Below are 288,358 nucleotides of genomic sequence, written 5' to 3' on the forward strand. Positions count from 1 at the left end.
TAGGAATACATACATGTATGACTACAAAAAATATTTAAATTGTTCGTACCAATTAAAATCTGACTATTTTCAAGGTATTTATAAATAAGTTTCCTTGAAAAACAATCCTTTAGCATACATTACATCGAATTCATCAATTATTTTCAAGAACTAAGTCTTGTCAGCAGGAATGATTTGTGCTGAGGTCCAAACACTGTTTCACTTTCGGTTTGTCTGAGTACATGCATAGGAGAGTTGATTAAAATCAACTCCCAAAAAATACTATTAATAAAATACATGTGATTGATCTTTAATGTATACAGAAAACATTTACAGGTAATAGTAAAACAAAAAACTATTACAATAAACATATTAACAATATTGGTATACAAAATGTAAAATACTTCACATTAATTAAATTTTTGATAGATAGTTATAAAACTTTAAGTTTAAGTAACAACACAAGTTTGATAACACTTTTGACTTGTTTTGGCACCCTAATGCACGCAGAGCAGCAAATTTGTATATTTTTGAAAAGCCCTATAAATATTAACCAATATAGTACATTACTACATGTAGTATGTAAAGAAAACTAAAACCTAAAACAAGTAATTTAAAGAAGAAATAATTTTAAATTATCTTAAGCAAAACATTTAACAACAAAATCATAACCTATACATGTATATAATACCGGTATACAGCACATGTTCACAAATACATGTAACTTTACGATATATAAAATTATGTGTACTTGGTATATTATATCTTTATAATTTTTGTAATGCATGAAGATGCCAGGCATTTTTGTTTATTGCACTCTTTTCTATATGGCACACAAAGTGGTTTTATATTATGCACTTTGATTAAATTTATGTTTTAATTCAGAGTTCGTTTATTCAAACAAATCATCCTCATTCCCTCTCCTTAAAACTTAAAGCTCCCACTATTATTACAGAAAATTTTAAGCACTAAACTGTACCAGTTTGGAGTTTGTTTAAGTTTTTTGAACTGATAATAGACAGACTCATTACTGAGTGAAAAAAAGACTACTAAGCATAACCCCCTTTCCCCCAAAACCACTCGAGGAAAACCAGCCAAAAAAAAAAATTGTGGGTTATGGCACTTGGAAGTTTTGACAAGTCTTATGTTTTGATAAAAAAGCTTCTTACTAGAAAATATTTCTGAAATCATCAATGGAATACTCACAGTATGCATTTAACATACCGGTAATACATGTACCTCTGACTGATACCATGATATGTATTTGATCTAATCTGTTAATTGTCTTACTTTTGATTCAAAATATGTTTTTATAAATCTAAACATATGTATATCAAGGAAATTAAACCATTAAACAAAATTAAAAAATTTTAAATAAAAAAAAACCAACTGACATGTTGTATTGGTAAAAAAAACCAACACCAACACACAAGTACAAAACACACAAACATATATTAAACATATAATTAAGCAAAAAAATAGCAATTTAAAAAATTCTGAACTCACGTTAAAACGGTTAATGAAGCATCATATACAATAATAAAAAAAGATACATGTTATTTCTTTTCTGCTTTGGTCTGGAAGACTGCATGAAAACAGATTTCATTAATAAAAAATACAATTTTCACAAATTAAGTGGGTTAAATTTTGATTCTTTCAATTTCTAATCATTTAAGAAACACTAAAACGCAAGTAAATTTGTACAAAGATATATACACATTTCAGTTCATGTGCAATGTATGTCTAACGGGTACATGTGCACAGGAGGAATTGAAAACATCTAAAAACAATACACTAATAAAACGATAGACACACTAATAAAAATGCTAGTAAAGCAATAACAAAAATACTGTTTCATATGAAAAACAAATAATCCTTAAAACAGATGGATTTTATGTACATGCATATCGTCCTCAATAGAATCCTTAATTCGGTTTATTATTCTGTAGGACTTTTGGTTCAGGAGCAACTAGTAAGTAAAAAAAATCTCCTTTGAGCCATTTAGCAGTATTTATAGGGAATCAATGTAGAAACAAATTCTGTCAATCATTTCAGTTGGTTGGTATTATAAACATTTTTAAAAAACAACAACAAAAGGTATAAAATAAACTTCGCTGTATTTCACCCTTTCAGCTACATGTAGGTCACAAAATTAATTGGCTACATCTGCAAATTCATTAATCAGTTTCAATATTAACATTAAATTTTACAAGGATTTGTTTAAAATTCTGCAAAGGACCGTACATAACTTAATTCACTATGGCACAATGTAGAAGGTATATTGGTGAATTTGCTATATCCGGGTATCTACCAAACAAGGTTGTACTGTACTGTGCATGTTTATATGAAGAATATATTATTCATGATTTTGATTCAATACTTTAATAAGACAATGTGAATTGAAAAAATGGATTCTAATTCCCCTTAATTCAAGGGTTTCAAATTCACTTGCCAAAAAAAAAGCACCCTTTGTAATTAATGCATGTACCAGTAAAATACTGAAACTGTAAACAAAAGTGTAAACATATACATGTATCTTCATATATTTTAACACATCCTACAAAATAACAATCAAAACAACAAAATAACAATAGATATTGGCAAGTACAAATAACAGAATAAAAGCACCAAAAACAAGTGGGGTAAAACTGGAATGCAAAGTGCAAAAAACCCTGTCAAATAAGTTAATATAGTCATCTTCTCACAATAATGATTTACCCCAATATAATTTGAAAATCTATTACATGTATAAATACATCATGTTAAGATAAAAAAAAAATCTGCTCGAAAGTTTAACAGACAAACCTCTTTTCTTAAATGCATTCATATGATCTCTAACAACAGTTCATCCTGAACGGCAGCTTCACAAATTACTCAACCACCAGACATTATCTGGCACCATGGAAGAGATAGAGAGCAAGTAGCAATAGCCCCAGGGAGGTGAAGAAGAATGAATTCAGGTGTAAGCCGAACACCAGGACGGAGAGAATGGTGGTGACGCTCAGAGAGGAGGAGACCACAAACAGCCGCGTAATGTTGCTGGCGTGCTTCAAGATGACCGACATGGCTATTCCAACATAAACCTACAAACATCAATAAAAAAAATTTTCATCTCAATTTTAAATGTCGATTGAATGTTCATTATTAATACAACATAAACTTAAAACATCTCTTTTCATCTTGGTTTTAGTTTTTAATCAAAAAAATTTTCATCGAATAAGATAAACTTTAAACATCAATGATCATTATCCTTCTATTTATTTTTTTTGAGTGCTGATCCAAATCCAATAAGTTTTTCATTGATTAAATATTCATGGTTCTCTGTTATAAACTATTCATGTACATGTATACATATACATGTGTATGTAGTATGTACATATATTAAGGATTTAGCCATAATTATGTAATGAATACCTATCTAAAATCAGATAGAATGAATATACATGCAGTGTAAGGATGTCCATTAGTATGCTTACCTGAGTAACAACAATCATCCAGGTTGTCAAGGAGTATCCTCTGAACAGTTGAAACCTTGTAACATTCTCTGTAATATACCAAAAATATAGATCTAGTCTAAGACCTTTTTTAACAATGAACTTGCAAACTTCTGCAAACATGATGGCTTTCATACTTAAAATTGAAAGAGCTGTTATGGATTGAAATTACCTTCAATCACCGGTATTTCATTTGAATACCAGTAGGTAGGAAAATAATGGCTTCATATAGATTTTGTTTTATGAGGATTTACAACTTAATTTGAAGTTTGTACTAATATCTTTTTTTAAATGCAACCCAGTTTGGTTAAATTCATTGTTAACTGCCATGAGTAAATATTAAATCTTTCTCCTCTTCATGAAGAGGAGAAAGATTTATGATTGATCACGAAAAAACAGGAAGCATATTAACAACAATGGCTAGCAAAAGGAGTTTAATAAAGTTAAACCTAGTCGTTCCAAAGTTAACAGGACCAAGTAAAACTTCAAGATATTCAATGACTTATGATACAGTCTCATACAGAAGCTACAATGTATTGGTACATTAAACATTACATATAGGGAGAAACTGGTTAGATTTTCGACAAACTAAACAATGGGTTAAATTTTTAGCTAATGAAATTTTCAAGATAACCAATTAAGAAGTTTTATTTTAATCACAGGAAAAATTCTAGAACCAGCACATGTACCTTCATCTCTGACTTCTTCAAAAATCCAGAATATAATGTTGATGAAGATCAGCCAAGTGTACAACATGAGGTTTTGAAAATGAAGGGACATCTGAAACAAATTTTATAGATTTGTCAAAACAGATGAAATTGATATGCTTTAATTGTGAAATCATTGATCCAATTAATATATAAACTTTTGCAGCATCCAGTTTCAAAAATTGCCAAACACAAGCATATACTCCAAATTTTTGCAAATTAACCCTCTGAAGAAAGTGTTAATGTTTTGGAATATAAAAAGAACAAATAGATTCATTAATGAATCAAGTAATTGCAATATATTTCATATTTTCCTTATTACACACATTTGTTTATCTTAAAAAATCAGGAAAAATGTCAAGGGCTGTAAAAAAAAGGATTCACAAATATAATTTAAACTGCCCTAGGTTTAACTATTGGAAAGGACAATAACTCAATTTTCTACTTGGATATTGAGTTATTCCCCCTCTCAACGCAGTTTATATCAAAATATGAAAGACAAAACATTTGAAATAATACCTATTACATAATAGTTAGGTTTTTTATTGCCAAAAAAAACCATGTTCATGTAACCAGTAGTACACATGTACTGCAAACATTAAACAATGAATTGACATGGTCAATATACATGTACATTAAAATAAGTCACCTCTTGCTGTTTTTTAAGGATATACTCTGCATACACAGACGCCATCCCCGACACTGTACACTGTGCCGCAATCATCAGTAGGCCTGTCATTGTCACGTAAAGCTCAGAGAATTCCTTGCCCTTAGATACATAGCTTCCGTAACTACAAAATATACACATCAACGATGCATCAATTCTACAGTTGCTTTAAAAGTATACGTTGAGGTTGATTTTATTGCAGAGTAACCATGCACAGATGCATAAGTGTCAGAATATCGATGAAAACTTACTTTCATTGTAAATTAATAGTGTCTAAAGTATAATTATAAATGGAAACCACCTATTACCTATCAATGGTTCCAGCCATTGTTAAAATTCCTATTGCTATCCACTGGCGGACTGTCAGAGGCCTATATAATGATATATACCAGAGAAAATATTGATATTAAAATAATGTCCATATCTATATCAAAACATCAACTTATATCCATCATCGGAATCAAATCATTTTCCAATTAACTTTGTACATGTGTATTTGAATCACCTACCTTTTTAAAAAGCTCCAATAAAGGACAGCTGTTATGCCTATCTTTAAATTGCTTAAAACCTGGGTAAAATAAACCATATGATCAAACATAGCATCATCTTATTACTGGTGTGATATGGAATTAATATAAATTGCATGCAATATGAATTTAAAAAAAAAACCCAGGAAATTGTTGCTAATTTTCTAAACTGAAAAATCAAAGAAACAGTAATACAATCATTGCAGATTTTCCCTTTTACAATATAAAAATCAAACATTGCAATTTGAGAAAACAATTATTTTTCAGTATTTAATTGACATAAAATAGGACAGATAATTTGAGCTAAAAATTTATATACCAATGAAAGCATTTCATTGAAAAGCAACATAAAAATAGATTTCATACAGTAATACACATGATATAGTCCTAAATAGATATTTTATACATGTGAAGCATTAAAAGTAAAAGAATAATCAATATTGGCAGAAAAAAATTATTGCAATTGGTAGGTAAAAAACCAAAAAACACCTTAAGTTTGTTAATACAATGTAGTTTGTAAAATAATCATATTTTGGATGTTCTTACAGATACACAAAGGGTTGCAAAAAGGGTTTAAAAATCAAAGTCCCAATATGCTAAAATGTCTAAGAGTGCCAGCTATAGTACTGTATAAGCTACCGACAGAGACAGAAAATATCTGAAAATTTCTGTTCTTGCATATATATTTTTACATTTACATAATATATACATGTACTGTAGACCAATTCTTATTCATGTGCAAGAGATTTTCGGAATATTTGCAAGAGTCTAGATGTCACAAATATTTTTCACTGCAAACCCAATATCAAATGTCTCTTCTTACTTTCTTCTAATTTTTCAGAAAATTTATATCTTGAATCTCCGCAAACCACATTATGTCTGGTAAATCGCAAAATGAAGTTGTTACAAATGAAAATTGGTTCACAGTGTCTTTCCTTATATGAAACTACCAATAATGCTCATTTCTGCATGAACTTTTCAGTGACAGAATTTTAGTAGCAACATAATTAAGATGTTTAAAATGGTACATATTTCATATATGGCTGTAAAAAATGATAGATGGAAAGTTTTTATACAACGATACTAAAGGGAGGGAGTGCATTATTAAAGGACACAGAGAAAAGTGTTAATACAAATCAGGCACCGGTATATGTCAATACGACTTCAAACAATTACCTAAGAACTAATCATGGTCATCTAATGAAGAGAACACAGAGCTGCTGAAATAATCATGTACGATTTAAGATCAGTATTGTATATCTCATTTTTTGACTATTCAGTTTATATGGAACACACAGTTAACAGCTTTGCCTCAATTAACTGACATCTCATACGTATGCATTTCTGAATGTGTGATAATAATTAACAAAACTGTCATGCTGAATATATTATTTTTACTAGTACACTTTCCACTGTCTTTGTGACAACATTACGAATCAATTTTGTAATGTATGGTCCAATACATTTCATCAATGACTATTTTAATATTAAATCATACAATTGCTGAAATTTATATAAATATAATCAATAAGGAATCATTCTTTGATGATCAAATCTATGATAAACCCGTCAGGCTTTATTTGATTTGATCACCCCGACCATATTTGATCACATAATACTCAAAGAATGATTGGGTATTCCCTAAACTTTTGTCAAATTTATTTGGACTTCAATCAGAGTTATAATCAGTGGCATAGCTTTGTAAACACAAAATATTTTATAAATCTTTTAATCTACATATCTGAAACACGAATAGATATTAAAAACACCATTTACTGAGACAAAACTTATCTACAATGGATCTTTTATACAGTAAAACTTGTTTAGTACGAACAAGGATATAGCGAATTTTCGGACACAGTGAAGTTTCTTGGAATCCCCAGTAAAATTCTTAAAGAATCTTTGCAAAACTGTACAGTTATAATGAATTTGGATATAACGAATTTACAGATATAGCGAACTGATTTTGAGTCCCGTAAAGGTGAATAATAATGAAATTTAACACCTTTACAAATAATTTCTTTACAGTTTAAAAAAGGTTACACTACCTATTAATAAAATAGTTTAAATGAATTTATTTTCATTTAATTTTTGGGAGTTGATTTTAATCAACTCTCCTATGCAGTTATTCTGGCAAACCGAAAGTGAAACAGTGTTTGGACCTAAGCACAAATCATCACCGCTGACAAGACTTAGTTCTTGAAAATAATAGAAAAATTCGATGTAATGTATGCTGAAGCAATGTTTTTCAAGAAAACTTATCTATTAAAACTTTGAAAATAGTGAGATTTTATTTAATACGAACAATTTAGATATTTTTGTAGTCTCATGTATTCCTTCGCCAAAGTTTAATATAGTCTCTTTCAAACAAACGCTCGGCTGTCTCCGTAAATCTCCATGAAGCAGAGAGGCTCTCTTGGTTTTTGGAGATTAACGGAGACAGTCGAGCGTCTGGTTAAACGAGACTAGAGTTTGATATCAATAGTGCTTGGATCCATACAATTTTTAGAATTGTTTTGATTACTAATACATAGTTTGAAATCTATCTTTAAATATTACACAACATGATTCATATGGGGTTTCTCAAAATTCTTGTTTGAAAAGTCTAAAAATTCATATTATAAAAAAGTGCGCAATTCGAATACAGACTAGAAACTATATATAATTGCCATGCAAAATAAGTTGATTTTAAAATGATAATCGATAAAATCAACTCCCGTCAATACTTCAGTACTTTGATTTCTATTTACAATCAAATCATTAAAGTTATCAAAGTAATGAATTTTTATTTTAAGCCTCAATTAAAAGAAAATATGTGTATTGTGAATTCGCTATAGATATTATTACGAATTCGTTATACAGATTTAACGAATCATGTATATAACAAAGTAATTCCATTGGTCGTTTGGACTTCGCTTTAACAGAGTTTTACTGTAGTGCATTTGCTGCTGCAGCATTTGACACAATGCAACGATGCCTGAGAAACAATATTCATTAATATTTTTGGACCTTACATTTAAATGCCGTAAGTGTTACCACTAATTGTCTTACCAAAATATGTATATATAAGCATCTACTATTCCTTCTCCACTATACATTACTATATACATGTACATATTGCTGATTTTTTCGAAACCTTTCAATAATCTCATAGTACATGGCTACATGTATCCCCAAAACAGGTAAATGTAAACTATTCTAAACTAATTCATTAATAATTAATATCTGGTCCAGTAATTAAAAATGTAATATGTTAAAACTATTGCTCTGTGCCTCACTAGCTACAGTGAATATTAATACCAATAAGTGTTAATACAACATAAAGAGATATTAGATTTCTACTTTTCTATGGAAAGATACCAAGTGTGTGTGTTCAGTTTACTTTCATTAATGTCTTGTCAAACTTACCATTATGATATCAACTTTGTTAATTATTGGTTACTTATCCTGAAGCTATCTGCAAATCATTACATTTATTAAAAAATACTACGGTAATTAAAAATAGGCAAACAAACTGTGCTATTGACCTACCGATGGCCTGTGTAATATACCAATCTGTATACAAGCCAGCTGTAAATCTAATGAAACAAAATATAACTTTATAACTTCCATTTCAATAAAAGGCTTATCAAAACATTCAAATTCTATGGAAAAAAATATATTGATAACATTTAGAGGTTAAACCGCTATATGTCACCTTTTTAATACTTTATTCTAATAAACATATACACATATATGCATGGAATGAATCGCACTGAATCTTTATCGACCTTAAACATGTATGTGATATTATCAATGCTGTTAACTTAAAGCAATATGAGCTGCAGTTTTCATGCTGATATTTATTTTTACGAAAATGTTAATTTCTACTAAAATGACAAAAAATATCATGGCTTTTAAATTTCTGTTAACCATATTTTTGTGGGAGAAGCCGTTAAGAAGCCTTAATCGGAACAATTATTGTTGTCCTGTAGAGAAATTGATTTGCTATATATTCCTTGGAAGAGAAATCTTTCTTTTGACAAAAATTAATGATTGTTCAATATTATTTATCATAAAAGTTCAAGTTACATGCAGACCTATAATGTGAACAGGTTTTTGCACCAAAATAAAATTCTACAAAATACAGCTCATATTGCTTTAAAATTCACTAATCTAGCAGTTTCAACTGAAATACCAGTACATACAACTTTGATGACAATCAAATTAAAGGGTACGTGTCTTGAACCATGCTCATGCCATGATTGAATCAAAGTACTTAATCTTAAGGAGGCTGGATGGTCAACAAATTACTTATCTGATCTACAGTACCGATCAGACCCAACCTAACACCATAGTAATTAAACCCCAACTAAACTCGGGATTTACTTTTGGGGTTTACTCTGCATTTACTTTTTGAAAATTTGAGTCCACTCAGGGTTAATTTGGGTTGATACTCTTGCATTGGGCTGTGTTTACTTGGAAATTGCTTTTGAGGTCAACTGTATGCACTGAAGTGTGAAGTAGACCCGTCTTTTATCTTACCATCCTACTGTCTGTAATTCCTGCCCCTTGTATATTCTGAATACACAGTTAGTGTCTGCTTTCATGGGTATACTTCTGACCAGGTTTATTCTCTGTGTCCACTCTGGGTTTACTTTTGGTTTACTCTGGGTCCACTCTAGTAAACTCGGAGTAAACCCAGAGTAAACCCAGAAAGTAAACCCATGGTTTAGTTGGGGTTTACTTTCTGTTAAGTTGGGTCTGATCGGTACTGTACCATATCATTTTACATATAATATTTTAGGCCATAAAATATTTAAAAACTCCAAATATTTCAGCTTAAGAATTTGTATGTAAATCTGATTAAAATCAGATCTTTGATCTGCTCCTTTTTTATACCGCTTCAGGTCATCTCCTGGTGAACTTTGATTTATGAATATTCATGAGTTATTTATGCCAATCATGAGTAAATGTTAGAAAAGGTATTTTTGGATTACGAACAAAAATGGAGCATTGGCACATGTTCTCGAATCTTTCTGTATCAGCGAGCTCAAGACATGCAAAAGTTGATATTAGACATCCTCAAGGAATCCCAAGATTGTATTGGTATAACTTCTAGAACATGGAACTGAGGTATAAAACTGACAATTTGATTGGTCTAAACAAAGTTCAAAGGTGACCTCAAGCTGGGTTTCTTCAGATCCTCGTGAAGTGACAACAGAAAAAAAGGAGTGGACTGAGGATCTAATTTTAATCAGATTGATTTGATATTTTCCTAAATCTTTAAACAGAGCTCTTTTCATTGAGGAGGTCAATAATCTGTGACAGTCAGACCGATTCAAACACAGGCGCCAGATAACTCAGATGATAGAGCACCTGACTATAGATCAAGTCATAATTGCAATTTTGGCCACAATGGATATGATTGAATTAAACAAGATGAGATCAAATTAGAACAAATGAACCGTTGTACCGCTGCACCGTGGCTTGAACCTTTTTACCAAGTAGGTCTTCGCGGAATTACTAAGCCAGGCAGTTCGTTGAATAACAGAGCGTAATTCTAACACTACAACACTAAATAAATTTGTCTATATAAAAGGCAGATTTATGGTACAAATGAAAAGAATTAGGATAATTCAGAGTTATCGAACATTGCTAAGGATCGGAGGTCGTTAATGTCATATCTTCTAGACTAAAGATCAAATACCGAGATGCAAAATTTTCTCAGTTCAAAAGATATATATTTAGAGAGAAGTATAAATTGCCTCTTATCGAAATAGAAGCAGTTAAAGGAGTGACCACCCAATACCCATAGGATGCCATTATAAGATTAAGAGTTCATCATCCACATACCCGGTAATAAAAGACAATCTACTAGATGTAAAAGCTTTCAGCTACCTTTACAGTAATTGATCAATCCAATCTACCTAATGAATACAAATAACCCTAGTTTTATTTTTTATAAAACACATCAGTATTACTAGCCAGACTGGTAGTTAATGGTAAAGAATGTCATATAGAGCCATTTCAACAGGAGTTTGGACTTCAGGTAGTGGTGTCAAATATCAATGTGATGTAGGCCTGTCTTTTTCAAAGTAAGCCTTTAAGTCATGGCTCTTTAAAATCCACAATATTTGACCTACTCTAGTGTTGTTCTGTGCATATTCTGCTTGAGACAAGCATCGATTTCAACTTATGATGCAAGAAGAAGATAGCTAGGATTAGATACCTCCTACCAAAAGTCCAAGGTCCTGTTAAACTGGCTCTAAGATGTTTTCCTCGGCTCCATTTCAAAGTTACATGCATGTCCACACGTTGCTCCCACTTTAAGAAGGAAGTTCATCTTTTCAACACTTTTCATTGACTGTGCTAAAAATATTTAGTACCTGCTATAGAGAAAAGTAAAAACCTACTGCTGGTACTTACAAATCTATGTGCTCACCTTGAGCTGAGTAATACACCCCAGCCTATAGTCCCTAAGACCCCCATCTTGTGCTGCTGATAGGATCACAACAGCAAGAGTCTGAAGAACAATATAATCATATATATATATATTATTACAAGTACAGTGTATTAATGAGATTGAACTTTATGCATGCAAGAGTTGCATGATCCCTATACAAACTTTATTACAGGCAACAGATACATTGACTTAATATTACTACAGTCAGACTTTATGGGATCATAAAGATAAAAGATATCCATGGATTTGATATACCAGTATTAATGGTTGACAGAGTGGTTGGAACTCCTATTTATTTGTAATATGTAACAGATGTTACCATAATAAAACCATGCATTAAAAATAAAAAGAGGGACAGTAAATAAATTTGGTGAAGGAAATGCACATTTTTCATCTTTACTATATATATATTTTCCATTATTTAAGAATATTGATTGGCTGATTTGGCTTGGTTCTGGAAAACTTTCATTGCTGTATGTAAAAAACTATTGTGTAGTTACAGTTTCAATTCACTTGCTTCATACTAAACTGTATTTCCAGCTTGATTTGTACAGCACCATCTGACTGCAGTCCAGCATACTGTTCTTTCAATTACAGATTACTGTAAAAGTGGTTACCGTATACAGGGTTATTTTCACCCCATGTTATTTTTGTTCTTCTGCACTTGCAAACAGTTTCGCCCAGTCTTAAATTTGCCCAGTTGCAGTTGTGTTTACAGAGATATTATTTGTAACATTGGATTTGCCCAGTCTTAAAGTTGCAGTTGTTTTTACAGAGATATTATTTGTAACATAGGATTTGCCCAGTCTTAAAGTTGCAGTTGTGTTTACAGAGATATTATTTGTAACATAGGATTTGCCCAGTCTTAAATTGCGCTGGCAGTAAAGTACACATTTTTTGGAGTCAAACAATATGTATGAGTATTAAATACAGGGATGTGTCATTTTATACCACACATTTTTTTACAATATGCACAGGGATATTTATGCGGTTTTAAGCTTACCATGTAACTAGTGTAAATTTCTCCCACCCGAAAATTATCACTTTTACACTTATACTAACTCATCAAACAAAAATGATCATCAAAAGCATAATTTACAATCTAATCAAAACACCATACTCTCTGGGTAACAATAAAATTATCTCCCTGTACTATGGGTGGCACTATAGCTCCCAGTATGAAAGTTTGAAGTCAAAGGTCAAGGTAAAAGCAAAGTCTGAAATGCTTTTTATCCTTTTAAGCTGGGCTGTTTTAGTATGTCACCATCTCTATGATGTGTTGCAATATTATCTTTGGTAAGGAATTGATTAATATAGTAAAAAACTGCAATTTACAGTGCACCAAAAAATTGTTAGTTTTTGTACTTATTAACCTAGTGTACTCACAAATTCTGTGGAAAAAATTAGTACTTTACTTAATGAAATTCTTAAATTCTTCATGCAATTAACTACTGATATCCTCTCTTTACTCGCCTCTGACTTTTTTCCAAAACATGCTAACCAACCTCGAAAAATATATTAAATTCACACCGAGATCAAGATGTTGCCATTATAACATGTAAAATGATTTGAGTAGGCAGGCGGATCCTACTGTCTGTGTTTCAAACCAAAAAAATCTGCGTTCGGTCCAACGTAGCTGCAATAATGTAGCCCTCTCTGATTTTTTATATCTGATGTTTACTGGAGAGGGCTACAATTCCATAGGATCTCCGTAATGGTGCAAAATTAATTTTTTAATGCGAATGACTTCGGTCTGAAAAGATCGATTTTATATTTGACTTCCTTTAGATAAAATGATTTTTTAATTCAGGTTGAACAAACTTACCGTATATAAATCAAAACCAGATAAAACACATCAGCGTGTTTACCAGTCGTCTTTTTCAGCAGCCATGACAGTTCTCGCGTGATTTTATGGGATTTACGCTTGGAGTTTTGATGGGCTTGATAACGTGAATGTCAGTGTAAATAATCGATCTTACCTCGTTCTATCACTAGAACATCATTTAAGGAAATGGTATATAATGGAAAATTCATTTTTACCGCGTTAATTATGTTTAAAACAGGGGAATTCCTATATTCAGTTCAAGATCCGCTCCTAAATTCTCATTGGCTTTCCCAAAATAAAACCGGTCAAGGTCAGTAAACATGGCGGACAAATTCAACTTGCGTTGTTGACATACACGAAAAATAACCGATATATGGACTATACCTGATACTTTTGGATTAATTTATGCCATAGACATCTTCAATATTTGGGTTCAGTTAAGAAATGCAGATGTTATTTTCATTTATATACGATTTGAGACGAAATCGTTGCGGGAGTGAATCACTCCTGCACTTACACCTATTACGGAGATCCTATGGAGTTGTAGCCCTCCCCCCCCCCCCCCACCCCCCAAAAAAAAAAATCGGTAGAAGGCTACATTATTGCAGCTAGGTCCAACGGTCCCAACGTTTACCTATTGTAATCCGAGATTCCGCTTACTTTAACCCCTGCTTTTATATTGTGACGTGCACGTCACAATATAAAAGCAGGGGTTAGAGTCAGAGGAATCTCGGATTAACCTATTGTAGCTCAAACGATAAAATTGGTGATCACTTTAGAAAATTAAACACTATAGTATAAACATGTATAACGTTAAAGAACTTACAAATTTGCACAACAGTTTAAACCAAAGCACTCAATAGTTCCAAAAAGAGGTATAAAACAGGTCATCAAGCGAAGGATAAATATATATATAAAGATTTATTTTATACTAACCTCTGAAAAGATTTTTGGCTCAATGTAAAATATTGTTTTGAAAATGTATGTCAACGGCCACTAGTCTCAAACGCTAAGATGAATACGAAGAAAAAAAATAATGTAAAGTATGTTACGGATTAAACTTTATTTTTCCGCGTTAATTATGTTTAAAACAGGGGAATTCCTATATTCAGTTCAAGATCCGCTCCTAAATTCTCATTGGCTTTCCCAAAATAAAACCGGTCAAGGTCAGTAAACATGGCGGACAAATTCAACTTGCGTTGTTGACATACACGAAAAATAACCGATATATGGACTATACCTGATACTTTTGGATTAATTTATGCCATAGACATCTTCAATATTTGGGTTCAGTTAAGAAATGCAGATGTTATTTTCATTTATATACGATTTGAGACGAAATCGTTGCGGGAGTGAATCACTCCTGCACTTGCACCTATTACGGAGATCCTATGGAGTTGTAGCCCTCCCCCCCCCCCACCCCCCAAAAAAAAAAATCGGTAGAAGGCTACATTATTGCAGCTAGGTCCAACGGTCCCAACGTTTACCTATTGTAATCCGAGATTCCGCTTACTTTAACCCCTGCTTTTATATTGTGACGTGCACGTCACAATATAAAAGCAGGGGTTAGAGTCAGAGGAATCTCGGATTAACCTATTGTAGCTCAAACGATAAAATTGGTGATCACTTTAGAAAATTAAACACTATAGTATAAACATGTATAACGTTAAAGAACTTACAAATTTGCACAACAGTTTAAACCAAAGCACTCAATAGTTCCAAAAAGAGGTATAAAACAGGTCATCAAGCGAAGGATAAATATATATATAAAGATTTATTTTATACTACTAACCTCTGAAAAGATTTTTGGCTCAATGTAAAATATTGTTTTGAAAATGTATGTCAACGGCCACTAGTCTCAAACGCTAAGATGAATACGAAGAAAAAAAATAATGTAAAGTATGTTACGGATTAAACTTTATTTTTCCGAATATTTCATTTAAGATTATTTTCTAAAATAACATAAGGATTTAAATCATTAGAACCAATAATAATTAAATATATAAAATCAATATCTGAAAGATAACACTCTTTAAGTATTTTTCTAATTATTTTCTTTCCGGAATTCTGTTTTCTCCCGACTAAGTTCACCCTTAACTTCCTTTTCCGTTTTTATATCAAAGATGGTGAGAAACTCATGCCTTTTAGATACAAATCGGCGTCATCTCGGTCTTTGTAATACACTAATACGAATGAATGAAAATAAAAACAGTTCCTTGATATTTCTCTTATACCCTGAGCATGTTATTTTATATAAAAATATTACAGAAATGTGTGTAATGATCGAAGAAAACTCTGTGTTGACATTCAGTTACAAACTATAGTGTTATGTTTTTAACAGTTTTTGTGTATATTAGATGAAGTATATTGTAAATTCAATCGATGTCATTTTAGGCTCGTGTGAGAACGAAGACCGTCAAAAAAGCAGCTCGTGTAATTATTGAAAAATATTACACTAAGCTCACTTTGGATTTCCATACCAACAAACGAGTATGTGAGGAAATTGCAATCCTGCCCAGTAAGAAACTGAGGAACAAGGTTGCAGGGTAAGTTTTATACAGCAGGTTAATGGCACCAATGGCATATGTCACAGTATAGATATAACATATTGTTATAATGTCATTGTCCTATGGACCCAGTTTACCTTCTGTAATATAAGAGGAGGTTGTTCACAACTAGGGTAGAACATGAGACCCTTCAGTTAAACTGAAGGGTCCTGAGTTTGAGCCTAGTTGTAATCTTTCCTTCTGTTATATTTCATTGGCACCCAGCAAAATAACCCACTTGAAGTGATTGTCTTGTGTAAGTCTTGGGGATAAAAAAAGGGAAAGAGAACTCATTAGATCAGTCAATAGTAGTGATGGGAATTGATGAGATTTTAATAATCGATAATCGGTTTCCTGCAACTAACTAATTATCTATTATAATCGGAGATTTTTATATTTTATAGTGTAATGCTAAGTAAATGTAAATAAACAAGTAACAATGAACAGACTCATCACTGGGCTTTCGTAATTTAATTTACTTAGTATTTCTAGCTATAAAAAATTTATATTCAAAAGATTTTCATTAGGAGGCAGTCCAACATTATTTTTCTTGAAACCAAAATGCGTCAAATTTTGAGAATATGCTATATTTCCCGAGTAAGAATATGGAGCTCGTCTGACATGTCAGCCATTTTCAGACTGCGCGCCTGTTCAGGGTTTAGATAGTTTACTTCAAGAGTATTATATTTATGATATGCGCTCTTTGAAAGGGAAAAAAACCTCAACCGATTAATCATAATGAAACCTTTTATGATCGAGCGCTTAGAATGCTATAACAATCGATCGATTTTCGATTATTATCGATGATTGGAACATCACTAGTCAATAGAGTGTTGGTTTAATTCTTATTTTATATTAAACTGAATGATCCTGAGTTCAAGCCTAGTTGTGGTCATTCCTCCTTTTCTGTTACACTTGCATGGGTGATTGGCATGGTAAGTCTGAGGCCATGTTATATTTTGAATAAAAATAACTTCACAAAAAACTAAACTGGCGACTGCTTCTAATGGTTTGCAAGAGCCATGTTGTTTACGGAATATATGATAGCACTAAATGACGAAACATAACAAATGACATAAATTTACCAAAAAAATATAATTGGGTTTAAATTAATTATCATATTTTATTATAAAAATTTAAACATAGTTCGTGACTGTAAAATAAATTGGAAATAATAGCTTTGAGTTAATACTTAATAGCAGTCGGAGACTTTATCTTAAGTCTCTCATATAACATTATTTCGTAAATTAGCCTTACCCTTACAATGCATGTAAACTTTGATCTGGTCATTTGAAGGTGTTTGCAAACATTAAATCCTGCTTGTAAACACTTTAAAGTCTTGAAGTAGTATTTTATATTACTGGACATTCTGACTGATTAAAAAAGAAAAATTACCGGACATTTGAAAGATTTACCGGTTTTGTCGATGGGACCTGCTGATTTAAAAAACTCTGAACATGCCAATGTACTTACCTTGTGTTTAACATATCATTTAATATTGACACATTACAGTACAATGAATGATTTTTCATTGATATATGTGTTGCATCTGAAGGGTACAAGCCTTTTCCTCCCTCAAACATATACACACCCCACACTACAACTGCTTTTACTACATCAATAAATGATAGGAGTCTACAATGTATTGGAAGGTAATAATTGAAATGTTTGTTGATGACAGGTTCGTCACTCACTTGATGAAGCGTATCCAGAGAGGGCCAGTGAGAGGTATCTCCATCAAACTGCAGGAGGAGGAACGTGAGCGCAGAGACAACTACGTCCCAGAGGTAACGTGTTGCATATCAATGTAAAAGATTATATTTTTGTATAACATGCTTTGGTATTCATGATACATGGAGAGTAGCAAAGTAAAACTTATCTTTAACAAGTTTAAAAATCACAAAGTTTTCAAAATTTTCCTACTCGATAACAAGGACATTTTTCAGTAGTTTTCATATTATACATGTACATGTATATTTGGTTTCTTGGTATTGCCAAATGTCATACAATACATGTGCACATATATTATTTTCCCTAGACCACATAGTGACATTTGTTTGCTTAAGAGTACCATAAATAAATTTTCAAAACGAAAAAATTGACAAAATATCAAAAAAACATATACTGCTTAAATTTCACAAGAATATATATGTGGCATTATAATTTATTAATTTCCAATATTGAACCCATGGATATCTCAAAGTTTTTGACGATCCTGTGAAGTCTTTGTTAATTAATATGGGAAGTCAACTGAAATATAATTTGATTTGTATTAAATTCCGTTTATTAAATATTATTTAACATTGAATTGAGTTTTCTATATATATTCTTGTTTCTTCAATTTGACATGTACATGTACAAGTAATCAAGCACATAAAACAATGTTATTCAAAGCAATGATTTCTCTTATTTCTTTAGATCTCCTATATTGATCAACATGACATTATTGAAGTTGATCCAGACACTAAAGAAATGTTGAAAGCCTTGGTGAGTATAGTTTCACATGCTGGCAAATCATCAGAAATCATAATAATTTGCCAATTAATCCAAAACTTTATATTTCTTCTTTATTCATGCTACAGATATCTGCATTTTTGTCATGCAATAGTGTGGTTTATTAAATATTTTGTCTTCTAGACACAAGCATATAATACAATGTACTGCCAAAATTTTATTTTCAATGATAATCAGATTTACACGCATATAGCTTGGTATATAACTTAAAATCATTAACTGAGATGTATTATTACTGGTATCAGATGTTCAGGGAATTGGTAATATGAGGTAAAAATAAAACAGCCAAGGAGGACCTTTCATTAGCAAAGAAGCATTCATGACCATAAGTTGTTGTGTAAATGTATATCTGTTTCATAAACTCTAAAGGGTTGATTAATTTGGTTTGAATTTTTCAGGACTTCGGAAACCTTCAAGGTCTGCAGGTCACACAACCCATCACAGCTGTTCAGGGTTATAGACAGCCACGAATGTAAAAAAGAAATAAACAATAAGCCCTATACACTTTCTTGTCCTTTGTATTACCCATACTAATTCAAAGTCAAGGTGTTTTTTGGTGGTCGTCAATTAGTCCTACCACTGTATTAAGATTAACATTAAGATTGTTTACTTCAAGCTCATTAGCAGTTAAAGGGGCATGATTTTGGTCAAAAATTATTTTTCTGATCTTAATGTTTACAATGCTTCACTAAGGCATTTTTAATAGCCATTTAAAATTTGAGTGCCATTCGTTGAGTTATAAGTGAGTTACAGAGCTTGCATTTCTTTGCTATGTAAAGAAAGCTTCAGTTTACATTTTGAATGTTGAAGTGAAAATTCCAGTTTAAGACTCATTTAAGAAATGAATGTGTTAAACTTAAGGAATTGTTTATTTATTCTTAAAGTGAATAAGAAGATAGAAAAATCAGCTTGAAAAAGATTTTCTACTGGTATATTGAACTTATGTAAACAAAAAGTGGCACGAGTCTTGTTTACATGACAAGGAGTTGTGAGCCCAGTATCTTGCTTAAAACTCTACAACTGGCTCTCAAATTTCACTTGATCACTAGAAGTGCATTCCTAAAGCATTATGAATAATAAAAACAAAAAAAGAATTTCACCAAAATCGTGACCAAGCCACTTTAAGAAACTTATGGTATATGTAAACAATGGAGAGACATCTTGCTTTTGAGAAGACTGACAAAATAAGACTCCACAGAAACTGATCTCAAGAGACTGCAATTGTTAGCTCACATTTTAAAGAAGTACCGGTAGACAGCTTCGCTGTCTGGAGAGTCTTACTGTATATAGGGAAATATTTGCCAAATTCCAATTATCTCTTTTTAAACACAACTTTGTCTGTGAATTCAAGATGGGGCAAAACTGTTTGCAAGTGAAGAAGGGGTGGAAATAACACGGGGCAAAAATAACCCTGTATACAGTAACAATATTTGCAAGATGGATGCTGAAATTGATCCTTTTTTTTCATTCAAGTTTTTGGAGAAGATCTTAGAAACTGTACCCTAGCTGAATCAAAATTGCATGGATGTTACATTTTGAGATGCTAGCTGTGAAGCTTTAGGTCGACAGTTCTGAAACTAACCAAAGACCAGTCATGCTGTTGATGATGTACATAAAGTAAGAGTGCATGGTTTGCATTTCAAACTTGCTATGACAAATCTCGGATAAATACATGTATTGATATTTATGATAAAGAAGCTCAACTGTACATGAAATTGTTACAATGCATCGGGAATACTGGGCTGCGGTTTCAATTTTTCAATTGCCCTGACTGCTAGATTAGATATCTAGGTAGTACATGTAGTAGTGTATTGAACCTAGCATATCATTCAAGATTATAGAGGCTATGTAGAGCTAGGTAACTGCACAGGCACCTAAGGTTATACATTTTTCTCACAATAAAAAATATCCCCTCTATTTAATGAAGGTATATTATGAGAAAAATATATTATATCATGTGCCCGTGAGTAACTTCTATGATCTTGAATGCAGCCTGGGAAGATAAAGGGGCATAGTAATGACTTCAGCTAAAATTTTCAATTTTACTTCAATGCTAACAATGCTTCATGAAGTAATATCTAATGGACACCAAAATTTTAATGTCAGTTATAAAAGCAAGATGCAGAGCTCCCAATTCTTCGAAACTAAGAAGTGCAACATTGTTTGCATTTTACAACTTTATTGCATAGAAGTACCGGTACAATCTGTAAGAAATATTTTACAAAACAATTCAGAGCAAGAGTGGATATTGATACACTTCCCATGACTAGTTGATAAGTTGTATACTGAATGCATTGTTTTTATGTATGTTAGGATAACATGTAATAAAAAAAATTAAATTAACAAAAATAGATTGTAAAATATACATGTATTTACATTATAATTATCACGTCCTTTTTTTTTTCAAATTTCAATGTGAAAGGAAAACAAATATTATGATTCTAATGATTTTTTTTTTAGATTAAATGGAAATTGCATAACAGCAATGAAATAATAAGAACTGGTACTTCATATTTATAAAAAAAAATCTCACATTAACAAGTTTTCATCATACACATTTTTTCATATTAATTAATAGGTTTTAATTTTTTTACTGGGAAAAGAAAGGGGTCTTGGTTGGTTTTTTTTTGCAAACTCTTTTTCAATAAATCTAAACCAGATATTGTTGTCCTAATAAATATTATGGATTTAAAATGTTTTAATAATTGACCAAGGAGAAAGAGGAAGTAAAATAAGGATTTAAATACAGTATATAGTTCATTTTAAAGTGGATTGAGGAAATAGTTCAGTATGAATGTAGATAACAGGAAATAGCGTTAGGATTTGCTGCTCATTTTCTCTTTCCGATCAAATCGAAACTTTAATCACTAATTCAAATTGCTAGATGTCACTCTTGATTATTAAGTATCTTTTTAAAATGGCATCAATGGAATGTGGTTTAAATAGATAGTCTCATATTCGTAACATGTTAGAAATCGGAAAACCATAAAATGTGTTTAAAAATTCCTTTCATTTCAAACAATATTCATTTTGCACTTGGCTTGGTTATTTTTTATTTCGGAAGTTTAAGAACAATTGTTATTTAAAGCCTAAAGTGATTAAAACAATACATAGACTGAGATTCACCTAAAAGAACATTCACTTTTGACAAACTTACAAACCTAAAAATAAGTTTGACTCACAATTGCATACATTGAAACTTAGTAACAGAAATAAATATATTAATATTTCAGAGGAAAAAACGCATATAAATTCCACAAAGAGTAAACAAAGAGGTATAGCACCTTTTTTAATAGGAACTTGAACAGGAGGTATATTTTTTTTTATCAATCTGATTGAAATCAGATCCCCTCAATCCGTTCCTTTATATTTCATGAAATTGATATATCTGTCCAAATACCATACAATTTTTAAAACCTTCCTTATTTGGGGGAATTGAACCAGTGACCTCAAATCAAAAACACATCTACGCTACCACTTGGCCATGCATAAATTGTCTTCATAGTACGATATACATATTTAAGAAAGCTATACCTCTCTGAGAAAAAATATTTTCACAATTAAAGATAAAACTGCAAACACATACTATTATATAAAGCAGTTTTGTTTTCATTTCACTGAATACATGATGTTCATCTTGTGAAAACAAGAATTTTATACACCTTTTTACATTGAATAAAAGGTAAATGCCTCTGTGTTATAAATAGCACACTCAGTGCATAGTGCTGTCAAAGTTCTGAAATGGTCAACCTAAGGTAAATGTTGCGCAATTATAAATGGACCGAGAAAACCAGCGGATCAAAATGAAATCCACCATATTGACATGGTTGAGTGAGTCTAATCGGAGTCCTCCTCATCTCCATAATCATTTGAATAACTGTTCCTTGGCGCAACTGTAACAAAAAGGTTCACATTTTATTTAAATACCAAAAGTAAGGAAGGTCTGAAAAAGCAATTATCTACAACATCAATTTGCCAGGGCTTTTTTAGTACATTAATACCAGTACAAGATGGCAAATAAACTTTTCATTTTCTAAATGGTATATGGATTTTCATCAAACATTTATGATGCGGACAGTTAAACTGAACTGCATGCAAAATGAATTTTTCAGTCAAACATTAGCCAATGGGATGAACTGTGTTACCTGCTTGTTTGATCAGGGCTGCACACTCTGGATCCTTCGTTAGCTCCAGTGGCAACCTGCCTTCATTATTCTTAATATCCACTCGAGCACCTTGAAACAAAAAACATAAACACTTAAAATATGGTGGGGAAGGCATAAGGAGGCGTAATAGTTCCTGTCACAAGCACCAGTGCCCATACAGTACATCTATATTTGATTTAAAAAGATGGATTAAATACAAGCAATAGCAGTTAGCTGGTGGGACAAAAAAATTGGTAAGAGTATCAACTGAAAATATTTTTTAAAGAAGTAAAAGTTTAACATAAAAACTGACACATTGGGAATAAATACCTTTCTGAATTAACAGTTTGACTGCCTCTGCATGGTTCTTCCAGGCTGCTGAATGTAATGGGGTGTCTCCTAATTTATTCTGTCAACAAAAGCAAAAACAGTCAATTGATTGGAACTCCTATGAGAGTAATCTTGTTCTATAAGAAATATTCACAATGTTTACATCCTAGATGTAGAAAATACATTTACTAACATTTGAACAAGAGGTGTACTTAACATTTTAAATCTGATACTCCATGTTTCTATATTACTGTTCCTGGCATGGTCATTAAATGAAGTGGAAAAGACAGATGTGTTCAGTTATAGAGGAGAGTGAACATCTGGCTGTATTACATAGCGCATTATCTAATACTTCATATAACTTAATAGATACTATGATGACACTTAAATTGTACCAGAAATCCTTCATTAAATAAAAACACCAATTAATTTTTACAAATTACATGCACATGCATAATGTGCTGCATGGATTTGAGATCAGGACACATACCTGAATGTTGACCTGACAGTTTGAGCATACCTGAACGTTGACCTGACAGTTTGTACATACCTGAACGTTGAACTGACAGTTTGAACATACCTGAATGTTGACCTGACAGTTTGAACATACCTGAACATTGACCTGACAGTGTGAACATACCTGAACGTTGACCTGACAGTTTGAACATACCTGAACATTGACCTGACAGTGTGAACATACCTGAACGTTGAACTGACAGTTTGAGCATACCTGAATGTTGACCTGACAGTTTGAACACACCTGAACATTGACCTGACAGTGTGAACATACCTGAACGTTGACCTGACAGTTTGAACATACCTGAACATTGACCTGACAGTGTGAACATACCTGAACGTTGAACTGACAGTTTGAGCATACCTGAATGTTGACCTGACAGTTTGAACACACCTGAACATTGACCTGACAGTGTGAACATACCTGAACATTGAACTGACAGTTTGAGCATATCTGAATGTTGACCTGACAGTTTGAACATACCTGAACGTTGACCTGACAGTTTGAACATACCTGAATGTTGACCTGACAGTTTGAACATACCTGAACGTTGACCTGACAGTGTGAACATACCTGAACGTTGACCTGACAGTTTGAACATACCTGAACGTTGACCTGACAGTTTGAACATACCTGAACGTTGACCTGACAGTTTGAGCCGAGTAATAACTGGATACAGTCTAAGTGTCCCCCATGTGCTGCCCAGTGTAGAGGAGTGGATCCAGCTTTATCTAAGCCATTGACAGACACCTGCATTCAATGGGGGAAAAACCCAATTTAATGGAGACAATGTCTCAATTTCTCTGATTTTTTTCTTGAATATTGGTTATTGAACTATCATAACCAAAACTCCGATCTCTTCTGGCTACCAGATCTTTGGCTTGTTTGATAGTAACAACCTTTAAAAGTTCTCTCTCTCTCTCTCTCTCTCTCTCTCTCTCTCTCTCTCTCTCTCTCTCTCTCTCTCTCTCTCTCTCTCTCTCAATACAGTTTAAACAATTATAAATGAAGACCTCAAAATCTCAATCATATGGAAAAATCTTTTTCCTATCACTCATATTGTAAAAAATTTTCATAATATATTGATAATAATAAAATTAAAGCTTCTCTGTTAAATAGAAATAAAATTCATGTCCTTAAGGCTTAATTGTTCTACCAGTATTGTGTTCAAATAGTAATAGGAAAAAAAACCATGAAATCATTTCACTATTTCGCTGACTTGAAGAATAATTAAACCACTTACATTGTTTGATATGCATTCCCTCATAAATGTGATGTTTCCACGTTTTGAAGCTTCGTGAAGTGGGTAGTCAATAGCCTCTGTATTTTGGTCAACTACAAGTTTTCACAAAAATTATCGGCAAAATAGAAACATTTGCATTATATTGATCATATAACCACAACTTGAAGGACATATGAATCTTCTACATGTGTACTAAATAATTGAGGAAATAACAACTCCACTTAGTGTTGGAGAATTGTACATTCATTTACATTGTATTCTGCTTTTAGAAACACTTAAAATTTCTTCAGTATATATCTCTAATTGTTCCTAGGTTGCTTGGTACAAATGAAAATTTAAACATTGCATAATTATTGTATACTGTGGAATCATTAGATTTCGTGGGGGCTCAATTTTCGTGGAATTCGTGGATACCTAACATCCTCCATGAATTAATAAATGAGGGTAATAAAGTCATATTTCCTTTGTATGTTTTAGAGAATACACGAAATTACGTCCCCACGAACCTGTAAAATTTAAGCAATCCACGAAAATTGGCCCCCATTAATTTTAATGATTCCACAGTAATTATGCCATATCAGTGATATTCAAAATACAGATAAAAAGTGGATCTCTATGTTATTGTAACCACTATATGGTATCAACTGGTTATATAGGTTAGGCTGCATGGTTTTACTTAATTTCTACCTATTTCTCAAAATGAATTTAAACAATACAGAATGAAGTACATGTAAACCATTATCAATCAACTTATTAGCTGAAAGGGAATAAAAGTCAAATCCACCCCCAACCCCTTGTTTAAAATTTGCTTGTAAGTGCAACAAGCTGATGCATCACTAGCTGTAACTACATATTAATCCTGCTAGTGATATAGCAATTAATTCCACATTTAAACCTCTTAGATAAACAGTAATACATTTTCACATCTGCTGGAAAAGTTTCTCAACACAAGCTATTCACCATCATCAGAATTTTGTGGTTTTCATTCTTGTGGACTTTGATGATGCTATACGAATATTTTACACCTGAATATTCATAAGAATTTGTAGTTCTTCTGCTCACCGTAATTACTGGGGATAAGTCCCGTGTTGTTTCCACACTTTGCTTTCCACCAATCAGTGTTACTCATATCAAGAATGTAAAGTGTGTCACCCTCATCGAAGGACAGCTCATCGCCCTAAAATGACATATTAATTACCATGATTACCATGCATGTAATCAAATGACATAAGAAGACCACATTGACTCAACTGGACATTGCTAATCTGAGGTCATTTCTCTTTTCAATATTGACTCCATCGCTTTAGTCAATAAAATTGTAATATGAATTTATAATATTTATTTATAATCTTACGATTTTTTTTTTAAATTACACAATTACTATACACACCTGTTGAGCCTCATAGCGATACAGAGCTCTTACTACTCTGACGTGTCCTGCATAAAACAAAAAACAAAAAAAATTACAAATTACATATCATAAGTGCATGAATGACTATGTAAATAGGAGCATAATGTGGCAAAATCATGCAAAATTTTTATGAAAAAATCCTCTACTGGGCTCTATATTGAATAGTGGACATGCAGACATGCAGGCATGTAACCTTCAATAGAGACTCGTCATTCATGAAGAGATATTTATTTTAATTTCCTTTAGATATCGTGAAATGTAATGCGATTTGTCAATTAGGGCAATCAAATGTATTGTTTTCAATGAGGTATGACAAGATGCCCAACCGCTCCCAACACAGAAGTTAGCATTGATTAACACTGTTGACAACCTGTCAAAGTTCAACGACTGAAGAGTTTATCTGAATTTACCTGGCTTTGGAACAGGTGGAGGAGGTCTGCAAGGCCGGACTGTAGACGTCATATCGTAGGCACGACGGAAAAGAAAAATCTATTTGAGTTATGATAGGGAAGACTCTGAAGAGGAAGTAATTCCAAATTTTTATTATTTACATGCAAATCGGAATGCCGAGCCCGATATAAAAAATTCTCATTTGATAGATTTCCGTTTCTTTTCCTTACCCGCTAATATTAGCCAATCTAATAAAATGAAAGCTACACAATAAAAAAGTAATAACACTGACATTGAGCGTGAAGACAGGTCCATGAATCAAAGGAATTTGGAGACGTATTCTAGATATATATATTCTACAAGAACCGTTCACGGCACAGGCACCTGACGTTATATATTATTTTTTATTAGGCTGAGAAAAATATATAACGTCAGGTGCCCGTGGAACCGTTTTGACCTTTGACTAGTCCATACTAATTAATGAACTTAATTGACCCTTCAGTCAAATCGACCCAACTCCTGACTTTTGACATTTTATATATATTCAACTTAATCCGGTACTCGGTCTGTCATAAAAATGATAAAAGTGGCGTGAGATTAATTATATTCGCGGTGCATTAACTTTCGCGGGTAGAAATTGTTCAACTGACAAATCTCAATTTATCCTTATCGAATTGTGAAACTTGATGTTTAATCAATCAATATTCATGAAAACGGATATACAAATCAATTAATGTCCCTACGAATTTACATGATTCCGAAGTAAATGGCTGCGTGGACATATGATATAATCTTATATCTGTAAATATACGGAGTCTCGGTTATATGGCAACCAATGCATAAGTTAAAGTAATGGAATGAATTATCAACAGATCAATCGATAGATCGATTTATTTATTGCGCCATTGATTGAACAGCTTTTAAATGTTATGATGCCCACGTATTGTTGTCTCTGATGACAGAATTTATCATCGTCTAAAACCAGGTTAAACTACCTTAATTCAGACCATATATTGACTGGCGACAGCCCGACAAAACAAAGTCCCTAACAATGGGGGTCTGTCAAATGAGACAAAGGCACGTGACATTTGGAAGAATTTTGATATTTTGTCTAAGAGTTGAGTCCCCGACCATCTACACACGGTTAAGGAGTAAATCGAGATCAGTTTGGCCGAGAAATTCTTATGGGACCAAGAACTGAAGAATTAAGTGTTCTCTGAAAAATCTTAACAAATGTAATATATACGATTAAGATATAACGAATGATGTCTTATGTCTATATCGTCGAACTATTTTAATTAGACCAAACGAAATAGGAGTTACCTCTCCTATACTTTCACCAATAGTAAATTTTGCTCACGTGTGATTTTTTTTCTTCAAAGAATGCTGTCATTATAGGTTTTTTTATTTGAAAGATCAATTTCATTTCAATAGATAAATAATTTTAAAAATATTTTGTTTGATCCCATTCCGTTTCAAGCTACATGTATATAATTTCGTTCAATTTAACATTTCTATTTCACACAAAGATCTCTCTAATACGTGCTTAAACAGTTAACGATACCGTAAACTTTTTTATAAGTTGAAATGATTGGCGATGGGGGTGGGGGTTGATTCTAGCATGCCTTATATATTAAGCTAGTGCATATAGAAATTCATCTAAAACTGTTCTGTTCCTTAAAATTAATATAGGATCTCTCTGATTTGCGATAGTGTATGATTTTTTTTCCAGCGAGTTAATTTGGTGTTTTAGACTATCCTCGAGCTACATGTATTTAAAATTTGTACAGAAAGTTTTGGATCATTAGAATCCAGGCACGTAGCATCGGGGGGGGGGGGGGGGGGGGGGGGCAGGGGGGCAGGGGGGCTGGCCCAGCCACCCCTTTTTTTGCGAAGCAAAGATTTTTCTTAAAAATGAATTCACATGGATTTGCCCCTCCCCCCCCCCCTACCCGCACACACACTTTTATGGGACCATGTAAAAAATTGAATTGAAAATAAGTGAAAAAAAATAATAAAAAATCTGTGAAAGCGGAGTTAAGGGTATACTACCCCCCCCCCCCCCCCCCCGGATTAGGATTTAAAGAAATTTGGAAAGTATAACGTTTTTTCTTTCTTTTTTTTCTTGTCAAGATACGTGCCGAATCTACGTTAAAGTCAATATTGCAATTTCTTTAAAATATAATGACATTGAACATTTTTAACGTTGAAACAGAATGTTACAACTATACTGTGACTTTAATGTTTCTTGCAAAAAAGTAAAGATTGATTAAAATGAACAAAGAAAAATATAACATAAGTGATTTATTCAATCAATACATAAATGGCAAGTTTGACGTACATGTACGTGTAAACGCATCAAGAGACACGCCTTAATTAATAAAGGCAAGACCTAGCTATAAACACTAAAACGTGATTGTTCCAAAAAGTTTAGATTTCATGGCTGCTTATAGAAATTCGACCACGCATTCGTAGAATGTCTCACGTGACTACGACTTGCTCCTCTGCAAGTGGCGGGAGACTGTCTTTTGAGATAAGTTTCTTGGTAGACTGTTCTGTTGGTTTTGATTCCTTGCTGATGCTCGGCAATGGGTGATAAATGGAAGCGATTGATTTTCTTGATTTCGATCTGTAGAAACTCGGTCGTTTTTCTCCTAGACCGCTTGTTGTGTGTCGTCTGCGACGCACGGTGACGCTGGTGACGTAATCCATGTCATCCACGTTTATCACGGCCAAAACAGAAGGACCGAGATGGCGAATCTCGCATCCCTGGTCGTCGTATTCGACCTCATCTGGTACATCAGACATAGAAATCTTAGAATTTTGTCTTTTTGATTTCAGAAACTGCTCAACGGCATGCGAATATCGAAAACATTCCGTCACTTCTTTGCGATTTTTCTTGATCAATTCTTGTCTCTGTTTTTCAATAAGCGCAGCTCGCTTCTGGGCTTCCATCTGCAGTTTCTGCAGTGCAATCATTCTTGCGTGAGGGTTGTTGCGGGCTGTTTCTGGTTCCTGCACATGAATGTCTTCCATGCTTCCTTTGCTATATTTTTTGCCGACTTTGGATTTTTTGCGTACTGATCGTCTTGGAGTGCTGCCATGATCACCAGAAACGGTTGATGATGATTCCTCCTTATTTGTATTTTCCGATTCTACTGGAAGATCAGGAAACGGAGTAATTCGAACAGAGCTTTTACGCAGAAAAACTCTGTCCTGTAACTCGGGTAGAGAAAAGTTTGATTTTTCAGCAAATTCATTTGGATCTTCGGACATCTTCTGAAGCTCAACGATATTTGGCGGAGAGATCGTAGCCAATCTCCGTTCTCTTTTCTTCCCATCTTCCTCCTGTTTATCATTGTCTACAGTGTCTTTCTCGAGTGAAACCCGAGATTTTCTTTTCCCTTTTACCGGCGAAAGTCTTCGACCAATGTATTTCGAAAAAGAGTTATAAGACGCGGCACTGGAATTGGACGATGAAAACGAAAATGTGCTTACATCAGAAACGGACCTCGAATCTCTCGAAGAGGTAGAAGTCTTTCTCATTGCAGGCACCGAGAGTCGGCTTGCGTTGATTTCTCGCATTCTCTGCGTGAGAGCCAATAAGGACTGTTCAAGTTCACGTCGGTTTCCACTCATGATTCTGAAATTCTGTTTCTCACTCGTTTTCAGAGCAGTAATAAGAACACCAAAATGTTTCTTCACGCTCGTATTTTTTGCGAGAGTCAGGTTTTTGGTTTCACTGTGAAGTCCAAGATGTCCAATATTGTTTGTGTTGTGTGTCCATATCGTATTACGATGAAGTTTGAGAGCCATTGTTAATAAGAATGGTTTGCCGTCCACTTCGACTGTTTGTTGTAAACTGTTCTTGTGTTGACGTTGTCACTGTTGATAAAAAGGATAAAAAGTTGAAAAATTAACGGCATAATAATTCTGATAAGATCGTAAACAATGGCCGTGGATGGAAGCCGCCTAAGAGGAGACGGATCTGCCTTAATACTTTAAACATTGAAAGTAAGATAAATGAAGGGTAAGACACAGCGAGATACCAACATATTGAACGAAAAACAGAGAGCGGATTAAACGTAGACTAGATTCCGTCAGGTTTTCCAAACAATGTTGAGATTGTTGAATGGTACCGCTGATCTTTCACGCACTTCGTGCAAACAACGTCTCGTGTGACTTAGAACGTGAATTTGCTATATGCCAAGTTTCATTGATTTCAATTTAAAAAAAGTGACCGAGTAACACAAATAATGAAAAAATAGGTGATGGAATATGTTTACTTACCAGAATTGGTCGCTATAATGAACTGGATTTTCTTTCTGAAATTAAGAAATATACGAATATAATATAAAGCTTATTTAGCGAATGTGCAGAAAAGTCTACTCAAAGGTTAATATTCTCTAATGATAAGTTTGCAAATGACGAGCAACAATTTCCCCTTTATATAGGCACTGAGATGGTTACGGCAGGAGGCATAATTTCAGATTGGTTATTAAGGTCCATAACTATTATTCCCTATGAGAAAATTTCCATCAAGGTTAAATGCTGTAAAGCTTTTATAAATGCACTTTTCATGAAAAATAATCTGAATCAAATTAAGCGAATCTACGTTCAATTTACTCAATTTTATGGCACTTCAAAGAAATTTCGGGTTTAAAAACGAACATATTATTAACGGTAGTCAATTAAATCTTGATCGAACTTTGCACTGAACATGCGATTTTGTACCTTTTATCCCTCTATAAAATTCCCGAACCCTAGGTATTCTTGATATTGTTAGAAATGATTTTTAAATCAAAACTCCATACACATGTATGAATGAAACGGTCAGCACGAGACTCGCAGACGGAATGATTCTGGTTTTTAAGTTATTTAAATTAAATATAGTCTGTTGATTTAAATTTAGAATCGGAAGTGTTTTGTGGTGTTGGTTTGTTTCACGGTTACGGGACGGTCCTTAAAATGATTTAAATACAAGGTCAAGTTCCCAAGTCTTTGATATCGCCGTTCTGAACCCACATGTATACATGATTCCGAAATCAATTTTACAATCTGAAGAGGCATTTCATTCCTGACGTCAATTATTGAACCCTTAAAGAAACATTTAGATGACTCGATGCCGTTTTTAAGTTCGGACTGCTTTACCATGATAGTCTTAATTACAATAAGGAACCCCTTCATGAACAAATGTAACAAAGATTTCGTGATTGTTCAAACACAGGTTATTTGACCTGTCAACCCAATCTCAAGTATCTATTTATCGATAAGTGTTTTTGTTTAATGAACTTTTGGGTTCTAATATCGTTAGTATATACATATCGCTTCTCTCGCAGTATGACGTCATTGAGGTTCTGGTTTTTTTTCTTGCACTGAACACTGAATAAACTTTGTTTTAATGAACCGAGAAAACGAACTAACGAACAATAGGGTTTGTTTTCTTATACTAAGTATTTAGATGTTAACTTTTTCCGACAAAGCATGAAAATAACACATCTGACTTTAAACATTGGATTGATTAAATTTTGAAATGGCAATACTGTTTTGTCGGGGTTTTTGTACTTTTAGAACAGCTCTTCAAAATAACAAAGAGGGGTTGATAAAACAAAATTAGCTATTACTTAATGTTACAGTTCTTTACAGAAACATAAATGATTACAAAAAACACTCGTCCATATATCATCAAGAAACTTATCATTATGTCGATGTAGCAGAATGTACGTTTGGCATTGTCCAAAGTTTATCTATCTCATAAGTCAAACTTCAACATGGGGAGATTGATAATACAACTCTCTCTCTCTCTCTCTCTCTCTCTCTCTCTCTCTCTCTCTCTCATAAGTCAAACTTCAACATGGGGAGATTGATAATACAACACTCTCTCTCTCTCTCTCTCTCTCTCTCTCTCTCTCTCTCTCTCTCTCTCTCTCTCTCTCTCTCTCTCTCTCTCTCTCTCTCTCTCTCTCATAAGTCAAACTTCAACATGGGGAGATTGATAATACAACTCTCTCTCTCTCTCTCTCATAAGTCAAAAAACTTCAACATGGGGAGATTGTTAATACAACTCTCTCTCTCTCTCTCTCTCTCTCTCTCTCTCTCTCTCTCTCTCTCTCTTAAAAGAATATGCAAAGTCATTAACAATACGGAGGAAGGGTGTTTAATTTGGGACAAATTCCTTAATTACACGAATAGTGGCATCAGTGTAAGAGATACTCGCAAAATTTTTTTTAATTATTTTGTAATGAAGAGTTAGACATTTTACCGAAATAAATAGTCATTCGAATAATAGAGAGATTTACCTCAGCGTGTTTTATGACGTATGGAAATGAAATTTGATATGCAATATCCAAGTAATTTATGGATAGTTATGAAAAATTAAATGACAGCTCAAAAGACTTAAAATTAATTTCTTTTTCACGTTGAAAAAGGTTGAGATAAGCATAGAGAAGTAATTTTGGAAACCAGTTTGAAATATAACTATATGTATGTCTCGTTGCGAGTATTTGAGTAACTCCTTAGCTAGTGGCTACTGTATCATTAGCGTTCAAGGTTGCTGCTTTCCTTTGGGGACAATCTTGATAATAAGCTATACACGTCAAGAGTGAGCAATCCAACACACTATCGCGCGCACTCCCATAAACGTAGGAACCCATAATGTTGAGTCATGAAAAACCAATGCAATTAACTCATTGTGTGAAGAAATTCCTATCAAATACCCCTTTTCTATCCGACAATGCTAGGCCTTTTCTTTATGGAATAGCAGTGATCGCTGCATGAAGAGATGGGTGGGGTCATTTTATTATAGTGAAGACGGGTGGACATGCCACTTGATTAAAGTTTTGTTGTCGATGCCCTTTTTTTCAAAGTTGTTATAACTTTTATTTATTTTCTCCAATTATGCTATTAAGGCACATGTACGCACAGTAGTATCATTTCGGGGTTGGGGGTTGGGGGGGGGGGGGGGCAAAGCTCGACAGACAGTAAAGGAAGGGAATAATGACTTACTTCGCCTAAGCTTAATTACAGGATGGGGTGTTGCATTGGGAGGAACAGAAGGTGTTTATTCAGCTATATCAACTTGCTATTACCTTCATAAAAGTTGTGATTTAAAAAGGGGGACACTTGACAAGAAATTTCTATATGAAATCATTATTTTAAAAGGGTACTGCTAGAAAACGTGACAACCCTTCTCTGCGATCTACTGGATACATCTATATGTTACAAAATCTATACTTAGTTTTACAAAAAAAAATTAAACGAATTTTACGAGATCCTATTTTTTCTCATTTCTTTTTGCATTATTTTCGTACTCGTCAATGTCAAACATGGCAGTAAACTTCCATACAACTAATAAAAAGCCAATAAAGCGTTTCCAAGATGCACCACGCTGATTCAAAATGGCATTTAAAATGGGATATGATAGAGAAATCGATGATATAACGTCCCCGATTTCTATTAATTTACATTATTTTTGAATTTATACGTTAAACCTTCTTGGGCCCATTTTCTTCTTGGCATTCGAAGAAGCTTTAAAGAGTATAGATTATACGAAACCAACTGATAAAATTGCAGTGTTATCCGTTTCCAATTAAAACTGCAAGAAAAAGGAGTAATTAAATCATGAGAGCATAACGAGGCTATTATTACAAATTTAACATTATCAAGATTCGTATTTTTAACTGGTATTTTGTTGTATTGAAATCAAGTAACGGCTTGAGAAATCATCCCTATTAAAAATATATCTAAACTTATCTAAGTTGAAAAGAGAGTACAATATACAAGTACATATAGTACTGAGAATGTTATCTAATAACATAATATTTTCAAATGAGAGAGAGAGAGAGAGAGAGAGAGAGAGAGAGATCGAGATCTAAATATCGATTCTTTACGTAACCCTTGATTTTAAATACACTTATCTATAAATTTCATAGCTGGTCATGACTTAAAATATACAAGAGCACGTGTACTTTACTTATCCGGGATTAAAAATACACATGGTCTCACTTTCCATTCCTTAAAAAGGTTAAAAATCATGACTGTGCGATTGAAGTTATTTTAAAAATCCATTTATTTTCTCTAAGACTTCTTAATTCCAAGACGAGATTGTATCAACCTATATTAAAAAAGATCGACGCAATACTAGTGATTCCCGTGGATACAATATTATTTAAAACTTTAAACATGTATCCATCTGATGATTTCGTATAAGCAGAATTTTTTACCCTTCGTGTTAAGATATATTTACATTCAACAACTTAAAAGAATGATCATATGATGAGTGGAAAAGAAAACAAATGTCATGTCTACTTGTGCACGATTTTGGACTATTGGCATGAAAATTTTCTACATTCTATCACTTCGAAATGTTTGTATTCCAAAACAAAACTAAAGACTACTTATATGATAAGGGCCGGTGTGTTTAAGTCGAATTTAGTAAAAAAAAAAAAAAAAAAAAAAGGTGCACTCTTTTATGACTAAAGTAGGATGACCCTGGGAGAATTTCGGTCTACTTTATAAATAAAAACTTTTTCATCTTAATATTAATCTGTAATTATAGAAGCACGCGTCCAATGGGTATTCATTAATCTAAAATAAAAAAAGATAAGAAAAAAAGAGAGAAAAAGATGAGAAATGACTTTAATTTGAATCAGTGCGATAGCAGTTAAGATCTGAAAATGAGATAATTTGTAGGAATAACATATATTTTTTGACAAAATGATGCTTCTATGAATAACTAAATTTGCATGATCCTATGATAATTTTACCCAGCTGTATTTTCCAAGAATATAAATTAAAAAAAAAACATTTATGGAAAACGAAATAATTTCTTCAACTTTTTTTTTTTTTTATCAATTTAGGTCCCTTCTTTAAAAGGCGATAGCGGATGTGTGGGTGGTTGAATTGTTCCCTCACCCTTTGTCCGTATGTCTGTCCCCCAACATTAGGATTGAGAAGGTGAACATATGGGTCATTAAATTACAAATTATATAAAATAAAATTTATATCGAAGCCGGCGTTTTCTTTAATCAATATCTCATTCAAGCTAAAAGAAGATGAAATCAAAGACAAAAATTATCAACGGATTTGCAACCGAGATAATATCTTTTATAACCATTTTTGTTTAACCCTATGACAAATTGTTTATTTCAAAATATGCACGAGAACTTAATGATTCATAGAACGAGCGTCTTTTTTCATGATTATAAAAAGAAAATCAATGCTGTATATTTGTATTTGTTAAGTATTTGACTTTCGAAAATAATAAGAAAAGATTATTTCATTTGAAAAGGAAGATAGAAAAAAAGAAATTGTAATTCAGAATTAAAGACTAATTACAAACCGTATTATCTCCCCTTTTTATCGGTCACGCTGTACTAAAGCTGCAAAAATTTAAAAATTTTGTATTCCACGAATCGGTCGTGATTTTGATAAAACTTTAAAATGCAAATTTTAGTCTAACGCTCGGCGATTTAATGTTTTAATCATTAAAATCATCTTATATGATAGGGGGAAGTAAATTGTTAGTAAGAATTCTTTTTAATTTATTACGTAAAGTAATTCATACAATACATATGGGCCTCATACATTAAAAAGTACGTAAAATTATATTTAAAAAAAACTAATACATTTTACCTTTAGTTTTAGCCATACACTCAGTATGTTTTAATTCATTTTTAACACTTTGCACGCCAAATTCGAATAAGAAAAAATAGCTACTTGTTTTATTCATAAACGAACATCAAAACGATTAAAATTTTCCAACTAAAAGAATCTCCACAAATATGTCAGAATTTCATTCATAATAACTTTAATAAGTGAACTTACGAAATCGCCATTGTCTTTCGTTGTTCCTGATATCCTCTCTCGCCTACGCTTTACATAACAGCCTGGGAATATTTTCAAGAGCTATCAACAACCTAGTGCAGATTTATCTCATTATATCGTCAGCTATTCAACTTCCGAATGGCATTGTCATAATTGTCTCCAATTATCAGATTAAAAGTAACTTTGTTATGCAAAAGACTAAAAAAGATTGTTTAAAAAAAAAGAAGAATTTAAATTGTGTTTTAGAATATAACGACAAGACTAGTCCATAAATTAGGTACAGGGGCAAGACTCGGCAAACAATGGCCTCCATATATTATCACTGAAAAAATTGTATTGTTATCACCTGAGGTGTCTCTATGCCCCCCATTTAAAGCTGCTTCGGGTTCTTCCTAAGTAAATTGTTCGATAGATTCAATAAATGCAGAAACGGGTGATTTCTATCTGTTATTTGTTTGTGTTGGGTAGATAAAGTTTAAAGATCCTTTAAAATGGTAACCCTTCAACACATGAAAGATTTTTCGACGATTCCTCATTCGAAGACAGGACCCTGGGACTACTTTGTCAAAGGGGATATTTATAGGCGTTAAACAAAGAAGAGGGTGTGTGCGTATGGAGATGTTGTTTGACATTTACCAAATGAATTTTTTATTCCCACTTTTTGGGGAGCATAAACAGCCCATATCACCAAGAAACAATCCAGTGTTTGTGTCGAAGGAATTTATGCGAAACAAATATTTATTTCGTTTACAAGTATTGCCACAAAACTACAAAATGCTGGGGTCACCTACAACTCCTGGTCTGTAAGACCTGCTTTTAGCTATATACTTGTAGTCTGTCATCAAGACTTGCCACAAATAACTCCAAAAAATTGGTTGGCGTTCCTAGGGTTTTAAGACCGTGTAGGAGAGAGAGAGAGAGAGAGAGAGAGAGAGAGAGAGAGAGAGAGAGAGAGAAAGAGAGAGAGAGAGAGAGAAAGAGAGAGAGTTCCTTCATAATTTGTCCTCTAATATGTTTATATACTATTACTTGACAATTACAAACGTTGGATTTACCAAAATTTGGTCATGTTTTTCAATCAAGCATTTTTCGGATAAACGTATTACCATTAAATCATCTAGAGTATACGTATACCACGTTAATTTTTTTTTTATAGCTAACACACTACAGACACTGTTTTGAATTTAGTTTATCAATGAGTAGACTCTGAGTAAAACCATGAGAACAAAGTGTCCAGTCGAATGAAGTCTGACACGCACTTGTCTTTGATTGATACCAAGGACGCGGTGCCACCCCAAACCACAAATCTTGATCTATTAGCCCTTTTAAGATGGGCAGGTCAAAGTTTGAGTAAATAAACATATATGGCCCTGCTCTCATCTATCGGTGTTTAATTTTTGCTAATTACGCTGTTGATTGATGATCTTTCTCAGATGATCACACCAAGGTCTAGTTAACATGGGCTCTGTTTAGTGATACATCGCCCCCCTTTTTCACAAGGTAAAAAAATTCTGCGCAAGAAAAATGATGATTACAAAGCATATACATGTAGTACGAAAGCCTAGTTATAAGATCGATTTTAAAAAAGTAAAAAAAGTATTTTTCATAACTCGTTATTTCGAGTAAGTATCTTATCATAACGAGTTACAATTATGCGGTATCTTATTACATTTCGAGTTAGTATCTCGTTATAAAGAATTCATTTTCTCGTAATTTAACGGGATAATTATCTCATGATAACGAGATACAATATACTAACTTAATCCATCTGGTAGACTATTTGACTTGAAAGATAATTTGAATCCTTTTACTACGTTTCTTAATCAAATTTATAATATGGAGTAAGAATTACGTGTACATACAGAGCACCTTCTTGTCTTAGTGACGGGTGAAAGGAGAGGGAGAGTGGTTTAATAATCAGACTGCTTTCAGACATAATGTAGCGTATATTGATTCTGCAAGTATATATATTCATCTGCATTTTAAATAACTTTCAGTTTCTTTTGGTGTATAAGGTCATCTACTGCAATTTTATCTACCAGACAAAAGGGTTTCTGTGTATGATTTGTAAGCTTTGATAGACAGTTTTAATATTTTCGAGTAAAAAACTTTGTCTGATATTGGTACGCTCGGTTACTCAATTACAGGTTCATCGACCATCTTTTAAATTCCACCAAGTGACTGACTGAATTATTACTAAACTAAGGCCAAAATGTGTAATGTTCAAAACAGTTTTTTTTAATCCATCGACAATTGCGGTTCAAGGATTACTCGTAGTTCAAGGTGGACAACACAAGGAATTAACAAGAATCTTGAGCTGAATAAAATCCCCGCCGAAATGATATTCATAAGTGTGAGATGTCGAAAACACATAACTTTAATCCAGACCAAGTTCAAGGATCAAGGATTAAGATGAGAAAAACACAGGATAATCTCGTGTTTTGTTGATAATAGACAAAGTCATTAAAAGGTTGTACCCGAGCACAGATTTAAGCTAAGCAGATACAGTGGACTGAACTGGATCAAACCAGAACCAAGGTTCATAAACACTTTTACCATGAACTATTCCCCTGTACATTCTACATCCGTATTGATTTTTTGTATAATCAAACTAAAATTATTTTTTATTTTTTTCAAATAATTCAAATCTTTAAAAAAGAGATGACGATTATGCGGCATCCGTTGCAGTTATTCAAAGTTTAAACTTTCTATGAAAATTAGTTCGTTTCAAAAATTATTTGATACTTTTAACTTTCTATGAAAATTAGTTCGTTTCAAAAATTATTTGATACTTTTATAGCCAAATCAAAAATTAATTAAATCAAGCAGTTTTAATATAAGAATATGATCTTACATATTTAGAACATTTAATAATTCAATGAATACAGAACCATGCACAAAAATATAATGTTTTCACTTGGTTTAAATCTAACAAATGGATTCAAACCCTCAAGATTTTTTTGACTTGGCGCCGCACAACATACATATACGTATTCAAAAGGCATAGGGCTATGTCGTGAAAATGGAAAGCAATGCCTAGGTTAGTTTTGCCATGTGTACCTTACTAAGATAAAAGTTTTAACTCATTAAAAGACGTTATATTCGGGCATATAAATGGCAGGTCAAATACACAAAAATCGTCTGAGTATAGTTTGATTGTATTCTATTTTTTATCTGATTTGACTTTATTTTGTCTTGAACAAGTGTATAAATTAAAATATACCTGACTTCGGTATCAAATGCTGTTTGTTTACTTTTTTCTTCACACTGAATAATTTGCATTTAAATTATCATTTTACAAGAAAAACAAACCGAGAAATATTTATCAGTTCAAGCAGGGTTCGTCTTTAATCCAGTTCTACATACATGTAAACACTGTACCAGACCGTTGTTATCAAGGCTATAGTTAGCTATTTTGTTGTTGATAGTGACCACAAATTCTGTGAACAATATTTTAATCAAAATGAATTCCGTCATCAAAATAGAATCGCTCAGCTAGGTTCAAATTCAAGTGCAAATTCACATCTTGTTAGTTCATTATCATCCCTTATATACCAGTCTTGGTTGAACCTGGAATTAAATCTAACATGTTTACTTAAAAATCCATATTTTTTTTTATTTTTTCCTAAATAATGATAGTACAGTTCATTCTTTAATTTTTCCCTTTATCTTATGTACACAAAATTCCAAAAATATATCTCTCTGCAAGTCAATCATATTATATCCTATAGAAATATCTCGTACAAAGAGATTTCCACTACTTGACTTTGTATTGGGGAGGGTTTATATAGGCTTTGTCTGGTGCCTAATCCTTTTGAATTATCAATAAAATGAATCAAGGATATTTCGGTTACTACTACGTCCCTTTAATATTCATCTAAATATTACTACCATTTTCTTAGTAGTAATTTAATATACTTTGAGATTTTATTAAAATAGTGATGAAAGTGCATCCTATTTTTTACTTCTAAATGCAGTTAGTATCAAATGTTAGTAAACAAACAAGAGGCCCATGGGCCACATCGCTCACCTGAGGAACAATAGGTATGATAAAATCAGCTTAATGGAGTCATAATACAAACTATCTGGACAATGTACAATAATACATGTAGATCCCGTATAAATAAAATCCATTTCCCCCTGGATATTCTTATGTTTATAATCATTAGTCCCTTTTCTAACAGGACGATTTTATAGTCATATCATATGTTGAGTATTGCAGTTCTCAAAAAGATCCTTAACAATTGTTTATATATGGGATATAAACGTACATAAACTCTGAACCTTCTTGTGAGGCCAAAGAATTGTCCTGGGGCCAAAGTCTTAACAATTATAAAGAATCATCTGGCTGATTAGTTTCTGAGAAGAAGATTTTTAAAGATTTACCATATATATTCCTTTGTTAAACTTTGAACCCCCATTGTGGCCCCACCCTACCCCTGGGGATCATGATTTTCACAACTTTGAATTTACACTACCTGAGGACGCTTCCACACAAGTTTAAGCTTTCCTAGCTGATTAGTTTCTGAGAAGAAGATTTTTAAAGATTTACCATATATATTCCTATGTAAAACTTTGACCTTCCATTGTGGCCCCACCCTACCCCCGGGGGTCATGATTTTCACAACTATGAATCTACACTACCTGATGATGCTTCCACACAAGTGTCAGCTTTACTGGCTGATTAGTTTCTGAGAAAAAGATTTTTAAAGATTTACTCTATATATTCCTATGTAAAACTTCGATCCCCCATTGTGGCCCCACCCTACCCCCGGGGGTCATGATTTTCACAACTTTGAATCTACACTACCTGAGGATGCTTCCACACAAGTGTCAGCTTTCCTGGCTGATTAGTTTCTGAGAAGAAGATTTTTAAAGATTTACTCTATATATTCCTATGTAATAAAACTTCGACACCTCATTGTGGCCCCACCCTACCCCTGGGGATCATGAATTTCACAACTATGAATTTACACTACCTGAGGATGCTTCCACACAAGTTTCAGCTTTCCTGGCTGATTAGTTTCTGAAAGGAAGATTTTTAAAGATTTACTTTATATATTCCCATGTTAAACTTCGACACCCCATTGTGGCCCAACCCTACCCCGGGGGTCATGATTTTCACAACTGTGAATTTACACTACCTGAGGATGCTTCCACACAAGTTTCAGCTTTCCTGGTCTTATGGTTCATGAGAAGAAGATTTTTAAAGATTTACTCTATATATTCCTATGTTAAATTTGACCCCCAATTGTGGCCCCACCCTACCCCCGGGGGCATGATTTTCACAAATTAGAATTTACACTACCTGAGGATGCTTCCATACAAGTTTCAGCTTTCCTGGTCTTATGGTTCAGGAGAAGAAGATTTTTAAAGATTTACTCTATATATTCCTATGTAAAACTTTGACCCCCCATTGTGGCCCCACCCTACCCTCGAGGGTCATGATTTTCACAAATTAGAATTTACACTACCTGAGGATGCTTCCACACAAGTTTCAGCTTTCCTGGTCTTATGGTTCATGAGAAGAAGATTTTTAAAGATTTACCCTATATATTCCTATGTTAAATTTCGACCCCCCATTGTGGCCCCACCCTACCCTCGGGGGTCATGATTTTCACAAATTAGAATTTACACTACCTGAGGATGCTTCCACACAAGTTTCAGCTTTCCTGGTCTTATGGTTCATGAGAAGAAGATTTTCAAAGATTTACTCTGTATATTCCTATGTAAAACTTCGACCCCCCCATTGTGGCCCCACCCTACCCCCGGGGGTCATGATTTTCACAAATTAGAATCTACACTACCAGATGATGTTTCCACACAAGTTTCACCTTTCCTGGTCTTATGGTTCATGAGAAGAAGATTTTTGAAAATTTCTCGAAAATTTTCATAAATTCCTAATTATCTCCCTTTGCAAAAGGGCGTGATCCTTAATTTTCACAAATTTAAATCCCCTTAGGCTAAGGATGCTTTGTGCCAAGTTTGGTTGAAATTGGCCCAGTGGTTCTTGAGAAGATGTTGAAAATGTGAAAAGTTTACAGACAGACGGACAGATGGACGGACAGACAGACAGACGACAGACAAAATGTGATCAGAATAGCTCACTTGAGCTTTCAGCTCGGTGAGCTAAAAATACTTCTTTTTAATGAGTATTTACCTATTATTTTATTGTATTTTCAATAAAATTAAAACATCACAGAATTAAATTGTAGTGTACAAGTTTAACAAGGATTTGTAGTAATAAAACACAGACTATTTACAGACACAAACTTTCTCACAATCTGTAGATCACATAAAATTTCTCTATAATAGAACAGCGGAGGTAGTCAGACACTATAAGATTATTGTAATCAGGCTGATGTTAAAAAGGAGGGGGGAGGAGGGGGGGGGGGCATCAATGTTTGTACTAGGTCAGTATACAATGATAATCTTCAAACGTACTAAAATCATTACACTTATGACATCCTGGTACAGTAAAAATCACCTGCACAGATCATTGATTTTTTATAAAATTGAACATCATAAAAAGGTACATGAAAAATTTATGTCAAGCTCTTCTTTATTTGAAGATAGAAAAGAACTATGGAAATGGTCACAACCATATATCCTTCTTCAAATTAGCTCCTTTTTATGTGTTTTTCCTCCTCAGTCAATTCATAATGACCACAGTTGCACATTATATATTTCTTCCTATGAAAACTTATCTGTTTATAGTATTACAGCAAAATTTATGCTAATCTGACAGATACATGGGTATATTACATTTTCATCCATTACTTTAACTGCTAATCAATAACTTGATTTCAGAACTCAATTTACATACTGTCAGCAGCGAGTGCACTTCTGTTATTTCTCTTGAAGTCTTTGAATTCTGTAAAACAGTTAGTAGTCCCCGTTAATGAAATAGCTGTTCTATTCAGAAATTCAATAAATAGAAATATGGTAACAATGTATCTGCAAACATACTGTAGATATTATTCTTCCATAAAACTCTAATTAAAAAGACATTGAAATATGTGATTATCATTATGGTAATACATGTAATTTTGAGCAATTTTTTCGCACCATACCCTGGTTTTACTTGAACATTTAAAAAAAGAACATTTCAGATAATGATACAGTTCATGTGTATAAAAAAATGTAGATTATTTAAAACATTCCAAACATTAAAAAGGTTTTTACAATTCAATACAGCCATATTAATGTACTGGTATTTCTGTATGTCTATTGCACATTGAAAATGATATTGATTAGCTTTGAAATTTGCAACACACCAGAAATCCAAACTTTAGCTTGATTGCAACACACTAGAAAACCCAAACTTTAATTCAAGCACATGATATTTGCCATTTCTATTTATTCATGTGTATAACATGCATATCAAAAGAGAATCAAAATATAGAATTAGCCCTTGCAATGAAAACGGTTAAGAATGGGACACTTTCAACAATATAATCACCAGTTTAAAAATTCTAATAAAATGTTCACTGAGTCTTAAAGGGGCATGGTCATGATTTTGGTCGAATTTTATTTTTCTGTTTTGATTATTTACAATGCTTTAGGAATGCATTTCTAACGATCAAATGAAATTTGGGTGCCAGTCGATAAGTTTTAAGCAAGATACAGGGCTCACAATTCTTCGTCATGTAAACAAGGCTCGTGCCCTCTTTTTTTTTTTTTTTTTATACATAGGTTCAATATATCAGTAAAAATCTTTTTCAGGTGATTTGTCTCTCTTTTCATTCATTTTAAGCATAAATAAACAGTTCCTAACGATTAACACATTCATTTTAGGTCTAAACTGGAATTTTTACTTCAACATTCAAAATTTAAACAAAAGCTTTGTTTACATAGGGAAGAATTTTAAGCTCTGTAACTCGCTTATAACTCAACAAATGACACTCAAATTTTGGTTGCCTATTAAAAATGCCTTACTTTAAAATCGAAATAATAATTTATGACCAAAATCGTGACCATGCCCCTTTAAACTCTTGACTTACAAACCAATAGCTGCTCTTAATTTATATCATAGTGTGAAAGTTAAAAATATGAAGTATTAAAGTGTTAATTTTATCATTTATTTCAAAAGAATGTACATCAAATGACAAAGTTGTCCCATTCCTCTCTTAACACAACACAGAAAAAATTCACAACAGTAATTGGTCCCTTGATTGATTGGCTTAACAAAGTTTAAAATACTATCTAAATGTTTAAAAAAAAAAACATCTAAAATCTCAGAATATTTGATTGCTTATTTCACTCTGTATTTCATTAGAGACTGGATTTCTTCTTCTGCTGTCTTGTCCTGTATGAATGATAAACAGATGAATTTTAGGAACAAATGTTAGCTTCAAAAAAACCCCAAACATCTTTAACATTCTATTATGCTTCTCTAGTAAACTCATTCCGTAGGTAATGTACCGGTAGTTAAAGCTTGTAGCTTGAAAAAATGTTTTCAATGCCACAATTCCTTGATCCAAGCTTTCTATATATGGGCATAAGTAACCTGGCATATCTTAATACATAGGAAGAGCATTTGGAATCAAGGACAGGCTAAGAAGTCTTATACAAACAATGGAATCTCAGTGCACAGTGTCAGTCTGTTTGTTTCAGAATTGTTTGAGTGTTGTTTTATAATTATTTCTTTTATATACTTTGAACCCATAAGGACCCCTTCCTGACCCCCTGGGGTCATGATTTGAACAAATTTAAACCATATACATATGTATCATAAAGCCTATTTTGAAGTTTGGATATTATGGGCTACTTGATTCTTTAAATTTCCTCACCATATCTTCCCTCTTTCTTCACTTAATTGTCTTCCCTTTGAAGGGGAACTGGCCCTGGAGAAACATCCAAACCTATTTTCCCTCTTTCCTAATTATCTACACTTCGAAGAGGATCTGGCCCTTCATTTAAAAGAATTTGAATTCCCCCAAGGATGCTTTGTGCCAAGTTTGGCTGAAATTTGCCCAGAGGTTCTGGAGAAGATGAAAAGTTTGCAACGACCCCAATGCTGATGACAACAACATCAACGACGACAGACAACGGACATATTTTGATCAGAAAAGCTCACTTGAGCAAAAGTCTCAGGTGAGCTAAAAACAACTTAATAGTCATGACAAGTTCCTTATATTAACTAATGTACATTCAAGGAGGGCGAAAATCAAACTCCAAACTTTAATTGATGATGAAGATTTTTCCACTGCATTTTTCAAATCATATTTGACAGTATACTACATGTAGTCTGCATGTACTGGTACATGTACTTACATCCTGACTAACAACAGGAATCGCTGCTGCTTTATCCAACCATTCGGTCATCTCTTTATACTGCGACATTTGGTAATAGCACTGAAAAAATCAAATCAAAACATAATTTTCTATTGTGATCTCTATATATGATTAAATATAGAAATTTGAAACTTACTGAAAAAGATGATAATTATCTTACTTTTGCCACATAAAGTAGATTTTCTTTCCATTTTCCTGGGTTTAGACGATCTGCCTGAAAAAAACCCCCATAGTACACTGTACATGTACATGCATATCATATGCATAAGTCAAAGGGGGGTAACTTTAAAATTATGAGAGAAAGAGAGTGAGAGAGAGAAATGCTATTGATTGATGAGTGGAGGAGCAGGGGAATAGATAGGAGAGAGCATAGAGGTGAGAGGGAAAAACTTTTATTATTGTTATCCATATTCAATACTCAGGTACATGTATCTCAATCTTTTTTTTAAACATATAATGAAGCCTTATATTTTTAAATGTCAATTTCTACTAAATCTAGTATATTAGTTGTACAGATAAATTAGCCCTATTTCAGTACCTCAAGGAAATGGGTGAGAGCCTCCTGAGCAGTAGAGGTTGGGGGCGTGGCAAAAAGAGTGGCAGCTGCCTTTCTTTCTATCCAGGAAAGCATGTACACCTGTCAACAAAACAATAAGTAAGTTAGGTATTAGCTTCTCGAATAGAGGAGGAAATAACGTGGAATTGCTTCAATTCTTGGAAGAAAATTTTAACTGATGGTCAATATCTCACAGGTTCATAAGCATGCATTTTGTATGATTAATGAAAAAGATCTTGCTTCTTGATTTTTTGATGAACTGCATTTGCCGATGATGACATCAACATAAAATCAACAAAAACAGCCACAAGAAATTCTAATGATTTAACAGTAAGATTATATTTAGTTCTTTTGAGAAAGTTTCTAAACAAATGGTTTCATTTGTAGAATTGCAAATGCATAATGAAAATAAGGAAACATAGTTTTATATAATTGATGTTTGGGTAGTGCCACCCTCACTCAGCACCAGTACCACCCTGACTGTTGAACCTTACCCCATAGCACCACCTGCCCAGGAGATGGTGGTTGGATGGATCCTGAGGATTAAGTTGTATTGCACGTTCTATATGTTCCTAAAAAAGTCAAAATAGTACACATATATACATCTATTGCATCTTCCCAAGTCAAGGGTTTCTGATTCGCATCGCTTCTCTCGCTTGTGAGAAGTGATGCGGATCAGAACCATTGACTTGGGAAGATGCATCTATTGGAGAGGGTTATACTATGTAAACGGAATTCCAAATTAAATATTGCTATCAGTAGTATTTTGCTTTAATTCATCATTTATGGTAGTGAAATGAACAAAACAATCACTTGGCATTGGATCTAACATACCGGTAATTAAAATTTTCAACTATGTGTCGTTTCAAATTTACCTTGAATACATATCCATTTTTTATCTTTTCTTGCGTAGATTCATAATCCCCTATACTTCCCAATGTAATGGCAAACCTATTTTTTAAAAACAAAATAAGGTCAGATAAGATTTTGGTAATGCATGTAAGGGATTCACAATTCTGAAATGTGCAAATACATTGTGATTTTTTTAAGTCTCAAAAATACTCTGCTCTTGACAAGAAGCCACTCTTGGAAATAAGCCTCTTATTTCTTGCAGCTGGCTATAACTTGAAAATAAGCCTCGGTCATACCAAATTTCTTACCAAATGTCAAAATCTCCAGCATGAGATCTAGTGATATTGCTCCTTATAAAAATCAATAACAAAAATGACTTGAGCTCCAAAGAAAACCAGAACATATGAACTTCTTTTGGTAACACATACAAACTACATTTTTTTTTTTTTTTTTGCAATTCAATATGAACTCTTTTCAATTGCACTCAATCTTTACATAAAATAGTATGTATCCCAAAGCCTGTTATCCTGCTATGCTGTGAATAACAGTACATTTGTAATAAAAAAAAACCCTACCATTTGTGAGCATTGGCACATTTTTCATCCATGGCAACAGCTTTCTGAGACAGGTCTTTGGAAGCATACACTAATTTTTTCTTCTTCTCCAGTTCTCCTCTGCTTCCCTCAATCTGTGAGAGCTGGTAGGTACTTTTGGCTAGTCGCCAACAATATTCAACATCACCTTCAAACTGGAAAAGTAAACAAACACTTTAACACCAAGACTTAATTACTGGATTTGTATATGGCTAATGGTTTTGAATAAGTGTAAATGCTAGTTTACTGCACATTTGCATGTACATGCATTTAATATCTTTGATTAATAGCGACCCACATCAATCCCTGAATTCAACTTAGAATCAGGCAAAATGTAGCTTTGTATATTCATTATCAATACACATGACATGTAATTATAGTATTAATAATAAATGCAGATAATAAACAATAATGAATATACAAAGGAATAGTCAATAAGTGTAAATAAAAGTTTATGAAATAGATTTCTTTAATTTACATTTTCATGATATTTTCTGATACCTTTCATTTACCTTGTCTCTATTGTTCTGCAGCATTTCATAAGCCTTTATTTTTTCCTCGTCAGTTCCATCGAAAAGTTTGTCAACACTTGAAAAGAAATTGACACTGTCGTTGTCATCTTTACTGTCGTTGTCATCTTTTGTTTCTTCTTGTTCATCCCTGCCAATTTTCGCATTCATCTGAGTATGGATTTCTGTTTGAAGGTCATGAAAGTTATGGAACTCATAGTCTGACCTATAAAATAATGCAAGATGACATTAAAATATATCTTGCACTATCTGTGACTAAAAATGACGGATAAGTTAGGCAGACAATCAGATTGGTACAAGTAGGTAAATTTCCTTAAAAGATAAAGCTAAATCTATTTATATTCCTAACAGAGAAGTTTAATATCATACACGATATCATATGTAAAATATCAGACCATGAATTATGAAATAAACTGCAAAGTACGCAATTTGAAAGGGCTGAACAATGTAGAACCAATGGCATTGAAAATACATTTACTATTGAAAGCATTTTGTGCTGTATTAAGAAATGACACGTTTCAGTCCATATCATATATCAAGTTAGATTAGGGGACATGAGGCTTTAAACCAAAAAGTCTTCAAATCAAGCACGTGTTGCAGGAAATCCTGTAACGTGTTCTGAGGAATTTCGAACTAAATTTTGTTACCCTCCGTATGCATCTTCATAAGCCTCGTCATCCGTTTCCCCGCTACTGGAGGCAGTCCCAGAATAGAATGCCGGACTTCTCCTCCTACGAGTGGCAATTTTTTCTTTTAACTCCTCTACCTCTCTCCGCAGAGAAGAAATGGATTCTGATATCAAGCGCAGTTCAGTATCAACATTGGTTGTCAATCGAAAATAAATCACAGATCCGCCAACGCCGACTAATAAACCCATTCCCAAACCCCCCAGAAACAAGGAGTTGTGTCTGAGAAATGTCGACATCTTTAACGAAAGAAGATTGCGGAGATAACTACGACATAAGAGGAGGAGTGATGCTTCGAGATAGATGTAAACACAGTCACCGGATGTGAACTCTGATGTGTTAAAGGGACATAACTCGCGATGTTTATTGTGAATCTCAAGACGGGCTAGACAGTGAGGACAACATCAATTATGCCGTATGTAATGATCAGTACACAGATCAGACTGGTAAACAGAAAGCCTTATTGGTTTTTTAACAAATGTCTTTATCCTGATGAATGTGTTTTTTGCTTTAATATAGTTTTTTACTATAAATTACATTTTTCATACATGTGTATGCATTTCCAATAATTTCAGTGTAACTCATTTTTTTACAGTTACATAAAGATATCTTCATTCCTTTACTAAGCCTATAGATTTTATTGTACATATATATAGAGGATGAACATTTTAATACAATAATGGGGAACGCCTTTGGAGTACACAAAATAATATTATCAAGCAAGGAGCTTTCAACTCCAGGCTGGGATTCAAACCTGGGCCCCTTGATTCTCTACCCAGGTGCTCTACCAACTGAGCTATCTAGCGCTGGTAATCGAACCAGTCTGACTGTCACATTCCTCCCACCTAAAATGATCTTCGTTTCCGAGATCAACCCATGCTCTTCCCTTGGCAGGAGTTCACCTGTCAGTTCCAAGGGATGGTCACGGTACCAAATGTAACAGGATGGGAGAAATAATGAAGGACTAGACAGGGATTTGAACCTGGGTCCCCTGAATCTCTGTCAGGTGCTCTACTAACTGAGCTATCTTGCACCGGCATTCGAACCTATATCTGATCATCACACGACTAAAAGAAAAATTCATTGTAAACCGTTTATTGTACCGGTATGTATGTGATGGTTAGACCAGTTCTAATACAGACTCCAGATATCTCAGATGGTAGAGCCTGACTAGTAGGCCCAGGTTTGTATACCAGTCTGGTCTGTCATTATTTCTCCCTTCTCGTTACAGTTCATCTGGTGCAGTGCCAACCCCTGGAACTGACAGGTTAAGTCCTACCAGAGAGGAGCCTGGGTTGATTTTCAAGTGAGAATCATTTAAGGGAGTAGGAATATGACAGTCAGACTGGTTTGAATACCAGTGCCAGATAGCTCAGTTGGTAGAGCTCCTGGCTTGAGATTCAGGGGTCCAAAATTGGAATCCAGGTCTGGTCCATCATTATTTCTCCCATCCTGTTACATGTGTTTATTAGCATCAACTCAGAAATGAAACATTATTTACTCAGTGTGCAAAAAACTGATAGACTTATAAGTTTTGTATGTATATAACCTTGGGTGTTTAAGTCAGACTCTGAATATATGAAATCTTTAACCCTTTGCATTCAGAGTAGCTGGTCCGCTTAATTAAATTAAACTAGAGTAAATAAGCTGATATAATTAAGAAGTTGTTAATGGCTTATTATCAGCTGAAGCAAATAGATTGCCACTGTGCATTTAGATTCCATTGTTTGTATGTATAAGACTAGATAGCCTGTTTTTTTTACTCCAAATGCTGCTGCTATCTGATCAGAGTTATGACCAATGTTAATCAAGTGAGCAATGTGGCCCCTTGGCCTCTTGTTTAATTACCTTAAATATGCAGATTTTTATTACCGTTACATTGATATAGTGTATGTAGGAAAGGTACAATTAATGAAGATTTTATTAATTAATCTGTATAAATGTGCTGTAGGAGACAGGACCAACAGTGTGTGGAGATGAATGGAGTGACCCAGAGTTGATGGAATATCTGGGTGCCAGACTGACCAAAACTCTGGGAAACAACTTGTGAGTAACTGGTCAGTCTTTTATAAGCCATCCAAGTAAGAAATAAGCAACTCTCTATTTTCTTATGCAATAATGATAAGTCATCCAAGTCTGGTAACTTATGTTTTCTTTCCTATATCTATTTGTAAGATATTGGGGTCAGCATCTATGAAATTCAAGAAAAGACTTATAATGCTTTCAAGAAATAATATTCTTAATTAAATTGGCACGCGCACCATCAAACACGAAAAAAGAAACAGTTAAGTTTCTGCAGTTACAGTAAAACATACAGCAAAGTGGCAGAATGATCAATTTTAATTCAATATATTAAGCATTTATAGTAATTCATTAAAAGCATTAGCAGTACCGGTAATTCATTTTAAGCATTTGTAATGAGCATTAAGGTGTCATAACAGTATTTCACTGAAGGTTCACGTCAAAACATGGCTGAGCCAAAATAATTCCCGAATTTTCCTTTGAATTCGGGGCGGTTCCGCACGCGACAGGAATTGATTTTTTTTATGAGATGAAAAACAATGTGTAAGAGGTCTAACTATCCCATTTTTGTAATAATGCGAGGTCATTTGAATTTTTGATGCGTGTTGTTTCCAGAGGGGGGTGAAAAGGCCCGGGCTTGATTTTCAAGCACGTGTGTAACTTCGAGGTAAACAAAGTCTCATGCCTTGCTGGATGCACGTGTGTATTTTGCTAGAAAATTGTAAATGAAGCGTTGTTTAAAATGATGTCAAGCGGATTTTTTCCAGAAGTTCGTTTTGAATTTTTAATCTGTATCTAAAGTTGTGCAATTTTGGTAAGAATATATAGTAAAATTTAATACTGTAGTGACACCTGCATTAAGCACTAAGGAGAATTAAATTGACAGCATGATAAGTGTGAATTCACGTACTGTAAAAGAAATTGCTGTAACCAAGTTTTACTATATGTTTTTAGATAAGGATTGTCAGAGAACACTTTGTATTTACTACTTAATGTTTACATCATTAGTCATAGAAACTGAATTTTAGTACATGTACTTCAATATTGAAATTGATTTTATGTTACTGGTTTTTTATTTATTTTTATTTATAGTCAAGAATATATTTCTCAAGACACAGTGCGAATTATTCTGAACAAGCTAGAGAAGAGAGGATACAAGCTTAAAGCTATGACTGGCTTAGGACAGACTTGTATTTGGACACTACATAAGGAACTCGATGATGAATGAAAGAATGTGATTTTGTTAACAGATGAAAGCTATAAGAGGGGCCAAAACTAGTTGAAATGGAGATTTATCATAACTCAAAAAGAAAAAAAAAACATTGTTATATACTTGTATATTATACTTAATATATTTATGTGATGATCATTTTCATAATAAAAGATAAAAATAACAGAACTGTCCAAATGAAGAATACCTAAGTTCATGTACATGTACAGTCAAGCTTTTATCTCATGGGGTCTAATAGAGGCTGATGATATGTGGGTACATGCATGGAACCTTGAAATTGAGAGAACAATAAAAATTCTTTGGAAGGAAAGTGGGACTGTTTATTGAAAATATAGAATAGAAAATGCAAAGTAAAAGCTAATGGTAGTTACCGGGTGCATTTTTTTGTGTACAACATAGTCCTTGGGAAGCTGCAGAGGAAAAGTATGGCAAGTTAACTTAACTTTCAGAAGAGTTATTTCCCTTTGCCTAACTATTGGGCTTTTCAGAATCTACATTACCATCAGAATGTTTGCAAAATAGCATGTTTTCATAATAAATTGTAAATATTTATTTAAGAAATAAGGAATTGTCCTTTGAGTATAATGAGGAGATAAAATATGGTTGGGTGATCAAATCTAATAATAAAAGCCCAAAGGGCTTCATGATAGATTTGATCAATACAATGTCATATTTCTATAATTTTCAGCAATTCTATGATAAAATATTAGAAAAGTCATGGACAAAACATTTCAAAATTGATTTGTATAAAGCTGTTATTACAGACAAGGTATTATTTACTTTTTCAGTGTCTTTGTCTGAAAAAATTAATACCCCGGTATTAAATATCTTAAAAGTGAAGATGGTAGGGTATAGAGGATTTTCCCTCATAGTAGGTAATGTATGACCCTTAAACATTACCGGTAATTCTTTAAAAAAATCTGTCATGATCTCTATGGATCAAATAAGGATGAAATGAAGTCACAAATGATCCTGATGCACTTCACTGTTTGCAACTAATGTAAACAGGGTTATTTCCCCCCATGCTTTTTATCACCCTTCTATATACTTACAAACGGTTTTGCAGGCACATAGCATCATTTTTGAAAGTGGGGGGGGGGGGGGGGGGGAGGGCAGACTTGTCCAAAAAATCTTGTTAAGCATTAAAAAAAAAGGAAATCTGTGGGGGGTGGGGGGCAGTAGGTATACTTTTAACTGTTTGTAGGTATACTTTTTCACTTCAATTTCACTGTTTATTTCCTTATTTTCAATTCAATTTTTTGTATGTAAATTTAAGAATCTTAGCTGCTCACTCTCTGAATAGACACAAAGCCTGTAGTTTGTGACAATGATGATGTTGTATGCAGATGCATATAGTACATTAATCATGCACTCTATCAAAACACTGTTACTTCGATTTTCTTGAACTAAGGACATCTTGCAACCACCCTTGTTTTATAGTACTTGGCATGCTTCCTCTTCCTGATTATATTCAAAATTATTTCATTCTACACTTGAAAGCTATGCTAAAACAAAGTTAAGTGAAAGATCAAGGATCCTTGAAATAGCAAAAGGGTACTATAAAAAGTAAAACATGGTTACAGCAAATATGCTTTTAACAGATTCCACACTAACAGCCAAGTCAGTTTCATTCCAACATTCTGATCGTAAATTACTGGTATGTTATAAACTTATTGGGTATAAGGAAAAATATGAATTATGTTTAGATCAAATATATAAAAAGTTAAGTCTCCATTTGCCACTTTGCTTTAAAAGTACCTCACTACACCCAGACTTATACTTTTTAAGACACTACGTTACAAGATGGCGATTTAAATATTTCGTTAAACTGTTTATATCGTCGTATCTCAGTGGTTAAAGTATTGGGCTTCTGAACCGCAGTTCATGAGTTCAAATCCTCCTGGAGTTTTTGTTCATGTTTACTGAATTAAATATTTGAAAATGTAATTTTTCATCCAAAATTGCATTTTTTTGCCTGTTTGACTTAAATACTTCTTTTCCATTATGATATCTATCATAATCATGTAATTTTCTGCTGATTTGAGAAACTATTTCAAGGTGTAGTGAACCATCTTATGCATATTTTACTACGTATATGCCTTACATGTTCTATAATCAGCAAACAAGAAATATTTTTGTAGATTCAATGAAACATTAACTGAAGTTAAAGTTCCTTTATGAAACATCATAGATCTTTGTCTTCCATTTTTTGTAGGAATTAATGAGAATGAGCACTGAATTTTCATCATTATTTAATTATAACTAATTCAAACTTGCATACATGTAACACAAAGGCTTGTTTTAATAGTCACAAATGGTACAGGGTAACGCTTCATAATGATACACAAAAGAAAAACAAATTATACGACATACACTCATACATTACATCTATGTGATTATGAGATATGTCAACCATTTCATTTTGTGTAAATTTAAGGTCATTTCATATTTTTTTTTTTTTTGCAAAAAAGAATAACTCTTCAACAATGTCACAAAATTTTTGTTTACAATTAATTATGCATAAACATTTAACAGCAAAAAAGGAAATATATAATAAAAGAAGGAATTTTTTAATCAACTGTTCCAAAGAAAAATCAAGACATAATTATTTTTAAAAAATCAAACATCTAATGTTAAGTTAGACTAGTTTGAAAGATCACACTTGCAAATAAAAAAGAGCATAATTAAAACAATGTGTTAAAACAAGCATACAGATAAGGACTACAATAAGATAGAAATTTTTGGAGTGTTAATGTATTATGGTATTCCTTTAGAAAATTGATCAGTATTTAGAAATTAGCCTCCCATTCTTATGCATCTTATGCATTATTAAGATTTTAAAACCATGAAATATGATCTTAATTTAAGCTGTTTAAATAACACAAAAGCTCTAGGTCTAATGCTTAGCACATAGGCATGCATATAGGGTAACTTAATCTACCAAGTAAAGGTATGCTTGGTTTTCATACCTCACTTTTAAGTTACAAGAAAAACCAAATACTATATTGCACTGTATTAATGGCACAATATCTGAAACTGATAACAATATATATATAGGAACATTTCCTTTTTGTAACTTTATTTTTTCAAATTAATTATTATTTAAAATCAGTCCAAATTGTATGAATATTGCAAACATCTTAAAGGATGTGCCATATACGTCCCTATTTGTTAAATACAACATACATGTATATATACCGGTATATAATATTCTCTAATTTCCCTGAACATTTTTTAAGTGTTTTAAAATATTATGGTTTTACTTTCCACCCTTTCAATTCAACAACCAATAATGGCAATTCATTGATCAAGAGTGTAAAGCTTCAAAGTTCTGTTAAAATAAGAATGAAATCCTCAACAGATGATTAACCTTTGGATCAGGCAAAATTTCAGTTGTATAGCAAAATGTATATAATAAAAATCAGCAAGTATATACATACAGGAACTGGTATATCAAGGATATATATATATATACATACATGCACAATTAATCAATGAAAGGCAAACCAATCTCGTAAATGACTAGACTGTGTTAAAGTTATCAGTATATTGGTGCCACAATTAACTAATTAACTAATTAATTCAATTTATGAACAGTTCTGAATTTGTGTTGGAAAATATTGCCAATCAATATCAAGAAGATTCATTGCTCTTATATCTTGGTATTTTCCGCTAGATATATTCCATTTACATGTTATGAGGGTTCAATACATACCGGTACATGTATAGTATAAAAAATTAACTTTCAACTGCAACATTAATTGCTACTACAGTTAAATAATTTCAGGAATTAAATTTTCTTATACAATGCTAATTAATTGATCATAGTTTTCCATCTGTATACTTGTATCTATACACATATACAGAAGGTGAAACACACAAAACAAATGTATTGGACTTCTTTCATGCTTAACCAACAACATACCGGTACATGGATACACACACAAATGTGTATTTGTAATCACATTCTATTGCACTTATACAAGGATATGGGTAGCTACATGTATAATCTTTAAAATGCCATACATAAAATTTATCATGGGATCATGTGATCTAGGGTTACTAGTATGTCATATAATGTAAGGCCTGAAGAGATATCTATCAGCTCGATACTGAACAGTAAACATCAAACAGCAAGGAACAACTTCATAGCAGTTATACATAACCCAATAAAATTATCAGAACAAAATGGTTGACAATGTAGTATTCATGAATAAGATAGTTTACAATATGTAGTATTCACTATTCAGTGCCTGTGCATTTTCTCCAAGCAATATTTGTGTCATCATCACATACAGTGTATGTCCACACTACTTAATTAAATGGATAAAACAAATTTTTCTAACAATCACCATATACATTGTAATACTAGTACTTTCATTTCACATACATGTATTTGTTACACAGTTAATATTTTACATAAAGCATAATAGCTAGGTTTCATCTTGGAAGATTATATTCTTATCACTGTTTGGCTCCTTGTAATCATGTTCAGATACCAGCTGTGGTAAATCATCATTACATGTACATGCTTTTGAGGACTCTTTACTCTCTATTACATACATGATCACCCCAGAAATACAGCATTAATTTAGAACTGCATAAGGTCAATCGCTTTACTCATTCAATTTCTACATTTTTTTAACGATCAACTTGTATAGTAAGCAGCAATAAATGGTTTGAAATTACACACACTGATTTACTTTTGATGCCAAACTGGAAGCTAGTAAAATGATACCAATTCGACTACATTTAGACAGAGATGAAATTATTGATGTTTTCAATGGATGGTTTTAACAGATCTCTTCACAAAATTTCCTTCCAAAACAAAAGGTTCATACTGAATACGTTTTCAAAATTTTTCCTTTTTCTTGGATGGAGGGATAAGATGATCGGGTAAATCGGCCGGTAAATCATGGCCTTCCAACTTGATCTTGATCAGATGATTTGCTAAAGCCCACTCGTCCATGTCCAACATTCCGTCTTTGTCGATGTCGGCCAGTTTCCAGATTTTGCCGAGGACAGAATTGGGAAGCTTGCTCCTGACCATTTCCTGCTTGGCTGCAGCTCCGGTGATCTTCCCGTTGATGGGGTTCAGCTTGTCGAAGGATTCGTCATAATCCATCTTGTTTTGGTTCACCACCCATTCTCGCTCGCCTCTTCCTTCATCCACTCCTTCGCCTCGCCCGTACCCAAACATGCTCTGGTTCATGGTATCGAACGCTCCACCTTTGACCTGCGGTTCTCTGGACATGACAGCTTCTTCGTTTGGAATCATCTGCATCAGACGGGCTATGTCCACAGACAACATCTGGTCAACGATTTCTATAAGTTTTGGTTTTAGGGCGTGAAACTTGGTGAAGTCATGATGTGTCAGCTGTTCTTGCATGCGCTTCATGTCTGGGAAATCTCCAAGTGAAATCTGGTGATCTCTCTGTATTCTAGCGTAAACCTCTCCTAGATTCTTGATCAAATCTTTCTTTTTGTTGTCCTTTCCGAACATGGAAGGCATATCTTTTCGGAGTTCACTGATGATGTATGCATGGACCTAGTAAAATGAAAAACATGGAATAAAGATATAAATTTCACTAGAACACATCAAATATGAAATTCAAAAATATATTTATTTGGGACACTTATCAGAATATCAAAACTGAATTTTTTTTTGAAAGTTCTTTAAACTGTGATATAATGTGATCAACCGGATTGGATGTCTGGAATTAAACATATACGATTTTGACAAATTCTTTTTTTTTTCTTTCAATGTGTTAGTTTTTATTCAGCAAAATAAGATGGCACATCTGTTTACTATTTTTTTTACAACTGTTAGGTTGATCTGTCTATATTTCTCACGACAGCTAGAATATCACTTCCCACAATACCTTGTCTATTAAAGATAAACCACTGAGTTTTGTTTGCATTTCTGAGTCCATACTCTGACAAAGGTGGGAATTTTTAACATTCCATAGGCTAATTCGTATGCAAAAATGACTTAATGGGTATGTCCCCATTGTATAAATCATTTACATGAAAGATGACCTAAACTGTAAAGTATCTCAAATATGAGAATTAACTCTTATATTTACTGATTAAATAAATAAGCATCTGACTTTTCATATGTATCAAGATAGTTAATAAATACCATATGCAAGAAATACATTCTGGAACAAGTCTGTGTATGTTAAAAATATAAATTGTGAGAGAAAAATACACTCTCAAAATGAACCCGTATATGGCTTTAATGTTATAATGACACCTGTTGCTTCAATAAATTGAAGAGGCCTTTCTGTTGGTTATAAATTTGAGCTATGGCCACAGGCACTTAATTAACTATCTGGAGCCCATAAAAACAAGTGTAACATTACCCCACCTAGCCAACTACAAGCATATATATTTATCTATTGACTTAAGAGTTGGACCCAGAAAGGAATGCCATTTGGGTGTGGAAATGACGAAGTAGAATAGCTTGTCTAATATATGTAGTTATTTACCAGATATCATTTCATTCAAATTAAATAAAAGTTTGTGATTCTATGAAACTACAAGTATGTTTTGTTGAATACAAGGAAAAATAAAAGTAAATTTAAGAATAAGGAAGAGAAAAACTAGACACCGGTAAACACTTGGTAAAGTAATCAGAAATAAAGTAGGATATGTACACTGTAAGAGTGTGGTTTCACATTACAGAGCAAGATCATTTAGATCATAAAAGGTGTCACTTTACTTTTCTGATTTTAAGCAACCTCAACTGTTTTCAAATTTTCAAACACTAGCGTTTTCTGTTCTGTGCATTGAGATGCATAGGTAAACAACATTGCAGTACAGGTGCACGTACATTTAAAACCTGAACCTATTATATATATATATTTGGTGTAAAACATTTATCATAATAAGGACAGTCTGTCAATATTAGCTAGGCGCTGCATGCACACATACCCTGTCTAGGGTATCGTACTGACGAACAAGGAAATAAATCCACGTGACAGTAGATAATAGACCTACATGGCTCTGATTAAAGGTACATGACGTGTTCTTATTTCAGTATCGAGCAGTTTCGGTCATATTTTTAGAAAAAGAAACTTAACAAGATTCTTTACCAATTATATTATGGACTGGCATCGTAACTACTTGACCAATATTCTTGTCAAAAAATTTCATATGCTATTTGTGTATAACTACGGTATTTATTCAGTCAGCATACTTTTACATGTAAATAGATATTCAGACATTCCAATACAACTTCCCATTAAATTAAGTAAATCTTTAGTCAATTTAAATGCATGTATATTTTCATGTAATAAAAATGGTTGTTCTGAATAAAATTTCCAAGTAATATATACCAAATATATTTGTTAATCTTGAGTATAACTCTATTTCTGACGTAATCTCCTCATCTGATTTCTCACTCAACATTCATTGAAACACATAGCAGAGCTAAAAACAAAACCATTGAGCTTTACAAGCTCCATTTGAAAATCATCTGCACACATGCAGCCATTTTACCCACAACTTATTTCATACGATTGACTGCAATTATAATCAAAGTTGAAAATAAACTTGTTCCCAAAAGTTTCTATCTTTTGAGTTTTTATTTCAATTACTTTAACTGATGGAGTTGTCACATGATTCAAAGTATTAAGTATGTATTTCTTTTAAATTAAAATATTTCACAGTTCAATTTTCTCTTAACAGCATGGAGTGCATGAATTTTTATGAAAGCATTATCAAAAAGTTAATGTAATATACCCGATTAGATACGAGCTTAAATTTGCACATTAAAAACCAGTGCAAAAAGGTTACCAACCTAGCCCTTCATTGTTCTTATCATGCTAGAAAAGTCAAATACATTTTTTAATAAAAAATTTATGGACGAAATCACATCATACTTTAATTCACTCTCAGTTGATGGTTTATTCTGAAATAAATGTGCTTTAAATTTTATCTGAGAATTTTTACATTTACTGAAATTTTACTTCACAATAAAGCATACATTGTCATACAAGACATACAATATAGTTATGTAGATGATCCATTAAATGTCAGATAACCACCTCTTCCCCCTGAGGCTTTCAATCATGATTTTCTTTACATTTCATACCTGCATACCTGAAGACACTAATCAGTTTTCCTTGTATTTACTATTTACATGTTACAATGATAGAACAGCAAGCAGGATTCAGGATTAATATAATATTTATCAAACCCCATTTCTAATGCAATCTGTTTCTTTTCAGAACCAAGGTTTACATCAATCAATGTGTAAACAGTTTATAGAAAGAGGACAAAAGGTTACAATCACTGTCTACATTATATTGTTATTTGTTTCTCGTACCAGTTTTCCATTGAAAAAAAATCTTTGCTTGATTCAAACTCATACTCTGAGTCTCTATTGAAAGTAGAAACTGCAGCGGGCTGAACTATCATTATTAAAAGAGCTTAGCGCACACAGCTACATATTTACATGTTTGGCTAAGGATGGGTGTTGCCTTAACAAATTGATAGGTTGTGGCTTCAACATGTATACCGGTACTCTATACTTGTGATGCTGTGTTGTTTTTCTCCTCAGAAAGCATTGACCAGTCAGACAATCACCAAGTCAAAAGATCATTTACCACTTGCGTATACAAGTGAATTAGTGATAATTTTGACCCTCCCCTCCCAAATGAAACAACATGTATTAAGTATCCAAAGTTGAGACAGCTTCTTCAAGTATACAGTGGGTCTAGTAAACAATCTTGATGATCATGGAGCTTTTGCACAATAATAAGCATATACCGGTAGCATCAAATGTGTCCTGTTGCTAGTGATCAATTGTTTCATTAACGCTTAACTTCCTCTACTGACTATAATATTGATTTACACTGCTATCAAAATTATATCAAGTACATGTATATTGTCTAAACATTTCAAGATAATCTTGGAACTCAGACTCATGAGCATCAATGATATAGATGAGTTCACATTTAGCATGTGTTTTGGCATTGAACTACGTGTAAACAAGCAATTATTTTTGGAGCAGTTAAGGTCAGACGACGCGTTCCTCAATTTTATATAACTTTTACAAGGAATTTGTTAATGGTTTACTACTACTTTGACAAGCTTTCTTGCAAAAAATTAGGGTACCTTACCAGGCATTTTGCAAAATACTAGAGTATGCAATTTCCTATATAATCTTCTTGAAAATATACTTGAATTGCTGATATAAAAATTAATAAATATACACCACAGCGAAATTCACTATGTCGGAACTCTATCTCGGCCAGGGCAGGGCTTTGAACTCACGACCTCTAGAACCTAATCGCTTCTGGTACTAGTGAGCGGCCGCGGTTCTAACCACTCGGCCTTCTAGAAATATAACCATATTCAAGTAAATTTTACTCATTTAAAAAAAAATTATAAAATTAATATTTTTTATTGGAACAAGGAACCTTATTATAACAAAGCATTGTAACATTTAAGGAACCTTAACAAGGAACCTTATTATAACAAGGAGATACAAAAAAGATTCTCGAGGAACATGTCCTCTGACCTTAAAACGTTTCACTGCTTTAGGGCCAATTAGATTGCAAACCTTAATTTTATCTCTATCAAAAACATTCCTTTCATAGATGAGGTTTCTGGTGGGTACAGAAATGATTCCTAAATGTATCTAGGACAGGAAATCAGGCAACTAAATGATCAAATATCACAAATATGGATGTCCAAGGAAACTAACACTACACCATTGTGGAGTTTGGAACTTTTTACACCTGGATACATTAGATAGAAGAGAATGAATAAAATCACAAGTCTTATGAATTTCAAGATAAATTAAGGAATAAGGAATCTTTCTTTGAGTATTATGAGGTGATAATTTCGGTCGGCGTGATCAAACCCAATAAAGCCTGAAGGGCTTTATGATAGATTTGATCAAGCCCAACTGAAATTATCACCTCATAATTTTCAAAGAATGATTCCTTAATACTAATATTTATATATTAATTTTAAACCATCATGCGATTAAATATTTAATTATAAATAAGAAAACCCTGCTGGCGCCTGAATTAGGCGTCATTTAAAGTTAAGGGTTTTATATCCATACATAGTGTTATCACAGGCAAAGACACTGGAAAACGTAAATATAAAGCGATAATATATTATTGTATATATGCTTAATTCAATAAATTCTTTAATCAAAATAGACTACATACCATAAAGAACCACCTTTAGGATAATTATCATCAGACAAAAAATTGTACTTCAATTCTTATTAATATGCAACAATAGTAAATGTGTATAGTAAATTTTTAAAATCATTACCTTTGCTAGTCTAGCTCTTTTTATAAGATCATTCAGCTTCCGTAGTGCTGCATTTCGAGGCAAACTCTGAAGATCTGAAAACAAATCTTGCTCTTCCAATTCAAACAGTTTTCTGTTCATATCAAAATGTAAAGGATTGTCCCAAAATGACCCTATGTAAACCCTTGATACTTCGGGGGTGTGAAGCACTTTTCCTAAAGACCACATCAGAGCTCCATATACTCTCATTAACTGTTGATGGTCCACCATATCAGCCTTGTTTAGGACAATTCGGATTTTATCGTCATAGCCTTTGATGGCATCAATTGCCCTGCGGAATTCATCAGAAATGTCCAATTTGTGTGCATCAAAGAGAAGAATAATTCTGTCTACTCTCTCAGCAAACCATTCTAGTACACCTGCAAATTCATATCCTCTATCCACTCTTTGCTTTTCACCAGAAAGAATACCAGGAGTGTCAATAATTGTCAAACTGTCCAAAACTGGATTATTTACCATAGAACATTGAAATCGGTTCAAAAAGGCATTTCCAAACTTTGTCAGCGGTCTGAATTGTTTTTTAGAGTCCACTACTAGAGCATTTCCTGGAATGACCCCTTCTTGATCCCCAGTCATAACAGCAATAAATCTATCTGTGGTTGGCTCTGGACCAATTCGAATGCCTGGAAAATCTTGTTCAAGCAAATACCTGATAAATGTTGTTTTTCCAGTAGAATACTGTCCTATTAAAAGTATCATCGGCTTGGACTCGAAATCCGGATCTTCAAGGGGCGGGGAGTGAAAGTCATGAAATTGGTAGTACTCTTCAAGCGGTAATAATTTCGTCCTGTATATCTTTTTAAGTCCTTCTGCCACCGTTTCAAAGAATTCTGGCTCCTTGTGACGTTTGTCGCTGCCCGTTAACCACCGCTTCATCTTGAAATTCAGGTTAACCTGTTACAATATTCCCAACTTTCCTTTTGACATGCACCGTCTGTCTATCTGAAACCGGAAATGAGTGTAAAAGCGGAGTGTGCGCAAGCCAAATGACCTCATGGAACCCAACCCGACTTCCCGCAATATATTCGTAAAACCTCTAAAATCTTTGTATTTTGTTGGCGATGAAGTCAGAGGATGCTCTCTATTTTGAACACGTGACCGCAACGTAGAAAATAATGTAATGTTTTCATTTCAGACAGCTGACACTGAAGACAACAGAAGGAGAAATCACTTCTGAAAAGAGAATATCGAAGATCTTACTTCTTGTTTCATCAGCATTAGTATGTGATTGATTTGATAATTATGATTTGGATTAGAAATGAAACCAAAAAGAGCTGTAATACACAATCAGGTTCTGTTTTTGTGTTGTCATAACCTATAAATGGAAATGATGTTTACACAAATCGTTTTGACAAATGTCTTTTATGAGTCATGAGTACATGATCGTTTGATTTCATTTGCGATTTTTGTGAGTCAGAGCAATTCGTTCCAAATACATAGATTAATTGTCATGCATATACATGTTGAGTTATTTGATAGCAATGATAGGGGCGGGGAAGGTTGAAGCCCAGAATGTGTGAAATATTGTGTGATTTGTTTAAAATATAAAAACATTACTGTCAATTTTCCCCCAAATATTTTATCATTTAAAAAAAAGACATGTTCTGATAACCTTTTTTGTGTTTGTGCAATACACTCTCAATATATATTGTATAATTATCCTTCCCTACCCTCATTCTATTATTATTCAATGGAACAATAGAATAAATATTATAAAACACCAATTTAAAGTTTTAGAGCATTCAGTTCCTTAGTTATTATTATTTGGAAGAGCGCAAAGAAATACACTGTACAATTATTACCATGCAGTGTCTTATCCGCTTGGACACGTGGGTTCTCTCCGGGTACTCCAGCTTCTTCCCACACCAATGACCCCCTCACACTAACATCGGTGCCTACAAGAGATATCAATATAAGTTGTAGAACTTGTTTATCAATTGTTGTAAAATAAATAAAGTTCAGGTCAATGTCTTATCAAGTTAACAATATAACAATAATTAAACTGGTATATAGTGTCGACGTTCATTCAGACTAATTTTTTCACTTGTGCCTGGTAGCTTGTGTGGTAGAGCACCTGACTGCTGGTAGTCACTTGATTCAGAAGGTCTAGGTTTAATTTCAGTCCATCATTATTTAAGAAATAAAGTACGAGTTTTCGTGAATGTTGCAGAATAACCTCCGAGGTCGAGAAATGTTGTTTTGAAATATAAAAGCCGAGGCGTTAGCCGAGGCTTTTATATTTCAAACAACATTTCGAGACCGAGGAGGTTATCCTGCAACATTCATGATAACAAGAACTTTATTTCTATTCTACTAACAGCCCAGTATTTCTACAGATCGTTTCTTCTATAGAGAGACGATCTAGGTCATTTTGACGGCTGTTCCGTGTAACCCCAACGGTTTTGTTAGTAATGTTTACATGTGTATCGATCAAAGGAATCACATGCAGACGACAGACGTTTTCTTTGGATTTTTAATACTCTTCACTTATTTATAAAATATCTTTGAATCATGTTCCTAATATTTTAAGGGCAATTTAATACGATTATTACTACTAAACGTGATATATTTAATGTAAAAACATGCAGTGAAAATGTGTTAGGGAGGTCCTAGGAACAGCCGCATTGATCTCTTATAAATAAACATTTGAGGCAATACACATCCTTTTGACTGGATCTAACACGTGAAATTGACATGGTTTTAAAAAAAATTACGGTTTGAATTTGTACTTTCATGATCAGTGCGAGACAAATAGGTATTTCTGATCTGATAATTTACTGATGAGGTTCGTCGTATATTGGAGAATAATGTCCGCGGCATCTCTTTGATCTCGGCAATAACTGTAGTAGAATTCCCAATAACCATTATATTTGGTTCTACTAGTGACCAAAACCTAGCTGTTACATACATAGCTGACAGGTTTATAAAGTCCTGCCAGGTGAAATATTAGAGCCCCAAAATGTTAATCTTTGAGGGCAAAGATCATTGAAAGGAGGGGTGAGATGGAGGTAGAGGAATATGTTTGTCTGACTTGATTGATTGATGGTGCAAAATGTATCAGTTGATAGATAACCTGGCCTGATGAGACTGAGATTAAAGAGCTGTGTTCAAATCCTGGTCTGGTCATTATTTCGATCTAGCTCCGGCCCTTACTGTTGCAATTTAATTTAAGCAATACGTAAATCATGAATGCAAATTGGATAAAATATTTGAATATATATTTGAATATCTATGTAAGTATAAAGGCACATTATTCAATCAAACTAATTGGTCAGAAGTTTTACAAATATTGAGACATGTACATTTAATGCAGATTATACTGTGGAATCATAAGATTTCGTGGAATCTGTGGGTACCACTCATCCACAAATTATCATCCTCTACGAATTCATAAATAAGGGTTATGAAGTCATATTTCAAACTTTTATAGTTTTAAGAAAATACATGAAATTACGTCCCCACGAACATGTAAAATTTAAGAAATGAACACGAAAATTGGCCCCCATGAATTTTATTCTGACTAGTTAAGTTGAAACAATGAGAATGTGAAGAAAATAAGAATTCAAAAACAAATCAGTTCCAAACATTATGTGCACCTTTAGATTTTGACCAACCAGCCCCAACTTCTTTCAATTTGAAATGGAATATGAAATCAACCAGCTGTGTATTTCTCATTAATCAAATATGATTGTGCAATAAAAAGTAAGTTAATTATCTTTTATAACAGACTTTAATTTAATTCATGCATATCTTATATTTTGAAGGATCGATAGAAAAATCGGAAGAAGATGGGACGAATTTTTCTGCGACACATTGGAGGGACCAGACTGTTCTCTTGTGCCAGTTGTGACACGCCTCTCACAAACAGAGCTGAATTGATTTCAACCAGATTCACAGGTTAGAAGTGATATCTAAAGTTTAATGTTTGACAACTAAGTTAGTTTAAACAATATTTTATTTCAAAATGAAATGAAAAAGGATCAGACAGCAGGCATGGCCTACTTTTAGTCCTCTCCTTGACAACTAAGTTAGCATGGTTGTCAACAGAACTAAAAAACCGTAGTCTCCTCCCTCAAAGTTATACTTTGATGGTATTGATAATTAGTTAATTTTCATTGAAACCTTATCTAACAATGTAAATAATATTCATCATAATGGTGAATAAACTTTGTCAGTTAAAACAGTGCATGTCCTATCACTCCAATGAACGCACAGGCACCTGACGCTATATCTTTTTCTCATAATAAAATATGTACCCTATATCTAATAATACACAAGGTACACATTGCTTCCATCTTGAATATTTTAAACTGTCACATCAGATGGAAGTTTCACTAGAGACTCATCAGTAAAATTATTCTGCAATCATCTCTGTCTTCCTATCGTTCCTTCAACACTTAAGCTTACAACCGATTCAGCCAGAACTGTGCATTACACCTGTAATATATATAAAAATCACCTCACGAAGGGCATCAACTACCTTGGATATATGAAGTTAGGTGCCTGTGCATGAATGCTGTAAAAATGTTCAAGTAATGTATATATATTCATTTGCAGACCAGTTATCGATAAAACTGGCCAGATCAGGGATTCAGTTGTAGTAATATAAACACAACTGGATTGGCAAAAAATAGCTGCAATAATGTAGCCCTCTCCCGATTTTTTTTTTTTTTTTTTTTGGGAGAGGGCTCCTCTCCAGTAAACATCAGATATAAAAAATCGGAGAGGGCTACATTATTGCAGCTAGGCAAAAAATTAAGTAAAAGGAGAACATACTCAGTGGATGTTAATGTTCACCAATGTCCATATTTCTTTTATAAAGTACTTAACATTTCATATTTATTACAATGTATGTTCTTTTTGAAGGGAGAGATTTAGGAACTGAACAATTTACATTCAGCTATATGTACCGGTAGTACATAAAACCAGCATACAAATTAAATTTTACATATTCTTTTACTTTCTTGCATGAAGATTAAAGTTGGATAACAGTAACAAATTGGTATTCAGATTGATGCATTTAGTTATAAGAATTTACATCAGTATATACCTGTACCACAGGTAAAAGATGGACATAACTGTTACAATTTTGTATTTATATGATTTAGAATGCACATCAGTATATTGTCTAGTATCTCTGTATATGTATACTAGGTGCCACAGGCCGAGCCTTCCTCTTCAATAAAGTGGTCAACTTGAACTACAGTGAGGTACAGGACCGCGTCATGTTGACGGGGCGACACATGGTTCGCGACGTCTCCTGCAAGAACTGTGACGCAAAACTTGGCTGGGTGTACGAGTTTGCCACGGAGGACAACCAGAGATACAAGGAGGGGCGGGTTATTCTGGAGAGAGCCCTGGTGACAGAGAGTGAAGGCATTGAGGAACACATCAGCCATGATGGATGAAAAACAATGGGGAATAACTGTTGCCTTAAAAATGTATATACAAAAGCTGTGTGTATGTTTTGATGACAATGACTCACATATCTTGGGTATGTCTGTAAGTCCAGACAAGAAGTTTGTGCAAGTCTTAAGACAGGGAATTTGTTCCTGTGAAGTTTGTTTAAACTGGCGTTAGCCAATGGGGGAATTATGACTGTAACATTACTGTACTTTGGATGCATGCATGTATGTGTGAATATCTATATGACTGTTAAGAGTTCAATATATGTTGCCATGGCAAATTATATGAAACTGTACAAATGTTACACAAGTATTTATGTAATTTGTGAGGTACTGGAATTGTTCAGGTTTGAAAAATTTTGTAAAGAATGAAAATGCAAAGAATGACAACTCTTGTAAGCTTGCATTTGCTGAAAGATAATCATGCAAGGCCATTGAAAGATTGTTTATTTTTTTTTTTCTGTTGAGAGAAATTGAAGGGACAATTTTTTGTCCATATGAAATTAATGACTATGAAGTTAGCGGATGTTGAAATAATTGTACATGTATTAGGTTCTTTGCCTCCATCTATCTATCTCTCTCTCCCCCTTTCTCTTTAGATCTCTCTTCGGATGAAATATTGTTAACTATCTTAAGGCAGTAGTGGCATAGATTTCAGCCACCAAGTTTTGCAGCTACATGGTAAATATCAAGACACCAGCAACCTTCTTTGTTTTAATACATAATGTGGGTTTTATGGAAATAAATTGGTGCAAATGATATTTAGCTAAAATGTTGGACCTGCTTGTTTTTAGCATGTAGGATCCTATATACAGGTATTTGAAAATGGAGTTTGAGGTAATAGGAAATCTCTGAGATTTGAACCCCGTGAATGCCGCATATCATGAAGAATTGTTGTTGCTAATTGTTTCAGTGAATCAACAGAGGCAGAAACAAATTTAAAGTTTACAATGTAGTGTATTTTCCTAGATACATTAGAATAATATTTAAAATCTTTGAATATAGTAAGGAAAAAAATGTGATACATGTATATTATTGTCTGTATTTATTTGTTCTACACTTTATAATTATTATCTGTTTTTGCATTTTACTGACAGCTAGCTAAAACACGTAAGCTTCAAAATATATTTTTGAAATGAGTAGAAATAGATATATACAACAGTTAAGGTGGTATTGCAGCATTACTTTGATTTTCTAGCTTGGTACAATTTATAGGAGATTGATCTTATTACCTGGATGACTTTCCACAAAATCAATGACATATTAAATTATGTGCTTTGTCTCATCCTACAAATGGAATTGATTTTCTCATTATGCAAATTTTCTTCAGCTGTGATTGCAGTTATGCTGCGTGAAGAAAACACGTTAATAAGAGATGTATACCATGTACAAAATTGTGAAAATTAAATCTGATCTAGATATTAATACTAGTGTTGGTTATGTGTGCCAGTAATCTTTGTTTTGAAATAATTGCCTGTGAAATTGTAGGTAAAAGGTAAAAAAAAAAATTGACAATTCTTTGACATGACATTCAGGTCTACTAAAAATAATCTTGTATGATTGTAGCCTGAGATTTATATGTTAATTTTGGGAAGACTCTGTTTTGTGACAAATAAAAACTTTCGGCATCCAGAGGATTCTGATTGAATTGTAGGTGTTGAATTATTCTGATCCAATTTATTCCCTAATTTAAAAGTTTTCTTATGAAATTTCAAACAATTAACATATAGGCTATTTTGAAAAGTTGATTCCCCAGCTATTGATTTGTTATTACAAATTCAGAAATCAGTTTATTGCTCATAATGGCAGGGACGTATATACGTCCCTGATAATGTTAAGCATTTTTTGAATAATTTAGATTTTTTTTATGTCTTAAGTTTAAGTTCCTTGGGACCATTTTTAACCATTTTACTTGTGTGATAGAAATATCTTGACAATATGTAAATAGTAAATGTGCTGTTTGATATTTACATGAGCTATATCAAGGGAAATTCATGAGCGGATTGAAGGGATGGGTGGGGTGAAATCTAAAAGAAATATAATTGCCATTCATAAAATAATAGGTATATACATGGTTAAGATTTGTTTTCTTCCTCCCTCCCTTGACTCCCACCACCAAAAACTACACACTAAAATCGGGTTTTCAGATTTGGTTTCTTTTTTGTTAGCTCACCCGAGCCTAAGGCTCACGTGGGCTTTTCTGAAGAAAATCTGTTCGTTGTCTGTCGTTGTCGTTGTTGTTGGCGTTGTAAAACATTTTCATTTTAAATTCTCGAAAACCGCTGGAACAATTCAACCAAACTTAACACAAAGCATCACTGGGTGAAGGGGATTCAAGTTTGTTCAAAGGAAGGCGGCACACTCTCTTTAAAGGAGAGACAATTTTGAATTATTAGCCAGTGTTCGTATTTTTCAATAATCTTCTCAATAACTATTTTGACAGAAAAAGCTGTTAATTGTGTGGAAGCATTCTCAAGGTAGTGTAGATTAAAGATAGTTTAAATCATGATCCCCGAGATAGGATGGAGCAACAATGTGGGGGGGGGGGGGGGGGGCGGGGGGTCAAATTTTACATAGGAGTATATAAAGAAAAATCTTTTAAAAATAATTTTCTCCTCAACAATTATGCGGCCAAAAAAGTTGTAACTTGTGTGAAAGCATCCTCGTGTAGAGTAGATTCAAATTTGATCAAATCAGGACCCCCGGGGATAAAGTGGGAACACAATGAGGGTTCGTATATTTACAAAGATTAAATTAAAAAAAATCTTTAAAAATCTCCTCAGAAACTAATTGACCAGATGAGCTGTAACTTGTGTGAAAGCATTCTCGGGTAGTGTAGATTCAAGTTTTTTTAAAATCACCATCCCTACTGGAGTTAGGGAGGAACCCTAATGTGGGGGTGGGTGGGTTGTTGTTCAAATTTTTACATAGGAATACATAGAAAAAGGTCTAACAACTTTTTTCTCAAAGCTGTAACTTTTGGACAGCATCCTCAGGTAGTGTAAATTCACATTTGTTCAAATCACGATCCTCAGGAATACGTTGGGGCAAAAGAATCTATCCATAGGTTTGAAAAATATGAACATTTTATTTTAGTAAACAATTTTTTTATCAAAAAAAACACAAAAACAAACCACTAATAAATAAATAAAACGTCTCATTGACATTACTGGACATGATTTAATAGATATTTATTCACATCTACAGTGTGTTTTATTTGCAACCAAAACAGACTTTCTACTTTCTCATAAAATAATACCCCAAGAAAAGAAGATAAATCGTATAAAATAATTCAGAGCATATATCCTTCTTTGAACAACTGAATATAATGTTTCCAGAAATAATACTACAACAATCCATCAAATAAAGTTCTGTCCTTTCTCACCCCCACTAAAAACATAAAAAACAAACTTTCACACCATTGTGAATTATCATATATCTATTCTTGCATGTATATTGTATGTAAAAAAAAAATGTTGAGATTCCAAAAAAAATGTAGTATGTAAGAAAGCTGTGAAAGTCATGAATAAAAATATAAATAAAAAAAAAAATAAAAAAAATAAAGTTTTGGTGTACTATTCCACCTTTATATCTTCTTGAGAATGCTCAATATGTAATATGATTATGAAATCATCAAGTTACAAAAGGAGCTCAAAGTTTAACATAAGAATGTATTTGGAGAAAATTTTGAAAGTCTTTTTATACGGGATATGTTTTACTGCATTGTCGATTTATTTTGTATATGACTCCTTTATATATAGATGATTTTATTGTTGGCTATTGGTGCTCAGGTGAGCGATGTGACCCATGGTCTCTTGTTTTGCTTGTTATCTTAACTTCTGTGTTTACTTTTACCCCGCTATCCTAAAAAAAAACCTAGATCTGCGTCCGAAATCCTTTTAAATATGGGACTCTTGACACAAATATTGTCCAGTAACTCACACAGCCAAATTTTGTAATTTATGTCAACAGTTTTACCAACTTTTTTTTACTGCCTCTCTCCATGGGACATCATTTAAAGTTTACTGTTGCGCAAAAGGGGCAATAAAAACCTTTAATGCGACAGCGTTAAAGGTCATATTTGTTTGCTAAGAAAACGACGAATTTTCATTATATGGTTTAAATACTGTAAAAGTTCTTCATGCATAGCTCCGTTGCTTCAATCCCAGTTATGATGTAACATGCATGTTTTCATCTTTAATCATATTTTGTTTATGACATATTTGCTCCACCCTTCAAAAGTATTGAAAGTTTTATCAATGAATCGGTTACGTACCGGTAAAATTAAGGTGTGGGTGTGTGTCGCGTTTTTAGGACTAGAATCTAGACTTGTGGCGTAATGGGTGCATAATTCTTGTACATTTTTTAAACTACATATGCACTACAGCAACTGCATGATTAAAACAAAGAAAAAGTATAAAATTGTTTTTTTGGGTGAAGTGTAAATCTCAACTCCAACTATGCTGAATTACTATAGTCATCAGACGATAGCTGTATTTTGACGGGCAACGACTTATAAATCCAACCTCATAAAGGAAAAAAACCCCACATAATAAAGTTAAACTTTGCAAGCATAGGCACGGTAATGAATCTAAAAAGTTGAAAGAACTCATTTCTACACACAATTAAAGAATCAATATCTCGTATTTACTACTGTATGAATACGAGTGAAAGAATTTTAATAAAGAACATAATACAACCTTTGTAAATTACCCATTTAGGACACTTATGACTGAATCGATCTCAGTAATTAAACCATGATTATACGATTTAAAAGCTTGTTATCATTGAATAACACTGAAAAGTACAAGTGATGCATATATATCAAATAGGTCGCCTTTGTTCGTTTGTTAAACATCACTACGACCGTTCCTAATCAACAAAATAAAATATTTATGTAAACTTTTTTCGTATTGATAAAAATTGATGTATACATTACAACAGAATAAAGGGACCGAAGAATTCGTTGAAACGTAGGGAAAAAAAAAACCCTTACTGACAACTAGATCAAACAATAGAAAACATTTAATCTTACAGCGAAGTTTTGTGGGATGATTACACCAGTACATCAGAATTGTTCCCATGCAAGAACTTAAAGACTTAAAAACGAACCCCAATTTTATGAACCTTTACGTTGTATACTAGTTACCACAAGGCAATGAAATACAAGGCAGATTAATTTTATTTATATATAATTCAGAAGAAAACGACTGGTTGAGAAAAATTGAACATAACAAAATAACACCATAGTACTATATTTTCAATTTTAAGTAATTTAAGAGGCCAATTCAGGGCCCTAGAGTGACAACAAATAGGAACATTATACATGTACATACAGGTATAATGAATTTGGAAAGTTTTACATAATTAAAAGAAAAACAGCCATTAACATTTAAACATAAATACATTATCTATATTCGTAAAGTATACATGTATATGTGCATACTTTTGCCATGTGTTAAAAAATCCCAAATGAAATAAAATACCAAACTAAATTAAAAATGCCCCCATATAAGTTAGGCTACAATTACAAAAAAAAAACATACCAAAAAATTGATTTAACAACTACATGAACTAACAACTTACATCAACAAATCAGCTTGTCAACCATCCAACTAACCTTACCAACCAGCCGACCAACGAAGTCTTATTTTCGTCAAACGTTAACAAGTTGACAGACGAACTCGCCAACCGGATGACCAACGAACCATACCAACACAATACTGAAAACAAACTTTTATTAACGAGCGAGTAAATTTCGCGAGACTTAATGACGAAAACCTAGCTTTGTGTCGCGAATATCTCTTGCCACGAGCCAGACATTACAAAATTTCCTTATTATACTATCAATATGGGCTTGGTCACATAAAAGTACTCCCTGCCATCACTGGTAATAAGCAAAATAAAGTCGTCACGAATAAAGGTTGGTCCTCAGTAAACCTTTGATCTAACCATTCGACCAGTCAGCTAGGTCCGCGCGCTAGTCTTTCAGCGTGGACCGGTATACTCGTTCACCGGTTGACCACCCATGCAATTTACTAATAGATCCATAAATCTGTACGACGAATGAACAACATTAAAATACAACAACTCGACAACCAGCCAAAAATACCAAATTAATTTGATGACCTACCGATTACATCTTCAGCAAACCGACAAAACAAGAATCTAAAGGCTGATTATAATATTTTTCTGAATATGGAAATCTAACGATAAAAATCATATTCTTCTCACATAGTATTTTTTTCTTTAAAAAAAGTCAGGTGCCTAGCTATATCTTCTAAACGAGGCTTGTGGACACAAATAGTCATCATATTTTACATGTCATACCTTCAAGGCCTTTAAAGTAAATCATTTTAATAATATATATATATAATTTAATAGAATAACATTTTTCCAGGAATATATTAATTACAATAAGTAATTACAAATTATACAATACACTGATAATGGAGGAAAGATCGTTCAAAAAGAAGAGTCTTAGTATCATCAGTTACCATTGATAAAAACACTTCAGCTAACTGATGAAAAGTTTTCAAAAATATTTAATTCCGTTCCAAAAAAAATGTGAAGGATGCTGACTCAGGGGTTTTGAATTGGTCGCGGAAAGATAGAGTATATTGAGGTAGCTAGACAATATGTTAAAAACAATAGTGTGGGGAGGAGTTTGAAAGGGTGGGAGAGGATTTTGCCTAAAAGAAGTAGTTAGTCCGCCCCTGGGTGAAGCTGTCTAGTACTGTAATAAACTAATTTGACACGATATCAAGGACCGAAACAAAAGAAAAAATATTTCATATGGAAAATGCATCAATGTAGTCGCAACGCACACCTCTTGACTGAGGGGCTCACGATTTTACTTTGATGGACGCCTCATACCGGTATATTGCTCCTCGGTACTTTGGATATGTACTTTTTTAGTTCTAATATATTGGGAAAAAAAATTACTGCATTTTCACTGTATATGATCAACAGACCCCCTCCCCTACCCAATCACCAGAAACAATATCCAGGGATCATGGGTCTTACAGTCTTAGGTGAGAAATTCTTCATAAATGCAGAGGAGCTCGGTGAAAAAAAAATGTTTGAGAGTTTACGCACGGCGACGGACGAATCGTTAATGGCGATGAATCACCAGATCCACACAGCTGGAGATCTAAACGTAAAAAATCCCTTGTTTTCTGTGGTTCAAAAAATACAATGGAATGTATGCGACCAATAACGCATGAATTACCAATATCTCACCATTGTATTGCTTTTTTCATTTTTCATTAAAATTTTCAGTTTCTTTTTTTTTTTAAATTGAAATTTGGTTTGACGTTTTGAGTTCATTTGAATTATTTTTTCATAGTTTAACATTGCATGATTAAGACAACTCTTCAAGCAAGCGAATGACATTGAACCTTTAATTGACATTAAATGCATGTCATTAAATGAATGCTGATTTTAAATAATCACCATGCCATTACTTTCAACCATACAGTCAATCTCATGGCGTGCGTATATTTTCTTTGTTTTATTCACAATTTCAATAGTTGAAGCGTATCCAAGTATAGTAAATGCCTATATGCATTGATGTTAAAAATTAACAATGCAAGTTCAAAAGCCTATCTTTTTTACAAAGATGTTTGTTAATAATCATTTCCAAATATAATTAGATTTGTGTTTATTGATTGTCGTAGACATAGATAATCTTTCAAAACACGTACAGGTATAAAATCATTTTGCATCATTTGTTTTTTTTACCCCTGTTCAGTCATGCAGTTACTCGGGTATAGATTTCAAGTCTGTACACATGAACATCTCATCAGCAAATGTGTTCGAGGAGAAAATTTACCCATCTAAATTTGTCGCTAAAGAAGGCTGTTAACCTTCAGATCTTCCTTAAATTTTCTGCTATGATATGTTTACTTACAAACTATCATTAGGTAAAGAAGAAATCCAATTATTTGAGAGATTAATGTCAGGCGACACGTTCCTCAATTTTATATAACTTTTTCCAGGAATTTGTTAATGGTTTACTACTACTTTGATAAGCTTTCTTGCAAAAAATTAGGTACCTTACCAGACATTTCTGCAAAATACTAGAGTATGCAATTACCTAATATATAATTTTCTTGAAAATACACTTGAGTTGCTGATATAAAAATAAATAAATATACAGCACAGCGAAATTCACTCTATCTCGGGTGGGCCCGGGCTTTGAACTCACGACCTCTAGATACTACGCTCCTGGCAGTAAGCGGCCACAGCTCTAACCACTCGGCCATCTATGCATATATTCATTATTGATCAATGGAATCTTAATCATTTTGAATATAATTATAAAAATAATAATTTTTATTGGAACTCTCTATTACGAGGAGATACAAAAAGATTCTCGAGGAACGTGTGGTCTGACCTTAAAAAATTTGATTGTTTGCTGTATCTGTGTACAGAGCTCTTCTTAAAGGAGGTTAATATAGTCAAACATGGCCGCGATCGATCATCCAGCCCTCTTAAATTCTCCCAACAATCGATTACAGAGCAAGAATCGAGTGGGAGGGTATTGTTTCCCTATATTCCCTTTTCATGTATGTCAGGGGCGAATCAAGCAGATTGCATGTAGAGCTATTATAGACATATTTCTTAATAACTACACAATTTGTCGGTGGGTCTAAGCCTTATGATTAGCATCGTTAATTTTTGTATCTGCAGCTATTTCAAATTCTGACAAGAAACTTGCATTCATAAAGGGATGTTTAGGTTAAAAAAAAACCCACTTTGCTGACAAACTTGTGAGGAAAATATGCAATAAAAATTCATATTCATTTATTACAATAAACATGTTTTTGAATTTTATAAAACTACTCCATGTACACTGTAGTATGTTATGTTGCCGGAAAAAAGTCTGATATTTTGTAGCTTTGACGTCATTTGATATTCATGGACACATACATTATATATAGTATTTATACAGTTATAGACTATTCTATAAATCTTTCAACAGAACTAACTACATGTAAAGTGATTCCTTAAATAAACTGCATTTATTTAACTGTAAATAGTTTGCTAATTTCTGCATTGTAAAGATTCTAATGCAAGACTTTTACTTTTTGGTTGAATTTGTTAATAAATGCAAGCAGGGAACATAAATTTTTAATCAGCGGTGTCTTGAGTTTGATACTATAATAAGCACATGTACAAATATAATAAATGCAAATTGTGTTTGTTTTCGACGCTCGAATATTGTTCGCAATGAAATGTCAATATATCGCGGAGAATGGGAAAGAATTATAAATGTAGTTTAATCATTTGCAAGGCATGCTGTCTTCTGTCCATTAAGTCCTCTATGAAATAAATCATGATTTGAATCAGAAACTCTGAATGGAGAGAGAGAGAGAGAGAGAGAGAGAGAGAGAGAGAGAGAGAGAGAGAGAGAGAGAGAGATTGCACTTTAATTTTAATTTCAAGGTGAAAAACCTATTTTACGCACTGTTCTGATCGTCTAAGGAGTCAGAAAAACTCTATAGACTGGTAGGCGTTTAATAGAAACGTGGATACCATGCTATTCAAACTCTTCATATTGAGATTTTTAATATTTTCTGCACGTAATGCTTGTCAGAAATTAAGTTTTAACAATGAACAAGAACTGTTTTAGTTTTAAGTTTTGAAGTTTTAGAAGTAAAAGAATATTCCAATTTTAATATTAAAAAGATCAATAGAAGTAATAACAAACATAAAAAAGAAATTCCGACATCAAAAATATATATATACATGTAGATATGTATATAAAGATGTTTTATATAAAATTGTTATCTTTACCGCATTCAGAACTCGTTGTCAGTTTGTTGCTAACTGTAACCACAAACCTCCCACGAACACTTATATGTAGTTGTATACTTATTGTACAGGGTGTGGCTTGTCGGCCAATACATTCTGTCGCTTTATTTGCTCAATAGGCGGTTTTAAAGGTGAACATTTAAGCTTGTTGACGATGTTCTTATCGGTCAGCAATTTGTAGTCGGTTGTTCTGAAGACATCAAGAAACAGGAAATGAAAGAAAGCGTTTCGTGAAGGAAATATAGCCTTGATACTCAAATTATTTCTTTGAACGACTCTTGCTTGTATAGTCCTGTTCAATGCATATTTCTCTCTGCACGCATGCGTGTGCGTGTATCTGTGCATCCATTGGGATCATTGCGGTCATAACTAAAAACTGACTTAATATGTCTAAAAGATTCTGCAAACAATTTTGAGCCCTCTGAATTGTTTGACAAGCTAAGTGAATTACTTTTGGGGTTCTGGTTGTTGTTTACCGATCATTGATTGAAAAGGTAAACATTGTTAGGTGTATCGGCGAAAATTTGTGAATTCTACGTTCTTTAAAACTCTTGATCCGAAGGTAGACAGCATGCTCTTTTCACTTAGAATACTGCATTTTAGGTCAATTGGACCCGTAGCAATGTTTGTTATTGAGGACTTAACTCCTTATGGCAACGCTATCACGGGCTTCTCTAATGAGTCTCTTATTGTGGAGACCACATTGACAGCCAACGATTCGTAAAGTGTTAGAATGTGCACTCCTCAAAATAACAAATACGGCAAATTGCTGCAACACAAAAAGAATAGAAAGCTTGGATTATTTTGGATGAATTTGCTTCTATAGAAAACAATTTCAAAAGGCTATTGATCAGGGGGCATCCAAATAATGAGTATGTATTCAGGGAATTGAATTCTTACATAATGCAAAAATCATTTTTTCCATCGGGATGAAATTAAACGCATTGAACCCAGGTATGCTTGGCGACGTTACGTAAATGTGTCTAAAATCAATAAATGACACCCCCTCAACCCCCCCCCCCCCCCCCCAAAAAAAAAAAAAAATTATCGGGTTTTACAAATTTAGAGCTTTGATATTTACATAGAAACCCAAATTCCATCAAAGTAAGAAATAAAAAAAATTTAAAGAAATTTCATTGATTATTATAAAATGTTTCAAGTTCTTGAATTCATGGTATTGTTGATGTTAGCGACGAGATGGACCTCTCAATGCGTGAACTAATCTCAACGTATTGAATTTTTATATCTATGGAATGAGATGACAGCGCTTATCATATCACTATATACAAATTTACAACATTTAGAAACAATGCTCAGTATTATTATCAATATGTTAAGTAGGGCTATTATCATTATTATTTATCGGTCTATTTACCGATCAACTGAATCATTCATGCTTATATCAATTATCTATTAACTGATTTGTCTATAGAATCGTCCATGCTAACATAAACTAATTTGTCTACAACTATCCATTACTGAATCATCCATGCTTACATCAATAGATTTATCTACAACTATCCATCGACTGAATCGTCCATGCTTACATCAATAGATTTGTCTACATCTATCCATTACTGAATCATCCATGCTTACATCAATAGATTTGTCTACAACTATCCATCGACTGAATCGTTCATGCTTACATCGATTGTTTTGTCTATAACTATCCATCGACTGAATCATCCATGCTTACATCGATTGTTTTGTCTACAACTATCCATCGACTGAATCGTCCATGCTTACATCGATTGTTTTGCCTACAGAATTATTCATGCTGACATCGATTGTTTTGTTTATAGAATCATTTATGCAAAGATCGATTGTTTTGTCAATAAAATCATTCATGCTTAGATCGATTGTTTTGTCTATAGAATCATTTATGCATATATCAGTTGGTTTGTCTATAGAATCATTCCTGATCACTTTGACTGGTTTGTCTATACCTACCCATCGACTGACTAAAGCACGCTGTCATCTTTTCATCGTTTACGCAAGTTTATTTTAATTCATTGAATGTTTTATCTATCGATTAATTGGTCTACTCTTCGATTGATGGATTATTTCTGTAACAGATTTATTTATTCATCTCAAGTGTGACAAAGCGGAACATGCATGGAACTCAGCACTCACCTTAAAGTTTATATATGCTATAGTAAACCGGATATAACTTGCATGCACTTTACAAAATATTTGTGAAATTGTGATACATAGAACACTGACAAACATTAATGGACATCAGTACATGTACTACTTTTCTGAAGTCTTAACCGAAGTGTATGACCTATTGATGGTATCACGGTGAACCAATCAGTACAGATTTTTGATTAAGGAGACTAAGTGGTCAGCAAATTGAATATCAGATCTTCCTTGAATATTTAAATATGAAGTTATTTACAATAAACTATCATTTAATGAATGAAAAATCCATGTATTTTAGCACTGCCTTTTGAATATTTTGCTATATTTTTATACATTTTCAAGGAAATTATTGTATAGTGTGAAAAATGGCCATGACCACCAAGCCCTCTTTAAATGGTAAACAAAAATATCTTCCAATTAACGCAATCACATAAAATTTACGTTTATGAAAACTTGCTTACGTACAAGTGATTGTATAAAGGCAGAGTTGAAATTCTCATATATTTATTTGACACGGTGAACACTAGTGAAGTAGGACGAATTCTTTTGACTCATTCACATAAACGTTTACACAGGGTACGGATGAATGAAGAAGTTAAAAATCTCTTATCTAAGAATTAGAAAAAGTGCAAGTCTAAATGTAAACCAAATTTAATTAAGTTTATGGAGATATCTATATATTCATTTGAAACGCACATTTGATTGAAAAAGGGGTATTTTGAATTTATAAAATAGGTTATACAGAATTATAAAAGAAAGAAACTGACATAAATTCTGAAAAACCTTTAACACATACATACATGGTTGACATGGATATTGATTTCAAACTTGCTAGTTAATTCACCATGCAACATAAAGCCAATCTAATGTCTTAACTATTACGGATCGCTGAAATCATAGAAAACTTGCAAGCCGTTTTCTGTGATGTTTATAGGCATTCAATACGGTCTCGATGCGTTATTTGTAAAATATGCAAATGAAGGTAGCTATGCGTTAAAACCACCCTTTCTCCGATTTTATAGAGCCGGTGTCATGGGCGTAATGTTTATAACGTGAACAGACTGCTCTTCTTGAAACTGGTTTCTTGAGTAGCAAACAAACTTATCTGTTGATAGCAACCGTAATTTATATAAATTATCATGCCCGGGCACAAATATCGACCACATCCCCTGTTGAAGAGACAGATCAAGCATCAGGGTGAAAAATATATCTACAAATATCATAAAATATACGATACATAAATAATCAAATATGGGGGTAGTGGACGGCTTTAAATCGGCGAGCCTATTCGGAAAGATAGCTTTCATATTGCTTGCAGTCGCTAGTTTTTGCATTATCATTGCGTTCACTTGTACTGGATGGGGAGAAAGTAACGAGAATGTTGGAAGTGGATACCAAATACACTGGGGACTGTGGAGAAGATGCACCGAGAACGAGATTAGCAATGCACCATGTAGTCCACTTGATGGATGGGCAAACGGTAAGTCATTAAATCTGTTCTTTTTGTTGTTTTTTTCCAATGCTTTTTTTTTGCTTTTTTAAAAATACAATCCTTTTTCAGGACTTTTATGTAAATCTCAAATTGCATTTTCTACAAAATATTATTTGTTAATTGTTTAATGATTATTAGATTTAAGGTTAAGGTTTTCTTACTATTTTTAACAAAAAGTAAATTCATAATAAAAGTACAAAGTTTAACCATTGTTGTTCAAACATCGGATTTTATATCTGTTAACAATAAAAAAAAAAGAAGATATTTAACGCTAAATTATCAATTGAACTATAGATAAACTTATATATATCTCGGTTATAGTTACATTATAGAAATTCCAAAAGGACATATATGTACTTAATTTTCTAAGGTTATTACTTGAAATGATGCCAACGGTGTTTTTATTGAGCATGTTCACAGCATGCGATGTTTTGACATCACTTTTACACAGAGTTAATCAAGAAATCAATAATAATAATGTTACGGACATTAACCCATCTCCTGGTAAACAATAGTAACGAAAGAAAGAGCCTGATTTGCAATTTTAATTAAAACGTGTTTGGGTCAAAAAAGTCCTGCTGTCAACCAATTCTGATAACCGGTCCATCCATTTCATGATTTGGAAAATGAAATTACAACCTCCCCCGTTTTCAAAACTAAAAAAACCCCAAATTTTTTATTTGATACTTATTTAATTGCAAAAGTAATTTTGTTGTTTTTTTCAGATTGGTGGGCATTTGCTCAAGCCGCCAGTTGCTTCGGTTTCTTTGGAATACTGGTTTCATTTTTCCTAGTTATCTTATACCTGTTTGTGGATTCATGCAAGGGCAATGGAGAGGTAGCCACTGGTGCAGCAATCCTCTGCCTAGTAACAGGTAATCTCATGACCAAGACTACACGGAGTATGGTTATACTAACACTACCCTCCCGCCCCTAACCCCTCCTCCCTCCTCCTCCCTACAGACACACAAATTGCTAATCTCAGTAATTGACACAGACTGTTTGTAGTATTTCCAGATTTAAATCTAACGAAAGTCTTTATGACTGTCAGTTACTTTAAATTCATGTTTGCCTATAATAGTAATATCGTTATCTTGTACAAAGCTTTAAATTCTATTCGTTGATTCAGCCACAGGTATAGCTTTTGTGACAATATTAAGAAGCTAAATGGCCGTGCCCATTTTTAGCTCTTTGATATGAAGAGCTTTGTATATTCTTTAATATTTGGATTTTTTCTCAACTGAAAATAGTTTATGGCAAAAGGCAAAAAAAAAAAAATTCGAAGACACGATGAGTAATTTTTTAACCATCCAGCCTCCTCTATGTGACATAGTGCACAACCTGTCAGAAGTCACGGTATTGGCAGTGAATGGTTAAAGATTTCGAAGCTTACGGAAATAGATGATTATTTTCACCCAAATCACTCGACCATGTCTCACACAAGTGAATATAGGCTTAAGCGTCTGATGCGCGTGAACAGTGGCGGAAACTTGTGTTAATTAGTTTTTATTGTTATGAAAAATAGCTTTGGTGACAAAGTTAAAACAGGGGCAGATCGATAATTTTCTCCCCTGGGTTGATTCAGAAAATGTCCTTGTTTCCATGGGGATGGAAATGGCGATGGGAGGGGGTCCAATTTATATGTTTGGTACGTGTATTTTATTGTGGTTTAATTAGAACCATTTTAACAAGACTTTGGATTTTCGGTAGAACGTAACTGTGTTTTTCTTGTATCAAAACAAGTTAAAAATGACCTGGTTTTGGGTGAAATATGAATACTAGAATAGATTACTTAGTCTTAGCTCAAAAGTCTGACAAATTTTGTTGATTTCAAAGATCCGTCGCTGAGTATCCAGCAATGAAATAGACAAATAGACATGCCTACGCCACAATGCTGTTTTACACAACTACCCAAAGTCCAAGCTCTTGTTAAAATGGTTCTAATGTTTGTTGAAGAATTCGTTGACGACCCGATCCATTAAGGCAAATGCTTATCGAAGTGTGTCAACAGATCTTATTATAAGTCCATTGTCAACGAAAGTGTGTCACTGTGAAAATGTGACACTTGTGAAATTGCCATATTTATTCTATGAAAAGTTAAGTTGTATTTGTATCAACAAAAAACTATTGCCAAGAAATATAGACCCTTTCACGGTAACTGCGGTTCTGCTCTTTTGCATGGCAAAATGACATAATTTGGTGAAATATGACGTAACGTCAATTGTTTCATTTAATTCATTTTTCGGCGAAGTATATAAATTTGCCCTGCATGAGAGCAGTACCACAGTTATAGTGAAAGGGTCTATTGATGAAACAAAAGTTAATGATTTGAATAGCTCTGAAACCCACGCTTGTAACCATGGGCCTGTGTTGTTACTTTTGGATTTTGACTACCGAACAACGCTAAGCCACATAATCAATTCGATGTAGATATTTAGATAGACAATCACAGTATACACATTGCTATTCGAAATTATTCAAAAATTGTTTAAATGCTTACAATTTTTATCTCTGCGCATGAAAAGATAAACAGCCCATAATCCCTTGACAACGAAACTTCATGACGTCAGACCGATCTAAATTGTGTTCATGGTTTTATTAATTTTTCTTTTCCTATCATTTTGATCTAGATGAACCAATAATTTCTGTAACACGCTATAACGCACTTTCATTCTGTCTTGTAAAAAAAAGCGATTCATGCAGTGACACACACAAACTTCAATCTTTGGCTTCGCTAAATATAAAACATCAAAGACAAAGTTTGATCGTATAGTGTAAATATGGTTGTGATAATTACCTGCCCATATCAATATTTGATACCTTGTTTACCTCTTTTTTTGGTTATATTCTCAGGTGTGATTCAACTCATCGGTTGCATCGTGTTTGGGGTGGAGTTTGATGATGTGTACTATGATAGAACCGTCGGAGGGGCTAAGTGGGAATTCTGGCTATCATACGCCTTTGGAATGGCCATTGTTGCCGCTCTTCTAGAAATTGTTGCCGGAGTTCTTTTAATTTTGGAATGTAAGAAAGGAGGGGGCACCTCCGCCTCTGGATAGATAAACAATTGATTATAATTTTTTTTACCAATTAAAATTTGACAAAACTTACAAAAAAAAACCATAAAACGAAGAAAGACTCTAGTCTTTTGAAATGATAAGCTTGCTGAAACACAATTTGTCTCCATAGTTACTTGTACATAATTAATACATGTAGATTTTTTTTACAGTATTGCAAATAATTTATTTTTGTATTTATTATTATTATTTATTATTGTGTTTAATTTGTCGACTTGTATAAAACAAGTTCAAAAATTGACTTACGACTTTTTTTGTTCTATCAAAGGCCCAAGAGCCTAAACGGTCACCTGAGTATGATGCAACCCTGTTGTGCCTTCAAAGAATGGCAAGGCAACTTTATTTAATTATTTTATGATAATGCAAAATAAACTATATTGCAAATAAGCTGGACGATTAGAAATCTAGAAAATAAATCAAGTTTTCAAAATATCTGAATAAATTTAATATAATCTAAAGCAGAATCATAAACCAGAAAATTACGTGAATTATGATCTCACAAGCAGGCAGGTTAAAGTTTTTACATTTCACCAGCAGCAATTTAAAGTTATTACATTTCACTAGTAGGCAGTTTAAAGTTATTACATTTCAGCAGCAGGCAGGTTAAAGTTATAAAAAATATTACATTTCACCAGCAGGCAGGTTAAAGTCATTACATTTCCATTTGCAAAGAAGATATAAAAATTGCCTCAATGGCAGAAATGCAATAACTTTGCTGAAAAAGTGTTTGCCTTTATTTCCCTAAATGTCTAAGCAATCTCTTAACAACTACAAAAAACATTTTTCATGTCATATAGTGAAAAGTTTAATATATACTAGTAGATCATTCCTCTTTTCGATTGACTCATCAATTTCATTATTAACAGCGGTTATCAAATAACCATAAATATAGTAAAAACGGTTGTTAGTACGCTGAACCAAAATGGCTAAATATCTGACCCAAAATTCAACTGCGATTTGTAAGACAATAGGCTCATGGGCAATGACGGTCACCTGAGTACATGTACAACAGCCCTTAACTTTCGCATTTTAAGCTTCACATAGGAGTCTAAACCCTAAATCGAATCTACTATGACCGTTACATTTGCCTTTTAGTATTTAAAGTTTTAAAAACGTTTATTCATAGAAGAGTATGGGGAGGGTAGGGTCGGAGGGATCTCAAATTATCTATGCCCAAGCTCCAGGTACTAAGCATTTTAAAAATATGGTCAAAAGTGTACAAACTTACAACGCACAGAAAATGAAAGAATTTTTGTAAACAGAACACGTTTAATCTAAAATGGTCAAATGACAATTTTCAAGATAAATTTAAAACTGTAAAATTGTGAATGGACGACGGCTTCATGAGCACCAACTTCATGCATTCAAATTATCTACCACTAGTGTGGAGGCTGAGAAGAAAATTTCTAAGATAAAGTATATATTTCACTATAAGCCATGCAACAAGGGCCATAAGTTCTACAATGTAGAGAGTTTCATGAACATCATTACCATGCATTCAGTTTATCTCAAATATATATGTGAGTAGGAGGGGGGGGGGATTTTATAAGATTTAACACAGTTTCACTTTATGGCCATACTAGCCCCGTCTTAGGGTCTGAAACCCTGACATAGGGGCCATGAATTCCACAGTTTTGAAAAAGGGATAGACACTTCGAGGACACCATCACCATGCATTTAGTTTATTTCCAACATGTGTGGAAGTGGAAAGTGTAGAGAGGACGATTGCTTTGAAAATTTTGCCGTGGAGGTGGAATGGTCATAAATTTTACAATTCACATTCCTCTTATTCTAGAGATGCTTCAAACCAAAAAATGGTAACAATTGGCCTTGTAGTTTTCATGAAGAAGTTAAAAAATGTAAACTTGTTGACGGACGACGTACAACGCACGACTACGGACGAAGACCAATGGCAAAAGGTCACCTGAGTGACTCAGGTGAATACATAATGTAGGTCACCTGAGTGACTCAGGTGACCTTAAAAAACTAAAGCCATCTTAACATCTGAGCTCTTAAGTTATTGATCAATTGGCCAATTAATGAAAAAATATCTAATAATATGCTGCAAGTATTTGCATATTGTAATCAAATTCTCTTGACACAGAATTATTTTACAGACACAATGTAGCACAGAACTGTTTTGAGATAATCAATGTTCAGGCACGTAGCATCGTTTTTGAAAGTAGGGGGGGGGGGGTGGCAGACTCATAAAAAAAATCTTGACAAGAGAAAAAAAGGTTACTTTCCAAAATTATTAAAATCCTAATCGGGGGGGGGGGGGGGGGGGGGGGGTTGGGGGTTAGTATACCTTTTAAACTTCAATTTCACTGTTTATTTCCTTATTTTCAATTCAATGATTACATGGTCCCATAAAAGTAGGGGGGGGGCAACTCCATGTTAATTTGTAAGTAAATTTAAGAAAAATCTTTGCTGCGCAAAAAAGTGGGGGAGGGGGGGGGGGGCAGGCTCCCTCTGGCCCCCACTGATGCTACGTGTCTGCTGTTAACAACAAAGTGTTTTTTTATTTATTCAATTAAGCCACAACCTAAATACAAAACCCCTCCTTCATCCTAAACATGACTGTACTCAGTTTGCCTGCTAGATATATAATTTGGAGAATCTGTAGAGGAATCTAAACATGGTATATGAGATTAAAATTTTCATATCTTAAATTTTGAGTCTTATTTATTATTCTATTTCAAATGTATAGAATGGTTAAATAATATGGATATCTTTCATACTTCGTCAAAATTTGACTGTCAAATATCGAGTTACAAGTCCGATACAGAGTTTGAACTTCTTTGTTTTGTTGTTGCAATATCTTTTTCCCATGGTGATAATATTATTTATGAACTGTACATTGCATCAATTTATCTTGTTTGCCATAAGTCATATTGTCAAAGAAATGCTTCTATTATTTTGCATTTTTTGTAAACGAATAAAGAACTCGGGCTTTATTTACATGACAATGAAACCCTACCTTTATATCTCGTTTGTAACTTGACTTCTAACTTTCAAAATGTTGGTCAATCATTCAAAATGCACAAGTAAATAATATTATATATGGAAATAGAACCTTAATCTTAAATCGTGTTAAGGTCCTTTCAAAAATTTAGTGCATATTTATTATATTTGTATACGACAAACAGAGCCGACCTCCTCCCAACACCTGGACCCTAGCATCATGAATTTAACAACTTCAGTAGAAACCACTGTTCCCATCTTCATAACGCACTTAATAGTTTGCCTAAAATTTCCAATTACTTGACATTTATTATTAATATTAAAGGATAAAAGACAATTCATTAACGTGACTATTTAATTCGGGCCCCTTTTCCAACCCAATAACCGTGACAAAGATGAATTTGAAGGTGTTTTTTTATGCGCGTCCATGCTTATCCTAACGGATCTGAACCAACACCAGACCCAGTTTGACATGCTGCTTAAAGATCGACAACTGTTATAGAATTCTCTGAGTGTGTTCTGTAGGACATAGCTGATTGAAAAAAATCTCATTAATTAATTTTTAATGTGTTATTATTTGGGGTAATTTATACTTAAACTAAAGCTAAACATTGAAGCACGTTTGCCTGTGATGTCACGTTGATATACACAATAAAGACATACATATAAATATAAAAACTGTACACCTCTTGTTTACAAATAAAATTAACATAATCGAGATCTATAAACTTCGGAGTCTAAATTATGTGGAAAAGATCGACCCCCCCCCCCCTGAAAATTTAATGATGTACAGAGAATTTCATGTAATATGTTATCTTTAGGTCGATACAAATAAATAGCTACCAAACTTACTGCCTTTGGTGGGGGGGGGGGGGGGTAATGTGTTTGTCTACAGTTTATGTTTAACTGAATTATTTATCAATAAAATCAAATATAATTTGTTAAATAGTTTCTTTCCCATCATCGATATGTTACGCCGTAGCGCAGAGGGTAAGTGGGTTCACTACAAATTTGTAGGTCATGAGTTCGATTCCCGTTGAGAACCATACAATTTTTAACTTTCCAACATTTTCTAAAACGTATTTTTGGGTTGAATACTGTGAAAGAAAATGCTAAACCGGTGAAAGTGTTTCAATTATAATATACTTTAATGCACATTAATATCGAAAGATGTTCCTTACCACCTTATGGGGATGGGAGGGTTGCGTTGAATTTCTCTCAGGTTGTGGTACATAAATCCTATTAGCCTAGTCAATTTTCCCCTTTATTTAGTTGACTTAGTTTTTTTTTTATTAAACCGAATATATTCACTTTTACAGGCCTATAATGAAATACGTATGTATTTATCATTCCAACATTATATTTAGGAATTTTTCTTCAACTTAGAAATGAAAAGTCTCCAAGGTGTTTGGGCCTTGGAACTTAGGAACGATAACCCTTACCTGAGGAACTTTCATACCAAATAAAATTTAAAATTATTTTTGTGTTTATTTGCAATCATTTTCATTCAATTTTTTATGTCACAGTTATCAAAATACATTTTCTTATCACATCAGGCAACTTTTTCAGATGATTTGTCAACAGAGTAAGAAAATATGAAAAATTATGTTTTGGGGAAATACTAAAAAAAAATTGCAATAATAACATTTTTGAATGTTAAGAAGTGTTATATTTTTTTATGTGTCCGAAGGAAATATCCATCATATGACAAAAAAAATTCTCTCAATTTGTTAATAGCTATCTTTTTAAAAATAATTTTACAAAATCACGAAAAAACATTTAAAAATTCTTTAAAAATACCTAGAGTATCCCTATCATCACTTTAATATTTGATAGGTATATGTTTTGTGGTCTTCTATTGAAAATTGGAATAAACTGTGGGTGTATATAGCTACCTTAATTAAGATATTATATATTATACTTTTATTAAAAACTTTTTTTTTACTAATGTAAGGCGTTAAATAGAGTATCATATTTTCATGTACAAAATACTTCCTATACCTGTATAAGATGATTTGTTTAAGTAATTAATATAGGAGCTGTTGCCAACAGAACTTGAATTTTGATTTTTCCGCTTTTGATTTAAAGGGACCGACGCCTTTTGGAAAAATTCTGCATACAGGCCCAAACTTCTAAATTACAAAGAACTATATATGATAAGAGTTAAATTTGGCCCCCATAATTCGCCATTTTTTAAGTGTTTCGGGTACAATAAAATGTTAACTAATTTTTAAGAAGAGTTGATATAAAATATATTTTTCATCTATTTATTTGATTTATTTGCACGCACTGGCAGTATATGACGTCAGAAGTGACGCCATTTCTATAATTTAATCAAAATCAGCCAAAAATTGACATTTTTCTTATCTATTTACGAATGGGAATTATAGAGCGCATGCTTGAACAAGGAAATTTTTTTGGTCACTTATTAGTCTTGGCTAGATACAGCTCTGATCAAAATATTTTATTTGTTCAAGAATGCGCTCTATGTTTTTGGAAGGAAAAACTGCTTGAAAACAAGCTGTTTTATGCTTAAAATGCAAAAATGGCGGGAAAAGGTTGTCTTTACAATGTCATATTTCTAAATTGTTGGCACTTGAACCAAAATGAATATTATGTCAACACATCACATACATATCTGCACTAAGAAAACAAAGAATTACAGTAAAATGATGATGTTCATTTTAGGGGGCCATTTTAGGCCCTTATCATATATAGTCCTTTCTCCATGAAATAAATCTAATTATTTCATTAAAATGAATAATTACGTATAACCTATACATGTTTTCAGCACATGTCAATATTACTGTCAATCAAAATTCACGTGGTACAAATAAACGATATAAGATAATTCCGGTTTGTACGACCCTTAAATTTCCGGAAGTTCATAATTACGTTGATAACGTATGTGAAAGGGAAATTTCTGTATTTCAACTATTACAATCAACGTTATTTCTTATTTCCTAATGTTACAATAGGTACATCTGAAGTTATTCACACATGTGTTTTCAGCTGTACTGTCGCTTTGAAGATATGGATTTCTAGCATGACTGTGTTTTGTTCGATATGAAAATGTCAATTTTGGGGAAAAATCAACTTTAAACAATTTAACCGCTGTATTCATGAAAACAAAAGTCCCTATAATATCCAAACTCGAGACCTGTAGAGCGAACTCTTCACTCATTGAACAATAGAAATAGACACCAAAACTGCGACAAAAACTGTTTCATAATGGGTTAAACCCACCATGTTGTGACTTACTGTCATAAAAGGTAATTGTCACGTGGTGTCAAGGATCCGTAACATTATTATTTTAACATGATGATTGCTAAGAATTTTTAATTAATCATATATACAGCTGAATTATTTCAATTATATATTCACCCTCCCCAAAAATTCATTACTACATATAGTAGCTCAATCTCTTACCAGAGGGCGTATTACGCTGCGCTACAAGTTGAGCGAAGTAGGAACGATAACTCTGGGTAGAGATTGATAGTAGCTGGAAAGTTAAGTTCTCAATTAAATCTTAACAAACAACTGAAATTATAAAGTAGTACCTCGATATATCTACCTAGTTATTATACAGACACAAAGAAAGTGTTCTTGAAAGTACATTTTTTTGTTCAGTAAAACAATTACAATGTAACTTGTTTCAAAGTTTTTGATCATTCTGATAATTATCGATTATCATTAATTTTTTGATTGTGAATTGAGCCATAAATTATGTAATATTTGAGTACTTGAACACAACACTTCTGAAAATAAAATATTGATGACAGATCCATTTTCAGATAAATGACGCATTTATAAATTATTGGTTGTGGAGTTTATGTTCACTTTTGAAAAAACCCTCTTTATTAATGTATGATAAAAACCTTAAAGCCACAATTAAAATGATTTATTTATCATTTAAAGAGTGCCTTAAACCAATTTTATTAAAATTATTCATAATTATTTTGAATAATACATGCGGTAGTTAGTGCAAGAACCTGGCCCTCTCTAGAAATATGTCATTTTTTTTCTTTGTACATCCTTTGAGATGATAATTCAAAAAATACATGTTATACATGTATGTTATGAACAAATAACTGTCAAAACTGACGCTAACCTTCTATTCATGGAACAGTTCAGGCACGTAGCATAAGGGGGGGCCAGGGGGGGGGGGGGGGCTGGCCCCCCCACTTTTTCTCGCAGCAACACATTTTTTAAAATTTACATATAAAAAAATGAATTATAATGGAGTTGGCCCCCCCCCCCCCCACTTTTTTGGAAGTTAGTAAAAAATTGGTATGAAAATTAGGAAATGAGTAGTCAAATTGACCCCCCCCCCCCCCACGGATAAGGAATTTCATGATTTGGAGGGAAAAAAATTTTGGTAGAGAAATTTTTTTGGAAGTATAGTTGAGTCTAACCCCCCCAACCCCCCCCCCCCCTCCCCCACGGATTAGGATTTTGAAGATTTTTGGAAAACTTTAAATTTCCCTTTTTTTGGTTGTCAAGATTTTTTGGATGGGTCTGCCCCCCCCCCCCCCCCACTTTCAAAAACGATGCTACGTGCCTGCAGTTTAAAATTCGTGCAAGATAAATTCTTTGTTGGAACCTCTTTAACAAACGTTCCCTTTGATAAATAACATACTCAGTTTTACTGTACAAATAAGATCCTTTGGAACAAGTATGTGTTAATTATTGAAAAAATTCCGTTTAATAGTTGAAAACAATTGCTGTGTCAAATCACTCAGCAGATAACATCTGTTGTTTATTCTTATTAAATATTAAAAGGTTTCACAAAATTCGTTCCCTGAAAAAGGTTTTAACGATTTTTCATTGAAATTTCAACATGCAGATCAATTAATTATTTTCGCAATTTGATGCAAAACGGCTGAATTGCGGAATTAAGTACTCACGTAAAATAAGGAATTTACTGTGTTTTGCACACACCCGTGTTTGAACGGAAAGTACCGTTACTAAGAATAGATGCATATACCTGTCACAATATGATTTCGAATCCTAGGTACTGATTTTATGGTGTATATAACCACTAATTTAGAATAAATTCAGAAAGCCTTCATCGAGAAGAGAATGTATTTAGAACTCTGTATATAAAGTCAGTTGATATTTTTGAACTGTGCTAACTTCTAGCAATATGTAAATAATGTATTGTTGAATTTAGAATATAGTGTTAGTGAATAGTTCTGTTCATATGGTATGTGATTATAGTCAGAATTAAACACGAGAATTTGAGAAAAAAATCCAACCGATTAAATACATGTAATATAAACTTTCTATTCTTATTATGCTTCAAATAAAAAAACAAGTTGCTGTCCTTTAAAAAAGGACTACAATACGTGGACCATTTGCATGTGTTTCCAACGAAAACGTGAAAATTATCAGAGATTCCACAGAATCCAGCCCTCTGCTTTTAACCACTTAATTTGTACGTTGTATTGCGTATACATGCATGTATAGCCCTGCCTTTTATCTCAGAATTTAAAGGATTCATACTTCTAAAATAATTATGATTTATCTATGAATGAAGTTTGCATGTATGGTATCAGGCATTCGGTGAATTCTGCTATTTGTACACACATTACGATTCGCTTTACTTTATTAACAATGCAGTGACAGCTTTGTGTAAATTAAAAAATTTCATATTTTGATGCATTTTTCTTGAGATTTAAACTTTTATAGTGACATAATTATTCAATCATACTTAAATGTTAAAAAAATTAATGGGGAAGTTCTCTAGCCTCACCTACTATAAATGTAAAGTTAAGTTACATGTGTATTGGGAAAACAACAAAACATTGCAAATTATGCTATTTGATGCATGTTGTAGTTTCGGCATAACATTAACTTATTTCATAATACTGATAGTTCATATCACATGCCAATCATTTCTTTAAAAGGAATGCCTTGTCTGTACCGTTTACCGACAACTTTACAATTACAGCGCCTTTGAACTTATATGTGTCATATGGCACTGAATCCCGATCCCGATTCAGATAAACTTGTGCTAGCCTGGTTCCCTGAGCTACCCATTTCGCACAGGAACCAGGCTAGCTCATGCGCAGGCTGAATTTTCCCCATAGCATCCGGTTTAACCTCGCTTATATATTTTTTGCGTGGACCTCAGGGTCCACGCAAAACTACTTCAAATACTTCTTGATGGAGAGATCCAGCGACCGCAAAATCAAAAAGACATTCGTGTAACCACAAGTCAAAGCATAATTATAACACTTTGATAAAATGTTGTTTAATACTTGTGGCTTTATATGGCTATATATAGGATTGTATTAGAAAAGTCTCTTATGTTCTAATTCACCCGTTCAAACGAACATAAAATATTTATAAACTAAAACTCAAAACACCAATATATAGGAACAGCTCGCCTGCGCCTGCGCGAGTGCAACATACTTTTTTTTATTACATTATATTCATGTACAATCAACTTTACGTTTTCCTTAATTCAACATTCTACAATATAAAAAAACAAATTATTAACATTGATATCACCAAAATAACGATTGAGTGGGTGGGTGGGGGTCCGTTGCACGATAAGCAGCGAATTTTCGAATAACTTCCACTACTTTAAGCACGTACCCAGGTAACTTTGGACACGCCTGAGTAACTTAATTTACGACCAATCAGAGACTGGATATAAATATACCAACAACATTCAAATACGCGTTACTTGTATCATTTATAAATATATTACTTTAAATATTTGTCTAATTTTTATTACGAAGACCAAGCTAAACCAAAATTAATTCAATATGTAAACGTGCATTTCATTACCTGTGGGACATAATTTAAGTGGGATTTCTGTAAGTGATCAAATAGTCAAATATCCAACTTTGTATTGTATTTTTACCACTAGTATTTTCCTATTTCTCCCTAACAAAACCTGAATTAAAATATAAATGATATGGTGTGAGATGATTAACATGAAGACACAATAAACATGGTATTTAAATTGTAGAATCAGCGTCCCTTCAAATATGTTTTAAACAAATATTGTATTATATTGAAAATGCCTGTTGCCTACAAAAGCGCAATATTGGAGGCGACATAAAACACTATAGCTACTTCTTTTAAAAACATTGAACTACAGCACCACTACTGTGGTTTCATTAATATTCAAGGGTATCAATTTTCGTGGATAAAGTGAAAATTAACAGTTTCAAGGATACGTAAATTCGTGGCCAAAGACTGTATCAATACAAAATATTAGTAGAAATTGCAGTTCAATGAATTTTTAATTTCAAGGATAAACTTAGCAACGAAATCAACGAAAATTGGTATTCAACGAATATTGATGAAACCACAGTACTTTTTATCGAATAATCAATCGATCTTTTTTTTGGTCGGGGAGGGGGGGGGGGGGGTGTCGGGGGGAAAATGATATACATGTTTCACTATCAAATATGATGATGTCAATATACTAAAACGTATCAATTTTGATTAAAAAAATATATTTGACAAAGTCGTATCAATCGTAATCGATCAAAAGTGAATTTTGAATAATAGAAATATAACATTTTTGAAGGAAAATCGTTCTTTGCATATGATATTATTGGCATTTGATAATTTTGCAATTATGTTAATTTTTTTGTTCCAATGATTAAGTTAGGATTTCATAGGAAAATAATGTGAAACATTTTTATTAAAAAGCTAGATAGCTCTATCAGTATCAATTGGTCAAAAGTTTGAATCATATCGGAAATATAACATGGTTGATACAAAAGCAAAAGTGTTCCTATGTTTTATAATAGATACAAGTGCATTCAACATGCATGATTCAGGAAACCAAACTGCACGAGTCTATCGGTCAGCCACAAGGCGGTATCTATCACAGAGCGGATTCCAAAGAGAAGAGGACGCTCGCCAAATCTTCGAAGCGCCATCTAGACTAAGTACGCGCCATCACAGATCTACACCAAGAGCCAATCGCAACTTCTCGGGCCTTTCCGGCAAGCTCGGAAAAACACCTCGAATGTATTACCTAGGCGTCCATGACAATCCCCCTTTTTGTAAAACTTGAAACAAATAGAACACATTTTACGATCTGTTGAGATGTGAGTAATACTTCATTATAGTAAACGATATACACTAAAATATAACACAGAAGCGACATACAAGACTGTCTAGTCGATACTTATTTTAATGGGAAGCGACTCCATTTTGTATAAAATTCTAACATCCGGTGATGTTAATACATTCGAGGTGTTTTTCCGAGCTTGCCGGAAAGGCCCGAGAAGTTGTGATTGCACCAAGAGCAAGAACAGGAAGCCCCTACGGTTCCGTAAAAAGACTCCAATGTACCACAGGAATCGGGATATTGTAAGGATATTTACAAAATGTCATATCTAGATTTATTCATACTATATACTCACTTGTTTCACGGAAATTGTGTTGAGGTTGAGGCCCTGAAACCAACAATCGACTCAATACTTCAGAGAATTAATAGAAAATGAATGGTTGTGAGATGTTTCTGTTCCCACAACCATTAATAACCACATTCTCCCTGAACACATATAGACTGTTTGTAAATATAAATGTATTACAACGTGTACCGTTTGTAGCATTTATATAAGGAATAAGGAATCATTCTTTGAGTATTATGAGGTGATAATTTCGGTCGGGACGTGATCAATCCAATAAAGCCCGAAGGGCTTTATAATAGATTTGATCACGCCCCGACCGAAATTATCACCTCATAATATTCAAAGAATGATTCCTTATTACTTATATTTATATAATTTTAGGCCATCATACGATTAAATATTTAAATATAAATAAACAAACCCCGCTGGCGCCTCAATTTGGCGTCATTTGTATTATGAGTTATATAGTACAAAATCAATACGTAGTGTTATCACAGGCAAAGACACTGATAATATGTAAATATATACTATCTATGTTTTTTGAGTGACATGAAGGAATGGTTTGACTTGAGGGAAAACAAAAATTGTGTATACTTTCAATATCTATGACAACGCAAGCTTTGTTTTGACGATGCATTAAAAAATTACAAAAACAACATTAAAAATTTAATTTTAGAATGCTAGTATTACGTATACCGGAGAGTAAATAGTTTTTCCTATGTCTATTATTTCTTTTGTTTTAACAGATCTGCACGTTCATGAATATCAATTTTAAATTGAATTTTATAACCCTTGGTACTATCGATAAAACAATACCAAAAGATAAACATTATATCCCATTTTCAATCTTATCAATATTGTTTTGATAAAAAAATTGTGGTGTGTTCTGTTTTTTTTTTAAATTTCGATTGAAAGATATAGAAAAGATAAATATTGTAAAAAATCTGGCATACATTTCTCCTTCATGTGTAGATATTTATATGAGACATATACATTTTACTGGTTAGAAATAGTCATTTTAGCATCTAAATTATCAATGCCTTGCAAACTTTTATTTAAATCACTGCTTTAAAGTCTTATTATGTCATTTTTCCCCCCTCTGTGTGTCCTAGAAATGTAACTACCAACAAATGTAGCATGTGAATGAGTTTGGTTGCTGGCATTGAACAGTGATTGCCCAAGATATATGAGGTCTGCTAGAAGCTTTACTATTTGTAATACTGTAGTAATATCTTTTTGGCACTCTCATCATTAATTTGAGTCTTGGTCATCATTGTTCATGGTAACATACCAGACATTTTCACCTCTAAATGCACAATATATGTAGAAACCCATGACTTTGAATGGTGAATCCTCGCTACAAAAGGTATGATCTCCTCAAGATTAATCACACCAGATAATGCTGAAAGAAGGTGATGAACTTGTAATTTCTAAAATAGTTTCTCGTTAATGTTTGTAAAAAATCCCTACTTTGGATTTTAATGTGTAGAGTTATCTCCCTTTGTTTTAAGAGTACAGTTTTCATGAATCAAGGCTCCTTATGAATTAGGGTACATTTAAGTAATTTATTCAGTGTATATGTAATGAATGGACAAATAGAATTCATTCTAAATTCTTCTAAATTGTTAGTTTTGTTTCAAAAGGCATTTTATGCCTATCCATATCAGCCCTGTGTACTCTGAGTTAATCTACTTTAGTCAGCAAGTGCCATTTCCTGAAAATGTGTGAATGGTTCTATGTGATTATCTGCTTAATGTAAACGGATTAGCCACTGTATATTTATCAAAATACCTGATTTCTATAGCAAACTTAATGCAGAATTTTTTAAATATTTTTTCAAGCTCATAGCATGTGATTAAATGTTTCATTTTTGGCATTTTCTGAAAAATTTAACCATATTTGGGGTATTTTTTTCAAAAATTTCCAAAAAATAGTTCCAGGTGTAAAAGAATTAAATCATCATTAGCATCATCAGGTAGACATGTTAGGTTAATGAATGTAATATATTAATGAAACTTTTGACAAGTAATTATTGTTAAATGTAGCTCTTGAAATTTGAATATTGTGTGTAACGTGCTAGATTTTGCATGTTATTTCAGCCTTCCTGGACCAGATTTCAAAGGCCTATAACTCTGATGCAGAATACACAATTCCCGCCAAATTTCACAGGGAGGTGTATCATGGGTATAAGTGTCTACCTACCAAGTTTCATCAAAATCAAAGAAGAATTGTGTAATTATTAGGTCACATACCACTATTTTTACCCCGTGCTCATTGACCACGCAAGTAGTTCCATTCTAAAAATGTATGTATTATAGGAGATTTAAGAGATGTATTGAAATTTATCACTGTTTTTCGGATACAGGATGCGGTAGGTTTTGTTTACACGGTTTAAGAGCATTGGGTTTAACTTAAAACCGAACAGAAAATCGAAATGGTTGCGGTCCAAAAACAAGGATTTAGAAAACATACGATGCCAATATGAAGTAGGAATGTAGTGTTTGTGACTGTAGTAAAGAAGTGTATGTGTTTATGATATGAAGATTAAACATTGTATGATGGTTCATTTAAATGAAATACTGGTATTACAATAAAATATTACAATATAACCTTATGCAATACCTTGTTTGCTGTGTAGAAATATCTATATCACAGAGATCAAGTTAGGAGCCGTGATCTCATTTCACTTGTATGCTTTATGTTTCAAGCTAAATGGCATTGTTCCCTGCCATCATTTCTTAATAATTTGAGTTCGCACATAGCTCCGAATATCTTACCAGTTTCTTTTTATGAAATAATGGAATAAATGCTTTGAAAGTCAAAAAATGATATTTGAGAACTGATATGTTTGAACATGTTTGAACAACATTCGCAAAATTGTAAAGAACCTGTCTCCTTTCGTTGAGAAATTTTTCCAAAAGATTCAACTACTAACGATGGTAGCTGATTATAAAATAAGTTTGTGAACTTCTTAATTTTGATATTTTGCATAGATAGATTATTCAACAATCAAATCGATGAACATGGTTTCATTTGCAATGGAAACCCTAATGGCATGTGGATGAACACATTGCTTTTTATTTAGCTTGATAGATGATTCCTGTTGAGCTCTGACAATACTAAACAAGAACATAAAAGAATCAAAGTACTGAAGTACTGAAAGCCGGGCTCTTTTGGTGTGTCTTTATGCATATTGTGTAGTAAAGACTGAAAATAAATCTCTCTCTCTCTCTCATGCTATTAATGTCGGCAAACCGTCAGAGAGCGACCGAATTTTGTGAGCGGCTATAAGCAAAAATATGTCTGTCTAGCAGAAAAAGGTTCAACTGTTGTGCTTTGAAGTTTGCATCAAGCGTTATATATTCAATCCCCATTACTTCAACGCGCAGCAAAGTAGTTCATGGAAATTCATGCGCTTTGTATGTGTCCAAAATGCATAGTCTTGTTTTTAAAACACGTTATTAATAGGAAAACTAAAAAAGATTGAAAAATCTCTCGAAATTAAAAAAAAGAAACAAAATGCCAACACTTTTGACAAAACGTGGCTCTTTGTGCAACTATCTGGTATAGCGGAAGCTTTTAATTTGACGCTGTTTGGTTTTTTGTTTACTTTTGAAGTTGTGCTATTTATAGTAACATTGGCGATTTGCCTGCCTAGAGCCAGGTCTCTGCTTTCAGCAGAGCCCGGCTAAAAACCAGGGACTTTCCCCTTAAGAAAACAAACCATCAAATTCGTTCAAGAAAAGCAGACAGCAAAACAAAAATAAATACATTAACCTTTTGCTGCGTTTGAAATTACAACTCAGGATTACAATAAAATGTTTCTTATTCTGAAATATGTTCTAAACAAATAAAATACTATTGAAATGAACTATTATTGACATACCATTCGATATTTTTACTATATTATTGAGTTAGGCTCAAACAAAATTAAACTTTAGCAAAACAGAGGAAATTCGGACTAAATTTTTCAAACTGTTTATCACTGAAATATTTTTGACAGTACTACAATATTAAAATTTAATATTTTATTTGTTAGTCAACATTATTTTCATATTTTTGTTGGTTTTATCTCACTTTTTCATTTAGATAATCGTATGGCACACAATACAAAAGTATTGAAAAATGCTTAAATACAATGAAGGACACCATATCTCCAAATTTTTATCATAGACCGCATATAAATTACACACACACACACACACACACACACACACACACACACACACACAGATGGTCATTTATAGATGAAAACACTTTTAAGTCATTTACATGAAGCTATGAATAGTTTTTGAAGTATATATATTTTGTGGTATGTAGATTTTAAAATAAAAAGTAATAGCAAATATTAAATAGTCTTTTCACAGGTGAAGGAGGATTAAAAAAAAAAAGATATTATCGAGGGGTAATGAAATAGTCTCTACAACAACATAGCAATGTCAACACAGAGCGGTTCGTTGTGTTTACAATAAGACCGGTGTGCTTTTCTCGTCAGCTTTACACCACTTAATAATGTATATTTCTGACCAAAAGGAAAATCTTTGAATTAAATCGAAATTAATACAATATAGGAAAAGGTCATCTTGATATTGACAGTGTAGGTAAAAGGGCTCATTTGATTACGTCATATAATGTTTTAGTTTATAGCTATATTATTTTAAATTGGATAAAAGAAATAGAGAAAATCATGTCAATTAAAAAGGTCACATTTTTTTAATTAATGATCTCATCAAAAACGACAGAATTTTTCTTTAATTTGAAAACTTCCGATAAAATTGAAATTGCATACACAGTTTTAAACCTACAATGGGTTGATAGCAGTCACCCCAAAGCATTAGTTGGAAAGAATTGATAAAGAATGTTACAAGAGAGGAAAACTGTTTTGGTAAAATTAAAAAATCAGCTGTCACCGATACCCCTGTAAACGTAAAACATACATGTGAGGAGAGGATGTCTATGAAAATTGAAGAAAACGAATGGGGACAAATTGTTACGATTCCTTATAACTTATCATAATGAACCCAAAAAAAAGGATAAGTTTACAATATCTTTTACAATTTTTTTGCAAAATCTCTCGACTTTTTATATTCAAAATATTAGATACGGAACTGTGTTTATTTTGCCATGATGCTAAGGAGTAAAAAATTCTTTTTTTTTGATTGTCTGCATGTATGAGCCATTTGGATTACAACACAAAAAGCTAAAGATCGTGTATGGTATTAAGGTATGAAATGTGGTGATAACGAACAGGTTTTAAAGCAAAATTTCATTGAACTGAGATCTATCTTGAAGGCAGATTTGATAATAGGGCAGTTCACATTTTGCAAAACGCTGAGTTGTTTGTCTTTGCAAGTCAACCCAAATATGAAAAGGGGAAAAAACAACATGCTTCCACTTATGCTACTTAATATTTAAGCGCTATGTGAGTAAATGTGTTTGAATATAAATTATTACTTCAGTGTATGGGTTGCCCCATATCCGTGCAACCAAAATACAATGTGCAATATGAACACGGATTTTTAGACTACAATGGCAAAGTTACAAATCACTAATCCGCAGATGCTGCTATGATTTACCCCAAAAATGGCGACCAATGGATTTAACTTTTTAAAAAATGAATTAAATCATTCAGGCTCCTTTTGAAGTTAATAATGGCGTTTAAGCTATCAGTGTTGGGAATAAAAGTTCCGAAAACCGTAGAATTCCTACCTCTTTTTCAATGTTAAAGCTCAGTATCAGTGACATATTCCCATGAGGAACGTAACCCAGCTAGGAAAAAGTATTTATCATACATAAAATTATTTCGCGCTATTTGCTGACAATACTTCTTTTTTTATATATATTTTACACAGTTGCGCTGAAAAATATAGTTCCATTCATGATCAACCGAAACAACAATGTAACAAATGTTTAGAATATCGATGCATTATGTATAGTTATACATGAAAGGAAACAAAATTAACTCAAAACATATTTTTAAAAATCACGTTTCCACAAGAAATTAAAATGAGAAATGTTCATCGTCCTATGCTAGCTACCCCCTCAGTCGAAATATATATATAAAAATATAGCTCATTCTACGATTGAAATTTTTTCACCGATGAATATTGCTTATATCATTACAAAAATTATATCACTTCCATGATTATTGTTTTTTAGTTATCAAGTCTATTTTAATTATTTATTGTGTAAGAGTGGGCGTTTTTTTTCTTTTCTTTTGATAACGGAGTGATTATGTATTTCTGACTCCACTCGTGTGAACCGTGTGTGTAAAGTTTGCAAGTGCTGCAAGACTGGTGTCGTATTTGCTACGGACATGACTAAGTACATGCATCAAATTCTTAACAAGTCCAGTGAGATATGCTAAGCACATTGAAATTTCAAGTAATTTAAAAGTAGAATATCTTGGATATGGGGTAACCCATATTTGTTCTTGTTATCTTAGAAGATTTATTTTCATTAATTGATAAAAAAAACCGATCTCTCTTATCAATTTACCAAGAAACAAAATTCGAACTAAGCGTTGGTTTCTAATTTTAAGTATCTAGATGAACATTTCAGATTAAATCAATGAAATTATCTCAGCAGTCAAAAACTGGTCACACAAAACTATGAAATGTTGGAATTTGTAATCTATATTATGCAAATTTCAGATGAATTAATCATTACTTCATGCTGTTATCTAAAACGCATATAATTTCATCCTTTCAGCTGCATACATTATAACCAAACTTGAGAAGTCGGTTGTCAGAGGTTGCATAATCGCTGAGGTACTGCAAACATGATTCCATCAAGGCTACTATTCTAAGGAACACATGAAAACTCATGAAAACTAAGATGTTTTATTCACGTTTTAAGGAAATTCTCTTCATATGGAGTTTTTTAGTTTTGACAATTAAAGGTATAGTATAACTAAAGTGATAAAATAATATTCTGCAAGTCTTCACAAGTCTAAGTTTTGATAGCTCTTGCTGGTACGGGGACTTGTCCGTTACCAAGGTGCAAACTGAGACTTTAGCAGACATATATTTAATGCTCGGCAACACAATTAAAAGGCGTGGCATAATCTATTTTCGTCGCCAAATTCTAAGTGAAATTTCTCGAAAACTTTGTACACCCGATGTCTTATTACAAAATTAAAAGATTAAACTCTTGATCCTAACTTGTTGTAGCTGAATCGGTATTCATGTAACCATGTTAGATATATACTTTGATCTAAAAATAATATGGTTTATGAGTTTAAAAAGGTTTTGTTTTGAAGAAATCGGATAAACACATTTATCACCTAGAAGTCATAAAAATGAGGATCTTTTTTCTGTTTTTTAATTTTAGGTGAAACTTCCTCTGAAAGCCCATTGGATGGTGAGGTCACGACAGGTATGTTGAATTAAATTAGTGCCTTCCCTATCAAACCACAAACATATGGTTCTCTTATTAGTGTCTCTGATTTCGAACCGACGATAAAAGTTCTTGTTTGTAACCTCAGGAGCCACCAGGATTAAGAGTTTTGAATACATCTAATTGAATGATATTATTTAATTTGTTATTTAAAACCCTTATTTGATTTTCTTTTATTCCAAAATCGAAATATAAAACTCTTTATTCCTTAACTTGGTGTCGCTGAATCGGTACTTATGAGGCCTTATTTGATATATACATTGACTGCTGAAAATAACATGGTTTACGAGTTATATCTTTTGTTTTTGAAATTAAGATAAAACTTCCACTGAAAGACGAACAGAAGACAACATTACAGCAGGTACATTTAATTTAAAAAATGCTGTCCCCAAAACACCTCAAAATGTATCTTGTTATTAGTAAGACGCACTTGGTTGTCTTATTGGTGTCTCTGATGTTTGACCATTAAAGTTCTTGTCCAATTCATTAATGAAATATGTGATGTGAGTTACACTTTTTTTGTTGTTCAATTAAAGATGAAACTTCCACTAAAAGACCAACAGATGGCGACGTCACAACATGTACATTCAATTTAATAAGTGCCGTCCCTAATAGATATCACAAAGTACATTGTAAATGTTACCGGACACTTGTACGGTGACCATTGTCGCTCTGATTTTAGACAGACGATCAAAGTTCTTGTCCGATTTTAAACTGACAATAAAAGTTCTTTTTTGTAACAGATATATTTTAAGTAAACAATGAACGATAGAACTCTGATTTTCTTTACTTGTTGTGGCTGTATCTGTATTCATGTAACACTATTAGATATCAACCTTAATTTAACTGCTGAAAATATGGTTTACGAATAAAAATAATTTTAAGAAAGAATAATGTATAAATTTCAGTTTTTCCGTTTTTGCATATCTATAACGAAAAATTCATAAAAATGAGGATAAGATTTATTCTAATTGGTTTTTGAATTAAAGATGAAACTTCCTCTGCAAGACTAACAAATGGTGACGTCACAACAGGTACGTTTAATTTTAAAATTGCCCTCTAACAATTTTCAAAAAATATATTGTTTCTTGCATCAGGCATTGGTGGACTTATTTACTGTCCCTGATTTTAGATTGACAATAAAAGTTCATGTCCGTTGCATAAAAAGCTACTAGAACTAATACGTTTGATATGTTTTTAATTGAGACTGCAAATCCTAAGTAATATAACTTGGATTTTAAAAAAAGAAATATTACATTTAGAAATTAAAAGATTAAACTCTTAATATTCTTACATGTTGTAGGTGAATCCTTATTCATGTAGCACTATTAAATATCAACCGTAACTTGCCTTTTGAAAATAATATTGTTTACAAGTTAAAGAAATTTTATTTAAAAATATTAATGTATAAATTTCACTTTTTTCTCTAAAAAAAAAAAGCAAATGCATTACCCAAAATATTTTATGAATGCGGATTTCAGTTTTTTTTCTTTTTTTAAATTAAAGGTGAAACGTTCACTGAAAGCATAACAGATGGCGACGTCACAACAGGTACATTTATTTTAAGCAATGGCGGTTCTTAAATTTAGAAAATATTTTTGTTCAGGGTATTAGGCACTTGGTTCTCTTATTGTGTCTCAGATTTTGAATTTATAATTGATAATAAATGTCCGTTTCGTAAGGAGCCAAGCTGACGTAGGCTTTCTAATAGGCATTCAGTATCATTCAACACAATTTAACAACATGATACTATTTAATTTGGGATATCAAATCCAACTTGATGTATCTTAAAAACTCTTTAAAAGAGATAGGTTTATTACAAATTGAAAGTTAAAACTCTTGATATTCTTACATACTGTTGCTGAATCCGTATTCGTGTAACCCTAATTGATATTAACCTTGACATCTGAAAATAATATTGTTAAGGAGTGAAGATAATTTACGTAAATATGATTAATGTATAGATTTCGTGTTCTTTGTTTTAAAGAAATTTGATTAAGACATGTTTTACCCAAAACATCATTTTTTGCTTTTTAATTGAAGATGAAACTTTCACAGAAAGCCCAACAGATGGAGACGTCACAACAGGTACATTGAATTTAACAAGTGTCGTCCATAATAAATCTGAAACTATAATTGTTAAGGGTATTAGGCACTCATTCTCTTATTTGTGTCTCTGATTTTGAACTCATAATAAAAGTGTTTGTACGCTACCTTAGCCGCCATTAGGACGAAGACATTTGAATACATGAAGTTAAACTTCTTAAACATAATTTAATGGGGCATTTTAAAAATGTAATTTCGGAACTAAATCCTTAGAGAAATATCCAAATATGTTAAAAACCCTTACATATTTTATTGTATTCATGTAACACCATAGATATCAACTTTAACTTAAATTTTGAAAATTATATATTTTACAAGTTAAGATAAATTTGTTTAAAAAAGATTAATGTATACATGTCAGTTTTTTTCTGGAAGAAATTTGATATACACATCTATTACCAAAAATTTATGATAAATGTGGATATAATATATCCTTAATTGTTTTTACATTAAAGGTGTAATTTCCACCGAAAGCCCAAAAAAATGGCAACGTCACAACAGATACATTCAATGTAACTAGTGCCGTCCCTTACAAATAAAAAACTATTATTGTAAATGGTATTAAGCAATTGGCTCTCTAATTTGTGTTACTGATTTTGAAGCGACAATAAAAGTACATATCCGCTACACAATACGCCATTAGAACTAAGAATTTTGAATTCATAAGAAAAAAATTCTTCGACACAGTTTCATGGCGTGATATCTGTTAAATTTAAAACATCAAATCTTAAGTGAAATATCTTGGAAAATTTTTAACAAATATTTTTTCTTAACACTTGAATGATAAAACTCTTAATATTCTTACATGTTGCAGGTGAATCAATACTAATGTAACACTGTTAGATATTAACCTTAAGATGACGTCTGAAAATAATATAGTTTAATAATTAAAATAAATTTTCGTTAAAAGATTAATGTTTGCATTTCTCTTTTTGGTCTGGAAGAATTTTGATAAACGCAGGTATTACCCCTACTTTATGAAAAGTGAAGATATTATTAATCCTTTATTCATTTAAATTCAAGGTGAAACGTCCACCTCAAACCCAACAGATGACGAAGTCACAACAGGTAAATTTGATAAAATAATTGTTTACCCTAAGAACCCAAAGGAACAAAATTCTCTTAAGGTATCCGATCCATATTAGGACCTAATTTTTCTTGAGAATCCATCATGTATTTAATATTTTGTTATTAATTTAAAGCATTTTGGAGAAGAAAAAGATTTGCCGAGAGAAATTTTTAAAAACATTATTAACTAAGCAGTAATTAATAAATGAAGATTGCATTATGGTCTATGGGGACAAGCACATTTCTAAAAATAAAAATAAATAAATAATAGGAATATTAATAAATGCCTGGGTGGAAAGGTCTTTTTTGTTCTTAGGAATACAAAAACTATTAAAAATAAATTTTATACCGCATTGAATTTTTGTAAAATTAATTTTTATAGAATTAAAGCAAAGTTGGACAACTCTTCGAAAGGAATATTTCATTAATAAGGACAGACTCCACTCTTACATATTGATACTTAAACATGACAATTATGTCCAAATATATTGAGTATTAACCCCATAAACATCTTTACACATCTAGTATGCACCCAGATTCCTTGAATCTCAGGCTATTATGGAATTAGGCACTTGATTCTCATTTTCAAGTTTTTGATTTTGAACCGACAATAAATATTCTTGTCCGTTACGTAAGAAGCAACCAGGACTAAGAATTTTGAATCCATATATTTAGTATTCTTTAACATAATTTAATGGAATGATATTATTTAATTTGTGACCAAAACTTTTATTTAAAAAATCTTGAAAACATTTTATAATACATATTTTTATTATAACTCGAATGCTATAATCTTGATTTCCTTACTTGTTGTTACTAATTTGGTATTCATGTAATTATTAGATATGTAATTTTTATCTATGAAAATAATATGGTTTACGAGTTTAAATATTTTAACGTAAAAATACAAATGTATACATTACACTTTTTTTTCTTGAAGAAATTTATTTAAACACATGTATTACACAAAATTGATAAAGAATGCAGACATTAGTTATTTTTTTGTTTTTGTTTTTTAAGGTGAAACTTCCTCGGAAGGCCCGACAGATGGCGACGTCACAACAGGTACATTTAATTTAACAAGTGTCGTCTCTTACAAATTCAAAACTATTATTGTTAATGGTATTAGGCAGTTGGTTCTTTTGCTCGTCTCTGATATTGAACTTAAAATAATCGTTCTGTTTTCTACTTAAGAAGCCATTATGACGAAGACTTTTGAATAAATAAAGTTAAATTCATCAACACAATTTAAGGGTGTAATATTATTTAATTTGAAAGAATTGAAATATTTTGGAATATTCTTTAATTGTTTTTTAAAAATTAAATGATAAAACTCTTGAAGTTTTTAGATGTTGTAGGAGAAACTATATACATGTAACGCTAATAGATATCAACTTTGACTTGACCTCTGAAATTAATATTGTTTACAAATAAAAAATCAATATTTTCGTGAAAAGATTAATATATATGTATTTCACTTTTTTGTCTTGAAAAAAAAATTATAACCACATTTATCCTGCAACTACCACTTGTATTGACCTAATAAAGGTAATTCAATAAACCAGGGCTATATTCGGTCAATGCCCAAATATAGCCTCGTGTATTTAACCGACGTTCAAATGCATTGTGACGTCATCTTTCTTGCTTCGACTACGCCATGGCGTCATGGTTTCAACTGCATATATGCAGCGTTTGTTGAATAAAGCTCGTGCGAGGTGCAAAATGTGGTATTTGAGGATAAACGAAATCAATAATAACTCTCTTGAAATATAAGCTGTATTTGGGCACGGGTCGAAAACGTTTTCTTACCCTTGCTCAAATAATAAAGTCATGTATTATTATATGTATTACCAAAAATTTTATAAAATATTATTAATCCTTTTCTTTTAAAATTAAAGATGAAATTTCCACAGAAGGCCCAACAGATGGCGACGTCACAACAGGTATATTTAAGGTGTAATGGGACACCTCCATATTCTGACATACTATGTATCGAAATAAAAGCAAGCGTTATTTCATAAATACTATCTTTCCAAATGCTGTCATCTCAAAGTGCGGTGCAGTGGGTTTGAGGTTTCTCTCATCTGTATGTCACTATTTCGAATCTTGCTAAGGATTTTAAAATTTTTACCTTTCCAAATTTTTTTAAAACGTATCTTTTGGATAAATATTATGAAATTCAAAAATTCTAAACCAGTGAAAGTATTTCAGATATAATGTACTTTAATCCACTAATATTGACATATGTTCTATACCACCTTAATACAATTAGTGTTTCCCTAACAAACCATGAAAACTCATGAAAGCTAAGATGTTTTATTCACGTTTTAAGGAAATTCTCTTCATATGGAGTTTTTTAGTTTTGGCAATTAAAGGTATAGTATAACTAAAGTGATAAAATAATATTCTGCAAGTCTTCACAAGTCTAAGTTTTGATAGCTCTTGCTGGTACGGGGACTTGTCTGTTACCAAGGTGCAAACTAAGACTTTAGCATACATATATTTAATGCTCGGCAACGCAATTAAAAGGCGTGGCATTATCTATTTTCGTCGCCAAAGTCTAAGTGAAATTTCTCGAAAACTTTGTACAGCCGATGTCTTATTACAAATTAAAAGATTAAACTATACATCCTAACTTGTTGTAGCTGAATCGGTATTCATGTAACCATGTTAGATATAAACTTTGATCTAAAAATAATATGGTTTATGAGTTTAAAAAGGTTTTGTCTTGGAGAAATCGGATAAACACATTTATCATCTAAAAGTTATAAAAATGAGGATCTTTTCTCGTTTTTTTTAATTTAAGGTGAAACTTCCACTGAAAGCCCATTGGATGGCGAGGTCACGACAGGTATGTTGAAATAAATTAGTGCCTTCCCTATCAAACCACAAAAATATGGTTCTCTTATTAGTGTCTCTGATTTCGAACAGACGATAAAAGTTCTTGTTTGTTACATCAGGAGCCACCAGGATTAAGAGTTTTGAATACATCTAATTGCGTGATATTATTTGATTTGTGAAATTAATTTAAACCCTTATTTGATTTTCTTTATAACAGAAATGTTTATTCCAAAATCGAAATATAAAACTCTTTATTCCTTAACTTGGTGTCGCTGAATCGGTACTTATGAGGCCTTATTTCATATATACATTGACTGCTGAAAAATAACATGGTTTACGAGTTATTTCTTTTGTTTTTTAAATTAAGATAAAACTTCCACTGAAAGACGAGCAGAAGACAACATTACAGCAGGTACATTTAATTTAATAAATGCTGTCCCCAAAACACCTCAAAATGTATCTTGTTATTAGTAAGACGCACTTGGTTGTCTTATTGGTGTCTCTGATGTTTGACCGTTAGAGTTTTTGTCCAATTCATTAATGAAATATGTGATGTGAGTTACACTTTTTTTTGTTTTTGAATTAAAGATGAAACTTCCACTAAAAGACCAACAGTAGGCGACGTCACAACAGGTACATTCAATTTAATAAGTGCCGTCCCTAATAGATATCACAAAATATATTGTAAATGTTACCGGACACTTGTCTGGCGACCATTGTCGCTCTGCTTTTAGACAGACGATCAAAGTTCTTATCCGATTTTAAACTGACAATAAAAGTTTTTTTTTTGTAACAGATATTTTTTAAGTAAACAGTGAAAGATAGAACTCTATTTTTCTTTACTTGTTCTGGCTGTATCTGTATTCAAGTAACACTAGTAGATATCAACCTTAATTTAACTGCTGAAAATATGGTTTACGAATAAAAATAATTTTAAGAAAGAATAATGTATAAATTTCAGTTTTTGCGTTTTTGCATATCTATAATGAAAAATTCATAAAAATGAGGATAAGATTTATTCTAATTGGTTTTTGAATTAAAGATGAAACTTCCTCTGCAAGTCTAACAAATGGTGACGTCACAACAGGTACGTTTAATTTTATAATTGCCGTCTAACAATTTTCAAAAAATATATTGTTTCTTGCATCAGGCATTGGTGGACTTATTTACTGTCCCTGATTTTAGATTGACAATAAAAGTTCATGACCGTTGCATAAAAAGCTACTAGAACTAAGACGTTTGATATGTTTTTAATTGAGGCTGCAAATCCTAAGTAATATAACTTTAAAAAAAAAGAAATATTACATTTAGAAATTAAAAGATTAAACTCTTAATATTCTTACATGTTGTAGGTAAATCCTTATTCATGTAGCACTATTAAATATCAACGGTCACTTGCCTTTTAAAAATAATATTGTTTACAAGTTAAAGGGATTTTATATAAATAAATTAATGTATAAATTTTACTTTTTTCTCTGAAAATAAAATAAGCAAATGCATTACCCAAAATATTTGATGAATGCGGATTTAAGTTGTTTTATTTTTAAATTAAAGGTGAAACGTTCACTGAAAGCATAACAGATGGCGACGTCACAACAGGTACATTTATTTTCATCTCATAATATTCAAAGAATGATTCCTTATTACTTATATTTATATAATTTTAGGCCATCGTACGATTAAATATTTAAATATAAATATAAATAAACAAACCACGCTGGAGCCTCCATTTGGCGTCATTTGTATTTTGGGTTATATAGTACAAAATCGATACGTAATGTTATCACAGGCAAAGACATTGGATAATGTAAATATATAGGATTAATGTATAAATTTCGCGTTCTTTGTTTTAAAGAAATTTGATTAAGACATGTTTTACCCAAAAAATCATTTTTTTGTTTTTTTTAATTGAAGATGAAACTTTCACAGAAAGCCCAACAGATGGAGACGTCACAACAGGTACATTGAATTTAACAAGTGCCGTCCATAACACATGTTCTCTTATTTGTGTCTCTGATTTTGAACTCATAATAAAATTGTTTGTACGCTACCTAAGCCGCCATTAGGACGAAGACTTTTAAATACATAACGTTAAAATTCTTCAATATAAATTAATGGCGCTTTTTAAAAATGTAATTTGGGCACTAGATCCTTAGAGAAATATCCAAATATGTAAAAAAAAACAACCCACATCTTTTATTGTATTCATGTAACACCATAGATATCAACTTTAACTTAAATTTTGAAAATTATATATTTTACAAGTTAAGATAAATTTGTGTAAAAAAGATTAATGTATACATGTCAGGTTTTTTCTGGAAGAAATTTGATATACACATATATTACCAAAAAAGTTATGATAAATGTGGATATAATATATCCTTAATTGATTTTACATTGAAGGTGTAATTTTCACCGAAACCCCAAAAATGGCGACGTCACAACAGATGCATTTAATGTAATTAGTGCCGTCCCTTACAAATGAAAAACTATTATTGTAAATGGTATTAGGCAGTTGGCTCTCTAATTTGTGTTACTGATTTTGAAGCGACAACAAAAGTACATATCCGCTACACAATACGCCATTAGAACTAAGAATTTTGAATTCATAAGAAAAAAATTCTTCGACACAGTTTCATGGCGTGATATCTGTTAAATTTAAAACATCAAATCTTAAGTGAAATATCTTGGGAAATTTTTAACAAATATTTTTTCTTAACACTTGAATAATAAAACTCTTAATATTCTTACATGTTGCAGGTGAATCAATACTAATGTAACACTGTTAGATATTAACCTTAAGATGACGTCTGAAAATAATATGGTTTAATAATTAAAATAAATTTTCGTTAAAAGATTAATGTTTGCATATCTCTTTTTGGTCTGGAAGAATTTTGATAAACGCAGGTATTACCCCTACTTTATGAAAAGTGTAGATATTCATTTAAATTCAAGGTGAAACTTAAACATCAAACCCAATAGATTGCGAAGTCACAACAGGTAAATTTGATAAAATAATTGTATACCCTAAGAACCCAAAGGAACAAAATTCTCTTAAGGTATCCGATCCATATTAGGACCTAATTTTTCTTGAGAATCCATCATGTATTTAATATTTTGTTATTAATTTAAAGCATTTTGGAGTAGAAAAAGATTTGCCGAGAGAAATTTTTAAAAACGTTATTAACTAAGCAGTAATTAATAAATGAAGATTGCATCATGGTCTATGGGGACAAGCACATTTTTCAAAATAAGAAAAAAGAAATAATAGGAATATTAATAAATGCCTTAGTGGAAAGGTCTTTTTTGTTCTTAGGGACACAAAAACTATTAAAAACTAGAGCAGAGCTCGTGGCAAAGCCCCGAGTAGGTCTTCCGTTGTTGTTGCGAGTTGAAAATATATGTTATATGGTGTCAAACGATTATAATGACTATACTTTCAGTTCTGCTTTTGTTATAAAAACGTGTTGTGATTGAAAGCCTGTATATAAAACGTGTTTTGAAACAAAGAAAGGAAGAAAATATTTTAGGAAAACTATTTGTCGAGCAGAGTTTATGTAATCGTTTCAAACATTCTTTAAAAAGTGAGATGTTTAATGGCGAGTTAAATTTTCAAGGGTAGCAAGCATTGTTATAAACAGTATGTACTCATGATTCATGTCAGGAATTGTATTTCTTTTTTAAACTGAACCCGCCTACAAAACACGTAAACCTTTCTCGAAGATAACTTCTATATTAAAATATTTCTAATTTTTGAAGACTATGTGCAAGTTTAGAATTGCGTGCCGACAAAATTTACAGACCCTAAAACGTACTACTACACCAAAAAAGCGTGCGGCCTAAGTGCGAGCAACGTTTCGTGTATAAACCTTTTAGTTTCATGTTTTCAGAGTTTCATGTAAACCGTTTAGCGTTTCGGGCAAAGCGTGTAAATCGTTTCGAGCAAAGCGTGCGAGAACCGTGTGAAACGTTCATCAGATTTCATTCGGAACTCTGACAAGTTAATTGTTTCAAAATGGCGCCCGTGTTTTACATTACTTTAACAAAATTGAGCGAATTTTTAACAAACAAAAGAAAGGTATATTAATTAAAAGACGACTAGTAACAGATAATTACATGTATATTTAACGTTTTCATGCGATGTTTCAGTACTGAAACAATATTAAAATTCGCTATACATAAAAAATATTAAATACAGTTAGTGAAACATGATTTCTATTGGAACAAACCTAAATCAACTTTAACTTGCACGATCATGTTTTGATAAGCATGTATTTTTATTATTTATTTACATCGATAACTCTTACTGAGACCATTCGGCTGTGTACAAGCAGCACACATAACCTCGGACATCGGGTGAGACCTGCACCTGGCTAAACCTGTCAATCAAACTCTGTGTATTTGTTTTCATTGGATGGTCAGGCGTCTCTCTTTTGTCAAAAGCCAATGGAAAATTAATGACTTCAAGGTAATCGGAATACGTATTAGATGAAGCACACAATTTAAATGAAAGAAAATTTATTAATTATTTGAACAAAATTAAATGTAAACATAGAAAGGTAATAAAAAAATTAATTATTATGGGAATCTATACGCATGGTACTCAATTCAAATAGATTATATTATGATTTTATTATTTTATGTAGTAAAATCACCCTTCCAACTGTTACTCAATTACATAACAATTGATGACCTGGGGCTATAAATGTTCTGAGCTGTGTGCGCTGAAGCGACACAAGATTCTCGGTCGCATGCAGCAATTGAATTAACACAGACTGGCCGAATAAACAAAGGGCTGGGAAAGTGAAACAAAATGTTGCACATAAGAAACCACCAACAATCATTTTCGACAGATCTTGCTATCTTTTCTCCAATTAAAAAAAAAATCCAGCGCGAGCACAAGTCAGCGGGGCGGGAGGAGGGGGGGGGGGCAGTAATGAGTTCGCTTCCACAATGAAACTACAGTAGTGATTAATATGTGACCGATAGAATCTAATCTAAAGTTGTTTAAACTCATGTGAATATTTTTTAAAATAATCATCGAATGCCTCAATTCAGGGCATTCCTTTATCGTGCTAGCACCTACCGCAAACATGTAACATGGAACTTTGATTATAATTTGATTTGATTTTTAAACTACCTTATACGCTATCGTATAAATCAATGCTTAATCAACTGTACAAGTAAAATAAATTTATCTTTTCATCTTAAACCAATATAATAGTTGAAAACATAATAAAATATAGTTGTGTCCGTGCAAAATATGAAACATAAACGCGTCATAAGGTACATGTAGAAGAACACGAACCGACCGCGGATCACTTATCCACTCGCGCCGGATCTCCTCAGCCATGTGCGAGGGATTATCATCATTTAAATGTTTAATATTTGAGGGGGGGGGGTGTTCATTTAAAACATTAATTGTACAGTTTTTAAAGTAGTTTACATAAACAAACCAACCATTAGTTTATGTCTAACGATTTTTCCGATTTGGAGTAATGTCGTTCATTAATATTCATTTACACTCAAATATTTAATTAAATATATACAAATAGGACAAACTTTTATAACATAAAATTAAAACAGTTCTTGTATATACGGTTTTATTAACTCAAACACATTCATATGCATGTAAGTGTAAGTCGCGGTGTGCGAATCTTGTGTATTAAATAACCGCTTACCGCTAGGTAATGCAGCCGTCGCTGATCTCCTCGGCCGTGGGCAAAGAATATATTTCGTAAAGGTACAACGCACAGAAACGCACAGCTCACAACCAAGGAAGATTTGAAAAGTTTGCAATATAATGACCTTACTCTATCAAATAGAAGTTATATATTTTAAACTTAAACCCCACAATTGATCTTTGTCTATTATTGCTTTAGAGAATGACATTGCTTTTATTAATTAAATGAACTATTTCTTACTTGACATCATATCGTTTAATCCACAAAAGATTTTGTGTAATCAAAACTAAAACAATTCTTGAGTTCGCGGCTAAATAAACTCATATATGAGAGACGCAACTCTCGTGTATTAGATAACCGCTGACCGCTAGGTAGTCCAGCCGCGAGCATGGTGACCGATTTTCTCGGCCGCGGGCGAGGGAGAGCTTACGTAATGGTATACACACACACAGCTCTGATTCAAGGTAGATTTTAAATGCATGGAGTTAATAAATAAAATGTAATGCATAGAGTTTTTTAATTCCATATTTTGTGGTTAAAAAGAATAGAAAAAGAATGTTTTGTTTTCCAATTGCCGTTTTTAATGATTGTGCACTATAAGAACTTAACAACAATGACTTAAACTCCTAAAAAAAAAAAGCATGTACTCCAACAAAAAAAAATTCTTATAAATTAATGCCTCCTGTATAAACCAGCATACTTTCCGCGGCAACTTTATGCCAGTTGTACGCACAAAGACTTTCGTTAACTTGTCAAATGAAAACAGGTACATGTCAACATGTAAAGCTTTTTACACTCATACTACACAAATCACTTACAAAAAAATATTGTTACGACCTTTATGAGATCCCAACAAACAACTTTTCCAGCGACATCCATATCAAAATCCATTCCGTTTTTGAGTTATTAAGCAAAAACTTTTAGGGGCTATTGGCCATTAATTTTAGGGGCCAGCCCTTTTTTATTAGTGTCAAATGAAAGCCCTTGATATTCTGCACAACTTTTATTCTACATGTCTTAACAAAATATTTTTCGTTAAAAAGATATAAAGGAAAATATGTCTAAATTTTTGCACTTTTTGGAATCCTGTTTTTTGACCCCCTACCTTTTCCTAAATAAGGAACGTAATCCAAAAACAAAAACCGATGTATACAACTTCAATGTCTTTGTTATTCAAATTCGTTGGATTCCCATTCCCTGCTATCATAGTCTCGGAGCCTTTGTCTGGAAACCAAAGGCCCTAAAAAATTTTAAAAGGGGAATAACTCGTTAACGGAAAGGGAATTCTAACTTTTATGAATTGATGAAGATAGTGTTTTCTAAAGTCCATGAGCCCTGAAAATTTGAGCAAAATCAGTTCAGAAATGAGCAAGATATGAAGCCTCAAAGTTCGCGTCTAGGAAGAAAAAAGAAAAAAAGAAAAACTAGAGCAAAGCTCGTTGCAAAGCAACGAGTGGGTCTTCCGATAATGTCGAAGGTAAAGCTAAAACTTGCTCTTAGAAGCAGAGTTCTTAAACCAATAAACATAAGTAAATAAAACAAAAAGAAAAAAATCGAATTATTTTTTGTACAGGTTCACAAAATGATTCTAGGTACGAATTAGCAATAACATTATCAATTTCAAGAACGACTTAGCAAATACAAATCCGAATGTGTTTAAGTACGATTTAACAATTATCGAAATAGTTTAGGTACGAGTTAATTAAACTATGAACATAACACCATTTTCTTTACCAAGAATGTGAAATCAAAATTTCCAGAAAAGTCAATTAAATTTCAAACACCTATATCTTTGTAATGCATCGGCCGATTTTAAAACGGATTTCAGTTTTACATTAAACTTAATAAGCTTTTATTTTTGCTTTTATGATTTATAACAAATTATCGCTCTAAAAAAGGTTACTATAAAAAGACTTTGTAGCCCTCCTGGCCCCTAATTTGAGGGGTCAGTCCTTTCTCTTGATAACAAATTAAAGATCTCGCAAAAATAAACATATTTTGTTCAACAAGTGTTCACGAATTGTTAACCGTTATAGAGATATCGGAACAACTGTGTTTTAGGGGCCGACCCTTCAACTCCTTACTGGGGCCACCAACGAAAATTTTTTAAGTATCACATTGTTAACAACATTATTTTCAGCAACTTTTGTGATACAATGTTTTTCAAAATATTTCTCCTTTTCAAGATAATATTGATCAAAGTTTTGGACTTCTGGCCCCTTGAAACCCCTAATTATGTAACATATAACTTGAGTATGGTCCAGTATAGATGAACAGCTGTAAAATGAACATTTTTGCTTCTATAATTAATAACAAATTATTTTTCAGTATAGAGTTATTATATAGAGACTTTAGAGCGCTCTTGGCCCCTCATTTGAGGGGCCAGTCCCTTTTTCTTAATATTAAATAAAAGATCTTATAAATATAAACATATTTTGTTTAAAGTGTTCAGAAATTGTTGACCGATTTGGAGATATCTGAACAGCAGTGTTTTAGGGGCCGACCCTTAAACTCCTTACTGGGGCCACAAACCATAAATTTTAAGGTACCATGTTCTAAAGAACATTATTTTAAGGAACTTTTGTTCAACATTGCCTTTCAAAATATTTCTCCTTTTCAAGATATTAATGATCAAAGTTTTGGTCTTCTGGCCCCTTGAAACCCCTAATTACGTAACAAATGTTTAAAATAAGGTACTGTGTAGATAAACAGCTGTACAATGAACATTTTTGCTTCTATAATTAATGACAAAGTATTGCTCAGTAAAGAGTTAAAATTAAAAGACTTTAGAGCCCTTCTGGCCCCTAATTAAAGGGGCCAGCCCCTTTTTATAAAAACAAAACAAAAGCTCGTGTAAATCTTAACAACTTTTGCTTTACATGTTTTAACAAATTATCTACAGGTTAAAAGATATTTTGCAAAACGTGTTAAAATTTTGCCAAAAATTTTGTTGCCAATTTTTGACCTCGGGCGAGCTTCAGCGCCGTGCGCATTTTCCACAATATCAAATACAGAAGATCATCTACAGACATTCATTTACATATTCCTGAAAGTTTCACTTTTCTATACCCTTTAGTTTCGGAGGAGTTACGTGGACAAAATGGTCCTTAAAAAATCACAAAATCTTCAAAATCTCGAACCGGAAGTGACGTCATCAGCTCAAAATTTTATATTCGCAAGCACGTTGTATGTTCTATCAGTCCTGTAAATTTGGTGAAAATCGACCAAATAGTTTTAGAGTTATAGCTCTCGAAAAATGTCAGAGGAAAAATATAGAATAACTAGAGCAAAGCTCGTTGCAAAGCAACGAGTGGGTCTTCCGTTAATATCGGAAGTAAAGCTGGAAGTTCCTGTAAGAAGCAGAGCTCTTAAACCAATAACAAGAGTAACTAAAATAAAAAGATGAAAAAAAATCGAATTATTCCTGGTAAGACTAAACAAAATTCTAATGATTTTAAGTACGACTTACCAAAAACCTTTCTGATTTCAAGAACGACTAAACAAAAATATCCGAATGTGTTCAAGTACGACTTAACAATTTTTTTTGGTACGAGTTAATTTTACTTTGAACATTACGCTATTTTTAAAACCAAGGACGCGGAATCAAAATTTCCGGAAAAAATCAATTTTTAAACCCCGATATCTCTGTAATGCATCGTCCGATTTTAAAACGGCTTTTAGTGTTAGATTCAGCTTAATAAAAGCTGCTTTGCTGGTTTATGATTAATATTAAATTATTGGTCAGAAAAGAGTTATTATAAAAAGACTTAATAGCCCTCCTGACCCCTAATTTGAGGGGTCATCCCCTTTTTCTTGATATCAAATAAAAGGTCTTGCTAATATAAACATATTTTGTTTTACAAGTGTTCACGAAATGTTAACGGTTCTTGAGATATCTGTACAAATGTGTTTTAGGGGCCGACCCTTTAACCCCTAAATGGGGTCATAAACAAAACCATTTAAGGTTGCATATTGAACAGAACATTATTTTGAGCAACTTTTGTGCTACATTGCTTTTAAAAATATTTCTCCTTTTTCAGATATTAATCATCAAAGTTTTAAACTTCTGGCCCCTTGAAGCCCCTAATTACGTAACATATGGCTTAAATATGGTACTGTATAGATAACAGCTGTACAATGAACATTTTTGCTTCTATAACTAATAACAAATTATTGTTCAGTAAAGCATTATTGTAAGAAGAATTTAGAGCCCTCTTGGCCCCTACTTTGAGGGGTCAGCCCCTTTTTCTTGATATCAAACGAAAGCCCTTGTAATTTGAAACAACTTTTGCATTACATGTTTTAACAAAATATGTACACATCGAAAGGTATTACAGAAAATGTGCAAAAATTTCGTGAAAAAATTTGGTGCTTATTTTCAGGTTCAGGCGAGCTTCGAGGCCTTGAGCAATTTTCATAAATGGAAGCATGGGGGTACATCTACAGACATTCATCTACAATCCTTAAAAATTTTAAGCTTCTACCTTGATTAGTTTCGGAGGAGATGCGTGGACAAAATGCCCCCGAAAAATTTATAAAATCGTCAATATCTGAAACCGGAAGTGACGTCAACAAAATATTTAACTAAAATCATTTATCCCCTCCGATGTCCTATAAGTCCGGAAAATTTCGTGCAAATCGGGCGAATAGTTTTCGAGAAATAAAGCTTTAAAGAAGGCAGAAAAAGAATGTTAAGAATAATAATAATAGAAAGAAACAGTAGAAAAACAAGAGGGTCTTCCGTTGGAAACGGAAGACCCTAATAATAAAAAGAAACCGTAGAATAACAAGAGGGTCTTCCGTTGGAAACGGAAGACCCTAATAAGAATAATCTTAACCCACACAATAATAGAATGGTCTTCCGTTGGAAACGGAAGACCTTAATAAATTTTATACCGCATAGATTTTTTTTTTTAATTAATTTTGATAGAATTAAAGTAAAGTTGGAAAATTTCATTAATAAGGACAGATTCCACTCTTACATATTGATACTTAAACATGACAATTATGTCCAAATATATTGAGTATTAACCCCATACACATTGAATCTCGGGCTATTATGGATCGGATACCTTAATAAAATTAGGCACTTGATTCTCATCTTCATGTCTTTGATTTTGAACCGACAATAAATATTCTTGTCCGTAACGTAAGAAGCAACCAGGACTAAGAATTTTGAATCCATATATTTAGCATTCTTTAACATAATTTAATGGAGTGATATTATTTAATTTGTGACTGAAAATTCTATGTAAAAAAATCTTGAAAACATTTTACAATACATATTTTTATTATAACTCGAATGTTATAATCTTGATTTCCTTACTTGCTGTTACTAAATTGGTATTCATATAACCCTTTTAGATATATACTTGTTATCTATGAAAATAATATGGTTTACGAGTTTAAATATTTTGACGTAAAAAGACTTATGTATACATTACACTTTTTTTTCTTGAAGAAATTTATTTAAACACATGTATTACACAAAATTGATAAAGAATGCAGACATAAGTTATTTTTTGTTTTTGTTTTTTAAGGTGAAACTTCCTCTGAAGGCCCGACAGATGGCGACGTCACAACAGGTACATTTAATTTATATTTATACATAATAATTTAACAAGTGTCGTCTCTTACAAATTAAAAACTACTATTGTTAATGGTATTAGGCAGTTGGTTCTTTTGCTCGTGTCTCTGATATTGAACTTAAAATAATCGCTCTGTCGTCTACTTAAGAAGCCATTAGGACGAAGACTTTTAAATAAATAAAGTTAAATTCATCAACACATTTTAAGGGTGTAATATTATTTAATTTGGGAGAATTGAAATATTTTGGAATATTCTTTAAATTTTTTTTAGAAATTAAAGGATAAAACTCTGAAACTTTTAGATGTTGTAGGCGAAAGCATATTCATGTAACGCTGATAAATACCAACTTTAACTTGACCTCTGAAAATAATATTGTTTACAAATAAAAAATCAATGTTTTCGTAAAAAGATTAATATATATATATTTGACTTTTTTGTCTTAAAAAAAAAATTTATAATCACATTTATCCTGCAACTACCCCTTGTTTTGACCGAATAAAGGTAATTCAATAAACCAGGGCTATATTCGGTCAATGCCCAAATATAGCCTCGTGTATTTAACCGACGTTCAAATGCATTGTGACGTCATCTTTCTTGCTTCGTCTACGCCATGGCGTCATGGTTTCAACTGCATATATGCAGCGTTTGTTGAATAAAGCTCGTGCGAGGTGCAAAATGTGATATTTGAGGATAAACGAAATAAATAATAATTGTCTTGAAATATAAGCTTTATTTGGGCACGGGTCGAAAACGTTTTCTTACCCTTGCTCAAATAAAGTCATGTATTATTATACGTATTACCAAAAAATTTATGAAAAAACGAAAATATGATTAATCCTTTTTTTGAATTAAAGATGAAATTTTCACAGAAGGCCCAACATATGGCGACGTCACAACAGGTACATTTAAGGTGTAATGGGACACCTCCATATTCTGACGTACAATGTATCGAAATAAAAGCAAGCGTTATTTCATAAATAGTATCTTTCCAAATGCTGTCATCTCAAAGCGTGGTGCAGTGGGTTTGAGGTTTCACTCATCTGTATGTCACTATTTCGAATCTTGCTAAGGATTTTAAAATTTTTACCTTTCCAAATTTTTTTAAAACGTATCTTTTGGATAAATATTATGAAATTTAAAAATTCTAAACCAGTGAAAGTATTTCAGATATAATGTACTTTAATCCACCAATATTGACATATGTTCTTTACCACCTTAATCTTAATACAATTAGTGTTTCCCTAACAAACGAAAATGATATGCTGTTAATGGTTTAGGCACTTGGTTCTCTTATTCATGTATCTGATTGTGAATCTACAATCAAATCGTTTCGTTACGTACTGAGCAACCAGGACTAGGAATTTCGTATTTTTTAACACAATTTAATGGCGGGATATTATTATACCCGCACTTTCTAAAGAAAGTTCGGGTATATTGTTGTTACCCTGTTCCGTCCGTCCGTCGGTCCATCCATCTGTCAGGTTTTACTTTCTGAAACTGCTCTTACATCTTATAAACCAGCAAACAGAACTCTTGGAGTTTGATTAGGGGTGTCATGTTGTTTTGTAAAAAGGTTTTAAAAAAATTCTCTGGTAGTCCTTGGGGTCAAATAATTGGTAAAAAATGACGTTTTTTCACAAAAAACCTTCTTCCTCGAACTCCTCCTACATTTTCAACAGTAGACAAATCATCTCTTGGAATATGTTTTAAGGTATCTTATGGATGCGCAATAAGGTTTTGGAATTTTCAATTTTATCCTGGGGTCAATTAATGGCTGAAAATGGCGTTTGTTTGTTGTTTTTTTTTTTTTTTTTTGTTTTTTTTTTTTTTACAAAAGAACTGGTCTCAAAAACGTCGTTTTTTTGCAGTAGCCAAATGATCTTCTAGAATATGATTTGGGGGTGTCATATTGAAGTGTGATCAGGTTCCAGAATTTTTTTTTTGAAGGGGATCAGTGGGCGATAAAAAATGACGTTTTTTTGCAAAGAAAGAATGGTTCCAAGAATTTCTCTTACAGCTTTTGGAGTAGCTGCGTCATCTCTTGGGATATAATTGGGGCTGTCCTGTAGATGTGCAATAAGGTTTATAAATTTAAATTTCATCCAGGGAGTCAAATAGTAGCAGAAAATTGACGTTTATCATAAAAAACCCCCCACAGATCCTAGAACTCCTCTTATGATTTAATGGATAGACACATCATATCCGAAGATATGTTAGGGACTGTTCTAGAGATGTGCATTACGGTTTTGAAAAATTTAATTTAACCCAAGGCCCATTACCTTCATACCGTTTGATGCCATATACGGACCAAGAATAACAATGGTTAAGGGGTGGGGATCTCAACCGTTTTCGAGATATTCGTGCACTTCCTGTTTGAGGGGGGTCACGACCACCCCCAAGGCCCATGACCTACATACCGTGTGATGCCCCTTGACATAAGGAACAAGAATATATATGGTTTAAGAGTGGGGATCTCAACTGTTTTGAAGATATTAAGGGACTTGCTGTTCGGGGGGGGGGGGGGGGGGGTCAGGACCACCCACAGGGCCCATAATCTATATAACATTTGATGCCCCTTGATATAAGGAACAAGAATATATATGGTTTAGGAGTCATGATTATAACAGTTTCTGAGATATATAGTAATTTCCAATTTCTGGGATTGGGGATGACCGCAGGGGTCAGATCTAATAAACCTTATATATTGCCAGTAACAGTCAATATATGATTATGAAAACCCTATATGATTATCTTTGTCCGTTTTCAAGTTACCATTTACAATAGAGTCTACGATTCTTCCCATATGGTTCAATGTTAGACCCAACACCCTTTTGACCCACCCCCCTCCCAGAAAAGTGGTTGTCTAACACCAAATGAGAAAAATCAAACTAGAGTGCATAACTAGATATGCAGGCCTATTGAATCTTAGAGTTTTGTACAATTCTGTTCAGCCATCTCTGAGAAACAAGTTCAGAGCGGGAAAGAAGAAAAAGAAGTCTTAGAATAATAATACATGTAATAAGAACCGTATAAAAACAATGAGTCTCAAAATTTCATTTGGGAGACTTAAATATAAAGATTAAATAGAGATAGGATCATCAAACATCAACAATTTAAAGATAATTGACAATTTCTGATTCTAAGGGGGTCATAACTTACAGACCATAATGATCTGATGCACCATGACCAAAGAAGGAATAATATCTATGGATTAAGGTGGGAATCTCTACGGTTTTAATATTATTTGATAATTTCAGGAATAGCACTTGGGATCATGACCTGCATACCATCTGAAATGCCTTGAACAAAGAAACAATATAACAATTTGTACATGATATATGATTCAATTTAAGAACCCAGATATAGATCTATCATCTATGTTTTGTAATACTTCCTATGTACAAGTATATATATATATATATATATATATATATATATATATATATATATATATATATATATATATATATATATATATATATATATATATATATATATATATATATATATATATATAAGTTTGTGTTATGTTCTATACTATTCATGTTCATGACTGTAGCATGGCTTAGTCTTATTTTTAATGACATCAAAAAAATGGTCAAATATATGACCTGGAACCCCCATTCCCAAACAAACTCATATATAAACTGTCCCCCCCCTTCCCCCTGGAAAATTTTCAGGATAACATGACGTCTGAAAATAATATGGTTTAATAATTTGAATAAATTTTCGTTGAAAGATTAATGTTTGCATTTCTCTTTTTTGTCTGGAAGATTTTGATAAACGCACGTATTACCCCTACGTTTTTAAAAAGTGAAGATATAATTAATCCTTTATTCATTTAAATTCAAGGTGAAACGTCCACCTCAAACCCAACAGATGACGAAGTCACAACAGGTAAATTTGATAAAATAATTGTTTACCTTGAGAAACCAAAGAAAAAAAATCTCTTAAGGCAGCCGATCCATATTAGGACCTAATTTTTCTTGAAAATCCATCATGTATTTTATATTTTGATATTAATTTAAAGCATTTTGGAGTAGAAAAAGATTTACCGAGAGAAATTTTTAAAAACATTATTAACTAAGCAGTAATTAATAAATGAAGATTTCCTTATGGTCTTTGGGGACAAGCACATTTTTTAGAATAAAAATAAAAAAATTATAGGAATATTAATAAATGCCTTAGTGGAAAGGTCTTTTTTGTTCTTAGGAATACAAAGACTATTAAAAATGAATTTTATACCGCATAGATTTTTTAAAAAATAATTTTTATAGAATTAAAGCAAAGTTGGACAACTCTTCAAAAGGAAAATTTCATTAATGAGGACAGATTCCACTCTTACATATTGATACTTAAACATGACAATAATGTCCAAATATATTGAGTATTAACCCCATACACATCTAGTATGCACCCAGATTCATTGAATCTCGGGCTATAATGGATCGGATACCTTAATTGAATTAGGCACTTGATTCTCATCTTCATGTCTTTGATTTTGAACCGACAATAAATATTCTTGTCCGTTACGTAAGAAGCAACCAGGACTAAGAATTTCGAATCCATATATTTAGTATTTTTTAACATAATTTAATGGTGTGATATTATCTAATTTGTGACTGAAAATTCTATGTTAAAAAATCTTGAAAACATTTTATAATACATATTTTTATTATAACTCGAATGTTGATTTCCTTACTTGTTGTTACTAATTTGGTATTCATGTAATTATCAAATATATAATTTTTATCTATGAAAATAATATGGTTTACGAGTTTAAATATTTTAACGTAAAAAGTTTTATGTATATATTACACTTTTTTTTTGAAGAAATTCATTTAAAGACATGTATTACACAAAATTGATAAAGAATGCAGACATAAATTATTTTTTGTTTTTGTTTTTTAAGGTGAAACTTCCTCTGAAGGCCCGACAGATGGCGACGTCACAACAGGTACATTTAATTTAACAAGTGCCGTCTACTACGGCGGCGTGGAAGGGCCAGATGAAAAAATAAAAAATTCTTAGCTGTTCGGACAAATATGTTATTTGTTCGGACGAATTAGGATTTGTTCGGACGAATAAGTTATTTGTTCGGACGAATTAGGATTTGTTCGGACGAATTAGAATTTGTTCGGACGAATAAGTTATTTGTTCGGACGAATTAGGATTTGTTCGGACGAATAAGTAATTTGTTCGGACGAATAAGTTATTTGATCGGACGAATTAGGATTTGTTCGGACGAATTAGGATTTGTTCGGACAAATAAGTTATTTGTTCGGACGAATTAGGATTTGTTCGGACCAATTACAATTTGTTCGGACAAATAAGTTATTTGTTCGGACGAATTACGATTTGTTCGGACGAATTAGATATTTGTTCGGACGAATTATGATTTGTTCGGACAAATAAGTTATTTGTTCGGACGAATTAGGATTTGTTCGGACGAATTATGATTTGTTCGGACGAATTAGATATTTGTTCGGACAAATAACTTATTTGTTCGGACGAATTAGGATTTGTTCGGACGAATAAGTTATTAATAGTGGTACATGTATGAGAGAGAGAGAGAGAGAGATGTCATAATCATGGATACATAAATGTGAAAAGTCTAATCAGTTTACATGATCATGCGCGGATCCAGAAAAATTTACCGGGGTGGTGTAGTTGGGGGGGGGGGGTATGATAGATAGTTTTGTTTGCGGGGTGGGTGTGCAAGGCCCCCCGACAACCCCGGCTATAGATCCGCGTATAGATGTATGCCAACTCTAGGCAGCGCAGGTTTTTTCTTAACTAACTATAAGTTTTATTTCGCGCAATGCCAGAAGAAATGATTCCAATAGTCATAATTATATGATTCCGCAGGTGGATTTCGATTGTCGATGTTTATATTGAAAATGTAGTCATTCTCCTGTTTACTTGGGACACTGGACATACGAAATTATCTTTCGCCTTAACTTCAACATATACATGTATACGATCAAAGTTAACTGATATGCTTCGTGGGATTGTAATAATCGCACAATTACTTAAGTGACTTATAAAACAAACTAGTTTTTACTTATACTTTATAATATAAAGACTACATGTATATTTAGACTACATGTATCTGCTCTGGTAATGATGTAGATGAAAGGGGGGGGGGGTCAAGCCACCCCTCTTCCTTCAAATGATAAATTGCTAATAATATAGACATAGGTGTTACATGTATACTATCTGACATGTATGCAATATCTGACATATTGTGCTATCAAGCTCATTTTTCAAACTCTATCTATCTAAAGGATTGGAGTTATATTATCATGGTGCCATGGGTTTTCGATAGTCTAAAACTAATGTTAACCTTAATGGTTGTCTCATTAGTCAACTTTGAATCTATTTCATTTTTAAAATCAGACATAGCATCAAAAATCGTCGATACAAAATCAAAGTTAGTCGTCATCATATGCAGTTTTTATCTATAAATAACCTGGATGCCGCATTCGACCGATGAAAATAGGCGTCAGATGTTTACGATAGTATGATTCATAAACAATATTTTTCAATAATAGTTAAGAAAAATGAGATACAACCTTCTGAAAATATTGTATAAAATTGTCAATTGTTTTGTAAGCTTTTATTTCACCTTAAATCGTCCAATTATTTTAATTTTTCCCATAACTTGATTCAATCAGTTATGATTATTCAATCAGTTATGATTATTGATAATGTTTATAGTTAAGTTAAGGCGAAAGATAATTTCGTATGTCCAGTGTCCCAAGTAAACAGGAGAATGACTACATTTTCAATATAAACATCGACAATCGAAATCCACCTGCGGAATCATATAATTATGACTATTGGAATCATTTCTTCTGGCATTGCGCGAAATAAAATTTATAGTTAGTTAAGAAAAAACATGCGCTGCCTAGAGTTGGCATACATCTATACGCAGATCTAGAGACGGGGTGGTCGGGGGGCCTTGCACCCCCACCCCGCAAACAAAACTATCTATCATACCCCCCCCCCCCAACTACACCACCCCGGTAAATTTTTCTGGATCCGCGCATGATCATGTAAACTGATTAGACTTTTCACATTTATGTATCCATATGATTATGACATATCTCTCTCTCTCTCTCTCTCTCTCTCTCTCTCTCATACATGTACCACTATTAATAACTTATTCGTCCGAACAAATCCTAATTCGTCCGAACAAATCCTAATTCTTCCGAACAAATAAGTTATTTGTCCGAACAAATAGCTAATTCGTCCGAACAATTCCTAATTCGTCTGAACAAATAACTTATTTGTCCGAACAAATCCTAATTCGTCCGAACAAATATCTTATTTGTCCGAACAAATCATAATTCGTCCGAACAAATAACTTATTCGTCAGAACAAATCCTAGTTCGTCCGTACAAATCCTAGTACGTCCGTACAAATAACTTATTTGTCCGAACAAATAACTTATTTGTCCAAACAAATAGCTAATTCGTCCGAACAAATCTTAATTCGTCCGAACAAATAATTTATTTGTCCGAACGAATCCTAATTCGTCCGAACAAATAACTTATTCGTCCGAACACACAGCTTATTCGTCCGAACGAATAAGATTAATTTTTTTTCTCATCTGGCCCTTCCACGCCGCCGTATCTTACAAATTAAAAACTATTATTGTTAATGGTATTAGGCAGTTGGTTCTTTTGCTCGTGTCTCTGATATTGAACTTAAAATAATCGCTCTGTCTTCTACTTAAGAAGCCATTATGACGAAGACTTTTAAATAAATAAAGTTAAATTCATCAACACATTTTTAAGGGTGTAATATTATTTAATTTGGGAGAATTGAAATATTTTGGAATATTCTTTAATTTTTTTTTTAGAAATTAAATGATAAAACTCTTGAAACTTTTAGATGTTGTAGGCAAAACCATATTCATGTAACACTAATAGATACCAACTTTAACTTGACCTCTGAAAATAATATTGTTTACAAATAAAAAATCAATATTTTCGTAAAAAGATTAATTTATATATATTTCACTTTTTTGTCTTGAAAAAAATTTATAACCACATTTATCCTGCAACTACCCCTTGTATTGACCGAATAAAGGTAATTCAATAAACCAGGGCTATATTCGGTCAATGCCCAAATATAGCCTCGTGTATTTAACCGACGTTCAAATGCATTGTGACGTCATCTTTCTTGCTTCGACTACGCCATGGCGTCATGGTTTCAACTGCATATATGCTATGTAGCGTTTGTTGAATAAAGTTCGTGCGAGGTGCAAAATGTGATATTTGAGGATAAACGAAATAAATAATAACTCTCTTGAAATATAAGCTTTATTTGGGCACGGGTCGAAAACGTTTTCTTACCCTTGCTCAAATAAAGTCATGTATTATTATTTGTATTACCAAAAAATTTATGAAAAAACGAAAATATGATTAATCCTTTTTTTTAAAATTAAAGATGAAATTTTCACAGAAGGCCCAACAGATGGCGACGTCACAACAGGTTCATTTAAGGTGTAATGGGACACCTTCATATTCTGACGTACTATGTATCGAAATAAAAGCAAGCGTTATTTCATAAATAGTATCTTTCCAAATGCTGTCATCTCAAAGCGTGGTGCAGTGGGTTTGAGGTTTCACTCATCTGTATGTCACTATTTCGAATCTTGCTAAGATTTTAAAATTTTTACCTTTCCAAAGTTTTTTAAAACGTATCTTTTGGATAAATATTATGAAATTTAAAAATTCTAAACCAGTGAAAGTATTTCAGATATAATGTACTTTAATCCACTAATATTGACATATGTTCTTTACCACCTTAATCTTAATACAATTAGTGTTTCCCTAACAAACGAAAATGATATGCTGTTAATGGATTAGGCACTTGGTTCTCTTATTCATGTATCTGATTGTGAATCTACAATCAAATCGTTTCGTTACGTACTGAGCAACCAGGACTAGGAATTTTGTATTCTTTAACACAATTTAATCGCGGGATATTATTATACCCGCACTTTCTAAAGAAAGTTCGGGTATATTGTTGTTACCCTGTTCCGTCCGTCCGTCCGTCCATCCATCTGTCAGGTTTTACTTTCTCAAACTGCTCTTACATCTTATAAACCAGCAAACTGAACACTTGGAGTTTGATTAGGGGTGTCATGTTGTTTTGTAAAAAGGTTTTAAAAAAATTCTCTTGTAGTCCTTTGGTTCAAATAATTGGTAAAAAATGACGTTTTTTCACAAAAAACCTTCTTCCTCGAACTCCTCCTACATTTTCAACAGTAGACAAATCATCTCTTGGAATATGTTTTAGGGTATCCAATAGATGCGCAGTAAGGTTTCGGAATTTTCAATTTTGTCCTGGGGTCATTTAATGGCTGAAAATGACGTTTGTTTTTTTTGTTGTTGTTTTTTTTACAAAAGAACTGGTCTCAAAAACGTCGTTTTTTGGCAGAAGCCAAATGATCTTCTAGAATATGATTGGGGGTGTCATATTGAAGTGTGATCAGGTTCCAGAATTTTTTTTATTAAGGGGATCAGTGGGCAATAAAAAATGACGTTTTTTTTGCAAAGAAAGAATGGTTCCAAGAATTTCTCTTACAGCTTTTGCAGTAGCTATGTCATCTCTTGGGATAAAATTGGGGCTGTCCTGTAGATGTGCAATAAGGTTTATAAATTTAAATTTCATCAAGGGAGTCAAATAGTAGCAGAAAATTGACGTTTATCATAAAAAAAACCCACAGATCCTAGAACTCCTCTTATGATTTAATGGATAGACACATCATATCCCAAGCTATGTTAGGGACTGTTCTAGAGATGTTCATTACGGTTTTGAAAAATTTAATTTAACCCAAGGCCCAATACCTTCATACCGTTTGATGCCATATACGGATCAAGAATATATATGGTTAAGGGGTGGGGATCTCAACCGTTTTCGAGATATTCGTGCACTTCCTGTTCGAGGGGGGTCACGACCACCCCCAAGGCCCATGACCTACATACCGTCTAATGCCCCTTGACACAAGGAACAAGAATATATATGGTTTAAGAGTGGGGATCTCAACTGTTTTGAAGATATTAAGGGACTTGCTGTTCGGGGAGGGGGGGGGGTCAGGACCACCCACAAGGCCCATAATCTATATAACATTTGATGCCCCTTGATATAAGGAACAAGAATATATATGGTTTAGGAGTCATGATTATAACAGTTTCTGAGATATATAGTAATTTCCAATTTCTGGGATTGGGGATGACCGCAGGGGTCAGATCTAATAAACCTTATATATTGCCAGTAACAGTCAATATATGATTATGAAAACCCTATATGATTATCTTTGTCCGTTTTCAAGTTACCATTTACAATAGAGTCTACGATTCTTCCCATATGGTTCAATGTTAGACCCAACACCCTTTTGACCCACCCCCCTCCCAGAAAAGTGGTTGTCTAACACCAAATGAGAAAAATCAAACTAGAGTGCATAACTAGATATGCAGGCCTATTGAATCTTAGAGTTTTGTACAATTCTGTTCAGCCATCTCTGAGAAACAAGTTCAGAGCGGGAAAGAAGAAAAAGAAGTCTTAGAATAATAATACATGTAATAAGAACCGTATAAAAACAATGAGTCTCAAAATTTCATTTGGGAGACTTAATAATAAAGATTAAATAGAGATAGGATCATCAAACATCAACAATTTAAAGATAATTGACAATTTCTGATTCTAAGGGGGTCAATATGACCCCTTAGGGTCATAACTTACATACCATAATGATCTGATGCACCATGACCAAAGAAGGAATAATATCTATGGATTAAGGTGGGAATCTCTACGGTTTTAATGATATTTGATAATTTCAGGAATAGCACTTGGGATCATGACCAGCATACCATCTGAAATGCCTTGAACAAAGAAACAATATAAATATTTGTACATGATATATGATTCAATTTAAGAACCCAGATATAGATCTATCATTTATGTTTTGTAATACTTCCTATGTACAAGTATATATATATATATATATATATATATATATATATATATATATATATATATATATATATATATATATATATATATATATAAGTTTGTGTTATGTTCTATACTATTCATGTTCATGACTGTAGTATGGCTGAGTCTTATTTTAAATTACATAAAAAAGAATGTTCAAATATATGACCTGGAACCCCCATTCCCAAACAAACTCATATATAAACTGTCCCCCCCCCTTCCCCCTGGAAAATTTCCAGGATAACATGACGTCTGAAAATAATATGGTTTAATAATTTGAATAAATTTTCGTTGAAAGATTAATGTTTGCATTTCTCTTTTTTGTCTGGAAGAATTTTGATAAACGCACGTATTACCCCTACTTTATAAAAAGTGAAGATATTATTAATCTTTTATTCATTTAAATTCAAGGTGAAACGTCCACCTCAAACCCAACAGATGACGAAGTCACAACAGGTAAATTTGATAGATTAGTGTTTACCTTGAGAAGCCAAAGAAAAAAAAATCTCTTAAGGCAGCCGATCCATATTAAGACCTAATTTTTCTTGAAAATCCATCATGTATTTTATATTTTGATATTAATTTAAAGCATTTTGGGGAAGAAAAGATTTACCGAGAGAAATTTTTAAAAACATTATTAACTAAGCAGTAATTAATAAATGAAGATTGCATTATGGTCTATAGGGACAAGCACATTTTTTAAAATAAAAATAAAAAAATTATAGGAATATTCATAAATGCCTTAGTGGAAAGTTTTTTTTTGTTCTTAGGAATACAAAAACTATTAAAAATGAATTTTATACCGCATAGATTTTTTAAAAAGTATTTTTTATAGAATTAAAGCAAAGTTGGACAAATCTTCAAAAGGAAAATTTCATTAATGAGGACAGATTCCACTCTTACATCTTGATACTTAAACATGACAATAATGTCCAAATATATTGAGTATTAACCCCATATACATCTAGTATGCACACAGATTCATTGAATCTCGGGCTATTATGGATCGGATACCTTAATGGAATTAGGGACTTGATTCTCATCTTCATGTCTTTGATTTTGAACCGACAATAAATATTCTTGTCCTTTACGTACGAAGCAACCAGGACTAAGAATTTTGAATCCATATATTTAGTATTCTTAAACATAATTTAATGGAGTGATATTATTTAATTTGTGACTGAAAATTTTATTTAAAAAATCTTGAAAACATTTTATAATACATATTTTTATTATAACTCGAATGTTGTTGTTACTTATTTGGTATTCATGTAACTATTAGATATATTATTTTTATCTATGAAAATAATATGGTTTACGAGTTTAAATATTTTAACGTAAAAAAGACTAATGTATACATCACACTTTTTTTTTTGAAGAAATTCATTTAAAGACATGTATTACACAAAATTGATAAAGAATGCAGACATAAGTTATTTTTTGTTTTTGTTTTTTAAGGTGAAACTTCCTCTGAAGGCCCGACAGATGGCAACGTCACAACAGGTACATTTAATTTAACAAGTGCCGTCTCTTACTACGGCGGCGTGGAAGGGCGAGATGAAAAAATAAAAAATTCTTAGCTGTTCGGACAAATATGTTATTTGTTCGGACGAATTAGGATTTGTTCGGACGAATAAGTTATTTGTTCGGACGAATTAGGATTTGTTCGGACGAATTAGGATTTGTTCGGACGAATAAGTTATTTGTTCGGACGAATTAGGATTTGTTCGGACGAATAAGTAATTTGTTCGGACGAATAAGTTATTTGATCGGACGAATTAGGATTTGTTCGGACGAATTAGGATTTGTTCGGACAAATAAGTTATTTGTTCGGACGAATTAGGATTTGTTCGTGTTCGGACAAATAAGTTATTTGTTCGGACGAATTACGATTCGTCCGGACGAATTAGATATTTGTTCGGACGAATTATGATTTGTTCGGACAAATAAGTTATTTGTTCGGACGAATTAGGATTTGTTCGGACGAATTATGATTTGTTCGGACGAATTAGATATTTGTTCGGACAAATAACTTATTTGTTCGGACGAATTAGGATTTGTTCGGACGAATAAGTTATTAATAGTGGTACATGTATGAGAGAGAGAGAGAGAGAGAGAGATGTCATAATCATGGATACATAAATGTGAAAAGTCTAATCAGTTTACATGATCATGCGCGGATCCAGAAAAATTTACCGGGGTGGTGTAGTTGGGGGGGGGGGGTATGATAGATAGTTTTGTTTGCGGGGTGGTTGTGCAAGGCCCCCCGACAACCCCGGCTCTAGATCCACGTATAGATGTATGCCAACTCTAGGCAGCGCAGGTTTTTTCTTAACTAACTATAAGTTTTATTTCGCGCAATGCCAGAAGAAATGATTCCAATAGTCATAATTATATGATTCCGCAGGTGGATTTCGATTGTCGATGTTTATATTGAAAATGTAGTCATTCTCCTGTTTACTTGGGACACTGGACATACGAAATTATCTTTCGCCTTAACTTCAACATATACATGTACATGTATACGATCAAAGTTAACTGATATGCTTCGTGGGATTGTAATAATCGCACAATTACTTAAGTGACTTATAAAACAAACTAGTTTTTACTTATACTTTATAATATAAAGACTACATGTATATTTAGACTACATGTATCTGCTCTGGTAATGATGTAGATGAAAGGGGGGGGGGGTCAAGCCACCCCTCTTCCTTCAAATGATAAATTGCTAATAATATAGACATAGGTGTTACATGTATACTATCTGACATGTATGCAATATCTGACATATTGTGCTATCAAGCTCATTTTTCAAACTCTATCTATCTAAAGGATTGGAGTTATATTATCATGGTGCCATGGGTTTTCGATAGTCTAAAACTAATGTTAACCTTAATGGTTGTCTCATTAGTCAATTTGAATCTATTTCATTTTTAAAATCAGACATAGCATCAAAAATCGTCGATACAAAATCAAAGTTAGTCGTCATCATATGCAGTTTTTATCTATAAATAACCTGGATGCCGCATTCGACCGATGAAAATAGGCGTCAGATGTTTACGATAGTATGATTCATAAACAATATTTTTCAATAATAGTTAAGAAAAATGAGATACAACCTTCTGAAAATATTGTATAAAATTGTCAATTGTTTTGTAAGCTTTTATTTCACCTTAAATCGTCCAATTATTTTAATTTTTCCCATAACTTGACTCAATCAGTTATGATTATTCAATCAGTTATGATTATTGATAATGTTTATAGTTAAGTTAAGGCGAAAGATAATTTCGTATGTCCAGTGTCCCAAGTAAACAGGAGAATGACTACATTTTCAATATAAACATCGACAATCGAAATCCACCTGCGGAATCATATAATTATGACTATTGGAATCATTTCTTCTGGCATTGCGCGAAATAAAATTTATAGTTGGTTAAGAAAAAACCTGCGCTGCCTAGAGTTGGCATACATCTATACGCAGATCTAGAGACGGGGTGGTCGGGGGGCCTTGCACCCCCACCCCGCAAACAAAACTATCTATCATACCCCCCCCCCCCCCAACTACACCACCCCGGTAAATTTTTCTGGATCCGCGCATGATCATGTAAACTGATTAGACTTTTCACATTTATGTATCCATATAATTATGACATATCTCTCTCTCTCTCTCTCTCTCTCTCTCTCTCTCTCTCTCTCTCATACATGTACCACTATTAATAACTTATTCGTCCGAACAAATCCTAATTCGTCCGAACAAATCCTAATTCTTCCGAACAAATAAGTTATTTGTCCGAACAAATAGCTAATTCATCCGAACAATTCCTAATTCGTCCGAACAAATAACTTATTTGTCCGAACAAATCCTAATTCGTCCGAACAAATATCTTATTTGTCCGAACAAATCATAATTCGTCCGAACAAATAACTTATTCGTCAGAACAAATCCTAGTTCGTCCGTACAAATCCTAGTACGTCCGTACAAATAACTTATTTGTCCGAACAAATAACTTATTTGTCCAAACAAATAGCTAATTCGTCCGAACAAATCTTAATTCGTCCGAACAAATAATTTATTTGTCCGAACGAATCCTAATTCGTCCGAACAAATAACTTATTCGTCCGAACACACAGCTTATTCGTCCGAACGAATAAGATTAATTTTTTTTCTCATCTGGCCCTTCCACGCCGCCGTATCTTACAAATTAAAAACTATTATTGTTAATGTTTTTAGGGGATCAGTGGGCAATAAAAAATGACGTTTTTTTTGCAAAGAAAAAATGGTTCCAAGAATTTCTCTTACAGCTTTTGGAGTAGCTACGTCATCTCTTGGGATATAATTGGGGCTGTCCTGTAGATGTGCAATAAGGTTTATAAATTTAAATTTCATCAAGGGAGTCAAATAGTAGCAGAAAATTGACGTTTATCATAAAAACCCCGCACAGATCCTAGAACTCCTCTTATGATTTAATGGATAGACACATCATATCCCAAGATATGTTAGGGACTGTTCTAGAGATGTGTATTACGGTTTTGAAAAATTTAATTTAACCCAAGGCCCAATACCTTCATACCGTTTGATGCCATATACGGATCAAGAATATATATGGTTAAGGGGTGGGGATCTCAACCGTTTTCGAGATATTCGTGCACTTCCTGTTCGAGGGGGGTCACGACCACCCCCAAGGCCCATGACCTACATACCGTCTAATGCCCCTTGACACAAGGAACAAGAATATATATCGTTTAAGGGTGGGGATCTCAACTGTTTTGAAGATATTAAGGGACTTGCTGTTCGGGGAGGGGGGGGGGGTCAGGACCACCCACAAGGCCCATAATCTATATAACATTTGATGCCCCTTGATATAAGGAACAAGAATATATATGGTTTAGGAGTCATGATTATAACAGTTTCTGAGATATATAGTAATTTCCAATTTCTGGGATTGGGGATGACCGCAGGGGTCAGATCTAATAAACCTTATATATTGCCAGTAACAGTCAATATATGATTATGAAAACCCTATATGATTATCTTTGTCCGTTTTCAAGTTACCATTTACAATAGAGTCTACGATTCTTCCCATATGGTTCAATGTTAGACCCAACACCCTTTTGACCCACCCCCCTCCCAGAAAAGTGGTTGTCTAACACCAAATGAGAAAAATCAAACTAGAGTGCATAACTAGATATGCAGGCCTATTGAATCTTAGAGTTTTGTACAATTCTGTTCAGCCATCTCTGAGAAACAAGTTCAGAGCGGGAAAGAAGAAAAAGAAGTCTTAGAATAATAATACATGTAATAAGAACCGTATAAAAACAATGAGTCTCAAAATTTCATTTGGGAGACTTAATAATAAAGATTAAATAGAGATAGGATCATCAAACATCAACAATTTAAAGATAATTGACAATTTCTGATTCTAAGGGGGTCAATATGACCCCTTAGGGTCATAACTTACATACCATAATGATCTGATGCACCATGACCAAAGAAGGAATAATATCTATGGATTAAGGTGGGAATCTCTACGGTTTTAATGATATTTGATAATTTCAGGAATAGCACTTGGGATCATGACCTGCATACCATCTGAAATGCCTTGAACAAAGAAACAATATAAATATTTGTACATGATATATGATTCAATTTAAGAACCCAGATATAGATCTATCATCTATGTTTTGTAATACTTCCTATGTACTAGTATATATATATATATATATATATATATATATATATATATATATATATATATATATATATATATATATATATATATATATATATATATATATATATATATATATAAGTTTGTGTTATGTTCTATACTATTCATGTTCATGACTGTAGTATGGCTGAGTCTTATTTTAAATTACAAAAAAAAAATGGTCAAATATATTTTTAAAAACATTATTAACTAAGCAGTAATTAATAAATGAAGATTGCATTATGGTCTATAGGGACAAGCACATTTTTTAAAATAAAAATAAAAAAATTATAGGAATATTAATAAATGCCTTAGTGGAAAGTTTTTTTTTGTTCTTAGGAATACAAAAACTATTAAAAATGAATTTTATACCGCACAGATTTTTTAAAAATTATTTTTTATAGAATCAAAGCAAAGTTGGACAACTCTTCAAAAGGAAAATTTCATCAATAATGTAAAAATATATTGAGTATTAACCCTATACACATCTATTATGCACCCAGATTCATTGAATCTCGGGCTTTTATGGATCGGATACCTTAATGGAATTAGGCACTTGATTTTCATTTTCATGTTTTTGATTTTGAACCGACAGTAAATATTCTTGTCCGTTACGTAAGAAGCAACCAGGACTAAGAATTTCGAATCCATATATTTAGTATTTTTTAACATAATTTAATGGTGTGATATTATCTAATTTGTGACTGAAAATTCTATGTTAAAAAATCTTGAAAACATTTTATAATACATATTTTTATTATAACTCGAATGTTGTTGTTACTTATTTGGTATTCATGTAATTATTAGATATATAATTTTTATCTATGAAAATAATATCGTTTACGAATTAAATATTTTAACGTAAAAAGACTAATGTATACATCACACTTTTTTTTTTTGAAGAAATTCATTTAAAGACATGTATTACACAAAATTGATAAAGAATGCAGACATAAGTTAATTTTTGTTTTTGTTTTTTAAGGTGAAACTTCCTCTGAAGGCCCGACAGATGGCGACGTCACAAGAGGTACATTTAATTTAGCAAGTGTCGTCTCTTACAAATTAAAAACTATTATTGTTAATGGTATTAGGCAGTTGGTTCTTTTGCTCGTGTCTCTGATATTGAACATAAAATAATCGCTCTGTCTTCTACTTAAGAAGCCATTATGACGAAGACTTTTAAATAAATTAAGTTAAATTCATCAACACATTTTTAAGGGTGTAATATTATTTAATTTGGGAGAATTGAAATATTTTGGAATATTCTTTAATTTTTTTTTAGAAATTAAATGATAAAACTCTTGAAGTTTTTAGATGTTGTAGGCAAAACCATATTCAAGAAACGCTAATAGATACCAACTTTAACTTGACCTCTGAAAATAATATTGTTTACAAATAAAAAATCAATATTTTCGTAAAAAGATTAATTTATATATATTTCACTTTTTTGTCTTGAAAAAAATTTATAACCACATTTATCCTGCAACTACCCCTTGTATTGACCGAATAAAGGTAATTCAATAAACCAGGGCTATATTCGGTCAATGCCCAAATATAGCCTCGTGTATTTAACCGACGTTCAAATGCATTGTGACGTCATCTTTCTTGCTTCGACTACGCCATGGCGTCATGGTTTCAACTGCATATATGCTATGTAGCGTTTGTTGAATAAAGCTCGTGCGAGGTGCAAAATGTGATATTTGAGGATATACGAAATAAATAATAATTGTCTTGAAATATAAGCTTTATATGGGCACGGGTCGAAAACGTTTTCTTACCCTTGCTCAAATAAAGTCATGTATTATTATTTGTATTACCAAAAAATTTATGAAAAAACGAAAATATGATTAATCCTTTTTTTTTAAATTAAAGATGAAATTTTCACAGAAGACCCAACAGATGGCGACGTCACAACAGGTACATTTAAGGTGTAATGGGACACCTCCATATTCTGACGTACTATGTATCGAAATAAAAGCAAGCGTTATTTCATAAATAGTATCTTTCCAAATGCTGTCATCTCAAAGCGTGGTGCAGTGGGTTTGAGGTTTCACTCATCTGTATGTCACTATTTCGAATCTTGCTAAGGATTTAAAATTTTTACCTTTCCAAAGTTTTTTAAAACGTATCTTTTGGATAAATATTATGAAATTTAAAAATTCTAAACCAGTGAAAGTATTTCAGATATAATGTACTTTAATCCACTAATATTGACATATGTTCTTTACCACCTTAATCTTAATACAATTAGTGTTTCCCTAACAAACGAAAATGATATGCTGTTAATGGATGAGGCACTTGGTTCTCTTATTCATGTATCTGATTGTGAATCTACAACCAAATCGTTTCGTTACGTACTGAGCAACCAGGACTAGGAATTTTGAATTCTTTAACACAATTTAATGATGGGATATTATTATACCCGCACTTTCTAAAGAAAGTTCGGGTATATTGTTGTTACCCTGTTCCGTCCGTCTGTCCGTCCGTCCATCCATCTGTCACGTTTTACTTTCTCAAACTGCTCTTACATCTTATAAACCAGCAAACTGAACTCTTGGAGTTTGATTAGGGGTGTCATGTTGTTTTGTAAAAAGGTTTTAAAAATTCTCTGGTAGTCCTAGGGGTCAAATAATTGGTAAAAAATGACGTTTTTCAATAGAAACCTTCTTCCTCGAACTCCTCCTACATTATCAACAGTAAACAAATCATCTCTTGGAATATGTTTTAGGGTATCCTATAGATGCCTAATAAGGTTTCGGAATTTTTAATTTAGTCCTGGGGGTCATTTAATGGCTGAAAATGATTTTTTTTTATACAAAAGAACTGGTTTCAAAAACTTCATTTTTTTGGCAGTAGCCAAATGATCGTCTAGAATATGATTGGGGGTGTCATATTAAAGTGTGATCAGGTTCCAGAATTTTTTTTTATTAAGGGGATCAGTGGGCAACAAAAAATGACTTTCTTTTTGCAAAAAAGTATGGTTCTAAGAACTCCTCTTACAACTTTTGGAGTAGCTACGTCATCTCTAGGGATTTAATTGGGGCTGTCCTGTAGATGTACAATAAGGTCTTAAAAATTTAAATTTCATCCAGGGAGTCAAATAGTAGCAGAAAATTGACGTTTATCATTAAAAAAACCCCACAGATCCTAGAACTCCTCTTATGATTTAATGGATAGACACATCATATCCCAAGATATGTTAGGGACTGTTCTAGAGATGTGCATTACGGTTTTGAAAAATTTAACCCAAGGCCCATTACCTTCATATCGTTTGATGCCCTATAAGGATCAAGAATATATATGGTTAAGGGGTGGGGATCTCAACCGTTTTCGAGATATTCGTGCACTTCCTGTTTGAGGGGGGTCACGACCACCCCCAAGGCCCATGACCTACATACCGTGTGATGCCCCTTGATATAAGGAACAAGAATATATATGGTTTAGGAGTCATGATTATAACAGTTTCTGAGATATATAGTAATTTCCAATTCCTGGGGTTGGGGATGACCCAAGGGGTCAGATCTAATAAACCCTATATATTGCCAGTAACAGTCTATGATTATGAAAACCCTATATGATTATCTTTGTCCGTTTTCAAGTTACCATTTACAATAGAGTCTACGATTCTTCCCATATGGTTCAATGTTAGACCCCACACCCTTTTGACCCCCCCTCCCAGAAAAGTGGTTGTCTAACACCAAATGAGAAAAATCAAACTAGAGTGCATAACTAGATATGCAGGCCTATTGTATCCTAGAGTTTTGTACAATTCTGTTCAGCCATCTCTGAGAAACAAGTTCAGAGCGGGAAAGAAGAAAAAGAAGGTGTCTTAGAATAATAATACATGTAATAAGAACCGTATAAAAACAATGAGTCTCAAAATTTCATTTGGGAGACTTAATAATAAAAATTAAATAGAGATAGGATCATCAAACATCAATAATTTAAAGATAATTGACAATTTCTGATTCTAAGGGGTCAATATGACCCCTTAGGGTCATGACTTACATACCATAATGATCTAATGCACCATGACCAAAGAAGGAATAATATCTATGGATTAAGATGGGAATCTCTACGGTTTTTATAATATTTGATAATTTCAGGAAGAGCACTTGGGATCATGACCTGCATACCATCTGAAATGCCTTGAACAAAGAAACAATATAAATATATTTATCACATGTTTATCCCAATATACGGTGGATATCACTCATGGGATAAATTTTTGATATTCCACTGTGTGTTCTTACGCCACGTGACGTCATAGTTAATCATTACGTAGGTTTAGACGGTTGATTGACGTAGAATGAAAAAGTAAATAATTAATTCAGTTGAGGGGTGTTGACATTTAAATTTGAAACATTTAATGTTGTTTCAGTTATTTGTCATGAATTCATAAAAAAATGTTAGAAAATGAATGTCTGTTTGTTAAACTTCAATGAACTTTTTTTTCCATGCGTAACGTTGTTGACGTGTTGTAAATAATTTGTTGTACGGCTCACAATCTTAAGTTTTACAAAAAAGTTGGGATTAACAAAACACTTGCTAAAACATGTGATAAAAAGAATCTCTCATGATTTGCGATGGTATATGATTTTTATCCAACTCGTTGTGTGTTTTCTATCCCCTCGCCAAGGCTCGGGGATAGAAAACACACAACTCGTTGGATAAAAATCATATACCATCGCAAATCATGAGAGATCCTATATGTACATGATATATGATTCAATTCAAGCACTCAGATATAGATCTGTCATCTATGTTTTGTAATACTTCCTATGTACAAGTATATATATATATATATATATATATATATATATATATATATATATATATATATATATATATATATATATATATATATATATATATATATATATATATATGTATTAGTTTGTGTTATGTTCTATACTATTCATGTTCATGACAGTAGAATGGCTTAGTCTTATTTTAAATTACATTAAAAAAATTGTCAAATATATGACCTGGAACCACCATTCCCAAACAAACTCATATATAAACTGTCCTCCCCCTTCCCCCTGGAAAATTTCCTGGATCCATGTATTCCTCCCCAAACTATAGATAAAATGAAATTTAAAAACTTGCATTTATTTATGCTTAAAATGAAAATTACCTTACATTTACACTTTTAAGGTGGGTTGCGTGTTTACACCATAAAAATCTCACGAGAAAACATACCCTGAAAATTTGTCAAATCGTTCTGTAGTACTTACAGTTCATTATATAAAATATTCATCAAATTTGTCTACGCCATTTTTATGCAATACCGCCTTGAACTTGGTATTGTTGATGGTGCTGTTTTGACGCCTTTCTAATGATTACATAGGAAAATGAGCATTTTTTGAAATTGAGTTATTTTTAACAATGGCAAGTAACTTTTAAACAATTTAGACAAATTTATCAACTGTTTCTGTGCGTAAAGAAAAAGTGATTTAAAATAAATTAATGTAAAAAAAAATTATATCTGTTCTCGCTAGATTTTTTGCTATTTTATCGTTATTTCTGATAATTTTACCGAAAATTGCCGTATTTTCCGTATTTGACGTCGTGAGTACGACGTCATTTATTTTTAACCCATTCCGCTTATTTAGTGATATAACAATCACTTAAAAATCAAATTAAGACTTCTAAAGCTAAAACTAGTGGTTTTATTTCTGAAAAAGCAATTTTGGAGAGTATGAAAATAAAACAATGATTAAAAAAAACCATATCTTTACTATGAATTCGAAGTTATAAGGCCTCCCGTGTACCCCCGGTTAGCAATGGCCTGTAAAAAACAATATTTCTCTATTTTGCTTTTGTATTATAAAAACATTCCTTGGTTTTAATTATAAACATTAGTTTAGTATTAAAGGTATCAATTAAAAGCCCACTTTTGCCCTCTTATTCTAAATTGGAGAATGCAGAGCATAATATTTTTATATCTAAAATTTAGAGAAAAGGGTGGTACAAATTTTTTAGTGAGTTCCCCATTTCCACTTTCTTTTGTCGAATGTCATATATGCAAATTATATAGTCTTAAATCTAAAAAACAGATGATATTCTCAAGATAGGGACTTTTATTTAGGTTATCAAAATCTTCACAACTTATTTAGAAAATTTAATTCCCCGGCTTTGCTCCTCCCTTTTTTTTGGTCAAAATAGTTACGGTAAACTTACTGTTAATGCTTGTAAACTTTATTACTGACACAAACTAGTTTACAGACCTCTCTCTCTCTCTCTCTCTCTCTCTCTCTCTCTCTCTCTCTCTCTCTCTCTCTCTCTCTCTCTCTCTTCTCAAACATTCTAGACTACATGACTGTCATTACTTAGCTTTTATATACAGTTTCACATAGAGTTAAAAAGTAAAGCTCCAAATCTTGATAATAATCTACATAAATATGATGGATTGCTTCCAATCTGGTTTTCTAACTTACGATTCTTAGTTGAAAACTAAGACTTGGTATGAATTACTTCTATAGTATTTACACTATAGACCTAAATCGAATTACTATATTATTACTAAGAGCATTTGACGTTAGAAAATGTGAAGCGGGAAACTTTGAGATGTCCTTGTTATGATGTCATAAACAAATGTGCACAAAACAGCCTCTCAAGTTGTCTAAATTGAGTACAAAATTTGATGATGAAAGCAAACCCGCGACCAACCTTAACATGACGTCTGAAAATAATATGGTTTGATAATTAAAACAAATTTTCGTTAAAAGATTAATGTTTGCATTTCTCTTTTTTGTCTGGAAGAATTTTGATAAACGCAGGTATTACCCCTACTTTATGAAAAGTGAAGATATTATTAATCCTTTATTCATTTAAATTCAAGGTGAAACTTCCACCTCAAACCCAACAGATGACGAAGTCACAACAGGTAAATTTGATAGATTAGTGTTTACCCTGAGAAACCAAAGAAAAAAAAAATCTCTTAAGGCAGGACCTAATTTTTCTTGAAAATCCATCATGTATTTTATATTTTGATATTAATTTAAAGCATTTTGGAGTAGAAAAAGATTTACCGAGAGAAACTTTTAAAAACATTATTAACTAAGCAGTAATTAATAAATGAAGATTGCATTATGGTCTATAGGGACAAGCGCATTTTTTAAAATAAAAAATAAATAAATAATAGGAATATTAATAAATGCGTTGGTGGAAAGGTCTTTTTTGTTCTTAGGAACACAAAAACTATTAAAACTAAATTTTATACCGCATAGATTTTTAAAAAATTAATTTTTATAGAATTAAAGCAAAGTTGGACAACTCTTCAAAAGGAAAAGGTCATTAATAAGGACAGATTCCACTATTACATATTGATACTTAAACATGACAATTATGTCAAAATATATTGAGTATTAACCCCATACACATCTAGTATGCACCCAGATTCATTGAATCTCGGGCTATTATGGATCGGATACCTTAATGGAATTAGACACTTGATTCTCATCTTCATGTCTTTGATTTTGAACCGACAATAAATATTCGTGTCCGTTACGTAAGAAACAACAAGGACTAAGAATTTTGAATCCATATATTTAGTATTCTTAAACATAATTTAATGGATTGATATCTAATTTGTGACTAAAAATTTTATTTAAAAAAATCTTGAAAACATTTTATAATACATATTTTTATTATAACTCGAATGCTATAATCTTGATTTCCTTACTTGTTGTTACTAATTTGGTATTCATGTAATCATTAGATATGTAATTTTTATCTATGAAAATAATATGGTTTACGAATTAAATATTTTAACGTAAAAAGACTAATATATACATTACACTTTTTTCTTGAAGAAATTTTTTAAAACACATGTATTACACAAAATTTATAAAGAATGCAGACATTAGTTATTTTTTTGTTTTTCTTTTTTAAGGTGAAACTTCTGAAGGTCCGACAGATGGCGACGTCACAACAGGTACATTTAATTTAACAAGTGTCGTCTCTTACAAATTAAAAACTATTATTGTTAATGGTATTAGGCAGTTGGTTCTTTTGCTCGTCTCTGATATTGAACTTAAAATAATCGTTCTGTCTTCTACTTAAGAAGCCATTAGGACTAAGACTTTTGAATAAATATAGTTAAATTCTTCAACACATTTTAAGGGTGTAATATTAATAAAACAATTTGGGAGAATTGAAATATTTTGGAATATTCTTTAATTTTTTTCTTACAATGTTGTAGGCGAAACCGTATTCATGTAACGCTTATAGATACCAACTTTAACTTGACCTCTGAAAATAATATTGTTAACAAATAAAAAATCAATATTTTCGTAAAACGATATATATATATACAGTCATGTATTTCACTTTTTTGTCTTGAAAAAAAAATTATAACCACATTTATCCTGCAACTACCTCTTGTATTGACCGAATAAAGGTAATTCAATAAACCAGAGCTATACCTGGTCAATACCCAAATATAGCCTCGTGTATGTAACCGACGTTAAAATGCATTGTGACGTCATCTTTCTTGATTCGTCTACGCCATGGCGTCATGGTTTCAACTGCATGTATGCTATGTAGCGTTTGTTGAATAAAGGTCGTGCGAGGTGCAAAATGTGATATTTGAGGATAAACGAAATAACTAATAACTGTCTTGAAATATAAGCTTTATTTGGGCACCGGTTGGAAAAGTTGTCTTACCCTTGCTCAAATAAAGTCATGTATTATTATATGTATTTCCAAAAATTTTATGGAAAAACGAAAATTTGATTAATCCTTTTTTTAAAATTAAAGATGAAATTTCCACAGAAGGCCTAACAGATGGCGACTTCAGAACAGGTACATTTAAGGTGTAATGGGACACCTCCATATTCTGACGTACTATGTATCGAAATAAAAGCAAGCGTTATTTCATAAATACCATCTTTCCAAATGCTGTCACCTCAAGGCGTGGCGCAGTGGGTATGAGGTTTCTCTCATCTGTATGTCACTATTTCGAATCTTGCTAAGGATTTTAAAATTTTTACCTTTCCACATTTTTTAAAACGTATCTTTTTGATAAATATTGTGGAATTTAAAAATTCTAAACCAGTGAAAGTATTTCAGATATAATGTACTTTAATCCACTAATATTGACATAAGTTCTATAACACCTTAATACAATTAGGGTTTCCCTAACAAACCAAAATGATATGCTGTTAATGGTTTTAGGCACTTGGTTCTCTTATTCATGTCTCTGATTGTGAATCTACAATCAAATCGTTTTGTTAGGTACTGAGCAACCAGGACTAGGAATATTGTATTCTTTAACATAATTTAATGGTGTGATATTATTTTTAAAATGTGTGACTTAAAATCCAATGTAAGGGATACTGAAAATCTTTTATAACAGAAATGACATAACAGATCGAAAATTAAAACACTTGATTTTCTTACTTTTTTTTACTTGTTGATGCTGAATCGGTATTCATGTAACCCTATAAGATATATATGTTTGATCTCTAAAAAAATGGCTTACTATCGAGTTCACATAATTTTAAATGAAGAAGACAAATATTTACATCTCGCATTTGTCTTGAAGAAATTTGATAAACACATCAATACCGATATCTCTCAAGTCATGAAAAATGTTGATATAATTCATCCTTAATTGTTTTTACACTGAAGGTGAAACTTACACAGAAGGCCCAACAGATGGCGATGTCACAACAGGTATAGTTAATTAAACAAGTGTCATCCTATACAAATCAAAAACTATTATGGTATTAGGCAATTCGTTCTGTATTCGTGTCTCTAATTTTGAACTCACAATAAACGTGCTTGTCCGCTACCTAAGAACCCATTAGGACTACGACTTATGAATGAATGAAGTAAAAATTTCAACACACATTAAAGGCGTGATATTATTTGAATTGAGACACCAAATATGCGAAACAAGTGAAATATCTTGAATTTCTTTAAGCAAAGATTTTTATTAGAAATTGAAATATAAAAAATTTGATATTCATACTTGTTTTAAATGTGTATTCATGTAACACTATCAAATGTCAACCTTGACTTGGCTTTTAAAAATATCGTGATTAACGAAAACAAATAATTTTATGTAAAAAAGTATTAATGTATGTATTTCACTTTTTTATCTTAAAAAAAATGATAAGCATAACTTTAAACCAAAATTTATGATGAATGCGTATTTAATTTTTTTTAAATAAAGATGAAACTTTCACAGAAAACCCAACAGATGGAAACGTCACAACAGGTACATTTAATTTACAAGTGTCGTTCATAACAAATCAAAAATTATAACTGTTATTGGTATAATACATGTATTACCCAAAACATCCTTTTTTTTTTAAAAGGTGAAACATCTACAGAAAGCCCAACCGATAGTGACGTCACAACAGGTACATTTAATTTAACAAGTGCGGTCCATAACAAATTCATGTCCGTTACAGCCTCAGACGCAAAGATGGTTAAGGCTTTTGAATATAAATTCAGTATTATTCAACACAATTTAACAGCGTGATATAATTTAATTTGGGACCCCATATTCTAATTGAAATATCTTGAAACTCTTTATAACAGATATTTTTATTACAAATTGAAAGATAAAACTCTCTATTCTTACATTTTATGACTGAATCCGTATTCATCTAACGTAATTAGAGATTAACCTTGACCTCTAAAAATAATAAGAATTTTACGTATAAAGTTTAATGTATACAATCCTCAAAGTTTTTCCTTTATGAAATTTGATAATGAAATGAATATCCTTTAATTCATGAAAAATAAAATGGTGTATTTTTTTTTGTTTACAAATTACAGGTGAAACTTCCACTGCAAGCCCAACAGATGCCGACGTCTCAACAGGTACATTTAATTTAACAAATGTTGTCCGTAACAGTTTAGAAAATATTATTGTCAATGATATCATGCAGTTGGATCTATCATTTGTGCTTTGGATTAAGAAGTGACAATAAACGTTCTCTCTAAAACGATAGAGCGATTTTGTTAGTGGAGAGATGTTTAATTTTTTTATATTTTATTTTCTAAATTGAGAGTAAAAGACTTTGTAATCATTTCCATCGAGAATTGATTAATTATTGAAGCCCAAGTAAAATTTTTAATTTGGTTAACAATTTACACTGTATATACTTTTAAGTGTAAACATATTTTACTGTTAAAGTTCATTCTATATTTTGAGAAAATCTTAATTTTTGCCATTTCTAATAATATTTTCTCTCCGTTATTATATCCGTTATAAGCATTTCCATTTTCTGGCTAGGCAATATAATGTATTAATTTAAATTTTCTGTGTGTAGCACATCGATGAAATCAGCAAAGAACGTTTCTTTATTTAGTTTGATTCAAACAGACCCTAATGCTATAGGAACGATTTATTTTTTTGCTTCAAATGAATATATGTACGTATCTGGGTTTTATTAATCAGATAAGTATTTCATAAATAATGTATGTTGCATGTTTTCAGGCTATATTAATTCGTTTTTTATAACGAAGGAAGAAAATAAGCATATCGAACTGGTTAACATGTCTGACGTCTCAGTCAATCTGACACTAGAAATACTTGGAAAAATTGGAAACGAATCGACATCCTTTGACATTTTGCTTAGAAACACTAACCCCAACAATGCATCGGCGACATTGTTTCAAAAACAATACATCGTTGAAGAAAAAGACATGTCAAAAGATGGTGTGATAACTGTACAGTTTCCTATCAAAGGAGACTATTTTGCAGTCTTTGGATTCTACAAAGTTTTCTTAGTAGCGGGCTTGCAAAACTCAAGCTCATTCAATGAATCGATACCTTTGTTTATATCTTATGACGAGGAAATTGGCCAGGTTTATGTAAGTATTTCTTTTTATATTTTATTATAGTATTTTCAATTCAATTTATATTTGTTTTTTTTTTATTTTTAAGAATGCTAAAGATTATTTAAATCAGTTCTAAGATAAAAATTTTGTTTTGTAATTAGATTTCTTAAGCATATACATGTAGTTCAAGTTATGGTGAACCTTTCTGATCTCAGTTTTTTCAAGCGTGTGTCTGTTTTACCATTTGTCTGTAAACTGTTGACTTTTCCAACATCTTCTTAAAAATCACTTGACTACATGATATACTGCTATACATGTATTACATTTAAGATTTTAAAAAACAATTTTTCGTTAATACGCTCTCTTGAACTTAAATGTCTAGTCATTCGAGATCTTTTCTGATCTCAATTTTCAAGCGTCTGTCTATTGTCTATAAACTGATTACATGTCAACATTTCTCAAAAATCGCCCGGTCAAATCATATACCGGTATATTATATATAAGATTAATCAAATTATTGCACAAGTTTTTAAATAAACAAGAGAAGGGACTTCTTCACCTTCAAAGCTTATCATAAAGATAAAAAGTAAAAAAGGACCTTTTATATAGAAGAAAATTAATGCTATGATTTCTGAAATATATGTATAACAAAACTTGATATGAAGCAAAACCATTACGTTAGATTTGTTAGGTTTGAAGAATGTTACGTAAAAAGAATGGAATAAAACTTATTGATATCAAAATAGAAAAAAAAAAATCGTTCTTGACGGTTTTTGCAATTGCTTGTAATGTTAGGTTTTTTAAAGCATTAAAAGTTTATTTTTGGATGTGGTCGGTCTGATTGCACCCCAAGGCTGTGCAGACATACTGCATACTCTGTGTTAATATTGATAATTTACCTGTATAAAGTGTGTATGTATCGCCGCTTTAAAACCATTATATACGCATTTAGTCAGAGATTTGAAACGTACATGGAACAACCATATTGCCATGCAATTTAGTTCGCTTGCACGACTATATATATAGTGTCAGAAACGTTGTCGACAAAAATAATTCTTATTACAAAGGATGGGATAATGGTAATTTTAAAATGAACTTTGGTGTATTTAAAATTAAAATAATGTGAAAATGACCAAATTTGAAATTATTACATATAATTGTAATTTTATCAACTTCCAAATAGAATAGGGCCAATTAAATTCTATACTACTACTACTACTACTACTACTAATTATCAATGTGTCACATATTTATATATTTGTAAAGGACCAAATTATTATAACGGTACACTTAATCTCGTTTCCCTAATTTATAATTTTATTTGAATAATTAATTTTTCTTACAATGATTGGGTTTGATAAAAATTCTTCGTTTCTTAAGTATGAATAAAATCAAAGTTATCTGAATTGTATAAAATATGAGGTCATACTTTTTAAAAGACTGTTTTACCTTGAGCGACAATGGCTTCAATTAGGTTTGAAAGTTTTTGTTGCCAGATCTGTACCAATGTGGATTCTTGAATTGACCAATAGACATAAAGTGTGAATTGTGATCTGATAACAATAATAGTCTGCTTTTTACCACAGATTTACGTGTATAAACGAACAATTTTTTTAAAAATCTTAATAATACATGTATAGCAGTATATCATGTAGTCAAGAAGTGGCTTTTTTGGAAAAGTCAACAGTTTACAGACAACCTGTTGCGATATGGAATGATATTGATCATGATTCTGTTCACGATTGAGAAAGAAGATATCACGATTTAAGTTACGATTGAACCTTGACGCACGCACGCACGCACACACACACACACACACACACACACACACACACACACACACACACACACACACACACACACACACACACACACACACATATATATATATAATTAGCCCGACTGACAATATTAAAACATCGGATCTGAACGCGGCCGAGCTTTGTGTTTATACCCGGATCAACACAAAAAGGGAGGGAAAATGCAACACGTTCCGCTTAATAACGATGCAATGCGATCTGCTACGATGATTACTTATGATTACGATTGAAAATCAATCGTGTTGATTGTAGAAAATTTTGCTAGTAAAGTGATTGCAGCATCAAACCACAAGATCTAGTAGATTTGATACGATTGATATTAATCCAATTACAAAAAAATTATTTACATGTTACCCCTTCTTCCCCCTTTTTAGAAATGAAAGATTATACCCCTGAGAAAATTCATTTACTTTAAAACATAAGAATCGATTTTCATTCATTTCATTCATTTCTAATAGATCAATGGTCCACAACATATAAGGATCGGGAGTTTTGCAAACTTTACAGCAAATGTTGTTCAAGGACACAGTGTAGGCCTCACTTGGAATTGGGTCATAGATGATATCCATATCAACAAAACCATACAAACAAATAACATAACTTCACAGAGCACACAGCTATTTAACATTTCGAAAGCAGGCAAAATTGAAATATTTGTCACTGTTAAAAATGGGGTTTCAAGCTCCTCAAATTCATGCAGTATTTTATCATTATACCCAATAAACGGATTTGAACTATATTCAAGAAAAAATGTGTATAGCACAACGGAAGATGCATTGTTTGGAATTAATAACACTACAACAAATTATCCTGTAGGATTGGTAAATGTGAACGTTTATTTCCCCTTGTTTCTTATGAATGCTCTTAGCATTCACGATTCAAATGTAAGCAAGTTTAATTTCACACATAAATTTGAAAAACAAGGTAAATATGAAGTTTTGATAGAATTAAGATCAGAGATTGATGCTACAAACATATCGATGCCTATTGACATTTGGGATAAATTGGCTGATCTGCAAATTAAGCCTTCCAAGATGTATGCAAGCGTTGGAGAAAAAATAACTATTGATTTGGAAAACCCCCCGCCGTCAAATTTTCATTATAACCTATCGCTTGGAGATGGAAGCGAAGAAAACAAGATTTCAGGAACCCTAAATAAATCCTTTATATGGTCTAAGCATGAACAAATCTACACTGAATCTGGATTGTACATAATCACCATCTTTGCTTGGAATGGAAAATATGAGAGAAAACATTCTGTGACAGTTTCTATACAATATCCAATAGAACGTTTAAGCATCACCCCTGACACATATAATGTTCCTCTTCCCGATGGACTTGTCGATTTCGACATCAGACATGAAGGACAACGACTTCCAACTAATGTATCTTGTACGGTTCATTACGGGGACAGAATCGAATTGGAAACGAAAAATAACGTTTTCAAAAATACGAAAGTTTATTCTTTTAGACTTCAATTTTCAAACCATGGTCAATACAAACTTAATGTGTCTTGTAAAAATGATGTAAGTTCTTTTCATTTGGAGCCACATGTGAATGTCACAAAAATCAACACAAGTGACATTTCACTCGTCTACCAGAATCCCTCACCAATGAACATGTCAAGAAATGCAGCTTTTCCATATAATCCAACCCCAGTGCCTACAAATGTAACATTTAAGATTGTTCTGTTTAACTGTTCAAGATTACCATTTGATATAAATGAAACATGGAAAATTGTCAATTATGGTGAGACGAAATTTAATAACAAAACAGAATTTACTCGGACACTTTCATTTAAAGAAAGGAATACTTTCGATATACATGTAGAGTTTAAGTTGAAAGGCGACATTCATACTCTAAAGAGAAGCATTACTTTAGGAAAAATGAAATTGAAGTGCAGTAAAACTATGATCAATTTCAAGGAGGAAACATTCAACGTAAACTTAATGGTACTAAATGAATTTGAACCTAACAAAAAAAGAAATGATGTAGGATTTACTTTGCAATCTGATTATGAAGTTCAAATAATTGAAGATAAACCAGCGCAATCATTCAATTTAAGCAAAAACTCACTTCTCAATGAAAAATTTTTTGAATTAAGATATGATAAATATGGCTTTTATATGCCTAAGTTTGCTGGATATGGAAATGATTTTATAGAAGAAATATACTTAGATGGTCCGTTGATTGCCGAATTTAACCTCGAAAACAAGCTCGAACTGCATACAACTGCAGAAAAAAATAATGATACAGTAAATCTTCCTCCCGGAGACATCAACTTTACAATTAGTTCAGATTTCGACGAAACATTGCCGTGGGTAAATTGTAGCCTTACATCTGGAGATGAAGTAAAACGATTCGAATACAACGTTAGTCATAACATCACACGTGGCAGCCATATAGTAGTAAACCATACGTATGGCGATCTTGGAAACCAAACAATAAAAGTGACATGCATTAATTTTATATCATCAGTGAGTTTTACGGGAAAAGTAGACGTTATTAATTCTTGCTTTGGAGACGAAGGAATATTTGATCGCAAGTTTTCCATGCCGGAAGTCAGAATGAAGATAACTGATACCAGTGAAGTGTACATAGCAAACAGAATGAGTGTTTTCTGTTATAAAGATGATATCAATTTTGTTTGGAAAAGATGCAAGTCAATACCATTGAGAAAAGGAGTGTGTTTATTTAATGAAGCAAAAACACTGACAGCAAACAATTACAATGTTACATTGAATGTTTCAATTCCGCAATGGAAAACCTACATATTTGAACCAATGTTTATCGAAATAATCCCGTCTGTTCTTGTTGCTTACATATATGGCGGTGATTCAAGAATAGCGTTTGTAAATGACATTATAAACTTCAAGGCGCTGATTTTAAGGAATAATAAAGAAGTCCGTTTAAAATGGGATATAGACAGGTAAAGTAACATGTTCTGTGATTCAAAAATGGAAATGTACTTATCTTTTCAATTAGCAGAGCGTTAATATTTTAGACAAAATTTGATTTCCATACAAATATAGATTCTACAACCTATGGTTTTAGATTGATTTTGTCTTTTGAATATATTGATATATAGGGGCAGTGTACCTGAAACTAACTTTAGGCCAACATTTTCATACAAGTTCAACACCAGTGGTGACTTTAACGTTTCTCTAAGAGTAAATGGAACTGTCACATTTACCCAGAAAGTCAGCGTCTTGAACAGGACTGTCAACTATACTGTCACACATTTGAAGTACGATGAACATTAAGTTGAAAAAACCAGATTAATTGTTATCATCTTTGTGTATTTCTTGTACATAAACTTAACATAAGCTGAGGTAGACTCATTCAGATACTTTCTTTTTAATGAAAAATTATAATTTCAGATGTGTATTGAATTGTATCATGAACGCCATATCGCCACAAATGAAACTGGCAATTTCAAGTGAATGTACCAATTGTCTAGCTATAGATAATACATCAAACGTAGACTACAAATGGTCAGTGATCGGAGGAAATATCACTGATATTAACTACAAAACTCTAACTGGTACGATATTTGTGATGGAAAAGTGTAATTTTTATCAAATAAAAGAGAAAAAAAAGTGAAAAGGAAATATTACCAATTGGATCCTTTAGATATACCTAAAATTTTCACATCTAATGACAAATTGTACATTTTCAATATTCATTCCTGATTCAAAACTCTTACAAAATATCCCAAGTTTTAATTTAATTTCAGGGAAAATATGTACTTTAATGAATTTGTACGAAATGGTATACATAATTGAATATTATTTTCATAGGTATATACGGAAAAGACATTTCTCTTAATGGGAATACTTTGATGCCAGACACAAACTACAAGATTGTATTGACTGTTGATATTACTAACAGTAGTATCGAACCATATAATTTAACAATGAATTTCAAAACCAGCTTGGGTGGAAAAGACATTATAAATATTGTGTGCGACGCTACTTTTATACCCGGTAAGATATTCTATTCTATTTTATATTCTATGTTCTATTTTATTAATAATTGGTTTATTAAATATTAAAGCAAAACTATTATTTATACCCCCATTGCAGGCAAAGTTATCTTTACCCAGTACAGCAAAAATAGAGTCTTATTTTTTAACAATTCATCAGATATAGACAAGGAAATATCCAGCCATCTTGTAGGCATATGAACCAAAAATGTAGACAGGTCTTGAACTGACTTGCTTATGTTAAAAAAACCCAACTAAAATTGTTGTTTAAAGTAAAGATAAAAAGCAATGAACATGAGGGTTTATGTGCTGTTTTGTATGCAAATTGCGTTCACAAGTGCAGAACACTGCAGAACAGAAACATACATGAAACAGATTACAAAATTTTACAAAATAAACAAGGAGGTCATTGGTGTCCATTTTACGACCTCTTGTTAGGAAAATGTCTGAACCTTGCACATTTGAATTGTGGATTTACCTCAAAATAGAGTACTTAAAACGAGACATAGAACTCGCATATATTTTTTTTAGTGTAAACAAGACCCATGCCATGTTTTACAAACGTTTATTCATATTTCCGGTAAAAATAACTCAGAACAAATTAATATGAGAAAAACACTTCTAATTGTCAAGTTGTTTTGCATATAATAGAAGACGTGTAAAAAGACAGACAGGTAAATCAAATGTTTTGTTTTTAGCAATGCACAGTCTATCAAACCTATTAAAGTACCATATTAAAGCACAGTAACTTATACAATTGGAAAATCAAATATTAATAATTCGAATTCAAATCGTTACTAAGTCCTCTTAAAAAACAGCTAACATGATTTCAGTCTTCTGATATATGCCATTAATATGTTACAGAAAAGACTGCAGTTAGTGCTATATGCAAAGGATCTTCAAGTATGGTTGTGAGCTATCTTTTTGAAACGACCACAAGAAGATTGAATGCTTATAACGAAACCGAAGACATCGTAAACTATCTATACCGGGGATGTAAGGATTTTATATACTATGATGTAAATTGTCTCTTGAAAGAAAAGACATCAATTCATGTTTCCAAGGTCAAAATTTCATTATTGATGTGCACTATTCAATATTTAATATTTTGTTATTATCACAGATGAAGGCTCCATTAGAGAGATACCAATTCATACAGGAGACGACAGATTTGAAAGCAACGTCACATTGCGCATCAGAATATTTAATGAAAACGGCGATTATCGGACATTCAATACGACTTTTCAAGTAAATTTGAAACTACTGTAGTTCAAGTTTGGCAACTACTAAATACTTCTGATACATAAAATGTATATTAATGGAATAAAACTTTCACCCTTTTTTTATAGAATGTCACAACCCCTAAGCAATATTTTCCTCTTGGAGAAGATGATGAAAAGAAGCTTGAAAATCTTCTACGGGATTTTAATAAAACCGTCAGCTACATTCGAGCAGGAGGTGATACGATGAGAACTTTCCGATACGTAGGATCTGTAGCATCTATGTTTGCAAGACACAAAAGGGTACATTTCATGTCTTTTTACGTGTATATACTTGAATCATGATTATTTTATTGCATTAATATGTCTCTCAGAAATATTTCTAAAATTAGTTATTCTTCTCAACTGACTTGACGAGACTAACGAACCCAGAGCTCATTGAGTTAATTTAAATGTTTAAAACCAGGGTGGTCCCTCATAGGTTAAATTTAGAAAAAAAATATTGTAAATGCTAAGCAGGCTAAGACTAGCAACCTTAATGATTTTGTATATATTTTATACATTGATATCACATTCCTGAATAAAACCAAATTATTGTTCTTTTAAAAAAGTTAATAGCTTTTTTATAAGGTATACAAGTAGGTACATAATGTTTACATGATCTTCTTTTAACTAATTTTTACCAAATAAACAGAATGTTACTGTTACAACGGAGGAAGATATCCTCAGAGGAGAAACTGATGTTAAATTTTACGAGGACTCTCCAATAGAAAAGAAATATAAAGAAGTAAGAGTATAAGTACAAAGCAATATTTGAAGTCTATCCTTTAGAGTAAATTCTATGAGTGGATGATTATTTCGTGACTACAAGTAATCAATGCAATTAAGATAGTTACAGAAAACTTGATTTCATTGTTAAACGTCTCATTTAAAAAATCTTTTTTGATAATGCCAAAATTATGAAAACAGTTCAATTTTTTTTTGGATAATACCAAAATTATGAAAACGGTTAATTTTTGTGTGTGTGGATAATATCGGAATCATGAAAATATAAATTCGGGGGTATAATGTATTTAACGTAACATATAATCCACATGTATATTTTCCTAAAAATCCAGCAGTACAGTGTCAAAACCGTCATTTTCTATAAAATTGTTGACTGCGTATATATATATATATATATATATATATATATATATATATATATATATATATATATATATATATATATATATATATATGTGTGTGTGTGTGTGTGTATGCTGTTTCTTGCAGATAATTTATAAAATGATTGATGTCCTATCTAAGGAAGCAAAAAGCTGTACAAAGAAAGACTACAGAAGATTTAGTTTGACTGATATACAACTCATTTTTAGTACAATATATGCTATGGTGAGAGAGCCATGTTATATATCTCTAGATATGTTGGTAAGTATTCTACTCTTCCAAGAAGTAAAAAGCAGCATTAGTATCCGCATTAGAAGTGTTGTGCATTATTTTGATTTTTGAAAATTGTAGGAAAATAAATTAATTGAAATATTGGAAAATGTGACCAAATGTTTTACAATTCGAATGGGTAAAACCATGGAGCCATTACCAAACGACAACATCGAGCCTATTGAAGAAATTATGAAACGTTAGTATGCATACGTTGATTTAAAAAAAGAAAACGAATAAATTTCGAATTTTGAATTGTTTGAAGAGATTGCATTGTATGCATGTGTTAAAATTGTTGGAACAATTAACATAATTTTTTGTCGTAACGTTGCAAATACATAGTAGTTGAAATGATTCGCTTTCTATTATTTATAAAAGTTCTTATCCTATATCAATGCTATTCTTTTAGGTCCCCTGAGACGCTCAGACTATTGCTATCGGTCTCCGTCCTTCGTCGTGCGTCATGCGTCGTTACTTCTTCTAACTTCTTTTTGAAGACTAAAAGGCCAAATGTTACCATATTTTGTTAAAAGCATGTTTATGATAAAAGGAAATTTAAAATTTATGACCTTACCATCCTCAGGTCAGGACAAACTATGCAAAAAAGATTAATTTTGTAATATCTCCTTCTCTACCCCCAAACAAATGGAAAAAAACTAACAACATAGTTATGATGTCAATAAAGCACTCAAAGTTGTGAACTTCATGGACCTAGGTCAGGGCTTCAGGTCCTAGTGGGCCAATTGTGCTATATAGTGAAAATGTATTAAATCTTACATAATCTTATTCTCTATTCCCATTTGTATCCATTTATAACAATGGGTCGGGGATTAAGGCGGGGCCAAAATGGGCATAAAGTGAAGCTGTATCAAATCATCTTAAAAAAGTTTCTTTACATCTACAGCAGGGAGAGATAAAATGAATGCATAGTTATACTAAACATATAATAAAACCCTCTTCTTAAATTTTAAAATTCATGACAGCTTGATAAGGGATTCAGGCTGTGAAGTGGGCGGACATATATTGCCACTTAGTGTAAATGTATCAAATATTATCATATTTTCCCCTGCACTTAAACAGTTGTAAGAGGTAAACTAAATGCATTGTTATTATGTTCATAATGTCCATAATGTCATCTTTTATGATAGATGTTCTATTTTAGGAAATCTACTTTAATTTCCTGTGCAATGAATACTTGTGTGCGTTATGAATGTTTCCCTTTACCACAGGTTAACAATTTGTGCTTCCATGAGCTATGCTTTAGATAATCCTAGATTCTTTACAATCTTACCCAACGGCACCCTTTATGAGTTGTTGTTTGAGTTGATGCAAACATCAAATAATAAAGGGGAAACATCAGAAAAGTCTTGGATTAGGGTTAAGACTAAAAAAAAAGCTTAAAATGCAAAAATACAAACTTGAGACTCCATGAGAGGTTCATTTATGAGGTATGGTACTCAGGTGACTGTCAAGTTCTGTGGGCCTCTTGTTTTTATATATCACTGCATTTGTTTTATGTGCAGAAATAGTGCGTATTGTAAGTGTCATTATTGATGTGATGCTACCAAGACAACTAAATGACTACAGTGACTTAAGTTTTGAGAGAATACAGGCTGACCTAACGATTAAACAACTTCGCAACGATCAACAAATAAAACTGATACACAGGAACTTAACAAACGAGGAACTTAGCGAAATCAAGAGAAAAAGTGTGCTCCTTTTGAACTTACATGAGCATGAAAAGTCAATTCAAGACAAACAAAAAGAAATAGTAAGTAGATATCTAAGACAGAGGTAGCTGTGGTAGTACTAAATTCAAGGTACACCGCCCAGTATTGGGGGACTAAATTGCAAAATTGGTCTGCATAAAAAAGGATGAACTTTTAAAAAGCGTTTAATTTTGCTGGGCAAAATTGCACGCAATAGCTCAGTTCAAAAAAGAAAAAAAAAAGATAATTCTTAAAATCATGAAAATTCTAATCCTTCAGTTCCTTAGCAGTTCAGTGGTTTCTTTATTTTCACTTCCATTTATTACATGCTCCCAATCCCAAGGTTGGTTGGTGGTGGGCAACTCCATTTTTGTTGTATAATATGATAAGCAATTTTTTTAAAGCGCAAATTAAAAAAAAAATTAAAGATTAATTTTTCTTAAAAGTGGAGGGGGGCAACACTCCATAATAAGTCGAATAATCGGATTTTCTTTGTGTAAATCAAAAATAAACAATTTTTTTTAACATGGGGGGGGGGGTGTTATGATAAGTCAATTTTTTGTATGTAAGCTCGAGAAAAATGTCTACTGCAAAAAAGGGGGATGAACTGACGTACGTTACAATCATTTAGAGTGCAATGAACATTTATATTTAAATCTTTATTATTCAACAACATTGTATCTGAGATTGAACTTTTGTTCTACTTATAAATAAATAAAAAAAAACAAATCTCATAAACTATGAATAATGTAAATTTACTGAAAAAAATGGAATGTTTTATTTTATTTTGCAATCAAATTTATTTACGTTGTTATTTTATTTTTATTGATTTATCATAATTCATTGTTTGATCACATGCTGCGCTCGCCTCAACGGTCGCACCGTAAAAGATATTCATTCTTTTACAGGCAAAAAAATTCTTCGATCGACTACGAAATTTGATATTTGACGTTCAATCGATTGTGTTATCCACAATGGTATTAGGAGAACAAATGGAGTTTCAACAACGATTTCTTAATGTTTTAATGATGAAAACTACCATTAAAGATTTTAATACAGAGAAGTCAAAAAAATTTAATTTACAAAAGATTAATGGAACTTCACCTAATGCTAATATCGACGTTAAGGTATGCATTACCTAACAAATCGTGATTGATGTAGCAACCATGTACTGTAAACAAACTTTTATTGTGATTATACCTATACGGCAAGTGCATGTTTTTCGTTGAGAACATAACGAAAATTTCTTACACGCAAATAAAAGTTGGTTTACAATACTTTATTATTATTACTTTATTAGATGTTAAAAAAAAACGATTTATATTTTCTAAGACAATTAATTGACATAGTATTTATTTTTGCTTAATGTACACAAACTGTGGATATTCATATTTTAGATCTGTGTGTTTGGGAAGAATCCGTTAATATATGGTAACAATGCCAGTAGTCTGACCTCTGACGTATTTGTGTCTGATTTTGGAAACGAAACTATCGTAGATGTGACACTTAAAAACAAAGGAACAAGAATTCCTTACAAATTCAGTCCTTTATACAGCCAGTATGTTGACGAGAAGATAACACACTTTTATTTTGACGTCACAAACGATGATGATGCAATTTTGATTTATTTAAAACCTGAGGGTTTTGACGTGAACAGTATTGAAAACAGAACTATGTATTGGGTGTACGTATCGCCGAAACCTTTTCCAACAACATCTACTTCAGAAAATAGAGTTTATAAGAAGTTGGAAACCGCAATCAGAAACTGGGATTCTGAACTCGGATACAAGATGTTTGCTCCAGCTAATGTGTGCCCAAAAGGAATATGTTACCTAGGCATTAAGCCTATCGAATGTAAAAAAAATAACCACATTTGTAAATTGATGAAATTGAAATTTTATATGATTTAATGCTAGTAACAGTATGAAAATGTTTACTAGTAATTTTAGACAATTTAGAACTCAATTTGCATTTTTAAAACGAAATAACAAAAAGTCCTACTGACTTTCATAGATTTGACGGACAGTACAGCAGGATCACCGCGAATGAAAAGAGATGTAGCAAGTATAGGTCAACTTAATGGCAGAAACAGCTCATATTTCAATCCAGCAGAGGCTAATTTCACATTGCAGATCGTAACGACCGCATGCAGAACATGGAAGAGGGAATCAAAAACATGGGAGTCGGACAATTGCCAAGTATGTTTTGAGTCGTTCTCGAAAACCCATTGTTTGGTTTTAAAAAAAATATGTGCTGGCCTTCCTTAATTTTAATACTTTCGATATTTTAAGAACTAGATACAATTTCAGACATATAATGCCTTGTTTTAGAGTAAATTTTAAAAATATCACAAAACATTGAAATGTAACGTTTATTTACACAAAAATACTCATAAATTAAGAATATATATATAGTTAAGTGATTTGACTTTCAAAAGGTTAATCGTGGCGTCATAAACAGTGCATTTTCCTGTAATTTTCATGAAGCTGAGCAGAAGACACAAGTTTTTTAGTGTTTTTTCAAATAGAAAAATATGTCCGCAGCCGTTGCCTAAGATAAAACTCATAACTTTATCATGTGATATCACATAAAATATATAAATTTCGTTGTGTGCGACGGCTGCTGACACATTTTCTTCTTCAAAAAACTATGAGAAAATGTGCCATTTATTATCATTTTTGAATAAATCTTAGAAATATGGCAAAATGTCTAAGTCATTATTAGTTTTTTGAAACAAGATAAAAGTTTTAAACCTGGTACTTTATATACACACATGTTCAAGATGATATATGTGTATTTTTAAGAGATTTAAGCAACTGTTGAATTTTAAGGCAAATATTGAAAAAAACTGTACCTTCTTCTTCCATAATACGCCGGGATGTATAACACCAGCATAAATTTTAGTGTAGCATATCGAGAGGTCCAGTTTTCTAAGGTTTGAATATACAAAAATACTTTATATAATTTTTCTTTCTAAAATGATGATTATGAGCTAATTATTTAACGGCAATATAATAAATGTACAAACACGCCTTCTCCCTTATCTAGGGGAGGGTGGATTACAATTGTTTGTTGGCCTGAATTTCAACACACAATGTTCCGGGATGGACACTAGTTTACGCCTTATTTAAGCAGGCAGTATTCAATTTGCGGTATGCCCTGCCTTCACATTTAGATGGTCTGTCTTCAGCAGATTTAGCCACTGTCTAAATGCTTTATTCAGGGTTGACAGTTGACTACCTCTTCTAAAGACGTATACCTTTCGTAAAAGAGGGACAACTTCTACAAAACTCGACAATGTAATCGGCATACAAAACTAGGTTGGCTACAACTTTCAATGTGTTATATTTTCCCTCACTACGTTCGTCCAAATATATACCAATAAAGTGCTAAATAAATAAAACCATCTGTCAGCCCAAAATCAGCGCATTTTATATCATCTGCCATTTTACCTTACTTAAATCCCAACTAGCAAGCGAGCATAGAGTGCCACGCCACCGCATGGTCCTACTATTTATATTACCTAATCACGTGACCGAAACCTATTCGAGTACGTATGAAAACACACATAATTTTAATTTATTTCTCCCCCAATTCGTTCGACCGAATATAAAACAATGAAGTGCTAAATGAATAAAACCAACAAGTACTACATAGGTACGCTGTTCACTAGCGTTTAGAGATTCAATCATAACGTTTGGCTGACAGATATACAAACAATACAATTTTATAACCCAGTAAACAACAATGTACATGTATAAACATTGTTTTTTGTAACGTTTAATTGCTTTGAAACAGTATCACTTACATAATTGTCCCATGAAAAATCCGATATTCATCGACAATGTATTTCGGCTTGCTAAGAATTCCCTTTCCTCCTTCCATAGCCACATGTAAAAGCTTACAATCACACGGACTATTGACACATACATTAAGATCATGATACCACTTGATACTGTAGAAATATGCTGATAACACTGATTCAGACACTAAATCCTGCACTAAAATTTCATTCGAGTTGTCAGTCTTTCCTCTTCTGATGAAAAAACGAATGTTCGAGGCTGCTGATGAATTTCCAAATCCTGATTTTCCGTCCAAATATTGCGTACCTACTATGTAATTTTTTTTAAAAAATCAATTTCAATTCAAAACCATATAAAACGATCAACAGAAATGTTTAAATTTCTTTCGTTTTGTTCATGGTGCTTTATAAAAACAGATGGTGTCACTATTGTGTAACTTTCGCACATGGTGCCTATATCCAACATTACAAAATACACATGGTGCTTAATTAAAATTTTTCATTTGTTCATGCAGTTTTTCAATCAATTTCAACACCTATAAAATCACTTTAAAAACCAACACGTTACTGTTAAATCTGTCTGTAGCAAAAATGCCTTTAATATCTGAACCAGTCAAAAAAACCTTTTTGATTTTTAAAACTATACTAGACTGACCCGTGCGTGCACGGGTTGACATTGCATATGGTATCGGGCATTTACGAAATAGATACATCAACACATCGTGGCCGTATTGTTGACATTTACGTAACAAAGCTTTAAGCCTACAATAATGCAATTTATTTCACTACACTCTGCTTAGTTAGAATAATCTAACTGTGTCTCAGGACAGGCCATCGCCACAGTCAAAGTGCCTCCCATATACTCGTAATGTAGCAAAAAATTAATGAAGCTGCATTGAAAATAACAGTTAAATTAATCATAACAAACCATTTTGAAGCTGTACATATCTTTCATCTAAAAAATTAATTCATATCAATAAAGAATTCAACACTTTTTTACCAACTTTTTTACTCGCTTCGAATTAACACAACATGTTGACATTCGAAACTCTCATAGTAAATGATTACGTATTAAACCCCATAACGCACATAATTTGAAACGATACAAAACAATCCACCTGCAAAACCATAAGAACAGCTGGACAAGCCATTATTGCACAGCAAAACATAGATCAGCAATCCATGCGCTTTATGTTTTTTTGAATTTTCCTTTTCAACCTCTGTTAGGAAAGAATTTGAACTTCGGAACTTCAATGCGCTCATATATGTACCCTTTTGTGGCACATGACGATTGAGGAGGAAAATGATGATTAAGATGATGATTATAGATAACATACAGAGTTCTAGAGACTCTTACACTGTGTTGCATTGTTCAAAAAGTGTTTCGCTTGACGTATAAACATGCATTGTTTTGCTAAGAATTTGATTCAAAAATTATCGCAAAAGGTATTCTTAAATCCTTGATAAAGAAATACGTGTTGAATTTATTTGCTGCCTAAACCTCTATGACTTTAACAGGGATTTTATCAGGGATTTAAAAAGACATATACACAACTGTCAAAAATATTTTCAGATAAGATATAAAATAGGTTTAAAGAATGATTTTAGTTAAAACTGTTTTCGACGTTTAACTACAGAATTAGCAATTCACAGTTCACTTATTGTCAAAAAATTTAATGTTTACGTTTAATTAACAGAAGATAAATCAGTTTTAAGATTAAATAATGCAACAAAGTTAACATCATCTAAAATGTTTGTGACATATGCATTTGGTTTTTTTGGTTTGAATTTCTGGGAAGAATTTTAGTATTGTTATAAGTCTAGAGAGGTAGAACTTTATCAGCAATGCTATAAAAGATATTTTATCTAGGCACCTTGATTTGCTGGTTTTTATATACATTTTAAACCAGCCGGTTAACCTCTGCGTAGTTGGAATAATGAACAAGTTTCAGACAAATGCCGTTTTTGTTTAAATGCACACACAGTGATTTTTACCAGACTAATGTGGATCTGTGTTTTAGGTTCTGCCAGACACTACAGTAGACGAGACAGTTTGTCGTTGCATAGGACATATTTTCTCAACAACATTTCACATCCCTCCAAATTTAATAGATTTATATAACGTCTGGGGAAAGTTTGATGTGAATAATGCCTCCGTTTATGGAACCATCATTGCGTTATTCGTTATTTACATTGTGTTAGCCGTGATCTTGCGCCGAGAAGATAGGAAAGATATCGACAGGGTAAAAACATAATTGCTAAAACAAAAGATGTAAACTTTCATTATTTACTGTAATACTAAAGAAACATATTTATATCGATATTTTCAGGATACGTATTTTGAAAATCACTTTGAAAAAGATTATCCTTAACATTTTGATTTATCAAAATGAAAAAAATAAAGATGTTGCAGGTTTTTTTTATTTTTCCTTTCAATTATATTTAAAACAAACTTCTTCGAAAATTCTCTTTAGAAAGATTGATAATTCTTTTTAACTGTTTATAAGGGATAATGGAAAAGTTTTCTCTTGAATTTTTTTTATATAAACCGTAATAAACACATCAAAAACAGAGAAAATAATTAAATGAGCTGTAGTTCGTCTTGAACAGAGTTGTATCTTGTAAAATTTGCTATAATTATTTTGTAGTGGTCAATAGCTTTTCTGTGTGATCATGATCCAGATGACAGTTACTTTTATAAAATGACTGTTTTCACTGGGCTTAGACGAAATGCAGGAACAACTTCTAACATTTATTTTGTGCTGAATGGTTCAGACGATGATTCTAAAACACGCTCTTTGTATGGAGGAGCTCGAGAGGTAGGGCAAAACAAATGTTTAAAAAAGAATCAACAAATCCATTTAATTTTATTATATGAAAAAAAAGAGAATATATCTTGTGCAGTTTAGAGTATAAATTGAACTTCATGTTGTCCAATTCTACTAATTTGATGAATTTAACTCCAGGGCTTCCCGTCAGGCAGTGTTGTAGCGTTTGTGTTTGGCACAAAACATAGTCTAGGTGACCTTGAATACATTAGAATATGGCATGACAGTTCAGGAGAAAAATCACTACAAGACTGGTATCTCAATAAAATAGAAATTACTGACCTCCAATCAAACGAACGGTATGGTGTTTATTAAACTGGGTTAGAACTATGCACGGTATTGAGATTTAAATGATGGCTTTTGTGCTGAAAGATATTATTATCTAATTGTACATTACATCGCATTTTTTCAGGATAGTTTTCCTGTGTGACAATTGGCTATCCCTTACCAAGGAAGATGGACAGACAGAACGCTTGATTCCTGTATCGACCGTTGAATCATTAACAACATTTAAAACTCGACTTGCCAGTCAAGCACAGATAAATGTCACCGAACATCATCTTTGGTTGTCTCTTTTCTTACGACCCCGCAAAAGTAGATTCTCGAGGGTACATCGATTGTCTTGCTTGATGGCCTTGCTCTTTTTAAGTATGATTTCCAATGCCATGTACTACAGATCCACAGAAGAGTCTGTTAATGATTTCGTACAAATTGGAGTGTTTAAACTTTCTCCTTCGGCATTGTTTATTTCTTTAGTCGGGATCGTCTTAACCACTGTTCCAGTGTCATGCATAACATTTCTATTTCGAAACAGAAAATTAAAGAAAGGTGGAAGTTTTAATAGCCAGTGTGATGAGAAAGTAAGAAATGATCAGGAACTATTTGTTATTCCAGAAACATTAATAAGGGAACATGAAGGTTTACTACCGTATTGGATTGTTTACGTGGCATGGATAATGTTAACGATAATGGTTGCTGTCTCTGCATTTTTCCTCTTGCTCTACAGCATGGAATGGGGGAGTACCAAGTCTGAAGAGTGGCTTGCCTCCTTTATTTTATCGTTTTTACAGTCAGTTACACTTGTTGATCCAGTAAAGGTAGGATTTAAAGTATCAACTATTTATAAATTTTGATGTATTTTTTTTAATTACAAAGTGAGGAGTAATAAAGTTTTATTGTCTGTTATCACGTTATATTTGACAAGTCGATATCAAACTTTGTGAAGTATACATGTAATATAGGTTTTAAATAATTGAAAATGTGGATACTCGCACACTTTATATTATTGTCTACATATGGTATCCATCATTTTCTACCCCAACGCTATAAAGTTTGTAAGCCCCTTAAATCATATACAAATCATGTTAATAAAAGAAAATTATTTTAATTTACTCTTCAAAAGTGCCGTTTAATATACAAATATAAGAAGCTCAGAGACAACGTATTTTTTTTAGTTTTTGTTAGTGATCTTTTACGACTACCAGTAATATGTTTCACATGTTGTTCATTTAGACAATTTATAAAACAATTTATTACAAACATTGACAGGTTTTGTTCGTAGCAGTTCTGTTTGCAACCGTGTTCAAATCCATTATTTTTGAAAAGACCGCTGAAATAGATGTGGAAGAGATAAAAGAATTTTCGCAGAAATTAAATCAGTCATCAAGAAAACAATTTGAAGGTATATACTTTTCTGATAAATATGTAAACAAAATTCAATCAAAATTTTAATTGCACATATTTATTGTTTTGCTATCTTTATGAATATAAAAAAATATTCACCTCTTATGAACGATTTGGTACATAAAGATATTTCATTACAGCATTTGCGAGCAGTATTCTTCGAAACCCCATTCAACTGACCCAGGAGGAAATAGAAAGAATGAGAGCAAAGAGGCAAGAGGAACACAAGGCAAAGAAGGCACTTACAAGATTAATAATATATGCTATATATCTCTCTACTCTTTTCATTATCAGCTATTTAGAGAGGGATGTCAATTCGTTCAACTATAAATCAAATATCGAGAACTATATGTATTCAGGTGGTAACGGAAAACAGGGATTTTCATCGGTATGTGCGTTTCAAATATAATATTTAATATTGAAATTAATAATAAGACTCTGATGGTGTAATATTTTGATTTGTTTTGAATTATTTTCATTTAAGATCAATAGAACTGAGGATTTTATTAATTGGCTGAACACGACCTTTATTTCTACAATGTATCCGGTAAAAAATTACGCAAACAAAAACCTAAAGGTTCAAGAAAAGCGCATGTTCAGAGACGATGCAAGTGTCAGAGTTGGACCAGCCCAACTTCGACAACTACGAACTGTTCCTGCAGGTGTGATTGCATAACGATTTTAACATTATCAACTCGAATTGAAGTTTGAGGGAAAAATAAGTCACATCCCTACTTATTTGATTCTTTTCAAAGATTTTATTATGTACATAGAAAACTCATGCAAAAGTGCTTCTCTATATAATGATACATATCATGCAACTACTTCTTGCATTAACTAAATTTCTTGTAACAAATCCTTTAATTTAAAAGCGTTATCTTCTAAAATTAAAGAGCGGAACATAGTGAAGCCATATGAATTATGGAACTATTTATATATTCTTTCATCATGCTTAACTTTTCTGAAAATACCTCGTGTTTGTATTTAGTTGCAAAAAATGCATTGTACTCTATTACGTTTTTTAAACCCTTGCAATTTGATTATCTTACAAGACGATAACCATGAATCTTACTGTTTTAAAATTTTAAGTAAAAACATTTCTTTGTAGCCTATTGTTCTGTAAAGAAAATAACATGGCCATACCCATGCGTGCATGGATATGAAAAAGAATTTGCAGACGCAGCTGAATATTGTGCTGGTTGGAAACCCTTAGATTTAAACTGTGCAGCCTATACAAACCAGAAGAGTCGCTTTACTGCAGGTGCATGGAAATACACAGACGCAGAGAGCATATGGGGAACTCCGAAAACAGGAGAATATGGAACATATGATGGAGGAGGGTACATTTTACGCTTCACAAAAGATAAAGACAAAGGACAACTACTTATCAAGGATATGATTGAACAAAATTGGATCGATCGCCAAACTCGTGCCATTTTTCTAGAATTCACTTTGTATAACGCAAACAGCAACCTTTTTGTTCATGCAATTTTTTTGACGGAGTTTTTGGAAACTGGTGGTTTGACAAAATGGACTGAGATACAGGCATTTCGACCAATTCTTATTTCAGACTCAATTGGAAATCTCAAGGCTTTCTGTTATATAACCTTCATAATTTACATACTTATAACAACAACAAAAGTCGTTTTCAAAATAAAGATCAATGGCTGTTCTTTCTTTACGCATCCATGGAATTTGGTAACGATCTTTAGTATTTTTCTCGGTTACACGTCTGTTTCTGTGTATATCGTCCGAACAATATTTGCAAAGAAAGCAATGAAGTTGTTTTATGACAAATTATTGACCCAAGAGGACAAGTTTATCAATTTTAACCATATAATCATATGGGACAATATTTTCAATGCCGTGTTTGCAACTCTTGTTTTTCTCTCAACACTTCAACTTCTGAACATCCTGGGATATAATAAAAGATTCACCCAGATTATATCGGTCGTGGTCAATGCAGGAAGCGACATAGGCGGATTTGGGTTCATTTTTCTCATTATCTATGTAATGTTTGTAATACTTGGAACGCTTCTATTTGGAGTTCAACTTCGGGACTATCGAGATTTTTTCAGTACATGTGGAACATTGGCAAACAGTTTCATAGGAAAGAACAACCTTAAGTCGATGGTATCTGCAGTTCCTACTTTTGCCGAATTCTTTTATTTCATGTACATGTTTTGTGTGATCATGACATTAATAACAATATTTGCAGCCATATTAAATCAGAGCATTTCTAACGTCAATGCATCTCTAAATATTGAATACAATAAGCTTGGTATGAAATTTTATATCAGTAAAACGATAAAAGACATCTTGGGAATGGTGTTCAAGACTGAGACGGATCACAAACCAAATGTTACGAAAGGTAATACTGTGGTATAATTATTAAGTGTTTATGATGGTTTTCTTTTCACATTTATCTACTAATACGGGGCGTTTGTTACATAATTGTTATTACTCTTTTTCTGCAGGGAACCTGTACAGAAATAATGCGTCTGCTGATAGTGAAACCTTTGATGTTTTACATCTCTTGAGTAGATCTTTACACCAAACCATTGATAGGACAGATGAGGTAAGGCATTTTCTGGCCTGATATTCAATTTCAATATTCAATAGCCTAAACATTGAAAATTAATGAGATAATTTGACTAAACACTTTGCAAAAATGTTAATTATAGTCAGTTTCTAATCGCCTAGTATTAAACACCTATCTTGGAGTTTTAAAGGGATGATAAGCTAGCCAACTTAGAAACTATTTCCTACGTGTCTCAATAAAAGATCACACTTGCAAATGCCATCAAAGCCTGTAAATGGGTTTAATCATTTATTTCCTATGTAGCTTGTAAAACGAGATTTGATTGGCTAAGTATTCGGATGGACAAGGGAAACAGATTTATTTGTTTTACATAGGAAATAACTTCGTTATCCAGGTCAAATCAAGGGTGTTCGGGATTTACCCCGGTTTGCATGGGGAAGACCCTGGTATCTAAGTGTTTTCAAATACAGAAAACAAAGTATTTGATATATATATTTGAACACTTAACAGTATCTTGTTAAGTTAACAGTAAAATTCTTTTTTGTTTCATATTGTAATACATTAAAATCTGTTTAACTAATTGAAAGAAGTCCGATTTTACTCTTTAAAAATGATTTTTTGTTTCATATTTTAGTACATTAAAATCTGTTAAACTAATTGAAAGAAGTCCGATTTTATTCTTTAAAAAATGATTTAACCGCCGCTGTTGTTAAAAGAAGTTTAAAGTTATAAACTTTTTGAAACTTATGTTAAATTAACAATCTTTTTCATTTTTTGTTTGTTAAAATCGGCTCAATAAATAAAATAAAATCCAGTTTGTAAAGGAGGGCTGTAGAACTTGATAGCAATAGCAAACTCTTGCAATACAAGAGACAATATCTCATCTTTTTGAGCAAACGCTATGCTTTACCACAATCGCCTTTTGGTCTGGTCGAAGAAAATAAAACATTGAGTATTTCACCAAGCCTTATTGTGCAGCATTCTAAAATTATTGAAAATGTTAATTTGTGTTATATTTTTAGAAAACTTATGAAAAATACATTGAATCGGGGAAACGAGAGTCCAATGGAGATGTTTTTGAAAGTTCAAAGGACGATTCAGAGAGGATGGCCACAGACACAGAAAGAAATGTGTATAAACACGACAAACGTGTCCATTTTGATGACATAATGTTTAATTTTTTATAAAGGTTTTTTTTTCAAGTTTGATATATTCATTTAGTTTGAAATATTGATTACTTCGTGTAGTATCTTTTTCAAGTGAAAACAACATATGATAACTATAATCTAGTTTACATGTATCTATTTGAATGTGACATAAACCTAATGTGTAGAAAGGAATATTTATTATTGTTCAATTTGTTATTTTCAAAAACTTAACGGTTATAAAATATACCAAACGCATCTTATCAAGGTACATTATTTTGAGCAGATTTTAAAAGAAAACTGCAAAACTCTGACTGTGAGTATTTTAATTTATAATTTAAAAAATTATCATCACAGTAATCAGCAGGAAAATAGTCTAAACCTTTACATTATTATGAATGAAACTTCAAATGTACGGAAATATAGCTCTATTGTATATTGACCCGAATTTTTGGTAAAACTACAGTTTTTCGTTTGCAGATACATGTATGCTATTTATACATTTCTTGTAAACTATACTATTGTGTAATTTCATAAATAATAAAAAGAAAACGATATCTTAATAAATGCATACTAAAAAAAAATGTGTGTACAATTTAATTTTCAAAGTAAGGTATTAATCTTTAAAAGAAAAAAATAATATCCCACAACTTAAAGGGAAGTGGTCACAATTTGAGCTGATAATTTTGAAATTTTAATTTTCCATTTTTAGCTCACCTGAGCTGAAAGCTCAAGTGAGCTTTTCTAATCACTTTTTGCCAGACGCCTGTCTGTCTGTCCGTCCGTCTGTAAACTTTTTACATTTGCGACTTCTTCTCCAGAACCACTGGGCCAATTTCAATTAAACTTGGCACAAAGCATCCTTAGAGGAAGGGGATTCAATTTTGTTAAATGAAAGGCCACGCCCTCTTTCAAAGGGAGATAATTAAGACTTATTAAAAAATTGATGGTTTCTTTAAAAAATCTACTCTCAAAAACCAGAATGCTATAAAAGCTGTAACTTATGTAGAAGCATCTTCAGGTAGTGTAGATTCAAGTTTGTTTAAATCATGAAACGGTCGGGCCACAATTGGGGGTCTAATTTTTTATAGGAGTATATAGAGAAAAATATTTTAAAATCTTTTTCTCAAGAACAAATGGGCCAGAAAAGCTGTAACTTACGAAAGCCGAGAAGGATCATTCGAGATTCGAGATTCGAAATACGAGATTCGAACTACGAGATTCGAGATTCGAAATTCGAGATTCAATATCTAAATTAACCAATCAAATCAAGGATCTGAAAATATGTATCCTAGCGACATCAAACTGTTCTAAATAAAAATCGTACGTACATGCTCTTATATACAAATAAATGCTATGTTCACTTCTCCCTACCTAACTAAATAATTATTTGTATTTACTTTTACACAGAATATCTAAGTAGACTAGTAATAATGCAGTGTGCTTCGCGGATCTAAGTGATTTTGTTTGCCCTGGTGCATTTCCACCTGATGCGTTTGAACCCTAAGGTATTTCACCACCAGTAATAGTTTAAAACCCGGGTTTATTCACCCCTTTTGTGTAAAAATGCGGTTATGGTAGAGAACTTCATAAGCGTAGCTAATTTTTTCTGTAGGGGGTCCTAGGCCAATTTTTAAAACTTTTACTATGTAAATTTAATAAGCTCCAATTTTCCCGAGGAGGGGGTCCAGATCCCCTGACCCCCTCCTTTTTAGATCCCCGCATGAAGATTAGTACATGTATCTAAATAATCTAAATATAAATAATCTGTCCTGTTTCACTAATAAATATAAGCATTACTTATCGTTTTTATATATGCATACAGTGATACACTAGTACCATGATTATAAACAAATCATTGAGATATTATCACATCATACGGAATTATTTTTTTCCCCTTTTCCTCAGTAAACAACTTATGAGTCTTACTTTTGGAATTGTTTTCAATATAGAAGGATACCTACTCTCTACAATTAAAGGTAGAGATGATAGGGTGCCAATTTGTTCACATTGCCGATTTCTTGTGCAGAGAACAGTAAAACCTTTCATTTGATTGTGCATGAATATTTCAAAATTAATTGTTGTACATATATTTTGTTATAATTCATTCATTGATATATCAACAAGAAAGAATAAAAGAATATGTTTCACAGCCAAGTTAAGTTTCTCTGTAGTTTCCTACCCCCCTCCCTCCAACGCACCAAAATTGACAATAGTTACATATAAGTCATACAAATGTTTACTTTTTTTTGTAAGTAAATCTCTAAAGATGTAAATAAGCACTGCAAACAAAGATGTGTGTATTTGATATACTACTACATTACACTTAGCCAGATAAAATTTAATCATGATGAAGCTACAAGGGGTGAGTGGTGCAAATTTACCAATTTGTCGCCATACACACAGAACACCAAAATAAAGAAACTGTGAGTGGTGTGTGGAATGCATAAAAGATGGCGGCAAATTATCTCAAATAATCAGTGCAAAAACCCACAAATAGGCTGTTATTTGTTACATATCCTGCAAAAACATTGATAAAAAATGTTATCGTCCCATAACATAGCCGATTAAGTTAATGTGTACATATGGTCAACGTACATGTAATTCTAATATACAAGAAGGCGGACGTATCAGGCGGGGATCCAGAAAATTAAATTTCAAAAATGATCGGTTGAATTACATTAAATGCTTTGAAAATTGTTTTAAACTATCGCACGGGTCAAAATGCGTGATAGAAGCTATGTACAGTGTAATTGGAAACTTTCATTTTATATCAATATGTAGTATTACCTATTATAACAAATGAGAGTATAGTACAACTGCAACAAGCAATACATTTTCTTTACCGGCACTACCTTATCCCCTTAAAAAAATGAAACAATTGCCGTTTTATTTGCTAAAATGTGTGTGGTTCAAGATTTTTCTAAAGGACATACCCGATTAGAATTGAAAAAGAGTCGTACGTTTAAAACATATTTTGTCAAAATTTTTAGATTCATTTGGTTATATTTTGGTCCATTTGGGTAAATATATGCACCAGCGCAGCTCTAATTTATATATAATCAGGCCATAAATTCAAAATATTTTCAAAAATTAATAGCTTTAAATCCAGTGGATGAAAGAAAAGGAAAGCAAGTCGAACTCGAAGAGTGCTAATACCTGTGTTGAATGAATGGTACAGTAGGATATGCGCAAAAAAGTCCCGTCTACTCTTTCCTACCCTATAATTATTGGAATATTAAATCCGATTATAAGAGTCAAATTAAAATTCAAGTAAGGATATGTACCTGTTTATCGAAAGTAAAACTACTCATAATTTATCTACAGTGCATCGTTATGGAGCTACACGGAAAGTTTTATATTAATTTGCCGAGCGAGCCGAGAGAGTCGATGTAAATGACAGGTGCGCTAACACCGTTAAAATTAAAGCTTGCTAGTTGGTCTGCCCTACCCTAGCTACCTCTTCTCTTTTCTCGTTTTAGAGGCTTAATTATTGTCTATATATGCTTGTAACAAATCAAATCAATTTCAAATTCTAAATTAAACTGAATTTGACACTACAAAACTCTCTCTGTGTCTGTCTGTCTGTCTGTCTGTCTCTCTCTCTCTCTCTCTCTCATATATCAACGATGGCATTGCCATACCCTACAATACACTATTCTTATCTGGATTTTTGTCCTTTTAGGTTGTAAATCATTATATCTTCTATGGTTTAAAACTTTATCATAGCCTATATTTTGACATGTCGATTATTTCATTGAGTTTCGTTTCATAGCTAAAACATTTAGATTAAACAGATCTTTCTTCGCGAGCCGATTTTTACACAGTTGGGGCGAATAAACTTCGGGTTAAAATTGTTCGGGGGGAAATACATACAGGGCAAACAAAACCACTTAGATTCGCAAAGCCAACAGTGTTATTTCTAATTTAATTGTTTATACTGTGTGGGGTTAATTCATCAATGTTAATTTAACCATTTTATAACCACTATATAAGAGCTATTAAGACATTTATTTGTAGGAAAGAGCGTGTACGAATGATCTTTATTTAGAACAGTTTGATGTTGCTAGGATACAGGTTTCAGATCCATGATTTGATTGGTTAATTTAGATATTGAATCTCGAATTTCGAATCTCGAATCTCGTATTTCGAATCTCGTATTTCGAATCTCGAATCTCGAATGATCCTTCTCGGCTTTCGTAGTAACTTGTGTGGAACATCGTCAGGTAGTGTAGATTCAAGTGTGTAGCAATCATGATTCCCGGGGGTGAAGTGGGGCCATAAGTGAGAGAAAGTTCTTTAAACATCTTCTTCTCAAGAACCAACTGGCCAGGAAAGTTGTAACTTGTGTGGAAGCATCCTTAGGTAGTGTTGATTGAGTGTATATTAGATTAGTGTAGATTGGGGGCGTTGTCGAATTTTTACATAGAAATATAGAGAGAAAATTCTTTTAAAATCCTCTTCTCAAAAACTGATTGGCTAGAAAAGCTGTAACTTATATGGAAGCATCCTCAGGTAGTGTAGATTTAATTTGGTTCAAATCATGCTACCCGGAGTACAGTGGGGTCACAATTGGGGGTCAAATTTTTAAATAGGAATATATATAGAGAAAAATATTTAATAATCTTCTTCTCAATAACCTTCTGGCCAGAAAAGCTGTAACTTGTTTGGAAGCATCCTCAGGCAGTGTAAATTCTAATTGTTTAAATCATAATCCCCAGGGGTACAGTGGTGCCACAATTGGAAGGGGAGGGGGTGATTTTAATATAGGAATACATGTATATAGAGAAAAAGCTTAAAAGATTTTCTTCTCTTGAACCAATTGGCCAGAAAAGCTGTAACTTGTGTGGAAGCACCCTCAGGGTGTATATTCTAGTTTGTTCAAGTCATGATCTACGGTGGTTGGGTGGGCTTACCATGGGGGGATTTTTACTGAGGAATATATAGAGAGAAATATCTTCTTTTTGAAAATCAATTAAGCAGAAAAGCTATTACTTGAATGGAAACATCTCCTGGTATTGTAATATATATAGAGAAAAGCCTTTAAAATCAAATTAAAGAGAATGAGACTATAATGGGAGGGGCTAGTTGATTTTTTACATGTGAAATTATTATTATATTGACATTTGTTGATTCTCAGATGTTTGGACTATGGACCTGAATAATTCTTGGGCCACAAAAGGGGTTCAAAATTCCATGTAGGTTTATATTTAAATGAACAGTTTTTAAAGAAAGGAAATGGTCAATATTATAACTATGAAATCATCTAGTTACTAAGGGTGCCCAACATAAAAACTTTTTTTTTTTTAAAATTTTAAAAATCTTTTAAAACATGACCAATTCTATCATTCTTTGTCCCAATATTTTGGATATGACTTCATAAAGCAAATTTTATTATGTCTAGTGTTGCTCAGGTGAGTGATATGGCCTATGGACCTCTTATTGGTGTTAAGGATACTTCGTTGATGTTGTTTTTAATATACAACTAAAACATGTGTCATTCGTCAAATTGAAGGCAACTGCATACGAAGCTCACAACTCTTTATCAAGAAAACATACTAAACAGGCATTTTTTTTGCTGGAATACTGAACACTTAACAGCAAATACAAGCTTTCAAACTTTTTTAATGTGATAAACACTAGATTCTGTGGATTAAAAAAAAACTAGTAAGAAGGAAAATATGTTTGGAACAGAATTTCACTATCATTTATTAAACGTAATCAAAAACATGGCACGAGCCTTGTTTACATAACAAAAAATAGTTAACGCTGTTTTATATAAATGAACAACTTAAATTTAATGTTTGACTGTCTATCACCATCATAGAACATATTAAACATTAGAAATAGAAAAACGATCTTCAGTTTAAATTGTGACCATGCCCTCAGTTCACAGCATTTTTACATGTAACGTATATCATATTTAATCGCAACTTCTCTGGTCAAATAGAAGGCAGAGCTCAGAAAAAACCCACCTACTTAAAAAACATATTTATGTGAAAATATTGCAAGATATTAAAATAGGGTGCTGTCATAGACGACTACGTAATTCAAGTGGTTCTATTTTGCTTGTCGGAAAAGAGTTGCAATTGATTTCTACAAAGAAGGATAATTATTATGTGTGACTATTCTGCTTTTTGAACTCATATAAAATTAAAATTAACCAATATGAGCAATCATTCCGTCCGTTTTAGTGATAATTATTTTCTATTAATTATAATAAACTTCTTTATTGATGATATGATAACTATGTCAAATATGCGTTTTAATTTGTTTAGTTTATTTTTTAAGCTCTTTTTAAAAGCAGATTTTTTTTCAAAAATCAAAAAGGCAAGGAAGTACTTAATAAAAAAAAGATGGGGAAAAACTTAAACTTGGAAGATCACACGCATAAATTGATTAAATTTCAAGCACATAAATAATGTAAGATTCCTCAAAAAGCAGGAAGTTAACTATATACCAATTTACTCAAAAAACGTTCCTGTAATGTCGGAATTTTCATTTATAATTTCTTTTCTTCTGATTTTTATTTTGATACCATTAAATGTTAAGTATGGCTATTATGAAACAAGGAAATTGAGTCTCAATAAACTCAATTTTCGATATATAATGATAGGAATCATAGAAATTCTATATATTCAAATACTTAAAATTTAACTTTTAATGCGACGTTTTAAAGGAAATTAAACAGATGATTCGAAAAAACCGTAGACAATATATTCAGTTAGAAAAAAGCAATTTGAATTTATCGCAAAACATTTTATTATCATCAGCTGTGATTACAGAAAAAAATATAAAATTATAATACAGTTTGAGTCATGAAAAGAATTTCTTTTTTTAAATTGAAATCAAACAAACAAAGTATGAACGATGTGCAAACATTTTAAGTTAAAATTAATCAACTGTTAAAACAAACTTTCGGTTTGTAAAATTAAAGGTACATGTAGATATTATTAAGTTGCATCGACTGATTTTTCGGTGTATAATGGTTCTCCTTGTTTTGAAACATCCATCATTTGAAACAAGATAATACCTGCTAACACTGTGAACTGTGCTCCAAAAACAGCTATAAAAAAGCTGTACGATATATCAGCCCTGTCAGTCTTTATAGCAGGTAACCCCATATATATGAGATCTTCATTAAACATGGCGTCGGATGACCGTCGTATCCATGACAACACAAACACAACGTAACCTGATATTTCTATAAGCCCTAAACAAATGAAACAAAAATGTCAATTTTAAATAAAGTACAATTTTACGTTGACAACATTTTCTAGCCTGTTATTTCAAGAATACTTTGAAAGTAATATAACAATGACTTTTACATGTAATAATGCAGGTAACTGCTGTGAAACGGAGAATTGCAATATTCTTCTGGAAACGTTCAACGTAGTGACAAAGTCCCAAAAGACTACTGACAACAATGGTTCCAACAAGGCCTATACACGCTGTAGCTTGAACGAAACCGTACCAACCTGTCAAAAACAAAGAAACAGATTAAAACACTTCTCTAACATAACACTTCACAAAGTACTTCATTGTAATATAATTTCTTTTAAGAACAGAAACCGTACAGATTTTACCTATATATGTAGATAAAAATGATTGTACTGTTAAATGTAAAACAGTGTACATTGCTTCAAATTTTAAGATATTTCTGGTGAAATATTGGTAAAGAACTCGATCTTTTCGAAATAAAAAATGTGGTTAACCGTTAAAGTACATGAATTACTGCCTCTCCTCCTTCTAAAGTTATTAAGCTTATTTTTAAATTCTTACGTAATACTATGCCGTTAAGATCTGAGCAATTTGTTGAGCACATGCGCCACAATCCGATGTGAATTTTTAAACCATTGTGGGATAATTCCATCCAACTAGTTGTTGAGAACGCTAATATTGCACATAATGATCCAAGAAGAAGGAATACGAAGGCAATTTTACGATGGTTCATGTTGGTATCAGATGTTTTGCACCTTAAGATATTTATTATAGGTTAAACAGAAAAAAAATCGGATCCTATGAGTTTTTAATGATCAGATGTTTTTTCGAATAAGGAAGAACATTTGTATTTGTTATTTAAATTTGTCAATTTTTTAAAGGACATGATATTATATTGAACATTTAGAAGGAAATAGAGTACAGGGAAGTAAATATGTCCATGATGTTATTGTATTATGAATGAAGAACCTGGTCCCACCAGGAATATGAGTGATCAACTGGTGTGTAACCCTTTTGTGTAAACTATCATTGTACTGAATCTGATACCATAAAGGATTTTAGAGGATATCACATGATAGAAATTACCGTTCGAATTATATTTGTGTTTCCTTTCTCGCCAATGTTCATTTCAGAGAGAAAATTTACCCCTCTTAAAACACACAAAGTAACCGCACAGATAGGGGAAGACTGTTCTGTGACATTCATTTTTACATCTTCTTGCTATTGTGTAAATAAATATACCATTTATACTGATGAGAACTTAATTTGAAATTAATCATCCTTTTTATCTATATATGAAAGGCAAATCTACTCTAATAATTTGAGCTATTCATGTTTCAAAATGACATTTTCAAAATGATAATTGATAAAGTATATGTTTACATTATAAAAAAGTATTTTTCTTACAATGCGGTAATTCTTACAAACCCCTTCCTAAGAAAACAATAATCTGCTCTATAAGGGTGGCATTCATAAAATAGTAATAAAAATGAAATATATCCCATTAATACAATACCACTAGGTCAAATCGTTCTCACACGTTATGATAACTTACAGCCATTCCTAATTCTTGCATAATATTTCAATTAACAATGGCAACATTTCATCAACACGCTTAACTGAGAAAACTAGGTTCTAAAAATTTCATTTGAGGGTGCGATGGCGTTCCGACGTGTTAGAAATGTAAGGGTAATGACTTTAATACGACACAAGTATACACCTCGTGGAATCCAGTAATTGGAGAAAAGTAGGGCTTGCCCTGTTAATATAGATACTGTTAACACCATAGAGGCAATTATTCACCTTAAAATAACTCAAAAAAGAGATATATACAACTGGAAGGTTATTTTCCCATTCTTTTGCAAGGACCTAAGTCAACCGCAGCGATAGCACAGTTAAATTCAAAGAGCTTTAGTCAGTAAGATGTCTTCTAGAGGTCTATTCAGAGGAGGAAGGTAACTTGTTTGAATATTTACAATATCTTTTAATGAAATTTTTTTTTCATTACGTTTCACTTTTATCATGATTCCAAATGCCTTATATTTATTATTTTGTTAATTTAATGATGCATCTTCTATTGTAAGATTTTGAAAATGGCATAATTATATGTATTGTCGATTGACTTTGTTTTCAAACATGCGTGTCGAGATAAAATATAAGCAAGAAAGAACTTTCTGTTATTTTTGTTGTTGTTTACTTTATGTATATACTATAGTTTATCGTATCAATTGTAGACAATGGTATTTTTTATGCAAATATTCTGTTTTAAAAGTTTTTTTATTTATTATACGATAAAAAGCATAACACGATAGCTATAAGCAAAGATTTCAAGTTACTCTTGCACAAATGGATTCAAACTTGCATGCTTACGAAAGCCGAGAAGGATCATTCGAGATTCGAGATTCGAAATACGAGATTCGAAATACGAGATTCGAGATTCGAAATTCGAGATTCAATATCTAAATTAACCAATCAAATCATGGATCTGAAACCTGTATCCTAGCAACATCAAACTGTTCTAAATAAAGATCATTCGTACATGCTCTTTCCTACAAATAAATGTCTTAATAGCTCTTATATAGTGGTTTTAAAATGGTTAAATTAACATTGATGAATTAACCCCACACAGTATAAACAATTAAATTAGAAATAACACTGTTGGCTTTGCCAATCTAAGTGGTTTTGTTTGCCCTGTATGTATTTCCCCCCGAACAATTTTAACCCGAAGTGTATTCGCCCCAACTGTGTACAAATCGGCTCGCGAAGAAAGATCTGTTTAATCTAAATGTTTTAGCTATGAAACGAAACTCAAAAAAATAATCGACATGTCAAAACATAGGTTATGATAAAGTTTTAAACCATAGAAGATATAATGATTTACAACCTCAAAGACAAAAATCCAGATAAGAATAGTGTATTGTAGGGTATGGCAATGCCATTGTCGATATGAGAGAGAGAGAGAGAAAGAAAGAGAGAGAGAGAGAGACAGACAGACAGACACAGAGAGAGTTTTGTAGTGTCAAATTCAGTTTGATTTAGAATTTGAAATTGATTTGATTTGTTACAAGCATATATAGACAATAATTAAGCCTCTAAAACGAGAAAAGAGAGGAGGTAGCTAGGGTAGGGCAGACCAACTAGCAAGCTTTAATTTTAACGGTGTTAGCGCACCTGTGATTTACATCGACTCTCTCTCTCTCTCTCTCTCTCTCTCTCTCTCTCTCTCTCTCTCTCTCTCTCTCTCTCTCTCTCTCTCTCATCACCTAGCATTTCCTTTTCCGTGGGGTATTTGTGATGTCTTACATTAGCTAGCGAAAATGATAAAAAAAAAACATGAAATTTTCTTTAAATTGTGTGCGGATGTTATACGCCAATAATCTGTTTTCAGTATATATATTTCAAGGGGGGGGGGGGGGCTATATAGTCCTAATTAATTTGTCAGTTATTCTGTCCCCACTTTGTTTTCTCTTCGTTTTCCAGGTTTTTTTTATTTGGCTCGGCAAATTAATATAAAACTTTCTGTGTAGCTCCATAACGATGCACTGTAGATAAATTATGAGTAGTTTTACTTTTGATAAACAGGTACATATCCGTACTTGATTTTTAATTTGACTCTTATAATCGGATTGAATATTCCAATAATTATAGGGTAGGAAAGAGTAGACGGGACTTTTTTGCGCATATCCTACTGTACCATTCATTCAACACAGGTATTAGCACTCATCGAGTTCTATTTGCTTTCCTTTTCTTTCATCCACTGAATTTAAAGCTATTAATTTTTGAAAATATTTTGAATTTATGGCCTGATTATATATAAATTAGAGCTGCACTGGTGCATATATTTACCCAAATGGACCAAATTATAACCAAATGAATCTAAAAGTTTTGACAAAATTAGTTTTAAACGCACGACTCTTTTTTTCAATTCTAATCGGGTATGTCCTTTAGAAAAATCTTGAACCACACACATTTTAGCAAATAAAACGACAATTGTTTCATTTTTTTTATGGGGAGGGAGGTGGTGCCGGTAAAGGACATGTATTGCTTGTGGCAGTTGTGCTATACTCTCATTTGTTATAATAGGTAATCATGCGCGGATCTAGAGGGGGGGTCGGGGGGGGGGGGGGTCCCGACCCCCCCCTGGAAAATGAAAATTTATTAAATTTACATAGTAAAATTATCGCGAAAATATGCCTCCGACCCCCCCTGGCAAACACAATTATCCTTCGGACCCCCCCTGGAAAAATTTTCTGGATCCGCGCATGGGTAATACTACATATTGATATAAAATGAAAGTTTCCAATTACACTGTACATAGCTTCTATCACGCATTTTGACCCGTGCGATAGTTTAAAACAATTTTCAAAGCATTTAATGTAATTCAACCGATCATTTGAAATTTAATTTTCTGGATCCCCGCCTGATACGTCCGCCTTCTTGTATATTAGAATTACATGTACGTTGACCATATGTACACATTAACTTAATCGGCTATGTTATGGGACGATAACATTTTTTATCAATGTTTTTGCAGGATATGTAACAAATAACAGCCTATTTGTGGGTTTTTCGACTGATTATTTGAGATAATTTGCCGCCATCTTTTATGCATTCCACACACCACTCACAGTTTCTTTATTTGGTGTTCTGTGTGTATGGCGACAAATTGATAAATTTGCACCACTCACCCCTTGTAGCTTCATCCTGATTTCATTTTATCTGGCTAAGTGTAATGTAGTAGTATATTAAATACACACATCTTTGTTTGCAGTGCTTATTTACATCTTTAGAGATTTACTTACAAAAAAGTAAACATTTGTATGACTTATATGTAATTATTGTCAATTTTGGTGCGGTGGGGGGTAAGGGGGGGGGGTAGGAAACTACAGAGAAACTTAACTTGGCTGTGAAACATATGCTTTTATTCTTTCTTGTTGATATATCAATGAATGAATTATAACAAAATATATGTACAACAATTAATTTTGAAATATTCATGCACAATCAAATAAAGGGTTTTACTGTTCTCTGCACAAGAAATCGGCAATGTGAACAAATTGGCACCCTATCATCCCTACCTTTAATTGTAGAGAGTAGGTATCCTTCTATATTGAAAACAATTCCAAAAAAGTAAGACTCATAATAAGTTGTTTACTGAGGAAAAGGAAAAAAATGTATTTATTAATAATTCCGTATGATGTGATAATATCTCAATGATCTGTTTATAATCATAGTACTAGTGTATCACTGTATGCATACATAAAAACGATAAGTAATGCTTATATTTATTAGTGAAAAAGGACAGATTATTTATATTTAGATTATTTAGATACATGTACTAATCTTCATGCGGGGATCTAGAAAGGAGGGGGTCAGGGGATCTGGACCCCCTCCTCGGGAAAATTGGAGCTTATTAAATTTACATAGTAAAATTTTTTAAAATTGGCCTAGGACCCCCTACAGAAAAAATTAGCTACGCTTATGAAGTTCTCCACCATAACCGCATTTTTACACAAAAGGGGTGAATAAACCCGGGTTTTAAACTATTACTGGTGGTGAAATACCTTAGGGTTCAAACGCATCAGGTGGAAATGCACCAGGGCAAACAAAATCACTTAGATCCGCGAAGCACACTGCATTATTACTAGTCTACTTAGATATTCTGTGTAAAAGTAAATACAAATAATTATTTAGTTAGGTAGGGAGAAGTGAACATAGCATTTATATGTATATAAGAGCATGTACGTATGATTTTTATTTAGAACAGTTTGATGTCGCTAGGATACATATTTTCAGATCCTTGATTTGATTGGTTAATTTAGATATTGAATCTCGAATTTCGAATCTCGAATCTCGTATTTCGAATCTCGTATTTCGAATCTCGAATCTCGAATGATCCTTCTCGGCTTTCGTACATGCTTCATAAAAAAACGCCGTTGTAATAATTTAAGGATAAAACACTTGTCACATGTACGTTACTTTGTATTCAAGCTCTTTAAATCAATATTTGATGATACCTTAGACATAAAACTAATACATGTACATCATCAAACATAAATAATTATTTTTAAGTATGATTTTCGTTCTTGTAGTTTTGCTGCTGATAAACGGTCTTTGTTAAGGAGGGAAGGTGGATCAAGAAACATAAACGCATCGGGTCAACACGACAATACATCCAGTATTATGGCATTCCATCTCAGATATAGGAATACTGAATTCTATGATACCAAAGTCATGTTTCATCTATACATATACCCTTTACTTGAAATGATTGCAATTCCAACTAACATTTTGTTTATTGTAGTATTCGTCAGGGGTAACTTTTGCTCACCAAGCCATGTTGTTTTGATAACTATTGCATTAGCAAATATCATACAAATGTTGTCAACAATGGCACCCTCTATCTATTTTTACGGTCTTGGCTTTGCTGACGAATTTGTACCTCATGCGTGGTGTGCAATGCACAATCTGCTTGAAATACGTATCCCCAAGATTTGCACGACATTGGCGCGACTTCTAACAGCGCTACTTGGAATCCAGCGATACATCATTATATCATTTCCAATCACTGCCAAGCTAAAACTCACAGTAAGAATCACATTATTCATCATTATTTCAATGATATTTGTTTCAATTTTAGCTGATATTAATTTCATGTTAAATCTTCAAACGATTGAAGAAGTATACGTTAATTCATCAGTTATTCCCGGTAAACTAGTCTCAGGTTGTGTTTGGAACGAGAGGCCACAGTTGGAAGATGCAAACATCATCGCGGAAATTTGCACTGTGTTTGTTCCTCTAGCATCGATGATTATTTTTGATGCAATGATAATTTCGATATTGCTTAAAGGCAGATATCTGCGACAACAGACTATGTTGAATAGAAATATCCGCAAAATGGTTTTAGTTACGTCATGTATTGTGACGTCAGTTATCATAATCTCAGTACCAAACGTTACAATCAAATATTTTTCTCAACGTGCGCTATGTCAGTCTTGTACTGTTAACAAAGCACAGTACACTGCATTTATAAAATCTGTAACAATCTTGACATATGCAGCGAACTTTACAATCTACTCCTTGCTGTGCAAGAAATTTAGAACTGAATTAAAAAATTTCCTTTGTTGTAGAAAAGGTTCTCCTCCAGTACCCCTGGTACAATGTTTTACTTTGCATCAAACCAACATGTCATTAAAAGGCAGAGCTCTTCCCGTTTCTTCTGTAGAAACAAAAAGAAATAAATAAAAATTAAGAAATACGACTGCCCGGAGAGTGTCACTCTAAAATCTACTTTAATTTCAGAATATTTTCAGAATATATTCTTGCACATATTTACTTAAAACAATATAATGCTAGGTTAACAATGTTAACTTTTTTTGAAACCAGTTCTGTAACAGTGCACCATATTTTTATTCCTCTTGTTTTTATGTATAATTTACAATGTTAATTTTACATTGTTTTACATTTTCAAGCTATTACCGCGTATTCTTGTAGTAATAGTGGTTAAGCAATTATATATGTTGACTTCCTTGATTTCATATCAATTGCTTACTTGTTTTAAACTAAGTTTTTAAATCATCGATAATATATGCATAGTACCTGTGTGTAAATTGTTGGCATGAACTTTATTTTTTAAAATTGAAGAGTTATTCTACTTGTTGAATATGTTAAATGTTGTGTATTGAAGACTCTGTTTGTCCTCATTTGGTAGTACAAAACAATACGGTGGTACCAAAAACACACTTAATTATAGGCACAAAGTATTACAATCAATAATTTCAACTGAACGTTATTACATGTACGTGTAAATATTGTTTTTCATATTCAATAAGATAGAATTACTGATTGATTGTTTATATGTACCGTATGTCAGGTTTGTTTCAGTGTCATGTGTTTTTTTTTACCACGACTCAGTATCTAGAACAGTATGTAAAATGTACGCGAATAAGATTTTCACTATTTCAAAGTCATAGTGAAAATATAATTCAGATTTATCTAAACCTGTGACGTAATGCACGAAAAAACATCGATGTTGCAAATCTTAATTTTGAATAAAAAATTCAGACAAATGAAACAACTTAAACAATTTCTCTAATGTAAAATTTTTACCGATAATTTTCAGAGATGCAAATAATCACAGATCAGTACACGTAGATCATGTACTGTTACAAATTCTAGTATCTTATTTATAATTATATAGACATCGGTTTACGCAAGGAAAGTGAACAATTTCACTAGCTTGTAGAATGATTATTTAATAGTGAAGCTTACATACCTCTTATCTGCCGCTTGTCCTTCGAGCCTGCTATTCCTACAATCTAACTAAACTAACAAAACACATTTCGTCGTATATTTACTTACCTATTTACTTTATAAGCAAACTCTATTCAAAGGAAAATACTTTCTATCAGATTTATGCCGATTTAGTTTATGCGATTATAAAATCGTCGCGGACAGAGCTAAAATTGGATACGCGTGGTAAAAAAAAAACCTGATATACGGTAGAACTTTGTATGTGAATTTGACATTTTTTATGTGAAGATATCCAAACTTTGAATGTCTTATAGATTGAGAAAATTAATTTAATGGCATTATTCATTGGCATCATATTACCATTATCACGGATTTCATGTTTCAATTGTTGATTCTAAAATATGTATTCATTTTGATCAATGTCGTTTAAGTGTGTTGGGTCTATGTATGCTGTACAGTAAAATTTGCATTAAATGTATTTGTTCTTTCTTAAGTTATTTTTTATTAGAAGAATCAGATAAATTTTTTGAGACATTTAACTTCATTCATTGTCGAATAGACTGGCATACATTTACTCGATATGTGACGGCGACAATATATTAGCGAATGTCTTTGACGATGATACAGGACGATGAGATAAGACTGTAAATCGTAACAACAATACAGTATCATCAATTCAGACGTACGAATTGTATATAGATCAGATAAGATAAAGATAAATAAATATCTATCACCCAGTGTTACAAAGTCACACAATATCGAATCTAGAAGTATTTTCGTATCCGTTAATTAAGAAATTAGAATACATATAAATCCCCCATCACAATTGGCGCACGAACACTTAACAGCACTTTGCGATCGGAAATGTTGCACGAGCTCTCGCATTCGTTGTATGCGTTTAAGTGGTCGCATCAAGTCTCCTCAAAATACTCGACATTCACACTATTCAGACGCGACCGAATGCGATCCAAATCATCACAGTGCAACGCACAAACATGAGTAAGAACGTTTAACAACGTTTTGTGTACCTGCAGGAGTGATGCACGATTTTTAAAGGTCATAAGATGAATCGCTGCTGTTTATATGTGTGTTTTGCGATCATGAGACTGTTGCTTAAAGCCCCTTTCACAATTGGTGCACGGGCACTTTACAACACTTTACGATCGAAATTTTTGAGCTTCGCAAGAGCTCTCGCATACGTTGCACGAGCCCTCGCTTACGTTGTACCAGCTCTCGCATTCGTTGCATACGTTTTACTGGTCGCATCAAGTCTCTTCTGAATAGTGGACATGCACACTACTCAGACGCGACTGAACGCGATCCAAATTATCGCAGTGCAACGCACGAACATTAGTACGAACGTTTTACAACGTTTTGTGTACTCGCAAGAGTGATGCACGATTTTTAAAGATCGCAAGATGAATCGCAGTTGTTTATACGCGCATTGTGCGACCATGAGACTGTTGCTCAACATGTCTCATGTTATCCTGCAACGTTTTGCTATCATTGCACGACCTATCAGTAATATGCCATGCTTTGCCACTAGTATGTATACCATGTATAAGCATCTCTGTTTCAGACCACAATTCAACAGTATACAGTTATTGGATGATGGTGAGGGAAATATGAAGATTTATTTCTCCAAGAAAAATCATATTTCCCCAAGGGCATCGCCCGAGGGAAATTTGTTTTTCTGGGGTAATAAATCTTCATATTCCTTGAACATTAATGCAATTTACGTTTTATTATACCGAACAACATATGATTATACAAGATACGTTGATTTCTAAAAATTGTTTTTCAAAGGCAATAACGTCGTGATTGTTTGATTTCCTCTGTTACTGTCTCTCTTTTCTTTCACAATTTCGAATCATAGATAGTTAAGTTAGTTTTGTGATATATAGAGAATCATAACCTTTAAATATCTTTTATATAATCATACTTGTCTACATCATATGCTCATATCGGCTTTTTCATTCCTATGAAGTCGCCTTGTCACCTGACTTTCTAGACCAATTAAATATAATACAATAATCATATTGAGGTATAATAATATATGCTGCTGCATCTCTGTAATTATTTGGGTGGCATGTTCTCTCGCTTTCAACTGTGTCTACTAAAGCGTCGGAAATGGGCGGTATATATACCCCCTCTGACTCGCACGAGCATTCGTACCATGGAACGCATATTCAGTCGCTTCTGCTCGTGCGCCAATTGTGAAAGGGGCTTTAGCTAGGACAATTTAACCAAAACTTAGGCGGCCGGTAGAGGTAACTTAAGTATGTCTTAAGTATTGTTTTCATTCATTTAGAATTTTATAATTGATTATTTCAATTCAGCATTTGAATGCAATATCTTAATATTCACCAATATAAAAGTGTTGATTTAATGGATATAAGGTCTAACAGTGGTTGTAATGAGCTATAACATTGCCGCATAGTATGCAACTGGGCTGCTGAATAGGTTGTAAACACGTAATGATCAGTTTACAAGAAGTAACTACTAGTATATATGTAAATTTGAGAAATTGCAGAAAAATACGTTAAAAGACAGAAAACCTCAGTGATTTCAAAGACGACGATTGCCTCATTTCATTACTGTAACAATATATATATCGACTTTATGAAGGAATTATACTCAGAGTAAGTGAATGGGTTGGTGAGATAAGATGTAGAACAAAAGATAAAAAAGGAATCTTATTCTATCACGTCATAACGGCCTTTCGATAATACGCCACATGCAGTAAACTAGTGAATATTCATCAAAACAACGAAGTAACAACAATAGACTGAATACATTGCCCAAGATTCATCGCTTTGAACTTTTTAAAAGTTTTAGGTACATATGTATATGTATACTCATGCCACCGTGGATTTTGTGTCCCTACGTTTACATCTACCGTACCCGCATCTAATATCAAAGATGTAAATAATTAACAAACTATTAACCTAAGACAATGATTTTTTATTATCAATGCATCTAAATTCGGCAAAAGAAATGAAAAAAATCGTTTTTACTTTTTGACATAAGCATGGCTTAGCTAAGAAATTGCTAAGTTTGCCTTATGTTACGGTATAAGACATACCTAAGCAGGACTTATGTAGGACCTAAGATTCCGACTAAGTCCTACTTATGACCCTACTTAAGGACGTTGGATCCTGCGATCAAAAGTCTCTAATTTTTTTTCTAAAGTATTTTTTTAACATCTACACATGTATCTTAACCAAAATTTAAAACAAAATGTTGGGGTCTATATGCTCCTTTCGGAGCTACGGTGTATTTAATACGACCTTTCTACACTGAAAGTGCGAACTGCGCATAAATTGCTTTTCCCTCTATAATTTTTTATAGAAATTAACCATGGTATCAATTACAAATTTACATTATTTAGAATTAATAAAATTAAAATTATCATAATGAAAAAGTTTGCAATTACTTCACCTAATGTATATTTTGAACTTTTTGCACTGAAAAAAAACTATTTTTATTCATAAACGATTCAACATGCAATATAATAATAATAAAGTCTCAAACTTTTTCTCAAATTCTGACAGACTTGTCAAAAGAAACTTAAATATTCAGAAAATAAAACCAAAAAAATGGGTCTATTATGTAAATTTTGAGATATGACATGAAATAAGCTAATTTTAGGGGAAAATTGGAGTTGATTTTTTCTTTGCTTTTATGAAATATCACTAATACATGCCAATATATGTCGATAGAAATATTGAAATATTGTCGAAATCATAAACTATCTGAAAGTTTGGTCTGCACGGAAAATAAGAAAGCAAAAATGACGGTACTCTAATACAACTGAGTTATGAAAAATCTTCATAAAAACCTTCCGCCACAAAATATAGTCCCTTACTACACTCTCTAAATATGGAATTTTTCCTTCACTATTTTATTCAATATAGTTTATTTGGCATTGTAAAAAAGGAATTTACAAGTAGAACTCATATATGACACAGAATTTCCAGACTAGAGGTGACACAAAATGGCTACCCAAAATCAGAGGATCGAACCTCTTTAAGTCAAAATCTTAGCATGCTTTATGTTACGAGCCCCAGGTACCTTGTGACGGTACCTATTTACGAGCGCGATGTCCGTGCCCCTACAACTCGTATATAAGACGAATACTGCTAAACAGTTGTAAGTATTTTGCTGTAGAGTTCTCTCCTGTGTGGACGTACATTTTGATGAAATTATCAAATTTAACGTACTTTTTCACGCCAGGAGAATGCGAACATCAAATGAATTTGTACATATGTAAATGCATTATTAAAGAAATAAAGTACGAGTTTTCGTGAATGTTGCAGAATAACCTCGAGAAATGTTGCTTTGAAATATAAAAGCCGATGCGTTAGCCGAGGCTTTTATATTTCAAACAACATTTCGAGACTGAGGAGGTTATCCTGCAAGATTCACGATAACAAAAACTTTATATTTCTATTCTACTAACAGGCCAGTATTTCTACAGATCGATTCTCCTATAGAGAGATGATCTAGGTCATTTTGACAGCTGTTCAGTGTAACTCCAACGGTTTTGTAAGTAATGTTTACATGTGTATCGATCAAAGGAATCATTTGCAGACGACAGAATTTTTCTTTGGATTTTTAATACTCTTCACTTATTGGTAAAATATCTTTGAATCGTATTCCTAATATTTTTAGGGCAATTTAATACGATTATGACTACTACACGTTATATATTTTATGTAAAAACAAGCAGGGAAAAGGTGCTAGGGAGGTCCTAGGAACAGCCGCATTGATCTCTTAAAAATAAACATTTGAGGTGATACACATCGTTTTGACTGGAACCAACACGTGAAATCGACATGGTTTTAAAACTTTTTGAGGTTTGAAGTTGTATTTTCATGATCAGTGCGAGACAAATAGGTCTTTTTAAACTGATAATTTACTAATGACATTCGTGGTATATTGGAGAATAATGTCCGCGGCATCTCTTTGATCTCGGCAATAACTGTAGTAGAATGGAGAATAATGTCCGCGGCATCTCTTTGATCTCGGCAATAACTGTAGTAGAATATCAAACAGAATATGCATACGTTATCAGAAATAGATGCATGAAATCCTAAGATCACAAAAGGAACACTACACGTCGGTAACGAGTTTCAGGTATGCAGTCGAATGTAACGAAATTGAGGGGTTTATATACCAGGTACCGGTGCCTATTACGAGCGGGGTTCAACTTCAAATACTAAGAAATAAAGTCAAATTCTATGCGTGAATGAAAATCAGACAAGATGGTTTTATATTCTCTAATCAAAATGCAGTCTTGAATCAATGTAAGCCCTTATGCAACCAAATTGTATAGCGGTTGTCTTACATCTGAAAATGAGAAGCTTAGAAAAGTTTGAGGCGCTTGATAGGACAGGTTCATTCGACTGAAATTTATTCCTTTTTATTCAAATGACAAAGAGAGACCTGGTTTTCATCGCAAAACTGGTTTATATAGGTAATATTGGTCCTTTTTAATAATTATTATTTTTGATGTAAAGTACTGAAAATTCGTAATTAAACGCGAGGAATTAATATCCGCGTAAAATCGCGAGAGGCAATGCATTCCTCATGGCTTTAAAATCTCGCTTTTATTTTTCAGACAGTTTTGAGCTACATGAAACGCGATTTTATATTTTCGCGATTTGAGGCAAAACAGCGGAATCGCAGAATGAAGTACTCGCGTAAAAAAAGAATTTTCAGTACTTATCAATCTTTATCAAATAAAACATATAATTGTATAAAGATTATGTTAAGGTTATTGGATTTTGACACCCATACGTATTATCTTTAACAAAATTAGGAAAACGATAGTGTTGAAGAATTCCTACAATAATTGTTGGTGGTATTATGATCCTACATATAAACTACAAAAAAAAATAGGAATTTTTTTTTTTCGAAAACATCTTTTGAATAATAACTTCGATTTGCTAATCCTTTCAAACATATGATTTGGGAACTACAATAACCCCTCAATCCACTGTTCAAAGATTTGAACATTTACTTGCAACCGTAATGAACTTGTATCAATAACATACTATTTTAATTTTTAACAAAAAAGATATGGAATTTATAAACTGATTATAATTTGCTTCTGATCAATAAAAGATCAATTCTGCCGTGTATATTCGTCTTATTGGTTGTTATATTATCAGAAAATGGATGATGAAAAAATGTGTTCATCGCTAGTAATAAAATTGACAGGCTGGTTTTTTTTCGTTATTTGCACAGTCGATTTTTTTTTTTACGCAAACAATGATGCATAAGTTTTTTAATCGAGTTTTGAAATGTGAGTTCTTTATTACCTAAAAAAATTTCAAATTCAAAATAAGTAAATTAATTTTGAAGTATTTTAAGCTTTAAAATAATGGTTTTAATTATTTTAAATGAAGGGACTGACATTCTTTATCCTTATTCCTGTTGGACCATTAGAATTTAAACGTATGTAGACTATTCGGATGTACTGACTGGTTGATTTATCTTTTTTAAACTCTATACCAAAATATATTGTTAAAAGATACAATTGATAATCTTGAGCCCTCTTCGACTTTTTAACATATGAAATTAACATTCACTTAATGTCCTCAAAAATTTATTATCTCTAAGTTCTGTCCTAAGCGACATGGTGCTTCTTGTTATCAGTTATTCTCAGTGGGGATCTCATAAATATAATAGTGCCTGTTTAGAAGTGTAACAGATGATATTAACACCATTCTAAAACCTTTCTCAACATCCGCTTCGTTAACTATTTATGTAAAATTCATTGATTGTTCGGAACAACGAGCGATAGTGCACCAATTATCTAAGTACCATAATTAAGGGTGTTCACCGTAAAAGCATCACACATGTATCTTGCCCGATCGCACTTTGCGGATACAAAAGTACGGGGTAAACATTTTTCTTATTCACAGTATATTACAAATTAATAAAAAAGACGTTTCACTTAGCACCTCAATCTTCTTTCGAAAAAAAAGATATTCTATCGATCGTCACTACTCTCTTGTATATTCTTTTGTTTGATCAGGTGGCTACAGATAAAATATTTTGTCGTTGAATTTGCCTCAATCTTTAAACAGTACCTGGTCGGATCCTACACCCCTAGTCTGAGAGTAGGAAATAAAAGATGCATGGGTCACTAACCTGTATTGGTCTTCAAACCCACTTCAAAGATGAAGAGGTGTTGTCAATAAGATATTGAAAATCGTATATCGAAAAAGTCCGACTCTTAGAACGAATAGTATTTATCTTTTTTTGGCAACAATCTCACGCTGGTTATGATAAGTACTTGTACTTAGTAATCATATAAGTCTTTTCAAGTCGTTCATGTGTTTTTGAGTTCAAGCTCATAATTTTTATCTACTTATTACTCATCAGGAAAGTTAATTTTTTGAAAAAATGCTTTTTTTCTGTAAACATTTTGTACTTTATATAATTCCGTTGCCAGTTTAACGAGCTTTGGTGACTGCTAGATTCAAACTTAAATGACTAAAGTTTAAGACAGTTACATTTAGTTACTTAATAAAATACTTACCATGATCCTCAAGTGCAAATGGAACCAATATACGTACGATAAAAATCAATATTGGTCTTTACATATATTGATGAACCATAACTACATTGTATTTAAACATTTCTGTACGATTCATTATTGCATGTATCATTAGCTTTCTTTAAAACTTTAATGAAAGATGCGTATATATCTAAAGTTAATTGGTTGAGGCAATGTTACATGACATTATAGTTTTGATTGATAATGACCCCTATGTAACAGAAGAGCATAAACTTAAGAATAATACATGTACTTGTATTTTGTAAATTCCATAGTATTTGCTATTCGTCGAAACATACTTTAATTGTTATTTCATGAAAGATAGAACAATATACATATATAAATATGTTTCTATATTTTTTGTACAGATCAAAGAATCGTAATTATATTGCTTTTTATTATTTTGTTTAAAACTTATACTATTTAAAGTTCCTATATTGAATAATGTATGAAAATACGTCAAAGTCCTGTTAACATTATTTAATACTTGCAACACCTTGTTCGTGCGTCACTACTCACATAAATTTTGCATTTATGCGTAATCTTGTTTATAATCTTGCAACTTTTAACTCATCTTCACAACAAATAATGATTTCATCGATATCTTGTAAATATTTGACATCATCTGTTGTTTACTTTCATATAATATTCAGAACTTCTGCGAAAATTGCTTAGTTCAATCTATTTTACAACCTGTGCTATTGATTTTTGTAAAGAGTTTTGTATTGGGAGATTTCTTGATTTTAAACAAACGTCCTATATTGACGGAAAAAAAATCTCAAAATGATATATAAACCTTATTAAGAAAATTCATTTGCAAAAATGTAGCGCTGTTGTAAACAAGTATGATCAATCCTCAGAATAAGGTTGCAAATTCCATACCATTCTATAAGATTTAAAAAAAAAACCCTGAAAAAATGATCGATGATCTTGGTCATATTTACACTAGATCAATCTCACTAAAAATGCAGCTTACCGATTGAATGAATTATTTCGATTTTATTATAGCTAATACATGTGAATTTCCTCTTTACCAAATAGTAGTTCATAACTATTAAAGCAATTCCTAGATATTAAGGAAAATCTGAAGTTCAATTTGCTGTCCAATAAGGCTCTTTTATACCTTCTTCATACTTTTCATGTGAATTAAATCCAACATAAATGAGTTTTAAAGAGTAAATATTTTTTTTAAAATAGCAAACCGGAGGGTCGATTCAACCCTGTCTTGAACTTTAAGTTTGTATTTTCTATTCATGAGCTATTAATGTTTGTTGCAACGTGGTATAACAAAGGCATCAATTACAAACTAAACAGGAAACTAAAATATCGTAGCATAGAAATAAATTATCGGATTTATGAAATATTGAACGGAATTTTAAAAAAGCGATCAAAATTAACTTTAGATACATACCCCTAAAATTCAACAACAATGTATTTCTAGAAGAAAATAACCTTCTGGTCGTCAAAAACATTATCTAGGTTTAGTTTACATAAATAAATAACGAGGAAGTGGTGTTCTTGGAAAAGTCCATAATGATTAAGCTTTCACATGCAGATAAGATAAATCGAAATTAGTATTTAAACCGTAGAAGCAAGTCTTCGGTTTATCTTTATGATCCCATCAAAAGTTGTCAAACATTTGTGAAAAGAGAAAATGTATTATCACCATCTAAAGAAGATTCTTCTTATATGGAGTTTTGCAGCTGTTGCATTTCTTTCGCAAGGTATGCTATTTGAATTTATGATCAGAATTCATCGACAACTCATATCTAAAATGTGATATTGATTTTAATGTTTCCTTTTTGTTCAAGTCGTGATTCCAAAGTCATATCTTAAACTGCACTGCTCTTATAATTGTCGCTCTGACATAGAGAAATGCGTATCAAGACATATCACACAAACATTTAAGACAACATTTACTGAACATGCCATTGTGTATTATTCCTAAAAATAATTATATTAAAAGTTATAACTTTTAAATTTAATTTCATATCAATTTATAGTAATGTTGAATTCATAATGGAAGGTCAAATTGTAACAGAAATAACAGCAAAGGATTTTAATGAAAAGAAAGATATTATGATTTAATAAAGTGATGAAAACATAGATTTAATAAAATAGTCTTTTACATGATAAGGCCACAGATGCGCTGATTCATAACTTACGTTTTTATGATCGTGACCTTATATCATAATGAGACCTTTAGACAAACAATTAAAATAGTTTTAGTATGTTAAGTTTTATCAATGTGATCGACTATTAACATGCATGCATGCAATGCTTATAACACACACGGCTAATTTTGTATTTTTGATTCCACGATACGCACACGATTCTTTTTAAAGATTATTTTTCAGGATTATAAGGGATTGTATATCTTGACTGGATTTATGTATTCTTTTAAAAGGTTTAAGATGAATTCGAGTAAAAAAAAAGTCCTTACAGTGTCTCTTTAATTAAGGAATCATTCTTTGAGTATTATGAGGTGATAATTTTGGTCGGGGCGTGATCAAATCCAATAAAGCCCGAAGTGCTTTATGATAGATTTGATCACGCCCCGACCGAAAGTATCACCTCATAATATTCAAAGAATGATTCCTTATTACTTATATTTATATAATTTTCGGCCATCGTACGATTAAATATTTAAATATAAATAAACAAATCCCGCTGGCGCCTCAATTTGGCGTCATTAGCTTTTGTTGCATTTCACTTTGAAAAAAATTCGCACATTATTTTTTTTAAAGTGCGTTGAATTTGGGACCAAAGCAAACCACTTTCAAAAAAACTTTAAAGTGCGGTAATATTGAGACCGAGTAAACGCACTATATTTGATATTTTTTCCAAGTGCGTTACAAAAGTACATCAACTGCTTTTTGTTATTAACAAGACTCTAAACGCACTTTGAAAAATTATATCACACACACATACACAAAATTTTCACATTTTATTTTTCCATAAGCACATAAAATTTATCATTTAAAAAATAATTATTTTTTTTGTTCTGGGCATTACCCAGTGTTTTATACAATTAAGCTTAGAATCTCTTGGGCTCTATTTTTAATGTATCCCATGAGTTAATCAAGGTTCATTTATTCATTTATTGTAGATAGAAGTAAATCTAAAAGTGTGTTAATATTCACGATATCAAGGCACTTTGAGATATTACTTTTCAAGGTGCGTTGACTTGGTTTCAAAATTACCAAGTTTTGAAAAAAAAAATCAAAGTGCGCAATTTTTTAAAGAGCTTTGTATCACACCTTAAAGAGCGGTAAACGTTAATTGTGTATGCACTGGCTGATATAAAAAGCCATTTGGTCGTCAGAAAAATTAACAAATGGACCAAGTTTAGATGAATAAATTACAAGGTCGTGATGTTATTGGAAACGCCCATATTCACATTTCGCATGCAGATAAAATAAATTGAAATTAGTATATGAACCGTAAAAGCAAGTGCAATTATATGATCCATTCGAAAGAACAATTATAAAACACAATGTATTATCAGCATTTAAAAATATATCTTTTTATCTGGAGTGTTACCGCTGTTGTATTTCTATTGCAAGGTATGATATTTGATTTTATGATCCAATTCCATCGACAACTTGCAAATCCATTGTGATATTGATTTGAATGTTTGAATATTGTTCAGGCCGTGATTCCATAGTAATATCTTGACTTGCACTGCTTTTACAATTGCCAATGTGTTAAAGGAAAAATGTTAATCAAGAAATATTATAGTTACATAATTTTAATTGCCATTGTGTTATAGAAAAATGTCAATCAAGAAATGTCATACATTATGCTGAAAACAAAATTCACTGAGCTTGCCATAGTGTATAATTGTTATGTTATCTAATAAACAGTCATAATTTTGCAATTTATTAATGAAATTAATTTTTTGGAAGGTCAAATGGCAACGGAAATGACAACAAGTGCCTATGATGAAAAAGGTAAGATATCATAAATAAATAATAATTCACAATTTGGTGTAGGAATAGATTTAATAAAAGATTTTTTACAATGGACGTGAATCACACGATCAGGCCACGGATGCTCTGATACATTATGATTACTAATAACTTCCTATGATTATGACTTTATTATAAGGAGTTCCTTTTGACGTACAATAAAGTTTTAGAATGTATAGTGAAATGTCTTTTTTTCTCTCTCTATTTTTCCCTCAATAATGTCTTGTCTATTAACACGTATACTTATCAAGGACCCTGCATCATTTCCTTTTTTTAAAATCATGTAACGAAAACGATTTTCCTTTTTTAAACATCATGATGATAGGAACATACTGTATATCTTAGGTTCATTTTCGTAATCTTTTAAAAAGTATTTAGATGAAGTTTAAGGAAAGTGTCCTCCGTGCCCCGAGACAATTTTTTTTGTTAATACAGATATTTAAATGCATTTGGAAAAGGTTTTTATCAACACATTTCTTGTTCTTGTTTGTGTAAATTCGCAGCGTATTTTAGTGTATAGCATTGTACTAATAACTACCAGATCCCAAGTTAGAATATGGGATTTACTAATTTGTTGACACAAATTGCAAACAAAAATAAACAAAAAAATTGCTTAAAAGTTTCCCATTAAATAGGTTGGTTAGGGTGTTTAATTAAATAAATATAAAATGCCATAAATTACACAAATACATTATGTACAGACGTTTCTTTCTCGATTGTACGACTTCTTAAGGTATCTGTACAGTTTTTATAATTCGAATGAGGATCGGTTTAATTTCGAAGATATGTTTTGATTTTGACAATTAGCATTATTTCACAAATTTTGCAATTTCGCTTCGATTTGTGAAATGATTGTGTAAGCATGTCTTTTCTATAACACACATCTTTTTTAATGATTGTACCTATGGCTTTGAAATAAGCAAACAATTTTTTTTGGTTTCCAGAAAAATAAAACGTCTTACTGACATTACTGGGCATGGTATTAGATATATATCATGTATTTATTCTCATCTTTTAAACTGAACTGGGTCTTTTTGCAACCAAAACAATTTTTTTCACTTTCTCATATAAAAAAAACACTGTATAAATACTAAAAGGCACACATTTTCTTCTTTGAACAAAAATCATTTGATCAGAAAGGATCATATAAAGATCCATACGATAAAGTATTGGTGTAGAGATCTGCCATAAAAAAAACGGTCATCGTTAATTTTTTTTTTTGGAATGTGCTATAATAATTAGACAACGATGGATTTCTAAAAGCCATTTGGTCGTCAAAAAAAATTAAAAAGTAAACCAAGTTTACATTAATAAATTATGATGTCATGATTGTTTTGGAAACGTCCATAACCCTTAAAGATTTCACTTGCAGATAAGGTAAATCGAAATAAGTATTTAAACCGTAAAACAACCTTCAGATCATCTTTAAGCTCCAAAGAGAGATCGAAAAAACATTTGTGAAATCTAATGTATTTTTTTAAAAAGCATCTTTTTAAACAACATATATGGACATGATTTATAAAATATTGATACCATGTATTTATTCATAATCTATTTTAAACTGTACTTGACATCTTGTAATCAAAATATTGTTCATTTTCTTATAGAAAATACTGTATACAGTAAAATATTCACCCCGATTTATTTCGACCCTTTTGTCCTTGTGTCGGTATCTGAATTTAACACTGGGCGAATACCAATTTTTAAACAGAGCTATGTCTGAGCGAATTTTAGAAATAAAAAACGGCGAAAAAACTCGAAATACAGTAAACAAATATATAAAATCAAATATCCATTTTTGAACAACAAACTAATGTTTAAAAAACTAAGGATCATTCAAAGATCCATACGATAAAGTTTGGTGTAGCATTTCACCTTCAAGAACAGTAAACGTTAATTTTAAATACATGTACACAGGCTGTTATAGTTTAACAGCAATAGATTTTTACTAACAAAAAAAAGAACCAACAACAAACATTTGGTCGTAAAAAAATTAATATGAATAAATTACGAGGACGTTATTGGATTTAATTATCAGCTTTCATTTGCAGAGAATAAAAATGAAAACTAGTTTATAAAAAAAAAAACCAGTCTTTGGTTCATCTTTATGATTCATCAAAGATTAAAAGAACATTAATGAAATACAATTTAGCATTAACATTTTAAAAAAAATGTCTGGAGTTTAGCTTCTTTTGCATTTCTTATGCCCTGAATGATATTTAAGATTCTATGGTCAAAATTTATCTACAATTCATATAAAAAATGAAACATTGTTTTGAATATTTGCAGTTTTTTCAAATCATGATTTTGAAGTAGTACCGGTATCTCTTAAATTGCACTGATTTTAAAATCGGCGCTGTCATAGGAAAAATGATTGTATCAATAATTACCATACATTTAGAAACTTTGATGAATTGAAACACATTAATCCAAAGACAAATTTCATAGAGTATGCAAGTTTAAGAACTGCAGTTACAACCAGACTACATACACAAGATATACACTTACCAAACCTACAGAACACATTACAATATGGACCAATTGTCCCTAATCATATTCTATTGTTTATTAATACTTGTAAAGGTTGTAAACCCATGTACAACATACTATTAGACAAAAAAAGAGAAATATGTACATCGATATCAAAATGGAGAGAAAAGGGTTATAACTATTCACAAACTTCTTGGAGTAGAATTTTTGAACTCCCTTTTAAGTGTACACAGGAATCAAAACTACATTGGCTGCAATATCAAATACTTCATAGGATTGTCCCTACAAATAAATATCTTTTTAGTATAAAAAAAGCAGAATCTGCTGTTTGCACCTTTTGTAAAAAAGATGAAGAAAGTATTGGTCATTTATTTTATGAATGTAATATAGTAAAAGAATTGTGGTGTGATGTTGAAGAGTGGATTTTTACACAGTTTGAAATCTCGATTACATCTGATATTCAATCAGTTCTTTTTGGAAAATACAAAAATAAAGAAAGTTATAAATTTTTTAATCTGATAGCTCTTATTGTGAAGCAATATATTTTTTCATGTAAATATAAAAGTAATCCGACACCAAATATACATGCCTTGAAAAAGGTCATAACAGAAAGAATCTTAACTGAAAAATATTTGCTGTTGAAAAGATGTAATTATAAGGAATACGAAAGCCACTGGCAGAATATCTGTGAAAAATTGTAGTTTTTATAGAGATAAGTTTGTTTTTTTTGATCGATGTGAACCCTCATATCATTTCATTTGTTTCCAGTATAGCATAGTCTATACTTGTATTGTAATCCACCTGCATAATCTCTCTCTCTCTCTCTCTCTCTCTCTCTCTCTCTCTCTCTCTCTCTCTCTCTCTCTCTCAAAATCAGCTTCACTTCATATGAAATATACAAAACTGTACTATTAAGTAGAAATAGTATAAAGACTATGTAATATGTTTATAAAAATGTTACAATCAGTATTATGTTACATATGTACATATGTTGTGAAATGAAAAACCCAATAAAAAAAAAAAAAAAAAAAAAAAATAATTACCATACACATAATGAAGACAACAGTTATTAAATATGACATTGTGTTTGATCCTGATGTTTTCACCGTATATGAATTTCTAATGATGATCAAATTCTTTGGAAGGTACAATAGCAACAGACGTGACAACAAATGACTATGGTGAAAATGGTACATTTGTAAGAGTATATAAATTAACAAAGTGGTGAAGAGATGAATTAAATAAAAGAATCTTTTACAGAAAAAGTAAATTACACGATCAATCTACAAGTGCTCTGATAAATAATATATTTCCCCACAAACTATTTTTTGTTTGAATGAATGAAAACTTTTGCTGACATATCTGGACATCATTTAATTTATTAGACATTTATTTTCAACACAAATTGAACTGTTCAGTGTCTCTCTTGCAACTAAATCACATTCTTCACTTTCTCAAAAAATACATAAAAATTGATGAAAAAAAAGTTTAAAAAGGACATTTAAAGCTGTATCGTCAGATTCTATACCATTTTTTATATACTTTTAATTGATGCTTTTGTTTAGCGTGTGTATATTAATAGGCATAAAAGGAGTTTACCACAAATCTTTAATGCAATTTAAATAAAGTTCTCCATAAAATTGCTAAAGGTTTGGACCACCCAAAATTAAATCCAGGGGAATAAATACAAAACTCTATACATAAAAACTTCCAAAATAAGAATCACAGAAAATGAATTTTGTCCATCCTTCATAACAGTGTTAATATGGCTGAAGTTGTTAAATTTGCAAGCATTGACTTAAGACTTCTGTGCTCCTCATCAATTAACTAAAGATAAATTGCTACTCAAATGCATATTCGTCAATAATTACTGAATATTAACCAAAGATGTCAAGCTGCTAGGATTTTAATTCATATGTAATAATACAAAATACAAAGTTCAGTTGAATGCTTAAAACAAGAGGCCCAGAGGCCACATCACTCACCTGAGCAACAATTGCCTTAATTCTGATCAAATTAGCATAACAGTATCAAAATATCTTGACAACTGAGTACAGTAGATCTTGCTAAAAAAAAGAAAATCTGCCAATTTTTATCCACCTCTTATTTTTTGGTAAATACCAAGTCCCTTTTCTTGTTGTACCTGTAAGAAGATTTTTCTCTTCTCCTATATACCCCCCCCCCCCCCATTTCGTGGCCCCACTTTTCTCTAGGGAATCATGGTTTCATTTAACTTAAATCTGCATAACCTGTGCTTTCACACTAAGTACTGAGTTTTGGACCGAAACTTTCCCAGAATATTTTTAAAGACTTTCTCTATATATTCCTATGTAAACATTCAAACCACTATCACGGTCCCGCCCTACCAAAAGGGATTGTGATTTTGCAAACTTGAATTTACACTACCCGAGGATGCCTCTACACAAGTTTAAGCTTTTCTGGCCAAATAGTCTTTAAAAAGAAGATTTTTAAAGATTTCTCTATATATTCCTAATTAAGTAAAAATTCATCCCCCATTGTGGCCTCACCCTATCCCTGGACTATTATTTAAACAAACTTGAATTTATATGATCTGGGGATGCTTCCACTCAAATTTGGGCTTTCCTGGCCTAATAGTTTTGAGAAGAAGACTTTTAAAGATTTTCTATATATATAAAAATTTATCCCCCATTGTAGCCCCGCTCTACCCCCAGGGACCATGATTTGAACAAACTTAAATCTACATTATCTGAGGATGATTACACGCCAATTTGAGCTTTCTTGGCCAAATAGTTTTTAAAAGAATTTTTTTTAAAGATTTTCTCTATATATTCCTATATAAAAATTTATCCCACAATTGTGGCCCCACCCTACCCCCGGGGACTATGATTTGAACAAACTTGAATCTACACTTTCTGAGGATGCTTCCACTCAAATTTGAGCTTTCCTGGCCTAATAGTTTTTTAAGAAGAAGATTTTTAAAGATTTTCTCTATATATTCCTATGTAAAACTTGATCCCCAAATTGTGGCCCAACCCTACCCACGGGGATTATGATTTGAACAAACTTGAATTTACACTACCTGGGGATGATTCCATTTTAATTTGAGTTTATCTGGCCATATAGTTTTTAAGAAGAAGATTTTTAAAGATTTTCTCTATATATTCCTATGTAAAACTTGATCCCCCAATTGTTGCCCCACCCTACCCGCGGGGACCATGATTTGAACAAACTTGAATATACACTACCTGAGGATGCTTCCATTTTAATTTGAGCTTCTCTGGCCTAATAGTATTTGAGAAGAGGATTTTTAAAGATTTTCTCTATATATTCCTATGTAAAACTTGATCCCCAATTGTGGCCTCACCCTATCCCCATGGACCATGATTTGAACAAACTTGAATCTACACTATCTGAAAATGCTTCCACTCAAAGTTGAGCTTTCCTGGCCTAATAGTTTTTGAGAAGAAGATTTTTAAAGATTTTCTCTATATATTCCTATGTAAAACTTGATCCCCCAATTGTGGCCCCAATCTACCTGCGGGGACCATGATTTGAACAAACTTGAATTTACACTACCTGAGGATGCTTCCATTTTAATTTGAGCTTTTCTGGCCTAATAGTTTTTGAGAAGAAGATTTTAAAGATTTTCTCTATATATTCCTATGTAAAACTTGATCCCAAATTGTGGCCCCACCCTACCCCCGGGGATCATGATTTGAACAAACTTGAATCTACATTATCTGAGGATGGTTACACGCCAATTTGAGCTTTCTTGGCAAAATAGTTTTTGAGAAGAAGATTTTTAAAGATGTTCTTTATATATTCCTATGTTAAACTTGACCCCCTCTTGTGGCCCCTCCCTACCCCCGGGGACCATGATTTGAACAAACTTGAATTTACACTACCTGTTGATGCCTCCACACAAGTTTAAGCTTTTCATGCCGAATAGTTTTTGAGAAGAAGATTTTTGAAAAATACCAACAAATTTTCAATAATTCTCAATTATCTCCCCTTTAAAGAGGGCGTGGCACTTCATTTGAACAAACGTGAATCCCCTTCACCTAGTGGTGCTTTGTGCCAAATTTGGTTGAAATCTGCCCAGTGGTTCTTGAGAAGAAGATGAAAATGTGAAAAGTTTACAACGACGACGACGACGACGACAACGACGACAGACAACAGACAAATTGTGATCAGAAAAGCTCACTTGAGCCTTTGGCTCAGGTGAGCTAAAAATTGTAAACATATAACATATCTATTTTTCCTTATTTTTTTTCAGGCTTTATAAACTTTTCGATTGTAATAGAAGAACATGGGAACATCAAACTTGTAAACCAGTCTGTTATTCCAATTCAAATAGAAATATTTGGTGTGGTCGCGAACAAATCGACTACCTTTGAAATTTTTCTTATAAACGCAAAAAGCGAAAACGCAACTCAGATATTCTGGCAGGAAGAGTATAACATGTCTACAAATGGCAGAAAAACAGTTGAATTTCCGATAAAAGGAGAAAACTTCGGCGATTTTGGACGCTACGCTGTTAAATTTGTGGCCTGCTTGCAAAATTCAAGCAAAGAGAAGGAGTCTGTAGCATTTACAATATCTTATAACGAAATGATTAGCCAAGTAAATGTAAGTGGTTTTTAATTTTTATTCTTTACGCAAGATAACTATCAATAATGATAGTTAAATGGAATCAACAAAATTATTGATTTAAGATATACAACAATTTTGGTTATGAACAATTATAAGATTCCTTGTTAAAAATATTAGCGTTAAGTCAAAATGATATATTTACCTTCATATTCATAATATAAATTATTTACTTGATACTCGATGTATTCAATTTACAAATCTTTCTATGATTTGAATCATTTTGTAGACTCATCCATAAGTATATAACAATTGAATGAGAATACTTTGCCCTTGAATTGATTATGTCTGTTTTACATAGATCACTTGTCCACATTATATAAGGATTGGCAGTCTTGCAAACTTCACAGCTAATGTCGAACAAAGACGACACCATTTAGGGCTCTCTTGGAATTGGGTTATATATGATATGAATATCAACAAAACAATACAAACAAATGACACAACGTCGCAGAGTACACAACAATTTTTCATCTCGAAAGCGGGAAATATTGAAATATTGATCACTGTTTCAAATGATGTTTCAAGCTCCTCAAACTCTTGTCGTATTTTATCGTTAAATCCAATAAACGGGTATGAACTGTATTCTAGTAAAGCGGTGTACAGCACAACAGAAACTGCTTTGTTTCGGATTAATACTACTACAACAAAACTCCCTGTAGGATTGGTAAATCTGAGTGTTTATTTACCTGTTTACTTACCGAGAGCACTTAACAATACCAATGTGAGCAGTTTTGAGTTTAAATACAATTTCACAAAACAAGGCAGATACACAGTTTTGATGGAACTTCGATCAGAAATCGATGCTAAAAACATATCAAAAGACGTCCAAATTTGGGATGAATTGGATCAACTTAAGGTAAAACCTTCTACTGAATATGCCAGAGTTGGAGAAAGGGTGAATATTTCTTTGCAAAATCCTCCGCCTTCAGCATTTCATTACATCTTCTCGTTTGGCGATGGAAGCAAAAAAAACAAGACGTCAGGACCTTTTAATGAAACTTTTATGTCGTCATCGTTTGAAAAGAACTACAGCAATCCAGGAATGTACAAACTTTGCATCTCTGCATGGAATGAAAAATATAACAAAACACATTTGGTCAATGTTTATATTCAACATCCAATACTACACCTAAATATCACACCTGAAAAATTCAATGTCCCTCTTCCAGATGGAATTGTCGACTTTGTCGTTACACATTCAGAAAAACCACTTCCAACTAATGTAACATGTAAAATTGATTATTATGACGGTTCTCACACTGAAACTGAACTTCATGCTTTTAACTTTGGTTTTACCTTTCGCATTACATTTACAACCCCTGGTCAATACACAGTAAATGTAACTTGTCAGAACGAAGTAAGTTCATACGGTTTGGAGGCATATGTGGATGTAACCGAAATCAAAATGAGTGACATTTCATTTGTATACCAAAACCCATTTCCGATGAATATGTCAAGAAATTCAACATTTCCATTTGAACCATTCCCAGTTTCAACTAATGTGACATTCAAGCTTGTTCTCTTCAACTGTTCCAGATTACCGCATGATTTAAATGAAACATGGGAAATTATTAGTCAAAGTTATGTGACATTTTACAACAGGACGGACTTTACCCGGATACTTACCTTTAACAGCAGGCAAACTTTTGATCTAAAAGTCTTACTTGAAATGGGAAATGATAATCATCAGCACGAATTGAACATTACTATGGGAATAATTGAATTATTCTGCAATAAGACTATAATAAATCTTCAGAAAGAGTCATTCCATATCAAAGTCACGGTAGCGAATGATTTAAATGGAGAAACAAATACGTCCACCAATGATTTAACATTTGAGATATTAGAAGATAAACCAGGAGAAAAACAAAGTAAATATCTTGATACGTCAACTTTTACATTAAACTATACAGACTTTGGGTTTTACATGCCAAGGTTTACTGCACGAGGAATTAATTTTATAGAGGAAATATACCTCGATTATCCGTTAATTGCCGATTACGATCTTCAGAACAAGATTGAGCTACACACAACTGCTGAAGCAAATAACGATATTATATACTTACCACCTGGAAACATTAACTACGTAATTCGTTCAGTTTTTGACAAACCATTGCCGTTCGTTAACTGTACATTTTATTCTGGAGATGAGGTAAATCGCGTTGAATACTATGTTGAACAAAACATCACAGATCATAGCCCTTTAGAACAAAACCATACGTATACCGATCTTGGAAATCAAACGATCGAAGTTAAATGCAAGAATTTCATATCGAGGGCCAGTCTACAAAAAAAGGTAGCCGTTATCAACACTTGCTTTGGAGACGAAGGGATATTTGAGCGAAGGTTTTCTATGAAAAACGTTAAAATGAAAATTACTGATGCAAGTGAAGTATACATTGTAAACAGAATGAGCGTTTTCAGTATCAATGAAAATATCTATTTTCATTGGAAAAACTGCGAGTCATTACCCACAAGGAAGGGCGTCTGTTTATTCAATGCAAAAGGAACTTTGGCAGGAGTGATTGAGGTAGTCTTAAATGTATCTGTTCCTACATGTATTATAGATGAGAGGAAATCCTACATATCTGAGCCAATGTTCATCGAAATCCTTCCCTCTATCCCTGTTGCTTACATTATTGGAGGCGAATTGAAATATGTACATTTAAATGATAACATTACCTTTCAAGGCATGATTACAAAGAACAACAGAAATTCAAACTACGAATGGGCAATAAACAGGTAGAGTTTATGAAACTTAATCATCACTATTTCTGTAAAATATCTCTTGCACTTTCATCAACATTCATCCTTAATATTGCAAAAATTATTAAAAGTTTATTTCATTGCATTAGTCAAACTGTAAATGAAGTATTATATACAGTATGATTTATATGAGGATTGCAATTTAGTTCCTCGACAATTAATTTCGGCCATCAAGCAATGCTTTAAAACACACAGGTCCTCGACAAAAATTTCCATCTAGCAGAAGTCGATCGCAACTATAACTATTTATCGCAGCTATAATACTTGATTTACGGTATTCTAAGTATAATGTGTTAAACATTTTTGCAGTAAACCGACAGGCGAAAACAATGCGATATTATCCTACCAGTTCAACACCATCGATGACTTTAATGTTACTCTAAAAGTAAATGGAAGTGCCACATTTATGCAGAGAGTCAGCGTTCTCAGCAAGACTGCCATCATTCCTGTGAAACACTTAAGGTAATAACCATACCTCACAATTGAAATAAGATATGTTCATATTTCTCAAACATGCAACTGATGATATGTCCTTATTAAATTTAACCCGCTTACTTATTGAGATGGTATGGGACATTTCCATGTTGTGACGTATTGTTTATCGAAATAAACAATAAAACCAAGTGTAATTATATAAGTAGTTTCTTTACCAGTATTATTACTTAACAGCGTAGTGCAGTTTGGGAGAGGGCATTCTACGAATCTGTAAGTCATATTTTCGAATCCCGCCGGGGTTTTTACAACTTTTGCCTCTCTCAATAGTTCTAAAAGCTATATTTAGGTTGAACATTGTAAAATTTGAAAATTCTAAACCGGTAAAAATATTTTAATTGTAATGTTCTTTTAATCCACATTAATATCGACAAATGTCCCATACTACCTTAATCGGTTCTTTAAATCAAGAATCATTATTAAAAATAGAACAGATTGTGGAGAATGATGCTTTTTTGTGCATTAAGAACATTAGCAAAAGCCTGAAATTTGACCTCCGGAAAAATCATATTTTGACTGATGATTTATGTCAAATTAACATATTTATTTAAGACTAATGGTTTCATGTTGCACTTTTTTTTATTGATTAATACATGTAAATTGATAATTTGGTTTTGCGTGAAATGAAATAAAATTGCGAAAAACTCTTGGAATTTTAAGAATGTTTAGAATATTTACTAATTAAGGCTATACGAATTGAAAATAAAATAACACAAAGGTACGGCCTTTGCCATCTTCGCTAGCCAAGGGTTTTCGGTCCACTTTGCTCCCCATAAACCCTTGGCGGATTTCATTGCGAAAACTCGGTGACGAGCTCCGTTTTATGATTGGCTGCAGCTGCGAGTAGCTGATCCAATCGCAGTGCTTGTAAATATAAACTTTAAAAGAAAACATAGGTGTGATCTTTGGTAAATCATTCGGTGCTTTTAACAAATTGAGACACAAGTTCTCGACTACAGTGCCTCGCCAACGATGGTCTAACCAGATCGCTTAAAAATCCTATATATTTTACTGGGATTGAACATAGTTCTACACATTTGTCAAGGCTCGCGTGATAGCATGGGAAGTAAATATGGCGAATGTAGAAGCTGCCCATCCCGTTAGTATATACGTTCCTGCTTATGGTTATTGCTTTTTTAAAAAGGTTTAATGAGATTTATTTTATTTTATTTCTTTACGACAACGATACCTGGTTTAATGACATGAAAGCTTTGATATAAATCGCGACTTTTTCACTCCTGGTACAGGTCCATACAAAACACTATGAATAAAACATTCCATGCTTTCCCTAGTTTATAACTTAATTCGTATTTAAAAGCATCCTTAATTATGTTCCGATATTCGGTAGTCAACATGTTTTCAAGTTGTATTAAGCCGTAGTGTGTATATAACACGTTGTTTAATTCGATTAAAATGTAAATATGCAAGGGGCGCAACTCAAGCTGCTCGCTAGATAGCGGCACCACATCACCGAGTTTTCGCAATGAAATCCGCCAAGGGTTTATGGGGAGCAAAGTGGACCGAAAACCCTTGGCTAGCGAAGATGGGCCTTTGCAGGATCACATAATTATTTGGCGAATTTTTGGTAAAAAAAATCATTAAAATGCACATTAAGGTTCGTGACATTAACGTTTTGCAGAACAAATCCTTTGGCTATATAGTGTCATTAATTTTGTATTGGATCTGTTTATGAAAATTGGTTAGTATAATGGATGGATATCGGTGTTAACAGCATTGGAGCAACATGTCCGGAAAGCTAGCAAGGGACAGTAACGGATAAAGCTTTGTAAATTTAGAGTTGCTGTACTTAAATGATTATGACTTGTGTTGCTAAAATTCATGAATAGGTTTACTGATTATCATTAGTTAGAGGACTGTCTCGTGTTGAAATTGGTATGCAATATGTAGGCCCTTAAAGCTAATTACATGAATCAGAAGTAAAATACGAAACTTGGGCTATGACTGTTATGTTACACAGTTAAATTCCAAGATTCAGACGAGAGGTAAAATAACATGAAAAGTAGGTGGATGTGACAATAAACTATACATCGGTTATTTTCTTACATGTGATCGAACAGTATGCATCATGGTGGGAGGTCTAAAAATCTATTTAAAAAAAAGTCGAAATATAAAAAAAAACTACTATATGAAAATTTTTACAATTTCTGGCGTAAATTTCGATAGAAATTGGTGACTGGCCTTGATAGGATTTGTGCTGAAGAGAAACTTAAGAAATTCTGCACAGAGTTCCGAAGACACAAATCCCGTGGCTACAGTGAATTGTATATTTTTTTTAAAAACTGTCCCCTGTCACCAAAACACTAATTACCTGATAATGCTTTCAAAAAAAGGAAACATATTCAACGATTTATATTGATTCTAAAGACTGTTCTCGACTAATTGTTAATATCACTAGTAATCTTAGATTAATTATAAATCAATTTCTAAGGTACCATAGTTTTTTTTGTTAAACACACCGTGTTTAACTCAATTAGATAGAGCACACGAAGGACATAATAACGCGTGAATTACGTCAGACTTTGTTTTATGAAGGATGAATAATTTCGATAACCTTAAAGAATGACAAAATTACATCATATTTCAACTTTTATACAACTACTCAATGAGCTTAAAAAAGAAAACGAAAACATTGATTACATCAATAAACTTATCATTTCAGGTGTATTGTGAATTGTGTCATCTTGAACAACATATCACCCCAAACAAAATTGGCCCTTGCCAGCGAATGCACAAATTGTTCAGAAAAAGCATTAACTGTAAATTATACTTGGTCAGTGTTTGAGGAGAATCAACCTTTTAATCTAACCAACAAAACATTGACAGGTGAGTTTTAGGGAGTGATATTTAATAGATATTCAGATATTTAAAAGATAATTAACATATGATCGTTAAAGTTTGATGGATTATATGGGACTTTTTGTAAATGACCAAAGTGAATTTAATATCAGACAATATTTCGTAAAAATATGCATTTTGATACAATAGAATTTTTATTGTAGAAACTAAGTGAGTAATCTGATTGCCAATTCTGTATTCATGGCTTGTCTCTAAAATATGCTATATCATAGGTATAAATGGACCAGATTTCTCCCTAAAGGAGGGTACTTTAAACCCAGAAAAGGGCTACAAAATAGTACTGACCGTTGGTAAAGAAAACTATATCACACCGTACAATTTAACGATTGTTTTAAAAACCAGCAAGACAGGACAGGATATTTTCAATGGATTTTGTAATGCTACATTTATACCTGGTAAACCAAATAATCTCAACTTTTTGCTTTGTGACATTGTGATATTCATTTAAAACAAACTACATGAGCTTTCATATGATGACACTTCTTTAGCGATTTTAATCTGTGTTAACGAATCCCTTCTCCATTACATATTTTTTTCTTGAATGTTTAAATCATATTACAGAAAAAACTGCAGTCAGTGCTATGTGTACAGAATCGCTGACAAACAGTCGTGTGGTTTTTAGCTATCTTTTTGAAACAATCACAAGGCGATGGACAGCATATGGGGAAGCAGAAGATGTCATAAACTATCTATATAAAGGATGTAAGAATTTTCATTGTCAATAAAGTAAGAAGTCTTTTTTTCCTGCATACTTCTAGAATATGGTTAAAAGTACAATATTTCAATGCAAATATTATTTTGTAGACGAGGGCTCTATCTACGAGGTCCCTATTCAAGTAGGAGATGATAAGTTCGAAAATAATGTGACATTACGCATCAGAATATTCAATGAAAATGGCGATTTTTGGACATTCATGACGGTTTTTCAGGTACGTTTTAAACATAAGCCAAAAAATACTTTTAAAAAAACATATTCACTTTAAATGCGAGACCTTTTTTTTAAAATCCAGAATGTTAGAATCCCTTCTCAATATTTTCCCACTGGAGTTGAGGATGTAAAGAGGCTTGAAAATCTTTTCCGGGATTTCAATAAAACCGTCAGCTACATTCGAGCAGGAGGTGATACGATGAGAACTTTCCGATACGTAGGATCTGTAGCATCAATGTTTGCTAAACACAAAAGGGTAACTGTTTTGTCTTCTCTTTTCATCTTTGAACATATCATATGAGCAGTTTTAAAGTAAAACGATTCCTTTTAATACATCATCTAATGCCAATGTTTCACCATAAAAAATAGAAACATCGATAACATATGTAAAGTAAAAACTAATGTTAAATTAAATCTGTTGTCTCCTCACAAGAACTTTTTATTCCTTAAAACATATAGAATGAATCCGTTACAACAGAGGAAGATATTTTAAAAGGAGCAAAATATGTCAAATTTTACAAAGAGTCGCCAACAGAAAAGAAGTATAAAGAGGTAAGACACAAAGTTAAAAAAAGATTGCCGTTTAAAATTTGCAGGATTTTTTTTTATCAGCAACACATCAGTACTTCAATTGAGGCTTAGAGCGTGTGAGCAGCAAAGGGCAATGATATCTCGTGTCACTGTTATCTAACACTTAATGTTAAGGTAATTAGAAAAAAAGTTAAACAACAACAATAAATAAAAAAGACTTTCTTTAGAGTATCAAATACAATATATCTCTACAATAACAACCAATTATATTTCAGAAGTAAATGAAAAGCTGTCAATGTGACAGCAAACTGAGTTTTCGTTTATGTAAACTGTATCTATAACCATTTGTCAACCCTGAATTGATAAACAAAATCTATCCAGAGAAATGGTGAACGCTATATGCAATATTTTGCGAGAAAACAGCTGGTATTTTTTCATAAATTATCAAAGTATCAAGGTTCAAGTAATATTCAATCTCTAATATATTTCAAATGGATCTGCAAAACAACAATTTCCTTTCTTGAAAACTGTAGGAGGATTACCTACAATAGGGGCACCCTTTATGCAATACTGTGGTTTCATTATTTTCCAGTGAAAACACAGTTTCAAGGATACGTACATTCGTGGCCAATAACCCCAACAATACAAATTGTTAGTAGAAATTGTACGTCAATGAACACATAATGTCATGGATAACCTTAACAACAAAATGCATGAAAATTGGTATTCAACAAATATTGATAAAACAACAGTGTTCGGCGAGGAAATTACTAACTTCAACAGCTGGTATTTTTTTCATGAATTGTTAAAAATCAAAATCCAAATAATATGGAAATCTCTGTTACAGGTATAATTGATCAACAACACATTAATTGCCTATTTTGAAAATTATAGGAAGAAATATCAGTACAATAGGGATACCCTTTTGGCAGCCGCCCACCATTTCCCCTTTTGAATAGCGGGATTTTTCCTTTGAAAAAACCTTGTTAAAAACTGCAGTACGATATGCACTGCAATATTTGAACAAACTTAAATAAACATAACCTGGGGTGTTTCTACAAAAGTTAAAGCTTTCTGAGGGATTTTTTTTAGAAAAAAATCTGTATACATGTTTACTCCTGTGTTAAAATTTGATCCCTTCCCCAATTCAGTTCGTCTCTGCTGCTTGGGATCATGCTTTATACAATTATTTACAGCTTTTCTGGTCAATTTGTTTTTTGAAGAAAAATAATTATAATCAGAACAAACTCATATCTACTCGATCTAAAGATGCTTCCACACTAGATTCAGCTTTTCTGACCATTTGGTTTTTGACAAGCTTTTTAACAGATGTATCCATGTAATATTCTTACATAAAAATTAGCCCCTAGGGGTGATGATTTTTTTAAAAACTTCAAACTGAATAATCTGAGGATTTATTCACACAATATTCAGGATTTTTATTGACCAAATGGGTTATAGGAAGATGATTTTAACGACGTTTCTCTATCTAAAGCTATATTTAATATAATATAATAATTGGACCCTATCGTAACCTCAACCTTCCTCTGAGGATAATAATACCATACAAGATATAGTTTTTTCTGGCCCAATGGTTTTAGAAAAGATACATTTGAAAAATACCAGCAACTATTCAAATATTTAAAATTATCTCCCATTTATGGCTAACGTAATATGCAAAGCGGTGCTAATACGTTACTAAAGCACTTAAAGGCGCATGGTCACGATTTTGGTCAAAAAATATTTTCCTGATTTTAATGTTTACAATGCTTTAGTAAGGCATTTTAATAGGCAACCAAAATTTGAGTGTCAGTCGTTGAGTTATAAGCCAGTTACAGAACTCGCAATTCCAAACTTTGTAAACAAAGCTTTTGTTAACATCTTGAATGTGGAAGTAAAAAATCCAGTTAGAGACAAAAAATGAATGTGTTTAACGTTAGGAACTGCTTAAAATAAATGAGAAAATAGACAAATCAGCTTAACAAAGATTTTTTACGTGTATATTGAACTATGTCAACAAAAACAAGGTACGATCCTTGTTTACATGACAAAGAATTGTGAGCCCTGTATCTTGCTTATCACTGTACGACTGACTCTCAAATTTCATTTGATCCTTTTTACATTGTTTTATTATGTAGATAATTTCACATATGATTGAAGTCTTAACTGAGGATAGTGGAAGTTGTACGAAGGAAAACTACATCAAATTTAGTCTGATAGATATACAACAGATATTTAGTTCCATCGGTGCACTGGTTAGAGAGCCATCCTATATTTCCCTAGATATGTTGGTGAGTATCTCGTCATTTCAGGTACATGTGAAATGATTTTATGCATATTTAAACCGCTTATTGTGTACCTTGACCTGATAGTTAATGACAATGCTTGAAATTTAAGGAAAACAATTTGATAGAACTTGTTGAAAATATGACCGAGTGCTTTACAATCCGAGTGGATGAAACCATGAAGCCATTACCAAACGACTACATCGAGCCCGTTATAGAAATAATGAAACGTAAGGATATACGTATTGATTATTAATTATATTTTTTTTTTGCGAAATTTCATTTGAAACCTGTTAAGGCCATCAATAAATTCATGTATATGCTATTAATGTTTCACGTCAAGGAAGTACTCTTACAATATCACTGAAATATATTCACTTTGCATCTAAAAACAAAAGCAATACAAAAACCTATACAGGTAACTCTCGATGGCTCGAACTTCGATCCCTCGAAGTTCTTGATCGCTCGAAGTGAGTCTAGGGTCCCGGTTTTTTTCCCTATATAACTAAGCAAATTTACTCTTGATTTCTCGAACTCTTGATCTCTCGAAACCCTTGATCCTTCGAAGTCAAACTGAAGTCCCGTTATTCATAATCTATAGTTTTTTACTCTCGATACCTCGAAGTCGCCCTGTATCTCCAAGCGCTATACCTAATTAACACCTACTTGGTCATTTAAATTGCTCCAGGCGTTAGACGCGGGACCCGTGTCCCGGGTTGTTTATTTAGGCGACACTTGTCCTGCAAGGTGATAATTGTTTAATGATTGCCCATACCGATACCTAAACTATAATCAACACCAACCGTTTTACGATAATTTGGAGACGCAATGAAAATGAGAAATTAATTGAGACGAAACGATGAAATTGAGCCATGGTCAAATTTTAAAATTATAAAACTGTAAAAATTATGTTTAGCAGCATCATAGTCATTATAATGATTATTGCTGAACAAGTTCTTACAGCTGGTGAAGGACCTGTACAGTGGGAACAATGGGTGGTACTCAGTTATCACATTTATGACATGTCGATCGTCTCGCAGTACAGTAGTACTGAGCAATCTGGTCTTAATATGATGCATAAAATAAATAATTATTATGAATTTATTTAATAGTTGTTTTATTCAGTTTTAAAGAAAAACATCCATTTCTGTATATTTTACTGAAAAGAAAACGTTGTTAAAGCACTTGCGTAAGGATAGCACTAAATAAATGGCTGAATCATAACATCCGGTAAGACTAATTTTAAAACCCGTCGGTCAACTTGGAAAATTCCGAACTCTTGAAAACTCGAACTCTTGAAACCTCGAAGTTTTTCCTCGGTCCCATTGACTTCGAGCTATCGAGAGTTACCTGTATTAACTTGATGTAATATCTATTCAGTAAGCTGTATGTTGTACGATATCTGTCAATATTTTAACATTTATAGTTTAAAGGGGATGTATGACGTCCAAAATAATTTTTTTATGAATTATGTTTTTTAACCAACAGGGTAGACAACTTTTAACTCCACTTATTTCATTTATAAAACCATCAATCTGCTAATTGTTACAAGTTTTTTAAAGGGTAGGTTTATTTTTGTCGAAAAGGAAAGTGCCCCAGTAAGAAATTAAGTTACATTAAACATACTTATAATTTACCGTAGCCCACTGTATATTAGATACTTTTTTTTACTTGTCAATGCAACACATACACACAGGTATTCATAGATATGTAATTTACTCATTTCATTACATTTAAATTTTTTCATGCAGATATTATGCGAATTGTAAATGTTATTGTTGATGTGATGCTTCCAACAAAACCGAAGGATTATAGTATTATAAGTTTGGAGACAATAGAGACTGGACTTAGAACTAAAAAACTTAGATCCGAACAACAGCATATTTTGATACAAAGGAATTTAACAGACCGGGACCTCACCGAAATAAAAGAAAAAAGTCAACTTCTCATGAAATTGTATGAGCATGAGAATAAAACACAAGAAATACAGAAGAAAATTGTAAGTTATAGTGCTACCGTATTTATAATAAAAGTTGAAATTGTGTTAAAATGTTCAATCAGCTTTACTGTAATGCTATCATATCTATGATGAAGAATGTAATTGTTTAAAAATGTTCAATCAGCTTTACTGTAAAGTTGTGACGCTTAGAGTGAAAACCAAGGACTAAAACACACATATGCGGGCCTTTTTCTAAGAATACTCAAACTACGTTGGCTTAACGCTATGTGGAAAACTAATTCAATGCACAGAAAATTCGATTATCTATACAAATAAGAATCCAGTTGGAACAACAGTAAGAAGCAAAACAAATTTTCCAAAAATGATCAAGAATTTATCATCCCACAAAAAAGCAAAAGAAAGAGGGGAAAACAAAAACTGATTAGAAGAAATTAAAAACAGACAATAATCAATAAGACCCCAGGAAAAGCTTATTGTAGTTTCTTTTATTCTCCTTTACCATATTTTACTACAGTGTATAGTTATATCATTTAGAAGTCAGTGCAACCTGAATTCCTCCATCAAAAAGCAAAAGGCAGTAATTTTTCTCTGTATATAAACCCCCAGCTACTTTACTTGTAGTTAAGTTATGAGAAGAAATAAATTATCAAAAACAGATAATATTTGATACACTTACTATTATCCCCATATTTCTTTGCATTTTAAAGTATCAAATTAGTATGTTCATTGAGTTTTGTCGATATTTTGTGAAAAAGTAAGCATACGAAAGAAATGTTAAAAAGGGAAAAAAATTCAATCTGTTTACAATTCATGTTTTCGATTTCACAGGCAGAAATATACTTCCATAGGCTGCAGGACGTGATAATGAGTGTTCAGTCTGTTGTAATGTCCACGATGGTATTAGGAGAACAAATGGAGTTTCATCAGCAATATCTCAAAGTCTTAATGAAAAAGATTACAATCGATGTTTTCAAGGCAGAGAAGGCGGCAAATTTGAATTATCAACAATTTGTTGTAGACATTAATAACACTTCTCCTCACTCCGTTATCGAAGTCAAGGTATTGTTCACCTAAAAAGGAATGTTTTAAACAACCGTACACATTTCTCTATCTAATTAAACGTTAACATCGAAGATTGAATTTTAAGTCAAGATCTAGTAAAAGAAAGGTGCCTACAGGTTTGTGAAATTCAGGATATAAATTATTTTAATGATGCCTCATAACAATATATTTGTTTCATAGGGTGTACCGGGGCTTAAATTTTTGGTAGACACAATGAAAAATCATGTTTTAAACAACCATTTTCTATAAAAAAAATGAAGGATAAAAGTAACATCTCGGAGTTTTGTCTATTTTTTACTATTATAATATATCTAGATTGCATACAGTTTCTCCAAAAATGGCATAAAACAAGCTCTTGACCTCCTCTGTCAAATGATGTCCAATTGCATATAAGTACCGGGATGACCTCTTCCGTGATTAAATATAGAATATCAAGATATTGTTTTAATTTCTATATAATTTCTTTCAAACCGTAAAATACGAGAAAATTGAAATCAATTATGACGTCATAATGGTTTTAGCACCAAAAAAATCTGAAATCATTTACTAGATCTTGACCTTAATCAAACGTTATTTTGATTCGCTTAATTTCACTGGATTGAATTAAACCTCATACTATTGGTGTCGTGTACTACATATAGATTTACTTACATCTGCCGATGGAAAATTGCATCGATAAATTTTTGACAAACGGAATTAATTGAAAATTTTAAAATACATCTGAATTACTCAAAAGTGAAAAGATTTGCACGTTGAAAATCAAAAGCCTATTCCAAATATTCGTAAAATTTCACGGCATTAAAAGTAATGCATTAAAGGTTAAAATGTTATTTACAAATGTTTGAAAGTGGATTGATAGCAAAATTAAATTTGTATGAGTAGTGTATGGGTATTCTTAAGTTATGCAAATCAAATCATTTCATGAAACGTAAAATGGTTAAAAAGCAAATTAAGAAAATTAAATTATCATTGATTTTACATTGTTGCTAAAGAATGCATAAACTGCTCATTTATAGTAACGTTATATGAATGTTTCAGATCTGTGTGTTTGGGAAGAATCCATTAATATACAGTTATAATGCTAGTAGCCTGACCTCTGACGTACTCGTGTCTAATTTTGGAAACGAAACTGTTGTAGATGTGAAATTGGAAAACAAAGGAATAAGAAAACCATATAAATTCACTCCTTTATATAGTGATAATTTAGACGAAAAGATAACGCACTTTTATTTTGACGTCGAAAACGACGATGACGCAATTCTAATTTATTTAAAACCAGAGGATTTCGATATCAATGATATTGAAAACAGGACAATGTATTGGGTATACGTATCGCCAGAATCTTTTCCAACAACATCATCTGTAATGAACAAAGGTCATTTTAGATCCTCCGTCAGAAACTGGGACTCTGAACTCGGATACAAAATATTTGTTCCGGCTAAAGTGTGCCCGAGTGGAATATGTTACCTTGGCATCAAACCCATCGAAGGTATCAGTCGTGCATGATCTACGTTATGTTTTGATTACATTCAGATTATATGGTTCAAAACGGTATTTCAAAATAATTTGAAAATTTGTTAACAATTCTTTTACTATCATTAAATATTGTAAAGTTGACTGGACGAAAAAGACGTCATTCATGCCTCTGAATAACGATCGATACAACAAATCTCAACGTGCATCTGACAACAAAAATACATCATATTTTGACCCAGAGGAAGCCAATTTCACACTACAGATCATAACCACAGCATGTAGATCATGGAATAAGGACTCAAACACGTGGGATTCAGAAAACTGTCAAGTAAGATTTGCTTAAAAACCCGATATGCAAGTTTTGAAACTTTTCAGTCTTGTTTCTTTCTTAGGGAGAGGAGAGGAGAAGAAACTTTTTTTTCGTTCAAGATCAAAACAATTACGAATAATTATCTAACGCACATAACCTGAACGATGTGCTTACCGATTGTGTAAAAAAAAACCGTACATCCAATTTTAAATAAATTCCTTAATGGTTTAATATTTTACTGTTAAATGTAGTAAAAAAAAAAAACCACGTAAAATTATCTTAACATTATGTTTCATTTGTGGTATACTTATTAATATTTCCATGTGTCTTAGAGATAAACTGAGCAGGTATTCAACAAAACATGATAAGGATGATATCTGACAGCTACATGTGTTTGTTACTTTTGTTGCTTTGTGTTCCCTGCTTCTGGGCAGCCGCTAATATGAAGTATATAGCTGACATAGTGAGGCGGCCATTGTTAATTGAGCTATAGTTGTAGAAATATTTCATAAGCATTCCATTACTTTAACAATATAAAGGGCCATGGTAACGGTTTTGGTAAACATTCATTTTATATTTTTTATGTTTTTGATGTTTACGATGCTTCAGTAAGGTATTTTTATAGTCAACCAAAATTTAAGAGTTGGTCTTTGAAGAATAAGCGAAAAACAAAGCTTACAATTCTTTGTTATATAAACAAAGCTCGTATTAGTTTTTGTTAACATTTTGAATGCTAAACTAAATTGAATGTAACAAACCCTAGAAACGGTTCATTTATGTTTAAAATGATAAGCAATTGACCAAAATTGTGACCATGTTCCTTTAAACAGTCAAGAAATGAGAAATAGGTCACTTGTTTATCGAATCGATAAGTATTACTAATTATGATTTGTTGACTACTATTTTTCATATTACAGGTGTTACTGAGATCCGAAAAGAAATAATAATTTTAAAAAAACCTCAAATTTTAAACATTTAAGAACGATAAATAAAAATAATGAAGTCAAGCTGTGGCATTGATACATTGCATATCTTAATTTAACTGTTTTGATTCATGTTTTAGGTCTTACCAATGACCACAATTGATGAAACATTGTGTCGTTGCACAGGACATATTTTTTCAACAACTTTTAACATCCCGCTAAATTTGATAGATCTGTATCATGTTTGGGACAAATTTGATGCGAAAAATGCCTCCGTGTATGGAACCATCATTGCTTTACTCGTCATTTACATTGTGTTAGCTGTGATCTTGCGTCGAGAAGATATGAAAGATATAGACAGGGTAAGATGAGAAATATATATATTAAAAACAGCTTACTATGATTTCATCAATATTCGTTGAATACCAATTTTCGTTGATTTCGTTGTTAAGTTTATTCTTGAAATTAAATATTCATTGAACTGCAATTTGTACTAATATTTTGTATTGATAGGGTCATTGGCCACGAACTTACGTACATGTATCCTTAAAACTGTGATTTTCACTTTATCCACGAAAATTGATACCCTTGAATATTAATGAAACCACAGTATATGGCAATCATAAATCTTTTTTTTTATTTTGATATGTTTATAATTCTTGAAAATGATTATCGTTTTAATAATAACATAAATTACTAAGACTCTTATGCACAGGTAAGAAAAACAATTCTTTTATTACTAATTACTATTATTACGCCAGATTTAACAAAAACAAAGAATACAACTTTTTTTATTAATGCATTATTTTAACGAGAATAAGACTTCTATTGCTTGTTCCATGTTATTGTTTCTATTACTTTTTGTTAATTCTTTTTATAAGCATGCAAACATGTCAGTACGTCAGTGAAAACATTGAAATCAATATATGGCAAAAATTCACAGATTTCTTCCTTAATATGTTCACCCATCTATACTACTATATCAAAAGAATAGATTTGAATTTTTTTTAGCTTTAATACCGATAAATCGGAAGAGTACTGAATTTTGTTTTATATATTTTAAACATCATTGGAACTTGAAGATTGCCGATTTGTTTTTATTTTTTCTCAATTAAGCTTCATTGATTAATAATCAGAGAAAATTCCTCAAAAAATCCCGGAAATCATCTGGATTTTTTGGATTTTACAATCTAGCGCGTGCGCATTACATTCACGTTAACGGGATCTTTAGTTTATGTTTCCACAATATCATATTGCATTAATAAACTCAGAAACGATAATACAAATACGTGTAAATTTTCATTTGAAATTTAATTGCTATATATTCCGTTCATATATAATATCTACTTAGTACTTACTTTTGTCTTCGTGATGGCAAAAAAATATTTGATTTCATGCATAAAATTCACAATTTATTTCTTAGGAGAGTGAAGATATAATATATAGAATGTTTTATCGTTAAGGTAACTCCATACTCGTAAAATTCTTTGATGAAAGTTGAAAAACCAAACTGATTTCAACTTAATAGACTTAAATTTCATCAATTGTTAGAAAAAATATACATGTCATCACACTTTTTGAGATGCCAGATAAACATAAACTAAAGCATATTTTAGCATCAGAAAACCGTATTAATTTTTGTTAAAAGTAAACTTTTGGTAGGCAATAATTTGATTATCTTGTTAAATTTATTGTCAACTTTATCAGACTTTATCAAACTAAAACTACAAAAATATTTTAAAATTAATCGCTGGGATAAGAAAAACTATGGCATTTAGACATACAACAGAAAGAAAAGTAAGAAAAAAGGAGTAATTTCCCCTTAGCATAGATAAAATGTATAAAAAATTGGAAATTTAGGATAAAATTAATTTCTTGAACTTAACAGTTATTCTAATAACATCCATGTGATTATATTCACATAAAATATATATAACTATCTTGCACAAATTTTAAAGTAATGAATGTTTCACAAAAAAGTATGACATCACAGACCACTGGATCTACTTTAAAATGATAAAAAATATATTTATGTCCTGCGGACCCGGTTTTACGATAGAATGCGTTCCATGTATTGTCTCTGTAGCAAAGAAAATACGTGTACGTTGTTGAAAAAGTTTTGAATTTTTACATTATATGGATTAAATTTTTAGATGAAAGGTATTTGCAGTCAGTCTCAAAATGGTTTATTATGATTAATTTGGCTGTTATTTTCAATGCAACTTTATTAATTTTCTCAAAAATAGTTTTGGGGCGATTCTGCAATTTTCTGTTACATTACGAGAATATGGGAGGCATTCTAACTGTCCGTGGTGAGGACCTTTCCTAAGACACAGTTAGATTAGATCTATTCTAACTAAGGAAAGTGTAGTGAAATTAATAGCATTGCTTTGTTATGTAAATGTCAACAATACGGTGTGTCGATGTATCTATTTCGTAAATGTCCGATATGCAATGTCAACCCGTGCACGCACGGGTCAAAGTCAAGTTGTACCTGAAGAAATTCATAGAAAAAATTATTTCTTACAGGGATTCATGATAAAAAAAAACTGACATTTTTTATACGTTCGGAAATTCTCTGAACTCCTTCACATTTATTTAACATTATCATCAGGGTACTTATCACTACAAAATCAGCATAGACTTTTTAAAACAAAAAAGCCGACTTTTCTCGTTTAAGTGAATAATCGTAGTTTGGGTACAAACATTTTGATGATTATCTAAATACTGAGGAAAACGTAGTTGAAACAGAAACTTATGAGGTAGTATATTTATTAACTGCATGAAGTAGTAATTTTTAGAGCTCATGCAAGTGGTGATTTATCTTTTTTATCTTATTATATTTATCTTTGTTTCTGCCAATCATTGAAAAATTAATTCATATTTTTTCTAACTTTTCTCCATTCCTCACTTTGAAATGATAGATATAAGACAAGATTGTTTTGAAACGATGTAACATTGTGAAACCACAAAAACAGAATATGTATGTTGAAGTATTTCATATGATTTCACAGGTTAACAATTCATCAACTATTTTGTAGTGGTCAGTCTCTTTTCTGTCCGATCATGACGCAGATGACAGTTATTTTTATAAGATAACCGTTTTCACGGGGCTTCGAAGACACGCAGGAACTACCTCTAACATTTTTTTTGTACTGAGTGGTTCACAGGATGATTCTAGGACGCGCTCTTTGCATGGGGGTGTTCGAAAGGTAGGACAAGAACAATTAGAGTTTGAATCGAATCCTTACTATCCAAATAACTGATTTATTTTATACAATTCCAGGGGTTATCTTCTGGCAGCATAGTTACATTTGTGTTCGGCACCCGACATAATTTAGGTGACCTTGAGTACATTAGAATATGGCATGACAGTTCAGGAGAAGGATCTCTACAAGACTGGTATCTCAATAAAATAGAAATAACTGACCTCCAAACAGACGAACGGTATGATATATTAAATCCCATTATAATATATCAATTTTGATTGTTGTAAACGATGAAAAAAATTACTATTGTTATGATATTCCATATTTTTAAATGATATTTCTTGAACTGAAACTGGAACTACCTTTACTAGGGTTGTGTTTCTGTGTGAGACTTGGCTATCCTTAACCCAAGAGGATGGACAGATAGAACGCCTACTCCCAGTTTCGACAATTGAATCGTTGACAACGTTTAAAACGCTTCTTGCCCAACAAGCACAGATAAATGTTACTGAGCACCACCTTTGGTTGTCTCTCCTTTTACGACCACAGAGAAGTAGATTTACGAGGGTACAACGACTGTCATGTTTGATGGCCTTACTCTTTTTGAGCATGATTTCCAATGCTATGTTCTACAAATCAAACGAAGAGGCTGCTAACACTTTCGCTCAAATTGGAGTATTTAGAATATCTCCCACAACGTTATTTGTTTCCTTGATTGGAATCGTAATAACTACTTTTCCAATATTATTTATCACAGTTCTTTTTCGAAACAGACAATTAAGGCAAGGATCTCTGAACATCAAAGGTCAACTTGATAAAAAAGAGAAAAATGATGAAGATGTGTTTGCTATTCCTGAAACATATATCAAGGAACAACAAAGATTATTGCCGTATTGGATTGTTTACGTGGCATGGATAATGTTAACGATAATTGTTGCTGTATCTGCGTTTTTCCTATTGCTATACAGCATGGAATGGGGAAGCTCCAAGTCTGAAGAGTGGCTTTCTTCCTTTATTTTATCGTTTTTAGAGTCAATTACACTTATTGATCCAATAAAGGTAAGAAAATATCAATAGATCATTAAATCTAGGGTGAAGTAATTTATCTTACCTGATTTTAATCGAAAGTTTCAAAGTATATATTAACTAACACCTCAACAATTTTTTGATTCAGTTTCCATTCATTCTTGTTCAAAAAAGCGGAAAGTGTAAAAAGTTTTACAGTACTTATGATTTAATTTGACAGGTTTGTTTTGTGGCAGTTTTGTTTGCAACAGTGTTCAAAACCATTATATACGACATGTCTGCAGATATTGATTTAGATCATTTAAAAGAACTTTCTCAAAACTTTAAACAGTCATCGACAAAACAATTTGCAGGTAAATATTTACAACAAATCTTCTTAATTAAATTAGTTGTTAAAGTTTATAAACTAATTGCATTTTTATTTTGAAGAAGGCTCAAGTATTTTTTAAAATGCTTCATAGAAGTATATTTTATGTTTTAGCATTTGCAAGCAGCATTCTTAAAAATCCAATTCAATTGACTCAAGAGGATATCGACATGAAGAGAGCAAAGAGGCAACAAGAAAAGAGAGCTAAGAAGGCATTAACTAAATTAGTCATATCTGCTGTGTATCTTTCTGCGCTGTACTCTATAAGTTATCTGGAGAGAGATGATAGATCGTTCGACTACAAATCCAATATCGAGAACTACCTGGATTCTAATGGACATGGAAAAGGAGGGTTTTCATCGGTAAAGGTCTTTTCAAAAAAACTATTCTTTGATGGTGAAAATAAGAATTCTACGTAGACTCTAACATGAATTGTAAAACTTTTCGGCAAAAAAATTTCCTTTACAGATAAAGAAAATTGAGGATTTCATCAACTGGCTAAACAAAACTTTTGTTCCTACAATGTACCCGGAAACAAACTATGCAAACAGAACGTTAAGCGAAAAAGATAAGCAGATGTTTAAAGACGATGCGAGTGTCCGAGTTGGGCCTGCTCAGCTACGGCAATTACGAACTGTACCTGCAGGTATGCATATCTTATTGTCACCGGGTTAACAGGTGTGTGACTGTTAGTCAATATCTCTTGTCTCAGTACCTCAGTGGTTAAGCCAACAGCCTGCGTTCGAGTCCCGGTAGACTTGATTTTTCACCTCCTGTTACATTTGGCGTCTAACGTAATAATCCCACAATCACTTCCTTGGAACATGTTTCACAACATTTCCTTAATTCTTAGAACAGTTCTCGTAAATTCGAGGGCGAATTTTTACCAAGAGGTGGGAGTATCTCTGGGTTATCAGGTATGTGACTATCAGTCATTATATCGGTCTCAAAAGCTCAGTGGTTAGTGTGCTGGCACGGTAGTCAGAGCCTATATTAGATATACTAGTATAGTTGTAAATGGGAGGACAAATTTCTACCAAGAGGGGGAAGTATGTCTCCGAGTTAACAATGTGTGACTGTCAGTCAATATATTGGTCTCAAAAGCTCAGTGGTTAGAGTGCTGGCACGGTAGCAAGAGGCCTTGGGTTTGAGTCCCGGTTTACACTTGAATTTTTACCATCTGTCACATCATAAAGACTAAAATTCAAAGAAATTGAATAAGATGAATGAGATTAACATTTAATTATGCAAGTGTAATTTGCATATAAATATAGGTCATTTCTGTAAAAGGTGTAAAATACGTTTGTTACCGTCTTCCTTGGAAGACGGTTTAAAGAGTTGAAATAATTTACAGTCTCCGGGTTTTGTACTTCCTCTCCTTTGTGATTGGTAGAAAATACATGATGTGAAAATTTACATTTGTTTCATTGGTTGAAATACTGTTCGGCGCAAGGGAGATAATTTTCAGATGGTCTTTTTGACGTACGATTTTACAAATTTCGTAGATTTCAAATCTTAAAAAGTGAGAAAATGAAAAAGCAATACAAATTGCTTTGAATGAAATTCAGCCTTTGGTTTTCATGTCTAACTAGTTGAAGTAATAATCTATGATATCTATTGAAATTATTTTGGTATTTTAGTATTGTTAATTCAAATATTAATACAACTAGACATAAACTCGTTGCCAGCAACGATGATATCTTCCATCCGATTTTAAGAAGGAATTATGACATCATCGACTTTGATTTTCGACAACAAAACATGATATTGAAAAAGGAGTGAAGTACTAATACTTTTTGGTATCGCTTTTTATAAGTTCTCATTAGTTCTCTTACATTTTTTCTTAAATACTTGAATTTCTTCAATTAAGTTAGAAAAGATTAAACTTGTTTACCTCTAGTCCCTAAAAACCCCAATTAGGTAACGCAAGAAAAAAATCATTTTTTTTGGCTAGAATTTAAACGTATTATACCAAAATTAACTTTTATATAACTTTCAAAAATAGCTCTCAGTAAACGGCTATAGATAAAAGACTTTAGAGCCCTTTGGTCCCTGAATTTAAGGGACCAGCCCTTTTTTCTTGACGGTCATTTAATTCTGAACACATTTTGTCAGTGTTTAGAAATTCGTTACCGTTCTTGAGATATGTGGGAAAGAACGTTTAAAGGGCCGATCCCTTACTTCCTTTAAGGGGGCGTTTAACGAAATTTGAAAGTTGCATATTATTAAGTACATCATTTTGAACAACTTTTCTTCTGTACTGCATTTCAAAATCTTTTTCCATCTGAGACATGGGTGATCGAAATTTTAGATGTTTGGCCCCTAAAACCTCCTAATTACGTAACACATGATAAAATCATCACATTGTTTGGATACATAACTGTAAGATAAACATATTTGCTTCTATAACATTTCACAAAATATCTCTCAGTAAAGGGCTACAGATAAAAGACTTTAGAGCCCTTTAATCTCCTAATTTAAGAGGCCAGCCCCTTTTTTTGATATCAAATGAAAGGTCATTTAATTCTAAACAAATTTTGTTCAAAAAGTGTTTAGAAATCTGTTACTGTTCTGGAGATATATGAGAAAGAAGGTTTGAGGGGCCGATCCTTTTTCTCCTTTAAGGGGCTGTTAAACGAAATTTTGAAAGAAGCATATTATTTAGTACATCATTTTGAACATCTTTTCTTCTGTACTGCATTTCAAAATCTTTTTCCATCTGAGACATGGGTGATCGAAATTTTAGATGTTTGGCCCCTAAAACCCTTTATACATAACACATTACATTGTTTGGATATATAGCTGTATGATAAACATATTTGCTTCTATAACATTTCACAAAATATCTCTCAGCAAAGGGCTACAAATGAAAGACTTTAAGGCCTTTTGGTCCCATAATTTTAGGGGCCAGTCCCCTTTTCTTAAAATCAAATGAAAGATTCTGCAAATAAGAATTTTTTTTACATTTCATGTTTTAACAAAATATTTTTCAGAAAAGAGATAAAGAAAGAAAACCATAAAAAATACGACTTTTTTGTCTTAATTTTTGGGTCCTGGCGAGCTTTAACACCATTTGAGCATGGCAAATATGAATTCCAAATCGCACATCTACAATCGCTTGTCTACAATCCCTGAAAGTTTGAACTAAATATCTGTTACCGTTTAGGAGAAGATCCATGGACAAGCCGACCCTCTGAATATCGCTAAAACGTAACTATCTTAAGAACAGAAATGACGACATAAAAAAAACCGCATATTAAGTTTAGATCAATATCTATAAGATCTGAAAGTTTCCTGAAAATCGGCAAAGCCATTTTTGAGAAATCGCGGCACAAAATTTGTACGAAAAAAAAAAGAAATAAAACAAGACACGATCTCGTTCCTAGCAACGAGGAGGTCTTCCGTGCGATTTTTGAAGGTAATATGACCTTGACTTTGATATTTGACCCTGTATCTCCTTATCAGGGCAACATGATAAAATTTTGATTATTGTTAGATTATCATTCTCAGCATTTTTTATTCTATATTGATTTTCAAAATAATGCTTTTTAAAATACTTGTTCTGTTTGAGATATAAGTTATCAAAGTTTTGGACTTCTGGCCCCTTACATATGTAAAATCCCTAATTACGGAACGCACGATAAAATAATTATAATCTATTGTTAAATAAATGTGAGGTGAACATTTTTGCTTACTAAATATATATTAAAATATTTTTCAATAAAATGCTATAAATGAAAAACTTCAGAGCCTTTATGGCCCCTAAATTTTCTTGATATCAAAAGAAAGGTCTTTTGATATTGAACATATTTTATTTAACAGGTGTTTAAAAATTTGGTACCGTTCTTGAGCTATTTTGTAAAGACCGTTTTAGGGGCTGACCCCTTGTCTCCTTATTGGGGCCATATGACAAAATTTCGATGGTTGAATATTAACTAGAGCATCATTCTAAGCATTTATTTTTCCATATTGCTTTTCAAAATATTTGTCCTTTTTGAGATATAATTGATCGAGATTTTGGACTTCTGGACCGTTAAAACTGTACAGTTCCATATGTTTATGAAGAACAGTTTTGCTTCTTAAACATATTACAAAATATTTCTGGGAAAAGTTCTATGGAATAAATCCTTAAGATCCCTTTTGGCCTCTAATTTGAGGAACCAGCCCCTTTTTTGATATCAAATGAAAGGTCTTTTGATGATAAACATATTTTATTCAACAAGTGTTTAAAAATGTGTTACCATTCTTGAGCTATTTGGTAGAGACCGTTTTAGGGGCTGACCCCTTATCTCCTTATTGGGGTCATATGACAAAATTTTGATGGTTGAATATTGACTAGAGCAACATTCTAAGCATTTATTATTCCATATTGCTTTTCAAAAGATTTGTCCTTTATGAGATATGTGATCGAGGTTTTGGACTTCTGGTCCCTTAAAACCCCTAATTACGTAACGCATGATAAAGTTTTAATAATGTATAGTTTTATAATTGCAAGATAAACATTTTTGCTCCTTAAACATATTACAAAATGTTTCTCAGTAAAGTGCTATAGGATAAAGATTTAGAGCCCTTCTTGTCCCTAAATTGAAGGGCCAACCCCTTTTCTTGACATCATATGAAAGGTCTTTTGATATTAAACATATTTTGTTCAACAAGTGTTTAGAAATTCGTCACCGTTTTTAAGCTATCTGGGATAGGACGTTTTAGGGCCGACTACTTATCTCGTTTTTGGGGTCAGATAACGAAACTTTTGTCCCTTTTTAGATATAATTGATCGTAGTTTTGGACGTCTGGCCCCTTAAAACCCCTAATTACGTAACGCATGATACAAGTTTTATAATGTATAGTTTTGTAAGTGAAAGATGAAAATTTTTGCTTCTTAAACTTATTACAAAATATTTCTCAGTAAAGTGCTATGGGAGAAGGAATTTGTAGCCCTTTTTGCCCCTAATTTGAGGAAACGGCCCCTTAATCTTGATATCAAATGAAATCTCTTGTAAATATAAATTTTATTTGCTATGTATGTTATGTTAAAATATTTTCAAGAAAGGAGATAAAGAACGAAAACCATTCAAAATCACGTCGTTTTTTCAAACTCTATTTTCGGGTCCAGGCGAGCTTTGACACCTTTGAAGCTAGACAATCATAAATGCCTTTAGACACATCTACAATATCTCGTCTACAATCCCTAAAAATTAAAATTCAATATCTCTTTTCATTTAGGAGGAGATAACATGACAAGCAGACCCTCTAAAAATCGCTAAAACTTCAATATCTCCCGAACGGAAAAGACGTCATTAAAATAAAAAATTGTATATAAGGTTTTTATCAATATCTACAATATCTGAAATTTTCACAAAAATCGATTAAGTCGTTTTCAAGAAATCGCTTGTACAAAAATGCGTAAGAAAAAATAAAGAGAAAATAATAAAAGGGAAAAAGAAACAAAGCAATAACAATAAGGTCTTTCGTTGGAAACGGAAGTCCTTAATAATAATAGGGAAATAGAAACCGTACGAAAACAAAAAGGTCTTTCGTTGGAAACGGAAGACCTTAAGAATGATAAAAAAAAAAAAAAAAAAAAAAGATTAATGCAGTTTGCCTAATATCGGTAATATCGGTAAAGTTATTTACATCTTAGATAGGTAAAACTAATATTAGTTAAACAAGATGATGAAAGCAGTGGTATAGCTTTGATTTTATCAAAATAATACGAGTCTACATCTCTTTTACCCTATAGTCGATCACAATTTACAAGCTCGGGTACGCATTTCTCAATTTTAGACACGCAGGCTTAAAAGACATGACATAAAAATGTTCCACTCGCCATGTTATGTAGAAGAAGGTGACATTTATATAAAAAAGACTGTCTTTGATAACTAATTGCTGTTAGGGTTTACTCTAAAGACGGTGACCTTTTTTTTTAAAAAGCTAATTAAAACTTGTTGTGTTTATACACTTTTAAACAAAAGTATTTCTATTGTAGAATACTGTTCTGTAAAGAAAATAACGTGGCCATACCCATGTATACATGGATATGAAAATGAATATGCAGACACGGCTAAATATTGTGAAAAATGGAAACCATATGAACCAAAATGTGCAGTTTTCACAAACCTAGAGAACCGATTTACCGCAGGCGCTTGGAAATACACAAATGCAGAGAGCATATGGGGAACTCCAAAAACAGGAGAATATGGAACATATGATGGGGGAGGGTACATTTTGCGCTTCACAAAGGATAAAGACAAAGGACAACTACTTATCAAGGATATGATTGAACAAAATTGGATCGATCGGCACACACGCGCCATTTTTGTAGAATTCACCTTATATAATGCAAATAGTAATCTGTTTGTTCATGCCATTTATTTAACGGAGTTTTTGGAGACAGGTGGTATAGCAAAATGGACAGAAATACAAGCATTTCGGCCAATTCTTAACTCAGATATGGTTGGTAACTTTACTATTCTTTGCTATACGACTTCCATTTTATTCATTCTGATAACAACTGTACAAGTTATTTTCAATATTAAGCTCCACGGTGGTTCTTTCTTTATGCATCCATGGAGTTGGGTAATTATTTTGACCATTTTCCTAGGCTACGTATGTGTAGCTGTGTACATTGTCAGAACAACGTTTACAAAGGAAGCGATGCAATTATTTTACGATAAATTATTAACACAAGAAGATAAGTTTATCAATTTCAACCACATTATAATATGGGACAACATTTTCAATGCTGTGTTTGCAACTCTTGTTTTTCTCTCAACACTCCAGCTTTTGAACATCCTTGGATACAATAAAAGATTTACCCAGATTATATCGGTCGTAGTCAATGCAGGAAGCGACATAGGCGGATTTGGGTTCATTTTTCTCATTATCTATGTAATGTTTGTTATACTTGGAACGCTTTTATTTGGAGTTCAACTTCGGGACTATCGAGATCTTCTCACTACATGTGGAACATTGGCAAACAGTTTCATAGGAAAGAACAACGTTAGGTCGATGGTCTCTGCAGTTCCGACTTTTGCCGAATTCTTTTATGTTATGTACATGTTTTGTGTGATCATGACTTTGATCACAATATTTGCAGCAATCTTGAATAACAGCATTTCACACGTCAAGGCAACTCTCAGTGATGAATTCGACAAAATTGGTATAAAGTTTTACATCAGTAAAACGATCAAAGACATTTTTGGGATGGTATTAAGAACAAAGGCGGAGAAGCCTAACTTAACCAAAGGTATTGTAAAAATTTTCACAACTTCTATTATCTTGTTATAAAGTGTTGTTGTAGTTAATTATTCAATTTTTACGATCATAAGAGTTACTGTGGAATCATTTGAATTCGAGGAGGCCAATTTTCGTGGATTGTGATTTTTTTGCTTATTCGTGGGGATGTAATTTCGTGGATGTGCCAGTTTTCAGTTTCAGTAACAAAGATAACTCGTTCTAAATTTGTTTTTGTTGAGGATGTAAATTCGTGGGGAAGGGCTACCAACGAATACCACGAAAATTGAGCCACCACGAATTCCAATGATTCTACAGTAGTCAAAACGCAATCCAGAACCTCCTTTTTTGTAGGAAACAAGCACAATAATTTAATGTCCACTGACGATGAAGTATTTAACATTATACATCTATTGAGCAGAACTTTACATGGCGCCATGGGTATAACTGGTGAGGTAAGATATATATAGGGGGGGATCATGTCTAGCATTTCGTTTGGTATGATGATCTGCGCATGGCAACGTGGCGTGATTCGGCTCTTGGGATCGATAAACTATTATGATACAATTGTTATATACCCTTCTTTTGAAAGGTTTTAAAAAAAAACCCAGTTGTACTACATGTACGTTCTTCTTAAATAAAATATCTTTTTAAGAAATCTTTTTAAATAACGCTAAATAACAAACCTTATTTATTGTGTACTTCCTCGCTGGTTTTAATGGGGAATGATATGGATTCGGAAATCAACAATGTGATGCGGAAAATCGGATCATACTCTGTAAAATTAACAATATCAAGAAAGGGAATTTGATGGGTATATAATAAATCGTGCATGATACCACTATGTATTCATTACATATACAACTACGTTCTCTTATTTCGATGGACGTTTCATTTGAGAGTTATTTTAATGTATCTACAAACTTCTAAATAACTGATCATTGTTTTTAAGAAAAAAGAGCATTAATATCTCGGTTGCATTTTTCTTACTTTTAAAGCAACAATATGACAGTTTTCCCACGTAATTTTATTTTTAGATAAATTCAAATACGTATACTTTCATGATTGTAGAAAAATGGTAATAAATACATGGAAACGAAAAAATGTGAATCCAATGAAACAAGTGGAAGAAGATTACAAGATAAGGATAAATGGAACACAAACACTGAAAACGATCGGTACAAGCGAGATAAATATGATCATATTGATGACATTGCATTGAAGTTTTTTTAAGATAAATATTTTAAATACGGTTTTTTTTAGTTTTATTGTTAGCTTTTAGAAGTATTTTTTTTTACTGGAAGTATTATCCTAAAATGACAGGATGGTGCACAAATGCCAACTTGCTACTGGCATAATTATCCGGCACAATGTTACTATCTGAATTATTTGTTTGGAATTTAATAGATATATTGCTACTGCAAAGCAACACAAATTTTCATTTAGACGCTTACTTTCTTGGAATGCTGGATATATATATCTACAGCCAACTTTTGTTTTCTTTCATTGTCACCTTTTATAATAGCAATGCATTGCTAACTGAAGCAAATTATTTCTTACACTTGTTTGCAAAAAAATCCTTATTCCGTTACATCTATGAAAACACTGGTACACTGACGTTTAGCTAGGGTTATGTCTCAAAAGAAGTATAACAATTTATTTTGATTAAGGTAAACACATACCGTTTAAAATTGTGTTTATTATTAAACAGGAGACTCTTATTTTCAAATTTACGATGTCTAATTGTTTTGATGGGTTAAATCAAATAAAATTATTAATAGTGTTATTTAAATTGTAGTCATGTAAATATCAATATCGTATTTGAACGTCTATGAAAATTAACGTGAAATGAAAGCAACCGACCACGAATATTCCTGCACCCAATTACTTTGATGTCTTTGATAAAGAGTTTGTATAGTCAACAAATTATCTATCAGATATACCTAAAATTTTAAAGTATTATTTGTGTAACTATAAATTATTATTTAGTCAAGAAATTTTCCAATATTTATATATTTTATAAAGAGCTCTTCTTCTGAAGTAGATCTATACGGTCTAAAAATGGCTACGACCATCAAACCCTCTTAATGACATTACATACAAGTGTACGTTGTTTGCATATGGTGATTGACATTTGTTTCTGACTTGTAAATTGTTGTTTATTAATTCTATTGTATTTGACGCTCTAGATTTAGAATGAAGAACGTTTTACATTTTTATCTGATATAAAATATATTTATGTTACATGAATAAATTACAAATCTTTAAGCTGAAAACCAGTGTAATGACAATTGATAAAAATTGGCTTATTTCAGAAAATTTTATCAACCTTGAACAAATTCAACAACAAGCACGGGTATTACTAAATGACTTTTCGATATTCAGCACTCCTATTTTTATAGATATATTCGGCTGTATTTTATCTGGATTTGCTATGATTTTGTGTTTTCGCTTCGATTATTGGTGAAACTTCAACCCGGTGAAAACACTGCTAAACACAAAATATTTTTCACTTTAAAATAATTGTTTTATTGAAGAAAAAGATGTAAATATTTTGTACATTAATATTGCTTATTTACAAATTGTTTTATGAAATTAAAAAAATCAAAATGTATTCATGTTTTTTTTTTTTCAATGACCTTATATAATTAATTCCACATTTACTAAATATCAATTATCATTCAAGTTCACGCGCTATAGTGTTCGATCCAAGTTTGTGCCATTTCTATTCCTTACAAGCAGTGGCTTTTCGTTCCTGTACAATGGCAAACATTTTTTTAAATTGTTGAACATTTCTGCACCAGTGTTTAACGACATCCATGCATCCTTTCCATGCTGTGAAGTAGCTGAAACAAAGGAAAATGCATACATGATCAATATACATTAAAGTTAAACATTCACTGCAATAATTGCATTGTTGCACATCTTGATAAATAGCATAATGCATGCAATTTACTTAAATCAAGTTGCATTTTATAAATTGTACAAAACTTACATGCAATGATCTCCAGCAAAATCTAAGTATTTGGGGGCGCAGATGGTCAGACTGGAACAATCTTTTAAAAACAAACCAAAATGCAACTGCAGGCATTTGAAATAGTTGAACCATAATCACATAATATTTTTAGGTCACCTAAGTAAACTCAGATGACCTATTGCTATCCGTTTTCGTCCGTCGTCGTGCGTTAACAATTTTACATTTTTAACTTCTTCTTAAAAACTACAAGTCGTATTATTACCATATTGGATGTGAGGCATCTCTATGGTAAGAGGAATCTAAATTGTGAAGTTCATGGCTCTACCTATCCCAGGGTACCAAAGGTGGGGCCAAATATGCAAAAAAAAAAACCAGCCAAATTCTCAAAAATCTTTTTTTCTATTCCCACACATGTGTGGAAAAAACTGGTTGCATGGCTATGATGTCCATGAAGCCCCTACCATAATTGTGAAATTCATGGACCCTGGGTCAGGGGTTCTGGCTCTGGGGTGGGGCCAATATAGTCATATAGTATAAATGTATTGAATCTTAGAAAGTCTTCTCTACTCCCATATACATCTGTTAAAATTTAAATGCGTGATTATGATGTCCATGAAGCCCTCAACCAAAATTGTGAAATTCATGAACCCTGTATCAGGGGTTCAGACTCTAGGGTGGGGCCTATATGGCAAAATAGTTAAAATATATTAAATCCACGAAAATCTTCTTCTCTACTCCCATATATATATTTGTTAATAACTTAATGCATGATTATGATGTCTATGAAGGCTTAAATCGAAATTGTGAAATTCATGGCCCTTGAGTCAGAGGTTCAGGCCCGAGGGTGGGGCCAATATGGCCATATAGTTAAATGTATTGAATCTTAGAAAATCTTCTTCTCTACTCCCATTAAATTTGTTAAAAACAAAATGCATGATTATGATGTTCATGAAGCCCTCTGCCAAAAATGTGAAATTCATGACCCCTGTGTCAGGGGTTCGGGCTCTAGGTTAGGGCCAATATGGCCATATAATAGTAAAAATGTATTAAATCTTTAAAAATCTACTTCTTTACTCCCACACATGTGGGCAAAAACTGAATATATGGTTATGATGTCCACTATCTCCTCTACCAAAATTGTGAAATACATGGCCCCTGGGTCAGGGGTTCAGGACATTGGGGGGGGGGGGGGCAATATAGTGTTAATGCATATAATGTTTAAAATCTTCTTCTCTATTCTCACACATCTGTATGAAAAACTGACTTCATAATTATGTTTACCAGGGAGTCCTCTACTAAAATTTTTAATTTCATGTCCCCTGGAGTATGGGTTTTGACTCTAGGGCAGGGCCAAAATGGATGTATAGGTGTTAATGTATATAATGTTTAAAAATTATCTTCTTTACTTCCACACACCTGAAAGGAAAACTGAATTCATGATTTTGTTGACCGGATCTATAAGTTATTCACTAAAATTATAGGTTTCATTCTTCTTTTTGAAAGATTTCAGGCAGGGAGGTGGTCGTCATAACAAATTTATAATTTTTTTTACTCCAGAATTAAACCTAATTAAATGCATATATATGAGACTCCTCGACAAGTTTGTGTATGGGTTATACACTCAGGTGACCGTTAAGGCCAGTTGGCCTCTTGTTATATAATAGTGACTATTTATTCAGAGTATCAAAGATCTTTAATGCCTAATTAAAGTAAAGAACTGCTTAAAACATTTTCTTCTCCATCGTCATTTAGCACTGCTCTAGAATAGGCATGAGAATGTATATTTTATAATTAGATGGTTTAAGCTACATGTAATAGCTACATGTATTTATACCAGCAACCCGTATACGCTACGCTACCTTAGCATCCTACTATAACAATCGTATAGTCCCCAGGAACAATTGACTAATTCGGAGATTGTTAAAGTACGGAAGTAATTAATTTTTTTTATTAAAGTAGTTATTAATCTTCATCAAATAGAACATGTTATCGCATAAATATTGAGCTAAGGTTATTGCATCTTTGACAGTTATCTTTAACATAAATTAAAAAACAAATATATGCTCAAGAACTCCTACAGTACTTTTTATGGCATGGTGTCCTACCTAAAAACTATGAAAAAAAATAAGGAATTCTTCCGGAAACATTTTTAAAAAAATATCTTCGATTTCACTAATCCTTTTGCACCCTTACATCAAGGATTTACAACAACCCCTCCATCCACTGTTGAAAAATTTATCGAATGTTTACTTGCAACCTTAATGAACTTGTATCAATCAAATTCTATTCTAATTTTACACAAAAAAAGATATGGAATTTAGATAGTGATTTTAATTTGCCTTTGATTCATAAAACATCAGGTCTGCCGTGTACCTTCGTCTATTTGATTGTTATATTCTCAAAAGATGGATGATGAAAAAATGTGTTAATCGTTTTTAGTACACTCACAGGGGTTTTTTTCACGTTATTTGAACAGTTGATTTTTTTATGCAAACGATGATGCATAAATTTTTTAATCAAGTTTTGAATTGTGAATTCATTATCACTTAAGAAAAATATTTCAAATTCAATATAAGTCAAGTCAATGTGGAGAATTTTAACTTCAAACAATGGTGTTGAATTATTTCTAAGTGAAGAGGATGACAACTTTATCCTCATTCGAATTAAAACGCATGTAGACTTTTCGGCTGTACTGACTGGTTGATATATTTTCTTAAACTCTATACCAAAATATATCGTAAAAAGATACAATTGATATTTTTGAGCCCTCTTCCTCTGAGAGTAGAAAATAAAAGATGCATGGGTCATTAACTTGTATTGGTAACCAAACCCACTTTTTCTTCTGCAAACTTTTAGTACTTCATATAATTTCGTTGCTAGTTTAACGAGCGCTGGTTACTGCTAGCTTCAATCTTAAGAGACAAAAGTTTAAGACAGTAATATAACTAAATACTTACCATGATCCTCAAGTGCAAATGTTCCCAATCCAAGTATGATTAAAATCAATATTGGTATGTACTTATATTTCTGACCCATTGTATATTGCAAGTGCTCTCTGCGATGCTTTTACCACATCTGTATGTTACATTGTGAACTTTGATATTCTATAACCTATCATTGCTCATTATTATAAAATACGTATTACAGTCGTAATTTAGCGATGTTGACAATGTTGGGAGGCTATTTGACATTTTCAAACTCCATTTAACCAGTCCTAAAAACGTTTAATGACTTTATAGAGTAATCTTTGAACGTAATGAAGGCCGAAACACATATTATAAACATCTAGACTTATAAATTAAGGCATTTTGCAAATAAACTACAAAATGCCTGCACTTGCTTACACCTTTTGTATTTCAACACATGCGTGATGATGTCAGTAAGGTATAATTGAGTTTTAACTGATAAGTTATTATTGTGAAATTAATCAAAAACTTACTTTCAATTTCGATAAACAAGCCCGAAATAGCAAAAATGAGAGTAAGGTGGTGGACACGCTTTGGCAGATCCAAGACAGGGATCGTTTGTATCAAAAAAATATGTTTGCAATGAAATAATATTGAATGATTACGTAAACAGTGAATATATTTACTAGGAACTTACCTGGATTACACATAGAAGTTAAGAATTGGCAAATGTTGAATAAATGAAAAAGGCAATTCGTTTCTTAAATGAGCGATTTTAGTTTTAATAGATAGATGCAAGCGAAGTGAGACAACTAGCAAAAGAATGGAATATAACTTTCCAGAACGGGGTAACTAAGAACGCGGTTTGAATAATTAACGTCTTGGCGAAAAGTGTAGGACGGGTTCATTATGCATCACGGGTAGATATTTACACCTTGAATGGGACATTTTTGGTTAATAAAAAAAAAAGTTAATAAATGAAATGAGAAAATTTAATGCGATTTTAGTTTTGATCGGAATAATTTTTTTTCAGAACGGGGTGCCCAGAAACGCGGAAAGTGAAGAGCGAGATACTTTGAAAATGACAACTTTGGTTTTAAAAAAATGCAAATAAATATGCATTTTTTTTAAATTTTTTTTTTTAGTTTCATGCATTTTAATACCACGACAAATTGGTAGTGAACTTTATACATTAATTGTGTTATCAAATGCATGGGGAAGTAAAAGGGGGGGGGTTACGCTTCCCAATTTTTTTTTCAAAACAGTCTTTTATCTGAACTTCACATTTGGGACAGGGATAAAAATATTTATTTAGTGAAATAAAAATTTAGATATATGACGTCCTAAATACCCACTCAATGGTTTAATAAAAAACATTGTAATCAGTTTTCACTCAGCTGCAACAAAAAGAATGAGCTATGCATTTTTAGTCCCCTACCGGTTTCACCGGAGGGGACTATAGCTTTCTTCTGCGTCCGTCAGTCCGTCTGTCCGTCTGTCCGTCCGTCCGTCAGTCCGTCTGTCTGTCCCACTTCAGTTTTCCACACTTTTTTTCTTTATGCATTTGAGGAATAATATGAAACTTGCTGAACAGCTTCAAAATGTCAAACTACAGATCAAGTTTACACTTTTGTAGCGTCTGATTGACATATTTTCGAGAAAATTAATTTTTTATATTCCAATTTTTTAATGTTCGGGTTCGTTATCGGGTTCGATGTGTAACTGAATAAACGAGGTCAGTATGTAGTCAGTAATAATATCGTGCGTTACTTGTACCATTCCTTTTCCTGTACCATTCCTTTTCCTGTACCATTCCTTTTATCATTTCTAACAAACAAATAAATTCTATAAAATAGTGTCAAGCATTGTGTTGTAAATTTAATCGGCAGGGGTTTTTTTGTATTATTATTACAATCGGGTTCGTTGTCGGGTTGGGCTGTTTAACTGTTTGGTTTAATTTGGGGTACAGAAGACGGTAAGAAATGATATTGTGCATAACAGTGCATTGTTTTCACAAATTTTTACCAGCGAATACAGAATAGACTTGACGAAATTACAAGAGATGAAATCAAGAGTATTATTTTACCTATTTCCTATTTTTCTATATCAACTATATAGTTTTAATTTCCTCTGTTCTTTTATCTCTGATTAAAGCATGACATCTCGTTTACAATAGCTCTGAAATAGTTGTGTGCTTGGAAGCTTTCATAGAATAATACAAACCGGTAGGGGACGTGTATTGCTTATGCAATACTCTCAGAATGCTTGTTTTAATTTCAATTTTAAAGAATAGGTTAAGAAAATTATTAAGAAAAAATTCGGACACAATATATACGGAAAAAATATGATTCAACATTATTGCATTATGTTAATATTCATTTGTTAATTGTTTTTTCCGCGATCGCATGGGTTATCATCTAGTAAAATAGAAAATTTTCTGAGACATGGTTTTCAATTATAACACTGTACCGGATGATAATGCCAGGTTCCTATGGGATTTTCAATTTTTCATAGAAGAAAAATTATTTCTCCCATGAGAATTATTATTTTTCTATGGGATTATATTGATATTTTTTAAAGGTGAACATATCACTTCCAAGTGAGACACACTTCAAACAAAAGTGGTTACATACTTTCTTGGCAATGGCCGATTATTTGGTATATATATATTTTTACGAAAATGTACCTTAGGCGGGTGCAAAACTGCCACCTTGGCACTGTCATAACTATCCGGCAGAGTGTTTTATTATTTTTAGCCGGGCTCGTTGTGTAAACAAAGGTCAGGCAATAGATACGATGCGCGGTATACCGGATGTTGACTGAACAACAGTTGAAATTGTTCTTCGCACTAAAATGCAGATTGCATAACATGTCAGCTTGTCCTTGTAAGTTTCCAAAAAATATATTTAAACACCACATGATGATCTTGTTCTTTGTAACATTTCATTTAACCTACATGTAGGTCTTTCTAAAATCAGAGATTCCGTTATTAAACTTAAAAGTACAAATCATTGCGGGAATTATTTTAAGAGCTTAAACAATAGTTTTAAAAAATGCCAGTTCATGTAAACGCTTAAATACACATCAAATGTACTTCAAATACTTTGATTATCATTAGTATTATCAATGATTAAATTTAGTTTTGTTTATCATCATTTAATTTTAGAAAGTGGTTTAATTTATATAATATTTTTAATCATATTCGCATTTGAAAGAATGACTTATAACAAAATACCTTAGCCCAAGGGAGAAAAATAAACCTAAAATGATATACATGTAGTTTTTTAATTAATTACATGTCTTCATTACATGTATTTATTTTCTTAAAATGCACCAATGCAAATACCTGTTTTATTAACAAAATTATCTTAATAAGTCAAGAGAGAAAACTATACCTAAAACGGTATAGCGTTTAATTTATTTTTTTTTTAAATACTCGTTATCATTTATATTCTCAATAAATATTAATGCAAATACCTTTCTAACTTATAAACACTGAATTTTTAACTCTGCAAACGCAAATTTCTTAATTTCACAAGTTTTTCACGAAAAATAACAAAGACATTTTGTTATGACATTTTATTTTACTTTATTTTTTACAGCAAAACGAAACACAAATGTATAAGGAAGTTCCATATAGGTCACAATTGGAATTACAAAAATAGACACTGCTGAAGATTCCTTATTTTCCGCGAGAACTTAATTCTGCAATTCCACCGTTTTCCATTAAATCACAGGAAAACAAAATCGCGAATACAGAATTTGTATCGGATTTTCGCGGATATTTATTCCTTGCGTTTAATTAGGAATCTGCAGTACATACAACGAATTTAAAACTCATTATAAACACAATAATTACACAGCAAAATGGAGTAATTCGCAGAAATTGCTAGCTCGTAGAAATTACGGAGGGGACGCTTGCAAGTTTTGACCCTTGGTCTTTTTTCGAAAGTATAACTGTATACAGAAAAACTACATAAATTGCCACTTATACTAGGACAGCCAAAATGATATTAAAACAGAAATATCCAACAATAACTATGAATAGAGATTAAACTTCCTCCTGTTTACTACGCTAAAACTGTAGTGACTAGGATACATGTAATTTGTTGATTAAAGTCAAATTAAGTTTACTTATACTTACTTACGTCAACGCAATACAAACATTGACATGTATGAAGTAATCTTTGACCTTTTAAAGTAGTCCTAATCTTTAAAAAGTTATCATGAAATGGGGATTATATTTCAAAAATAAAAGAATTACATTCCATGATTTAGATGCAAAACATAGTAATTCATTATGAACAAAACCGTTACATGTATTAGAAGGTAAGAAGGTACAATTTTGTCCGAAATACTTTGCACACCACCTTACGAAAGAATTTTACCGAATTCTCGCATTTTTCATACTAATTGTTAGACCATTATTAATCGCCTAATTGTCTAGGGACTTTTCCGATTTTTTTTCTGATTACGACAAAGAGCACCCGGCGGGTGTGACCGGTCAGCAGAGGATGCTCACTCCTCCTAGGCACCTGATCCTACCTCTATCTAGTTGGAGGTCCGTGTTGCTCTGCTTTGAATTTGTATTTCGTTTAATGAATTTTTGAAATGGTTCACGGTTTGTTATTGTCATTTTTTCATGTTCACTCAATAAACGATTTCATAAGCAGTGCGTTGAATTAAACAATACTACTATATAAAAATCTATGATATATTGAACCTTGACTGGTTGCATTTGAAATCAATATAATTCATCAAATGATAATGCACATATTCAATTCAGGTGTGTAACTTTTTAATAACAATATTTCATGATATGGCATACTGAGAAAACTGGATGATCGTGGCCTGTAAGACTTAATTAATCTCCTTTAAAAGAAGAGCTTAGTATAAGAAATATTCAAATTTTATATCAAATACATTAGGAATTTTTCTGAACTAAATAATAGTAAATGGCTAAAGAAATGTAAGGAAGATATGATGGTTAATCTGTTGTCCATGAAGCTTTTATATTTCCACATGCATTTTACATTATAAAAAAAAAACATGCATTCGTGTTATTTTTTAACCTGCGATGAACACTGGGTTTTGCTTTGATCGTTGTTGTGACAACAAAGTAAACATTTCAAAGCTTCTCTGAACTGCTTACTTAACAACGAGTAAATTATAAAATTTGCAGCAAACGTTAAAAACCGAATACATTTCATATATCCTTGAAAATAATTGTTTCTGTTGTCACAAAAGGGACATAGTGGCGTTTCCGTACTAAAAGAAGAATATTTAAAGAAAGCCTCAATTAATGAATCAACAATCACCACCAGTACGATGATGTTAGTTATAACAATCATTTTCCGTATTCGCTGATCCATTGTCTTTTGTCGCGAAATTCTGTTTTTGATCAGCGAGTAGTTAATAAGGAGAGTACAACCCAACATGACAATAGCAGGAATATACACCTCGACAACATGGAGAGCACGTCCACCATTGTCATTAAAATCGGTAGTTCTTTGCCAAATACAGCCCGAGACTTCTTTTCCAGCTGTCACGGTTGAATTTAAGTACACTTTTTTTATATTCTTATATCCCAAAAGAGGCTTTAAATTAAATAAAACGGAAATACACAATAATACAGCTATTATCACAATTGTGCGTTTGACCTTTAGAATTGACCTTGCCATGATTGGAAACGAAACGATGATGTAACGTTGTATGCTGAGAATTGTTGTTAGCAGGCGAGCCCATATTGTGCAAATTTTCGGAATAGATGTTAGAAGAAGGTTTCTCAAAGCACACCAATCGTAGGGAACATATTCTTCAGCAAATCCGAGGTCGTAGAAATAAATGGAGGGGATGATTATTGAAATAACCTGTATGGTATTAGCTGCTGCTAAACCTATTAATACAACATGAGTTGCGGAACGAAAATTTCCTTTAGCGAAAACGGCTATCATTAAGATATTCACTGTAATGACGATAAAAGCAATTGATGGCAGTATGTACCCATATATGGTAACGTTAAAGTCGTACACTTCTGGACTCTCTGATTTCAGATGCAAAGCCAAATTCATACTAGATGAACGGTTGCTTGTTTCTGTCACATTCAGATTCTGTGCTCCTTTTCTTTCATCGTGGGACCTGCCATTGGCTCCATGATTTCTGTAAAAGAGTTAAATGGGGGAAATGATTTGTTGAATCTAAAAAGAGTTTAAATCAAGTTTGTATGTATTTTTCGCAAGGTGAACTTAAATTCACAAATGACATAATCCGAATATCATCACAGGCATAACTCGCAAACACGTTATCTACCTTTTTTTAACAAACATACACTCCGCCTCCACACAAATTATCATATATAGCAAAAAGAGTTACCTTTCTCCTTCTAATGTATCCATTACTTTCCAAATGAAAGCTGAATACTATGATACTAGTAAATAACAAAACAATGTGTGGAATTAGGTACGACACGCTGCAGCTATTTAATATTTGGCATATTAAATGTACAAATACATAATTATGGCATAAAGTTGGATCACATGATTTATCTATTTAATAATTCAATTCTGAAAATATAAACTTTCCGCTGTACGTGTCGTCCTAAACTGGCATTTAACACCTGAGCAATTCTTTATATAGCCTTGCTAATAAGCCAGTTCTTAAGAACCAGGTGACACAAACAGGTATTCGAATGAAAACCTTATATTTCCCTATAATTAATTTATTATTATACCAAGTAGAAATTGATCTCTGTCTAATTCGTCCCTCAAACGAAAGAAATCATATTTATCTTACGGTGGCTCACTACACCTTCAAATATTTTCTTAAATCAGCAGAAAATTACTTGATTGTGATAGATATCATAATGAATAAGAAGTATTTAAGTCAAATAGGCAGAAAAATGTGCAACAAAATGTTCAATTTTGGATGAAAAATTACATTTCCGAAAATTTAATTCAGTAAACATGAACAAAAGCTACAGGCAGATTCGAACTCATAATCTGCGGTTCAGAAGCCCAATACTTTTTTTTTTTTTATCTTTTAAGAAGCCCAATACTTTAACCACTTAGCTACGACGATATACAACCGAAACGAAAGATATAAACAATTTAACAAAACATTTAAATCGCTATCTTGTGACGTAGTGTCTTTAAAAGTACAAGTCTGGGTGTAGCGAGGTACCTTAACGAAACACATTATGTGCTAATTAAAAAATGAGATTTGCTATCGCTCATAAGAGTTATAAGTGGCCAACTGCGACAACCAAAGCTGATCCATTGTCTTCTTAAGGATGACGTTTACTCAGAATGAAAAAAAAATTCCACTGATGATAATGAAAAACAAACTATTTTGTGTTAAAGATCTAACATGGTAGTGTTATTCTTTACTTTCAAAAAAGTAGGTCAATGACTTGCTTTTTGAGTTAATGGCCATTGAATATTTTTTGAAAATTTACGAAAAATCCATAAAAATTTTACACTATGATTGAGATTTTCTTAATTGTGTAAATAATACAAATTGCTTAACTCTTTAACAAATGAAATACAGTTTATGAATGGTAGTGACATTAAATAGATACAAAGCATTAAGTTTTCATTCAGAATTTTTATAGATATTCTAGTCCAAATTTCCTCTATCAATTTTCAAATTCTACCCATTTTTGATTCAATATAACAAAAAACTGAATGATGATAATGCCAAAACATTTATAGTATTAAACTAAGTATATTGACCTTTCTCTGCTGGCATAAAATTTATATGAGGCCAATGATCAAAATTTTGAGATATGGTGTCGTTTATCATTTTTAAGCATTTTTCAATATTTTTAAAGTGTGTGCCATACGATTATCTAAACGAAAAAGCAAGAGAAAACCAACAGAAAATATGCAAAATTATGTTGACTAACAAATAAAATCTTAGCTTTAACTATTATAGTACTACCAAAAAAATTTCAGTGGAAATCAAAATTTGAAAAATTTAGTCCAAATTTCCTCTGTTTTGCTAAAAGTCAAACTTTGTCAGAGCCTAATTCCATAATTTAGTACAAATATCGATTGGCATGCCAATAATAATTCATTTCATAAATACATGTAGTATTTAAAACAAATTTTACTCATGAAATTGAACTTTTTGACAATCCGAAAATGAGAACTCAAACCCTGAGTAAAAGACGTCCTTAATTTTTTTGGTGTAAAATTGGAACCACTAATCCTCTTCAAATTGTGACCCCCCCCCCCACCCCCAAGGTAGCGATCGTTGCAGAAAAAAATTGTAAAGCCTGCCAAGGCGGGTTATGTATTTTTTCTGCAATGCTTGCTACCTTCATACCAGAGTATGAATTACCAACAGAAGCATTTGATTGTTTAAACAAGTGCCAAATCTCCAACAAAATGAGACCCTTTTCTCTAAACTTTTTTGAATAAGTAAAAATTGAACTATTAATATTATAAAACTAGATTGGTTTATATTACTTATACATTCCACAACCTCCATTCCTTGGGTAGATTTTCCCATGTATTTCTAGGTAAAGTTGTTGCTAACGTCCTGCAGCGCTAGATTACGATAAATATGTATATATTTGATATTTAAACCTGCATTTTTGCATCACTTCGGGGTCTATTCCTGCTCTCCGGTGTCTGGTTTTAAAAAAAATTGTGTTTATTATCTATAGGATAGCTTACTTTGAAGTTTTGTTGTCTGCTTTTTTACTACCTTACCGTATTTTAATTATTTTCTAATCATCCTTCATTAAAAGAGGTCCAGGTCCAACACTAGCCAACGGACAAATTTTGATCAGAAAAAAAAATCACTTGAACTTTGGGCTCCATTGAGCTATAAATTGAAACAAAAATCTACTCGAGTTACAACTCGACAAGAAACTCCGCGAGTTTGCAATGATTTTTTTATGACAGGGACATCAGTTCAATTTCTGCTTAAATTCCCTTCCACACTTACACGAGATTTCCTTCGAGAATGTACGAGTTTTAACTCGCTACAACTCGTAGCTCCAAACCGTGGCAGTGCGATCGGGAACATGTGATATATAAAATTTAATTAGTCTCTTGCTAATACATGTATCTGCAAATATTCTCATTTCATGTTTCTGAATCTGCAGCTCTATCCGGACACATAATTATATACTACGAAAACAAAAAGACTCTCAAATTAATCTTAGCTATAAAGGTTTTATCTTTCATAGTATCGATGTTGTGTAAGGTAACTCAGCAAGTCTAAATGTTTGCGTTAATGTCCCATCTTACCAATGTATATTTGTATCCTTACATGCACGTATTTTTTTCCCACACTGTTTTATCCGATTTTAAAATTCATAACAAAAACTGACAATAGAATTTAAACAAAATAATGGTCTCTCTTGTGTATTATTCAGAGGCTCAAAGTGTTTAATAAAAAATTGATAAGTTTTATCACGAACATGCATTTGTCAACAATGCCACTCTCAGGAAAATTTGTAACTGACATTTTGAAAAATAGTAACTCAAATTAAGTTCGAAAATATGTCATTTGACTTATTTGCATGTACATGCATAGCGAACTCATATCCCTTCATATTATGCGACAAGAGACCATATTGTAACTAAGAGATTAGCGCATTGATAAATAAATGATATACTACCATCTTTAAAAATAATGGGATAGTTGATTGCATTTAACTTTTGTTATAAAATTAGCAATTATGGATATATGCTTATTAATGAACCAAACACTGAATAATATATTAGGACATTTACGTTTTTAAATTCAGATGATTAATTGCTTTAAGTTAAGCAATCCCAAGTGTGATTTTTTAAAAACTCTAAAAAATATGTGCGGTTTAAAAGTTTAATATTACAAAATACTATTAGGTCTTATTGAATATCTCTTTTAGTTTTGGTGCAATTTCAAAATGACATTTCCAATTTTTCGACATAACATCTTTTGATGTTAGGTTTCTTTGCAAGGAAAAACTGTGTAAAAACATGATTGCATGCGTAATATTCACTTCGGTCTAATTGAACAGTGTTGAATGAGACAATGAATCATAATACAACTATTTAATGCTTGAGCAGTCAATAGACCAGAATATTTTTCCCGAGGTGCAGGGAACAACTCAGTATGATCTATTGCCCGAGGGCAATAGATCATACTGATGAATTGTTCCCTGCACCAATTATTAATTTCTTGAGAAAATGGATAATTGGTAACAACAAGTTTTGTATGGCGGCGCAATGTGCGACGTCAAAAATTTCCAGTCTTAACGTTGTTGCTTCATCCTCCACAAAATTTCATAATTTACGATACCATCTAGGTTTTATTTCCAAATATATCTTTTAAAAAAATATTCTCTTTGAACTTGTACCCTGAGTGCAACATACATTACTAGTTTTGTTTTTTGAAAATATTTACTAATTACAAACGATATTCCGACTCCAAACGTGCCATGTTTTAGTTGTTGTCTAACGTTCGTCCTACCAAATGTGTTGTTCAGCAATTTCACGTCCATTTCTATCGGTCTGAGTTTCTTTTTTTTCTCTTATTGTCATCATACTCGTCCAAATATGTTCAATGTTGTTCGACTGCTAATTCACAAAATGCATTTCTAAGCGATTTTGTTAATTTCATTTACTTCAAAAACGGCTTATGATTTGTTTCAAGGTCTTTACAATATGTTTTCCGTTACCGCTGCGCCGCCTTAAACGCTGAAGTCGTCATTTTATTACGTGTCAACAATTTAATTTGTCACAGAATGCGCTATAAAATCGTTAAAAGCTTTCTTATAGCCAAAAAAAATTCTGGGTATATAATTGAATTATTAACAAATATAAATATAATTTTTATTTGAAGTTTTTCATTTGAAAAGTACTTTTCCTCGTAAGAACTATATATGATAAGAGTTAAATTTGGCCCCCATAATTCGCCATTTTTTAAGTGTTTCGGGTACAATAAAATGTTAACTAATGTTTTAGAAGAGTTGATATAAAATATATTTTTCATCTATTTATTTGATTTATTTGCACTCACTGGCAGTATATGACGTCAGAAGAGACGCCATTTCTATGATTCAATCAAAATCGGCCAAAAATTGACATTTTTCTTATATATTTACGAATGGGAAATATAGAGCGCATGCTTGAACAAGGAAAATTTTTTTGTCACTAACTAGTCTTGGCTAGATACATCTCTGATTAAAATATTTTATTTGTTCAAGAATGCGCTCTATGTTTTCGGAAGGAAAAACTGCTTGAAAACAAGCTGTTTTACGCTAAAAATGCAAAAATGGCGGGAAAAGGTTGTCTCTACAATGTCATATTTCTAAATTGTGAGCACTTGAACCAACATGAATGTTATGTAAACACATCACATGCATAGCTGTATTAAGAAAACAAAGAATGATAGTAAAATGACGATGTTCATTTTAGGGGGCCATTTTAGGCCCTTATCATATATAGTCATCCTGTTGATTTCAACTTTTCGTTTTTGACATTGTACCGCAAGTCAAATTTATGATTTAACATTCTTTTATTTCACTTATTTAATCTCAAACAATATTTAATTTTAAAACATAATTCAAATGCAAATTACTTAAACCCTTGGTGGCCCAAGTTTTATCTTTCTGTGTCTTCGATTAACTGAATAACGCCACTTGTCTACGCTATTTTGGGACAACCCTCGTATATGTTAATAAAGAGAATAGGCCAAAATGGATTGAAGGTAAAGAAAAAGGGTTTTTAACTTTTGAAGTTAACATGAAAGCGGATTACCAATCAAAAACAGTATTAACATGCTTTGTCAAAAACGTAGTGGAAAACATAATAAATATATCTGGTATTCAGTTTCACCTAAATGTTGATAATCTGAGAAGGAAAAAATGCAATTTTCGTACAAATATTTGCAAAACCTAGGCCTAATTTACGGAAAAAATTAAAATCCACGACTTCTAGTAATCGAAAAATATAAAATATGTTTCTAAAATATTACTAATCCAAACTTAAATAAATAAAAAAAAGAATTTTTGGATTTAATATTTGATGATTTATAACCGCAGAAGTATGCTATATGTAATATCGATTTCAATTAACTGATCCTACACAGGAAATATAAATTGCAAAAGGATAAAATAGACAGTAGTGTTCAGGTAAAAGTAGTATCATATTTAATAGGTTTTTGTAAAATGAAAAATAAGCTTGCTAACATTACGTTATTATGGTCTCTTTTTCATTGAAGGTTTATCGGATATATAAAAATTTATTTTACAAATTGATTTAACAATTGCACAAGTTCTGGAAAAAATACGGAGTACATTGAATTACAGACAACTTATGCAGAAAATCTTAAGAATCTCTTGGCAATATAACAAATTTAAAAAAGGGGGGGGGGGGGGGTAGTCTTGATGTGCGAAATACGTTTTGAAATTCGTATCAGTCCGCCCAGGAAATCGAGATGGTAAATATATGGTTATGAAATCTTTAAAAACTTATATACTAGTAAGAAATTTATTCAAAATATCTTTCGTGGAAATCATTAAACTCGGTCTTGTTAAAATCAAATTTTCTTTGAATTTATGTATAAGAAGTTCAAAACAAATTAAGAAAACCACAATCATTAATAGAATTATTGATAATAAACAAAATGAATTAAGTTTTTTGTTGCAACTAAAATATGTTTCCATTATTTTTATTAGTAGTCTTTATATTTATACCTGGTATAGACAGTAAATAATAACGTTACCTTTCTCTTGGCATCTTAAAGCTGGTCCTGTCAATTCCGTGTATGGTTACTGAATAACCAAAAAAATCAGAAAGCAGGCTTCAGGCAAGGTTTTCTTGGTTTTGTCGTGGGCTTCGTTAGTGTACACAAACTAAGAAGGTGAACTGTATAGCATCATTTATACGATAAACAACGGAACGATTTCATAATCAATACACATTAAGAAGTAATGGCTCGTCTCGGAGCTCTACTAAATATTAAGTTTTTAAAGACCTCACACCATAATTATGAATATTAAAGATTTTTTTTTCATTAGAGATGCAAATTTATGGCTATCCATTTTCTAAAAAAAAAAAAAAAAAAGTTGCAATCAAGCGGTAATTGTTTTTTCTTTTTTTCGATGGCCGTCCACAGCTATCGTGGGTTATGTATTTTTACTGAAATACTCGCTACCTTAATACTCGCAGGAATCACCAAAGATTTAATGGTGCAATCAAATTAGACATCAATTGATTATCGTGTTCTTTTATATCTTAACTATTTTAACTGTTTTTCTCTCTTAGATCATTGCTCCAGTAATACTTCTAAGAGGGTGATCAAAAGTTACAAATCATTTCAATTCCTTAATTCTAACGTAGCAAAATTATGTATTCTAAAAAAACATTCAATATGTCTTTGAAAATGGGAATATATATTTAGAAATGTAGAAAATTATAATAAAAAAAATTGGTGTTTTTTTTTTTTGTTCAACCGAAAGTAAATGTAGGAATACCTACTTAGATAGTGTTTGAGTTTGTTCTTATCAACAATAATATTATAATATATGGTTCTGATTTATCATCGTTTGATCTCTTCTCATCTATTTCAATTATTATTCAAGGTGCTCGATGGGCATATGGAGCTATAAGGGTAGCATTAAGGTTTCCATAGATTTTGTAAATTGTTTTATATAAAAATTTTAGAAAAAAGGGTTTCAATAGACGCGCTTCTTGAAACTATATATGGTGTTGGAAAACGATAGGTTATGAACTTTCAACATTCAGGGATACTTTTTCAACGATTTGTCTATTCCTTTTAACTTTATGCCCATGTTATTAGTAAACAGCTTGAATAATTTGGTTCTTTTTACTGCATGAAATGAATGCTTTCATGTTTCTTGTTTTTTCAATCAGGAACAACTGGCTCTCATGAAAAATATATCAGCTTTTTCTTTGATTTAAAAAATGCATATTGTGTTAGATTAATGACTTGAGCTTGGTAAGCAATTTTTCTTTACTAGTATCAGTCAATTAATCATGCGTTCAAATTAATTATTCTGTGGAATAATAATTATTTGGAATAATACCTAGAAAAAACACAAAACATTTTTATACACTAGTGCTACGGTGATGATGTTGATTTTGATTTCATTCAAAAGCATTTATTTGTCACGGGTCGCAATTATTTTAATATAAAAATCATTATATGAATACATGAATATCCCTCCATTCTAAGAATTGGTAGGACAAAGTAGTGCCTTTAAGCAAAATAGTTCCTATACTTACAGAGTGTATATACATTTAAAATCAGAATGCTTGAAACATGTCTATCAGAAAACAGGACTTGCAATTTTAAAAGCAAGTGTCAAAGTTGAATAATCGTTTGAAGGAAAGACATGAAATTATTATCGTTTAATGTGCACTCTTTCCCTACTTTTACTTTCATTTCAGAGTTTTCAATACAGACGCGTGTTGCCGAAAAAATGACTTAACACCACGAAATTTTAACAGTACAGAGACGTTGATGAGCTTTCATTCAAAGGGCCCCTCGTTGCTGAAGAAAGCTATGAACCCTAGTGTTAACATAAACGTCTATGGAAAATTATTTATTGGATTTGATCACGCCCCGACCAAAATTATCACCTCATAATAGTCAAAGAATGATTCCTTATTCCTTACATAAAACCAATAAAAATATTACTATTCTGTTTAAATAGCATTTCAGTTCATTTGTTATCTGACGAACACAGCAACAGTATCTTTTCAACTACAAAATGAACAATATATTAAGTTTCTTAATATGGGGTATTATTTCAAATGCAATAAAACTCTAAACGAGGTGCTAAATAAGTCATATCGCTCACCTGAGGAATAATAGGTATAATAAAAACAGCTTAATTGAGTCATAATATAAATTATCTGGATAAGAAAGTATAATACATGTACTGGGTAGATCCTGTATAAATAAAAATCCATTTTCCCCCCTGGATATTCTTACGTTTATTATCATTAGTCCCTTTTTATAGTCTTTTATAGTCAGATCATTTGTTTAACATTGCAGTTCTCAAAAAGAACCTAAATAATTGTTTATATATGGTATATTAACCTTCATGAAACTCTGAATCCCTTGTTATGCCTTAGTACCATCCTGGGGCTAAACGTCCAAACAATTTTAAAGAGTCAACAATATGTCAAAATGTTTGCATATAAGTAAAAATATCTATTAAATATTTCACTTTTGTGAATAATAAAAAGGTTTTTCTTTGTAAAATTGGATCCCCCAAAGAGACCCAACCCTACTCCACAAGATTTGATTTGAACAAATTTGAATCAACAAAATGTGAACAGACGGACAACCAGACGAATGGACAGACGACAGACAAAATGTGATTTGAAATGCCCACTTGAGTTTTCAGCTCAGGTGAGCTAAAAAATAAAATAACATTCTTTTTACACTTTAGATCAAACCTTTTTTCGTCTGACTTGAACGTTTTCAAATTACATGCCTATGTAGCTGACAAGCGGTAAAATCCAATAATATGAAATCTCAAAATCATGATGAAATGAGCGAACTTGATTGAGATGTGCTGACGGAATTGCTAGGTTTGGCCAAAAATCCTGTTGAATATAATATGCTTTACTTTTTTTTACAAGTGGCCCATGGCGACATCGCTCACCTGTGAACAATGGGCGTTCAAAGATATTATGCCATATGACCCCTCGGTAGAACTACAAAAAATAAATATTGTAAAGTATTCGAATTTTACACTTATGTTTGCATACACGTAATCTTTGACATTGTTCCTTCATGGATTGGAATACTATTTTTACCCAGAATAAGAAAATCCTACGCAAGATATACAACTAAACATATGGTAGGGGTACACTGTTAACTTCCAGTTCCCTATATTTTCGTTCTGCCCCCCCCCCCCCCCCAACTTTATAAAGCGATCACAATATATGAGCATATAGATACATTTTCCTCCTCAACTACTTACTAGTTATAATTGTATTTTTTTAAAAATATAATGTAATAGGTTATTGTTTTTTTTAAATCCTATATATCTGAAGAAGAAAATTGTACCTCAATGCGCTCAATTCCTCAAATAAAAACATTCAAAAACTTAATATGTCTTCTCAATTATAATTTAATGACTGTTGTTTACCTCGCGTAAACTCATGTGACTTTTATAACTTTACACACACTTGATTGATGAATACACTGGAATGAAAAATATTGTCATGTGGCATGTTAAAGAGGTATAAACGTCAATGTTATAGTATTGACAAGTACAGCACTCTAATTTACTAACGCCCACCCTTTATTTTCATCTTTATTCAAAAATAAAAAATGGCTACAAACCAAAATAATTTTCCGCTGTAATATTTTCTTAGGAATAGCGATAATTCCTTTATCCCCGCAACAGAAATGTGTCAGAACTATGGCGGCTGTTTTAACGGTGTCGTTTTTATTTAGTCGTGTCTGAAAAACTATCAAAATTGATGTAGATTTCACATTATTCATTGTATAAAGAGAGGACGCCCAGAGAGTATTTATAAACAGCATATCATCCTTTATTTTTTTTACAAGGATATAATATACCTAATTCATATAGAATTTCTAATGATCAACCAAAATTTCAGCGTCAATCGTAGAATTAAAAGCAAGATACAGAGCTCACAATTCTGCTAGGTTTGAGTCATATTTTGTTCACATGAATTTATTACATTCAGCTTGAGATTTTTAATTGGTATTTCCTTTTCAGCATTTAAAATGGAAAAAAAGAATGGCCTCAGATCAGTGTACAAACATAGAATTGTGAGCCCGGGTTTGCCTACCTATTTTACCAAGACTCATGGATACCGAACCCGAAGCTATAAACTGTTTGAAACACGCCTTTCTTTTATTATTATTTTCGTAATCACTCAGATTTGAAACAAAATTAGCCCACAATTTTTTTTTCAATTTATATTTTCCTTTCCATAAGGATTATTCATGCTAAATTACATTGAGTTTGACTAAGTAGTTCTTGAGAAGAAGATTTTTAAACATGCACCCCCTTTTTCTACAGTTTCGAGGTTTTCTCCACTTTGAATAAAGATGGGTCTTTCATTTTTGCAATTTATATTTGTCCCCCCATAAGAATGCTTTGTGTCAAATTTTGTTGAAATTGGCCAAGCGGTTTTAGAGAAGAAGTTCAAAATGTAAAAAGTTTACAGACGGACGGACGGACATACAAACGGACGACGGACAAAATGTGATCAGAATAGCTCACTTGAGCTTTCAGCTCAGGTTAGCTAATAACACAAAACAAAAAACTTATCTGTTATGCATGTTTCATTTTATTTATTTATTTGTTAAAAAACTGTGACCATTAATTGCAGACTAACTGCCTGTGTTATACAAGAATCCTAATAAAAGCTATAAAAATTGATGCAGATTTTAATTCTTTTTTTTTTCAAACGGTAAACTTTATCTCATTGTTCCAAATAGTTTCCTTTGACTGTTGAGAGTGTCAAGGGAAATTTTAGCAATGTTATTATACATTTTGATCCATCTTTTTCATTGTATATTTATGTGCTAGAATGAGCTAACATTCAACTGTCATTAAAATGCGATCAAAAATAGCATTAAGTGCATAGTATATTTATATCAATTAGATTTGAAGAAACATACAAGTATATAACTCATAAAACCTAATTGGATGTGTTTTTGAACCGTCAATGTACATGTAAAATTATTTATCAACGTTAGAATTTTTGTCATTTCGAAATTTTATAATCAAAAATTGGAATTATGAAAAATCTTTACCATACAATTGCGGGTTTATATTGCAGTTGAAAAATTCAAACTTTCAATACCTGCATAGCTTCTGTTATTTTATAGAACTGTGTTTAATAGTAAAACACAACAGTTTTAGTGTCTTTAATTATATCAGTAGTCCAAGGTATTTGTTATATCTCTTTATCTCTCCTGAATTTTGTTTAACAACGTCGTCTGGTGTATTTATAAGCCGTAATTTTATATCAAAACACAACCTTGCATTCCTGCGCTTTACAATTTACTACTTTATTACTGCCTTTTGTTAAACAGTGGAATAGACCATCTCATGCACATCAAAGAAATGTGTTAATCATGAGTTTACCCTATGAGAAATGAGGGTATGCGGAAAGAAATTTCATATATTTCAAATTAACAATAAACAGTTGAATATAAAGATGAAAGCTGGCATCCAGTCCCTTAGGAAAAGTTGATCGAAGTCTAGTTCGTTTATAGAGTTTACTGAATGGTAAATTCGCTTTGTAGAGAAGTTTTGCTTTTGAATCCGGAAACTATATACAGAGGTTTTGAAAATGAGACAGAGAATCTTTGCTTTGAACAGAGCTCAGTAATATTTAATCCCCTCTCCATTGTGGCCCCACCCTAACCCCGGTTGCCATGATTTGAACATACTTAAATCTACTCTACCTGAGGAAGCTTCCACACAAGTGTCAGGGTTTTTTTTTTTGTCAAATGGTCGTTGAAAAGATTTTTTGCAAAATCCCTACAAATGTTCTTTACTTTTAAAATAGACCCCTTTATAAAGGGATGTGCCCTTCATTGGAAGAAACTTGACGACATTTACCCACAGATGTTATGTTCCAAGTTTGGTTAAAATTGGCCCAGTGGTTTTGGAAAATATGATGAACATGTAGAAAGTTTACAAAAACAACGACGACGGATTTTGTTCAGTAAAGCTCACTTGAGCTCTCTGCTCAAATGAGCTAAAAAATTGTTTTATAAATACCTGCAAATTATTCTGTTCATGTACTTCCAAAGATTTGTCTTTTTTTTCAAATGGTTAACATTATCCTCTGTGGATTCCTCGTATATTTTGGTTGCAAATAACTTCTACAAACAAAACCTCAGAAGATTACTTATAATGATTGTTTAAATATCCAACTGAAGTTTCTTTTACAATTAAAACAAAATATCAAGATTAGGGTAAAAATATATAATTTGCCATGCGAAAATATAAATGAAATGTAAATTCTTATATTTACTTTTTTTCAGTGTCTTTGTTTGTGTCTACGATTACATTTTGTAATTTACGTTCAATTAATTAATTTACATGTAAATGGCGTGCTGTTGAGGCGCAAGCGGGTATCGCATAATTAAAAGAAATAAAAATCACATAAATATGTCAGTATTCAAATACTTAATCGTACAATTACAGAAAATAACATAAATATAAGTAAAAAAAGAACTATTCTTTGAATATTATGAGGTGATAATTTTGGTTGAGGCGTGATCAAATTTATCGTAAAGCCCTTCGATTTGACCTCGTCCGACCAAATTTATTACCTCTTGATACTCAAAAAAATAAGTCTACCTCATATAATGTTCTTACCTTTATGGATAACCTAGTATAATTGACCTAAACATCAAAATGAAATGGAAGACCATTCTTTTGACTTATACATTCCATGCTCGTGTAAATGATGAATAACTACACACAAAGGACTATAATTAACGCTGATGATACCCTACGGTAAGAATCATCCAGAGCCTGCGTGTTCCCACAGTGTCAGAAATAGCCAATATTTCTTGATTGTTCTTCAAATCTGTGCTAAACAACCCATTCCTTAGTGATCTGTTTCAAAGAGAAAATGTTAAAAACTGTTGAAACTGTGATAAAATCTGTGATAAATCCTTACTAAGAAACAAATTATCCCGAGGGAGATGATTTATTAACTCCAATGTGAACGTAATTATTACCAGCCTCTTCTATGGGTTTCAAAAACAAGGCGATATTGAAATCAAACTTTAAAAAGGAAAAAAAAAAAGAAACAAACAAAGCCATTAAGCAGGGCAAATAATCTACGTTTTCAAGTTCGTAAGAAAGAAACAACAAAAGATGATGCTAGATGACGTATGACGTAGATGACGTATATACCTGTAACAGAGAGGCAAGGAGTGTTTTACATTGATGTTGTGTGTATTTAATTTTCTTGAGTTCAAGATACCAAAAGACAGCACAGAAAAACAGCTCTTATAAAGTAAGTCCCAATTAACATGAAAGGATATATATATATATATATATATATATATATATATATATATATATATATATATATATATATATATATATATATATATATATATATATATATATAATATATATATATATATAAAAGAACTGAACTGAATAGGATATGAACAAATGCCATTTTTTTTAGAAACGAAACTTTTTTAGAGACAAAAAGTTAAAAAATCATCAGTGGGGGTCGACATGGATTAGTATAAAACAACTAATATTAAAAATAAATTATATATTTTTTAGTGTCTTTGTCTGTCATAACACTACGTATCGATTTTGTACTATACAGTCCAATAAATTCAAATGATGTATAATTGGAGCGCAAGAGAGGTTTGCTTATCTAATCGCAAAATGGCTGAACATTTATTGGATTTCATCATGCTCCGACCAAAATTATCACCTCATAATACTCAAAGAATGATTCCTTATTCCTAGGTTAAGTCTAAGGCAACATGTAATTCTTTGCTCATGTATTGAAATCAGGTTTTGTTGTATTGCTCACTGAGATTAATCCTGTTATACTTTCACACTATTGTCGGAACTATTCATTTAAAATCAAAAGCTTTTTATTAAGTCCGTGAAAAATTGTATAAAGTTGGCCTCTTCAAAATGGTTATCATTGATAAAAGAAGTTTTACCAAAGTTCTATTTGAAAAAATCAACATATATGAAAAAAAAATTATGGAGAAAAACTTTCAACAAAACTTTACACAAATTTTGCGAGAAATGTTTTTAAAAACTCTTCCTTTTATGCTTCATTTTCATAAATGTAGTTCATTTTAGATATGGAGGACATTCAATTGTTTAATGTGGTTAGATAATGAAGTTATTTCACAAGTGAGACAGGATTTTTTTTTTCAAAGTGCGAAACAGTCAATATTGCCTCAATGTTTAACTTATCAATGATAGCCATTTTTAACTACTGTTTATTACATTTTCCCCGGCCAATTCATGATAAACAAATGATAGAAGAATGTTTCTACGATAATATGATTTTCTAATTTCTATTTTATGTAATTATTTATTATGCATAAAATGGACACAGTATATAAGCGGAAACTTCACTCAGTATAACGAAAAATCTTCAAAATTAGAATTCATCAGAAACTTTCTTTTTCATTCACAGGAATCGTGACGTTTTGTAAAAGTAATCTCCTACTCCTTTGGAAAAAGGCCATTAAATCTCAAGTCTCCAAAAGGATTAGAAAATGCTCTCTCTCTCTCTCTCTCTCTCTCTCTCTCTCTCTCTCTCTCTCTTGAAATGCTAAAATTTTATACACAAGTAAACATTAGTAAAAAAAAAAAATACATTGATTGTATAATTTGTGACTTGAAAGAATCAATTATTAAAACTGTAATTACTCTTAATTGAGAGAGAGAGAGTGGTATTTTCTTATTTTTATCAATGAATAAACCATTATTAAACCAATAACAATGTTTTCGAGAAACTTACAGAGGTGTAAAAAAAATTCTTTTCAATTTGAATTCATAATTTTAGTTTCATCAGATGGCCTGTTAAAATTAATATTCACGACGACCAATTACCATACATACCATGCTACCTGAATATTACCTGATACCTGAATATTAAACCAAACCAATTCTTATTAAAAATAGATTAATATGCACTTTACAATTCAATCTACGTTGTTTACATCGCTCAGCTAAACGATTAATGTTTGATGTTTGCGCGCTGGTTTTCATTACCTATAGGAAAGTCTAATCACGTGTTATAGAGGCCCAGGGACTCATTATATCCTGTCTTTTCAGACACTTGTTCATTTCAGTAAGTAAAATATTAACTGGCAGAAAGAAATACGCTATCGCTTATATCGGTTGGTTAGGGTTTTACTGTTGAATGACTTTATATGCTACTTTAATAATGAAAACATTCCATGATTATATGTTCTATATAGCATGATTATTTGTTATTACAGAATTGCATGTACTTAAATCAAGTTCATCACTGGTTATCCTGCAGCCAAAATCCTAAAATTACTTGAGTTGTTTTTTTTTTCAGTAAAGTTCATGGCTGTACGTACGGTTTTCTGCATAGATTGACGGTCCACGGTGTTTCGCAAATAGAGAAGCATTGCGGATCGTCAACGTTGGCTAGCAAAGATGATTAATTTTGAAAGATACTAAATCTGCCATGGGTGAATAGAGAAACACAGTGGATCGTCACCCTTCGATAGCGGCGAACATGAGTTGGCTTTTGGTTTGCGTCACTGCGGGCGTTTGCTTCTGTAAAAAAAAATTCCCTATAGTATAATAATGACTGGCAAGCACACGTTGCAAGATGGCAAATATTTACAAATTTGAGAAGGCACAAGTGCATGTTTTCCAGAATTCCTAAGTGATTCTAAGCATGCAAAAAAAAGGTCCGATGACAACAAGCCCTTTTATTAAAGCGCCCCTGGTTTGGGAGGGTTGGGAAAAAATAAAGCAATGAAAGTATAAATTAGATTATAAATGTGACATGGATAATTTAAAGAAAAAACTAAGTAAAGTCCCGGGGGTCTAGATACTTGATGGTGGGGAGTGGTCGGTCCTGTCCTTCAGCACCTGTGAGGCATTCTAGAGGTTTTTAGTAATTAAAAAATTTGGATGCAGTGGTCCACGTATAATTGTAAGGAATACAAGGAGTATACTTCAACTTATAATATGGTTTAAATACAAGACTGGACCTTTTTGTGGTTAGGGATATCGCTTGTATTCACTGCGTAAATGCCTTAATTGCATACACAGGGGCCAAGCCCGTTTTAACATCAATTTCAATGTAACCATCTTTATTTATGGTTACATTGAAATTAATGTTAAAACGGGCTTGGCCCCTGTGATTGCATACTGAAATTCAAAGAACAAATGTAGTTGTTGAACAGCTTCTTCATCACGCGGCGGTTTAAAAAGCGTTAGCAATTTACTTTACTTTTTCCAAGCATATCATTTCAAAGTTTCAAAGGACAGATCGAGTAAAGTTTGGTTCGAATGTGATGGAGACCTAACTGTTTAATTACATAAGGTAAAAGTTAATCAAAAGAGACATCGTGTATAATGGGTTAATTGTAAGACCGATGTCAATGGCTTCGCTAACGTCTCTGTGTATTGTTAAAGGGGCATGGTCACGATTTTGAACAAATTCTATTTTTCGGTTTTAGCTCACCTGAGCTGAAAGCTTAACTGAGCTTTTCTGATCAAAATTTGTCCGTTGTCTGTCGTTGGCGTTGGTGGTGGTGTTGGCGTTGTCGCTGTAAACTTCTCACATTTTCATCTTCTCCAGAACCACTCGGCAGATTTCAACCAAACTTGACACAAAGCATCACTGGGTAAAGGGAATTCAAATTTGTTTGTTTAAATGACGGGTCACAACTTTTTTAAAGGGGAGATAATTTAGAATTATTGAAAATTTGCTGGTATTTTTCAAAAATCTTCTTCTCAAAAACTATCAGGCCAGAAACTTGTGTGGAGGTATCCTCAGGCAGTGTAGATTCAAGATTATACAAATCATAGTCCCCGGGAGTAGGGTGGGGTCACAATTAGGGGATGAATTTTTACATAGGAATTGTAAAGAAAATCTTTTAAAAACTTCTTCTCAAAAACTATTAGGCCAGGAAAGCTCAAATTGGAGTGGAAGCATCCTCAGATAGTGTAGATTCAGGTTTGTATAAATCACGGTCCCCGGGGGTAGGGTGGGGCCACAATTAGGGGGTGAATTTTTACATAGGAATATATAGAGAAAATCGTTAAAAAATATTCTTCTCAAAAACTATTAGGTCGGGAAAGCTCAAATTGAAGTGGAAGCATCCTCAGATAGTGTAAAATCAGGTTTGTATAAATCATGGTCCCCGGGAGTAGGGCGGGGCCACAATTAGGGGATGAATTTTTACATAGGAATATATAGAGAAAATCTTTTTAAAATCTTCTTCTCAAAAACTATTAGGTCAGGAAAGCTCAAATTGGAGTGGAAGCATCCTCAGATAGTGTAGATTCTGATTTGTATAAATCACGGTCTCCGGGAGTAAGGCGGGGCCACAATGGGGGGATGGATTTTTACATAGGAATATCTAGAGAAAAATATTCTGGGAAAGTTTGCAGTCCAAAAAGCAGTAACTTGTGTGAAAGCACGGGTTGTGTGCATATTAAATTTTAATCAAAACATGATTCCCTAGAGAAAAGTAGGGGGTGGGAGTATAGTGGGATATATATATATAGGAATATATAAAACTCTTCGCACAGGTTCAAGAACAAAAGGGGTTTGGTATTCACCATATAAATATATGGATAAACATCGGCAGATTTTTTTTTTTATTTGAGCAAGATCTACTGTACTTAGTTGTCAAGATATTTTGATTTTGGTAACGTAATGCTTAATATTTGATCAGAATTAAGACTATTATTGCTCAGGTGAGCGATTGGGCCCTGGGTCTCTTGTTATTATTTACAATGCTTTAGGAATGCACTTCCAATGATAATATGAAATTTCAGAATCAGTCGTTGAGTTTTAAGCAAGATATAGGGATCACAATTCTTTGTCATGTAAACAAGGATCGTGCCCTGTTTTTGTTTACATAGGTTCAATATACCAGTAAAAATCTTTTTTCAAGCTGATTTGTCCATCTTTTTAATCATGTTAAGCAAAAATAAACAGTTCTTAACGTCTAACAGATTTATTTTAGGTCTAAAACTGGAATTTTCACTTCGACATTCAACATGTAAACAAAAGCTTTGTTTACATAGCAAAGAACGTCAACAAGCACCTGTTGTCTGCCAATGTTGTTTCGTCACTGTTTATACTACTCATGAATGAATAAGTACCGAACAACAAGTATCCTCGCGGACAGTTTGTCCACCAGTAGTTTTCTGTAAGACATATTAATTTTATCACATCTGTAAACAAAAACATGCTTTGAGCTTATCTACATAACAAAGACATTTTAAGCTGTGTATTTCGTTTATAACTTGACTTTTGAATTTCAAAGATTGGTCAACCTTAAAAAGCATCAGTTTACCATTCTAGACATAAAAAGGTGTTTGATATTTTTAAAGTTTTGCAGAAATCAAGATTGAATAAACTAAAGGCGTGATTGTTCGTTATCCAAGTCTTCATTATATCTACTATTCTTCGAATCAGTCTAAACTGTAAAACCTTGAACATATCCGCAAAAACTCTTTTGCAATTTAACAGTAATAAACTGCATAATTCGCGATAAATGTTTTTTGCAATTAATTACTGTAAATTTATGTCTATTATTTTTACAGAATAGAAAATACATAGAAAACGGGTTCAATGCGAGATTTATCTGCAACAGTGAGGTTTTTGCGAAACTCGTACGCGAATAAAATTTGGTCCATGGTTAAGACGCGCGGATTGATGAAATGATTGTAGCGACTTCTTTGTACATGCAAGTAACCTTTGTATTTAGGCAATTGAAAGTGCGTGGAAAAACGCCGCGATGCTAGTCTGTTAGTATTGGGTTGTTTGCAAACATGAAAATGTATCTTAGAACATATGCTGTACAAGTTTTGATTGACTTACTACAAAATCTGCTTACATGGGTTACGCATTTTTTTTCTGCAATGCTCTTTACCTTCATGCTCGAATAAAACACCAAAGAACAGTTGTTTATGAGGGAAAAAATTGAAATGCCGTAAAACTGACATCATTGGTCACGTGCCGATTTTCACTCGGCTGCAGAAAGTCAAATACATAATTCAAAACCCAACAACCGGTGATCATAGGGGTCACGCAATCAAAAATTCAAGTTGTCAGAAGAAATTGTTAAAACAATACAATTGTTCAGACTTTACGGGAAAAGTGGCAGACCTCGTTTTCTTACTGATAAAGGAAACACGTGTCTTATTCTCCCAAACAAAAAACAATAATGTACTCGTAGGCACACTTGACTAAATCCACCAATTTAATTAATATATTACAACTGTTATCCAAAGAACGCCACGGTTGCTATTTCATGTTATATATTACAAACGAAGGAAGTATAAACCGAATGCATGTATAATCACTAGTAGAAATAATTAACTATAGATAATTACACATCATTTCTTATGGCAAAGCCGTTTGAGGTTAGATTTTAATTTTTGTTATTATCGGAATATAGTAAATTATACAAAATTCACAACATGCCATTTGCTAGAGAATTACTTTTTTTCATATTTGCTGCATGACAAAGCTAAAACTTAACATTAAAGAGAATAAAAAATGAGAAAAACGTCAAAATTTTTCTAAAGAGTCAAGGTTTTATTGCAGTTTTCACTCCGCGATCCGAGCAATTAGAGCCAAAATTGAAAATCAAAAAGATCAATAGGAAAATTAAATTCAGGTTTTTTAATTAATAATAATACCTAATATCTTTGAAATCGATTTCTAGAAAAACGTAATGAATTTCAAAAAATTAACGTTATGAAAAGAATTGCGTTCAAATGATTTATAGGTTTGAAAGGATTTACACATTTCAAAGTACAATTTAAATTTCTCAGTTTCACAATAATGATGATTTCTATTTTTTAATCTTTTCTAAACGTTAAATAATCAAAGGGCTGAACCCAGCTACGATGGTGTTCCTTTTATAACAAATGATTTATACGTTTACCATTACTAATTTTCCTGACTGAATTTGTCATTAATATTTGCATAAAGGGAAGGGGGTATATTGTTGAGATATGAACTGAACAAGTACATTTGCACCAGCTTTTATCCGGCAAGTAGCATCAATTTTATGGATGAGCCAGTCAAACATCGGTAATCACAGATTACAGAGCTCACAGGGACGAGGTATTACCTTTATGTAACCACTTTGATCACTTTACATGTATATAAAAATCATAGTTTATGACCTCATATATCAAAATATAAGCGTGATTTATTTAACACTACAATACAATAAAATAATGTATCATCTCTAACTATATAGGGCGTCCAAGTACCGTAGTGTCCATTCCACTCGCTTCTCACGGCTGCGACCCGAGTTCAGAACCCGTGATCGACAGTGGTCGTAAGTGATAGAGTATGGCGGTCGCCCGCTTGGACACGTGGGTTCTCCCCGAGTACTCCGGCTTCTTCCCACACCAATGACCCCCTCGCGATAACATCCGTGCCAACGACAGATATTAATATAAGTTGTAGAACTTGTTTATCAATCGTTGTAAAAAAAAATGAAGTTCAGGGTTTTTTTTTAACTATATAGTATTGTGTCATTTGATATAACATAATATTACAATAGAATACTGTATAATATCATAATACAATATGATATTGTATCATACAATATGTTATTGCATACTATCATATGATATTGTATCGTATGAAATGATATTGTATCAAAGGATATTGCATTATATGATATGATACTATATACTTTTATATGATATTTTATCTAATGATATTCTACAATATTTCATTATATGTTACGATATTGTATTATATATGAAATGATAATTAATGTAATAAATTACAATATCATATGATACAATATCATATCATATCAAACAAGATTATATGAAACAATATCATATCATATGTTATAATATCTAAAACACCGCCACTGAATTTCATCGTTGATTTACCTGAGTATACCTATAGTTCCCAAAAAAATTCTTACCTACCAAAAAAAAAAAATTCCCAAATCATGAAATTCCTAATCCGTTGGGGGGGGGGGGGGGGGCTAGGGCCTATGACTCCAACTCCTCATTATTTCAATCTTTCATGGTAAATTTAGGAACAATTACATTTCCTGCGAGAAAAAGTGGGGCGCTGAACCCTCTATGATGCTATGTGCCTAATGGTTAGGTCTAACTTTGCAAAAAAAGTGTGGGGGGGGGGGCTAACCCCCCAACCCCCTAGCCTCCCCCACCCCGGTTTCGACGCCTATGAGATCACTCTTCGTATCTTAAGTTATCTCTGTGATTCATTTACATAGGTAAATCAACCATGCAAGTGTGAATAAGTATTATTATACTTTCATGTTAATACTGAAATCCGATTGGTTTAAAAGTAGTTTATAATCCGTTCTATTACCCTCAGCATTAGCAACACACTATGCAGCGGGTAACACAGCGAATTCTTACGTACATGCACGCAAATTATGCGCGAACAGTTCGCCTTGTAGAATTCACGTCATTTCTAAAAATCAGTTACGTTTTCTTTCAAAGTAAGACATTCAGTATAACCCCTAGAAAACCACAGTCAACAAAAGCAAAGCGGTGGTTGATAATGGTTTTCTCGGGGATGTCAATTTCAACTGTAACCCTCCAAAACAGGCACTATTTATATACTAATATTTAAATAAAATGTGACCAGCTCCAAAATCCTCAACCACCTCCAGCACCCAAAACTCATGGTTTAGATTAAGCATCAAGGTCATTGGAGTGCATCAGTATCACAAGATGCATCATCTATCCAAATAAGGTAAAGACCGAACCAATAATAACTTAGATTTGTTTAAAAAGGGGCACCTGCTCTAAAAACTTAAACCAGCTCCTAAAACATTAACCTCCTCCAGCCTCCAAAACCTATGGCTCAGATTCCGCATCCAAGGCTTGTGCATCAGTATCACTAGATGCACTAGCCATTCAAGTTTGGTAAACTTAGGGCCAGTAATAATTTTGATACAGTCATCAAAGGGCATGCGAACCTGCTCTAAAAACTTACACCAACTCCCAAAACCTTAACCTCCCCCAGCAATCCAAAACCTATGGCTCATATTCAGCATTCAAATCCGTCAAGTGCGTAAGAATCTTAAGACACATCATCCATGCAAGGTTGTGAAAGACAAACTTTAACAAGGTCCGGATGCCAACGGTATAGCATAAGCTCCCCCGACTTCTTCTTGGTGAGCTAAGAAGTGGGAACTCATGCGTTAATATTCTAACGAAATCCCCCTCCCCTCCTCCCCGGTTGCCACCTACCTGCTTGCTATAATATTAAGTTTAAAACTGTCCTATTCTATGCAAGAGTTGGTTTAGCCATATCATTGCATCTTCATTTGTAGTACAAGTGGGCAAGGCACTTGACATGAAAACGAGTACCTGCAGGTCTTTTAAAACCAACGTCTTACATCATCATAAAATAGGCACGATAAACTTCACCTTTGAGTAAAACCCCGAGTTTATCACCAACATACTATAAATCACTTAGCATATTGAAGTTTTGAGGTATATAAAATACTTGACGTATAGCTAATAAATAAATAAATACTACAGAATCGAAAAGATTTGAGTCATGTTATATTGTGGGTTTTTTTTTCAAGATGGGAAAGCGGCTCTGAATATCTTTAAAAAATCCCCTAATTTTACCCATTACATTAAGGGACACATTACCGGTTTTTATTTAAATCCTGTGAATTTAAATCACGCTTTACTAGTAAGACATGTACATGTAATATGTTTTCAAGGTTGAGGCAAACGCAATGTACATATCGATATACAAAATTTATTCTTGAGTTAACAAAATAGTATTTTTCAATGCATGTGAAACAGTACATATAAAAATTGGGAAGTCTAGACAAATTTCACAATTGACAACAAGTATAATAGTTCGTCAATTTATTCATAGTTCTATGACATCCATGTTGTGCATGCATTTGCTAAATCATACAAAAATGAATTACAGATGGAAACTTCTTTATGACTGATTGAAATTCATTACAGAATGAAAGCATCATGATAATTGGTATCGATAAATACCACGAAAGACTGTCTTTCACTTATTCTTACCTTTACCGTCAAGGTATTTATATAAATACTGGTGAAAGAAACAAACATTTTTAACTCAAATCTACATGTAGCACATCATTCACACCAAACAAAAAGAAGAGAGCAAAAATTTATGAATGGAATATGAATGATTAATGTATTAATTATTTCTTGCTGGTTTACTATTAGTTTAAAAATAAATACCTCTTGTGTTACAGATGTTTTAAGTAAATTAAGAAAAGTCTCAGTTTCAAAACTGGTTTCATTTCATTCTGAAACAAATTAGTTTATTCAAATAGATCAATATGTATCAATACTATGTTATTTTTTTCTATCACTTTTGGCATTGAATTCCTTCCTTTCATTAATGATTTCTTCAGCAGCACTAGACAAATTTATCAAATTTGTCAGGGTAGGCCAAAAACAGGAAACAAAGGAAAGAGAGAAATAATAAATACACCAATGGACACTGATGAAAAAGAGAAGGCGAAAACTTTGAATTCATTAATATTAAACTGGACTTGTTTCATAATAGAATTGCCAAGTTCTATAGTAATACAGTGAAAAATAATGTGTATTTTCTGGGGTTTCATAGTCAGGTTCATATTGACGAGACAATTATTTTATAATATCATATAAATAAGGTTCGTATACTAAGTCCAAAATCTAGATAACCATTTATGTTAAATAGATGTTTTATTACATACTGTATGAAAAAAAATTTCTGTAGTAAAATTTACAATGATAATTTGAATTCTGGATAACTTTAAAACAGATAATGGTTTCTTTCCAAAATTATTCAAATATTCTTCCAAAAATGATCAAGTTACAAAAGTTTAAATGTTGTCTATCACCTCAAACCCTGATCTAAATGTATATGTATAGCATGGAATTCAAAGCTAAGAGATATCAAATCATTATAATGCAAACAAAAAAAATTAAAATCTTACAAGCTGAGACTTTGAAGTACTAATGAAAAATAAAGGGGGAAAAAATTGGCGGGTTGACATAATTAGGGCAAAATATAAACACATAATAAAAAAAATATACAAAACTTGAACAAAATTGAAGATCAACTTCAAAACTAAAAAACTTTTTTTTCAATAAAAAAGGATACCAAATACATGTACTAACTGACACTTCTAACTGACACTTTATGTTGTCCAATCTCATCAACACTTGTTCTACTAACAAATCAGAAATTTAAATACACTACCATTAAAACAGCAATTCAATATCTTCAAAACATACAGACATAAATCTCCTGGAAGAGTTATGAAGAAATTAAAAAAGTCCTTTACAATGAAAATTATCTTGCAGCTTTTTTAAATTGAATGAATTAAAAACTACTTCCAAATATCTTTTATAAAAAGTATATTTTTTATAATGCCAAATCACATACATATCTATTAACTGAAAAAAATAATTAAACTTCAAAAGGTTGAATTTAAGGTTTCAGCACTTATTATTAAGATGTAGGAATTGTCAATATATATATATACACTGTACATGGAGAGAAACACTAAACAGTCGTTGATCTCAAGTTCTGTAACTCTTGTAAGGCCTCTTTAAAGGTGGGGCGCTCTGCGGGGTTCAAATTCCAGGCTCTCAACATCAAGCTGTAAATCTGTTTTGGGCACCCTTCAGGGGCCTCCATTCGGTAACCTTTCTCAACATGCATCACAACATCAGCAAGGGGCTGCAAAAGAAATTGTTTAAAACTAGCATGTTTATCAAACATATGCCTTAAACTTGCATTCGATATAATATATGTATCATACAAAGAAAACCCTTAAAACCAACATCAATAGCCACTGTTCATAAATTTTAACAAATGAATCTTTGATAAAATCAATAATGAGATTTTAAAATTTTCTCCTCATTTTATAATCAAGTTTTGAAATGTTTACTTGCACAGTTTTTGTACATGAAAATAATATACATACAATTCTTGGATATGGAACCCTTCCAAATGAATACAGCTCCCACAGTAGTATGCCATAACTCCACATATCTGATTTATTACTAAAGTTCTGTGGAAAAAAATACATGAATTAATTAAATACACTGACAGTTTACATCTCTATGAGATGGGGGTACAAAGAGAGATAATTCATTACTAAATCTGAAAAATACTTGCAACTTTTCAAATAAAATGTTTCATACAGATTTTAGAGGTAAGAAACAAATGCATTGTGCAATTTTTACACATCCTGATTAACTATTGAAAGAGAAGGAAAGGTCTTTCAATTCATTGAATCTGTTCCTCTACTGTGAGGGTCAGATGGGTTTTTTAAAAATATTATCTAAGCATCACAATTAATACATACATTGTTTTTGAGTGCCTCTGGAGCCGTCCACTTGATGGGAAACTTTCCACCCTCTGTGCTGTAATCTCCATACTTGGCTAAACCAAAATCTGACACCTGCAGAAATAAACAGAAAAGAACTAGATCTTTTTCACTCCACAATATAAATGTAAAGGTTTGTCTATCAATTGATCTAAAATTAAAAATCAAAGGCCGGAACGGCCACAAAGGCGTCGAGCTGACATTTTCTTTTATATAGATTGATAAAATGATATCAATAATTTGAATTTTTGTACTAATAGTCGTATATCAAATAATACATATTAGAATAAAAAAAAAGTAAATGAATTATTTTTTGCGTTCTTTAAAAACAAAAATCACTATATATCCATATATAATAGGCATACATGCCAACTATCCCGATTTTTGCGGGATTCTCCGGATTTCACGTCGTCAAAAATACAAATCCCGATATCCCGATCGGGATTGATAAAATACCCCGAAATCCCGATTCTCAAAAAATTCAACCCGTGTTACGACAATAAGTCCCGATTTCTATCTAAAATTTCAAATCCCGCGCTGCTTGTCTACGCTAACCAATCAAAAAGCGGGATTATGACCGCCATTGCTGTTTACCTGTATCGCGTGTGTGTATATCGGGATGTGTGAATTGGTGTATTTACCTGTACGCTACCTGTGTCTGGGTGTTTGCAAACCTAACGAGGAGCATGTTTTGATAGTAATTAATCGGGAAGTATCGGGATGGATAGCGAAATGCCACACTTTTTACACAAACTTCGACAAGAATGGGGTTACACCACCAAAGAAAACGAAACTTTCATCCCAATATCGGGAGGCAGATTCCCGATTTTCGTGATGACTATCGGGATCGTAATATTGGATGACAACCATGTATATTGCCGTGCAATAGGTATGTTTAACTTATATATAGTACAACTGAATATATTTATTGACAGGGTACATTCTATTGTGTACTCATGACACAAGGAGAGATTCATGACAGCTAATACATTATCTTCAAGACGAATTATGTAGATATGTTAAACTTTATGAGTAAAAATTTTTTTTTATTTTGAGGGATTTTAGGGTAGACCATGGTGGAATGAATGATGTTACAAAGAACACGAAAACAGCCATCCATCAAGCCACCTGCTGCTACCAACTTCTTTTTGAAATGAAAATTGGAGCAAGATGAAGGTAACTAAATTTTTTAATAAGCTAGTATATAATATTTCTAAAGAATTTTAAGCCAGGAAACAATTATAAATTCTTTCTTTAACTTTTTATAGCAACTTGACCCATAAACACTGATAAATGCTTTTTAATATTTAATTTAATTAATTATTCATTTTATTTTGTAGATGTAACAAGAGCAGAGGTCCTGTTTGCCAACTGCGTTGCAGAATTTAGTGCTTTTTGAACTGCTGTACCATACTATTTATTGTTTGTTGAGATTTAAAGATTAATTTAATAAAAATTGATTTAATATATGAAAATAAAGTTATGAACTTTATTCATGTTTTCATTTGAAAAAGGAGATTGTTTGATAAACACATTAGGATAATGATAAATGTTCAATTGTTTAAACAAAGGAATTACAAGACAAAATGCCGCGAAATTTCCTTCAAGGAAAATGTCGTTTCGCGTAAAATCCCCCATGGAGATTTTCAAAAGTTGGCATGTATGAATAGGTTGTGATGCGATTATAATACAATAACTCATCAAAGTTACAAAAATCAAAGAAATTTCAAAGTTAAAAAAAATTTATATTTTCTTTCTGCTTTAAACAGTCTTTGAACATTTTTCAAGGTGAATACATTGATTACAGTGTGTCTCTAATTATAATAATAAAACATACTTTTATTTATTTCAATTCCCGTTTGAAACAAGATTACCTATGGTATGGTTGTTTACAAACAAATCCACAACACGTGCTATATTTTGCTCGACCAAACCGACTGCAGTATCGTGTTTATTTATTGCAACAAAACCACTAGATACGTTTATCGTTTACATTCATTTTGGAGGCCGTGCCCGATAACAAATAAATTTACATATCAAATTTTATTTCTATCGGGCACGGTCTCCAGTTAAAATGTAATCGATAAACTAAAATAATATTTAGTGAATGTTTACACCTTTTGTATTCATCCGCCATTCTTGAATATTATGCAAAGAGTTATCAATAACCAGGGAGGCAAAGTTGTATTTTTTGTACACAATGTAGTTGAATAAGTGGAATAAAAATCTTGTAATACGTTTAATACTTTAAGGAACTTATTTTTTGTGCGCATTTAAAAGGCGGTGCAGTGCATGAATTTTTGGACGATTGCCAATCCAGACGATCGCTAGAAGGCTGCCGAGCATTAGCTCGACGCCTTAAAAATTAACATGCAATAATCCATTTTATCTCCACACTGCAATTATCTATTCTATACATGTTACAAACTGGTGTATATTGAATGATGAAATAATCCTTGCTGTTGCAATACTTCCTCCTGCTTGCTATGAGTTCATGGGGAAATACTTTTGACTTGATAAGTACTATATATGGAGAAAATAAACATTAAGGATGCTTTACAAAGTATCCATCAGATCCATCTTTAATCTTTAAATATGATTTTTTATCTATTGGTTATCCTTTAGTATTTTTAAAAAATTCCAAAAATTGTATAATTTCCCTAATCGTACATCATACAGAGCTCTGGGTCTTTTAAAGAAGATTAAATAGTCTAAAAATAAATGCAACCCTCCAGCCCACTTAAGAAGGCTCGATGGTCATGACCATTTTTTTAGACTGTATTGACCTCCTGTAAAAGAAGAGTTCTATATAAAAATGTAGGAAAATGCCTAATTTTAAATGTAAAATATATGGCTTTTATCATTACTAAATAATAGTTCATAGCTAAAGACATCATATCTCAAAATTTAACGAAGATATTATGGCTAATTTGTTATATCTCAAAATTTAACGAAGATATTATGGCTAATTTGTTGACCACCAAGCTTCCTTAAATGAGATTCCTACTTGTAGGAGAAATGTAATTCTCCCATGCAGTATTTCTGAAAGCTTACCTTGGCTGTGTTATTCTCATTAATGAGTATATTTCTGGCTGCTAAATCTCGATGAACTAATTTTTTACTCTCTAAATATTCCATGGCAGCACATGTATCTCTGTGAATGATATTTTAAAAACACTTTAAAATATGCATAACAAATGTAAATGCATTTACCAATCTCGAAATCCATACTCAACATGCATGAAAATTCACAGAAATGCTTTGAGATATTTCTTTGCAAATTGATCTATGACTATCTACACTTTCAGGCAGTGCAGTAAATTAGGAGCCTTAGCATCTTCACATTTTGCTTTTTGTGCACATAGAATAATGTTCAACCAACAATATCACATCACAAAATGGCATGTATGGATTAAATTGTTAATTCAACAATAAAGATTTTTGCATCTTTTTTTTATCTGTGTTTATGTCACTAGACTAGAAAATCTTGCGAGGTTAAATTTTCTACATCCTATATACTTGCATATTTTTGTTGACTGTTTACGCCTTACTTTAAAGGTGTCTTGTAATTAATACACTTGTATAAAAATCATTAGATAGAAATCTAACAATTTTTTTTAAAAACAGTATCAGTAGGTATTTATACAAGACTTGATTGTCTGAAACTAAGTTAATATAGAAGAGTAGTGGCACTTATTTCAATGAATCTGCATATTCCTAAATGATATCACAATTCTAAATCCATTATTGTTTTCTTGTATATCATTTACTGCACAATAATCTATCGATTTTACTTGAACACAGCCTTTCCTGTAACTTACGTAGCGAAATCAATCTGGTCTTTTTTCTGTATGACGCTACGCCCCCTCGACCTGAGGTATTCCACGAGGTTTCCTTTCCCCATGAACTCCGTCACCAGCCTTATTGTGTCACCTAGGACCACGCCTATCAACTGGACCAGGTTAGGATGCCGTAATGATCTACAACGTAATTTTTTTTTTTTAAACAGCATTAAACAAAAACTGATGTGTGGCATACATATATGACAAGATCAATGTAAAAAGTTCTTTAAAAATATTCCAAATTTTTTTTTTACATACAAGTACCGTATATTTATGAACCGGTAGTTACAAAATAAAATATAAGAGACATATTTTGAAATTTTCTTTTCTTTTAAGCATCTCCTTTCCTTTCTTAAAAATGTAGATTTTTACATATAGTTTCATTTTTCCTCATCAAATACATGTACTTCACACACTGAATTTCATCAAAATAATATAATGATAAATAAGAGATAAACTAGAACTGTCCTAATGGGACTAATACCCCCGCTAGGCTAATTTCAAATGGGACAAATAATTGAATTGAATAATAATTAAGGTTTGGAACACATACAAAAAAAAAATTCTAGAAATGTAAAAAAAAAAAAAAATAGTGAACAAAGAAAAATTAAAATCAAAATTGTCAGAATTTCACTGTAAATACATATCTATAACAGTAATACATTTACAAATGTATGTATTTGATGATATATTTTTTTAATTTAATTGATTTAAAGAAAAACCAACAAAATGACAATAACCCCTTTGCAGTGAATAGAAATACCGGTAGCCAAGCAATGCTCTTCTGTTGATAAAACTTTCAATATCTTTCTAATAAGAGTCTTGACAGATGCAATTAGTTGTTTCAAATTTTCCTCACTTTCTCCTATGGCACAATTGAACTCCATATCAGAAAATTGATCCCATAGGACTATGATTTTCTTTGATGAGCTTGTTAAATTTAATAAACTCCCAAAACATTACCATAATTACCATACTATGTAAAAATATGTAAAAAAAGAAAATTTAATATTACAAACAATTTTAAAATTGCCAAAACACTACAATCATATCAGTAATTTTGAATTTCATTTAAATTAATGCCCAATAGGGTCACTTCATCAAATTACTTGACAAATAAATTTAAACAACCTCTAAAAATAGTTTAACTTCTTTATTAATAATTATATTATTTATTTCCTTATAATGATAGACCTTTTGATTTACATGAAACAGTTTTAAAATAGCCCCAAAACCATCACCCATTTTACAGATTATCAATTTCCCCTAAACACATGCTCCATCTGAACCATGGCTCAGATAATGGCTCCCTTGGGACAAATGAATTCAGCCACACTTGTCTTTGATGTTCTCATTAGCTCCTAAGAATTTATCATTGACAAACAAAAACTTTGCATTGTCAGTTGATAGAATACTTATAAAAAATAATTTTTTTTTTTATTAATTAAGACATAAAGACAAAAAACTCCATCTGGATGTATTTATATAAATATATTTTAGAGTGTTTTCTATTAATTAATTAATAAAATCTGTAAGGATTACCTCCCTTACTTTTCAACATTAGTGTACAATATATAGAATAAGGAAAATGAAAACTGTCATAAAATCATTAAATCTTGTCTGATCTTAAAAAAAATTGCAGGTGCACATCTTCAGATGGTGTTCAACATATGTACAAATTTTCAAACTGTTCCATGCAGTAATAAAAAATTCTATAGGGGGGACAAAGTTGCGTCTACAGACAGACGGACAGACGGACGGACGGACAGATGGACAGACGGACAGGGTGAAACCAATATACCCCCCTAAACTTCGTTTGCGGGGGTATAATTAATGAAAACTGTTACAAGATCTTAAGATAACTCATTTCTCTCACTCTCTTTCTTTCTCAAGTAAGACTATATTCTTACGTCATTACTGAAGCTTCTTTAAGAAAGGCCTGAGCTGCTCGATCTTGGTCTTTCAACTGTTTTACAGCTACAAACTGATTTTTATATAGACCTTTATATACATCTGCAAATAAATAAAAAACAGTAATTAATCTACATGTTAGTTATCACCGAAATTGCACAAATAAATTAAAACCAGTCCTTTTGGAACAGTGAAATGTCAAACGGATTCAATGACAGTTAAACCACATCACTACAAATCACATATTCAAAAATGATGTAACTGTAATACCCTGAACTTTCACTGCTTTTCTACAATCATTTCTTTCACATGTTCAAAATTTGAAAATTATTCCCTTTGTGGGCTCCTTCTGGGACATGAAGTAAGTAAACAAACATTTAAATCATTAAAATATAACAAAATCACCACAAGTACATTATTTCATATATTATCTCCTGCTTTCGAGTGTCTCCCAAATGTATCTTATGCCATTTTCATTCAAAGATGTGGATACTGTATACATGGTATGCGGGAAAATATTTGCCCCCATTAAAGTTTTTGCCCTTTTCATCCTCCTTTTCAACAGGCAAATTTAAGACTGAGTGAATTCTAATGGCTCAAATTATCTCCCTTAAACACAACTTTGCCTGGGCGAATTCAAGATCGGGGCAAAACCGTTTGCAAGTAAAATAAAGCCAAAAATACCTCTTGGCAAAAATAACCCTGTATACGTGCTATAACTGTTGTTCTTTTTTTATGATCCAATTCAGCATGCAGACCTAACTCTATAGCTTTGATTTTCTTAGAAAATATCAACAGGAACAAAATGCTGCAAGGTCACTTTAAGTATATACTTTGTAAAACATAGACTTCTTCCTAGTACAGGATATTTTCATAAAACTTATTCAATAAGTAAATGTTCCGTGTACTAAATGACACACACATATATTACTGAACTAGTTTCAAAATATGACTCTTAAATATATCTATCCACGTAAAAATGGTGACTAAAGGTATATGTAACTAACGGAAAATGTAAGAAATTCTTAATATTAAAGCTCTTGCTTAAATTAACTTTAATGTGTATCTAAACTATAAAAAGTCATATGTCTCATTTTTCAATTCTGGAGGTTGAATTACACTTCCCTGTCAGGACCATTCAATACCAATTATTTCTTAAAGACTTCCTCTTCAAAAGGAAAAAGAATTGAACCATCATTTTTTTTCCTCACATAATATTCTATTGTATAATGGGTACTTTGTACATTTTCTTTCATATTTGTTTAATTAAAAACACTGAATTACGTAACTGAGACGGGCATTTAAAAAAATTAACAGAAAAGATGAAATAACATAAAAGCTGACTACTGAAAAGGATTTTTCAATGAAATCAAAAAAAAATAAAAATACAGTACTGAAAAGAATTGCACTCCCTTGCAAATAAACGTACCAGTAATTTTTTTTTAATTAAATGCATTATGTCTATGACGGACATTTATTTATTGTGTGAGGTAATATAAATTATTTTCTATTAGAAGCTGTTGTTGAAACAGTTGAAAAAAGACAATTAATGTTGAGCGGCAGGGAACTGACAGAAATATGGCAGAGATTGACTGATATTAGATAAGCACATGATAACGTTGATCTTCAGTGTCTCCATTAGGATATTTCCAAGCCAGTTGGAAGTCCCAACCACCTCTAATTCATTCATAATCAAAAATAATTTTAAAATTCCAAGATATCTTATAGTAGTTTAATATTTGGTCCCATCAACTTCATAATACATGAAACTAAGTTTTACAATTTGCAATCTTGGAACAGCAATTCATAGTCGTAGCCTCATTAAACTAACTCATATTTAATACTAACAAAAAACTGAAAAAAACATGATACACAAATGATCAATCTGCAGTTGTATATATCTATTGGTAAATGCTGTGAATAAAATCAGGACTTCATTGATGATAGAATCAAGTAGCCAGTATTTTAATCCAAGCCAGCCCTGAACCAGCTGATACTTATAACGAGCCCCCATGTAAACTATCTATCAAGTGTATCTCCTCTAATCTTATTAGACCTGTATATCTATTGGCAGCTAATCTGCTTCCCAATTTTTTATCACCTCCAAATTCTCCTCTGCCAATTAATTCGATTTCCTGCAGATCTTTCTTCTGTATCACCCAGCCACCGGCCTCGAAGTCCTGGATCCGAACCGCTCCGAAACTGTCTCCTTTCTTGGGTAATGCACGTATTAATTTTGTACATAGTCCATCGGCATCATTCTGATAGTGCTATTGATAACAAAGAAGAGAGGTTAAAGCCCGATAAAAAGGCATAGAAATATCAACATTTCTTATCAACTTGATATGCTTACTGATGCTGAGAGCTATTTAAAAATTAGAAGGAAAAAATTCAAGTTCTTTACAAAAAAAATTTTCTCAGCACAATTTCAAATTTCAAATTTCCTCTTTAAATCAAAAATACATCTCCTGTTCCTAGAATTTTATAATCGTGTTAATCCTTCAGGATTTCACTTACTAAAATACATTTACAGAAAATGGTTAAAAAAAATATAGAGTTAAAAAATATGTACACAGCCAGCAGAGAGGAAGAAAAAAGCTGTAGTTATAATATGCTGTTTGTTTGAAGAGAGAGATAGCATTGATGAACAGTTCTGGTTTATCTGTGAATACTTATCAGGACAACAACACCCTAATGTGTTGCATAAGATTATATTTTTCCTCTAGCTACCACGATCAGACTCTTTCCTACACAGTTTCTGTGTGATCTGTCTACATTTTTTTACCCTAAAGTTAACAGAAGTTTTGTGATGAAAGCCATTGTTTTGCTTGCCTGCCCCCCCCCCCACCTCTCTCTCTCTCTCTCTCTCTCTCTCTCTCTCTCTCATTATGCTTTTCCAAAGTATGATAAAAATAGTGAAAACAAACTCATCAAACAAAATTCTCAATATTGCATAAGTTGAAAATCTCCACAAGTTCTGTGTTTGTCTATCATCACCTTGTTTGATTAACTGACATTCCATGCAGAGAAGTTCCAAGCAAATAGTGAAATACATAATGCATTCACAAATATACTTCAAAATCATGCAATAAGACTACTGTTATTTTCAATACAGCAATACAAATATGCACTTAAAGAAGGATGAATGGTGTGAAGATCGAGGGTTGAATTGATTAATGCAATGCATGTGTGCAGAAAATACTTCTGTGTTATTAGTTAAGCTGAATGCACTTGCAGCATTCACATTCAAAATGGCCTTCAATCTTCTCTCACTTGTCCAAAGCATTAAACTCAAAATCTTTAGAAAGTGTTTCCATGTTTCAATATAAAGGCAATTTGCTGAAGCTTTTTCAGGTCCATTTGAACTGAGGCAACATCAAGCTTAATTTGTGTGTGTGTAGGAGCATTTGCTTGCCACAAGTTGAGCATAATAATTGGAAGATGTGCCATATGCTCAGACCTTTCAGGAAATGAGGAAATATTTACAATTCGCTCCTACCAGTTAAACAAAGGTATTTCTCTTACAACTTGCCCACTGACAAACTCCAGGGCCATAAAATTGCAACAAAGTTTCTCTCAGGTGTAAATACTTTGCTTACATCTTAAAGCACAAGAGCAAAGAGGGTGAAAAAGATCCAATTCCATGAGATATAGCACTTTTGAAGTTTTCAAGAAAATTAAGAAGAAAAATACCTCTACTAGTTGATTAAGGTTATCAAAATAAGTTTCTTCATCAATAGTCATCTGGTTTTTATGATAAATAATCCGATAATGCTCCACTTTTCTCTGGTAGCACACACTCAGCGTATAATCTCCCGGGTAGTTAACACTTTCTCGTATAAGAAAAAGTCCATCTTCGCGTGGATGGAGCAAGTCTTCCGCCATCTTCCTCTCGATTTTGCCATGGTACCATCTACAATGTAACCAAACATATGCAGTGTCATGCAACATGCAAGTCAAATATCACTATAGGCAGGGTAAACACAAAACACCACTGAAGACAACGCCGATGAACTGCTATATAAATGTTGATGGCTGTGTATATAATTAGGACACGGTCCAACATTGACGATTCCCGTTAATGGCGACTGGTTTGTTAGTGGATGGTGAGTGACTGACGTGAAATAGTTTTTTTAGAGCACACACAAGTCTAAAATCAACACTACTAAGAAGCCCATTCTACAAAATTACCTTAACACTCAATCTAGAACAAGTATGAGTATACTTATAAATATCACTTAATTAACATACATGCACCTTTCTTTTTCATTTTTGATATTTGGACTATAATGCTATAATGTGAATACCAAATTTTCTCAACACCAAGGATTACACATTTCCATCTTCTTAATATATTTCTTTTATCTATCATATACATTGTAATAATTTTTGGTAAGTATTTTGCTCCCACAACCATACAATGCACTTATATTTTGTGATCATTGTTGTATTATGAGATATACAATAGATGCATATTATGTACTTGACGCTTGTTATGGGGATTTTTTTCCCCAGTACCTCACTAAAAGCCCTTAGATTTTAATAACGAGACCTCTTGCTCGCCCATGTATACTTGGAGCACAAGTACCTATAAACTAATAAAATACTTTTGTGGGAGAACATAAAAAATCTATTTTATACTTCTTGAACTTTTGAGTAGGTCCTTGCACCTCCAACACTTTGACAACAGATATGAGCATCTTTTTCTGTACCTTAATTAATTTCACACAAATTTCTATTTCAAGAGAAAATTTTAAAAAGTATGTGGAACAAATTTATTTTGTGTTTGTTTCTTGTATATTTGATTGTGATCTTGTACATTTTGTGTCAAGGAATATTGTAACATTTTAAAGTCTAGACACTAAGTACTGGATTTGACATGTACCAGGTACTAAATGAAATATTTTATGCTATGGGATGATGATTGATATTTCATACAGAGAAAAAAAAAACCATAATATATAATATTCAAGACCTGTCAAATTAATTTCATTGTCAGAAAATCATTTTCACTTTTGATACCTATAACTGAACACAATGACATCATACCTGTTTTATCAAGCTGATTAAATTTAAAACAAAAATTTAATAAAAAATCATAAATCACAGGGAAGGTTTGGGGAAAACAACATTAAAATCACAACACTGTGTCTTGGAGTGACTTGGACTAATAATCTAACTATGTGTATAGAAAGCAAGTGCTCTGGCTAAAAGACAACAACACAGAAAGCTTATGGTAGGTATTACACCACAGCCTGAGTCATCTCATTAAGTATGTACTGTACTGTAAACGACTACCTCAATACTACATACATGTACACAACCTGACGGTCTCTTACACAAGCCCATGCCTAATGGGCAATCACTTCATGTCCACCCCCCAGGGACTAGCAATTTCTGTATCTCTATAATCTCTTCCTTGTCCTTACATGTATCCCACTATTATACACTGTATTGATATCAATCAATACATAAACATACGTCCTTAAGTGTCTTTTAAATTAAACCTTGTCATATATTTAACATCTACACATTCTTGAAATGACATTTTTCCTACACTAAGTATACATCCGTGATCATTTTCTATTCTTGTGTGTAATTAAGTTCCGGAGTTTAAAGTGCAATTAATTTATAAAATGATAGTGATTTCGTGGAGGATTAAATCTTATGGGCATGGTTCAATGGTTTGGTCAAATTTGTACAAATGAGATGGACAGGTAGCAATCTATATCCTCATACATACGCACACACAAACACACACACACACAGAGTAACTAATAGATGTTTTACATGACTTGTCTGCCTACTGGTATACATGTTTAACCTTTTTTGGGTAATCAACTTTGATAAAGAAAGTGAAATTATCCAAACAACGCCCTCAAGATCCTGTCTGAATAAGTCATTACTAATTAAAAAGACTGAATTCACAAATTCAATTCAATTTAACTTGGTTTGTACTGGATTAAAGGTTAAATTGCAATAAATGTAATGGATTCTTTAAAAGAAACTTGTATCTCTAAATGCCATGTTTGAAATATAGCTTATTTTTTAATTTTTGAAGCTAAGAGAGCGCAAACACACACACTTTGTGTGAAATATGTAAATCGTGAGTATCAAGGATATATGTTAGCAATTACCACATACTCCTGGTTAACATAATAAATGCTCAGCTAACATAACCCAGTCTGTACAGTAAGGTTGCCAGCCCATATTGAGTCATTTTTTGTAAAACAGGAAACTTAAAACCAACATATAACATGTATGTATGATCCATGTGTATCGTCTTTAAAACTGGGTGCATGCATGTGTGACAGAAACTCAAAATCAAGACAGAACTATTGTTCTTTAAGGTTGGGCGGTTGAGGAGCATTCAAAAGTAACAATCCCAGAAATTTTTCGGGGGTAGAAGAAATAAAAAATTGTTTTGATTTTACAATAGAGGGTCATCTCCTTATCACGGTGACATAATAATTATCGCATTTTTCCGTTTAAAACTGGAACTGAACCCTAGCAATTGTACACATGCCAAACAGATTATTAGACACAAAAAAAAAAAAAATGGGACTTCCTATTTCCTCCCTCTCTACTGATCTGTGCCAGCTAGCGAAGTAACACAAGACTTAGCTGCGGTACCTCAACGAGCTGAATTAGGTTATCAAACAGACAGTCACCACCATCCACTTCTAACTTGTTGTGTTTAGCGATAATTCTATAGTGATCCACCATGCCCTCGAAATAAATGGACAGAGTGTAGTCCCCCTGGAAGTGGACACTGTCTCTGACCAGGAAGTCGCCCTCCTCGCGGAAATCATTTAACAGGGCCTCCGCCTCCTCCCGGGAAATTTTACCATGATACCAACTGAAAACAACAGCAGCATGACGGGTTTTTTTTTTTTTAACAGACAAAATATTACATATCCTGTCAGTGTGCAATTGACTTCCCAAAAAAACTTCTTTAAGACAAATATTCCTATCTTCAATTGCCTCCCCCCCATCTGAAATTTCTTTTCAAACAAATGACCACTTTTATTTATCAAGTTTTTGTTGATGCATTGTAGCTTTTTCTTAGACTTGAATTCCGCCAGAAGAAACACTGCAACATTAGAGACTTAATTATCCAAAAATTTATATGAGGACCTGTTACATAAATATCAAATTTTTTTCAATTTGTTATCCTGTTAATATTCTATGACTATACAGATACAAACAGTCACACAGACGAATGTACTTACGGCATGGCCTGTAAATGAACCTCTTTCCTTTTCTGTACATATGTGGCAGGTACCATTCCTTCCTTTCCACTTTCATTTTTACCTTTATACCAGTTTGGGTCCTTAACAAAGTAAATTACAGATATCATCTTTAAAGTTACTCAAATTACAAGTAATTGATATTCTTCCAAAAACTAATTTTACTAAACTTCCTTGCTGTTCTCTTTTTTTTAAAATGTATTCGTAACTTGTAAGATTTATTTTTCACACGGTCAGTAGGCATGGAAACTCAATTTCATTACACAGCAAAAATATCAAGCCTCTAGTAGCAAAGAGTTTTTCAACTCAATTTTTTTCTTCAACCATGCAAAGCAAACTCTCAAAGCAATCTTTATATAACATTTGACAATCAAATTTAAATGCTAACTGTACCCAAGACAGACTAACAGCTGAAACATTTCTTAAAAAATTAAATAAAAAAAAAAAAAAGGTTGATCGTAAAAAAAATAGTTGTTTTTAACTTGTTCCTTTTCCCTGTTTACAAGCATTTCTAATTTATCTTGGATGACTAATATTTTGACAGGCAATTTTTAAACGTCTTTCTTTAACCTGTTTAGGTAAAAAATCACACAAAACAAGCCGACTGAACCGACCTTAGTGGGCTGTACTATGGTGAGAACATCGCCTTTCTTGAAAGGTAAATCATCTGGTGAGGATCCTTCAAAGTTATAATTAGCCACAACCTGGGTACCTCTTGACCATGCTTCTTGATGCTGCTGAGTGAGAAAAAAAAAACAAGAATAAATTTACACTTCCTAAAAGTTCACACAACATTATTTCTCAAATGGACTGTTTCAACATTTTTCTATCATGTTAACATCTTAATATTGTCATTCACTGCTTCTCTCTCTCTCTCTCTCTCTCTCTCTCTCTCTCTCTCTCTCTCTCTCTCTCTCTCTCTCTCTCTCTCTCTCTCTCTCATTTGATATATGTCAATCTTCTACAGAAATTTAACCACAAATTAACAATAACACCCACAAAGTACATAATCAAGCCAGTAAAACCCTTTTCATATTTTATGCTCTTTTGGGTCCTGCCTATTTTATATCATCATTTTCACTGGAATTATTTATGGTATAGTAAATATGTAAAACATACCTGATGATTCTGATCCATGGGCATTGTCATCTGTTGATCACGGTTTTATGATGCATTCCATACACAACCTGCAGTGTCATTAAAACATGAGTTAACACTTAATGTAAAACAATAATTAAAATGATGAACAATACGTTAATCATCTTATCTACCATAAGTGTTGACTTATACTCTGGTCTTGTAAGGCAATGGAAAAGGAAATATTTTTTTTGATACATATAACTGTAGCACAACAAAAATACAAAAAACAACTGCTAAATCATTAAGTAAATGCTTCTTACATAGACAACAAATCAGCAAACTCTTGTCCTCTCCTCCAACACCCCCCCCCCCCCCAAATTTCCCTACTTTAGAAATCATTTAGAACACAGTGAGCATTTCACATAATTTCTTATTGCAATACTACAGACATGCTAAATAAGCACTTACCAAGAAGACACTATATTCCTTGTTACTATATTTAAATATTTTTCGTGACTACATACTTTAGAATCTCAGCACAAGCTATCAAAAACCAGGCTCATGTCTAGAAGTACAACACTGATGACTACTTAGTGCACTGAGACACAGTGGAATAAAAAGTTGGCAGTTTCGTTCATTTTAAAAGCAAGGTTTTCCCCCCTTTATGCATGAGAAAGAAAAAAAAAAAAGAAGAAATAACCAGGTTGTATACCAGGAAGTCCTACAGGAAACAATTGTACATCAGGTGTAAATCCTCTTAAAAAAACCTAATATTACTTCCTTGTCTGATCTCCAAGAGATAACAGATTTACATACATGTACTAACATGGGTAATTTTTGACCACTTGACAATCTTTAATCAGATAAACAACCTAGCTAGTCCAGAGCATATCTCAAAGATATCCATCATAAACTTATGTCCTGTTTCATTTTAAAAGATTCCGGATAATAACCTTGTCAATGTAACACAAAATGAAAAGTCAATATTCCATAACTATGCAGTTTTTTGACAGATTTTCTTATAAGCATTATACAGAATTTCAACAATGCATCACTGAATGGAATATTAGTCGCACAGTTTACACTGTAAATACTTTTTGTTAACCTTAATATGTCTATGAAGACATGAATTTTTACAAATGTCAAGAGACAAGTCACAACTTCTAATTTTAAACATGCTTGCATTATATACAGCTAGCATGTGTATCCTCTTTAGAATACCTGGTTTATTGTGGTCGGTACATTAAATGAAATGTGCAAATGGTTGAATGAAAATACTGTAACAGTGCATAATGATAGATCTATGTACACAAAAGCATACGAAATCATGATTGTAATAACTTCATACCCAAAGACAACTTTCAACTTTTAACTTTCTGAAAGCCATCTAATTGGGATATATATAATATATGTGTAAGCTTTCAATACATGATGATGTATATTTTGATGATGTTCATGAAATACCATATAGTTTAATCATTTGTTGATGCATTTTTTTTTCTACGTAATAAAAACAAATAATCAATTCATCTATACATGATCAGATGTTTGTAAACGGTAGATAGATTCAGAAATACCAATGCATACCTATTGACTAAACATGACATATTATGATTGTGACTAATGATGCTACCAAGCCTTAAAGTATATACATTTTACCTACATGTACATGTAAGGGATTAACAGGGTGAGCTGCATAGCAATTCAATGAGGTAAAATCCCTACCTGTATACCAAATGTTCTTGAATAGACAATTTTTATAAACAAGAACTTGCATTGATCTTTTCACTCAAACCTACCATTATGTACAATATGCACCATAAATGAATAATGTAAGCTATATGTTACTAATAATTTGAGTACATAACAATTTGGAAAAAAAATAGAAAAAAAACCAACAATTTAAAAATCGGTGGAGATGAACGACCATAAGACTTTGTAGGCGAAAATATACACATCAAATGTGTCTTGTAGTGATGTTGAAAGGAAGAGAAACTAAAACAAAACCTACTCGTGACTTGTCTTCCAAATCTCCAACCAATCAGTTAAAATCTTGAACAAAGTTTTACACTGATATATGATAAATATTTTCATTCATGCTCAATATCAATACTAATACTTGTGAATTTTTCTTCCTGGAATATGAGGCCATAATATTCCTCAAGTTTCACTGAACCTGTTGCTTACCGTTGCGATTTAAATGACAAAAAACCCTCCGTATCAATAGCACTATCATCCACATGAAAAAATATCAAAACTTTCTCCAATATCCCGTGAATACCGACACATATGGAAATATGCTAACACTTACTTTCTCTCTGTTTCATTGTAATAGCAGATCACAAACAGGAAGAGAGTCCGATGTCGGCCATGTAATTTGGCGACGCTGCTGCCATCTAGCAAGAGAGATAACTCCCCTTCCTTTATACGGACAACGGGGAAGGGAAGGGGGGGGGGGAGCAGAAATCTTTCACGGAATATAACCATTTTCATTTTGTGTTTATTGATGTTGTTATTAATCAACCCTTTTTTTAAATTCATCCACATGTTTAAATGTATTTCAGAGAAAAATTAAATGAATAGGATTTCAAAGAGTCAAATAAATCTTGAAGAAATAACTGTTACTTCATCGGATTGAATTTCTATTATCCTTGTCACATTTGTTTTTTGTTTTTGTTTTTTTTTGGGGGGGGGGGGGGTTTAAGCAAATTGCAAAATATTTTGCATGTTCTTAAAATATTGTTTAACGTCCATTTCAACGTGGGAAAGTGTATATTCATGCACTTATCATGCTTATTATTGATCTAAGCGAAAGTACAACTTTAAATATCATAATGAATCAGACATATGTAATGAAAATAAATAGTATTTAACAAGACTTTATTTGTTGATATAATGCAGATATTGATGATTGTTCATGGAAGCGTATAACTTTTACATTTTAGGTAAATGTATAATGACGTTCGGGGGTTATCCGAAAAAAAAAACAGAAAACAATAAAATATAAAATCACAATTAATCTACATGTATTATTCATTCAAACTTTATCATTTATTTTGTCGTGAGTTTTCTATTATTCCAAAGGTTCGAATTCGGGGGTAAAAAAAAAAACCAACATTTAATAATCCTTGTTACAAATCATGAAAAATGATATCTGATTACGTTGTAGACATTTATCTTAAAACAAAAACGTAATATGAGAGAGAGAGAGAGAGAGAGAGAGAGAGAGAGAGAGAGAGAGAGAGAGAGAGAGAGAGAGAGAGAGACGTTTCATGTTAACATTTTTTATTCAGTTTATTTCATTCTCCACATTGAAGTATTAAAATGCAATACACTTGTGTGACATTGTATAAATATTTGTTACAATACACATT

At 32.3% G+C, this 288,358-nt stretch overlaps 14 protein-coding genes and 5 long non-coding RNA genes across 38 annotated transcripts in view; 8 read left to right on the forward strand and 11 right to left on the reverse strand.

Annotated features, from left to right (window-relative positions):
• Window positions 1-275: 275 nt before the first annotated feature.
• LOC105343259 (probable UDP-sugar transporter protein SLC35A4) lies at window positions 276-9,001 on the reverse strand. Of its 3 annotated transcripts, none has more exons than XM_066086826.1 (7): window positions 8,906-9,001; window positions 5,357-5,415; window positions 5,156-5,218; window positions 4,830-4,971; window positions 4,163-4,253; window positions 3,456-3,523; window positions 276-3,062 (listed from the first exon to the last, which is right to left on the reverse strand). In XM_066086826.1, exons 1-7 carry the CDS (start codon window positions 8,984-8,986, stop codon window positions 2,868-2,870), a joined length of 699 nt encoding a protein of 232 aa, XP_065942898.1. In that variant the 5' UTR covers window positions 8,987-9,001; the 3' UTR covers window positions 276-2,867. The 3 variants fall into 3 exon arrangements, with proteins under 3 accessions (XP_065942898.1, XP_065942899.1, XP_065942900.1); XM_066086827.1 differs by lacking the exon at window positions 8,906-9,001 and adding an exon at window positions 8,783-8,836; XM_066086828.1 differs by lacking the exon at window positions 8,906-9,001 and adding an exon at window positions 6,551-7,381.
• Window positions 9,002-11,135: 2,134 nt separating this feature from the next.
• LOC136276056 (uncharacterized) lies at window positions 11,136-14,652 on the reverse strand. The gene is made up of 3 exons (XR_010714533.1): window positions 14,581-14,652; window positions 11,799-11,879; window positions 11,136-11,725 (listed from the first exon to the last, which is right to left on the reverse strand). It is a non-coding gene; the product is annotated as an uncharacterized lncRNA (long non-coding RNA).
• Window positions 14,653-15,914: 1,262 nt separating this feature from the next.
• Window positions 15,915-19,204, forward strand: LOC105343260 (small ribosomal subunit protein eS17). Its single transcript, XM_066088215.1, has 5 exons — window positions 15,915-15,920; window positions 16,039-16,190; window positions 17,872-17,977; window positions 18,609-18,677; window positions 19,103-19,204. Exons 1-5 carry the CDS (start codon window positions 15,915-15,917, stop codon window positions 19,178-19,180), a joined length of 411 nt encoding a protein of 136 aa, XP_065944287.1. The 3' UTR covers window positions 19,181-19,204.
• A 2,536-nt stretch (window positions 19,205-21,740) lies between these two features.
• LOC105343261 (osteoclast-stimulating factor 1) lies at window positions 21,741-26,920 on the reverse strand. Its single transcript, XM_011450559.4, has 8 exons — window positions 26,761-26,920; window positions 26,330-26,376; window positions 26,002-26,116; window positions 24,940-25,031; window positions 24,330-24,446; window positions 23,180-23,258; window positions 22,850-22,939; window positions 21,741-22,597 (listed from the first exon to the last, which is right to left on the reverse strand). The coding sequence occupies exons 1-8, from the start codon at window positions 26,810-26,812 to the stop codon at window positions 22,542-22,544; spliced, it is 648 nt and encodes a 215-aa protein (XP_011448861.1). The 5' UTR covers window positions 26,813-26,920; the 3' UTR covers window positions 21,741-22,541.
• Window positions 26,921-29,029: 2,109 nt separating this feature from the next.
• On the reverse strand, window positions 29,030-37,103 carry LOC105343262 (hypothetical protein). 3 transcript variants are annotated; one of them, XM_066087255.1, is made up of 4 exons: window positions 36,912-37,103; window positions 36,566-36,657; window positions 31,031-31,065; window positions 29,030-30,625 (listed from the first exon to the last, which is right to left on the reverse strand). In XM_066087255.1, the coding sequence occupies exon 4, from the start codon at window positions 30,554-30,556 to the stop codon at window positions 29,222-29,224; it is 1,335 nt and encodes a 444-aa protein (XP_065943327.1). In that variant the 5' UTR covers window positions 30,557-30,625; window positions 31,031-31,065; window positions 36,566-36,657; window positions 36,912-37,103; the 3' UTR covers window positions 29,030-29,221. The 3 variants fall into 3 exon arrangements, with proteins under 3 accessions (XP_065943327.1, XP_011448862.3, XP_034325978.2); XM_011450560.4 differs by having other exon boundaries at window positions 36,566-37,103; XM_034470087.2 differs by lacking the exons at window positions 36,566-36,657; window positions 36,912-37,103 and adding an exon at window positions 31,475-31,982.
• Window positions 37,104-44,049: 6,946 nt separating this feature from the next.
• Window positions 44,050-49,318, reverse strand: LOC105343264 (regulator of microtubule dynamics protein 2). Its single transcript, XM_011450562.3, has 9 exons — window positions 49,041-49,318; window positions 48,376-48,598; window positions 47,846-48,018; window positions 47,294-47,369; window positions 46,913-46,990; window positions 46,401-46,499; window positions 46,023-46,076; window positions 45,842-45,922; window positions 44,050-44,873 (listed from the first exon to the last, which is right to left on the reverse strand). The coding sequence occupies exons 1-9, from the start codon at window positions 49,316-49,318 to the stop codon at window positions 44,820-44,822; spliced, it is 1,116 nt and encodes a 371-aa protein (XP_011448864.3). The 3' UTR covers window positions 44,050-44,819.
• Window positions 49,319-49,384: 66 nt separating this feature from the next.
• LOC105343263 (GTP cyclohydrolase 1 feedback regulatory protein) lies at window positions 49,385-52,495 on the forward strand. The gene is made up of 3 exons (XM_011450561.4): window positions 49,385-49,525; window positions 51,031-51,125; window positions 52,194-52,495. The coding sequence occupies exons 1-3, from the start codon at window positions 49,490-49,492 to the stop codon at window positions 52,327-52,329; spliced, it is 267 nt and encodes an 88-aa protein (XP_011448863.1). The 5' UTR covers window positions 49,385-49,489; the 3' UTR covers window positions 52,330-52,495.
• A 2,072-nt stretch (window positions 52,496-54,567) lies between these two features.
• Window positions 54,568-63,645, reverse strand: LOC105343266 (EH domain-containing protein 3). The gene is made up of 2 exons (XM_011450564.4): window positions 62,632-63,645; window positions 54,568-57,880 (listed from the first exon to the last, which is right to left on the reverse strand). Exons 1-2 carry the CDS (start codon window positions 63,544-63,546, stop codon window positions 57,185-57,187), a joined length of 1,611 nt encoding a protein of 536 aa, XP_011448866.2. The 5' UTR covers window positions 63,547-63,645; the 3' UTR covers window positions 54,568-57,184.
• Window positions 63,646-63,741: 96 nt separating this feature from the next.
• On the forward strand, window positions 63,742-69,500 carry LOC105343265 (protein yippee-like 5). The gene is made up of 3 exons (XM_011450563.4): window positions 63,742-63,890; window positions 66,435-66,567; window positions 67,825-69,500. The coding sequence occupies exons 2-3, from the start codon at window positions 66,459-66,461 to the stop codon at window positions 68,076-68,078; spliced, it is 363 nt and encodes a 120-aa protein (XP_011448865.1). The 5' UTR covers window positions 63,742-63,890; window positions 66,435-66,458; the 3' UTR covers window positions 68,079-69,500.
• An 11,677-nt stretch (window positions 69,501-81,177) lies between these two features.
• Window positions 81,178-84,721, forward strand: LOC105336309 (uncharacterized). Its single transcript, XM_011440556.4, has 3 exons — window positions 81,178-81,516; window positions 82,254-82,403; window positions 84,382-84,721. Exons 1-3 carry the CDS (start codon window positions 81,288-81,290, stop codon window positions 84,585-84,587), a joined length of 585 nt encoding a protein of 194 aa, XP_011438858.2. The 5' UTR covers window positions 81,178-81,287; the 3' UTR covers window positions 84,588-84,721.
• Window positions 84,722-102,698: 17,977 nt separating this feature from the next.
• LOC105324671 (uncharacterized) lies at window positions 102,699-171,390 on the forward strand. 5 transcript variants are annotated; one of them, XM_066087753.1, is made up of 46 exons: window positions 102,699-102,857; window positions 109,335-109,379; window positions 109,737-109,781; window positions 109,958-110,002; window positions 110,412-110,456; window positions 110,924-110,968; window positions 111,284-111,328; window positions 120,594-120,638; window positions 124,495-124,539; window positions 125,555-125,599; window positions 129,100-129,144; window positions 132,064-132,108; window positions 138,343-138,387; window positions 139,233-139,277; window positions 144,205-144,249; window positions 145,258-145,299; window positions 146,124-146,168; window positions 146,997-147,041; window positions 147,544-147,588; window positions 147,689-147,733; window positions 148,155-148,199; window positions 148,819-149,195; window positions 151,441-153,911; window positions 154,071-154,229; window positions 154,363-154,526; window positions 154,783-154,968; window positions 155,832-155,963; window positions 156,091-156,215; window positions 156,317-156,490; window positions 156,882-156,974; window positions 157,463-157,615; window positions 157,706-157,823; window positions 159,148-159,395; window positions 160,242-160,460; window positions 160,731-161,187; window positions 161,347-161,531; window positions 165,157-165,378; window positions 165,784-165,954; window positions 166,102-166,262; window positions 166,376-167,060; window positions 167,512-167,644; window positions 167,787-168,034; window positions 168,131-168,308; window positions 168,755-170,017; window positions 170,124-170,224; window positions 171,211-171,390. In XM_066087753.1, the coding sequence occupies exons 1-46, from the start codon at window positions 102,782-102,784 to the stop codon at window positions 171,373-171,375; spliced, it is 9,561 nt and encodes a 3,186-aa protein (XP_065943825.1). In that variant the 5' UTR covers window positions 102,699-102,781; the 3' UTR covers window positions 171,376-171,390. The 5 variants fall into 5 exon arrangements, with proteins under 5 accessions (XP_065943825.1, XP_065943824.1, XP_065943826.1 ...); XM_066087752.1 differs by lacking the exon at window positions 102,699-102,857 and adding an exon at window positions 108,823-108,903; XM_066087754.1 differs by lacking the exons at window positions 102,699-102,857; window positions 129,100-129,144; window positions 132,064-132,108; ... (3 more) ...; window positions 145,258-145,299; window positions 146,124-146,168 and adding an exon at window positions 108,823-108,903.
• A 6,697-nt stretch (window positions 171,391-178,087) lies between these two features.
• On the reverse strand, window positions 178,088-179,393 carry LOC105333325 (uncharacterized). Its single transcript, XR_010714786.1, has 3 exons — window positions 179,116-179,393; window positions 178,662-178,811; window positions 178,088-178,546 (listed from the first exon to the last, which is right to left on the reverse strand). It is a non-coding gene; the product is annotated as an uncharacterized lncRNA (long non-coding RNA).
• A 16,574-nt stretch (window positions 179,394-195,967) lies between these two features.
• On the forward strand, window positions 195,968-205,322 carry LOC136276259 (uncharacterized). Its single transcript, XR_010714716.1, has 3 exons — window positions 195,968-196,101; window positions 198,286-198,330; window positions 205,097-205,322. It is a non-coding gene; the product is annotated as an uncharacterized lncRNA (long non-coding RNA).
• An 8-nt stretch (window positions 205,323-205,330) lies between these two features.
• On the forward strand, window positions 205,331-235,532 carry LOC105320465 (polycystin-1-like protein 2). 2 transcript variants are annotated; one of them, XM_066087793.1, is made up of 25 exons: window positions 205,331-205,449; window positions 205,772-208,215; window positions 208,549-208,701; window positions 211,412-211,575; window positions 211,821-212,003; window positions 212,170-212,310; window positions 212,413-212,537; window positions 212,619-212,792; window positions 212,996-213,088; window positions 215,206-215,358; window positions 215,465-215,582; window positions 217,104-217,351; window positions 218,141-218,371; window positions 219,413-219,863; window positions 219,988-220,178; window positions 221,224-221,445; window positions 224,125-224,295; window positions 224,370-224,530; window positions 224,664-225,351; window positions 225,539-225,671; window positions 225,800-226,047; window positions 226,154-226,331; window positions 231,672-232,931; window positions 233,273-233,373; window positions 233,990-235,532. In XM_066087793.1, the coding sequence occupies exons 1-25, from the start codon at window positions 205,432-205,434 to the stop codon at window positions 234,149-234,151; spliced, it is 8,211 nt and encodes a 2,736-aa protein (XP_065943865.1). In that variant the 5' UTR covers window positions 205,331-205,431; the 3' UTR covers window positions 234,152-235,532. The 2 variants fall into 2 exon arrangements, with proteins under 2 accessions (XP_065943865.1, XP_065943866.1); XM_066087794.1 differs by lacking the exons at window positions 205,331-205,449; window positions 205,772-208,215; window positions 208,549-208,701; window positions 211,412-211,575; window positions 211,821-212,003 and having other exon boundaries at window positions 212,194-212,334.
• LOC105326966 (uncharacterized) lies at window positions 235,424-239,003 on the reverse strand. The gene is made up of 3 exons (XR_004601795.2): window positions 238,853-239,003; window positions 235,914-235,974; window positions 235,424-235,764 (listed from the first exon to the last, which is right to left on the reverse strand). It is a non-coding gene; the product is annotated as an uncharacterized lncRNA (long non-coding RNA).
• A 4,008-nt stretch (window positions 239,004-243,011) lies between these two features.
• LOC109617656 (sex peptide receptor-related protein 2-like) lies at window positions 243,012-258,485 on the reverse strand. Its single transcript, XM_066088328.1, has 4 exons — window positions 258,153-258,485; window positions 257,550-257,653; window positions 251,525-251,573; window positions 243,012-244,960 (listed from the first exon to the last, which is right to left on the reverse strand). The coding sequence occupies exons 3-4, from the start codon at window positions 251,536-251,538 to the stop codon at window positions 243,862-243,864; spliced, it is 1,113 nt and encodes a 370-aa protein (XP_065944400.1). The 5' UTR covers window positions 251,539-251,573; window positions 257,550-257,653; window positions 258,153-258,485; the 3' UTR covers window positions 243,012-243,861.
• A 9,900-nt stretch (window positions 258,486-268,385) lies between these two features.
• Window positions 268,386-287,423, reverse strand: LOC105320463 (tyrosine-protein kinase CSK). Of its 10 annotated transcripts, none has more exons than XM_011418402.4 (12): window positions 287,296-287,423; window positions 285,024-285,091; window positions 284,519-284,638; window positions 283,887-283,987; window positions 280,348-280,567; window positions 278,756-278,924; window positions 276,654-276,756; window positions 274,723-274,881; window positions 273,956-274,055; window positions 270,881-270,976; window positions 270,497-270,583; window positions 268,386-270,249 (listed from the first exon to the last, which is right to left on the reverse strand). In XM_011418402.4, the coding sequence occupies exons 2-12, from the start codon at window positions 285,051-285,053 to the stop codon at window positions 270,073-270,075; spliced, it is 1,362 nt and encodes a 453-aa protein (XP_011416704.1). In that variant the 5' UTR covers window positions 285,054-285,091; window positions 287,296-287,423; the 3' UTR covers window positions 268,386-270,072. The 10 variants fall into 10 exon arrangements, with proteins under 10 accessions (XP_011416704.1, XP_011416699.1, XP_011416703.1 ...); XM_011418397.4 differs by lacking the exon at window positions 280,348-280,567 and adding an exon at window positions 283,288-283,513; XM_011418401.4 differs by having other exon boundaries at window positions 284,519-284,641.
• Window positions 271,308-272,333, forward strand: LOC109620386 (uncharacterized). Of its 2 annotated transcripts, none has more exons than XR_010714517.1 (3): window positions 271,308-271,790; window positions 271,958-272,077; window positions 272,242-272,333. It is a non-coding gene; the product is annotated as an uncharacterized lncRNA (long non-coding RNA). The 2 variants fall into 2 exon arrangements; XR_010714518.1 differs by having other exon boundaries at window positions 271,311-271,790; window positions 271,967-272,077.
• An 835-nt stretch (window positions 287,424-288,258) lies between the features above and the next one.
• Window positions 288,259-288,358, reverse strand: part of LOC105320462 (hypothetical protein) — a 4,404-nt gene continuing 4,304 nt past the window's right edge. Inside the window, exon 2 of the mRNA XM_011418390.4 lies at window positions 288,259-288,358. This exon is cut by the window's right edge and continues 391 nt beyond it. The gene's annotated coding sequence lies outside the window, so the exon portion shown is untranslated.

The sequence above is a fragment of the Magallana gigas genome, chromosome 6 (assembly GCF_963853765.1).
Source record: "Magallana gigas chromosome 6, xbMagGiga1.1, whole genome shotgun sequence".
Classification (NCBI taxonomy): Eukaryota; Metazoa; Mollusca; class Bivalvia; order Ostreida; family Ostreidae; genus Magallana; species Magallana gigas.

Coding starts and splice junctions, on each gene's coding strand:
- LOC105343259 (XM_066086826.1), bottom strand. CDS start 8,986: ATGGAAGTTATAAAGTTATATTTTGTTTCATTAGATTTACAGCTGGCT. Junction 5,416..8,905: donor GTATATTACACAGGCCATCG/GTAGGTCAATAG, acceptor TATTTTACCCAG/GTTTTAAGCAATTTAAAGAT. Junction 4,254..4,829: donor TCCTTAAAAAACAGCAAGAG/GTGACTTATTTT, acceptor AATTTGTTTCAG/ATGTCCCTTCATTTTCAAAA.
- LOC105343260 (XM_066088215.1), top strand. Junction 17,978..18,608: donor GAGACAACTACGTCCCAGAG/GTAACGTGTTGC, acceptor TTATTTCTTTAG/ATCTCCTATATTGATCAACA. Junction 18,678..19,102: donor AAGAAATGTTGAAAGCCTTG/GTGAGTATAGTT, acceptor TGAATTTTTCAG/GACTTCGGAAACCTTCAAGG.
- LOC105343261 (XM_011450559.4), bottom strand. CDS start 26,812: ATGACGTCTACAGTCCGGCCTTGCAGACCTCCTCCACCTGTTCCAAAG. Junction 26,377..26,760: donor TCCACCTGTTCCAAAGCCAG/GTAAATTCAGAT, acceptor TGTTTTATGCAG/GACACGTCAGAGTAGTAAGA. Junction 22,940..23,179: donor CAAACTGTTAATTCAGAAAG/GTATTTATTCCC, acceptor TTTTGTTTCAAG/GTGCTCGAGTGGATATTAAG.
- LOC105343262 (XM_066087255.1), bottom strand. CDS start 30,556: ATGGCTCTCAAACTTCATCGTAATACGATATGGACACACAACACAAAC.
- LOC105343264 (XM_011450562.3), bottom strand. CDS start 49,318: ATGTCGACATTTCTCAGACACAACTCCTTGTTTCTGGGGGGTTTGGGA. Junction 47,370..47,845: donor TGTGCCAATGCTCACAAATG/GTAGGGTTTTTT, acceptor TTTAAAAAATAG/GTTTGCCATTACATTGGGAA. Junction 44,874..45,841: donor TTCCTGTTGTTAGTCAGGAT/GTAAGTACATGT, acceptor TCATTCATACAG/GACAAGACAGCAGAAGAAGA.
- LOC105343263 (XM_011450561.4), top strand. CDS start 49,490: ATGCCGTATGTAATGATCAGTACACAGATCAGACTG. Junction 49,526..51,030: donor TCAGTACACAGATCAGACTG/GTAAACAGAAAG, acceptor AATGTGCTGTAG/GAGACAGGACCAACAGTGTG. Junction 51,126..52,193: donor AAAACTCTGGGAAACAACTT/GTGAGTAACTGG, acceptor TTTTATTTATAG/TCAAGAATATATTTCTCAAG.
- LOC105343266 (XM_011450564.4), bottom strand. CDS start 63,546: ATGAAGCGGTGGTTAACGGGCAGCGACAAACGTCACAAGGAGCCAGAA. Junction 57,881..62,631: donor AAAGAGCTAGACTAGCAAAG/GTAATGATTTTA, acceptor TCATTTTACTAG/GTCCATGCATACATCATCAG.
- LOC105343265 (XM_011450563.4), top strand. CDS start 66,459: ATGGGACGAATTTTTCTGCGACACATTGGAGGGACCAGACTGTTCTCT. Junction 66,568..67,824: donor GATTTCAACCAGATTCACAG/GTTAGAAGTGAT, acceptor TATGTATACTAG/GTGCCACAGGCCGAGCCTTC.
- LOC105336309 (XM_011440556.4), top strand. CDS start 81,288: ATGGGGGTAGTGGACGGCTTTAAATCGGCGAGCCTATTCGGAAAGATA. Junction 81,517..82,253: donor ACTTGATGGATGGGCAAACG/GTAAGTCATTAA, acceptor TGTTTTTTTCAG/ATTGGTGGGCATTTGCTCAA. Junction 82,404..84,381: donor AATCCTCTGCCTAGTAACAG/GTAATCTCATGA, acceptor TTATATTCTCAG/GTGTGATTCAACTCATCGGT.
- LOC105324671 (XM_066087753.1), top strand. CDS start 102,782: ATGAAAACTAAGATGTTTTATTCACGTTTTAAGGAAATTCTCTTCATA. Junction 110,457..110,923: donor AAATGGTGACGTCACAACAG/GTACGTTTAATT, acceptor TTTAAATTAAAG/GTGAAACGTTCACTGAAAGC. Junction 161,188..161,346: donor AGGCATTAAGCCTATCGAAT/GTAAAAAAAATA, acceptor TGACTTTCATAG/ATTTGACGGACAGTACAGCA.
- LOC105320465 (XM_066087793.1), top strand. Junction 212,793..212,995: donor TGTTTGCTAAACACAAAAGG/GTAACTGTTTTG, acceptor TAAAACATATAG/AATGAATCCGTTACAACAGA. Junction 225,352..225,538: donor CACTTATTGATCCAATAAAG/GTAAGAAAATAT, acceptor TTAATTTGACAG/GTTTGTTTTGTGGCAGTTTT.
- LOC105320463 (XM_011418391.4), bottom strand. CDS start 285,053: ATGACAATGCCCATGGATCAGAATCATCAG. Junction 283,514..283,886: donor GTTCATTTACAGGCCATGCC/GTAAGTACATTC, acceptor TGTTGTTTTCAG/TTGGTATCATGGTAAAATTT. Junction 270,250..270,496: donor GGGTTCCATATCCAAGAATT/GTATGTATATTA, acceptor TTTCTTTTGCAG/CCCCTTGCTGATGTTGTGAT.